This window comes from Lepisosteus oculatus, chromosome 5, assembly GCF_040954835.1.
Source record: "Lepisosteus oculatus isolate fLepOcu1 chromosome 5, fLepOcu1.hap2, whole genome shotgun sequence".
Taxonomy (NCBI): Eukaryota; Metazoa; Chordata; class Actinopteri; order Semionotiformes; family Lepisosteidae; genus Lepisosteus; species Lepisosteus oculatus.
Window position 1 is genome coordinate 35,778,057 of NC_090700.1, and position 246,602 is coordinate 36,024,658.

The window sequence follows — 246,602 nt, forward strand, 5'->3', positions numbered from 1 at the left end:
ATTCAATTGGCGTTTACCCCTCTTTTTGCACATTTTGGAGTGAAAGTGCCTAGGGCCTACGATCACCAAAATCCGGCCCTGAGCCAGCTTTCACCAACAGAACTACTGTTTAACTCATTCAGCCTAAAATCACCCCCTTGTGAAATTTGCAGAAGGGGTGAATTATATCCTGTGATTGCACCAGGTTTACACCACACACCTTGTTCCCCTCTGCCTATTTTGGATATGTTCGCATAGGTATAGTAGCTGCATCAGCATGCACAGGCTGCAAAAGAACAGGTATAAGTTAACTCCATGCTGAAAGGTAAGGAAAAGAAACACAAAGTTTTGGCTGGGGAGCCTTCTTCACAATGTGAGGGAGACAGGCAAAGTAGCAGATAAATAAGGCACAGGAATAAAAGACAGAATAGGCAAGAAGGGGAACGGAGCAGTGAGGAAATGGGTATGAAGCAGGTGAGAATGAGTTTCCAAACCCAGGGAGAAAAGGAGGAAAGGAGGTGTGGAAAAACCAAAACCTGCAAATGAACACTTCTGATAACCATATTTTGGCTATTTTGCTTTTCAACATTTTTAAAGTTCATTTTTACATGATCTAGTTCAGACGGGCAGGACAACAGTCAGCTCGTTAGCAAACTACCCATTTTTGTTGCCTGCCCCTGTCCAGTGTAGGCCCCTGTGACCCATCATCTAATAATCATGTACCGATAACAAACATCACCACTCATGTAATAAATTACCAGTGAGAGCTGATAAAACATTTGCAAGAAAGAAGGAAAAAAAAGGAGAAAAATCTACAAAAACCAGCTCTAGAAGCTAATAAATAAATAAATGGACTGGAGAGTCCTGTCACTCAGGAGCACAGCAGAGAACTCATGTGGAAAAGTGGTTGTGAATTACCAAGCGAGAGAAATGGGATTCTTTATTGTAATAAAGTGTTCTTTGATGTGGCTGAGATAATTACTTCTAAAAGCTTTTTGTTCCTGGTTCACAGGTATGAATCAATGATGCAAGACAGCCGTAAGAACGCACCAGGTTGCCTGTCTAATCCCTTCCACAGATCGAGCTCTAATGAAGAATGACCGCAGAACAGGGCGCACTGTGTAAGACACAAGGTACCACATATTCACTTGAACATAATACCGATCAGGCAAAAAACCTTCACTTTTTCATCCAATGTACTTCTTGTTAATTGTTCCCTTAATTCTTAATGGAAGGAACTTATCCATGCATGAACCAGCAAAAAAGCCCATAGACAAGGAATTGTATTTTTTTGTAATTGGATTAACTGGATTTATTTCACACAAATTAATTAAAGAGCAACAATTCCAAGAACGTAACCGATTAAGACATGCATGCTCACTGCAAAGCAGCCAGCATCTCTACCTGTGAGTGTGCGCAGTGTACAGGCCGGAAAGACAAATGTACAGTACAAAAGTAAGGCATGAACATTTGGAGAGGGTTAAATGTCTGAAACAACCTGAGCTCAAGTTGGAGGAGCTGCCTGAGAAATACAACTGCTTTTTTATAGCATCTTTCTGGGGTTGGTGCTGATTAACTGTTTGTTGGAACTGAAACATTTTCCACATGAAGAAATTCAGAAACTGCACTCCAAGTTACACTGTTCCTGAAGAAAGTTGCAAAGGGAGCAGAAAAACTGCATCAGTGAAGTTGCGACACTTTAGCAGACAGTTATTCCTTGCTGGCTTCGGTTTTGAGCTCGCTAATTGGGACACTGACAGATTGTTGCTTCCCTTGTTCTGAGAAGCGATCAATCCGATCCTGTTTAAAGAGAGATCAGAGCGCAGCTTCGAATCTTCCCTCACCTGGTTCATACGAATCCTGGAGCGGAGAGCAGCAATGCGCTTATACCTCAGCCGTGTCACTTCTGAAGCTTGAAATCCCCAGTTAAATGTAGCTGTCAGTCTCAGCACTGCTCCCACACATCTCTACATGCCCTGACACAATCTGGCACAGTCCCACTGCGCAGCCGACTGGCAGACCAGGAAGGAGTGGGAGGAACAATTCAGCTGAGGGGTGAGATGAGGTTGTGAAGCAGCACAGGGAAGACTTTATAGGTCTGCATCACTGTTTTCCATCCACTCCGTGTGAGCAGCATGTTTTCTTAAGTGTAATAATGACCACATAAGCTGCAAATTTAACCCAAGAATGACTTACAGAATACAGTATGTAGACAATTAATCAAGTGTTCTGCGACTTATTGTTTTAACCTGCACTTTAAGTCCTTTTAGAAAAAGTGTTAATAGGAAATGTGTGGTCAACTCTTTGTGAATACAAACCTCTGTTCCCTACTTTTACTGCACCAGACTGGGTCCTAGACAAAATGAAAAGGAAACCTGTTCAAAACATAAGAGGTCAAATAAGATGAATCAACAGATCTCCTGTGTCCAAATAAAAGATGACACAATTTTTAGAGAACCAATTCATTTAATATAAATCAGAGTTAAATATACAGTAGATAACTATCTTTTCTTTTTAGGCTCATAACAGCATCAACCACAGAAGCGTTAATAAAACCCAAAGTAATGGCTTTAACATTTTGGCATGGCTCACGAAAGAAAAGAAAACATTACAGACACATCGCTTTCTGCTGCTGATTGGTTCAGTATCGCAGAGATTTGTCCATTTTTAACATACTTTACAAGGTGCTTTTTTTTAATTAACCCAGTTTGCTGTACCCAATGTGTGAGCTGTACCAAGACAAAACCTCTTGACCTCAGATTAAAACAAACAGCAAAGATCACACAAATAATCATGTCAATCAATCAATACAAATAAAACAACAACAAAAAACAGTAAAACAAAGGCAAATATAAAAAGCTTTGAGACTCCTGTTCGGTGCATGCACTATGTGATGTTTATTGGCAAGATACTTTACCTTGAATACTGCAGAGTGCGCAGTATAATGCCTGTTCTGAGTAACATTGGGTATAACAAGATGAAATAACTAACATGTTATGTGCATGCGGAGAAACAGAAGGAATGGGAGAAGGAGGACATTTTTTATGAAACAACACTGCTATTAACGAAACAGTTCAGCACAGGAACACAGTTTCCCCAGCCCAATACATGCCACTAAGACAGCAGTCGAAAAAAGGAACTCTACCCTCCGATTTCATTTAGGTATATGCAGCTTCTACAATTTGTATGTTCAGAGTGGTGGAGTAATGTGTCACAACGTGATTACAGTATGTCCAGCGTGAGACCGGGAGCCTGATTTTGACAGCTTCTTTCAACAGCTTGCTCTGGTCCACTCAAGCCCAGTGACGTCCGGCTGCTTGGAATGTCAAGAGGAGGCCATCCAAGCTCTCTAGTGCAGTGAAACCCAATGAAACCCCACCGTCATCACAGAGTATAACAGCAGCACTGCACTGTGGCCCGCAGATCACAGACATGCGGGTTAGCCTGGTGGCACTGAAGTGATATAGCTCATAACAAAAGAGGATGATGGAGCACATACTGCAAGTGTGCCGTTTGTGAGTGTTGGCAGGCTGAGAAGAGATTCAAACACTACTTAGAGGCACCACAACTTTTCCTGTAAAAATTCAGGACTGCAGAAAATACTAATTAATGTAATTTACAGAGTAACGGTGCAACGTGGCACCCCAATCGTCTGTTAGAAGTCATTTCCATTATTAAGACTTTAATTCTGCAAACAAGCTGTAAGCCTCTTTCAAAACGCTGCCGGATGACTGCTTCTGCAAAGAGCACTGAGGAGATGTGCCAAATACTGAATGTGACGTGCGTATGAAGGATGATTACTTCAGAGGCATTATTTATGGCAGGATTGCTAAATAACATGAACATGCGTTTCCTCTGGTGCAGTACAACTTTATAATTGTGCATTCCTCAATTATTTAACTCCCCCATCTGTTTACAGGTCTGTTTAAAACCCGGTTTTCCTTGAATGCTGATGATGCTCTTCAGATTTTAACTTGACATACTCTGCTGTTTTTCTTTTGCTCGCTGATAACTCATAAATGCTATCTTATCAGGGTGAGTTTCAGAAGATTAGGATCAGATATTTTCTCTTGACTGTGCAAAAATCTACAGTACAGTACATCTAAAAAATGAGCAATCCAAAGATCTGAAAAGCAACCAAAATTAAGTACCACAAATTTTTAGTTTTCAGAAGACAAAAAGCAGTATGTGTACAATACATATACAGTGCGTCCTCATGAATGACAATCAAAGCTTGTTGCTTCTAAGAATAAGTCAAGATCTTTAGACAATCAGCCAGAGAGAAAGGTTAGAGTCCCAATATCTGATAAATGGCAGAGAAAGACAAAAGTAAACAGCTTTAGACCAGAACAATCTCTCCAAAGGTCAGGAGGATAGTTTATAATCTTGTACTGTCCTAACCTCAGTGTCAGAAAGACCTGACCGATAAATCCTGAGCATTAATTTGATAATGTCTTCCTCTCTGCTTTCCACAAGGCTCTGTTCTTGGACTCCAGGGACCCTGCCTCAGATCAGAGCTTATAATTTAAAGACCTTTGCTCCAGCTTTGACCCCTTACTGTTCACCTGGGATCTGCTGTTCCAATTCCTCAGCTACGTGGGATCATGAGAATTACTTCCCAATAATAAGCCACTGTTTAGTACACCAAACAAAAAATCTTATAGAGACTAAGGCACACTCAATACATAAACTTGAAACAGGGGCTGTCCCAACAATACCCAATAATACCAGTTTAGTTGAGGGCACAGGCAGACACCGAGTCAGAATGAAGCTTAAATGTCAAAGAGAATGAACTTTGCTGCAGCAATGTTGCACAGTGCATGTGAGCAGAAAGAACAAAAACATCAGACTAGCATGGGGGGCTATACTGAGGCCCCTGTAACAGCCTGGGGAGGTTTTTCAAAGGCACACTGGTATCTTCATGGTGAAACAGTGGTGTAGGATATTTAGCACCTGAACAACATGTAACTTCAAAACTGCTGCACAACTACAATGACCACGGAGCACAGAATAGTCTATACAGTTAACATTAGCATTATTTATGTTGAAATGTCCACCAGATGGGAGATTCATGGGAAAGGGATCACAGAAGCTAAGATTCTGGATAAAACCAACTTTGGATGGTGTTTTAAGAAACAGAAGCAAAAGGGGCAGATCTGAATTTGTACACCTAAGGAATGAAAGGTGATCACACAGTTTTAGAAGCCCTTAGAACAGGGCTGTCTGTTCCTGGTGCTGGAGGGCAGATGCGTCTGTGGGGTATCATTCCACCTCAGCTCATACTGAGCTAAACCAGCTGGTTAGTGCACCACTTTAACAGCATCTCTTGGCTCTTCAGGACCCGCAGCTTTAAAGAAACCTGGAAAGGCTGCAAACACATGAGCCCTCCAGGACCAGGACACCCCTGCCTTAGAGGATTAGAGGACTGTACTGCGTGAAAGACTTATTAGATAGAGCATCTTGCTGTAAACTGGCAAACACTATCTCAGTGGCCTGCATTGCAATAGATTGGGATAACAAAAGATAAAATCAGTTGATCTGCAGGATAGAGACAACCTTTCTGGACCTCTTAATGGGATTTGGGGAGAAACGGAGTACCTAATATTATTAATAAAGCTCCTCACAGAGGAACCCTACTACCTTACTAATCTTCCCTTTGCACTCAAATGCTTATTAAACAGTCGATCAGAACACAGCTCTGGCCCCTAAAGGTATATTTTAACATTGCATGATAATCATGCTGTGTATGTACTGCATCCTCAAAAGAGCCCTAGGTCTCCCCATGGTTCCATATGCTTTCCATATCTTTAAATCACTTCCTCCAGAGATCCTGCACTTGACTGTGAATAGTGGAACCGTATTGCCAAATTGTGTTTGGGAGTAAAAGAAATCTCAAGCCATTTTTTGGAAGGAATATTTTCTTTCTTTTTTTCCTTTAAAAAATAAAAAATAAACAATAACAACAAAGAAATGTGGTGAAATATGGTGACAATTGCTACAACAGATGCTGAAGCTCCTGTTTGCAGACTCAAGCTCTTGGCTCTTAAACAGTTCTACAGATTGTATCAAGAAGAAATCTGGATTCCTCCAAGACCACCTTCCAATGTTACAATGTTTACTTTGGGATCAATCTGGTTTCATGACCAAGATGACCAGGGTTCCTTTTCTAATCAATACAACAATAGATCAGAGTAAAAAATGAATGTAAGATTCAGAATCTGAATAGTGGGATATGTTAGTGGTGCCAATGTACAGTAGGAAGTCTTGAACACTTGTGATTTCCAAACCTAAAACAAGGATTCCTCATTCCTGATGTTATGATATACTGTACTGTAAGTATGATAAAATTATAAAAGCCTTTTTGGTAAAGTGTTTCCTTAAGGTATTGTGTAGCCCAATATTACACATGTCAACTTTTAAAAAATCAACTAATCAACCAGAACAATGCTTTTGGGCATAGACAAGTATACATGGAACCTTCTGTACATGGGTGGCACATTAAGACGAAAATACAGCCAAGACAGAAAATCAGAATGACCATTCTGCTGTTTCAGACCTCAAACTGAAGTTCTTAAAGGTCAGGGTGAGATGACCTTTCACTTTCCACTCTGCAGTTAGAGTTACCTCCGCTGCGCAGCTTCAACCCCACATTATCATTTTAAGGTGAGTCTCAAAGCTATTCTTGCTCCAGGGCGGAAGCTGTTCTGAGTTTTTTAAAATAATTTTAAAACTTTCAAGGTGCTATTTGCAAGAGGCAGTATAGATGGAAAAGCAGAATTTTAATATTTTTTTCAAGTCAACTTTAAGCTTTTTCAAACTCTTTTGGAATATTAGGAAGAGTTCACAAGGGTGACAAAAAAATTAAATGAACACTGGTGAGAAGCACTTTTAAAAAAATCTTTTTCTTCTTAAAGTCTTTCTTGTGAACTTCTGGCAGGGATGTGCACTAACGCCCCCCTCAGTCACAGAGCCTTGTGCCAAAATGCAATAAACATCAAATACGCAAAATGGTAGCAAAGCTTTTCCATGCGGAACTGTTAAATGTTTCTTTGAGTATCTTGATGACTGACTGCATTGTTTCAGGCTGCACACTGGGACAATATCACCAGTCTGAGTCAGGGATCTGAACCAGAGATGTCAACACAACAGCACCGTACGCAGTGCCAAAGTACACAATTCACTTGCTGAAGCTGTAGTTACTAGTTTTAAGCCACAGCTAGCACAACATGAAGCTCTTTAACTTAGTTACTTAGTTATGTAGCAGTACATTGGAGTCTATTCTCACTCAGTGATACCAGCTGGGCAGAGGACAGGACATAGGGCTCTGATGGAAAGCAGCACTGACTCCTTTCCCATGTCCCTCCAATGAGAGCTCTCAGCATCCCTTTCTGTTTCTACACCATAAAAAAACAAGAGTTCCTGTTACTCCTTGTAGGCAGAATTTGAATTTAAGCATCTGAACAACCTGTACTCTGTATCTTTGTTTCTAATTTTACATAGCAATGATAAAATACCAGAAAGTCAAAGGGTTAAAAAGGAAACGTTTTGAAAAGAAGCCCACACAACATTTTCTTCACCTGTAAGAATGAGCAATAATAACTGCATGACATTAAAAGACGTACTTATTAAGTTCTCTCCCTAGGAACGATATACACTGTAGTCTGGGCTCTGAAAAAATCAGTGAATTGCCACGTCTAATGCTGCAGAATTTCCAGAATTTCAATGTAAGGAAGATTAATCAACAGAAATGTAAATTTTTTAGCAATGGCTAAATTAGACTTTGTCAGCCAGTGTTCTTGAGAGCCTTTATGCTTCAGCTGGAGTTCTTCAGGCAGAGTGATGGAACAAGAACAAAGCCTGGCACATACAACAGCCCTAACACAAACACGGCAGAGTACAGCAAACCATGAACAAATTCAGTTTCTTATTGATTCTTGTCATAATTGTGCCTCAGATGCAGGGATTTGGGCAGTTCTGAAATTGGCTGATTATAACTTTGTTATTATAGTGTAACAGCTGCATAATAAAAGACCAAAGGCTTTCTATTCAAATATACACAAAGTGCCTCTATAGTTTGACCATTTGAAAATCTGTTTTGAGAAAACCATGCACTGTCCTGCAATTTAGTGACTATGCAAATGTGACTGGGGTGATGTATTCCAATGACTGCTCACAGCAGAGGGCTGCTGTATAAAGATCAATGCAAACATCACATGTATGATGTAGAGTACATCATCTGGTTGACACTTGGCAAAGCACCCTCAGTGTACTGATGCTGTCCATGAGAACACATTCTATATACTGTATTTCCGTTTGTAAAGGACCAAATTTTATTACTTCACAGTGCACAGTTTTCACTGTGCAGCCGTCTGAATGGGCTAGCTAACAGAAGATCTAGAGATCTCAGAAGCCAAGCAGGCCTGGGTCAGGACAGGGCAGGACAAGAGCGAGACTGGGAAAGGGGACATCTAAGGTATACCAGATCGCTGCATGAAGTGGATGTAGTGGACCAGTAAGTGATGTTCTTCCCCCTGGACCAGAACTTCTAAACCAATATCCCAGTATGGTTACTTGGGACAAAGTGACGTGGGAGGTGCTATGCTTTGGATGAAATGTTAAACCAAGCTCCTGAGAATCTGTTCATTAAGGATCCTATAGAACTGCGTGTATGAACACAAATTTAATCCCCCGTGTCCAGGCTAAATTTCTTTCTGGACGTGAATAAACTGGGCTATCTACAAAGACACCCCTTGACCTAAAAGTGGTGAAGCGGCTTCTCCCTTCACCTGATCGGCAGTGTTGTGGAAAGCTGGTACCTGGTACTAAATGGTTGCACACATCACCCAGGCGGCTGCTCGCCTCCAACAGTGGACGACATGGGTCCCTCCATATGTGCAAAGACCTTTCAAATCATTGGGGACAAAAAGTGCCATAAAAATGCAAGGAATGATTATTAATATAAATAGCGTAATTGCACAAAATTACTTTTGAATCTGTTCAAATGTAAAACACAATTTGTGGAAATAATTATTACTTAATTGAACATCATGCAATACAACCCGCAGAGACCAATTTCAGTTTGCCATCTTTTTAAATTATTTCACTAAAATGCTTAAAAGGTTAATTTGGCAATTTTATCTGATGGCACACAGCGCACCGCATATTTCCTACAGGTGAAAGGAGCTCATATACTGTCGGGATCTGTCAACTTCCTATCTGATAAATGCCACAGACTTTCAATATACACCTAAATTATCTCTCCTGCTGTCCTGCCAGTATGGTTCATAGATAGGTGTACCCTCACTTTTGTGCCCATGGAAGAAAGGTCAAGATGTGACCTTTGACACACCAATCCTATTCTCAAAATAAAAACAAACTGCAAAACTGTCAGAACACAAGCAATAGTCCCACAGTTAATAAAGTCCCAGCATATACAGTTTAAGTGACTTAAATGTAATGGGAAGAAAAGAAGGTTGTGAGTAAAAGAGTCTCTGGACTGGAGCTGGAAAACCCTTTCCAGGGTTAATCCTAATATAGCCTTAATCCTAATACAAAAAGGCAAGGTCTGCAAGAAGAGGAAACAGTCTAGTATTGAAGGTTGTTCCACTGCGATCCAATCACCTTCCATTGCATACTGGCTTCTTCCTTTACAACAGGGCTAGGTTCCCAGTTTACCACCTCCATTCCTGCCACTGCAAAGTATTTAAAGGCTGATTCTTAAATGTCTTTCGGCAGCAGTGTTGATTAAATAAATAAGGGTGTTATTTAAAGAGGAAGTGCAGTCTCAATTTCTCAGACCAGTTATTAAATCTCAGTTTTAAAAAAACGGACAGCAAAATTAAAAAAATTTCGAATCAAGTATAAAATTGTCAACGTACTGTAAGGTTGGCATGTTGTCACAGGCAGACGAGAAGCAGCTAGTTTCACCACAGCGAGAGAGAGAGTTTGCGAGAATTGAAACATTAAAGCAGCCCTTCCTGCTCATTAGTCGTTGTAAGCAAATGAGAAAAATGGTCTCCTAAAATGTTAATTATTATGAGGGTATTTTAGTTAACTGACAGGATGTTCTTTTTTTAAAATACTTAAAAGTATCTAAAAAACAAGTCACCTTGTATGCGTCGGTTTCATGAAAATATTGACAATATAGTAGCAAAAATTCACTTGGTCTAAAGCAGGGGCCTCAAACACGCAGTCCCCAGTAATTATCTGCGGCCTGCAATGACTCACTTGGATTAACAAAAAATTACCAATAAAATTAGGTTGTTTTGGTCATTTGATACATTTTTTTGTTCCATAGATTCATTTTCTGTTTCAATAATTGCCATGGAAATATTGTAGCAGTTAAGCAATATTGTAGCAGTAGGTGACAAAGCGGAGGCGCACCCGGCCAATGCAAGCACCGCGATGCAGACTGGGAACTGTGGCCGGGAGATGTTCTGAGGGTCTGCAGAGTGACCGCTAGGTCCCCCTGCCTGTGTAAATAGTGACTATAAAACCTAATATAATAGTAGTTAATTGTTTATTCCTGAATTGTCCCTTGTCTTGTAACCACCCTAACCCTGCATACGTGTCCTATTTACAGCTTCTGTGAGTGCATTAAGCCAAAGAGTTGGTGTCTACACCTCTGTTGCTTGATTGCTGGCTGACGGAGTTCTGTCAGTAAATAAAGTAGACAGAAAGAAAGGTTTCTGAAGTTAGTCTGTGCGTCTGCTAGAATCATAGCAATGGTTGGCAGTATGTATGTATACAAACAGTTTTTCTCATCAATGAAGATCAACAAATCAGTTTTACGGACTCACCGATGAACATTTACGAGCAACATTGCGATTGGCTATTTCATGTGATACCAGGCTTAATGTTCACATACTGGTCTCTGCAAAACGCTGTCAATGAAGCAGCCAGAATGAAGAACTTCAGAAATAACCTCACATGATGTCGAGTACATTGAGTAAAGTTAACCAACATGTTTCAAATAAATTCAGTTTCAATATTTTTTTAAAGATTTGATGCATTTTGTGTGCATGAATGTGGCCCGACGATTAGTGCATTTTATCTAATGCGGCCCCCATATTCAAGTGAGTTTGAGACCCCTGGTCTAAAGCATGTTTACAATGTAATAGGGCTGCTTTCTTGTCACTGGAAGTTTTGTTGCCTCGTTCTGAATCGCGGACAATGACGGCCATATGCCGCTACACATACATTGAAACTTCTCTTTATGATGTAAATTGGAGGATGTTCATGTGACTGTGTACTTGATAGTTTCACTGTGGTTTGAAATACAATCATCATTGCCAATTAATTATAACTCTGAAATGTAAAAATAGCATTGCAGTTTGCCTTTAAGAGAACAAAGTGGTCACACTGAAACAAAATGAAACTAAAGAGCCAAGGCTGTACATCACTGGCACATAGAGCATTACTTGTGTTCACACGGGATTAAGAAATACAGCTGAATCCACCTCAGACATCAGAACAACTTCAGACAGGAATAGAGTTCTGTTCTTACTGTGGTTATGTTCATTTAAAATCATTAAGCAATTAAATTAAAAGTTAATATAAAACAAACCAGGATCGAAGTTGAAAAGTACTCCAATTTTTCAACTTGTAGTTCTACAGCTTGACACATACAGTATAGGAAATAATCTCCGCAAGAAAATATTTTTTTACACAAAAACTTCAATCCACAGTGTCATCAAATCTTTGCTTACACTATTATACACAAAAAATAAAAGAAAAACACAATGTGCAAGATGGAAATTAAAACTGCAGATTCTTCTCTCTCATCAGTTTGAAAACTCAGTAGTCATTGGTTTTAAGTGCCGTATTCAGTTCCTCCTTGAAATTCTACTTTCTCCTTTACCAGTGTCAAAAATACAGCCCAGCCGAAACCATCTTGCTTTGACATGAACAAGCTGACACCCTGCTAGGTTAAAGCAAAACAGAAACTGTAGCACCAAAGCACAATACCACTGCATACAGATAATATATACTTACTGTATCTATATGTACACTTTGTACTTTGGCTGCTTTGTAAATTGTAAGGCATCAACAGATGGAAAAGCAGACAAGGTGTTCTTAAGAATGCTATTCTCCTAAGGATAAGCCCGTTTTAGCAGCTCGAGAGCAATGTGCTTTATTCTCAGGCTGTGCAAGGAAGGGGACCTATATTTCGCAGACGGACTCAGAGTGGGAGAGGAGTGCAGAGGACTGCAACACTCACAACACGATTCTGGCTGTTCAGTACAATACAGGACGGTGCTACACCTGCAACACTTCTTTCAGCTCCATTGCTGCATTGATTTAGATTCAAGTATTAAATGATTCTATAGTTGTCTGAAACCAGTATCCAGTCCCAGAATGTACATTGGACATTCACATTATTTGAAAATTTAATTGGATTTCTACCAGTTTTCGCATTACCCCTCACATACAGCTGATACCCAGATCATTTGGATGGTTATTTTTCAACACACCTCAAATTGTAATATATTATACAGTAGGTAGTTGTTGTCCACTGTGAATATTAAGATTAGCTACTCTCACACTATACATGATACCCAAGTACTGTAATGTGGTAAATGTGTTTTCTCTTAGTTTTTCAGGTAACTTGACATTTTTTCATACAAGTCACATTTGCATATTTCCAGTTTTTTTAATATGGTGAGGGAATTGTTGAGAATAGACAAGAAAACCATGTCACAGGCATTATGGAAAAATGGGATTCACCCCCTGGGTAATAGGCAGTTATGACTGACCCCTGACTTCACTTCAAATCACTTCAGTCACAGTCACGAAAACAGTGTAATTCCAAATGTTACAAATAACCTATTGTGCCCGACTCTCGAAAGAAGGCAATTTTGTTTTTGATAAAAAAAACTCCATTATGATGTCCTAAAAAATGTTCTGCCCCCAGTGGTTTATATATCTACGCTTATATACAAGATGAAAGTATACACAACACTATAATACGATTTAAAAAAATAAATAATTGAAAAAAACAATATCTAAATATTTTTTAACTAAATAATTCGGAATACCCCAGTCATACCATTTCTTCTTTCTTCAGAACCATATTTGCAGCTTTTTGCAATGCTATTATCTTTAAAACAAGCAGATTGTCCTTGTGTTCATAGGCAGATTGAGAAAGCATGTCAGCACAAATGCACTCGATTGAATTCCATATCCGGATCCAATCGGCTGCATTTACTCATGTACCAGTGACTTCCAACAACATCTAATCAGGCTGCAGAGCACAGGACAAACGTCCACGACGAAGGAGTCTTACGTACGTAGTCTCAATAAGGCATGTGCTGTGCTCCTTGTGCCGTAGAGAGGAGATTCTTCTATTACGCTTTCTAAAATGTGAATGCTGCTAAAAGAGCTACAATAAGAACATAGGTAAATAAAAATAATATCTCTAGGATCAGTGAAAAGCCTGGGTTGTACTGGAGCTCTGAGGAAGGATGGCGCCATTGCCTAGGCAAGTCAATGTTCCGTGTTGAACTAGTGCTTGAGCTTCTCTCTCTATAACCCGAGATGAGGCTCATATGTTCTCTTACATCTGTGTTGTCCATCAGTATCAGTTTGCAGTGCTGGGGTACACAACAGTGGTTTGAAATCCCTTGGCTACTTTTAAAAATAAGAAGGACTTCATGTGGACACGGTCTAGTGGCCTTCCAAGAGGGAGTGCAAAATAAAAAAATATCATTTTTCTACCCCCTGGAGGGGGGATTTCCCTGGATTTCCTCCAGGAAATCACACATTACTCTTTGTAAATGAAGGTAAGGTTGAAAAGCACTGGGCTTGAAATGCGGTTTCACCACCAGCCCTGCCCACGCCACACTATTCCGCCTCTCTCCCGTCTCCCTGTGCTCAGGTGTGTGCGCGCAAGCACGTGCGCGTGTGCCCGGCGAGGGCGAGTGCCTTATCTCCGGTAGTGATTGGGCGCGTCTGCAAACATATACTTCAGCCTGTATGCCTCTGCTAGCAGCAGCCCCACCTCCTCGTTCCCCCAGTGTATTGTGGGGAGGTTCTGCAGAAGCATCAGGAGGCCCTGAAAGAAGAAAAGAAACATCCATCACTGCACTGCCACACACAGAGTCTGACACTCACACAAGAGAGAACATCCTCTCCATCCGTATAACTCATCATATCTAGAAGGCATCATGGCAGGGAACCCTCTTTTCCACTTACATAAAAGGAATAAAGAAAAATAGTATATGTAATTTAAGGATGGGTACAACAATACATTGTTCATCAAAAAAAAGCTCTTAACGAAAAAGAGCTGTTAATCATTAATGGGAAGCAGCAGCACTGTAACTATTTTTTACTCTTCATCTTACTTTTCAAAAAGCTTATATAGCCAGTCCCTCTTTTGTCTCTGAGTAATGTTAGTCATGCCTTCCTTCACTGAAGATCAACAACCAGGAGGCATCAAGGCTAAGAATGGAATTGTAGTACAAAGAAGATTGCCAATTACTTCACTGTAGCGAGTCATACAGGAATGTGTCCAAACGCCTGTCTGAAAATACCTAGACACAAAACAGCCTAGCTACTGAGATAATACAAAAGAAACAAAGCATTAAGCACTAAAGGGAGCAGGCTCAAACTAAGATTTAAAAGTTGTAAAGTTGTGGATCAGTAGAGGGTCAAGCAAAAAATACTGTCACGTGTTTAAGTGCTGTGGGAAACCTGGATGAACACTCTCTGTTATATTAGTGTGATTCTGAACCATGGATAGACCAAGGTAGAAAACAACTAACTCAGTTTTGTATTTCACTATATTTCACTGTATTTCATGCTTACATACCTGAGCAAGCTAACATTAAGACAAAATACAATCAGCCTAGGAGGTTTCCTTTAGAACCACAGTAGACAAGATGCAGTTCTAATGTTTGGTAAATTAAAAGAGGACTAAAAATGTGATTCTTTCATCTGTAAGGAATGGAGTGGCCTATGGTGCAAATGAAAAGGAAGTAGCAATCCAAGATAATAAATGTCAATCATGACTAATAAACTGAAAGCCATAAAATACGCAACAAATGTGTACTGAAACCAATAGCACATTACATTTTAGTGCCTCTCATTATTAATACATTCCTGTAGAGAACAGCAATGGAAACAATCCACTCTACCATCTCTTTAAATAGCAAAGTGAACCAAATGGCAGAAAAAACAAGTACAGAGAAAGATATAGTTCAGAGTAAGTCTAATGAGTGTAAACTGGAGAGCCATACTTCCATTGAAGGCCCCAGGCTTAGCTGGAAGGAATTAAAGACAGAAACAGGTAGAAAAAAAGAAAAGAAGGAAAAATACAATATGCTACAAATTCAAGCTTGTCAAAGTGTGAAATTCTTCACTGGGCACCATCAAAGTGACAGCAATTCTTTTAAAAGTGACCAGCAGTCTGACAAGTCCTCCCTAAACAGTATAGAAGCTTCTTGCAGAAAGTGAAACAGGCATGATATGAGCACATTCATGATGTTAACCTCACCTGCATTTAACAAAAAATACAGGATGAGGAGAAAGGTGCTGTGTCCTATCACAGCAGATGACACAGACCAGGAAATTTCAAGGTCAGATATGCTACTCTGCCTTGCACCCTATCGCCGGGATCACACTAAGATTGTTGAATTGTCTGACAAAAGCCAACCTGGAGACATGTCTTCAAATGCAATGAAACAGTTTCTATTGTCTGAAAGTGTCTGTTTTCTACTAAAAGCTAAAGCCTTTTTGATGAGCCATTCAAAGCCCTCCTAGTGTTGCTTGGTAATGTGACATGCACACGTTCTGGAAGAGTATAACAGTTCTAACTAGGTTGAGATTAAAGGATGTCCGTCTTTAAGCAACACCCCTGATATGACAGTTACTGCCACTGGAATACTGAAACATCTTGGAAACATAAATCAAAAGATGCTTCAGTGCTGTTTTTTGTAATATCTCCTTTAGGGTTTGGACAATGCATTTGTATTGCTGTTCTGAAAGGATTTTAAAAATAATGAAATCCGTATATCTACTGTGCCAACAGTCCTTAAAAAGAGACAGTAAAGTCTGGGCCACATCCCTGCCCAACTGAGACAGTGTCAGCACACAACACGCTCAGTCCACTGGGGTTAGAAGTGGGATTATTCGACCAGTGCTTCTTCAGGGAGTGATGACCCCAGTGAAAGGCACACTGCTCTTCCAGTCAGTTCTATCACCTGCAGGTTGCTGTGGAACTTGCACTGTATTAATAGGTGAATGTTTCTGTGAGTGTGCAGCTAAGAAGAGTCAGTTTACCCTTCTTCATTCTCTTCACGCTAGACAGCAGATGTCACTGTGAGCCAAAACGTAAAGCAACCGTTGGCAATCCAAAAATGGGGGGAATATAATAACAAAATAGTGATTCTTTTTTTTTTAAAAAAAGACTGCGAGAACTAGAGAAAACACAAACCGTAGTTGTAACATTTGGATCCGAGATACCGGTTCAGCTGGGCATGAAGACCTTCAACCTTTACTGTAGGTACAGTACCTACCTGGAAATCTACCATGGATAGTATCTCCTTCCTCCACTTGATGAGAAATGCAGCACAGACGTAGAGATGGAAATGAGAAAATCCCTCTGCCTCAGCCTAAGGAAACAGAAACACAGGATTTCCTGATATTGTAGTTTAAGATCAAGCATACTGTAAGTATGGAGGTGTGTTTCTGTGGGGTTTTGTTCCTGAAAAAGATGAGCTCTACATTTCTGTTTTAAAACTTGCTTGAAATATACTGTGTCTCATCAAGAGTGTGGTAAAAATAAGGCACCTCTCTTGGCTATTTAATGTGAAGGCCCCCTTGATAAAAATCTGGCAAAATCAAACCCAGGCCTTTTTTTTTCTTTTTTTTTAAACTGATGCTTAGCAATTGACTTTCCATTTACAGTGGCTTAACATTCATGGAAAAATACAGAACTCACTTCAGCAGCATTATTGTCATTTATTTTTCTGAATCATTTTAATTTATTCTTAACCTTTGAAAATGTTCTCCTGTTGAGGCGATAAAGAGAGCTTTCTGGCCGATCAGGCAAAAATAAAACAAATAATTCTGTCTCAAAAACTTGGTTAAAGAGACAAAACCACACGAAAGCACTTCAGTGGTGGCAGCAGACACCCAAAGAATGATGAGCAGTGTCAATAACAGGACAGTCAGGAGAGTCATTTCACTTTCAGCCTGTCAGTAAGAGGTTAAATGATACTGATTATGGGGTAATTTACTACTTCAGCTGAAGAGCAGTGGGTTGTTTTACAAAAATTCAGTCAGCTCTGCAAATTCTCTATTTTACTGAAACTGAAGAATTCTAATTGAAATACAACTGTAATTGTTTAATCATTAGAAAATGACATTCCAATTAAAAAAATGTAATATATTCAGCTGGACAAATCCAACAAACTCTATATATAAGGTATTTGGCAATTTACACTTAAATATGTATTAATGATTTTCTTAAGTTTTTAACACTCCATTTGACAATAAATGCAGAAAATGAATTTTAGAAACATTGTACTGTGAAAAAAGTTGACTTCAGCGGCACTGAACAGAATTGTTTTTAAACTTGAGTGTTTCTTACTAAAAACAAATAATATTACTTCTAGGCCTTAATAAATGTGAAAAATAACAGTATGTGCTGAAACATGGAAACCTAATTGTTAATATCCAATAAATTAACAAGAAGAATATAAAAAATATAAAAATGAAAATATCACTCATTTTATGCTGCCCATTTATTTTTCATTATATTCTTTACACCACAAACACTGTATACTAATTTAAACACACATGATACACTGAAGCTTAATATTTTCCATAGATTTAAGACAATAATGATCAATTAATCCCCACCCTGACCTGGAAAGGTGCTCATTCTAATACTGTACTGTATATCTGTGCCACTGGTCAAAGTTAGCTATGCTAAGCCAATGAGGCTTAATGAAGATGGAGCAGTGGTGCTTGGCTGATAAATTTGACTGGGCAGAATAAAAAGTTGGATGGCAATTCTGCCTTGTTTAGTGCTGTGATTAAAACAAAGACCTAATAGTCATAAACATATTTGATATATATATTGCAAAGCCAGTAAAAAAAACATTTCAGAAAACATTTTGTGTTTGGTGCCAAAAATCAGCATCTCAACCTGCAGCCTTCAATACAATAATTGACTAAAATAATAATTTTCTGAATACCCTTCATAAATGGGTTAATGATGATCCAAAACACTCAGGGGCTTCAGAACAGCGAGGGAGGCCTGAATGATAATTACAAAAGCTCTTTTTCAAAAACTTCAAAAAACGCACTTGTTCCAAATATGCTGTTTACAGGGAAAGAAAACAGATCCCTAATGAGAAATTGATGAGAATACTGAATAAAAAGACAACAGCAAAGAAAATACAAAGAAAGACATGTACAAGACTGCATATCTGAAACCCCCAAGGAGAAAAATTCTACATCAAGTGTGTTTTCCACAGGTGGCTTGCAATCCCTGAATTATACTCAGAACAGACAGCTCTGCACCTGAGATCTGTACCCAATAAATTTGAATTTGTGCCTGTTCTTGGCATGCTATGAAGAGAAAAACAATTCTGTGCACTGCAAAAAAAACATTTATAACATGCAAAGGAACAAGTGATAGGTTCATGCTGAAAAGAGGAGAAAGAAAACACATTTCGGCTGTGGAGCCTTCTTCGGGTGTCTATTCGGGTGTATATTTATAATATAGTTATTTTCTGCACAAGCATTATTTGACAAATGGGATACATATGTTATCTAAATTAAAAACTTCACACAAAATACCTGAAGCTGGTTACTGGTCTTGCCTTTCAAACCCTGGTTTGTTTTTCAGGTAGCTTAAAAATAAAATGTTTCTAAAGCATGATAAATCAGTTTGTTTGCTTTTAATTTCTGACCATATTTTCTTAATGTGATTGTTCCTAGACTAGTCTAAAAAAACATTTCTCCAAAAAGGGCCCTAAAAGAACTCTTAATCTATTTTTGTATTTTTTGTTTTACAGTATTCTCTATCAAGGACACTGAAGACGTCAACGCAGTGAAAGTCTTGTATCAAATACAAACTAGAGGACACAGGTACTGTAAACTACCTGGAAATTAATTTTAAACAGAGGACAGGTGGCACTTTACCCAACAGCTGTGGGAGCAAGGAATGCTATTAAGCTCAGCTATGTTATTAAGCTAATACCCTGGCTTCTTTCAAGAAATGATTGGATGTTATCCTGAGATATTTACTACCAAATGGGCTACATGGCCCAGAAGACCTTCTCTTATTTCTAGCCATTCTTATGTTCTAGTATGGTATTAAATTTACCATTTTGGTAATTTTTGAAGAGTAGGGGGTGCTCACCCTGTGGTCTATGTAGGTCCTAATGCCTCAGTATAGTGACGGGGACACTATACCGTGAAAAAGGCGCCATCTTTAGAGTGAGACATAAAACCAAGGTCCTGACTCCCTGTGGTCATTAAAAATCCCAGCACATATCTCGAAAAGAGTAGGGATATAACCTGGCCAAATTTCCCATTGGCCCTTACCAATCATGGCCTTCCAACAATCCGCATCTATGAACTGGCTTCATTACACTGCTCTCCTCCCCACTGACAGCTGACGTGTGGTGAGCGTTCTGGCGCACTATGGCTGCCGTTGCATCATTCAGGTGGGGCTGAACATTGATGGTGGAAGAGGGGAGTCCCCATTACCTGTAAAGCACTTTGAGTGCAGTGTCCAGAAAAGTGCTATAGAAGTGTAAGGAACAGTTGTTATTAGGAAAACCTAATTAATAACAGTATGTTATCAATACAGATAACTGTTAAAATGAGGAGCTGTATGCATTCATCTCATACATCCTTCATTCTAAGCATATGTATCAGGCCCTACTGTATATGATGCACAAGTTCAACCTACTATACCTTCTGTGTTTGGTCTTGTGCAGCACAGACACTACACCAACACTGCTTAGTTGTATACTGCTGGACTTTGTGTGTATGCATATGCATTGTGCATCAAACATCAGACTGCACAAAGCAAGAATACAATTTTGCTCACACAATCCTATAGACAATAATGCTCAGTAAAGGATGTACAGTATACTATTGTTAAGCACATTGCAGGACACACAAAAATGAGAAAATAGGAGGTACTCTTTTTTTAGGGTGGAAAGAAATAGAACAAAAAGCTAAGCTGCTGTGTTAATGAAAAGAAGAAGTAAAAGCTTCTCAGTTGCACTGTTTCCATCCTGAATCTTCCTCAATACAAACATAGATTTAATCTTGTCCATCTTTCTCTCCAGCCTGCCCAGGACTGCCAGTACAGCCTTAGCAAAGAGACATTAGCCTTCACCAGTAACTGGGTCACTCTGATCTAAACCAGCACAACACACTCCCCACCAACACTATGGGCAGCACAGATCCGGAATAGCAGATACCAGCTGTGAAGTGTCTCCTCCTTGAAGGCAGGCTTACACGTGCTTTACTACTCTTCTTGAATGAAATGAGACAAACTTCACCAAAAGTCAAGCAATCAATTCCAAAGTAGTCAACTATATATAGTAGCAGCAATACAGACACTCTTATTAAATCTACAGAAAAAATGATTATTCAGTTATGTGGAAGGAGTTATATAAAAGCAGCAAAAAATAAATGTTTAAACTATGCATAAGCAGTTCTGTGCATTAACTTTTTTAATATTGCATACTATACTGTACTTTTTTACATTTATAATAACATTATGTGGTTGTACAGACACGAAAAATGAAGCCTAGAAAAAAATCATCCTTTTGAAGAATTACTTAACTCTAGCTAAAATGCAGAAGAGGCAATATTGTAGCTTTTCCTGTTGTTCATGTGTATGCAAATCAGCATTTTGGGTGATTTGAAGTTAAGGAATAATTGAATATTTAGATGAAAGATGGAACTTTCCAATTTAAGACAGACAATTTTGTCAGACGGAAGATGAAGCTGTTTTACATGTAATGTTTATTAGACGTGCCATCGTTTATTTGGAGCAGAAATGGACCTTGACAAGGACCTTGTTTCCCCGTCTCAAAATATGCTTAAGTTATCTCAAAGCTTTAGCACTGGCAGTGTGCCGCTGACACAGAAAACATGACTTGATGCCATGTAGTTCACAGGCCTTTGGTTTCCATGGTAAGGTTTACCGAACCATGGAAGGGAGTCCTGAACTGTGATCGGACAACAAAAAGGCTTCTTCACAACAGTCAAATACCTCCTTCCCTGCAGCTCATTCTAGTTTCTTGAAATGGTACCAGTGAAAAGTTAACTGAGGGGAGCTACTTTAAGAAAAAAAAAAATCAAGAACACCGCAAACAATGTGTCAGAATCCCGTTGACAGAGCTGTCACCCACCCCCTGATCATCTCCCCTTTCTGTTTGCACACCAGACTTTTTAACACTGAGGACAACAACTAAAAATAGTTTGTTTGCGCTGGCTGTTTGTTTTCGGCTGTCTCCCTTTTGGTAAACGTGTTGTGTTGCATCTGAGAAGCGAGTCGCTGGGCTGCTCTGTTCCCGGGCACAGTGACAGCCCGTGAAAGCGCTGCCGGAGCCGAGAGAGAGCGAGACAGGGCACGCAGCAGATACAAACAACTGCTGCTTCTGATCGCAAATCTGCTGTGTCTGCTACACTGTCCAGTGCCCACAGGGATGACAGAGATAGACCAGATCTCCGGAGGAATGAGACAGGGAACGCAAACGACACACACAGATCATGGCACAAAAGAAAGGTGTTACTGGATCCTACCAGAGCACAGCTTACTATACTTTACATCCATGTAATCTGCAGTTTCAGATCTTAATATTTACATTTCTACTTCAAAAATGTGAGATTTGCAAAATGAGAGCAGATCATTTGGCCCACCTTGTTCGTTTGGAAAGTCATCCAGCTGTTTCCTGAAAGAAGCTGACGTATCAGCTTTGACAACATGGTTGTTCCATAGTTTTAAATGCACTTCCCCTTAGTTTCCACGTGTGTCACTTGATTCTTACTGCACAGGTCATTCTGAGTTGAAATTATCAGTGCCTTAGTGGATTTTGAATACCTGAATCATATCTGCTCTGTTCAAGACTAAAAAGATTCAATTCTTTTTGCCTGAAAAATTAGGGCACTTCTTTAAACCCAGTACAATTGTAATATTAACATCCCTTATTTTTAAATTCCACACATTTATCTATACTGTACATCCTAATATCTTGTTTTATGTTGTTTCATCACATTGTCTTAAAGATAGAAATTACATTATGTCACTATACTTATTTTTTTCTTAAGTTTAAAACTTAGTGTTTCCCTTCTTGTATCTATAAATCATGTTTTTGCTAACGTCATGAATCATCCTGCATCACATGCATTGAACGTATTGTAGTGTTTAACCAGCTCTTTTTATTTAAATCTTTTTGATTTTCCTTCGCTGTATTTGCTATTCTGTTTTTATATGTGTATCATATGTGAACTTGACCAGTTTAATCCAAAAACTTGAGTTATCTTAATTCAAATGAAAAAGGAATATTGTCTGTGGGACAACACGAAAAGCATTCTAAAAATCTAAATTAAAACATATACACATTTTCACCCATTATTGTCGTAACTTTTTCAAAGAACTCTAAGAAGATAAGATCTACCTTTTCGAAATCCATGTTGCCAACTAGAATCCTGCTGTCAAAGCTCTACATGCAATAAGAGACATGCAATATTTGCCTATAATCTTTCAGTTTGTTTTTTTCATTCTTTCTGTTGAGGGGTGTTACATTTGTTATTTTCCAGTCAATGGCTGTTACCCCCTTCTTAAATAACTGTCAAAAGAATTTTGCCTTTGTCCAGCTTGGGTCTTGTCATCAATTTATTGAATGGTAAATGCATGAATTTATTGTCAATTTTGATATAATCATCTACAGATCCCCACTATTAACTCTGAGACTCTATACCATGGATGCTGTCATTTTTATGAATTTTATAAAGTGCTTGCTTTATCCTTATGCTTTTCCTAAGTTGATTTATTAAGTCTTTTTTTGCCACTGCTTTATTACAGCCTACAGTTTACTTACTCTAGTGATGAATCTTAAAGTTGAATATCTTTAAATGTTGCCATCAATTATTTATTGAATGTTATCTTGTTGTACTTTTGTTAAATTCTATCTCATTCTTTCATAGTCTGCTTTCCTGAAACAGTAAAACTTTGCTTTGGAATCTACTTATACTGTTTCAAAATATACAGTACTTCAAAGCCATACTACATTATTATTCACTGTTCTTTAATGGTTCTCTCACCTCTAAGGTTTTCCTTATTCAATCTTGATTGCTTGAAAAAATTAGATTAATACAGGCATTCCCTCTTGTCGGTGCTCTGACAAACCAAGAGCGCAATCGTTAGTCGTGTCTAACATTTCAGTTTCAGATGCTGACATTCTCTGATGGTTTTTCTTAATCTATGTGAGGAAAATGAAAACCTCCCACGATAACCACTTCTTCCTTTTACAAATTCATGCTTGATTTAATTAAACAAGACTGCATTATAATTGGCATATAAATTTGGCTGTCTGTAGTATACTCCTAAAACTGCCCTTCAAATATTTTTACATGTCTGTCCTATATAAATCTAAGACCCTTAATTCATCCAGATTAAGTTCCTGTGCCAGAATGCTATAAAGATCTACACTTCTAGCTCTACCAACTTTCCAGTGTCTCTTGAAGGAGGTGTATCCACTAATCCTGCATTCTTTACCATCACTCCCTGTGAGCCATGTTTGTCCGATTCCAATTAAATCATAATTGCATGCTTACACGGTACCTTTTATTTCCTTTTTTTATTTCTATGTTTCTCATACTCCTGGCATTTAGGTATACACACTTAATTATCTGGTTCTTTGACATTTTGTTTGCCCCTTGGGTTTTCCTTTTTGGCTCTACTACCTGTGTGTCTCCTTTCGTTTCTCCCCCTTCCATTCTAGTCGAAACGTTTTTGAATTTCTCTGCAGATCCTCACACAAAACCAACAGAAACTCATTGTATTCTGACGGAATCCACTGTGTCTATACAGATGGCCTCTGCAATAGAAAGGCTTCCAAGAGCCAAAATAGCTAAAGCCTTATTTATCAAACCACATCCTTGCCCACGTGTCTTCTTTATGGATTATCATTTGCTGATTGTCACCTTTGCATGGTGCAGGTAGCAAAAAACGATTTGGTCCTACTCTTCAGTTTGTCTGCAAGATCTTTGAATGCATTTCATATGGAAAGTGTGTTGTTTATGATGACATACTGTACAGTATATCACTTTCAGTTATTCTGAGAATGAAGCCTCCTAAAACCTACACTTATATTTTTCTTGTGGTTTTGGTGGCACTAAGGTTGAGACTGGCGTGTGACTGGTGCTTGACTGTCTCCAGCATTCATAGTGTGGCAATGTGTCCTGTTTTCAAGTGGAGCAAACATGTTTGGCAATGTGATGTCAGCTGTCACTGTTATAATTTCCAACGGGAGATTGCTGTATCCTGCCTACAGTGGGACCAACCACAGGTTTCAAATAGCTCTCTTACCTCTGTTTCACTTACATTATTTTGGTTGACAGGAAAGACTGGCTTAATACAAGTTTTTCCACTAGCTCATGGAACAATTATGTAAACGCATTAAGTAAAAAAGGAATTATTACCATTTCAGTATCAGATTCTGACCCTGATGTTTTTTCCCCAATCTGTGTGAGGAAAATTAAAATCTACCATGATAACCACTTCTTCACAAATTCAGTGCCAATTTAATTATATTAGGTTGCATTCAGTATCCAAATATGATGGTCTGTAGCATAATCCTAACACTGTGAATTCTGAAGGTTTTTACAAGTCCTTCCCATATTCATATTCAATTCCGAGGCCTGTAATTCATATAATGCTACAACTCACCTCTTATTGTCGCTGTAGAATGCTGTACTCCTAGTATTGCAGCATTTGTCAGTGTTGGCCATTTAGCTGTAAATTGCAATTACAGTCCATCATAGTTAAAGCAGTAGTTTCTACTCCCTCTACCAAGCTTGATTTGTGCAGCACTACATTTCTCACTACATTCTCAACCTGTACAAGATTTAAAAAACACTCAAACTTGGGCACATAAGAAATCTGACCTTTAACATGCCTGGCACTCCAATTATAGCACCCAGTCCCCATATTTTAGTGCTGCTTTCCATTAGATGCTTTCAAGAAAGCTCTGGCAAACAAAAAGCTAAAGTGGAACAAGATATTTGGAATTTGGATTAAAGGATTCATTATTTAATTAAACTAAGTCTAAGTTGTAATCATAAAAACACAAGAACACAAAAATAGTCACACTGAGATCTCAACTGATCACTTAGCCACTGCTACAGAATGCTATACAGTAGCTCGCTTGAGTGTTTCTAGAAGCCCAGCCCTCTGTGTGTTTTTGGACCCTGGGGAAACTGTACTAATGACTGAAAATAAGATGTAGACACTTTATCACCTAACACAGACATGGACATATTTTTCATTTTCTTGTCTTTGTCTAACCCGTCTAAGTTTCCTACTGAATGACTTATTATTTGATCTACAGAACAGCCTTTGTATTCCTGCCCTGACAGAGTAATTAGAAGGACTTGATAAAGGAACAATGGATCTCAAAGGCCAGGGATACGCCTTTGGCATTACAAATGCTAAGAAGCTAGGAACTTTGGGTAAAGTGCAGAAATCCTTCTAGTACAACAATGTACTTAGTAATATTAATAATCATGTAACTTATATAGCACATTTCATTATAATTACTTTGAATAAAAGTGTGCTTCAAATAAAAATAGGTAAAAGAGAGTTCAAGGAACTTAAAAAATACTATGGAGGAATAAGATTTGGAAGTTGATAGGTAGAGAAGGATTTTAAGATCATTTAAAGGTCTCGGTTGAAACAGTTTGCCTGAGATGATCAGAGAGGATATTCCATAATTGAGGAGTGTAGATGGAAGAGGCACGGTCTTTCATTGTTTGGTTCTGGGAATCAGCTGTAGGTTAAATTGACTTGATCTTAAAGACAGAGATGAAGTTTGAAAAAGAAGAAGGTCAGTAAGGCAGGAGGAACATGTGCCTTTTAGAGCCTTAAAAACCAGGAGCAATACTTGTAAACAAATAAAATCCTTAATAATAATTACTTGTAAAGTCACTCTGAGCAAAGCAGTTGCTTATGAAAAATGTACTTATTGCTGCGCCTTGGGAACATTAATTTTGTCCTGTTTCTTTAACTTCAACTTCTGTGTATATTAACTATGATGACCCACAGATACGAGATTGGCCTTTTCAATATAAGATGTTTGTTTTTTAAATTGCAACTTAACTAAAATAAATGAATCTGTAAATTGAATGTGATTAACAATATGGCCTATTCACTTTTAGTCGATAAAAGCCTTGAATGATCAGATACTGTAAACAGCTGATTATTTACTTCTGATCTAAATGAAGGTGATACATTAATTTACACAAGGCGACAGTCAATTCATAGCATCAGTAACTGTGAAAATAATAATGAAAATATAGAACACTCTAGATGAGGTATTTTTTCATGTAACAATTGTATTCTTTCTTCCTGTCAATTAAATAACTCCAACTTAGCATTGGATGAATGCACAATTGGAAAGATAATTTACTTCAGTTTAGAAGCATCTTTTACAGTCAGGCGCAGTGGAAATGGAATGGATATTCTACACCCACCTGGCAGCCAGATTCACAAGACTGGTCAGGTCTCAATTCTGGTCAGGCAATGGGCCACCCCCACCCCAGAAAAAATCCTCACTCTTTTAAAAATAACTGATATTCCTGGGACTCCCAAGCGGATTAACCTGTAAAGCAGCTTGTTCAGGGCTTTGACCGACCCCTTAAGAAATCACTTGCTTATATCTGGCCTATGCTGACTAATACTCCCCGAGGGGCAGAGTACATTTGACCTAGGTTCGTAGATATTAAGAAGGCCTGCACAAGACGCAACATCTTACCATTCACCAAGGAACAATGCTTGAGGAAGCAAGCTGAGCTGATTAACAACTGGCCATTCCAAAATCAGCAGGGAATAAAAAGAAAAAAGAGGCTCCTTTGAAACTGTAGACACCATAAGCTATAGTGAGTCTGATACCCATGACTGACTGTCTCAGACTAATAAAAAAATGGGCTGTACAGGCTGAGATTTGAAAAGAGCATTGCATGCACCGAAGATGTGCAAATAACAATAAACCCAGAAGGAACCAGTGAAGCGCAGTGTCAGAGCGAGTTCCCCTCAGCTTGCGACAGATTCATAGCAGCAGGTGACACCAGACGCTCTTTTCAGAGAAGCAGTTAGCAGGGCTGAATGATGGGCCACATTAAAGAACAGAGAGATTAACCTTCAGTGCATTTGGGCCTTCCTCTTTTTTCTTTCATCTTCAAAATTGGCTTTTCCCCATTCATAAATTGCTCGGCCGTCGCACTAAACATCTTGCTTTACCGGCTCTTGTGGGTGATCCCTCGACCTCTGCTGTGATTGAGGTCAGAACATTAAGACGAACATAAAGCAATTCCACAGAGTGAGAGGGATGGAGAGAGAGAAATCCCCTAGCGGAACAAGGAAGGAAGACGAGGCTGAGCTGACAGTCTCTATCTCCCATCTCACATTACAGAGGGGCTCCAGGATGTACATGGGTCACCCAGGGAGCGATCCAAAAGAGAAAGGTCAAACGAAGAGTAAAATCATCAGTATCGGAGATTAAGGGCTCTCAGCTGCTATTGCCTTTAGACCGACGACAGCTGATTATGACTTTATTAGGACTGTTAAGGGAGTCACAGCCAAGACAGGAAAGTTGTGCTGCAGATTGGAGACGCTTATTTTTCACAGGCAACAAAACTATAAATGCATATGCATAACAGTATAAATGGCGATGGGGTTTATGAGCTGGAAACCATTTTTAATAGGAAATAGTGGATTCCTGGCTTAAAAAATGTTCCATTTATTTTTCCATGCATCCTAGCCTCCATCTTAATATAGTAAGACATTCTGAAATTAAGCCTTGACTGCACATAAGCCAGCTCAGCCGGTGCAAAATAAATTAAAACCCCTTTCTTCACTCTATAAATCATTTATATATGCAAGCTTCTCCAGTTTCAGGGAGTGCAGAAACGAACCGTTTTTCTCCCCCTCCCAGTAAAGGTACAAGTATGTCAGCCGGGCAAAATGCCACCCAGAGCATATGTGACCGAAAGCACAGACAAGGCGGCAAAAGGTCTGGATGTACTGAATCAGTGAATGAGTGATTATCTGTTCATTCATTTTAGCCCAAAAGCAAGATTGCGCTTTTCCATCAACCTGATCTTGCTACCTGTTGTTGTGTGAAAATCTAGGCTGCTGCTCTGGGAATGGGGGTCCAGATCAGAGAAGCACCCCTGGAATTGTGGGAAACCCCCACGGAAGGAACAGACAAACTGCAGAGAAGGAGATAAGAAGTCTGTTGTAGATCTGAACATGCTGCAGAGAGGCTCTAGGCTCTCAAAAACTCTGCACAAGCTGCTCTCTAATCTTTTAATTCTAATTTTACTATCATGTATGAAGGTGTGGGCTTCGACTTGGTTACTACATGACCCCTCACCCCACCCCTACCTCAGGCAGTCTTCCCCAATTCAGAATATCCTGAGCACCTGCCTTGGAAATTCTGTGACGATAATGGAAAACAAGAGCGAAAAAATCTCCCCCATTACTAAAAGCAAATTTTGCTGCATTAGAAAAAAACATGCATTACCCGTAACCCAAGGTGTTTTTTACATGCGCGAGTCGAGTGCATTGGGTGAACCTTCCCTCTCCAGTCTGTCACAAGCAACACTGAACGCAAAGAAAAAAAATCGAATATGATCCCAGGACAGCAAAGATAAAAATACCAAGGTGCTGAGCAGCACAGGAGGCAACACTATGAGGGAATGTGAGCACTGATAGTTTTATCTCCACTCATCTCACAAACCGCTCCCATGGAGAGACAGCAAGATGCTCGGTTGTCCAGAGGTGAAGAAGTGGAGCTTGTCACCCGTCAAATGAGATGTGAACTCAAAATCTTATTGCAAGTGCTCCTGCAGCTGATATTGTTAAAAGCAACAGTTCACTCCTAAATCTCTGTAAACCACTCTAGTTAAGCGTATCTACTAAATTAAGTAATAGGCTGTTTAATATTACCATTAATTGGTCTTAAAGAGAAAGGAGAGTGAGAACAGGCCTCACAACATCCCTCTCCCTTGTGAAAGATCCTCTCAGTATGTTCTGTTATGTCCTTCATGCCCAGATCAACGCAAGCCTCTTCTTATACCCACTCCACACTGCTGATCACATCCCCGCAAAGACTTCTATATAAACATTTATTTTTATACCTGCGTAATCAAGGTCTCTGTCACCCTCCAGGTATGGATTTCTCTTATCTATGGGTTGGCAACATGTTTATAGTGTGCAATCATGTATTATTATGCGTTGTAAAATATATATCTTCTGACAGTTTTATAACAGGGGTAAGGTGCACCACTGAAAGCTAAGCAGTCTCTTCTAATCTACTGTAGCATGTGCACACAGCAGAAAGTCAACTGGTTATCCCTACAGTATCGTGACGGCTTTGTGGTTTTCTGTGACAGAGGAGGTGAAGTGACATAAGACAGCTCCCACCCTCCTTGGACACACAGATGGATGGTAGACACACAGACTGGCAGGGCAACAGGCAAACAAACAGGCGGGTGGGCAGGCGGGCAGAGGCAGACAGATGGGCAAACAAGCATGGAGACAGGCGCACACTCCTGTACATGTGCTGGGGGTTGCAGGGACACACACACTCAATACTAAAAGCAGACACGCCTGCAGGTTTTGCTGTCAAAGCAAAGGCTCCTAAGTGCTGCGATTAGGATAAAAGCACAGCAAATTAATTTTTATTTCCCAACCAAAGCACAGAGGTCACTGACATTAAATTGTGAAATAGCGCAGCTGCGCTGGAAGTGCTGATGGGCAAAGAGGTGCAACGTGGGCCATCAAAAAGCAGTGGGCTGGAAAAGTTTGTCTTTTAGCTTATTAAAAAAAAACAGGGTCAGTCTTGATGGCAGGAGGGAAATCAATCTAAGTTTGTCATAGAGAAACCTTTGTCTAGGGTCACTGAAAATGCCACAGTGAATAATCAGAGTTTAGAGAATAGCTGCAAGTGACTTCCTGTGACCCTGCACTTAGTCCTTATAATGCAAGTGTAATAAAAGACATGAAGGGCTGTATAATTCAGCGCTGGTGTAAGAGTCTGTATGAAAATGGTTCATTTAGTACTCCACAATTCGCTTATACTTCAACAATTGCATGTTTCTTTCCTGGTTTATGCTAACTGCAATGCTTTAACAATGATATCAGTGACAACTGACTCAACATAATTTAAAACAGCTTTTATACTACATCTACAAATAATGGGTAAGACGATTTTCCTGCTATCGCCCGAATTTCATGAATACTGCTCTGTTCCTTGTGCACATGAAACACCACTCTCTGAGAATTTTATTTATGAGCCTGGAGCAAGTGAAGAGGATGGAAGCTGCTATGGTTTGGCCAGAGAGCAAGTTAGCCTTGCTCTTGCAAAGAGTGAGGTATTTAAATACCAGCAACATCAGAAGATAAATTGCTGGCTTCCATATGTCCCCAGTCCCACCACGGCAAAGGTCAGCAAGCCTGCGGCCATTATGTAATGCTTTTCCATCATCGTCCTCAATAATGGACCAATCACAGTAAGAGATGGAGGAGAAACTGTAATTTAACTTTATCATCCTTGCTGGTGCCACACTACAGGAGTGAAAATAAATGATTTTCACATTCTTCTGATCCTAACAACAGACTCAGTTCTCCTAATCTGAATCAGAATGAATAAATGAAGCAATCCTTTATTACACTGCTAAGTCTTAGGCAAGCAAACTTAGAAGGACACCTCTATTTCAGCACAAATTCTGAAAAAAGAATGAAAGATGACATACTGTACAAGGGTGACATTATAAACATATTTGGTGTAATCATGGGGTGACATATTATGTCTAGTAGCACTATTGCTATAGTTTGGCCTCAAAATAGTGGAAATGTCCAATTTGTGTCCAGTTTGTGTTTGCTCCATTTTGTGCTTGGCATCATGTTGGACATGTGTTAGATCCATGTCACAGTGACTCATTTCTTTTGTGATATAGATATACATAAGTATAGTTCATGAACACCAAACACAAATGATATGGTATCTGTGATTTATCAGTTGGTACAGTACATGTGCTAGATATTAACATACAATAGCTATTAAGGTTAAATATTTATAGAATTTTGTAAGTTGGCATTTTTATATTTAACAACAGCTCTGAACTCTCTGCAGCTGATTTTCCTAAAGGTACTTAGGATGCAAAGCTTATGAATTGGGGGAATTCTGCAGAGAATACAAAGTCTGTTCTCCTCCACGTAATAATTCTTGTGAACATGTCTAGCTGTCAAATAACCCAACTAATTACCTCTGCATACACCAGCATTCAGAGAACACACAGAAATAAATATAAGATAGTTAAAATAATTATGCTTTAAGTCCCCATAAACGTTTTATCTGTGACTTTACAGTGAATAGCAAGATTACAGGGATCAGACGACAGAAAAGCCCCCAGAATGAGATTGGTTGGGAAGTGTCCTCAGTTCTTTCATAAATAAGCAGTCGTAATCTATTTTGGAGGAAAGCTAACTCAGCGGCTTTTGATTTGCTCATGATTCTGCAATTGCTTCTTTCAGATAGCAGCATGCCTTTTAAATGGAAATGTTTCATATTTAACTCGAGATGAAGAGGAGGGAAAAAAACTTTGGGAACTGGCAGCACAATGCAGACCCTCAGAAGAAAAGAGAGCCGCAACCAACTCCACCCACGCAACTATTAATTCATCTTCAAAGAGGACAAACAGACTTCACCATCAGCCAGTTTCTCAGACTCTAGGACTGCACTATGAACTCCATGTGTGGAAGTCAATGATCACTTTCAATACATTTATATCTTATACATAACTAAAGAAATGCGTTATACTGTACATACAGTCGGATATCTAAAAAGACCAGTTAGAGGTGTAAGATGAGGCCATTCGGCTCATCTAGTCTGTTTGGTAGGTAGCAGCCAATAAATCCCAGGATCTCATCCATCCGTGTCCAGGGTATCGGCTTCAACAACATGTTTAACTGTGACCATATACAATGAGTTAATTATTTTGTGCCTTTGAGAATTTGGAATATTCTGATCGGGTGTCCTCATAGTCTTCTCTGTTAAGTTTTAAAAAGGTAAAGATCTTTTAGCCAACAGTTTGTTCTTTAAGAAAAATATCTACTTCATTACAAAATACACATGGGTAGAGCGGTGGCTCTGTGGCTAAGGATCTGCACCTGTGACTAGAAGGTTGCTGGTTCAAATCCCGTGGCCGGCAGAGGAATCCTACTCCGCTGGGCCCCTGAGCAAGACCTTTAACCCTAACTGCTCCAGGGGCACCGTACAATGGCAGACCCTGCACTCTGACCCCAAGCTTCTCTCCCTGTCTGTGTCTCCTTGGAGAAAAGCTGGGGTATGCGAAAAGACAAATTCCTAATGCAAGAAATTGTATAGGGCTAATAAAGAAACATTACATTACATACGGTGGTGTGAAAAAGTAAGTACACCCCATGAAAAGGGTTTGTCTTTTTGGACATTTTTGGACAAAAGGATATTTGATTGTTGTTTCAACAATACTGATAGATAAAGGTGCACCTATCATTGCATCAGATGCCTAAAATTAGAATCAGGTGCACCAAAACAGGTGCAAATGATTAGAACATCATTAGAGAGCATTATGGTTTGGGGCTGCTTTTCTGCCTCAGGGCCTGGCCAGCTTGCCATCATAGAGTCAACAATAAATTCCAACTGTACCAGAGAGTACTTGAAGAGAATGTGAGGCCATCTGTGAAAAAGCTGAAGCTGAACTATATGTAAGTGGCCATTGCAACAAGACAATAACCCAAGACACTCAGGCAAAACTCCACAAAAGAATGGCTCAAAAAGAAGAAATGGAGGGTTATGGAATGGCCAAGTCAAAGCCCAGATCTTGACACCATAGAAACGTTGTGGGGGGTCTTACAGCGGGCAGTACATGCAAGAAAGCCCTCAAACATCACACAGTTGAAGGAGTTCTATAAGGAGGAGTGGGCAAAAAGTTCTCCAAGTCGATGTAGGAAACTGATAGACAATTACAAGAAATAACTATACTGTATGAAGCGATTTCTGCCAAAGGGGGCAACACCAGCTATTAAAGCTAGGGGGTGTACTTTTCCACAGAAGACAATTGCATTCTGACTTTTTTTGTTGAATAAATGACTGCAAAGAATCATTTTCATTGTTATTTGTTAAATTAGATCACCTTTATCAATTTTGTTGAAATAAAGATCAAATATCCATACATGTTGAAACCCATACCTTTTCACTTATGTTTAGCACTGTAAAGTGTACATGCATTTGTTTAACACATATGGACAGATATGGATTTGATTATAATAAACAACCTCTAATGTTACTGATCAAAAACAATGTTGGACCCATGATGTCAAGCAGATGACACTAATAAACATAGGCCAGCCTGGTAGAATGGTTTGGAAAGATGTTTCCTATGTAAAGTAATGCTGTGATAGTGTTTTGCATGCTGCTGATGAGAGCTGTAGTGTGCCTAGATGCAGATGACTCAATACAGCTCTGTCCTATAGATCACAGTCCTCAAGAGAGACAAACTGGCACACAGATGAGGAGCTCTCAGCTCTTTGTGTATTGAGTGGATCTCAGATGGCGTAAGCACACAGTGCTGAATTTGCAGAAAGTGGCTACTCAGCACAGCAGTGATTAGTGTTGATACTAATGGCCACGGGTGTCCATTAATTGACTTTAAACTCTTTAATGAGGAGCAAAGCCCTGCATAGTATCTTCCAGCTACTTTTACACATTGAATTTCTTAAACCGGACTTTACTTGCTCAGCTGCTCAATTAGACAGAACTTAATTCGCACCTCCTGTTTTCTTCTTAACTACGGCTTATCTTACAAGGCTGTGGCTTCGGGTTTTTGATTTAATTTAAAAAAAACACTTTTTTTAAATTCTGCAGTGTTGAAAAACTGTTACCTGACAAGAGCTGCAAAAATTAAATAATTATACTACGAAACGACTCTGTCGAGAAAGTTTCAGCTGAAGGTGTTGATAAATTACACATTGCGCTGATCTGATCCCTGCTCCATATGTTCTCCATTTATTTGCTAAGGCCTCAGATACTAGGATTCTTCTTCATCTGTTCCTATGATTCTTTACATTGGAATCCTCAGGTGATCCTGCACCCAAGTTTTACATTTGTTGTTGCAAGTCAGAGGGTCTTTATAATTTGTAAAGAATCAGTGATTATTTTGAAAAGCAACTTCCCACAGTTTGAGACTCCAGTGTGTCTAGAACTTCCAGATGAAGTGGGTATTTAGCCACTAAATAGCTGGACCATTTAGCTGGATGGTTAGATCTCTAAACAGACCAGGAAATTCACAAGATTACCAGTAGTCAATGCGACCATGTGATGTGATGTGATACATCGGGAGCCTGAAAAAGATTTGGGAAGAAGCCAATAAGCTAACCATCCACACTTCTCACTGGGTTCCTCCTTGACAGTCCTATCTGGAACTACTGTATGACGTTTTCCTTTTATTAATCTGTCAAGCAGAGTTTGTTCCTCTTTGATGTGTTTCTGTTTTGGACCAAAGGTTGATTGTTTATTAGCATCAGGTTAGAAGGCACGCTCTGCTACGAAGTATTACAGTCCCATTTTACCCTCATAAAGGCTTATGTCTAATTCTTCATGCATTAGGTTAGTCAAAGATAGTCAAAGAACCATCAAGTGGGAAATAGAGCTGTGTGTTTTCTTATTGATAGTGTGTGGTTTATGTCTGTTAATTTGTGTAATTTAAGTTATTGTCCTCCATCACATTGTTCATGGGAGAATAAAGAAGTCACATGGGCTTACTTGGTATTGCTTGACATGTGGGTTTTATGAAGTTCAAGTAGGTTCAGGTAGCCTATGTGGCAATATGCATAGGCTGCAAAGGAACAAGTAAAGGTTTATTCCATGTTGAAAAGGAAAGAGACACAATGTTTTGGCTGTGATACTTCACCTGAAGAAGGCTCCACAGCTAAAATGTTGTGTCTGCTTTCTTTTCTTTTCAGCATGGAATAAACCTTTACTTGCTCCATGTGGGGTTTATGATTATCTTAGAAATGTACTGTACTTAAGGCAGGTGGGTGTTAACATTGACATAATTACTTTGAAAGATTATTAACAATTATTGGATCCCCTCCTTTTAATACTAACACAACCCCTACTTTTGTAAAAAATATATCATTTTTATTAGCCAAGCCGAAAACTGGGCTGGCCTTAACTGACCTCAGCTGCAGGAGTAGTTCAGAATCATTTGTCTGGAGTACTTTCTAATACTCAAACCGACTCCAAAGGTTTGGACATGTTTACTGTGAAAGGGTCAGCTGAGTTCTTTCGTGCAACGCAATCTATTACACCTGGGAGAGGGAGAGGACAGAAGCTGGCCTCTGCTGTCAGGGCATGTCTGCCATCACTCCAGCGCTTCCCATAGCCCAGAGGCGGCTGACTGGGTCCAACAGTTCCCTGGATTCCTTTGTGCATTAAGACTCACGTCAAGCCCATCACAAATCTCTCTCATATAGAAAGGAGGCACTGCATCTGGAGAAGAAGTTTTTGTTTCTTGGATCTTTCGAGTAGTTGGGTTTTATTCCCATCTGAAACGACACACACTTCCTTTACTTTTGCTTGAGGTACGTTATAACAATGGCACAGAAATGAGTGCTGTAGCTTGAAAAAGGTGGTTTGCTCAGCGTAGCCTTAGGAGACAGCAAGTGAAAGCAAGTTTCAGCAAAACTAAGTCAAAGGCGGTGATATTCAGCGACTGCTATCAACCAAGAAAAATACAGATCTAACCCATTACAAGGGGTGTGGGCAAACCAATGCGTGTGAACTTCACAGTCGGTTGTTTTTGTGAGCAAAAGGCCACTGCAGATAATCACTCTGTATTACCTGATAAAAGCCCAGGACAGGGCCTTACAGAGCAATTTCTGCTTTTGTTCAAACCACTTTGGAAAAGAATAATTCACATAATAGAGGCATAAAATTCTGACAAATACTGGGATTAAATTATCTATTAAAATAATGTTTCTTGCCACAGAGCATTTGCAGTGATTTAAAACTATGCGAATGGAAGCTGTGCCAATTGTATTAGGGAACAAAATTTAATGAAAATGAACATTAAATGAACAATGTCTGTAACTTTAAAGATGAGTTTCAATCTGCCACTGCCACATCTGGCTTTAACTTTGTTTCTCTGCCTGCATGGCCCTAAGCGGAAAGAAAACAGTTATATTTCAACCATGAGAACACAACAGTGACTTTCTAATTACAGTTAGTGCATGTTAGGCAAGGCAGTAGCAGTGACAGTGACACCTGACCTTAAAAATTGCGACAGTGTCTTGGAAATGACTTGACAGCACATTTTTTGCATGACAGGCGCACGGTGATGCATGGTTAGAAGATGATCGTATCACCGACAAACAATTTATCATTCTTGACTGTAACATATGGTCAGGTCGCCATTGAATTTTACAGAACAGGGCTGCTTCAATTTCCTACCACGGTCTGGACACACTGTCTGCATTGTTTCAAAGAGTCTGGTGGTGGGTGCATTTATGTAGGATCATGTATGTGAAAAGCCATGAACAGAATCGTCCTTGCTTTTATGCAAGAAGAAAATGAATTAAGGGATGCTTATGATAGTTGTGCAATCCTTTCCAACATCCCTGGAAGTTTTATTCTTGGGCAGCAAAATGTATGCAGTGCTCTCATCAATACAAATCACAATATACTGACTCAGATCCCCTTTCCGCAAAGGGATGTTTCAATCCAGTAATGCTATAAGGAAGCTAATGCACACAGTAGCCCTGAAGCCTATGTTTATATATTCTGGCTCTTCTGTAAAGAATTGCTAAGCACTTTATCCAACTCCTTGGCTCCATAAACTGAATAAACATAAGCCAAGAAAGCTCAGGAAGAGTTGGCTGGAAATGCACTTGGCAGGCACACTGAGCTGCATATGAATTTCAGAGGTTACACGAAGGGTTAATCCATCCACTATTGGCTGAATGCAGCAATGCCGGTCTGTGGAGAAATCCCAAACTGCGCGACTGTGGCTCATCAAGTCTCCTCGTCCTGCAAGCCTCTTTGCTCGGGGACTGGATGCATCAAATCCTGGCTGTAGCACAATTTAAGGATAAACAGCAGTGATCAGCAAGGAAGGAAGACTTTTAAATTCTAGTAAAACAACAGTGTTCCTTTGATGCTTTCTTATTATTCCTTCAATAAAAAAATGCAAGGACACAGTCATAGCTCAGATATATTCGCACACACATAAAAAGAACAGGGCCAGCACGTCCTTCGTTTCCTGTCATGGCTTGTGGGAAAATGCCCATGGTTGCCACTGTGAATTAAAACCTCGAAATTCTCCTTTCCTGTTTATGCCTAAAAAGAAATATCTCCCCTTCACTAAGGTTAACGAGTGATGACAGGCATGCAGCAGTATCTCTATCGGAGATGCTGACCCTAGTCTGCCCTTCCTGGCCACATGGGCTCTGAGTCTGGCCATCTCAGTCTCAAGCTCCTGGCAATTCCGACTCTTAGCTCATTCGTCTGAGCCGCCCTGCATGGAGCTCTTTCCAATGAAGCGAGAGATAATGCAGGTCACAGTGAGCAGGGCAGACATGCGCTGGCTCGGACACTGCGTTTTAAAACAAAATGTCAGAAAGAACACTTCCTTCCTGCGTCCTTTTATTCCAACTCGGGTTCTAATGCGGTTCCAGACACTGATCTGATAGATTTAACATTGCCTTCTCCCCTACTGATCGAGGTGAGTTCTGCTCATCTGCTAATACACACTCTCACCAACCGCCATTCATTAAACTCGCCCGTTCAAGCGGGATGTTCATGATCAAGTGGGTGTGACAGATGAGAAAAGATGGGAGGTGCGAATGATAGGTGTCACCCAAAAGGATAGAGAAGTGTAACTGTACAACCATTTGAACGGTGTCTGCTAATGCACTGGAGTCCACTTCTGATTCCAGATGTGCAAATCCAGCTGCTTTACTGATTTTTGTACTGCCTCCTTACAAGCTAACTAAATGAGGCATTACTGGTTTTAATAAAAGAAAAAAGTGTTTTTGTATTCAAGTGCTGAGAATCAGACGAAACCTATCACTCTGTGAATGCACGTTCTTATAAGAATAAAGTATATGAATTTTGATTAAATGTTTTTGGCATCAGTTTTAATAATAGATGATTCATGACTGACTGTGACACACTCAAGTGACTTTATTGCATAAGCACTAGATGACCTCATTAGTGGGAGAATAGATTGGTCACAGTTAATGAGGTGATTTAACCCGTTGACTATCAAGCCTGGAGTATATCAGGAAAGAAAAAGGAGCTAATATTCCCAGCTTATCAAGAGAACAATGCCATTGTGTCATTGACCGTTTGAGGCTAGACAAACTCCATGCACTGTTGCTCACCTAACCTTAGCAGTTTATATGAATATTCTTTACATTTTGGCTATCAAACATGTCTATGAAAATATTTTGCCACAATTTCAATCAGTTAATTTTTTTTTCATAAATTATGCCTTACTATTCATGAGAAGCAGAGTTTTAGCCATGTGTGCATATGCTTTGTAGCATTCCTAGTTTATAAATGGCTGAACTAGGATTATAATTTGTCTCTGACTATAGCAGGAAAGATGGTCAAAACAGTAGTCTTTTCCAAAACTGATAACTGCAATAAACTACACACTGGGATACCTCAACCCACACTTACAGTAAACTTCAATATGTCCAGAATTCAGCAGCCAGAATCCTGACCAGGTGATCACATTACTCCTATTCTGGAGTCCTGACACAGGCTTCCCATCAGGTTTCGCATTAACTACAAAATCCTCATTACAAGGCTTTACATTGCTTGGCACTTCAGTATTGTACCTATCTAACTTATTACTTTCCTATTCCCTACCTTGCATTCTCCGTTTGTCTGATTCTGGCTGTTGCAAAATTGACTCAGTTTGTCAATGAGCTGTCAACAAGTCAAAGAAACACTGCACTGCTGACTACAATAAGGATATCCAGCTCAGGTTATACTAAACCAAAGGTGCCCAACTCCATACAGACTCCATGCAGAGAGAGAGTCACAACCCAGCTGATTTTCTAATTCTCTTTAAGTCTAAATATCTTAACTGAAGACCTTTGCAAAGTGTTAACGTGATTCAGTTAAGCTAATAATTACTTCAACTAGGTTATAAGGAACAGAGGTGGAAGAGAAACCTGTCAACAATGTTATCCTCATGACTACATCTACAGTAGATACTCCTTGTAGCATTTGGCCTAATTATGGGTCAGTACATGAAGGAGGTGAGGGCTGTGCAAGTCTCATATTGCACAGTGGTGAACATGAACTCAAGAGACAAAATACAAGAAAATCTGTGTAGTGCTGTATTCAGCATTGTTGTAATGGTTAGTATTGTAATGGTTTTATTGTTATTGAATTGCATGGTGTTATAGTATACTGTAATTTGTTTAGTTAATAAAAAGTTCAATTTAATGCTTTTCACTGTAAACCCCATCTCTTTAGAAAGTCGGAGTACAATACTGTATAGCAGGTGCAAAGTACAAGGTAATCACATTTTGAATAAAATACTGTAGTAAAAAGTGTGATAAAGTTAGTAAGCTGCAGATAAAGGCTCAATGTGTTTCAAAATTCAGCCATTATCACAAGAAATCACAAAAAAGTACTAAAATGTTAAATTATATTGCAAGAGCCAGGTCAGGGAGAAATTACAGTGCTCTGGAAGGAAGATCACACAGTGCTTACTAATATACTGGCCATGTTTGTACAGATGTTATAAACTTAAACTGCAAGGACTGGCACTTATTAAATAAAACATCAAATATATACTGTATACCACTGGAAAAGCTAGAGACTTGCTGTGATCTAACTCTAAGGAGGATTTATTAAATTCATTTTGTTATCTTGAAGTACTTAAACCTAATAACCGGCTCGTACTTTCTACTGTAGCAGAGTACAAACCCTACAATACTGTTATAAAGAACCGTATCCAGTATTCTCCAAGCTGTCAGCTCCCTCTCTGCTGGAGAGAGTGGGAGATTTTTATTGAGTGGGAACCTGGGGAGAGGCATTAAGCTTAAGTGTGCACAGCAAGCAGCCTGCAGCTGAATACAAACCTGTCTGCATGACAGACTGAAGGCACTTTCCCCATCGCAGTGTGCATGTGGTGCCATTGTCAGAAAAGACAGGACAGCTCCTTAGTCTTGCCGCTTTTTGGAATATGGCAGCTCTGCTCACTGGCACATCCCAACACAGCTGAGTATAGAAATACTGCCCCCACCCTCCTTGGCAGGAAGAAAGAGGCCTCTCGCAATAACACTCCCCACACCACAGCCACAACTAGCCAGGACAGCAAAAACCAGAACATCAGAACATTCACAGCTCTTAAAAGCACATCCAAAATTTCCATTCAAGGTCCGCAGGATGTGTTCCAGCTCTGCAGTGATCTTGCTGTGATTAGACTGTAGAGCAGCTGCCCGCGCCTGTCTGCTGAACGGATTACACACAGGTTCGCCTATTGCAGCGCCTAACAGGAATTGCTTAATGTCATTAAGTAGGTCCTGCAGCACTACCTCTGCTTCACGCCTGCCTGCAGCAGAAGATTAGACAGGGAGAGGCGTGAACTCTGCACCACTGGGGGAATATGACACCAGATTACCAGAATGAAAATGAGTTACGGGCAAATTCCCCCATCCTCTGGCCTTAGCCCCCAGTCTGCCAGATCAGAGCCTTAAAATTGTCACAAATGTTTCCAAGACCACATTTATGGACAACAATGGAGACCAGGAAAAAACAGAAACATTAAAACTCTTAAACTGCAAAAACAAAAACAAAAACAAATCGTAATTCGAAGATTGTCAAAGGGTTGTGCTGTAAAGCAAACTTTGATCTTGATTTTGTGTAATTTTAGAATCTCACACGAAGAAATCTAGAAACAAATGGCCTGACTTTGCAAAGCTAGTTAAGGTTTTATGAGCAAGCTGAGAAATAAAACTTAAAATCTGCAAGTAAGAAACTGTAAAATCCATCAAGATTTAAAGGCTGGAAAGACTGTAGACTGTTTATAATTAAGAAAGACTTAACCATAGATGATGTGACAGGAAAGGTGTAATAATTAAATACAGATTATCTCAAATTGGACAACTGCGTTAAAATATCCAAAACTAATTTTACACATATTACCTTTGCAAACCTGGGTCAAAGTTGACAGGGAAAAATAAACTACATATCTATAGGAATAATCAATCATTCTTTTGAGAATGCATTTCAAAATGACAACAATATTAGCTCTGCAGCAAAAACCTTTTTTTAAAAATGGTTGATTTTAACCCAAACAAGCCTAACACCACGTTTTTCTCTACTGCAACCTTTGGATATCTCCACTTGTGATGCAATAATAATAATAATAATAATAATAATAATAATAATAATAATAATAATAATAAATAATAATAATAATAATCAATGGTATCAAGACAGCTCCCCGTACCCACTGCAAAACCCAAACCATGTGAATTTCAAACAAGCTGATCCCACGTCAGTCTCAAAACTTGGGTGAAAGCATAAGGCCCCTGAAATGCTTCAGAGAGCAACGCTGAGAAAATGCAAAATAAATCAGCAGGCAAAAAGAGCATTACAGATCTGTCATTACCAGTTTCACTCCAGCAGAGCATGCCTGAGCACTCCAATACCATTTACACAGCGATCAAGAGAAAATGTTGTAAACCACACTTTTATTGTGGGGAGCTCAAGACATAAAATATAAGAAGAATGACAGAAAAAAAGCAGTCATCTCAGACTCTCCTAGATACATCATTAAAATAACAACCAATCTTTAAAATGGTGGCACTGCAAGGATGTAAATTGGACTCCCATCTCAGCCTAATGAGCGCCAAGCTCATGTGTATAAGGTAACAACAGCTTCTTTCTCAGATAGACTCAAGTGGAATTAAAATAATATGACAAGAAAGATATCGCTGCTCTAGACGCAGGGAAAAGAAAAGTAACAAAATTAATTTCTGGTCTGAAGGGAAAGTCATATTCCTACAGACTACATGGACTGAATCTTTATTAGACAGGACAGAACAGAGGATGAGGACTTGATTCAACTATTCTGAAAGGCGTTGAACATGTCAATTTGGGAGAGTTTTTCAAGTTCAGCAGCATCACAAAAACCCAAAGAGCAGAAGAGGAAATACAATTCAGGAACATTCAAGGCCGAGAGCAGAAAACATGTCTTCACACAGACGACCGTGGGAGTCAGGAACTATCTACCGTATCTTCTGTAGTGTTGTGAAGTTGAGTGCGGATTGAGAAATGGATTAACTAAATTCTTGGATCATTAATACACTGAATACCAAACAAATCATGCTTTGGAACTGAAAAAATGGAAGTGCTCAAATACATTATTATTATTAATAATGAGAGCTCTGTTATTTTAATTGAGTCCTCAGGTGGAACAGAACCTAGCAGGCATGAGAGTCTCAAAAACCAGGACTGGGAATCCCTATCTTAACTTTTCTGTTCTATCAGTCCATGAACCTGCTGCTTATAAAACCTGATATGGATCAAGTGGCTAACTGTCTTTCCCTTAGGCCCTCTGCTGTCATGGACTTTGTGGTTTGAACCGATGGGTGATTAGCCCCGTCAAAGATACTAAAGTTTGTTCTGTACTTTCATATCTTTCCTTTTAATATTTGTATTCCCTAAACAACAGTGATCCACCATGCTGTCAGATTTCTGAGCAATTTCCAGGTGCTGAATTTCAGAAATCACATTTTGCAGAGATTAATGTCCTCATTAACATCTTATTTCTCCTTCACAGTGCTTCTTGTTTGCTCTGCGATTTTCGTGATCAAATTTACTCGTGCTGTATGTAATGAATGAGGCCGTCCTGCTGATATGGTTTGCCTGATCACCTCATTTTATCACTAATTCCTTCCCTCCGTTTTCCATCTTTAATGTACTTAAGTCTTATCTCTGTTTGCTTTCCTCTCATTTCCCCCTCACCTTTCTCAAAACAGTGCTACACTGCAGCTCATCTGCCTTTCCGTTGATTTCCTGAAAAAGACATCAACAATAAATAATCTTCCACTGAGATACCGCAGAGTGACTGCACTTAAGAAGAACTCCGAAACAAAAGAATCACACATCACAAGCACCACACGGGCGAGAAGAGCTGGCACTTCAAACTAGTCTTCAAGACAGCGCCTTTTCCTCTCTCTGCTTTATGTAAGTGATCCAAAAATGCCTGAATCACCATCACAAAATATGGAGGAAACTCAAACAAAATGAGCCAGTCACAAACTCCCACTCTGTTTTTTTGTTTGTAGAAGTACTGTAGAAATGATAAATAAGAACAGCTCAACGAATCTCTAATAGGGGAATTCTCTTGCATACACCATGGGTAATTTACATTACAAGCGTTTTTGCAGTTTTTATCCAGGCATCTGATGTCTGTCTGCTGCCACTTTTATGAGTCCAGTGTAGTCAAAGCTGCAGTCTATACTGCATACTATATACAGCTCAGCACAGTGCAAGGCTCTGTATCCTGGTTTCACATCTATTTGTAAGCTTCTATACACATTTAATGGACCTTACATCATCAAATAGTCACACTGCATATACTATGCAACAGAATATAAATATTTCATGATACTATTAGCACAGCGGTGTGGTGGCTGCCTCACAGCACTGGGGCCCTGTGTTCAAATCCTGAGGTGCTATCTGCATGGAGTTTGTGTCTTGCTTCGGTTCCCTCCCACAGTCCAACGACATACTTGTGGGTTAATTGGGTTCTAGGAAATTTGGTGTAATTCCCAATTCCCATGGTGTAAGTGTGTGTGGGTCTGTGTCTACCCTGAAATGGACTAGCGTCCTATCCAGGATGTATCCTGCCTTGTGCCCACTGAATGCTGGGATAGGCTCCAGCTCCCTCGTGAATTAAATGAATAAAGAGGATAGAAAATGGTAGGAATGATTCTACTTTTCATTACAGAACTACTAGCTGACCGGCAGAGTAAACAATGAGAAGGGGTCAGATGAGGTATCGATTCCTTTCTGTGTTCTCAATAAAAAGTTTAATTTAAGAATCAGTTCAAAGATGATGTGGGATAGTATCAAGAGCTCTAGGATGGTAGCAGTGCTTTGTACAACATCATCACAAAAAATATGTTGAACAGAATACTATCTTGTCTTCTAATGGTGCGCAGCATGAGCACTATACAAAATGCATGACATTAATTAATGGAATTAAAATATTTCAGATAGTTTTATCAGTATCCATGCTGCAGCGCTGACAAGAAACAAAGAAATGGCAAATTTCTGAATGCTGAAGAACTTGTGTTATTTACACAACAGGTAGCACATCTTAATACACTTCAGAGATGTAACTAGTGCAGATCACCAGGTGTGGAAAAAACACAACGTGAGCTGAACACACACATTGGACGCACTATAGAGGCAACATGTGCTAATTTGTTACATGCATCATGGGTTTACCGTGATCGTATGAAATCCAGCAACCTGTCAGCACCAAAGACAATATCAAGGTGAAATATCACTATTAACCAACAGGCATCCAGATTTCCATACTACTAGAGAAATTAAATAAGATCTGCAAATACATTTATTTTTAATTGGTAAATAAACAGTCCAGAACCTTTAAATGAATAATTATTTCATTAATATAAAATTCATTAGTTAATTGACCAATTGAGTTGAATACTGTTTGATATTAATCTTTTCCTTCTTTCTCTGAGTGAAACAGATCTGTGAATTTAGCCCTTCCTGAATCAAAAGGGACCGCACCAGCCTCAGCAAATGGAAGGGGACCCCAGAAAGGGGCTTTGTGGCCCAGTGGTGGAAGTGCTGGGAAGACCACGCCCCCTTCTCTGCTCACCTGGTAGGTATCCCACAGGCGGATAGTGCAGCGCAGAGGCAACTCCCTCATCAGCAGGTTGTTCATCCAGCGGAAGGCGAACTGCAGGTACTCCACCTCATACTTGCTGAAGTGATTGTGCACGTCCTCTGAAGGCGGGAGAGGAGGAGAGAAATAAAAGCCCAAATGAAATTTAATTTCAGTGCATGCTTCATGCTGTGCCCTGTACTGTGAGTCTGAACACGCACAAATAGGTCGATAAGGCAGACCTCAGTGGCACGACTGGACAGAAATGCTGGTCTGGAGGGCTGGGTGCAGTGTTACACCATTCACCCACCTCAAATTTCAGAAGGTCCCCAGAAAAAAGAATGAGGTTGAACACTATGGTGAGAGTACCCCAACCCATCAGCAGTCTTCCCTCGTGCATAACAAACCAAAGCACCTTGAATTAGACCTTCCAAACTGGAATCAAGATGCATGTGCTAAATCTATTAATTTAATCTGAAAAGGAGAGTACTTCCCCTGGCCCGGGGTCTGCAGACAGTCAGCCTCCCAGATGAAACCCTCTCTGACAGAAGGGAACGATTACAGCCATTCCCTCCACCATTTGTTTTAATTTCCCAGAATTACAGAAAATAAAACTTGGAGACAAACCTGAGCTTCCGAGAAATAAATCACATTACACAGTGTCTTTACTTCAAAACCCCAATTAACCTCTTTATCTACCTCCTCTAAGACACACCAAATGAAACATAGCCAGCAACTAGCATCTTAATCAGTGGTCAAGGAGAGATGCCTTTTCACAAGGAAGTGAATTAAACAAATTAAAAATGTGCCCTTTAAAAAAACCTAGTGTTATTCAACAAATGCATTATTAAATAAAAAAGTATTATTACTATTACTCCAGTTAAAGCAAGTCAGGACCTCTCATAAGAACCCAGCTGTCTTAAACACTTCTGCTATGCGATCTGGACTAAGATACTTTAAAATGAAGTTAATTCTAAGCGTTAGTTGGATGTACTGTATATTATTGCAGATACATACACAAGGGGAGGAGATCTGCATAAAATGCCTCTTAAAAGCTTAATTTAGTCAACAAATGTCACTACAGCACTGGGAAGAGCTCACAATTCACAAGTCCATGCAGACAACCTGATTAGCCTTGAACAGAGGAGACTGCAAGGGGATTTCATTCAACGTTTCAAAATCCTCAAAGGTACTGGCAAAGTCAATTCAAGGGACTGCGAGGTGAGGAATTAAGAGTCATAGGAGAGTGTGTTTTGTACTGAAACAGGTGGCATTTGTTTACACAGTGTTAGATCTCTGCAACAAAACAGAAGATATTTGAGAAACTTTAAGAAACATTTAGGGATTGATTTGCTATGAACTATCAAACCGGTAGAATGGATAAAACGGCCTAATTTCTTGATCTTTGAAAAAGCTTTTATTAAAGACACTGCGTTTCCTTTTTGGAGGAGACACAGCACCACTCTTATGTACCTCTCAGATCGCAGTCTTATTAACAGAAACAGATACATCACAGCTCTGTTGGAAGCGTAATATGAACAGCATAAGAAGCAAAACTGTATTTAACCTCAGATCACAATTGGTTTTATTTTGCATTACTGCATTTTACAGCCGCTCAGTTTGGAATGGTTTTTATCTCGCAGCATTGCTTGGACTCCAGTACTGCACAAGAAGAATGAGGAGGGGCAAACACACTCCTCTGACTCGCCTGTCCATCACAGCCATTACATTTGGCATGCGGCAAGGTACACGGAGTCTTAAACAGGAATCACTGTTTCACCAAATCCTTTTTCACCCTAGCTGACTAGTCTGAACCCCACCCCTGGTGACACTGAGCCACAAGGGTGCTGTCTCTTGGGGAACCCTAGTCACAGTCAGCTAGTAACGGGACCCAGGTTTGAGAGCAGAGCTCTCAAGGAGTGAGCGCCTTCACTTCATGAGTAACTCTAGAGGCCCTTTCAAAGCACATTTGTAACACGACTTTGGACATTTATTCTGTAAAACACATAAGGGCAGTGTAGTAACCAGGGATCCGAGCTCTTAACGAAGGTTATGAGTACAGTACTTTACCCCAAGTAACCAATTGCACCCTGTCTCATAAAGGAGGAACAGTGCAATAGATCTGTGTCCCATTGAGTGGGGGAATCACATAACTTTTAGGCTGCTAACTGCCTCAGAAACCCCAATAAGCTCTGGACCTTTTTTTAAAAGGAAAATCGAAAAATGAAAATAAAACCTGAATATGAGAGGACACCATACAACTTCAATGCATTTTTAACTGCCTTCTCCGGCTTTGCAGAGGGTTACTAAAACGCAATGCTCTTTAATCCCCCTTCTCTTGTACAGCTGAGTGTTTGCTGTTGGCTGTGATGCAGTGTGGGGGCTGTGTATCATTTTGCAGGGAGTGCTTTATGCCTGACTAGGAGAATGCAGTGGGCCCCCTTCACCCCTGGAGAATGTGTGTGAGACAGTAGACACGGAGCGCAGTCACATTTGATAACTGTGAAGACAGCAACAAATTGAATCAGGCAAGTGTTTGAGGGGCTCACTTGCAATTGAATCTTGTGGGCGCTTGGAGCAGTAAATTACATTTCTCTTTGCTCCTTCCCCCTCTCTCTCACTACCCCCCAAAAAAATCTTATCAACTTTTTTTTTTTCTGTTTTGGGCCTAGACGGCAGCAGAGAAGCAGCAATCACAAGCCAAAAGGCTCCGAAAGGAACGTGAAGTGTTTGATTGTTGGTGAAAGGCTCCGTCCCCCAGTTAGAAAACTAAGTGTTAATGTGGAGCTGTGACACACAGCATCAGTCTGTGACGGACGGTTGCTCTGCCGAGAGGCTATCAACCCGTCTCCCTCTCTGCTTCTTCCCCTCTCTCTCCCTCTCCGACATCTCTGGGATTCAGTGAAAATCAATTTCTTCTCTCCAAGGGTCAGAGGAGGCTTGTATTACATTGCTTTATGACTGACGCCACAAACAACATCTCCCATCGCTGTTTTATTAGTGGATTTTCCATTACCGATGTGGGGCCATGTCGTACAACATGGAGATAACACACAAGCAACACAACACCAAGCACAAAACTGAGCAGTCACAAGAGACTGAGGTACATAGGGAAACCTGGCCCTGTGAATCCTGCAGGATGTAATATAGTCATTGACACGGCTGGACAATATCCTCTACATGATAGCTTGCATTGTAGGAAATACTAATATGAGACAACGCTTATCAAAATAGATTGAGTTCTGTAACAACCTTTCTAGGGAAAAAGGAGCAGGCCATAAGGTTGAGAACAGAAGGTCAGTATGTGAGTCTTAGAAAATGTACTCTGTCCAAGTCCGTTGTCATAGGTTGATTTGACATTTTTTAATATATAATATATAATATTCTGAGGTTTGACAACCAGCCTAAAAGCGAATCTCCAGAAAGCTTTTCTGAGATCTCAAAACTCTTAGCACATGAAGCTCTTAGTGACAAGATGGGACATTCTTGGAAGTTTTAAATTCCTCATTTACAGCAACAGATAGGAAAGGAAAAAAATCACTTGACAAATATTTCCTAGAGCCAGCCAGGCAGCTTTAAACTACTGTCGTGGTGATAGTGTTTGTGACAGCAGGACAACAGGTCAAGTCAGCCCCTGTGTTCAGGACTGACAGTTCAAATCGGGAAACAGTGGATCACCACACTCGACCACACTCAGGAGAGATGGAGACAGAGGAGAGACGAGAGATATGGAAAGAAGAAGGATCTTGGTAAGGAACAGTGAGGGGAAGACAAAGAAAGGTTCAGAGCAACGATCAGCCAGTAGGCTTTCAGAAAGCTGCTGTTGCTTTAGATTAGGAAAACCTGTGAGTTCCTGGTTAATTAAGCAAGAGATCTGTTCAACTGTAAGAAAACTAGCAGATGAAGGATGATTTGTATCCACATTATTTTGTTGTAAATTATCCTGAAATTACTTGATTTCACAAATGAACTGCTTAACTGCTTACAAACAATTATACTGTAAGTCCTCACATACTCAAAGTATAAACTTTTAAACAAGAGGGGTATGGAATATGCAGAAGAATAAAAAAGAAATATCTTGCATCAGCAGTACAGAAATGCTTCTCTTGTATCACCTCTATAGCAGAAACCAGTACCAGTGAATGAAGGGTTTTCAAGGAGACCCATGTGCAAGTGCAGAATTGCCCTCTCCTCCTATACTGTGTCGTCCCCCATATACTGAAAGCCTCAGTTCTTGACCACAGCCCCTGGGCCTCACCGTCAATTCTGCTCACGAGTTCCTCCAGTGCCTTCACTTTGATCTGGATTCCAGGTTGAGCGAAGGTGTAGTTATCCTGCGCAAAAAAAAATACAGATCAGTGAAAAATAAAAGTGAGACAAACAGAAAATGAGATGAATTCTGCCGTTATATCTCTAGATGCCAATGCATTTGACAAGGAACACCTTTCTTTTAAGAGCAAGAGGTCACTACCAATTAAGTGAATCTGAATACTAATTGGAACTAGAAAGCACAACCATTTAGAGAGACGTCTCACGCCGTTATATAAATGATAAGTACACACACATACAGTACATGCCTGAGCCCATGTCCCCTTTAGGGACACAAATCAACAGCTTCAACAGTAACAGTTAACATCTAACCATTAATCAATGTCAGTTTCCTGACAGCTACTTAGAAAGCCAACTCAGAAGAGGCACCTCCAGGACTGCAAAAAAAAAGGAATCGCTACTTTACACAGAGGGTGGCTGGTGTCTGGAAGACACTGACCATCCATGATGTCGATGCAGATTTTTTAATGAATGGATAAGACCAAATTAACAAGAAAGGCCAATTAGCCTCTTACTAATTGGTAACCGTTCATTGGGTATCCGTTCCTCGCTTGGAACATGGACAGTTGCTTTTTGTCTTTTTTTTTTCCCCTCAGTTATTTTTTATGGCATGAATAAAATTCCACAAGAAAGAAAGGGGGCTTTATTAATTTATCGTCCTTTTTAAAGGATAAGTAATGTGGACAGATTTGGTTTTATGAACACGAGCACTGCACATCCTTCTAATTTCCCCTGGCTTCTCTGGATCGCGCCGCAGTTCCAACAAGCTTTGATTCTATTACAATTCCCCAATGTAAACTAATAATGCCATGTAGACAATGACGGTCTGGGCTATCACACAAATAAAGCATGTTTCCGCCTCGTGTTTAATAGCTCCTCCGGCTCCACGGGGGCTTAATATGACCCTCACGTCGAGAGCGTCTGTATCGCTCAGACAAACCCCCTATTTTCATTGGAAATCCCAGAGGGGCGCCACTTCGTCAGGCTCTGCAATACGACACGAGCAGCCGCCTCCCTCCAGCCGGCAGGAGAGGGAAATAAAACGATAATAAATAGAATGGGAAAAGAAATAAATTCCAAGAGCTTCCAGCAGACACCTCCCTCCTCCCCATACTCTTTTTCTCTCTTCCCACACTTCCACCTTCTCTGCTCATCTCTCTTGCTCTCAGCCCCTAGTCTCTATCTCTTCATAGTTTCCGGTAGAGAGACCAGGCCTGTAAACACACATCCGCATTTTTCCCAGCAGTTTCAGCTTGCACTGAAGACTGGAAGGGTTCTATTACTGTCGCCTCGCTCCTCTTGTTTGTTTTCTTCCATTCTTGGGCTTTATTTGTGCTTTGCAGCCTTCGCGTTTGGTAAACTGCTGCTGTCTAACCTCAGGTGGCAGCTGACCTATAAAACAGAACCCCGGCAGGGTTCTGCCAGGTTTCCTATAGGAATCACCGAGTGCAAGCTAGGAAAGCAAAAGCAGACTCGGTCCCGAGTTCCAGAGATGGGGGAATTTCACGCTGCAGAATTCCTCTGCAGAAGCTGCCAATGACAACTAGCTGACAGGCCATCTAGCCTCTCTTCAACTATAAGACTTTAATTTTAATAACATGAATACAACAAAACAGTAAGAGGCCATTTAATCGATTTTCCTTGCATGCAGTTATGTTTTTTGTTTATTGATCCCAGAACTTCAACCATGTTCTCTGAAAATCTCAGGCTGAAAAACATGGTTAGGCAGTTTGCTACAGACACCTGCAACTCTGTTTCTAAACAAATGCCTCTTACAGTACTTATATTCCTAAGTTCTCACATCTGAACTTCTGCCTGTGCTATATAGTCCATATTCATTAGTATTTCTGTAAATGATGTGCTTGTTAGCAACTTAAGTTGCCAAAATCCATATTATATACAGATAACATATTATAGATTACATCAAAAGAATATACAAGTAAGAATCACATAATATTATGTTTCTGTCATCAAATGAAAAAAACATGATAGATGCTTAATTGGAAGGCATATATGAAGCACTACAAATATAGCAGAAAAAGCTTTTTGATTTCCAAAGATAGCATTCTGCTCGATCGAAGTATGCTAATGAGAAAAGAAGCCTGGAGTGAGCCAGCATTTCAACGTGACGTGCGAAGCGTGTGAACTTTAAAGCGAAAAGGGTTCACTTGCGTTTTTTTTAATACAAGCAACACCGAGAGGAATAGTGCATAAATAACAACAAGCAATTACACTCTACAAGCATACAATTTGATACCATTCTTCAAATAAAAATGTTATTGAGTAATAAATATCAGTAATACTAATCAATCTGCATGGATCTGAAGACCGTGTAGTTGTTCCTGTAATGAAACCACTAAAGCGTTCAGATTACTGCTGTACATGCCTCATGCTTCATTTGAACAGATTATATATAAAGACGCAGATAAGGACAGATAGACAGATTCATTTCTAGATTGTGCCAATCAGAACCTTATTTTCAACAATAATTATTTGTGAACAGCGTGTAGACACCCATGCCTGCTGGTTCACTTGGCTGTGCCCGTGTGTACCTGGATGCCATCCAGCAGCTTGCTCATACACCAGAAGCTGTCGGCCTCGATGTTCCGCTGCGTGTCCAGGGGCAGAGCTGAAACGTCAAAGTTCTCCACATCCTCCTCTGTAAAAAAAAAAAACACACAGAAAACAACACCATCACCCTCTAAAATCTGTTGATGCCAAATTAACGGGAAGTGAGCTGTGGCTGGTGATCCAATATCCTCCCCTCTCCCCCTAAAAAATGGAGTATGTCTCCTGACTTTTTTGCACATGGGTAAACAGAGCAGCTTCCCATGGGACCACCTGCACCAAGCCCTGCATGATGCTAGGAGGACGAGATATGTTTAAGACTCCGTTTAATGCTCTGTAGTTTGTCATGGTGGAACTCATAATTGCTTACACTTCTAAAGCGCATTTCTGGGCACTCCACTCAAAGCGCTTTACAGGTAATGGGGACACCCCTCCAACACCACCAATGTGCAGCCCCACCTGAATGACGCGACAGCAGCCATAGTGCACCAGTATGCTCACCACACATCAACTAACAGTAGAGAGGAGAACTCAGTGATGAAGCTAATTCATAGATGGGGATTATTAGGAGGCCATGATTGGTAAAGGCCAATGGGAAATCTGGCCAGGATACCGGGTTTACACCCCTACTTTTCCCCAGTTCCCACACAGAGAAAAGGACTCAGGCTCCACTGATAGAGCCATTCATTTACGTGATCTATAAGCTCCACAGTGGTCTACAGAGGCTTCAGTGTCTTACTGCAGAAGGGGAGCTCCCTCCCTAACATCACCTCAAGCCTGCAAGCACCTGGGCAGCTCAAAAAGACCAGGCTAACCAACCCCAAGCAAGCTTGCCTTCAGCTTCACTTGGCTTCAGCCAATTGTGCACTGAAGCATGGTTGTCACCTGGAAAGAAGGCACAGGCTCCAAAAAACAAGGTTTTAAACACATACAGAAGTTGCCAAATAAGAGGAGAACATTTGGTCCATCAACCTTGATTGTTTGCTAGCTTCAAATTGATCCAAGAACAAAGTGTGAATCAACAGGACACTGGAATAAATGTGACCTTGGATGTATATGAACTCAGACAAGGTCTATCCCACTTGTGGCATCAAACTTTGTTTTTGAAAGATTTCTTCCGTCCCGATCCTCCACATTGGTGAGGCACCAGTCATGACGTATGGATGACTGAGACAGAATCCCAAGCTTTAAGGTCTGGGAGGTAGGGAAAGGAAGAGCAAAGGCATAGTGGCTCTCATCAGGAGGCCATCTTGCTCTGGTGCAAAGCCCCACTAAAAGGAACTCATGACATTAAGAACCCTGCAGACTACTGCAGTCTCTAAGTACATTATTAATTCACTGGCACAACCATCCTCCATCCCCGCATGGCTCATTACAGCTCAGCTCCCTTTCAGCCAGCCAGGGAAAAAACCTTAATTGAAAGCGATAAGACCAGTATGAGAACGAAACAGCAGGTTACCGCAAAGCACCCAAATCAAAGTCTTGGAAAGGTAAAAAAAAACAAGTTAAATAAAAAAGTACATAAACCCACAACAAAAACAAAATGTTGCAGAATGCAAGCCTGCCTTTATCTGAGTGAACACCAGATGATTCCCTATGATCACTGTCCTTCCTTGGCCAGGTGGTTGGGGTGGCTGGAACCTCTTCAAAAACCCCAGCCCTTCAGAAACTCTGAGGGACCGTGGCAGCCAGCACACACGGCACCTCATTAATCACCTGCCCGATCAGCAGCCCCATTCAAGGCTACAGGCAGATCTGGCAACTTCTCTAAATGGAGATGAGCAGCCACTCATCTCCACAGCTCTGCTCTGCCTTTACACAGATCCATTCCTGGATCCCTTCCCTTTCTTTCTTGTCTGCTTTCAGAAGTTTCTCTGTAGCTGCACCTGTTCTTATTCATTGCTAAGACCTCCTCTCTCTGATGTGCTGTGTAGAATGTCGCACGCTCTTGTCAGAGACCGAAGTTCTCATGACCTTATCGGGCTGCCACCTCTGTACACCTCCACTGCGCATACGGTATCTCCTTGTCTTTGCAGAATTCACCATGTCTGCTCGGATTTCTCTCACCGTCAGCTCTGACCTTTAAATGTTCTTCCGACAAAAGTAAAAAAATAGATTTATTTATATTTTGTAAAATGTTGCAGCATTTCTCTCTGTGTAGGTGCATCCAGATAGACTAAGCTTTAAAAATGTATGTAGAGTGTAGACCCTCTACAGACATACTCTATGGGGAGTGCCGTGAAGACCTGACCTTGCTTTTCTCTCTGGTGTGGATTCAGGGCAGGAAGAGTGAAAGAGCAGCACCTGAATGCTACAGGTCATGAATAACTCCACTCATTCATCGAAATCTATGCAGAGGAAAAATGAAGGGAATATCAGCTTCCAGCAAATTCCCCGGCTTGACGATTGCCAAGGATCTCATGGTGCACCTTGCCAAGACACTGGGGTGTTCATGAAGCTCATGTCACATCACTAGTCACAAGGCATTGAATACAAAGCCTTTCCATCAGTTTGAATTTTGACAGCAGTATCTGTGCTCAGTCTCGTGTTAATTTCATTGGATTTAGTGGCTGCAACACAGCTAAAAATGTTTTCTTTTATTCTGGACCATTGTTTAATAGTCACATTTTTAACTCTTCTTCTAATCAGAGTGAATGTTTGCTGGAGGTCTTTAGGTGTGAAAGAGACAGCACAAGAGGGAGCAAGAGCGAAGGAGACGACCAAATTAAGTTTTTTTTCATAATGCACCACATTTAAAATGTTAATTTAAAGAGCTACAGGTCTTTTCAAGTCATGACCTAGAGCCATTTCTGCCCTTAACGCAGACACAGATGCATCTCAATTGTGAGGGTCTGTCTCTACTACAACACAAACTTTGGTCTGTGGCTGGTCTTTGGGGATCGTGCGGAAGTTCTACAAGGATCTGTAAAGTTTCAGCCCTTAGCTGGAGGACCCCTAAGGTGCCCAAGAACAGCAGAGCAGGAGAGAATTCTGGGAACAAATGAGCCGAGAAAGGAGAAAAATACAATGCCTATTCCATGGTACTGAGATTTTTTATATTCTGCTAAAAAATAAAAAAAAATAATAATAATAAAACCACCCCTGAGGGTCTTTGCATCGCAGTTCTGCCTCGCATAACCATGTAAAATCCTACCAGGAGCACACTGGAATGGAAAATGTTCTGATTCGTGTTCGAGGAAGGGAAGTCAATTTATTGGAAATGGAACACTATCTACATTCCGAATAAGAAGGTTTTTTTTTTATTTGGTGTTCACTCAGGAAACTTCCTGTCAGCTTCACTACATTAAACAGAGGCTGGTGAAACAGGAATAAAACTTTTGCACGGCACCGCAGTAAGTCAATATAACACAGAGACAGCAGATCACCTTGCTGATGAGGCACATGACTTACAGGTGATAATCGGAATGCGTGACAACACAGAGACCGGAAACATCATGGGCTAAAGCTCCTATCATCACAGTCACTAGAGCTTATCTGAGTGAAAAGCTATAGTTATCAGCACTGCTATATATATTCCAAGACAGATGAGCTGCTCAGTTCAGTGTGTAGTGTGCTAGACTGGATTGCAATCAGCACAGAAGAGTGTAGTTCTGGAGCAGGAGAAGACATCAGTATTCTTATATGGGATGTGCGCAGTTGATAGAGTGCAGTAAAATACATCAGAACCTCTGTACTATATGTGTGTTAAAAGGGTTGGCTTGTCTAGTTTAATGTTCAGAGTGACATTTAGCACTGTAAAGCTGCAATCCAAAGAAGGTGATTTTGTCACTCAGATATTTTAAAGCCCTGTTTATTGATAATTACTGTATTCTTGTTGTCCACCCGGTTTCACTCTGAGCCTTGTTTTCAGCCCTCTCCTTGGAGCTACACGAAATCCCTGATCAGAGACAGGCAGAGCAGGTTCTCTTTGAGGCTCAACAGAGGTAAAGATGCATCACGGCCGCTCTGCTCTCCTGCCTGTGTTATCAGCTGCCTGCAGGATGCCCTGAGTGTGGCGCAGCCCGGAGCACCGCTAATCCCACATCTTGCCACTTTTGTATGGCTCACCAGCCCTGATAACAATCACAATACAAACTCTCCACCAACTAACAATGCGTGCCTTTTTCATTTAATATTGTAACCGTTATTCTTATTTATTTATTACATCGGCAGCTGCTGTCTACACAGGACACGGGATGAGCAATATCACGCTTCTTTTAGCCATCGTACACAGCAAGAAGAGAGGGACCTCTCAGCAAAAATAAAAGAAAATACCATCTCAAAACTAAAAACAAGCACAATGTTTCTGCTCACTCGTCTCTCCGACAGCACATAGGATTATGCAAAAGAAGTTTGGGGGGTTAGAATAGAAAAATATCTAGCTGATTTCCAGTTTTATAAATACAAGACCATAGGGGTGGGCTGAAGTCATCATCCATCCGGAATACATTTGACAATCAAAGAAGTTAGGATCTGAGATGGAGCTGACTGGCTGTAAAGATCTGCCAGAACCCAGAGTGGATTCAGCTGATGTGAAACAAGCTGACACCTCTCTAACTGGTGCAGAGCAGGCTGGCTCTGTCAAAGCCCATTAAGGGTGCATTATGTGGCTTCAGGTGTCTTGCCTTTGGCACAAGGAGTACAGCCACAGCCAGTATTCGCTACAGAGGAGGAGACGCTACGCAGGAGCATCAGATGCAGAAAGAACTGGGAAGGCTCTGTCAGTCGCCTTACTGAGTACAACCAAAAAGGAAGAAACAAAAATGTTTGCTCTGATTACTCCCTAACGGAGGCAGAGCAAGGACACATGACATGGGTTAATTCCACAGTAGCCTGACATATAGACTCCTGCTGGGCTACAGAGAGCAGGTGCAGGTGGTACAGTACATGCACTCAGACCCTGGATTCACTCTGTCTCTCTGTGGGAGCCAAACAGCCCAGCTGAAATGAGAACCTTTATATGCAAAAGGGGTGATTCTCTGAAAGGGGAGTTCTGGAGCCGCTCAGCTAGCTGTGACAGTCACGGCTCCACGCGGGGTCGTGCCCCCCGCCGCCCGTTCCCCCACACCTGGGGCGCGAACCCAGGTCTCTGGTGTAACGCAACAGGATACCAACCGCTTGAGCTAAAGGAGACCTCCCTCAGCTCAGGCAGCTGAGAACCCTGCTACACGCAGTGAGGGCGCTGACATCACCACACTAGCTCTGCTACATAGCCAGGAGATCTAAGTCACCATAACAGGCAATCTCATTACACATGCATGCTTTGAACTGCACTCAAAATGGCTATTAGGTTCTGCATTGTAGCCACGAGGAGCACACCCACTAGCATTTAAACTTATTTGTTCATATCCATCCCTGTCAGGAGTAGACAGGAAGACTACTATAGCCTCTCCCTCCTGGGTTGCCGATCCAGAGCAAAGGGAGCTGTGATAACATGAAGGGGGTTAAGCAGGGAAGGAACCTGTTGCAGCCTCTCTCTGTGCATTAACAGAGCAGGGCCTGACAAATAATTCTACCAGCATGTTATCACAGGGCCTGGAAACACCTGGGTCAGAATGAAAAAGAACCCACTAATTAGAAAACCTACAACAAAAGAGGAGTAAGTGCATCTTCCCATGAGTAAGCTTTGGGTGTGAGTCACAATCAGAGCTGTAGCCCAGAATGAAGTGCTTCATATTAATATGCGCAATGTAGAACTCACAGCGTAATATGCTTCATTTGATTTGTCCTTTTTTTTTGCAGAAATGCTGATTTTAATTCATTCACATGAAAACCTATTTTTACTCCATCTTGCAGGCCGTCCTACATATTGTGCATTCAGAGCACATGTTGTATGCAAGCACTCTCTCCCTCCAGGCACTTCACATCACACGCAACTCTAAGCCAAAGACATCAAAGCTGGGGAAGGATTGTCTCTCCTGAGAGCTCACTCTACACTTTCCTATTTGACTCCTAACTCCAATTTATTCAAAATCACTATTCTGCAAAAAAGCAGGAGTGCCTGACACTTTCACCAAGTCTAATTGTTGATCAAGAAGGCTTTTCAGAGGCCAGTGTTTCCGATCAACAAACACATATTGGCATAAGTGAATTTCTTTTTTTTACACGCACACTTAACACGCCCTGACGTGCAACACAAACAGACCCCACCTCTGCAGGCTCATGAATATACTGTACATGCAAAGGCACTCGCACTCACCCAATAGGTTATATCAGCAACCAGAAGTTAATGGAGCATATTCAATTAAAGAAGCAAGTGTGGTAAGTTTCTGAGACTGCCTGGTGATTGCTGTTAATAAGATACAGTGTCAGGCCTTGCAAGCTCTTTCACCTGCAAACTGATCGCAGACACACAACCTGCATTACCCCCCCACATTAATGAAAACCTAACTCTACCAGCCATGTTACTAGAAAAGCATCCAGAGTCAATCGACGACTTTCTCATTTTTCACCCAGTGGCCTGTCGACACAGCCTCTATTTCTACCCACCACTCTTCCGCTGGGGAGAAGGTGATGAAACCCGAAGGAACGCCTCGAACATTCCGCTTACAATCCAGCTAAGGAGCTGACGGGTCTGTCAATAAGACCCTTAACAGTGGAGTAGAAACCGTGTATTCCCTCCCAGACGTGTCATAAACTCGGCCTGCGATATTGAATTGAGGTAATGTCGATATTACTGTGAAGGGGAGAAGACAGAACAAACACCTCGTCCTTGTGCCGTGGTCTAAAGACTAAAGTGAACCCTGACAGCCATCTTAACGATTGGATTTAAACTATGTGGATGTAAAGAAAAATAGATTAATAGATATGAATGTTCAGATAATTATATTTTAATTTTTCCACATTCTAATCCCACATCATATCCCACACCACAATGAAGAATTCATGAATGCAAAAATATGGATGTCAAGAGCAACAGCCAAGAGACTCGCTACTCAGGGACATCATTAGAATCTCCTGATCCTGCCTGACAATTCCAGCATTGACTCAGTCCCATTCCATATGCTCCATACGGACACACACTAACAATGCAGGACAGTGCCGTGCAGTGCGGTTTACTGATGCATTATCTGATGTTCTCACAGGGAGATGTGGACAAGCTCTCACCAAACGGAAAATGAAGCAACGGAGCACAACACATCTGAGTGTCCCCTTCGTTCTTTCGCGGGGGGTGGGGGGGTGGGCGCTGGAGGACTTTCACCAGCTCGCTGCTCCAGCTGCCTACTGGCAGCTCAAATCTAGACAGAAATTTGTAATCATCGGTATTGATCCACAGCATACAAAAGAAGACTGATGCCTCTAGGTGAGAGATGCATTTGGTTGTAAATCTTAGGAACAACCTAGCTTATTTTTTTTAAATTGTTCATGCCAGTCATATAGAACACAATCTTCTGCAAACAAAACACCAGGAATGAAAGTAGTTTTAGGCAGAAGTCACTGACATGAAGACATTTGTTCTTTAAAATTTAGGATTGTCAAATATAAAATGGCTTGGGATATTTTGAGGTACATTCCTTGCATGTACAGTATACAGCAGCTGCCCCCTCCCCTAAAGGATCCAAAACTGGAGTGGATCTGTTTGAAACATCACTAACGTACAGTACCCACCCGTGTGTTGCACAGCAGCCAAACTATACAGGACATCTGACAGAGTAGCACAAATTGTTTCACCAGAGTAAAATTTGTCCAGGTCATGGGGATTAACTCTTTCTAAAAGTGTAATGTGGTCCTTAACATTCAAGAATTCAGGATCTTGGTGAACACCTTATTCGAACCTCCAACAGCACTGTGCTCCTTTGTGAACATATTGCAGCACTGGTTAACAAAGTTAGCAAGGCTCTAGTTCACTAAGAGCTCTTACAATACATCAGAGACCTGTTTTTCCTTAGAAACCCAAGTCCATCCTTGTAGACTTGTAGATTTCTGGCTACAAGATGGAAGCACTACTGCTATCTAACATATTGCAAATGTAACAGCGCATAGCAGAAGAGTTAGAGCCAAGTGGAGGAGCAGCACATGTCTCACTGACATCATTGCAAGCCTTTGGGTGTCCATCAGATCCCAAGAGATCCAGTGAAATCTGAAAGATGCCTGAAGGGATAACCCCGACCCCATCCCTAACCCTTTCAACTGGAAATAACAGTCCCAGTCGCACTGACTTGTTCTGGTGGCCGCTCAAGTTCATAGGATACCTCTTTGACCTTTTACAGCAACTATCAACTGAATAACATTTCAACCATAAAGAAGAACCATCAAAGGCTCCAGGCCCACAGGGCGTAGAGAGTGCAGCTCCATATCCCTCACTTCTGTAAGAGATCTCAGTTTAATTTCATTGCTACAGAACCAAATGCAAGAGCTCCATCTAAGTCCCCACATATTTACTCCTGTCTGTAAAGAAAGAAAAAAGCTGGGCATCACAATAGCCAGACAATATCAATGCAATGGAACTGTGACTGATGAATTGATCAACTGTATTATTGAAGCTGCGGAGGCTGGGATTTACAATCTCTTATTTTCGGAATTCCATACTGTTCACTGAGGGACCGACCCCAGCAGGAAAGACCTTTAAAGCTTTAACGAGGGGGTTTAGAAAAACTGGGTAATTAATACTGAAAGACTCTTCCAGTGCCTGCCACAGGGGTCCACTCCAGGGATGGATTCTGTACTTCAGTGAGTGGGTGTCAGCCCAGTTGGGGTTTATACTCTGAAGAACTGTGGGCTCATTATTAGTTATGTAATACAAATAAAACTTTCCTTTATTATTTGTATATGAGTCATGAAGGGCTATAAATACATAATGGAGGACCTTTGAGGAGGCCTTCAGAATGGTTGATTATGACACTCCACATACAGTGTATATAAAAATAGGCACATCATAAAACCCGTTGCATATTCAAACGGCATAATGAAAACTGCACACTGTGGAGCAACAAAAAATTGGTACACCAACAAGAAATGCAGCAATGGGGATCATGTGCTCACGGATAGCACCAATGGACCCCGAACAGCTTCATGCTGCGCTCCATCTACCATGCAAGTCATCATGGAAACATGGTTTTATCATAATGTATAAAATAATATTATGGTATTATACTGTATACTGTATATACAAAATACTGATCAAGGTCTAATTTCTCCATGTACTGTAGCACATTTGACTCAGCAGTTATTTAAACAGGCCAGCCAACTTAGATGTCCTCAACTTCCATAACAGTTCTGTGTGGAAACTGTTCCATTAGTCAGATTTGTCTCCAGGGCCTTGTGCACGTTTACTAGTTTATTCTTTGATGGTGGTACAGTAGTTTCCTGTTCCATTCTATATACTGCTTAGCTCACATGAGCATCATGTGTAATGTGTGAATGTCTAATAATGAATATAGCACATTCTGCAATAAAATGCAAAAAAAAGCATTCATGGATTAAACGGGCTCTCCAAAATTGAAAATAAAAACTCATGGTTTAGATAGCAGAAGTTACTTAAGGAGGTATTACCCTTTCCAGAAGTAGCTTCCACTTTCGTATCAGTAAAAAGTGATGAAAACTAGAATTTGTTCATTCAGTTATGGTGTTTTTTTACAGAAAGTCAGTGGAATTCAAGCAAACTGAGTGGTACGTAAGCTGGGAAGTGGCAGCACTAATTGTTTGTGAAACTCTCCACCTAATGCATAACACTGAACGCCAGCAGCACATTCTTAAACTTAAGTGGAAGTTATTAATTGTGAAAAGTATTTAATTGCATTTGTTCCATTACTATAATGTGCCTTTTCCTGATAAATGCACAGGGGACAGCCACCCCAGGCCCCTACTAACTCATTGTTTATCCTCTGCTCCACTAATCAGTGCCACAGAGTAACCTAGTAATTGAGCTAGTAATTCTGCTTTTCCTCCCTCTCCATTGTTGTCTTGTAATTTAATTTATTTTATATACGTTTTCATTGATTTGTACACTCGTTTGACACAAGCATCATTTTACACAATTCTATGTTCAATAACTCAGCCACATTTGAAGACTAATAAGTCTACAATTTCACATTTTATTTTAGACTCACGGTATAATTAACATCCTAATTCAAAACACTTTCCAAAAACAAAATGAAAAACACGTGTGCTACAAAGTGCAAACATGCAGTTTTCCCAGGTTTATGCTGATAGAAATATCACCCTTCTGTTGGAGGGTATGCATCAGGACTTATATCACCAGATACAGCTGTGGTGATGTCGGCTCCTTTTTTTGCAAAATATCGTGCCGCATGCAGCCAGTGCAAGACCTTCACACAGTCTGCACAGGTTCAGGCTACAACAGCTTTCATAATCGTTAATGGCCACAGCGCCAAATGACAGAATCATTATTTAACAATGGACCATATTATTCAACCTAATTGGGCAGTGCGGTAGTGCAGTGGTCAGCATTGCTGCCTTGCAGCACTGGGGCCCTGGGTTCAATTCCCATGTGTTTTTATCTGTGTAGAGTTTGAATGTTCTCCCTGAGCTCGCTTGGGTTTTTCTCTGGGTGCTCCGGTTTCCTCCCACAGTCCAAAGACAGTTCACTGGCTAGTGGGAAAATTGGACTTGACATGAGTGTGTGTGTCTCTGTGTTTGTGTCTGTTTGCCCAACGATGGAGGGCATCCTGTCCAAGGTATATCCTGCCGTGCACCCACTGTTTTTAATTGGATAAAGGTGTTAGAAAATGGATGGATAGATATAACAATATAAGGTTTAGCCTTAGAGCTGGTATTAGGTTTTGGGGTTGTTAATCCTGAGAATGAAAAGGACCTATTATGTTTTCTGAAAAAAACAGACATATACTGCATTCAAACAAAGCAAGACCCACATCAGCTTCATACTTGATAGTGGACTCTGTGCAACACTACACTGCAGAGCTCTCTGCTGAGTGCAATGAATGGGGGTGATAAATTCTTGAAAAAGACATACCCCAGTGCCGAAGAAGATAAAGAATGCAACAAAAGAGCCACACAGGGATAGTGAACACTGGGGATAAGTGTATTGTGAATAACTGTGAGACTGCTGCTTCCACAGCGCCCAGGGCCAGTGGCAATTAGCTTGCTCACAGTCAGGAGTGACAGAGCCCAGGGGAACTGAGTGTCCTGACAGTCGCAGTGACAGCTGGGCCTGTCAGCTCATTCTGAGTGAGAACTTACACTGACGCTAACTGTCACAGGACGACACCCTGCTGCTCAAAGCCCAGCTCCATCTGCAGCCAATCTCAATGTGCCCTACCATTTTTGTTTCACTGAAAACAGAAACGAAAGGCAAACCCTCTCTCCTCTCTTCATTTATTCATCCCAGACTGGTTAAGTAGCACAAGTTGCTCACTGCACATACTGTAGCAGTCCTGGGAGGCTCAAACATTCTTAAATAGAATGAAAGGCAAACTCACTGTTTTGTGCTCTCTTATTTTTTAAATGAGCCATTTTGCAACCCCACCCCCAGCCACACTGGTCTTTCTACTTGAACACTGCTTGCATTCGGTTGTTTGTTTTAATGTCATATTCTCAAGTAGTCAAATGCTAAAAAAACATGCTAGCTTGAGGGTACAATTTATTTTTACAATACAGAATCCAAATGCTTCAAATAAACTGTGGAGGACACGTGCAAGTATTTTTTTAGCTTTTGTAACATTGTCATTTCACATTTTATATGCTTTGCGGGCCCTCATACAAAATCAAGCAATCAGTGGTATTTTTATTTTATCCTACAAAAATACCCCACATCAGTGAAGCCTCTAGTGTTCAACATTAAAAGATTGCAGAAGCTTTCAAATTCAGTTAAAAAAGCTTGTTAATGTATGGTTATCATATACATTATCTCTTAGACTTCAATATTTATGCCATCAACTGAAAACTGCTGCCTTAAAAACTATTTTGCACTTTGCTACTAACAGTGAACAAAACCTGAGAATACAGGAATGTTTGTACTCTTACTTTCCTTTCTCCCCACTCTTGGTAAACTAGTTTTGTTCACTGCTCCCCACAAATTGCTAACAAGGAAATTCAAAGTCTCTGTAGCTCTTCTCAGATTTAACTGGTAATTACAGTAAGTCTGTCAATGTGATTTTAACTCACTCTTGGAAATAAAAGAACATCTCATGTTGCCCTAGACTACAGACAAGAGCTGTTTCTACAGGCTTATGTCGTCCCCAACTAGACTTTCAGTGTTTTTGTGTGGTGAATTTCAACACCAGTCTGATCACTATGATGTGATGAGCTGGGCTGGTCTATACTCAGCACTGCGTAGGGATGGTCCTATCAAAAGAGATCTCCTGGGTTCATTTGCCCCAATTCAATACACAACAGAGAAATCTTAATTAAAATTAAAATTAAGTATTAAAAGACCACTGCCCTAGAAGCAGTCCAGTCACTGGACTCAATATGTCAGTGAACTCTTTTTTCAAAGCTTTCGCACAACAGATTGTAAAGAAGCAGTTGTCTGCAGCAGGCCACAGTGTCTGATAGAACTAAAAGCACACAGTTTTGAGTGAGTGGCTCAATGGAAGTCTGTCCTGTTTAAAAATCACTTGCAATAACCACATAAACAAAGCCTGACACACATCTTTTACAAGGTCACAGAGACAGCAAGTCTCAAGCAACGACAAACCTATTACAAATCCATGAGGACCAGCTTAAAAATGATCTCACAAAATCCCTACTACAAACTATGCAATCCTATAACATCATATATTAAACCCCAGAAGGAGAAGAAAGTCACCTTCTACCCCTCCTTCAACAATTACTTTACCTACAGATCCTTAGCAGGCTAATCTTCATGGCTCATCATATTCTTGAGCTCAGCTATGACAGACAAACAGAGCCTCTATTTTCCACAAACCAAGCTGCATAGCCTGCAATTACAAACACATGTAAAACATGTAAAAGAAAAAAATCAAATAAAACCTTCTAATCCCTCTGCTCCCGGTTTCATTCCAAATAGATTAGGTCAGTGTTACCAGCTATTGCTTTCTATAATTTGGACAAGTTAAGCAAGACAGAAAAAACAGTCAACAAGTGTGAGGATAATACAGCTGTCCCCAATACCCTGTTGCAGGATTGCTTAGTACTGTTAATAACATTTTGGATCTGAAAGCACTTTACATCTATGTGGTAATCCACCACTGAAGTGCAGTACCCACCTGGATGATGTGTGCCAGGCGATCTGCACCAGTGCCCTCACTCCACAGCACATCAGGTGGAGAAGTGAGGAACTACTTTATTGATTGAATTAAGGGGGGGGGTTAAGATTATGAAAGGCCATAATGGCATTGTCAAGCTATCTTGTTCTATACAGGAAAACAAAAGGAAACACCAAAATTTTCCATCAAACTAAACACCAAAGTATGGAAAGTAAGAATGGCTTTCCTGAAAGGAAGAACAAGAAAAACAAACATTTTCAGCTGATGCTATTTCTCTAGGTATGTTCGGTTTACTGTTCCCAAACATTCCCTTAACCCTATGCAAAATCCTGAACCACTAAAGTCAATAACAGGGCACTTTTCTGCATACTCTCCTTCCACCATACACAGGATAATTAAATCAATTGGTATGGATCTGCAGATAAAGCCACAGAACAAACAGGCATAGAAAACAATATGTCCATGCCGGTCAGTGACAGGGTGATTAGAAAGAGCTCCTGGGGGGCTTTTGTCTAAGTGAGCAGGACTTTCTAAAGGAACTTCATCCTCCCTTTGTTCTGCATGCTAATACACAGAAGAATGTATGTTAGTTCAGCTCTGGAGATAACCTGCCTGCCAACTCAAACACATGGAATCCGAGGAGCCTCTCTGGCCTGTGTCATTTACGTGAGAACAGACCTGTACTGTAGCTGCAAAGGGCAGCCGGTCCCAAGTATTTTAGATTTTATTCACATTTCACTTTGACTTTCTGCACGGTTTAAACGTGTTCATCAACCCACTCGACTGCATGCCGGGAGTAGCATAGGGTGTGCTGCAATGATGTGCATGCTTCTTATACCCAATATGTGAATCTGCAGCAACAGATATGACTCAGGTCACATTATTAAAAACAAAAAACAAAAATCATGTTTTATGTTTAATGTTTAATCTGAAATGTGCAGTCTCCTCATCCTGGCAGGAGCTGGTGATGCTGAAATGTGGAGCTCTTCTTCAGCCAGTTTTTGTTTTACAGCATGTCCAACAAACCTGAAAAAGGAATCTAGCCCCCCTGCAAGCAATTCCCACACGAACAGTTGTCTATCTCACGTGTACAAACTGAGCGAACAACACAACACTTGATTATACATTTCATTCATTCATTTTTTATTGTTCTCATATGTGACTTTTCCAAAGTTCCGCTGTTCTGAACATGCCCCACTGTGCTGCAGCAGACTGGTTCAGAATTAAGGCTTTAGGACAATGTCATTTAGGAATCTGTGATCTTATGTAATTTGTCGCAATAATAATTTCTTATTGCACAAGTTTCCTGTCTAGCTTTGCATACAGCATTATCCACATCACTTTCTAACTGAGAATATACATTCGCCAGCAGTGAAACTCATGACCTGCATCACTTAAGCATATTGTTGAGAGACAGCAGATAGGAATGCAGGTTTATAGACAGAAATAGATTGGAAACTTTGCAATTGATTTTTTTTATTATTCGTTTCCTTACTGTACCACAGGACGCATAGAATAGAGTCTATGCAGCATGACAAAACCAAGATAATTGTAGAATATAGTCGACAGAGTGATTCCGAAATTTTTCTTGCAGCTGTATTTAAGGATGAGGGATTTCAGTGTCATCAAAAAGTTCATTGCTCAAGTTGTAGTGGATGAAAAAGATAAAAATATAATCTGGGCAGTGCTGAAAGCAAGGCTGATTCTGCATAGAACCCAACAGAACTTCATATCAAAATGAGTGGTCAACATATGACTTTTTATACTTTCTTGGAGAGACAGCCACCTCTCATTTTGGTGGCTTTCGGAAGCCATAGGCTTTCGGATTTCATAGGCTTCCGAAGCTTTCGGAAGCCTATGAAATAGTTTTTAGGCTTCCACTGAAATCCTGCCAGTGCCCTTGAACAACACTGTAACATGATTACAGTGCCTCTTGCTACAAGTAAAAGTGATAGTATCAGAAACAATTTCATCATAAGAAACATCTTAGATGGTATATAACAGCTAGAAGGTCTTTTCTTCACTCTCACAATTATGTCTCTGAAATATAATCGGAGATTACACTGAAATTGCCCATTTGTTTTTTTTTTCTTTGTACCGTTTGCATGTGTGAAATTGAAAACTAGATTGATGCACACTGCTAATCTTTTATTACACACATAGAATATATACACACAATGCATGCGTGTGTCAAAAATCTTCACATCATTCTGGTATTATCTTATACACAGGGTAATATAAAACTAAGGTCATAGCTGTAGTGATCTTTCTAGAAGACAGGGTGTTAATAGGCAGATAAGCAAGGAAGTACAGCCTAGATATTACCCTGTGGGATCAAACGCTAGCCAGACAGCTATTCATCTACATTCTACAGCCCTGATGTCACAGAACCAGCAGCTTTAGTTAGGAGTGCATCAGAGGCAGTTCACATTAAAATGACTCGATCTTAAAAGCAAAGCCAGCTTTTCACCAGTAGTCACATAACCAGAGCTGGCTATACAGCAAGAGAGGCACCAAAGCCTCACAGGTAGGCAATGAAGTGGGGAGCACAGCTACCTTAACCATGGGGATAAACCCCAGGGGTACAACTAACAGAAGCCAATTTAACCTCTCCTCCACATCTTGGGGAGGTGGGCAGAAACCAGAGAACAAGGCCAAACCCTAAACAACGAAAGGGAAAGCAACCATGCAGACTCCACACAGATGGTCGCCTGGTGTTGTAATCTAACCCGGGACCCTGCAGATGCTGCTTCAGTAAAACACGTTTATTTACACACACGTAGTACATTTTCAGGTCTAGTTTAATAACTTCTTAAACGTACATGCTTTGTACTGATAATCCAATTAACATTTATTACTGCAAATAATAAATGCTCTGTAATCTTGAAGAAAAGCATGCAAACAAATAGCTGTAGTAATAACAGCAAGTGAGTGAGTTCTGGGGTATGGGTCAAAATAACAGTTTGAGTATACAAATTTGTGTTACAAATTAGACTAATGAATGAAGGCACCCATCCTCTAGACAAGCACTCTGTAAGGTGTGTACACTCATCTTCATCAGCATTCCAGGGGAAATCGTCTCTGATTTCGACCATCTAAGGATTCCAGGACTCATGATGGGTTGTCTCCCCCAGAGGCCCACAAGGCAGGTTTACAGCCTTGAGCTCCAACCGAACCCCGGTTATCTCAGCGAGAATGAGAGTGTGCACAGGTAGTACAACATTTGTGAAGATTAAATCTGAGAAAATATCTGTGTCAAGATAGTAACGCCAAGAAATGTTTCGTGCCTCCATTCACCGGGAGTCAAGGATGATGTCCTCACAAGAACAGAAATACAAACTTGAAGTTGTGTGGGTTAGAGATCTCACACAAGTACAGTTTCTGCACAAAGTGTACGCCGACCTCAAAAGTCTGGCCGTGTCTGCCCTGCTCCATTTCATGCTTTGTGTTTTGTCAAAGCGACATTACCTCTAAGTCTGTGACAATTTGCAATGAGCCCACTTACTGCAGAGTCCAGTCGGGCTAAAAAAAGCAGATGTGCTCATCTCAGGTGCATGTTTGTGTCTGTACTGTATGTATTCGTTTTCCCCCCCTTAATGTGTGTGTTACCCTGCAGATCCACACAGCTCCTTGAAATAAATTGTTACAAGCAGGTGATGACAAAACAAACACTATGTTGTTGCTCTTGGGCTGCAGTCACACTCAAGCAGGCCATTAAAGCAAAGAAAAACAAACTCAAGCTTCTCCTGTCATCGGGGTTCCTTTAACTGCCTCTGTGGAGCAAATAACTTCACACAAGCATCTGCTATAAGGGATCATTAAGCTTGCAAATAAATTACACAGACAAGAGGAAAACAAAGGAGCTCACAGACACCAAGCATATGATGTGGGTGAGAGCATGACGGGGTCTGTGGGAGAAACTCAGAGAGAGTCTAAGAAAAGAGTCGAGAGAATCAGACATCAGCCTGCAGCTGCAGAACAAGGAACGAACTGCACCAGAAATAAAAGGAAAAGAAAGTTGAAGAATACTGAAGGAAGACAAATATGGGAGGATAGGTCAATGAAAATCAGAGGAAAAAGTATCCAGAACAGGTGGAAGAACATTTGATTCCTACATTGCATAATAAGAAAAGAAAATGGATGTGTGCTTCACGAGGTACTACATAATATTGCATTAACATGGCTGCATTTCTTAATACACAAAGATTAATAAACACAAAACACAAGATGCCAGAAGCCCTTCACCTTTTGCCTTTTAGAGAAGCATGTTAGGATTAGAAGTATCATTCGCCACAATTGATCTTGGCCAAAGCCCCTCTGCCTCCCCATCAGCCTGCTCTGTAAACAGATAAATCCCTGGATCAATGCAACTCATTGTACTTGAATTATTGACTACAGGCTCTCTGGCCATGCATCCCAGGCCCTGCTTTAAACTGGAAAAAACAAACCCGGAATCAAACAGAGGGGGGAGGCGCCAGTGTGAAAAATCTACTTTTCAATAATGGGTTTAGGGAGAGAAGAAGAAAGTAAGATGGAAAAAACAAGCCATGTCATTGATCGGTGTAGGGGTAATCTTTCTGTGTGTAAACTAATGACATTTCAGGGGTGGTAAAGACTGGATGAGATCAATTCATTTGTACTGGAATGCCTTTGTTCTACGCTAATCCTTAACTATCTATAAGTAATTAACCTTGCAGAGAATTAAAAAAAAAGAAAGGAAAAAGAGTCAAGTTGCGTGTGTCACCAGAGTACTGGCAAATGCAGGCTAATAGACTGGGCCAAGAAAAGTCAACGACACCCCAGTCAGAGCAATAGAGAGAGTCTGTCTATTTTTAAGATGTTAAAAAATGAAGTGTGCCTTTTTAATTAGGACATTCACCTGCAGGAATAAAATACTTTGGTAACAAAGGTTAAAAACAAAAAGAAGCATCTGATATGTTTATCCACTCTTGTCTGGAATGACAGAGTATCCTAAGTCACAGTCTGAAGAAAGCTGTAATTTCAATCCACAAACGGCAATGAGCACCAGGCCTTCAATCCACACGACACTGAGCCCTCTACAGACAGATGGAGTTCACGCTTTGTCTGATTTCCAGGAGAAATTGAGCTTTTTTCTATTACAGTAAGTGTGGTTTGTCTTATTTTGACATGGGTGTTAATGGTCCCTCTCTCTAGTGCCGGCTGCTTCATATAACACCCTCTGGCAGTTATGATACAGGACAGAACAAACTCCATCTGAAGCACAGATATCTTTCCAGGCACAAGAGACACAGTTGTCTCAGCTCTCTGCTCACAAGCACAGAGCACTCAGGTGTCTCTACTGGGGAGTACTGGGGAGGCTATGACCAGGCCAGTCCTGAAACCCTTTTGAGTGCCTAAACACAAATAAAACCCCTTGTTTTTAACTATTACTACAGACTGTGGAAGAAATAGGCATGACACTCCTCAACTGCATGCTTTAAAAATGGCCTGATTGAACACAGCACAATAAATCTGTTTAGAGGCTACAGTTAGACAATGTCTGAACAGCATTTGCATTTCATTTTGTCACTGATGTCTTGCAAACTACCACAGACTTTTGTTATTAGGCAAAACCATGTTAGACACACAGGTATTTACTCTGAAATGGAAGACAAATTTGGAATGAGCTCTCAAACAGCCTCAGGGCTCGAGTCCGACAGCTCCACAAGTCCCTCTCTTACTCAATCACACAGAGCTCCACTGCACACCGAGACAGCAGGAGAGTCGTGTCGCATTTTCTTCTGGAAATTAGACGCGAGTCAAAAAGGAGAAAAAAAAGGCGGATTGTTGGCTGAAACTCCTTTTCTTACTTTGTATTGGACTTAAGAACGAACAAGATACTAAAGTGTTCTGTTCTCATCTCATGTCCTACATCACCTCTCTCCTGCTTTGTGCAGATGGAAAAGAGCAGATGTAAGAGGAGCACATGTCTAACACTGTTCAAGCCATGATACTGCAGGTCACACTGCAGAGGACTGTAGGCTCAGCTTAGATGGGGTATATGGCATTTTTAGATTTAAAATTAAGATCCTGCCTACTTACAGAAATATTCAGAAGAGCAGGGGTGTCCAGAGTAAACCTCAGTGTCCTTAATGAGACCTTCATTCTAGCTCAGGTTCAGGCTCTCTAATCTGCTTAATTATAATAGCTGACCTGCTGAAGTACTTTCTCACTTGCTCATGAAGAATGGCTGCCCTGCACCACCCAAGTGGTTTCTGCACTTCACTGAAAGATAAAGTGACTCCTTCCCTAGATTTAAAGTACACTGGGAATCCTCTGCATGACAGATGATAAACAAAATGCAGGGAATTATTTTTATTACAACAAAACATTGCACTTTCTCCTCTTTCCAGGTGCCACTGCTACAGGGCGAGCCAAGCTCATCCTTAGCAATTCAAAACTACAACACCGGCTGCAATCCACCATTTGAGTGCAGCCACTTCTGGAGTAACTGCCACAGTCTGCTCCATCCCAGGTTGGGACCCACGCTTTGGGGACCACAGGACCAAACTGTAATCCAAAGCCACCTGGGAAGCCAGTCACTTCCATGTTGTTATTATTCACAAATAACATTCTCCATTCATCCATCCATTTTCTAACTGCTTTATCCAAAGCAGAGTCACAGAGCCTATCCTACCATTTTGTAACTTATACTATATTCAGCGAAGGACTTACCGACAAACTCAGAGAGGAAGACAACGAAGAAGGGGGTGACCAGGTCATTTATGCCCTGCACGTAGCCACTGGCCGGGTGGCGAATGGCCCAGATGAACAGGATCCGCTCAAAGACCTGCAACAGGGCAGAGGGGCATCAGCATGGGTGCGGTTACAGTGTGGCCACAGGAAATGAAGCACAGCAGTCCTGACAGAGACTAGCACTGCACCTGGATTCACCTGCAGGTGCAACAGGGGCGTTTTTTTGAAGTAGAGTTATCTTAAATGCCATTAATTCACTAGTCCTGAATTTTAAGTTATGAACGCAATAAGCCAACACTTTGTTTTTTTTCCCCCACTCATAGCATTTTGTCTTTAAAAAATAGTGACAATGTCATCAAGTGTGTCTGTTACATGAAGGTGCACACAAATGTAGACACCTGCTCTGCTGTGTGCATCCTAAAAACGACATTCTTCCACGTCCAATCAGAGACCGCTGTCCAACTGCTGGACTGCTGTGGGGTGGTATGTTTCAGGTAAACCCACATACCTACTGTGACAGCAGTAAGATGACAAAATGTGTGTTCGGTCAGCAATTGTGGTGATGAAGCAATCACTGCAGCAATACAACCTATGATCACGTCTGCAGGAATCTGTAACCTTGATATCACTGTCGTCCACTTTTCTCTCTGACATGGCTTTGTGCCAATTTGTAGAGGACCTGCTTTATACCAGCCCTGAATAACATCATCCTTACTTACTGACAGTTTTCAGTGCCTGACCAAATACATGACCAAGGTGGCAGAAGACTATAGATCAACTATAGCTGTTATATAAAATTGCTTCATTGGTATTTGTTGCTTTTCATTGCATGTATTGCTTCATTCAGTGGAGTTACATAACACCATCATAACTTGTCAACTTAAAAAACACGTATCATGAATTATATCCATTTGTGCAAATGACATTATGGTTTCTCAATTACTCATAATGGCTCATAATCAGACACAGCTTCAGCCAAAAGCTAAGAGTAGAACTCCAGGTATAAAAACAAGAGGTGAAATTGATGGAAGACCCTAAGAGTGACCTGAGAACTGACAAGGGCTTTCTGCAACTCAGTAACAGTAAGTTAAAGTGAATTTATATTTTGGTTTTATGCATGTTGTGATCTTGCGTAGTGTTTATGAAAGAGTTATGGCAGTGTAATGTAACCCTATTCAAGTAAACTAACAAAAATTAATAAAGAAATGTTACATTCATCTAATTAAACAGGCAATAGGAACAGCTAAGTCAGAGAGCATGGGGCAAAATGATAGGATAGACAACTGTACACTGCAACAACTCTAAAAATGAATGTGTTGTTACTACATCTTTACAATATCCCTTGTCTGCCCCCAGTAGAAATGGCTCAAACCTGCAGAAATGTTGCAATCTGTTATTCTCAAGTTCCTGTGGCAGCAGCGTCATGAACTGCAAGCTATACATCTCACACTGTACTGTATATACATAGTTTTTAACACTGAAAAATCTCCCATCTATCAACAAATGGGTAGATTGAAAGAGGCAAAGAAGGAATGAAAGAAAAAGAAAAAATGAAATTCAATGTTGTAAGTGGTGGTAAATGATTGTAATTACTCTGCCATCCTGTGAGGAGGGAGAAGAGGAGTGAGTAATGGAATCTGTCGTTTGGGGAACAAGTGGTAGCACTGAATCTGTTATTGTGGAACATGGCTAATTAGACGATTAATCCCAAACCTTGATGGAATAAAGCATGACACAAAACTAAGTGCGTATACCATCAAACGCCCAGCAGGTAATTAGAGTATTCACTTGCCTCTCTGTGGTCCAGTTTTAACTAATAGCCATGTCCAGGAACACTGAGCAGTGATGCCTCTTTGAATGGGCTCATTAGCCTGTGCTAAATTAGACTGCAGGTAATGAGAATCTTAAACACCTGCCCGGCTTCAGTGCAACATCCAACATTCAAACACAAATGACAATAACTGCATCAGCAACACCACAGTCCTGTTCAGTGGGCTATTGATCAAGGCAGATGATTCTCAAGGCACCAAACTAAAACAACAGCAAAGACAGAAAAAGAACAAAGAGAAATAAATAAGAAAGAAAAAAGAAATTCTCTGCCAAGGAAATGGTTATCTCAGCATCGCCCACAGGAGCTGAGTCCAGGGAATATAAGATCAGTAACACAGAGACATCACGCAGGGAGACGTCAAGCCTGCAGGAAAATGTGCACTGCTGGGATGAGCATCTCAATGCTACACACGCACTGGGACTCCTGGCTTTCATTGCAATTTAACTCTAAATTACTTAATTGAACTAATTAATTACATAATTGAACCAATTTAGAGCTCATGTGTGGTTGTAGTGCTTCCCTGGGTACTTGTTTGAAAACAGAAGAGCAGGAGAGTCTTCCGAGAAGCTGTGTAGGCTGCTCTTTGGAAATGACTCACAGAGCGATGGGACACCGTTTCCAATTCAAGGCACTGAAGTTAAAATATGCTTTGTAGCTTTCACACATCAGTGTGCAAAGAAGATTTCAATTTCCCCAGTGCTGACTGGTGATGTGGAGTAACTATTCTTACGACAGGTCTCCGAGCTAAGCAGAGCAAGACTTTGCTCATGGCCTCCGGAAACCAGCACACCAGTCTATTGTCACTACCCATCAGCACTAGCCCAGCCAGTAACTGATGATGGGATATATCAAACATTCCTCTCCCACAGCCATGAGCACTTCAACAACTGTGAGAACCAAGAGGGAATAAAAGCACAGATAAGATTCGTTACGCCTTTCTGAAATATCAAACACAGCTGAGGGCCTTGGGCAGCATTATGATGCTGAATCTCGTCTGAATAATCCTTTTCAAACACCTTTTCAACTTTCATATGCAGATGCTAGTTCAGCATGTGATGGCAGAACAGGAACACTGCAAGTAATCAATATTTCTCATAATCCCACTGCTCCTCTGCTTGAGCTCCTCACTGATGCCATTGTCGACACAACTACCAACACTGACCAAAAGCTTTTCTGTCAATGACACAGAGAAGATGGAAAGAAAGTGTTTTAATTACTGTCCCACACATCTTTCTGTCAAGATGAATCTGATTTTACTGCCAAAGACACGGAGCATAAATGTCAAGGGGGGAGAAAGAGTAACCCGTTTCTATTTGCCTTTGACAGTTTTCTGCAAAATGCTGTGAGAGCTCCTTGCATTATCATTCAGAGTCTTGTCAACACAAGGTCTCTCCAGTTCACCTAGGAGTTCTTAAACCTCTTTCCAGAGCAGATGGGAGAGCCAATGTTTGGACAAGATTTTTGACAGGCGTGACGGAACTACAAAGGGCGCTAAGGGGGAAATAATAAGATATCAAAACAACACTTTCCTTGTCAATCAGAATGATGCTCTCTGTTAATCAGGCACAGGAAAAGCCAGAACTTTTTTCAATGGACGAGGGGGCACCATGATGTAATTTTTTGGAATTCCCACACCTGTTACCCCTTTGCAGTTCAAGATGTGGAGTTTTGTCAGAAAGGTGTCTGCAAAGTACAGTCCAGCAAAGTACAGTAAAGCTGTCTGCTGGGAATGGTCCTTCTCTCCAGAGTGGCCCAGCAAGGACAGGGCAGTCCAGGCCAGCCATGGAGAAAAATGACACAGACCGACCCACGAGCCCCACATCACTCTGATAGAGACATGCAGTCATCACACAGACCTGTCCACAGCGTCTGTGCACTGGACACAAAACAGTATATAACCACAATTATTTCATTAGTCACTGTTTTCACATATGCTTCTATAAATGAGCACCCACAAAAAGAATGATCAATTTTTCCAACAGTACTCCTGTGTCCTTGGGAAGTCCAGCAGAGTGAACAAGTCTTTGGTCTTAAAACTGGTGTGTTGTGGATTCAAGTCTCCATTGCAGACACTGGTGTTGGACCTTGAGTGAGGTGCTGCACCCCAGTCACCCCAGTCCATCCAGAGGTATAAGTGGGAACCAGCATTGTTGGGGGGTAATTTCTGTAATGGATTGGCATTCTGACACAGGGAACTGTCCCCTTCTCTCTTAATGAAAGGAGACTTTTGTCTCTTTTACAATGTCCTTATTATTATTTATTTTTTTCAAAATAAGAAATAAGTAATACTACTACTTTTTCTCAAAAGCATAACTGTCAAAATTGATTAGATCCCCTGTCTCTCTGGTGTGGATAACAGCACAAAGCCTTTTCCTATAATGTTTAATAAGATTGGAGAACACATCTTCTCTTGGCCCATTCCTCTATGCAGACATTTTTCAGATCCTTGATGTCGTTAGTCTACACGTACGGACTGCTCTCTTCAATTCAGACATCAGATTTTCAAATGGGTTTAAGTCCTGAGACTGAGATGGCCATTGTCTTCAGTCAATTATTTCTTTGTTGATTATGAGGCGTGTTTAGAGTCATTGTCATGTTGGAAGGTTCACCTGCGACCAGGTTGCAGCCTTCTGGCAAAGGCAACCAGGTTTTTCACCACAATATCCTGATGCTTAGTACATTGAGCTTAACAAGTGCCCCAGAGCCAGTGGCAGCAAACCAGCCCCACTACCTCAACATATTTCACAGTGGGTACAAGGTTCTTTTCTTTGGATGCATCCCTCTCCGATTCCATATGTGCTGGTGGTGTGAGAGTTCAATTTTCTTCACATCTGAGTGTAGCACCTGTTTCCAATTAAACTCATCTGGCAAACTCCAGCCAATTCAGTTTCTTGTTGTCAGTAAGGGCTTTCTTCTGGCAACTCTTCCAAATAGCCTGTTAGCATGGATGTAATGTCTAACTGATGATTAGAAAACTTGGTGACACCAAGTGACTCCAACTGGGACCTTGGATTGTTTTTTGCCTCACTGTGTGTGGAGACAAGATAGACCTGCATCCTCTTCCTAGTAGGTTAACTACCGTTTCGGTCATTTTGAACTTGTTGATTATTGCCCTTATAGTGCTAAGTGGGATATTTAATATTTTTGTATCATTACCTGAAAAATGACTACCATTTGTCACTTTTATTTTCCTTTCCCCATAGTAATGGATGACAAAGGTTTTTCTCGTGTGTTTTACCTTTTTTATACCCTGGTGAAACAGGAAGTCCAAAAAAGGTTCTTGAGTTGTATTTAAATAAGCAGAATTGAATTGCTGATTGCATTGTCTTTAAAATACATAGGGAACCAGTAATTTTGACACCTCTATTTTGGAGAAAAAATAGAATTACTAATTTTAAAACATGTTTTGAACTGACTATTATAATAAAAGCCTGTCATTTTCCTATTTTGGGGGCATACAATAAAGCTCATTATCTGTGCTATTTATTTTATACAGCTTTTTTGTTCATCTTAATCAAGGGTGCCAATAATTATTGAGCTTACAGCAGATGAAAAAGAGCAAAAATATCAATAATAAACTGTATGTAACAGAGATCCCTAAATAATGCTTTGTTTTACTCCCTTGAGATGCAGCTGTTCTATTTGTCCACAAAATAGAGGTTGTGCAATGAGTCTTGCACCCTCTATTCAATCTGTATGCTGGGCTTTTCTGCTTCTGATCTAGCAGTAGGGTGTTGGGGGGATGATTTTACATTCAAACATCCTTACACTGTACTATGTTACTTCAATCTTCAGCATTGTGATTCTGATTTTTACAGGTTTCTGTTATCCATTTCTACAGAGAACCCTTTATCTGTGCCTAATGCTTAAACCCAGCAGAGGCAACTAATAACAGATGTAGAGGTGGCCTTGCTCGTTGACGTGAACACCATCAAAGTGATGTTTATGTAATATAAGGGCAACATGGTTTGCAGCTGAAATCTCAGCTGTTCAACTAAAGCAAATCACAGCCATGGCAACTTGTCAAAGGTTCTGGAGCCAACTCTGTTCAGATAGATATGCTAAAAAAAACATAGCATAAAACTTATGGGTATAGCTACATAACCACTGAACCATCTCACTAATTACCCACGTCAAGATTAAACCTTGCTGCATAAGACAGGAATGCAAATACTGCTTTCTCTTTCTAACACACGTTTCTAACACAAGTAACTCAGAACATTTCCCATTTCCATTTACATTGTGATTCTGTGCTTTTACCCTGGTTTTATTATCTGCTATTCATTTTACCATGTAAACTTGAATACATGAAACTACAAGAACGCCATGGTCTCACATAACAGATGTTAGAAGCGATTATCAGCATAATATGGTAAATGGAGGAGTGTGGGAATGCACAGTATGATGAAAGCAAGGTCAAGTACAGTAAAAATAGAAAGCCTTGATAAAAGTTAAACAAATACTAATTAAAGCATGGTAAGTTTAATAGGACTAATACGTGTGACAGGTGAGTTCACCACGTGAGAACGTTTTTATCAGTATCATCTTTTTGATAATATACACTATGTTGCCATTCTTTCCCAGACAAAGTGCTCAACTCCAGAAGGACACTAATAATCATTCTAGTAAAAGACTAGATGTGTGAATGCCAGGCGAGAGGGAAAAAAAAACATGTAACCATTAAGCTGTCCAAAGTTTATTTTGGACAACTGCTCTCTCCTAGGCAGAGGTCAAGGAATTAAGCACAATGTAGACTTTCACAAAAGCAGGACATTTCTTTGCTTTTCCCTTTTCAGAAAAACCTGATACTAACGCCTAAAAAAAAACAACCGCTGTGAGTCTAAAGGTTAATGCTCAAGGTAAAAATGGCATTTGAATTTCAGCAGGAGAAGAAAATTACAGCTTCAATAGTAATTGCAGTTGTAAAGTACACGGAAAGCAGTTTCTGTATTGAAATGCTAGCAGCTTAGTGGAGCCCATTGTGCAAAAATGAAAGCAAAACCAAATGCTTTGGGAGAACATGGGGAAGCAGGTGAGCTTATTAATTATATCCCAGATTAATTGTATGGATATCATTTACTGAAATACCTGTTCCCACCTATTGAAGAGAACGTCCTGTGTTTGTAACAGAAGGGTGCAATTGCCTATAATGTTATTAGAGGAATAGCCTAGGCTCAGTTAAATTGGCTTTTCTACTCGGCTGAACAAGTATTTCACAGGAACACTTTGCACTTAGCAGGCGGGTGCCGATCATGTTTACCATACAAGTTCTCCTCCTTGCAGACATACCCAAGGCCGTTTTAACAGGATTAAATGGCTCAGCTCACACAGCAGTTACCCTGCAAAATGAGTTAAGAAGAAGCCAGGAGAGAGAGCCACACCAGTGTCTTTTGACAAAAGCATGCTTAACCGCTGTTTGTGTAAACTGTCATTCCCAGGGTTTAACCTCAGAATTAATATGTAGCAGCACACCATTTTTTGTTGTCTGTCTTAAGAGTTTTATCTTAAAGCTTGCGGGAGTAAGGTTTACTGCCGAAAGTCAGAAGAGAACGGAGACAAGATCACGGTAACCGTTGTAGGGAAGTGTCTGGAATAAACAAGGTGCTACAAAAACACAGCTGGGGGGGTCCAAGTGCCTCAGTCAACAAGGCTCATGCAGACGTCACACTGGAGCTCCAGACCAGTGGCTTATACCTAGGCAATGTCACTGGCTGTGATCAGGGGTACCCTGGCAGTGGCGCACTGCTAACATCACAGAGGTGAGTCAGGCTCACAGTCTATCCTCATCCTCACACACCACTGTGACCCCATGAGCTTCCTGGGCTCTGCAAGCTTGTGGTGCTTTCGATCAGAACTGCATCTTCCATGCCTAGATGCTGCTGCTGTCTATACCTATTGGGAATGACTTCTTTGTTTAAATAACCTCAAAAGGGTCATTCGAGCACAACATCTCACTGGCAGGAGCATGCTAGTGCACATGAAACTCACGGAGCTAATCTGAACCATGGTGCTAAGTACAGGATTGGACTTGTAGGGCTGCAGCCTTTCAGATTCACCCCATGTCACACTTTGAGATCCTTCCTTCTTGCACAGAACTGACAAAGTTCTTCCCTAGCAGGCTTCCATCCCTTCCATCGTCTATGCTACCCAAACCTTCACAGTTTTTCTGCTCTCCAACACCTGAACTTGCTACCTTGCAATCAGCTCTGGTCATCTCTCTGGCCCTTGTTCTAGAAAACAGGGGTAAATTGTGGACTTCATGTACACTGTTCTTTCTTTGACCTTTTTTTCACCCTGCAAGCAGCAAAGTTAACATCTAGTGAAGAGCGAACCAGCTCTTGGTGATAAAACACTGCAGGCCTGGCAACCAGGTGTCACCAGCAGCAAGGGCTCCTGTCCCAGGGGAGGATGAGCTCTTCAGCAAGACGTCGCATGTTCAAGCCTTAGTCATGCCGCCAGCAAACTGCTAACAATCACGTGTCTCAGCCTTGCCTGTTCCCTCTCAGGGTTTCCAGCAGAACAGCGATGGCTCGACCCCACCAACAGGCACCCACACTCCTGTGCAGCGCTGCAGAGCTGGTAGTGTGCCAGAGACCAATACCGCCACAGGTAGGAGGAGCCAGTCCGCCCTTCCTCCTTCTGTGTGGGAGCAGGCGCTGCTGTGGTTAGCCCAGCCATCTGGCTATAGCACGGCTGGCTATTCCAAACTGGACAGGTTAATAAAATACTTGTTGACTCAAATAAAGAAACACTGAAAGCTTACTGAATTTGGCAAGACAAGAAAACCAAACCTGACATGGCATCCCACTGCGAGGCCCTGACACCTTATCAAAATTCTCAACTTATCTCTTGATGTCTGTACTTTAAAGGACAGCCTGAACAAGCAGCTTTAGCAACTAAGCCTCTTGAAAGACCTGTGCTTCAGCATCTTTTGGAAACATACGTTCAGATGATCAGTTACTCAACACCTCAAAAAAACTGATCTTTTCTCGTTTGAAAACACTCCGCCCTTCTGCCTTCTGTCCTCTGACTCTTCTGGTTTTTGTTCCAACTGAGCGTTTTACTGGCTAATTGATTTCAGTTTTCTATTTAAAGCACACTTCTAACCTTGCTTTCAAGCTCTGAAAAGGTTGAATGGGATCTGAATTGGTATCAGCCATGAGTTTCAGAACTGACTTCATTCAGGCTTTGATGCCTGAAATGTGACCAACATGACCTCTGCAAAATGCCTGATACAGTCACTGTCACCTGCATTTGTTCAGCATCAACTGATCACCTATTAACAGCTGTTTACAGAGAAATGAGTGTTATCAAATTAATAAGAGTTTGTTTAAAGCTCTGTGTTGAAAACCGTGCCCTTGGAGTCAGGGACTTTTTGAAAACCGGCACTGACTGGAGTCTGACTAACCTCAAGTCTACACAAGCAAACAGATAAAGCCATGAATTAGCCCCAGTGATTGCCAGCTCAGTTGGAATGAAAATCAACACAGTGGTCTCCAAGGACTGGGTATGGGAACAACTGCTGTAATGGACACGACTCCTCAAAACCCTCGGCTTCAGGTCAGTTTTGTGTGACTTTATGAAGTCAGACTGGTAAAATACAAACACTTCCTTCACCAGGTGCTGGCCGTTACTAATTCTTTTCATTTTCTCTCTGGGAAATTGCATTTCCAATGGAAATAGCTGAATGTGTATTTCTGAAAGTTCACTCGCACCCTGAAGCCACTGATGAAGAGATTGGATCAAGCTGTATGAGACCGAAACATAACAACAATACTAGAACAAAAATAATGATAATAAATCTGAATGCAGACATTATTTCAATTTATATTATTCTTGAGCACCTCAAAAAAAAATTGAAAACACAGTCAAGACTGATAAGAACCAATGAACAATTCAGAACACCTCTCTCCTCTGGGGATGGGACAACTGCAATGTTCTGCAGTTTGTTTGACAAAATCTCCTATCTGCGAATTGGATCGCAGTTTGAAGGCAATGGAAGAAATCTCTGATAAATAATAATGATGGTAGCGTCCCCAAGGACAACAAAACCGCAACAATATTTTTTTTAAATATATGTGCTTTGATAAAAAAAAGTATTGTACCTTTTGATATTTTTCTTTCTATAAAACATAAAGCCTTTAGCCAGAAAGATGAGATGGTTTAAGACTGGAAAAAAGGAGCGTCACCCTTGAGTGTTGTGATGGTGTTCTCAGACCATGTTCTGTTTGAGAGGGCACTTTAATCTTTCATTTCCTGCCTGATCCCAGCCAGACCTCCACCTCCTCAGCTAGACTGGGGCTCGTCTCACGCGGGCTCTGCTCCCCCTCCGCTCTTTGCACCCCAAGACCTTCTGTAAGAGCACTTTTATAAACCTCACACATCCCTTTCCCAAGGTGGCTGACCTAACTTTGAGTGAGCAGCCTGGGGGTGCCAGGTCAAATCCACACTGACTCTGCAGAGCTACAGCGATCTTTCTCTGAGACTACTAAATAATTTAGCTCTTTACAAGCATCAGCAAATCAGTTAAATATAAACCCCTGCAATATTTACACTGTATTCTTTATACATGTATATGTTGAATTTTCCGTTTTGCTTAAAGTTTGTTCCAGCAAAGTGTTTAATTTTGTTTTCCTTTTTAAGAATCCCACAATGCCTGTCCAGCTGGGTTCCTTATGGGATTCTGTGCATTTTTAATGGCAGACCCAGGAATGGGAAGCGTTTTGTTATTTCACTTCATTTAATACAGGATGAAGCTGAAGTTGAATTTTTAATCTCCTATGCATATTATATAAACCTTCAAAATTGAGCTAGAAGCCTAACGTTCACCATGATTATTGTAACAGTACATTAAAATTTAATGTAATTTTCCAAAGTTCAAGGTAAATTGAATTATCTGATTTTGCATATCCCCTATCTTTGCAAGAAAAAAAATGTAATGCATGGTCTTGAATAGCTATGAAAATGTTCAAACAGCTGTCTCCTGCACTTTCACCCAGCACCACGGCACTCTCTCTTGTTAAATGACTTCAGATGAAACAATCTGACAGGTTTAGGTTTCTCAGACTATTACATTGACCCATAGGGCCACATTTACAGCTCAGTACAGCAGCAGATATTATACTACCAAATGTATAGGGAGAAAACAATTTACTACAATCCGAGAACCTTTAGTTATACTGACTACTCTACATGATTCACTCATAGAGAATTCCATCAATTTCTGTGTGGGTGTGTGATGCCGGAGTGCGTTTAATGCTTTGCCCTGCCAGAACACTTCAGACGCATTTCACATTCAGGAGAACTGCAGTCAGCCATCAATCCTTTTCCCTCTAGCATAATTCGGACACCTGGTCTTGGTATCACTGAGAGAGTTAAGACCCTCTTTACAGATAGGCATGTTTGGAATTCTTAGATATGGAAATATCTTTATTTTAGAATACGATTAATAATCACGGCAGTGTTGTTGCCTTTTGTAATATTTTATTGGCATTATTACAGCAGAAGAATATGCTTTTTTTCCCCGCTTAGACAACTCTATTTCGAATGCACACAACCATAAACAGCAGATAATTTAAACCATGAACAGTGAGTGATGTGCTAATGCAAGGGAGTGCACACAGCAACAGCTATGCGACTCCTCCTGCTGTGAAAATGTCAATAAGTGAATAGCTCCTGAAAAGTCAAAGTTACATAGGTTCTATTGGGCAGGCTATCCCTTACTTCTGAGCAATGGAAGCTTCGAGTTATCAATTATTGCCTAAATTGAAAATGTTTAATTACCCACAGTGTTCAGTTCTAATCCTTAACTACTGTCCCCAAATCAGCTGAGCAATATTTCAATGAACTTTAATTGTATTTGATTAAAAATGCCTGTGGCCACAGTGAATTTAATCAAACACAGCAGAAAGACGTGAGGTGACCCATTTCACAGGTGGAAATAATTTTACAGGCATCTTAAACCTGTTAATTGAAAGCAGTTTGAGGGTTTAATGCGCCATGTCTCAGATTCATTACTGATGGAAATGCTATTATTTCTGTGGGTATTTCAGGTGAAACAGAAAAAATGAGGTGCCAAGGTAGTAGATTAAGGATTAATCAGATGCTACCAGCCCCATAATGAAATTGGGGTTATTAATAAGTTCCAAATTATATAAAAAATATTTCAAGTTAAAAAAATTACTCCTCCTTATGAGGAATATGTTCCCGAACTGTCTGTGGGTCACAGAAATCCTGTACTCTGGGACAAATCTCTCCTAAACCTTATACTGGATCTACCATTGGTATGTCTAATACACCACGTAAATCAATAGACATATACTAAATAACCCAAAAATGTGACAGAAAATAAACCTCATGCTGCCAAGTTTTCCATTATAAAAAGGAATATTACAAAAATTACCTAAAGTATGTACCTTTACAGTTACTGAGCACAGGGATCTTCAGGAAGAGGTGATGAAGAGGGACAGATGCCATAGACAATGGGGACAAAAACATTTGTGTGCAAATTCTGAATTGAGCCTTGGTGTAAGAAGCTCAGGGTCTCTGAGAGTGCATGGGAAGATTCAGGCCTGAGAATGTATGAGAAGTTTCAGGGCTCTATCTGAGAGTGCTCTAGATAGAAGGTTTGCGAATGCCTCTCAAAAGCCAGGTTTGGTCAAACACAGCGAGTATGTGAACCCGCAGGTGAGGAGGAAGACGTTTAACGACAATGACAGATTCTTCTACCGCACTGATGTTATTCTACCTGCATTTCTGTTAACACTTTGTATGATTAAGTTTAATGTCTACGTTTAAGTACTGCATTTCCTTTATGCATTCAAACATTTGTGTAGATTAGACCATGATTTTCTTTATTCTGTTTTTATTTACTCTGTCGTTCTCTCTTCCCATGCAGCTTTTATTGTAATCAGGGCTGGGGTGTCAGAGGCACAGCAACTGACCTCCAGCAAGGAGCACACTGTCAAGGACAATGAACACACTGTTTGGCTGCCTATTTGGACTCTCAGCAGCAACAAAAAATGTATAGATTTGACCATCTCTATTTGTGACCAACACTAATCCCAACGAACGTCACAGCATCACCCCCATCTGAATTCACTGTGCTGCAACAAACATTACTGGCCGTAAAGTCTTCATATTGCTCAGTGTCCAGTTAGCAGGTACATCCTGGCTGAGGAGACAGTTGATATCCAATCATGTTTGTAAAGACATTACTTATTAAAATAACTTAAAATACACTGCAAACAAAACACTGAGCATAAAATGGAGTAGGCAAAAACATCTGCATCTGAAAGTGTCACCTCGTTGAAGTTTGATATGTACACCTAAGTGATGCTGATGGGTTGCAGGAATCACAGGCTATTTCACAGCTTTTTCTGGGGGGGGGGGGGGGCATGTGTGCTCATTTTAAAATGGCAGACCTCTGTGATCTTGGAATCTAAGGAATGGGTCCACACACTCACCTCCTGAACGGACGCCTGTTGGAAGAGCGGGATCAATGGGTTTGTTCTGGGAATGTCAATGTGAATCTGCAATGAAACAAAAAGGAGGTACTGTGAAATTCAGCACATGTGGAGCAAGATAAGAGGTTGCAAAAGGAAACAGCTGAAAGCGACTTTACTTTGAGTATTGAGGAGGGAGAATCCACTGCAAGGGGAACCCCAAAGCTCAAATGGGCTCCCCAAAACCTCTTTAAAAATGTTGCATGATGATAATGTGGTTAAACATTAATGACGTTTAAAAAAAAATGATGGCAAATAAAAGAGCTCTATCTTCAGAAGCTGAACTCAAGCTTTCTTTCCATGCAGCCGATTAAGACAATTCAAAAAGAATGGGCCTCTCCCAGTCAGTATGATGGACAGTAGCTCTAAAATTCTTCTCGGTGGACCAGATTATAGCTATGCCATGATATTGTCATCTAGTGATTAGCTTGCCTCTGAATTTGAACTGGTGGTATATGGAGGAAAGACTATGCTTAATTCCTTGCTGTTGTGCTTTCCCCTTTGTTCAAGAAGCAACAGAAGAGAAAACTGTTGGGCCAATAAGGAAGAAAATAAACACTGATGCTCTTTTCAACAAGCTCAGGGAAGCCTGATGTGTTTAACTCTGAGCGCTGCTGTAGAGGCATTAGAAATGGGCATCTAGGGGAGAAAGGCAGAGCTGTCCTTTGCTTCTTTGGTAATTACTTCTGGAGCCGTGAATGGCGGCACTAATTTCAATAAGCACGGTGTGGCTTTCCATCAATGCTCGAAATATCAATGGAAATAACAATCGCTTTAGCTCGTCTTCCATCCCTCCCCCCGGTCCATCTGCACTCAGACGCTCCCATTATAAACCAGGAATCAAGAGCTGCCTGATGGGAGGGCGACTGTTTAAACATCTCCTAGGCGGCATATTCATCAAAATGAACATCACTCCCAGAAAAACAGCTTTCTGGAATATTAGCTGCCCGTTTCAGACAAAGGGCCCATTATGATAAAGCTGAAATGCTACATAAATAAACTTGATAGCTATTCTGTAAGTTATTTGACAAAGGAAAGGGGGAGTTGCAATACTTATCGAACACCAACCCTGCACCATTAACTTGAGATTTACAGGCTGTGAGGGAATCGATTTTGCTCAGAATCATTAATGAGATGCTGTAAAATATGTTTTCTTCCCTTTTTCATTTGGGTTTAGGATATATAATCACACAAGCGGCACAGCATCTTTTTGCTTTGTTTGTTTTGTTTTTTTTGCTGCTAAACACATTTTCTTCTGCAGTGACAAAAGAGATACTTTGCAGAGGATCTAGTGCATGTTTTGGATCGTCTTTTAATTATGTTCCATTTTCACCTGTATATAAAAAATCATGCCGAGAGCCGAAACACTGGGCTTTAATTAATTTGTATTTCACAGAGGGAGAACAACAGAGAGATTGTATGGAGCACTAAGGACAGCATTACAGAAAGAAACACGTAAGAAATACATTACTGAGGCTGAGTTCAGTCTCTTTACACCATGTATCTGACACCAGCTCTGTAGAGTTCACATTCAAACAGCCTCCTGGAATATTTATAAACTATTTCAAACCCTTGGTGGGCAATAAATATTTAAAGCTTCCAGGTAAAGAAAGCAGATCTTTCAAAACTGAGTTCTCAGGTGTAGCTGAAAACAGATTTAAGGTACCATCTCCTTATTCCCTACAAAGACATTAGATGGAAGTTTTTCTGGAAAAAGCAAGAGAGGTGTTTTTAGTGTGAACTGTCCAGAGGGAAAGAGGAGAAGATGAATTTAGATGAGTGACCTCACCTGCTGACAAGGAGCCAAATGAATGCCAAACACCAAGCCCCTGTCCTGTCTGAAAACACTGTGACAAATATACAATGCTTTTCATCCACACAGGAAAAGCACAGCAAACAGTTGTGACTGTGGAATAGGGCAGAGATACAGAGAAAGCAGGAGGAGAGAAAATAAATGCATGGATTTGACTCAAAGGATACTGACCACGAAATAATTGACAGCTAGGAGAAAGGACAGTGAACATAAAATGTATGCATTGCCCATCTCTGCAGCTGTTTGTTTCTTTGGGGAAGGGGTGATGGAGAACCTACTGTAAGATAAGTAATATAGTTAATTGTTAAAAATTCCAAAGCTTAATAAAAAGATGTGGTCTGAAACAGAGACAATTCCCTAAACAGGCATGGGTTATGCAAAGAAATGTCACGTCACACTGTGGATGGTGAGAATCGGGGGTCATTCAAGAACGATCTTCATGACGTTCTTAAGAACATAGGAAAGGCTACACAGCAAAAGAGGCCATCTATCCAATTTGACTGCTGATCTCATCTAGCTGTTTCTTAAAGGACACTAGGGTACTGTCTTCAGCAACGCAGCCGCATAACTTGTTCCAGACACCCACAACCTTTTGTCTAAAGACGTGCTTCCTCCTCTCAGTTTTAATTGTACTTCCATCTGGTTTCCGAATATGTCCTTTGGTTCATGTTTCACTATTGGCTCTGAAGAAGTCTACTGCGATTACTTACTCGGTGCCTTTGAACACTTATATCAGAATACCCTTCTTAGTTTTCTCTATTCAAGACTATAAAGGTTCAGTTCCTTAAGCCTGTCGGTATAGGACATTCCTCTAAGTCCTACAATGTATCAAATTTCTCTTCTCTGGATTGATTCCAAAGCAGCAATATCTCCTCTATAATGTGATGACCAAAACTGTTCACAGTATTTTAAATTAGGCCTTATGAGAGGCTTATTAACTAGCTACTTATTGCTTAGAACTGGATGCTCAAAATCTGTCAAATGGCCTCATTGCATCTGTATATTTTATGATGTTCTTTAATACCTCTAGTCCAAATTTCACTCACTAATAATGGTCATATCCTATCTAATATGCCTTTTCTGTGAATGTCCTACAGAAGATTGACTTAGGTTCCTACAGACCTAAGAGGCTTAACGCGGTCCTGAATTTACAACATTCAATGGGGGATATGATGTCTATATAAGCAGGTCTGTCAATATTAATAAAAACCTTTGTGTTGCACAGATGCAGGGAGAAGAGCCAGAATATCCCCCTTATTGACAATTATATGCCAATTTCTGCAAAGCCTACTGTAGCTGCCTGAGCACTTAAGAGTCTGTGTGCCAGGTTATTTATGAGACAACCTGGACTTTGACCAGCACTAGCTCAATGGCAGACACAGTGATTTCACAAGCCATTTAATAACATCTATGAACATCTTTTGTGCAGTGAAGGACTGCTACTACTTGTGGTTAAGTGGTTTCAGTCACTCATACCCAAAAACAATGTGGCCCATGAATTATTAACCACGAAGATCTGCTTATAGGCCCAGGTGTGTTACTGCTCTGCCAAAAAACACCTGAGCCTGCAATTATCCAAAAGGCCACTCAGAAAGTTTTTAACCATTTTTAGTGTGCTTTCCTCCTGAGCTCCTCACTACAAACAATCACATGACAATCCAATGATCCAAGAATTTCCTGGGACACCTCAACCAGTCGCAGACACCTCTGCTCAAGTGGAGACATTCAACCCAATCAATAATCCTTTTATTCTTGTATTTCTCCATCCACTTTTCAGGCAACACTAATCAATGGTCCTGGTCTGTGCATTAGCTCCAGCTCCAGTGAAAACCTCTGCATTACACCTTCCCCAGCAGCACTGCCATGCTGCACAAATGGGGCAGGAGGGAAAGGGGGGACACCACAAACACACATGGAACCAGAGATGTCATATATCAATGGCATTGTTCATAACCGGTTCGGCTCATATCTGACTGGCGACTTGTTGTTTTCCTTGGTCCTCATAAATCTCCCATGGCCCCAGTCAATCACGGTGTACCTCAGGGTTCAGTCTTGGGCCCACTACTTTTTATTATTTATATGCTTCCTCTTGGCTAAATTATACACAAACATGATCTTCAGTTTCACCATTATGCAGATGATACTCAGGTTTACATTACAACTTCTTCCTCAGATCTCATATCTTTGTCACTTATCACTTTTATCTGTGTAACATCGAGCTCTATTTGACATTAAATTCCTTTAACCTAAATAGTGACCAAACAGAAATCTCACTGTTGGGTAGCAAATGTCAGCTGGAAAAGATGGAGAGCTTCACTGTAATCATGGATGGCTTCCACATTCATACTGTATGTCTACCGTAGTCAGGAATCTGGGAGTCCCTCTTGATCCTCTCTTGTCTTTTGAGCCCCAAGAGGAAAAAGTAAGACTCAGTCATCTTTTTTCACCTTAGAAATATTGCCAATTTCTATCAATGTCCAATGCTGAGTTCTTGATTCACGCATTTATAACATCTAGGCATGATTTCTGCAATTCTTTACTCTATGGGCTCCCCAACTCTCTTCTCCGTAATTTACAAAATGTCCTAAACTCTGCAGCTAGGTTTCTAACTCCCACCAGACCATGGCAACCTATCACTCCTACACTTAAATCTCCTTATTGGTGACTTGTAAAATCACATATTCAGTAAAAGATGTTGTTACTAACTTTTAAGGCTTTAAATAATCTGGCTCCATCATACATCTCTGAACTTCATGTTTGTACTCCCTGCTATAGGCTACATTCAGTTGAGGCTGGTCCTTTGCTTGATGTAACTTGGTGTAAATCTTGGACTTTTGGAGTTTTTTCTGTAACCTCCGACTCTTATAGAAACAAATTCTTTCACTCTCTTCAAATTTAAACTCAAAACTCACCTTTTTACTAGGGCCTATGTTTGACGCACTACAGTTTATCCGGTATGTTCTTGTTTAGTATTTTTTGTTTTTGTCTTTTCCTTTATCACTATGTACAGCATCCTCATCGTCATCAGCATCCACCACAGAGTGGCATATTTCCATCTGTGGACAGAGGATTCGGAACATCTTGTGGTCCTCGATCTCATCCAGAAGAGGATGTCTGTCCTCTAAGAATTGTCTGTCCTTCCTGCCATGTGAAATTACAGTGAAGATTTTCATGGAGGCTTAATTGCTGCACAAACCAAGCCGATTTGTACATGAGCATCTTTATAAAAAGCAGCACCCTGTTTCCTCTAGTCACTATGGTGCAGAATCGTGCATCACAATCAGCCATTTCTCAGGCTCGCTCATGGGCAAAGACACTCTCAAGTTCAGATATGGGTCAGCTGGAATTAAGAGATGCTTAAAATGTTTCTGCCCTTCAAAAAGGTAAAGCTACAGAGTCAGCTACCGAGACTCACTGATCCATAAGGATCCAGTTTATTAATCTGTAGCTCTACCTCCCACGTACTGTACAGTATTTGAAAATACTACCACCTGAATCAGTCCACAGGCGTTGATGATATTTACGCTCTTAAACAGGAACTCCACAAGTCCATTCCTTGCGGGCAACCATTCACTAGATCTCCCGAACTCATCAACAGCACAAGACTGAACAGAAGAGTGTTACAGTAGCTTGGTTATGGTTTTGCTGGATAGAAGTGAAGCAGCTCGTGATTCAAGGTCCACTCAAAGCGCTTTACAGGTAACAGGCACTGCCTTCTACCGACACCAGTTGGTAGCCACGAAGTCATTTGATTGATAGGGATTATAAGGAGGACATGATTGGTAAAGGGCAAAGGGAAATTTGAAAGAATCCTTTAAAAACAAAGAATGTATAATACTAATGCAGTCAAACGAATTATGTCACCTGGGAATGTAGACAGAAAGACTAATTTTGGCTAAAGGAGCAAAAGCTACTGAAATACTTTTGACTGTTTTTACATTTTTACAGAAGCTACAGAAATGTTTTCTGAAATTACAGTGTTTGTAATCTGTACAGCAAACAGAATTTAACATTTGTGTCATCCTGCCTTTTAACATAACATCACTTTATTAGCCCTATACAATTTCTTGCATTAGGAATTCGTCTTTTCACATACCCCAGCTTGCTCTCCATGAGACACATAGACATTCAGACAGGGAGAGAGCCTGTCGTCAGAGCGCAGGGTCAGCTATTGTACAGCCCCACTGGAGCAGTTGGGGTTAAGGGTCTTGGCTGCGGGATTTGAACCGGCAACCTTCCAGCCACAGATCCTTAGCCACGGAACCACCGCTCTACCCATTAGATGCTGACATCAGTACACTTGGAATTTCCTGTCATGTGTTAGAATATGGAATATTAGATCACGTTACTGTGTATCACTAAATTTAGTCTTTGTGTAGTACAGACATAGCCCCTTCAAACCTCTCGATTGGCCTCTCTTTCCGTCCCCTGCTCCCGCCTCTCACTCTTCCTCCCTCCCAGCTTCTGTTCTCCCGCTACATTACCTTTGCCTACTGCCTTGTCTCTCTCACACCTGAAGAAGGCTCCACGCCCAAAACGTTGTGTTCTTTTTTTCAGCATGGAATAAACCTATTACTTGTTCCTTTGCAGCCTACGCATGCTGACGCAGCTACCCTCCTGAATAAATACAAATTGATTGGGAAGGGCCAAATAGACTGAGGATGTGTAAAACTATTATTGTAATGAGTCCATTGGAAACGTACTATAGCGCTCAGTGTTTTCAAAGCAGAAAGAAGTGTCCCAGATCTGAAGATACCAAGTCATCCTTTACATTTCAAACCTCTTTAATAAGCAGAAAGAGAAAACTCCTCAAATACAAATTTAATCACTTCTCATAAAATATGCCCATGTTTCTTGATTACGTGTTTAAACAAATAATCACTTGTAATGTAAAAAGAGATTTTGTTATGAAGATTTATGTTCCCAATGGAATGGAGTTCAACCTTTATCACTTGTGCAGGAATATGTCGTTATGTTCCCTCTTACTGACACTGTGAATGGAAAGTAATACAGAGCTTACAAACAAGGAACAAGCCACATTTTCACATCTGATAAATGATTAAAGATTTTGTCATGCTTTAACACAAACTCCTGCCACGGTCATCAAGAAATCCACAACCAGTGTTATTTTAAATCAGAACACTTCCTGCTTTGTGTCATCACTAATATACTCTAACTTAATAATTCTTCAGTAGCGTAGAGACCCACAGCAGAACTAAGTGATTGTGTGCATTAATGCACGCTTTGAACCCAGGCTGAGGTAGTATCTGTAATATCATTCAATCTGAACTCATCTACCACACATAAAGAGATCTAAATCTCTTTCTACATTCCTTTGCCCTAAACTGAATATCTCAAACAGAAAAAGAGATTCCTATAATCTATCAAATGACTTCAAAGGATAAGGTACTCCTCTTTTCAAAGAAATTGGATGAGAACTGTCTGCATTTGTAGCAGATAGCAGGGGTCTCTGTCCCTGGTTCTAGGGACCAGCAATTCTTTTAGGTCACCATTAAACCACCATATTCCTAAAGATCTGAAACAATTTCATTGTGACCAGATAAGACAGCGATTTGTTAATTTAGATAGAGATCATTTGGGACTATAAATTGAGTACTCTTTGGCCCTTAAGGACCAGTGTGTATTCAACTGAACAAACTACTTAAAATGAACAAATAGCTTCATTCATCAATAACATACAGATGTTGTCAGTCTTTAGAAATAGATGATCTTAAGGTTAGAGACACCAGCTTTAGTAAATAAAGTAATCTATGTCTGTACGACACAAAAACTAAATTTAGTGATACACAGTAACGTGATCTAATATTCCACATTCTAACACATGACAGGAAATTCCAAGTGTACTGATGTCAGCATCTAATGGGCGGAGCGGTGGATCTGTGACTAAGGATCTGTGGCTGGAAGGTTGTCGGTTCAAATCCCGCAGCCAAGACCCTTAACCCCAACTGCTCCAAGGGCGCTGTACAATAGCTGACCCTGCGCTCTGACCCCAGGCTCTCTCCCTGTCTGTATGTCTATGTGTCTCATGGAGAGCAAGCTGGGGTATGTGAAAAGACAAATTCCTAATGCAACAAATTGTATAGGGCTAATGGGGTCTCCTTTAAAACAACCACCAGAAAAGACCAGGCTGCAGCACTAACACAGCCTTAAAAAGTTTTTTTTTTATCATTTGTATATTTGTTCATGTCTCTGGTTTACCTCCCAAAAGGAGGAGAACGTACCCGCAACAAAAATGTACTACCAGCAGACATAAGTATCTGCTAAGAAAAGTTATTTCTATAGTTCATTAGGCATACAAAAAATCTATTTTTCAAATTAATTTACTATAAATAAAACTTTACTGAAAACTCACTCTTCTTCTGCCCATCAATTGCTACAGTATTTAACAGACAAAGTGCTGGTCAGTGCAGCTCTGAACCACACAACGCCTTTTCTGCTGTTTCAGTCTACAGGTATGTCAATATCTATCACTAAATTTGCTTTTCTACAAAAGTAAGCTGCAACAAGAACAGACTTTTTCTATTGGAGGTTTAAGTCCATTTTCTGAGAAAAAAACACTTTTCCATCAGTCTTTCTCTCCCTCACAACCACTAACCTGGCACCAGCCTACCATGCAGGTGTTCTAACAGCTTTTTTATGGTGTGGGTGCACCCAACGTCTGGATGGGCAGGAGTCAATCTGCGCGAGGTGGTCAAAGGGCAAGTCTCATGGAGGAACACAGAAAAAGCTGAAGCAAAGTGTTGATGTGAGACATTGGCTATGTGTCTTTATGTAGATGTTCTGAAACAATTACAGAATAAACAGTGTGGACAGCAAAGTCTGTCACATTATGATTAATCAAAAACTACTTATTTATTCCTTTAAAGCATCCTAGTCATACAGGCTTAATATACTGTATTTTTAAGCAACTGTCCATCAACATTACCCTTTCTGCAGTGGCAGACAGGGAAATTGGAGTGTGCTTACTTAAGAGACTTACAGTACACATCTCTGTACTGGAGTGTAGACTGTTTTTATCATCAGAATCATGAAATCATTGAACTGCTCCGCATTCAGAGGAAGTACTGTACTATGAAAGAATGCAGGCTTCTTTTAGTTTTTTCTCCACTTGCCAACCTTCTACATTCCTCAGATCACTGGGCAGTGCAGGGGCAGGGTGTGAAGGACACTGTCACACAGCACAAAATCCCTCCACCCTTCGATCCATTTTCTAACCATTTTATTCAATTTAGGGTCGCAGGGGAGCCAGAGCCCATCCCAGCAAGGAGTGGCTGCAAAGCAGGGTACACCCTGAATAGGACATCAGTTCATCCCAGAGAAGACAGAGAGAGAGAGAGAGACACACACACACACACACACACACACACACACACACACACGTCTATTTTCCCAGAAACCAGTTAACCTACCAGTGTGTTTTGGGACTGTGGGAGGAAACTAGAGCACCTAGAAGAAACCCACAGGAACACAGAGAACATATGATGCCCACACAGATAGCATCCCAAGGATAGAACATGGACCCCAACACTGCAAGGTAGCAGTGCTAACTACTGTGCCACCATGCTGCCCCACAGCATAAAATGTCAAAGCTAAATATCCGTCTCTTTAGGAATGAGGAGAAATTCCCAGCTCCCTGATTTAACATTGACAGATGGGAACATGACAGAGAAGAGGAACAGAGGCAAGGCAAACGAGGCTCCACCTGAGAAAACCCCAATTCTGAGATTTAATTGCCTGCCATGCCAAGAGCCACCAATTTGAAAACAGCCTGGGATGAGAAGAAAAGGGCAATTTACAAAAGCAATTCTCCAAGCAGAAGACTCTCTTCTTCAGATTACTTGCAAATGTTATCTTAACCTTTTTATCAATCATAACCTGCAGCTCCGAGCAACATTTCTTGTTTGCAGTAAAACATTGTAAATCAGTACCGTTCCTCTGTCATAAAGCCTGGATATGAAATTATGTGTTTTAATAATTGAAGAACTACACATTGAAACAACAGCAATTCCAAAGCGAACATCAACAAGGGAGCTGTGCACTGCGATTAGACGTGTGCCTAACATTAGTTACAGGGCAGACAGCCTAAGCTAATGGCTAATATTTAACATGTGCAATTAAAATTCAACTTGTACAAATTTTTATAACATATGAGCTCATGCTTTATTTATGGGGTCTGCAGGAGTTCTCAGTAAAACGTTCAAGAAAAGGCCATGGGAAATGTTTAAAGGCAGTCGATGTTTGCAGGATTATGTGCCACACATTAAACAATATCTCAGGGGAGGAAAAAAAAGGATGGGAAGAGTTTGTTTTGCTGGTTAGTTAGAGGAATAGTTTTATACATCAAGGCATGAATGTTAAGTCACTTCTCCCTAGAGGGCAAAAGGGCATTCTGTTTATTCCAAGAGATGGGCAAGGCTATGCCACAATGTCTGAATTGCCAACTATTAACCCTTCTTCTGGAGACCCTAATTCTTAAACTGTTGAGGTCATGACTACAACCCTCGAAGGAGAGATATAACCAACCCACACACTTTCAGTTCTTCTGCTTCTCTTATCACTGCCAGCAAAAATGCAGGGTTAAGACATCGAAAAGAAGACCAACACACCTCTCTCTAATAGCCAGGGCATTTTTCGGAAAAATTACTAAATTCTTACCTTTGCTAAATGACATGGAATTTCCTAAATGGCTTTCTACATGTGATTATCCGCGTCAATACCTAAAAAATTATTAAAAATAAATTTGGGGAAGTCAATATTAAATCCCAGAAAGCCAGCACTTCACTCCTCCATTTTCTCCCTAACCTGTCCAGTGATCATGACGGCAGTAATCCAGCACAAGAATCGTGCTGACACATAAGTAGGACTTAAATTATTCCAAAAATTTCAGAAGTCTGATGTGCAAAGTGGCATATAAAAGATACAATGAACGAGATTTATGAATGCAACGTAAAGCTTAATGATTTATTATTCATGTTATCATCTATTTTCACTTTATGCTCACAGAAGCCGACACTCAGTAAAATGTGCACCATCCCACGAAAAATCCCATTCACAGCTGGATAGTGGCGAAGCCCGGATTAGAAGCAGCCACCTCTGAACTAGAGAGCCCAACCTGAGTCCTTGAGCAGGGCCTTCACAAGCTGAGATGCCCCCCATGGACACATAAATTTGTAACTTCCCATGTCTCACTAATGTGAAACAGAGCAGTTTGTGGGCCTGACTAGCACTCAAAACCAAGATGAATGTCCTTCATAAGGCTGACGCACCCTGTGCTTCTCTGAAAAGGGAGGGCCATGCAGGAATATTTATTTCCACCATGAAACATGACATTTCTAGAGCTCCCATGTGTCTCATCCAGAAAAGGACCTAATGAGTGTGCCAGCTGAACCTTATAATACAATTTGAGCTGGGCCAGGATTACCCAGGCAGCAGCGCACTATTGGGATAGTTATATGATGTGCACTTAGGGGACCTCAATCAGGCAGATTGTCCACAGCTTGCCTCACAACAGTGCCCCTGGCACTTACTGGGCTCCTGGAGAGAGAGAGGCACCACTCCTCCAAATGCAGCTCACCTGTATGGCCCTACGGGTCTGACAGTGTGTCTGAGGACAAATGGCTGAGTGGGAGAACTGGGAGAAGTGGGAACAGGGTGGCTTAAAGCAGAAAACCAATCTGAGATTCCTGCAACGCTTCTTGGCGGCATATTTCAGAGTATAATCAAGAACTTGAACTGCCTGACTTGCAAGTGCCGGCACTATCAATGAAAAGGTCTCGAAACAATGTATGGAACTGTACTGACTGAAGGCCTGCAGTTTGAGGAGAAACGCTGAGAGTGAAACAGTAAGTTACTGAACAGGAAGGGAGTTCAGGGAAAGAGGGGGGAACACTCCTGGGACCGTACCTGTCTGTAGGTGTCTCGGTGGTGCTCATCATTCCTGGAGTCATAATACTGCTGGATGAAGCCAAAATATTCCTCTCGCTTTCGGCGCAGGACTAGTTCTCTCCTCTCCATATTTGCAGGCAGATAACCCTGTGAGGAAATTGAATATTTCAGGCATTAAGGTTAATACTCCAAGCCTATGGCCTTCTGCTCCCAAGGATGTTTACAGTAAACACAGTGTATAATCAGTTATTCTCCCACCCCTCCTCCCCTATCGCACACTGTAATGCATTACAAAGTCTGGGCACAGGCAGCCAAAGGCACTTACAGAATTAATCCGTTATTGAAAAGTAATCCCAAAATCACTGGAATTGACATCAAACAGCCGTGCCAACGTAAACGCAGCTCAGACACCAGCAGGCAGACGTAATCTCACAAAGAACTCACACCGGCTCACAAAGGTAGAAGGAATTTCAGATTTTACTATGTTCCTGGGTTTTTTTTGTCCCTCCATTTTGAAATAAAGAGCAAAATGCGTCAATGACTGATTGGCTAACTGATCAAATGAATGAGTGAATGGATACATTTCGCAAGAGTCCCTTGCAAGTACATGGAGATATGCAAAGAGGAATTTTTTTGCCTTCTAGTGGGACTGGAGTGCACAGATAAGAAACAGCCCGTTTGTTAACATTAACATTTTGATGATTTTTTAAAGTAATTCTATTTTCAATCTGTTGTGCTGGCAAAAGAACACACACATACTGTATTTATACACACATTATATGAAAAAGCATTACATCCCCAAAAGAATATTTTTTGAATCTATATAGTGAAGTGCACATGGGGCTTAGAGACTTTCCACTAAAAAGATTCATCTTGAGTTTAGTTTTTAACTGACACAAAAAACTGCATATGTGAAAACATATGCTTTTTATGTATATATGCTTATGTTAGAGCGCAAACTTGAAAATACATCTATTTCATACTGGTTTCATTATCCACATGGATCATTTAGTAAGCTTTGCACATACAAAATACACATTGAGTAAAATATATTCTTCTGACTTATTCGCAAAGAAGGGATGGTACAGTACACGGAACTAACAAATCGCTAATCACGCCCGGACATGTCTGACAATGCGTTTGGGTCTTAGCCAATGTATTATTGGTATGAATATTCATTAGCTTTTCAGCTAATCACAATGCCACAGGACACAGAACTGCCTAATGGCTTCTTATTAGACCTTTTTGCACATATAAGGCAAAGTTAGTATGCTAACATGATTAGGCAGATAATTAACATTAGTATCCACAATAAATTGTTACTGCTGCTCTAAATTCCAAGTTAATTCAAAGAATGTCTTAGCTACTTGATATCAGCACTGTATCTCCATATCCCTCTTGTGAAATTACTGTAAATAGACTTTGCTGTTGGTGGTTTTTCTATTTTAAATGGATTGCACGCATGGCGCATTAAGGTCATTGAGAAAACTAGATGATCAATAAATTGCCTATTTAGATAACTCCACAAAAATTTCAAGTAAAGCACACTCCAAATCAAAGCTGGTGTATTAGATCTGTGAGCTGGTATGAGCAGCCGGTCCTTGCAGTGACAGCAGAGGTGTCACAGACACGCCTCTCTCCGCACAGGACCAAACATCAGAAACATTACCTTATTTTGCCATTAGATGCAAGATTCCGGGTTCAGCTGGAGTTCTGACCTGCACAGAGTTGGAAAGACCAGAAGGGAGCATCCCCACTCCAAAACACTGCCTGGAGTGCAATGAGTGCAATGAGTTCTTCACTCGTCATGGGGCAAGAAAGTGACTTTATGGTCAAACCATTTGCCATTAGCTTTTATTAAAGACTTGTATTAAATGCTGAAATGAACCATCAAGAAGTCACTTTATTCACCCCCACCCCACCCACCACAAACAGAAAATAAATGAACTAACATAAAAGAGACTCTTGACACGTCAGCTACTCCGAGATCCCCACCCCGTGGAAGATCAATGGGTTCTAGATAAACATTAGTCCCTGTTGACGCTACAGCTAGCTGGCACAGTTGTACCTCACAGCTCAGGGGTCCTTGGTGTTAAGTGAAACAGCCTTGGCATGTGCTCTGCATGTTTGTGTGGATTTGCACCAGATTCTCAGTGTTCCTTCCCCCCTACCTATGACAAGACTAGCTGCTTGAAAAGTGTCCTGCTGGGTATATATCCCCATAAGGGAGGCAGCTGGGCTCCCCACCTCACTGCATGCCCATGAGCACAGGGTCTTAGGTGATTCTCTTCCCTACTGCCAGGTCTCCTGGACTACAATGACGGGTAGATAAATGATATGAAGTCCAACCACTCTGTCACAGCTCCTCCAGTCCAGAAGAGTACACATCCGTATCCTATACACAAGCTAATTCTTAAATAGTTACGTTTTAACACTTTCCAAATTGTTTTACCAATGACCAGTTCGGAATAAAGGTTTTAATTTTGGGCACTAATAAAAAAAAAACACTTTGTATTGCGCAATGATTGTTTTACCATTTTCTAGAGAAACGTTATGCTAATTAAGCTCCTGCTTTCTTGCTCAGTGGGTCTTACCCTGTGATCTCCCAGATTAATTTTTACAGGCTTCCATTTTCATCACTTTAACGAGCGTGTGGAGTGGCCCTCCTAATTAGCAAACCCATTATCAGCACTGGAAAATCAGGGTTTTAATGTGCTTTAAAGGAATGGTGTGCTTGGTTGGTGGGCTGAAATTCTGAGGCTCGAACCTGCTTAAATTTGTGGCGAAACCCCAGCCATGAATCTCCTTCCCCCGTTGGTTATTTAGCTATTTCAAAACCTGGACAGGAGGTTGGGAGACTGGCATGAACTGGATGGTTGTCTTCTCAAACTAAGGGAAAAGCAATTGCCAATCCAAACAAATAGACCCTCTTCACCAACACCAGCTCTGTGAAGCACTTCAGTTTCTCTGACAGGGCTTTGATGGAAGATAACGACTCTCACGCTGACAAAGATCTGACCGTTTAGGCTCCGCCGCGAGCCCTGGCGATTAATCAGGGCCCTGTCCTGACAGCTGCATGTCTACAGCTGCAGATTAAAAAGAAAGCCCAACTCTAACAAAGTATTGATCTCCCGGCAAGTGCCCGAATAGCTAATCTATAACACTTTTAATTAACAAAAAAAAAAGATACGAATAAAGGATACAAAAGATTCCAATATCCTGATCTGCCTTTTCCTTAGCGCTTGTCAGAAATTTACAGATGGGGAGGACAGAAATCAGAAGGGAGGGGGTGTCTTTGCAGAGGTGTCTGAAATCCCTATAGATCTCCCTTCAACACAGGAATACCAGAGGCCTTTAACCCTTATGAGTGTTGAATAAGAGGAACATGAACCAACTGGCCTTGGTTAAATCAAGTATGAGAAAAGATACTACAGGCACCTCAAATGTTTCTGCTTTAATAGACAAGCTTTCAGACAGAAATTCCTGTCGAACTGTTCTCTTTTGCTAATAATGGAATGGAAATGGAATGGAATTACAAAATGTTACCTCATTTTATTCTTCAAAAGACAATATAAAAAAGTAATTAGAAGTTTACACAAGGGGATGGCTAGGAGGCACAGTGGTTAGCACTGCCGCCTTGTAGTGCTGGGGCCCTGCGTTCAGTTCTGGACCAGAGTTCGCAGCAAAATAGATTCTCTCCTACACACAAGGCACTTGCTGCTAAGCTGTTCTACAGTTATGTCTGAATTTGTGTAACTAGCTTTCCCTGATATTTATCAACAATTTGAAAACAGATGCTCAAAAAGCCACCCATTTGTGCCTGTTAGTGAGGCAAAGCCTTTTTGACTTCATTCCAGACTTCGCAAATCAAATTAAAGAAATACAGTACGCCTGTTCTTCGTACTCACTGCGCAAAACTGTGCAGCTGGACCTCCTAATTACGCATTACCCCACGCAACGCACCAATCAACGCAACAGCTCCTGAAGCACAAATGGTTTCCTTGTGACATTTTTACATTCTAACAACTGGTTTATTCCTCTCAGCCACTGCGCATCTTGGACTAGCCCCAAAACAACACTCTGCCTGTCCTAACTCCAGACTTATGTTTCCTGGAATATAAGTATAGCATCAGAGAGCATTAATACTCAAGATGAATCAATTTTCTTGTATTCTTTAGAGGCCTAATTTACTAAGCAAGCTCTTTTGCAGTGGTTTATTGTTTGATTCCACTTTTTATTTTCAAAAGGCTTGAGTTATTAACTAGAAAAAAATGGCTGATTCCTTCAAAACACTTGCTCTCCAACTCATCTTTCAATACTCTGTGCAAAGATTTTTTTTGTTTTTTTCCCCCTTGACAGGAGTTTTGATGCAATAAATTAAGCAAACTGTTCTCTCATATATCAAACTGCTTTGTCCATTTATCAGCTTTTTTGAGGTTGTTCCAAGGCTTTAGAAAGTTAAGGAAAATACAGATATTTCTGCTTCTTGTTTTGCTCAATCAATTATACAGACTTGACAGCCTCACTGCTGTTGGGTTCAGAACTCTCTCTCTCTTTTATCAGAGAAACACAGGGTGCATGATTGCAGTTCTTGTACACTGTATGTGCACGCTTCAGTAAGTACAATAAAAAATGACAAAGAAAACAGCAACTGTACTGAATAAAACATTTACCTAATGTATTAATTACAGGTGGTTGTTCAAACAGCACTCTCCCAAAATGGAATCCAGTTTATGAATTGCTTTCCAAAGCAAAACCCATCCTGTGTTTATTGTTTGCAAATGCTTGCTTTAATTATTCCAGTAGTGGAAAACTCTTACAAGTGTGAGCATGGTTGGAAAGTCAAGAGGATTAATTAAATAAAGTCTGCGTGCCCACCCCCACACATGCACACACACTTTCCTCAAGAACTGCAGGTATGTCCCCATGAATTTTATCTATATATGAATGCATAATCCCGTCTGTGTGCCTGCAAGAGGTTGAATGCAATTTGAATTTGTCTGACCAGCTGAAAAGAGTATTAAAGGAGCCACAGCACCATTCAGATTTTTCTCCACACCTTCAGATCAGTGACTGGGCTGCAAGGCTCAACCAACTCTCCAAACAAGCACCTTGACTCTGAAAAGCCCTAATTAGCACGTTATTTTAAACTGATTTGGAATGGGAGCACTCCATTTTTGAATTGCCATCATTGGAGGAAAATAGCCCTGCTCCACTCTTTTAGCGACTGAACAAATTAATTAAATAAATGAGTGAGCAGAGGAAATATCTTCCTCTCCAGAGAGAAACAGAAGGTCAGAGTCAAAGTGAAATATTCCGATTGAAATTAAGATGCTCTGGCACAGATCCCAGGTACTGAATTAAGTCACAAAATCAGGTCTCTAGCCAAAGGCAATCGCTATACATAGCCTGTGCATGTACATTATCAGAAGAAGCTTCACTTTCTGGAGTGTCTCCAGCATTCTTGAGGGGGGTGGAGGGACATCAGATTAGTTTATAAATACAGTTCAGTGGATCAGCCACTTTGCGAATAGTATTTAAAATAAATGAGAGAAGTCAGAGTGCATCTGTTGGACTTCACTTAATCCCTATATGCATATATACAGTATAATAAGAAACACCATTCAGGGTTACAATGTTTTCGAAAGCAAGAGGTCACCACAAATAATGGGAATAAGAAAAATAATATATATTAGTGTGTTTATTACACACACATTTTATATAATAATAATAATAAACTTTATTTTATATAGCACCTTTAAAGGTGGCTTCTCAAAGCGCTTTACAGGATGACAATAACAATAAATAAGAAGACTACAACAATAAATAAGAAAATTTCACAAGACAGGACACAATTATAATTACAACAATACAACAATAACAATAGAGGAGACCGTGGAAGATGGTATTAAGAAGAGCAGAGGGGTGAAGAATGGAACCAGTTAAGTAAAGGCTTTTCTGAAAAGGAGGGTTTTGAGTCTGGATTTGAAGGAGTTTAGAGAAGGTGACTCTCTAATATCCTTGGGCAAAGAGTTCCAGAGCTTGGGGGCATAGCAGGAGAAGGCCCTGTTGCCCATACATTGTAGACGGGCTTGGGGGACAGTAAGGAGGGCAGAATTTGAAGAGCGGAGGTTGCGAGGTGGGGAGTAGGGCGATAAAAGTTCAGACAGGTATTGAGGTGCCAAGCCATGTAAAGCCTTGTAGGTGAGCATGAGGATTTTAAAGTCTACCTGGAATTTGACCGGAAGCCAGTGCAAGGACTCCAGGATAGGAGTAATGTGAACACTTGCACTAGACCTGGTCAGGATTCTGGCTGCTGAATTTTGGACATACTGCAGCTTGTTCAGAGTAGATTTAGATTTAGATACCCCAGGAAGTATATAAGCGGAAGTTATTAAAAACACACCAAATTCTATGGGGTACAATACTCCTTTTTCATGCCTGTTAGTACATGTTCATTTGCCGACAATATACAATACAAAAAACTAAGAAAGGTTTCAAACAAGAGGCCCATTCCATCTAGTCCATTTGGGAGTTAGAAATTAATTGATTTTAGGATCTGATGCAGTCATTTTTTGAAAGAAGCCAGGGTTTTAGATGCAACTACATGGCTGGGCAGTTTGTGTTAGTCTCCCGCATTAAAGAGACAGGCAAAACAAGCAATAGATGCCAGGCCTTTCTGCAGTTACCATGACTTCTACACATACATTTATATAAATGAAACTGTCAAATTACACGAAACAATTGAAAATATCAACGTCTCTCCCAAATGCCCCCATCATTTTATCTCATGCTTCTACTTCCTTTTAATTTTTATTCTTACACAGAAGGAAATGACATCTTATGAACGTGCATGCTCACACCGAGCAGAGCACATGATGAATATTAAAATCCGCCAATTATACAAAAGGGAGACAAATTAGCATTATGTTCTGCTTAAGGGGTGAGAAGTGTTTTTTCCTACCTACCTGAGGATTGTGTTCTGCTTTAAATCCTGCAGGGAACAGACAACTAATTGATGATCAGAGGACACTAATCACAACATCCCTTCCCCAGACAAGAGCAGAACCCGTGGGGAATAGAGTAATGCAGGAAATGTTTGCGCAGAAGAGCACGCAGGAGAGCGGTCACTAAAGCACAGACCCTGTCATGCAAAGTTTCGGTTGTGATCGTCTAATCCAGAGCTACAGGTTTTCAATTCTGCAGAAAGAGAAAGGAAACCTGAACCACGGCGACACACAAATACTGCGCCATATTCATCAAAAATTTACCACCACAATTTAAACACCTGCGTTTTCTTTTCCTCCTCTGTAAGAAAACAATGTGTTTGTGAAGTGTCACATAAATCTTTCAGAATGCTCATTTAAGGGTCCCTCAAGGCACTTTAAACATTTCTTTCCGATTTTGTAACTTTCAGATTTATTTAGAATTCAATGCAGTGTTTTTTTTTTTTATATACAACCCTGAGAGACGCAGGGGACACAAAAAAATAAGATATTTATGACGGGACTCAAACTTTTTGTTTCGCTTCAGGCTGCTCATGTTCTATTTCAGTAAGACTTCACTGATTCAGGACACATTTTCAATCTCTTCCTCCACCCACCCCAGGCACCCCCTCCCCCTCAGACCAGCACTATAGGCTGCAGTCTCTCAGCTCTTCCAGCATTCTCCCTGCACCATACCCTGTATTGACTAAACGTCTGGCAGAGAGGTGTTAGGGAGCAGAGCCTTGACTGCTGTACCTCTCAGCATCGCATAATCCAGCCCTATGCTTCAGATGCCCAATGACAAGGAGACTAGGAAGAAATACAGGAGAACCGAAACTGATGGATAGCTTTAGAGTTAAGTGGATTGACCGTACAAGGTAATACATCATTCCTCAATTTATACTTTTAACTAACCTGTAGCCAGAGCTTTATTTATCTATTGAACTCCAAGAACACATACAATAGTAAGGTACAGGCAAGAGAGAGTAGTAGTCCAGTGTTCTTAATCAGAAAGGGTTTGACCCTCTGGACAGGAGTGCAGAGAGTCAAGTCCAGCACAGACGTCTCAAGAAAAAACAACTGTTTAACAGGTGATCAAATTTAGTAATTTGGCATTATATCAATGAAGCTCCAGGAAGGAGCTGAGTCAGCAGGTGTTGGCTGCAAAAAAGAACAAGTAAAGGCTGAAACTTTCTGGCGATAGAGCCTTCCTTCCTTTCAGACCTCAAACATAAAAGTCTCAGCAAGATAAGTTATAAAAACAGGGCAGGACAGTAACTTGCAGTGATGTTGTCCTGTAGGCTGACAGGTGAATAGTATGAGGGAAAACTATCTCAGTTCACCCCTACACAGTTCACCATAAAAAACATACAAACGTTAGAAGTTGGAGGCCACTCAGCTCATTTTGCGTGTTCGGTTACGAGCAACTTAATGATCTAAGAACTTCTTTGTATTTTTTAACAGATCTCACAGTGTAGCTCTGTCCTGTTAAAAGAAGATCTTGTTCATGGTGCCTTCAGACTCCCCACTGAGGAGGTGGAAATACTCCCCGTACACATGCATTCGAACCATTTCAGTTTATTTTATTACACACCCACCAAACGTGGAATAACTCATGTACAAGCTCCTGTACCACACGCAAGAGAACATCATGTATAGAAAAGCTCCTCCAACACGACCACCCGCAGTGCCACTAGTTCTTGGGCACACAGGAAGCTCCACAGTTCCTGACAGGAAATTCAACACCGATTGGAGAAGTAGCACATCTCTCGGTGACATTACTGCAAACCTGCAAGAGTCTATCAAATTACAAGGGCCGCCGTCGTGCTGGAAAGCCCTTGCAAACTAATGTTATCTCCACCCCTGCAGCACTCCGCCACCACCTGGGGAATCCCTGGCACAGCTGGCAGATGAGCCAGGCTCATGCCTTCTCTAAGTGGCGTGAGGCACTTGAGAGCCACTCCTGGTTTCACACACTGCAGTTTCTTTTACAAAAACCAAACCCAGACAGAGGATAGATGAATACACATTAGAGCAAATACATACAGTATATTACACCAGGAACATGAAACTGGGGATTTCAGAAAATCTCTGAACATTAAACAAGGGACTTCTTGTATTTTCTGAAATATATTGGGATTTTGTGAATTCACAGGTTTTCCCATTTGTACTGTAACATTTACACACTAACACATTCAAATTGTCAGTATTCAATCAACCCCTCGTCACTAAGGGGCTTAGCTTTATTATTTTGTAAACAATTGCTTTAACCTTGTAAAATAAATCTATGGAACTTAATAATAACAGCGCACACTAGGAATACAAAGTCAGCATCTGCATGATCTCTGTCATCTCTAAATCAATAAGAAGGCCGTGTTCATTCTCTAAAGACATAGACAACAGGGGACCCTGCATCACCCAGACTGGCTTGTTCTGTGGTTGAACCTGTATATCACTGGTTTCTTTACTGTCATAGTACTGTACTTCCTCCAGCGAGCGCAGGGTCTTTTTGTCATATTTCCAAAAGCAAAAGTCTGCATTCCTGTTTACTGCTTAAGGTACTGTAGATCCAAAATAAATTTCAGCTCAATAAAATGTACGGCTACTATTATTTTATGACAGAGAACTACATTAAAGAATGGACCATTACTGATTACTGATCAACTTCATGTTTCCACAACTCCACTCCAATTAGCGCTCGGCTATACAAGATTTATTGGCACTTATCTGTTCCTTCATTGTATTATATTTATGCTGATATACTGTAAGTCTGGAATTTTATCTATTTTGTTAAACGCAATACTGTATTGATTTATGCAGCTGGATAAGATTTACCACCCAGGATGAAGACGTCTGCTAAGCAAGCAAATGCATACTAATGATGACAGTGTTTTCTGCTTTATACAAACCATTTGGATCTGCAGCTCACAGAACCTGAAGTGGCATCAAACTGCTTGGAAATGGGAGTCTCATTTCTATTCATGCACTGCTTGCTGTTCACTATACTAGATAAGAGAACACTGAAAATATAAGAGAAAGGCCAGATTAGGGCAGGTCAAGTGATTGGACACTTGCAGCACTGGGTCTCGCAAAAGCTTAGCCAGTTGATGCTGATGGCAGCGTTCGGAAAAACACTGATCTACATGCATATGCATGCGCGCGCTCACACAGACACACACTTTCTGATCCAGCTCAGTTGCTAGGCTCTAATTATGTTTCCACTGCCGCCCATGAGTTAATCAGCACGAAGAGATTTCCTCCTCCTGAAGCAACTCCTAGAAAACATTAACAAATCTTCCTATCAATACATATTTATTTAGAAATATTAAAGAAGCCATCTACATCCCATTCTGCCAGAGATGAAGACAGAGAGTAGGCGTGGGTATGCATGTGTCAGACGTCCACGGTGGCGCTGCCTGCATCTATTAGAGCAGAAAAGCCCAGCAGCCTGCCATATAATGAGGACTGAGCTGGCAGTTATTGCACTTCTTGTTTGCAGATACTGGGAACAAAATGAGGCCGGAGTCTGCGTTAAAGTCAACTGTAACCTTTTATTACTTTAAAATCGGGAACGTGTCAAAGAGAAGAACTTCTAAGTGTAGCTCTAGGCCATCTGCAAAGAGATGGCTCCCCAGGTGCTTTCTTTATTACCGTTCAGCATCCCATTAGGTTCGGCAAAATGTTAGAGTGCATAATTTATGCAAGTCTCTTTAATTGCATTGTTCAGTTCTTCTTAAGTATGTGTTCCTTTTTCTCATTACGATTCAGTATGAAATGCCCAAGGGGGGAGGGAGGAGTGGGGTGTGCATTTAAACTTCTTTTTATATCCAGTATTTCACTGCAAAAAGGAGTGTGGGGGGGAGGGGGGGGATTTTCTCTATTACAGGTGCTATTTCTCAGGCAGCCTGGCAGGCATAGACACTTTACAAAGAGTAAAACCAAATCTTCATACAATTAGCTTGGTGTTCCACACTGTAAGACTGGAGTGTGCCTTAATCAGAAGGGCTAGAAATGGGACATTAAATGTGAACTGCTTCTAGAAACACTGATGAGATTTGCAGAGCTGGCTCTTTCAATGCAGCACAGTTCTCTCATCTCACTTCTGTTCCACTTGTTTAATTGAAACCATTAGTCCTCCGTACCTGGCTGTCCGGTAAGCTATCCCTGTGGTGTGAATAACAAATCCAGGAGGGGAACTGCCTCCCGTTAGGACCAGGACTGAACTGGAATTCCAGCATTTTTTTCTGGAGCTCATTAATCTCCAGCAGATCAGGCAGGAGCTGTCACTGAGCTCTGGCTTAATGAAACCCATCTGAAGTGTAGGAGCATTCTTGAGTGTGGCTTTCAATGTCCGCCTGCTGCGTGGGAGGATAATGCCGGGAGGAATTTATCACCAGGGCGGACTGTCTCGCAGCCCCGTGTGCGCGGGCGATGCTAACTTCAGCTTCAAGTCCAGATCTGACTTTAGGCCACCTTCATCTAACACGGATACAGCTGCCACTGCACTGTCTCATCCCTGCTAATATTTCCGTAGCCTGAAGCTATGCATGTTGGGGAAAGAAAAAAAGGGCAGCCCCACCTCTCACAGCCTCGAGCTATCATGCTGCAGAGTTTAGCACAGACAAACAGCTTTTTAATCACACAGCAAAGCCTGTGACAAGATAATGAGAACCTCTCCTTCTTGCTCCTTGTTTCTCCTGCAGGAACATTGTCTGCTTCACTGTCCTCCTCATCACCAGCAGCACCTGTGCACATGACCAGAGTAAAGGGCAAAGAGGTAGGCCTCTCGCACATTCATTTCATAGCCATATCAGAACAGAAACTGAGAAAAAACAGACCATAGACTAGCTTATAAGACAGCTATACACAAGACCGTTTATTATAACAGTCCTTGCACTAGGAACAGGTGGGAAACTGAGAAACAGTTTATATGATGGAAAACCACTCTTCCAATTGTACCAGACGGGCTTCCATAGTATGAATATGCTTTTACAGTGTTTACTCATTACATAAGACAGGTTCAGCTGAGATTAGTTTTCAGAATATAAATCACACTTTACTGGCGCACACTCGGTTTTACTAATCACCTTTTCGGAATCAGAGTGATAAAGCTGAGTGGTATACAAGCAGGTGACTCTCTTACACTGCAACAGAGGTGGAGCCAAATGCATTTAATCAAGATACTGAAGACCTGTAAAATAAAAGTCTAGGTTAAACGCAGCTCTGACATGATAAGAGACAAGCTAAACCACGCATCTGAACTGCAACAACGTGCTCCTTCCACAAGAGAGGAGGTTAAATATTCAGATTAACTTGCGCTGTTCTTCAAAAAGATTTTTTCTTTGGCTTCAGGACAAAGAATTCCCAAACTGCGGGTCTTTATTGATGCGGTGACCTGGGGAATGGCATGTTCTGAAGTAGGAGGGGAGGGCACATGTATCGAGAGCGATCAAAGACAACGTTCAGGCGCTGTGCAACACTAAGATAAGACACTTCCCCTGCATTATTTATTGAGCCTGATGCTAATTAGCATTTCCAAGCAACTTGGGAGCAAAGGAAAATCACTGAAAGGGAGAAATGCAATCACACAATGTCAAGATGAATGACGGTTGTCGGGAGCATACCTTTGCTTGCGATGCAGGACTTGAGAACGGAAAGGTTTGTAGCACAAGTGGAGACTGTTGCTCATAACGTAAGACTGCTAATGGAATACCACTCTGCACACAGAGCGGACATTAATCTTCAAACACGTGCTCACCAACCAAACGGGAATACTGTGCAGATGTCATGGTTGCTTGGCACAGAGTTTCTAGCACAGTTAAAACGCATCCTGCCAAACTAGCGCTGTCACTTACAGAGACATCTAACCAACTAAAGCAAAAATCATCTACCACCTATAAAAAGCGGAAAGCAAACTGTAGATTAAAAAACAGCTTAATTCATATCCCAACCACCAATAACGGACATACCTGTGTAGTTTGGTCTGACTTGCTGTAGGGTTTCACAATGAGAAACACGAGAAGAACAAATATTCAGAACATTATACTGGACACACATAGTAGATATGTTAACAAAACAAGGCACAAATATGTCTGGACTGTTGTCATCAGCTGTTTCAACAGAAAGAAAAAAGACGACAAAACGTTTAGTTTCAGACTGAGTTTCTACAGGACGCGCAACTCGTGGGAATTAATTAAAGAATTTCAGTGGGTAGTTTTCAAGGCAGCACGACAAAGGAAGCAGGACACTGTTAAGCTGGCTTTAAGATCCTTAATGATCTAAGGACTTGACAAGTTAGAGGACCAAGCCATTTCACTCCTTTAATTACTCATTTATGCCTGGTATTTATTATACACTCTCTCTGCTACACTATTTTTTAGTGTATATATTATGTAAAGTGCCTTGAGGGTAATCTGCACTGAAAGGCGCTATAGCGGAATAAAACTGACTGATGAATTCTATGTATATTGGATACATGCGTTCATGACAGAACATCCAGCTGTGTAAACACAAGCTGGATAGCGGAATCCCCAGAGGAAACAAAGACAACAAGGATCTCTGCATCTCAGGACCACAGAGTGCAGCAAAATGAGACATGACGAACACTTTATTTTAATCAAACAACATCCTGCTCTACACAGGAACACACGGTGTAAATAGGCAATGAAGGCCGGGGATCAATACCTCTGCTTTTAGAAAGTCATTTTCTGAAATGGCAGCGCTACATCTTGCTGCATCTTACAGAGTGCTACTGGTAGCAGCATGTATTTACATCTCTGGTATAATACCTTAATTAAGTATTACACAAGCAGCTGCCTCGTCGTGCTGTGGGAGCACAGAGCTGCAGTTCAGTGTCCTTGCCATGGGGGCTCTTTCTTTTACAGTCCAGGCCGTCCCACTGAAATTGGTCATGCGTATCGGGGGCTGTCTCTGGGAGCAGTTTCCCCAATATGTCAGAGTCAACCCGTCTTTGCAGCCAAGATTTCATCTTTTACTATTCAAAAGACACAAAGTTAAACAAGCTCACGGCAGAGGCAGAGAGGCCTTCATTAGTCACCCTTTTTCTCACCTTGTTCCTGTTGGAGAACCATGGATCTATTTCATCTTGTGCTTTTTGTTAACCTCAGATAGCAGGTCAACCGTAAGCTTGAAACCTGTTATCTTATGCGAATAGTTCTATACCTGATTGTTATGTGAAATATGTTGAGGCCAGCGTGTAGAAATTAGATATTGCAAAATACCACACCAGAAAATAAAGCTGTAGGAAAAATGGATTTCTGACCATATGTGTCACAAAATTGGAAAAGGTTAGAAGAGTAAAACACTTTGGGAACTGATCAAAATAACAGTCTCATTACAATATATAAATGCTTACCTATATTCCAATTAAACTGTCAGATATCACTATATTATAATAGTTCTTCAAGTAACCATATATGCAGTGCTAAACACAGCAACAATACCAACAATATGTATAACATTGAAACTCTTCTGTTTAAACTACTGTAATTGTTCCAGGCGCACCAGGAGTCAGAAGCCACAGGTTAATATTCCTGAAGCTCTGTCTTGAGACAACTATTGTTTGCAACCAGAAACTTTCATTGACAGACAGGCATAAACAGAGAGCAGAGAGATCCCAAAATCAAGCTGTGCACGGTTCTATAATACAGGTCAGCCGTACTAAAAGGGCACATGAGAACCCCAGAGAAAGAGCTGGTGACAGGCAGGCTGTCAATGGCAACATGTGTGACAATGTGAGAATACTTGGAATGATCAAACACAGCAGACCCTGTAAGCATGACAGACTAATATCAATGAGCTGGTAATTATGAACCTTAATTAGAAGCTGAAGAAACCCTACCTTAAGGATATGTTTATTGGCAAGGAGTTATTATGCAGCAGGCAGCATTTTAAAGCCCCTTGCCAAGCAGCATTCAAACACTCAAAAAACAAAACAAAAATGAATAAACCCTCTAGTACTTTAGGCACAGATACTGGCAGGGAGAATAATAAATAGTCTGAGCTTTGGGAGGGGGGACCTTGATTGTCAGGCTCAGCCACTACACCGTTGCAGTGATTCATCTTGTAGAAATGCATATGCAACTGCCGGCGTGCTGAACAGAACCCAGCCAAAATAAAATGAGCAGCTCTGACCTGGACAGTCAGTGGTACAAGTGGAAAGTGCCAAACAAAAACCATGAAGGGTCTGTGCAGAGGCTGACATTCTGCATCATAGAGAGGGAAGCGGTCGGCACAATGGTGAGCATTGCTGCCTTGCAGCACAGGGCCCCCCGGGTTAAATTCCAGACCTGAGGTGCTATCTATGTGGAGTTTGCCTGTTCTCCCTGTGTTCACATGGGTTTCCTCCAGATGCTCCAGTGTCATACTGGTAGGTTAACTGGCTTCTAGGAAAACTGGCCCTGGTGTGACTGCATGAGTATTTGTGCATCTCCTTGAACTGGAATAAGCAGTTAGAATATAACAATAATAATAACAACAACAACAACAACATCACTTTGATGGATGGAGAGTGGAGTGTCACTCTGTGGTGTCATGCTTGAAAACACTTACCGACAGCAGTCTCCAGGTGATGGGCCGCACCTCCCTGGGAATCCCTGACCAGCTGTGCTTCCTCAGCTCCTCTGCAGACAGAACACATCAGGCAACCGGGTCAATTAACATTCTCTGCTTCAACACACTGATGTAGAGGGAACCACAGTGCTGACATGTAAAGTGCGCTGCCATTGAAGCTTGTAGGCCTGGTGAAGGGCCACTTCCTTTCCATCGTACCGGCAGGCGAGTCAGCTCTCCCAGCTGCCCCACACCCTTAGTTCTAGAACAGCAGTGCATTGCGGCAAGCAGAGGGTAGCAACAGAAAAGGCAGATGACAGAGGACAGAGGACAGAGGCTGACCGATCTTCAGTTCTGTCCTCAACCGAATGGAGAGCATCTCTAATACTATTCAAAGTGACATGCCCACACAGCGCGTTACTGAACCTGAATGCCCACACAGGTTGTGTTTTCTGCGTGACTGCCTTTTCTGACACGGCAAAGAAAACTGTGATGTCTCTGCGCACAAAAATATCAGAAGTCTGTAATTTTTGCAGCTTCATCTAGATTCATCAAAGGAGGGAAAAGAATGAGAAACGGGACACTGTATGATAATCGGAGATTGTCCTGCTGTGCATCAAAAGAAAATATTGCACTCGGAACACACAGTGGAGCACAGAGTTTTACCACCGACGGCAAAACATTCCTCTGCACCAGATCTGAGTGCCTGTTTACGATCCCAGCTCAAATGATATCATGCGCTAACTGAAAAATAAATACTTCCACAACTTCTGAGTAAGGGGTTCTGAGTCCTGCACGAACACTGCAGGAGAAGCAGCTTGCACAGCACACTTCCCAGCTCAGCACATTAATACTTCATCTGGGGGACGATGCCGTACTTGTATGGGAAAAGCAGGCAGCTCCAAACAACCAGCACACCTGACCAGTGATGCATAATCAAACAGCTCCAAGTTTTAAACTTTCAACCAGGCAGCGGAGAATGCCCTTTTCACAGTTGCCAATATCTGAACTCTCAATTGCTTACATACTGTACTTCACAGGAAGTGCATTTAAAACTGAGATCAGGTGCTGGACCTAACAAGCTAACCTGCCATACTGTTGAACCTCATGCTTTAGTTTCTTACATTCATAAAGACAAATGTGTGCACTGTAAAAAGGTAGCAATATTGAAATGAATACAAATATAGTTTCCTCTTCAAATGACACATAAATGTCATTACGGTTAATGGCAATTTTAAAAATGCTGCAATCTCCCAAGGTTTCTCATTGATGACTGGATCATACAGTCAAGGTAATTTAGGCATCTTCAGCCACTTGGCCAAAACATCACCAGCCTGTCATATACAGTACTCACATGCAGAATATGAAGGTGCTCATTTAACTTCTATGCATTGTTATTCTGAACAAATAACAGAAGAATCACCATAACAAACAGCATTTATAAAGGTATTAAGTGTGACTGCATCCAAAGATGCAAATTCAAGCAGTACAGTCTGCTCAGTGTCCTGCATTGGACAGAGCACTCTGGTGCAGAAAAAGCTGCAACAACAGTGACGAATCATCCTGGCAGGAGTGATTTTCCCAGTACTAACGAACGCAATGAACACTTTACATGAAGGCATATCACTGATTATCATTGCATCACTAATCAAACAGTACAGGTGCACTTTTTTGCATAATATAAAAAAAACACTAATCTGCGTCAATGAAAGCTTTATGATGAAAACTTTTTGGATGCTAGTTGATTTTTTAATTTCCATTTAAGGACACACATTTAAAAGTAAAGTAACAGTGAGATCCATTAAACTTCTATTAGAGTGGAAGACTGTTTAAATGCATCGTTTTGCCTCTCCCTCTAGTGTAAGGTGCTGGAATGCAGACACAGAGCAGCTCAGGGGGCTGTCAAGGACGGCACCCCTGTAGCTCCTTCTTTCTCCAGCTTTCTCTTCATCTGCATGAGGAATAATCGTGGAAGGCGAGGAAAGACTTCAGCTGAAACTGCAGGGCGATGGTGGGAGGGTCCCCAGGTACCGAAGATTTCTGTGATCTCTGCTGCTGCCCATGTGAAGACAGCAGAAAGGACACAGCCACTGAGCTGTGCTACGACACACCCTTAGAAGCTTACATCCATTTCCAACAGGCAGGCACAGCGCCGACTGACAAAATGAGAGACTGCTCGCTGACAACAAGAGGGGGTTAATTTAAAGACAACAAAGGCCAAGTATTAAAAATTCACTACTTTTTAGGAGCAGTCAGAAACCCCTGCTTGGGATAATGCAAAGTAATGCTGGTTAATCTGACAGGTGACTGTAAAAGGATGTCAATAATCAGAGCTGTCAATGCCAAAAACAAACCACAGAAGGGATTCTTAACACAATGGTCCAAGCATGCATTCCTTTACTACTCGTGTTCACATAACCTTCAGTATTTCATAATCATAATTTCATCATCGTTATTATTGTCCTTGTGATGGATCTGTAATTATTATCTCCATCATGAAATTATTATTAGCAGCAGAAATCCTATTATTTTTAAGCACACTAAAACAGCATTTTTTATAAAGCAGTAGCCTCAGTAGGAGCTTAGCGTTATTCTAATTATTTTTAGCAATGGTAGTGGTATTACAACAGTATCACTAAGTGACGACAAGATGCAGGGGAGCTGTGCCTTTTCTGCAGCTCTTCTATACTTGCCAGCCAGCTCCCCCTGCTGTCCTCCTCAGAGAAGTGCACGTCACTCCTGTGTCCTGCTGAAGGTGAAGAGTGGACAGTAGGGCATGAGCACAGCCAGCTGTTTGCTGGTTGTTGAGGTATATCCTTGAGCTGGTTTGCACTATTTTTCATTCCTCCAGAGCAGTGGCCTTAGCAGGTTTACTTGGAGATGCAAAAGCCTCAGAAAAAGACCACGGCTTCGCAGACGCTGCTTCAGCTACTATTGCGGCAGAATCACTTACAACAGGGCTTCAGGTTAAACACCTCAGCCAAGCAATACAGCACAAAGGGTTTGGGCTCAGAGTGACGCACAAAGAGCATGTTTAAACTTTACCCTAACCTGGGTTTGTATGTTATGTCTGTGTGCTTCACTGCTTCTTTGTATTAGTAGATCCTGTGTCTCAGTGGGTTAGCTATGCTGTATGTACAGCAGAGCAAATTACCAGGCCTCCATGTTTAGATATAACATACTTCAGACATATCTGGATTTTCTGCAGTCCCCATGAGATCCAATTTTCACTTTTTTACGACGCTAATCAGTGCAATCAAGCCATTTTCCTAACAACTAGGCAGACTTCACTCTTCTCTCCTGTAAGAATATCTAGCATAACAAATGCGAAAAGATATTAAACAGGGTCTGGAGACTGTCTGACAAAGCCTGCTAGAGGGATCTTAATTTAAATGACAGATTGTTATACTAAACTCTTTGGTACGAAGAATTCTTCTCTGGTGCTAATAACTCCTTCCAACTCTCAGGAAAAGTCTGGATACTGTACATCTAGTATTTCTTGGCAGACATTAACAAATGCATTGAAAATTAGAGAACCAGATCTTACCAATGATTAAGCATGTCTTTAAACAGGGTGCATTTAGGCAAGAAGGCCCCTGACAATTCTGGATGGATTGAGACCCCAGTTCGCATGTTCCTCAAAGAACAGAGACCACAAAGGCTGGCTAAGCACATTGTTGGACACGAGGACAACAAGCACTACAAGATTTCCATTTAATGCAGGCACCGGAAGCATACACACTACGAGATGGGAAACACTGAGCATGAGGAAGCTATTTAAAAAAACATTATTTAGATCTACACAGATGTGGAAACCATAAATAAGGCAGTTATGATCTACAACTGAAATGGACAGTAACTTAAGTAATTTTGGCCAATGTTGCAAAACTGAAGTTGCACAATGGAGCTAATAACACCTCATTTAGAATACTGTCCAAAACATGTCTGCTATGGACCAAGGCTTAAGGGAGTATCCTACTCTGACAAGCTTAATTAACTTAACTTTGTTTTAGTCTTCAGCAAAGAAGACCACAAAGACTAATTTAAGTATTAAATATCCTCAAAGGCTTTGATGGGGCTTGCTGCTGGAAACTCAAATCTTAAAAAAACAATGATAAATTCCCATTTGGGTAGGTATATAATAAAAATAAATGACAACTCCAAATTTAGAAAAAAAAGGCCTTTTTGCAGTATGGAAACACATTACTGTAAAAGTCCATAATACAGATTTCATCTAAGTTCTCCACTGGAATCCAGTCATTCATACCTAAAGGGCCGATTCTCTCAGGATGGTAAGAATTTAATCAGCAAGGGCATCAAAATTTAAAATCACGGACAAAATTCAGCGAAGATTTGTGGACACAAAATGGAAAGGCTTAATAAAAAGAAAGTTATAAATGTACGATTAAATATAGATTACCCTAATTCGGATTACGGAAATTTGGTTAAATTCCTTAAAACTGTTTTTACTTATTACTTTAACAACAATCTGTGTTTAAAATCATAGCTCTGTTCTCTGGCCTTTCCAAGTCACTCCACGGTATGTCAAAGAATACATGTACCTTGGGTATCATTCAAGTTATGTGAAAAGATTTGCCGACTCAAATCGTTTTAGTGAACGGGCCTGGTGATTAGAGAGCTATCACCTGAACTGCGGTGCGCAGGGTCCCTCCCTCTCCATCGACACACAGTCATTTCACAGGCACTCTGGCTTTGCTGCCGCCCAGCTTCCCAACCTTAAAGGCAGGCGGGCATTGGGATCTCGGGCTGACAGCAGACTCGGGCCCCGCTGCCTGACCCGCCCGCCACTGCGGAGCGGCGGAGGACAGCGGTAATTGGGGCCGCCGCTTCAAATCGGAGCGCTCCCGCAGCGGCTGGAACACCAGTGCGAGACGGCGGGCGACAACTCCCCTGAGGGCTGCGGGGAGGGGGAAAGGCACATGTGGCATTTTGCAATTAATGAAAACTCATAAAAGAGCGAAGGGGAAGGGAAGGACCTGTCAAAACTCAGGGACTGTGCCGTCTTGAAATCTCTGACAATGCAGAGCTCCTGCACCGGGATCCCATAAACGAGCTTTGGTTCATTCTCAAGCATCAAAAATGTAACGACAGCACTGCTTTTCATTTGTAGTATTTACTTGCAGCATCTACTCTGGCCCTAGCACTTTATTACAGAAAAGGTGTTTTGAGTCAGAAATGGTAAAACTCTTCTTCACCATATTTAAGTATTCAAGACCCCTGTCATTACTGACTTGCATCCTCAGTATGGTACACTGCAGTATATTCCAACGAAAAAACAGAAAAGATGAACATTGAATTACAACCGCAAAACAGTGTAAAAGATTCTCTTTGCTAAATCACATCCACAGTGCGTTACATCAGGGGCTCCAGAATGACGTATAAACTGTTTCATTCAGGACTGGTGTGAAGTTTGAACTGTCACTCAAGGACTACACAGGTTTTTTTCTGAGTGCTCCTGTTTCCTCCCACTTTCAAAAGACCAAGACTGTGATCACGGACAATAAAGGTTAATTGGAGACTCTAAATTGTCTCCATGAGCTCTGTCTGTGTGTGTGTGTGTGTGTGTGTGTTTTTTTCCCTGTTGGTGGACTGATCCCCACAAGGGTGTAGTTCCACCTTGTGCCCTTTGCTTCTGGGATTATCTCCAAGATGCCATGACCTAAGCAGCTTTATGATAATGTATACATTGGACCATAAATTACTCTCATACAGTATGTGAAAACCCGCTAGAGTATAGGACATTTATAAAAACCTTTACAGGTTCAGAAATACAAAACACTATTATAGATCACTATCACTACTGAAACTCAATAAAGTACAGTAAACCACCACCTTAACAAAATTACAAAGCTGCATATTACCAACATATATATCGGTAATCAATTCCAACTTCACCTCAGTGCATGACAGAGTACACTTACAGAGTACAGCTGTAGTGAAAGGTAAGGCTACAAAAATGTGTCATTGACTGAGATTAATGAGTCAGAATTACAATACAGCAGCAAAGAAGTTATAAAGTGCAAGATACCTGTAGTTAATGAATCAAAAGTACAACACAGCACATATCTGTAGCTGTTTACTAACAATATGAGTAAAATTAACACCTTCCTAAATCACTATTTTGCCCAACAGTCCAAGCTATACATCACATAACGATGTTACTTAACTGTGTGGTGTTTGGTATTTTTTGCTGGTGCAACAGTTATCTTCTAACTTGGCCCTTTTTAGGCATGAGAAATATTTTTGTTGAGAAATTATAAAGAATGTATACGTATACAAGGATATGCCATCAAAATAATCTCAGAAATATTATAATAAAAGTCAGGCATCCGATAAGATAAATATTGAGAGTGCAAGCTGAAATCAATTATTTGAAAAGAGTAAACACTTCTGTTCAAAGCCTGGAATGCGTGTTTTTCAAGCACATCTGTTAGTTGGTGTCGGCCAGACTGCTCGAAGGCGTGGAAGCTGCTGATCTGGTTTGGATCCATCTTGTAATGCAGGGTGTTAGTTAGAGATTTTATTAACAGACGCAACAGCTAAATAGCTTGCAAGTATAGCTAATTTTTTTAAGCAATAGATTGAGTGACTGGAGTGGCAGTTTTTGACAAAGGACAGACATCTTAGAGGAGAGGCAATGTCTGTGGGATCTGTAGGAGGGCAATGAGGGAACTCACCCCAGAGCATTCTGAACTTGAAATTTTTTCGATTGTGTTTTATTGGGTCAACTTACAGAAGCAGTGCTGAGGGGCTGGGTGAAAAATGAGAAGAGTTCAGCGCTGGAGAGATTAAATGATCATAACCAAAGCCGGGTCGGCATTAGGAAAAAGCCAGAATCCAGGCTGAAAGCACTTCAACAGCAGTCAAATCCTGAGTTAACAGGTAGGAGGGCCCGAACTGGTATCCTTAACTCTGGTCTGCAAGCACTGTCTTCCAACCGGGCTTGGGGGACTCTATAAATCACCCTTAAGACATAAGCAAAAGGGTTAGAATGGTCCAGTCAAGCAAATAATGAGTTCAGTTAAATCAGTTAGATGTAATGAAAGCCAGAGGACCGTGTGTCCCTCAAGGACCAGTTTTAAGAGCCCACGGTTACCGATGGAGGCTGCAATCAGAGAAAATTGTTGGAAAGTGACAAGATTTCCCCCCCTTCCCCCCACACACACGATGCTGGAACAGTAATTGCAAATCAAAGAGATGAAGCATGGAAAGGCACTGCAGAAATCTGAGCTGCTGTCTTCCGACACTTACCCAGGTCAGTGTTCGGGCTGGCCAGCAGCTGCCTGAACTTCTCCAGCCGGCTCTTCTCGCGCACAGTCATGGGAGGAGCCCCCGAGGCGTTCTGGTCGGAGATGCGGGCGATGAGGGGAATGATGGGCCGCAAAGGCAGGGACTGCTGTTTGTGGAGTGTGTTCCGGACTGGAGGGCCTTCTGGAAGACAAAAGTAAAGGCCACGGTCAGACAAACAGTTCGCATGCAGTGTCCAAAGTGCGTTGCTTTTTCATTATTTTGTGATGACATTCTTCACCCCTGATTCTCAAATCCTTTCAGTCCACCAAATTCACAACACATTTGAACATACTACAATATTCCACATAAAAGTACTTATCTGCTGTGTTTGTACTCAATGTCTAGATATATACCTCAATTGCTCAATGAATACAAATCCTAGCAGTTTTCCATGATGTGTATTCAGTATATTTCATTGTCTTTTATCCATTTTCAATTATTTTCTGCTTGACAAGGAAAGGGACTGCCAGTGTGTGAACAGGCCTGCTCCTGACAGCGGAGGAAGAGCGAGGCATCCCAGAGGACTCTGGGTAGACATGAGGACTCCCGTCACACTACAGGTAAATGAAAGACGAGAGGAAGAACTTCTCAAGACAAACACTGACCTTCAAATGTTGCGTTAAACAAAGAAATCTGAAGAGAACATTACAAATTCTGTGAGTGTTTTTTTTTCTCTGTACTGGCAGATGAAAGAAGAAAAAAGGACAGGAAACCCGAGAGTCAAAAATAACTCAGAAAAAGTCTATATATTTTTAAGTGGAATGGCTGCCTAGAGAATCTTTACTTATTTAGTGCTGGGAAGCACGCTCACATGTCAATTTCTTCACTCGTTGCAAATTTTAAAAAATTATGCTATATATCAATGCTTCAAAGGGGAAATACATTTTTAATGGACAAGTACTGAATGCTGGCATTAATATGGAGAAGACAGAGGCTGGTCTTTTGCAAGTCCTTACCAGCCTGTGATGATATGGCTACTGTATGCTCAGTTAAAAAAATGTTTTTCAGTCAATAAACTCAGTTCTGTCTTTATTTTTCCAGCTACATATGTCCTTTTTAAACCATAATGAATGCTTTTTAATCATTCAAAGAAGCATAACCACCAGATCTCATCGGAACTGGGATGCTAAGCAAGGCTGGGCATGGTCACTACAGGGATGAGTGAGCCCTAATGAAAACCATCTTACTGCTGTACACCAGGTGTCGGTACACCAGGTGCTGCTCTTCCCTCCGGACCAGAATTTCCAAACCAATACTCCAGTGTGGTGGTCTGGAAACACTCTGCTTTAGGAGGGCGCTTCTTCAGGTGAGATGTAAACCCAAGGTCATGACTGCTTCAGGCCACTGGCAATGATTGTAACAGAAGGCATTGACCCAAGTGTCCTGGCTGTATTCAGCTTCAGGCTTGCTCAGCCTAGCAGACCTACATTTCACCCTTAATTCAAATGGAGAAACAGACTCTCCCCTTCTCCACCTGCTACTTCAAATGGAAACTGCAACCTGACAGGCACACTTCTACAATGGCATCTGTAAGCTGACAATATCCCATGCAGGGCTAGGGGTGGGGGTACCTGGCATTAAACATCTGCTGCTGCTCCAAGGGGCAGCAGAGGTAGTGCCACCCCCTCCCTTCTGCTCCACTGCCCCTTTGCCACCTTTCACCAGTCTTCCTGTCAGAGCCATCTGCCTGTGTCCGGCCTCCAGACCTCCAGCTAGAGCCAACAGCAAACCCTCTCCACAAGCCACAGCAAGAACACATGGCCTCTAAAGACTGCCAAGCACACAGCCTTCCTTTACAGGACAGCCCAGTGCCCCTTGAAAGTAGAGGTGCTACCTGTAGTTCTTTGGGTCCAATATTAATATTCACTGTCATGCAATATAAAAATGCTTCATATACTTTTCAGCTGGAAGCAACATGAAAGAACACATGTGTATGAAAAGAACTGACGCATATAAGCAACCACACACTAAGCCTTGATGCCTCTTCCTCAGCATGGAATTGCAATTTTCTGATTGTTTAATTATACAATTAAAAAAAGAAATTGGCACAAAGAAGAATGTTGCTGTAGTGACCCGATGTGACCACTACATTTCAGGGTGAATGGCGAGATTCCAGATTCCTGCTAAAAGGTTTTACAGAAAAATGTTGCCTCATTGAAGGAAGCCCATCACCTTTAGTTGTATAATGACAATACAAAATACTGATGCTGGTATTTCACTCCTTTTTTCTGCAAGTAACCTGGAGATGCAAGGGCATGAAGTCAGGACATAAAACTCACTGTATCGACCAAACGCAAGAGTTATTCCCCAAACCACTGGGGCCAGGCTGCAGCCCTCACACTGCTGGCTGTGGCTCCCTACATGGCTGCCAACCACAAGTCACTGGCACATTCTTTTCAGCTGCTTCTTATTAGAATAAAGCTAAAACCACTCATTAATTACTTAATTAGTAACTGTATCCCTGCAGGTCGTCATTAAAGAAACACCCAGGCAGGCAGAGGAAGACAATGCTCTTCAGTAAGTGATGTGTGGTGAGCGTTCTGGCGCACTATGGCTGCCGTCGCATCATCCAGGTGGATGCTGCACATTGGTGGTGGTGGAGGGGAGTCCCCATTACCTGTAAAGCGCTTTGAGTGGAGTGTCCAGAAAAGAGCTATATAAGTGCAAGCAATTATTATAATTATTAATTCAGCACGTTTCTCCAACTTCCAACAGGTGGAAGCCATTCTGCCTCTTTGTGTGCACTGCATTTCGAATGAATCAAGCAGGCCTTGCATTCACTCGGGCATTGTTCTATGCCGGTTTGAATCCAGGAAAGATTTGCAATGCAGGCCAATTAACACAGAGAGAAAACATTTGCTGCATCAAAGCAAACACACTGTCGTGTGATAATATGCAAAGTCGCACATAATGACATGCAAAAGCTACAAAGGACTGAAACAAAAGCTAAGAAAAAAAAACTTTTGCAACTGACAGGTAGTTTTTATTTCTCATCTCTTTCATCTTCACCCACCTCTTGTTTCACTCCTTGTCTTCCTGTCCCTCCAGACTTCCTGCCCTTTGCTCTTTGGTTTTTCTTCTTACCTTTCTGCTGTCCACGGTTAGTTTTGGTTGTATACATAAAAGATCTATTCTTCCAGCTGTGCTTTCATTTAAACACTGAAAACCAACAAGGCACTAAGTCTGCACCCTGTAGCCAATGAGATACACAGTTCAGTCTGTTTCCTAGTTCCCTTGTAAGTCTCCACTGATAAAGAAATTAACTAGAAAGAAAATAAACCAACCTGCTCTTGACCACAAGTGACCTAACTGACCAGCATGGCGGTATTATGACTGATTCCTGGTTGGTCTGGCCTCAAGAGAGATAAAGGGGTGTCTTACTTGTCCTAATCTGATCTGAATCAAAAATAATTACTTGATCCGTTCACTACTTCTTCTCCAAGTCTTCCAACAACTGAGGAGTTACAGATACTAGAAAACCTGTAGGACTGGACTTGGTCACTAATGCGGTATAAAACCTGAAAAGCCCAGTGTATCATAAAGACCTGAAAAGAGTTTAAACATGGAGGTTTATTAGGAAAGGCGCTATATATTAAAGAGCTACCATAAAACGGCTTTGTACCAGACAGGCATGTGGAGAGCAGCAATCTGTCCAATCCCCCTCTCACAAAAACACTAACAGATATAAAACATCCAGGAATCCTTATACTGTCAGAGAGCCAAACTGAGGGCATAAATCACCGTCTGCAGTCTGATGCTACATATTACTAGTCCTGCACACATCAGAATAAACAAAGCCACCTTCCATGAAATTTAGACGGTAGTGGGGTGCTGGAGGGGGGGGTAAATAAATAAAAATGGATAAATAGAAGTGACCCAGATTCTGGAGAAAGTGGAGCTGTGAACCCCCCAATGGGACAGGACCATCCCAGAAGCAATTTATATCTGCTCACTGGCTGCTGAGTGGCAGAGTCTAGCTTTGCCTAAAATTACCCACTATCCCAGGGAGCGCGCCCTTGTAATTGCTTCAGTCCGGCATTAAATATGATAGATACAGCAATGATCCTGTTAGCATTGGACCCCAATCATTCATCCCTCTGTCCACAGAGCACAGATGAGGGCTACCTGTAATAAAAAACCCAGGCCTTCCTTCATCTCCAAGAAGCATCAGAGAATTGAGAATGTATCGAAATTCACCACCCCCCCAAATAAAATCAATCCCTACTGTGGCCTCAGTGACATATTGCCGAACGCAATCATTTTAAAGAGTTTGTGTGTGGGGGGGGGAGAGAGCGGTCTCTCACAGATTAAATGAAAAAAAACAACATGAGTAAATAAACAAGGAATAAACTTGTTAGCTAAACACCTGCTATTAAAAAAAACACTAATCAAATTAAAGTTAGGGCTGACCCCCTGGGGAGCAGGAGCTTGCAGCTTGGTCAACGTGACGCATGTCTGGTGGGTTCTGGGAACTCCACTGCTGGCACCATTGCCTGTGTGGCCCTCACCAACGCAGAGATCAGCACCACCCTGTGGCAAAGACACACCTGCCCCTTGTGGCACAACACAGCATGTGGCACAACCCTCCAGACCTCCCAGTCCCACTCACTGGTAGAGCCTCGCCAAGTAAAATAATATTACTGCAGCCCACAACATAAACACAGTTCAGCTATCAGTTTCTAAGTAAGGCACTCACAGCAGCGGTACTCAATAAGAAGGAAGTGATATTCCCCTCCAGTGATTTGGCCAGCCAGCCAGTGGGATTCATTGGTGATTTTCTTCTTCCTTGTTTTCAAGAAGGCCAATTTCTCCCTTGCAGGACATGCTGACATATCTACACACATGGGAAAGTGTGCCCATAAGACACTCAACAAAATTCTACATCTTAATGCCAAGCTCTACCAAGAAAAAGCACTCTTTTCCTCACCCCCTCTCTCTCTAAAGTTTCTTATCACACATTGGAGGGTATCTATCCAACAACACCACCCCCTCTCCTGGGCCAAGCTGCAGAAAAAAACAATAGTGCTATCTGGGCTGAGGGACTGTGGTTTAAGCACAAGCACAGGCATTCATTCCAAGGGGAAGCACAAAAAAAAAATCAACCTGAAATCAACCCAAAGACCCATAAAAAGCTACACTAAGGTTTGGGATTTCACAGCATATTTTTTTCTCCTTTTAATTGTTCTTTTCATGAGAGATCACCTGTCAAATCACTGTGCGAAGCTGGCAGCAATTTGATGGCCGAAACCCAGTGGACTGAGTTGTGCAGCACAGTCAGGCACTATGTTGATGTGCTGTATTCCACCGAGATAAAAAGCAGGGTCACTCGGAGATAAAGGAAGTGGAGAGCGAGAGTGTTTTTTTTTTTCTTTTTTCTTCCCCAAGCTCACTCATTAGAGCACACTGTGCTCCACACGCACCAGGGAGTTACTGCACAGTCCTGTTTGATCATGTATATGTCTAACCTGTTTCGCCACTATCTCACACGGGAGCTCAGCCTGACATTATAGCCACTGGGAGACGAGGGCAATTCACAGTAGTGTAGCTGAGAAACAAGCCCGGGAGGAGAGAGGCCCCAATTAAAGACCACAGTGGAAAAAAATACTCAACGAGAAACTAGAAACCAACTGGCCCGCTTTAAATTGTCTGCAATACAACTCCAGTCATGTTCTGTGACAAACAGGCTTCCTGTTAGGAGTGCTAATTTCTAAAATAGAACTGCTGAAACGTTTAACCTTGCAGAACTAATTAGTCAATTAAATATGATCCACCAATTACAATGCAAATGATACAATATTTACGTATCCTTAATATCCAGTTATCTGTAAATGTCTATCTTCCTCAGCTATGGGAACAACTGAAAATAAACATGCCACTTAAAAAGAATAAAAAAACTTCTGTAAGCTAAATTAGTGTTATTAAGAAGCAAAAAAATGATGAGAACACATCTGTAGAATACAAAAATCACACCGCTGTAGAATAACAATAAAAATGAGCATGGTTTGGTTTTCAATTTAAATATAGAAGGATATATTAGGATATGATATAGGATAGGATATATAGTATCACTAAGCTGAGTATTTTGAGTTTTTCACAGTTTAGCTCTACAGAGTTTCTCTTTAGTTCAGAATCTATCAAGGTGGAACAGTGTTTCACCCTCCCTCCTGGCCTCCTTCCTCTCCTCTACAGTTCACTTTCAACCCCCTCCTCTCCCTCTGACCTGTGGCTGTGCTGAGCTGGGCCTCGCTCTGTGACTTCACCACTCTGCCATTGCTCTGGTAACAGTCCGTCTTCAGCTTCTCCCGCCCCCAGCCATGGAACTGCGGGGCTGGATTGGTCGCCGTCACGGCTACCTTGGAACTGATGTGGGCGGAGGGCGGGGGAGGGGGCGGGAGAGAAGGAAGTGTAGGGCCACCTAAAAAGTCATCATCCTCATCATCTCCAATGTCCCAGGCGTCGCTGGTGCTCCGGGCAAACTCGTGAAAACTGGAGGCCTTCTTGGATTTGATGGACAGTGCGTTAGTCTTGGGGCCATCTTTTAAAAACCTGCGAGGAGACAGAGAGAGCTGGTTAAGAAGCGCTGGCATGCAGCAACCATTAAAAAGCACTGGGTGAAGGAGCCACTTACAGCAATGCCTGATTGTGGTATGACCTGAAGATGAAAAAAGGAGAAAAGAAAAGTAATTGGGGGCAGCACAGTATTGCAGCTGTAAGCATCGCTCCCTCGCAGTGCTGGGGTTCTATGTTAAATTCTGGGAACTATACGTGCAGAGTTTGCATGTGTGTGTGTTTGTTCACGTGGGTTTCCTCCAGGAGCTCCAGTTTCCTCCCTTCCACAGTCCAAAAACACACTGGTGAGGCTTCTGGGATTACTGACCCTGGTGAGAGTGTGTGTGTCTGTGTCTGTGTGTGCCCTGCAATGGACTGGCATCCCGTCAGGAATCAGGAATGAGGGTGTACCTGGACACACATTCATTGCCAGGATAGGCCCCTGCTCCCCCACAGCCCTGGAAGAAGCAGTTAATGCAGAAAATGAATGGTGAGGAAAGTAATTGATCTCATTAGCATGGAGAAAAAATGGGAATTCCAATTCCAACTACTTTGTGTTTTAGAAACACTGATACAATTTTCTGTGGTACTAACATTTCAGTAGACTAAACATTAAAATGTAGTCATTTCATATGTTTGCTTAATTCTGGACTCCTTAGATTTGATGTACAAAAACATATTTTCCAGTACACAGTTCCTTGTATACAAGGTCCAGTGGCGCACCTTTCATTGATGAACACTCTCTCTCATCCCTGCATGTCTTCGTTTTGAAGTCAGAGTTTGGTCCGTGTGGCTTTTTATCTCCAATCAGAATTGGATAGCAGAACAGGCGTTACCAAAACACATCAAGCGGAATTGGGGAACAGCACTGGAATGAGCAAGACTTTCTTGGCAGCCAGGAGTGAATCAAAACAGGATGTGAAAAGACCTTGGCATGGCTCAGGCTTTATGATAATGATGATAATAAATACATTTAAAAGAAGCATCTCCTTCCACACTGTTACATCAAAGGGGTTAAAACAAGAGCAGCCCAGCTCATAACACATCCTGTGTACAAAGCTTCAAACAATCTTCAGGTAACAAGAGACTAAAGGCAGGTATGGATATCATAGGGAAAAGATCTATAGGTAATGCAATACACACAAAATGAAACACATATATATGCATGCACACACATACACACATATGCCCATAATGTAATCAGACTGAAGCACAGTTTAAAGAGAATTAAAACCACCTGACATGATTCCATTATCTTACAACCACACAGACAAATGGGCAGTCAAGACATTTGTAGTTACTGCATGTCCAGTAATCCAGCAAATGGCAAATTTCACTGCTAATTTACAACAGTATCACCAGAAAACACTTAAAGCTGGCAAAACAAGGATCCAGGGGGACGCCAGACCAACAATATATTGTGTTTGTCGGTGCTAATCAGATTTGAAATAGGCTACCTATGAAATAATTCAGCTGAGAAGGAACACCTAAAGGTTAATTCCACTTTGAAAAGTGGGGAAAAAACAATGTTTCAGCTGTAAAGAAGCCTTAATCTGTCACCTAACACCTCCAGAAGGCTTAACCAGCTGAACTGTTGTCATCACTAAGAAAATACCTCCTAGGAGATATGCATCTGCTTTCCTGAACGCAGCCATTTTTATTCATTCCCAGGAGAATCAAAGATCACACAACGCATTTTCAAAAAACACAGCTCAACCTTCAGGTAAGCACAAACATCAGTGACAATGTTCAGAAAGTTCTTTAAAGTCCTCTCAAACACTTAGTGCCCCACTAAATGAAGTGATTAGCTTCATTTGGGATTTAAAAATGCTTTGCGAGTGCTCTGCACCACTGAGTGAAGAATTCAGACGCCCACTGACTTTTTCGTCACCAATAGTGTATCCTGGGCCTTGGTTCCCAATCCTGATCCTGGGGAACTCCCATCCCTTCTGGGTTTTTTCCCCCAACAAGTCCTTAATCGCAGACTAATTGGCTTCTATTTTCTAATCAAGGCAGTCAATTACGTTTTCGCTGATTGGGATATCCACTCTGCATATTTGCCTGACCATTACAAACGCCCCGGTATACAAGACATGAGACTTGGATGAGAATTCAGAACTCCATCAACATTAAGGTAACATATAAACATAAAATTATTTGTGTCCCCCTTAAATTACAACACTGCTCTACTGCCCTCTCAGCTCAGAATTCCCACAGCAACTGTTCTCAGTACTCAAGTACATTATTTTGCTTTTAATATTAGTATATTCCCAATGTGAGCAGGTGTCCAGTGCAATACCAGTCTGAATCTGGTGGTGACCGAGTACTTGAAGCTTGAAAACAAATATTGTTTACAGCCTCAGTCGTTCAAACACTAATTTTCAACCATCTTCCAGCCCAATTTCATGCCATTTTGAATGTCTCATTTTGTGGCTCACTGTCCTGGAGTGCATGAAAGCTTCCATTCTCCAACAAATAGCCCCTCACCAAAGACTTGATCATGCTATAAAAAAAAAATTTTTAAAGGGCGGAGCGGTGGCTCTGTGGCTGGAAGGTTGCTGGTTCAAATCCTGTGGCCGGCAGAGGAATCCTACTCAGTTGGGCCCCTAAGTAAGGCCCTTAACCCCAATGGCTGACCCTGCGCTCTAACCCCAAGCTTCTCTCCCTGTCTGTGTGTCTGTGCCTCTGTGCACAATGAAAAGCAAGCTGGGGTATGCGAAAAGACGAAATCGTAATGAAAGAAATTGTATATGGCTAATAAAGTGATCTTATTTCTCTCTCTCAACCCTGAAATCTGGCTCTTCTTCTGGCTCAATAATGTGCAGTGCTGCCACCTAATGGCTCACCTCGCATTTATTTTTACTTTAGACAAAGCGCATATACTGCGTGTTGATGTACACAGCAATTTCATGTTAGTGCACAAATGAATCTGCCGTGGCTCAGCTCGGTTTCATCCCTGTGGGTGCTTAAGCCAAGGAGCACCTCTGGGGGGGTCTGATATTAAATCAAGGCTAAGAAGGCATCACATCTGCAGCAGGGTTTTTCATCTCTGTGATAGGTCAGCTCAGCAGCTAAGGACAAACTGCCTTTTGGAGCCGACAGCTCTCATTCCTAGAGCACATCAGATGAACAGTTTTAAATACAGAATAGAAAATGAGTCCAGGGGAGCAATGCCCCCAGTTCGCCTCAGCTCTGAAACCACCTTTTCTTTTCAAAAAGAAAAACAGTATCTATGGTTTCAGCTTTCCTTCGTTTTACATGTGCGGGAGCATGTATATACCCTACATACACATGCAGAACCCCAAAATCAATCTGTCCCTGAAGTACAGTATGTAATCTGAAAACAAAAGGGCTTTTATTCCAGAGCAGAACTGTTTATTGTTTGTGTACAGAAAACAAAGAAAAAAAAACATTTTCATCAACCAACCAGACAGGGTTACAAGCAAGGTGAATAAAACATGTACACTTTTTGCACATGAAATTCTCATTTGGCACCTGTTTTATGCAGAGGAAAGTTAAGCAGAAACCCCTTTAGCACCCAGGCTGCCAGACCTTTCAGTCCCTTGACAGTGATGAAAGGGTGCAGTTACAATGGTGAAGGAATTTTTCACTTCTCCACGCGATCTGCTGTCTAGCGTGTCACCCTGCTAGCTGTTCACTGAATGTAAAGTGCTCTGGGATCTTTTTGGGTGAGAAGTGCTAGAGAAATGCAAGGATTTACCATAATTATACAAACCAGAGGACACAAGTAACTACATGAAAGTGCATTTAAAACACCTTTTAAGAACCAAAGAGTTGTGAGAGTATGTAACACCAGCCTGGCTTTTTTTCCCCCCAAGAAATCGCTAGATTAGTTCCCTGGATCAATGAGCCACTAACTACTGAGCAAGCTACCATTTGCCTTCACTCAGTCGTAACTCTTCTTATATTCCAATTATTATTAATGAAGAGGGCTGGGGAAATTGTGAAGCATCAGAAAAATACATTTTTAATCTGCCCAGGAGCAGGCCAGGTGTACATTCACAGAAGAACACGTGCAGAGCCCCATCGTCCTTCAGCACAGCTGAGCTGGCGAAGACACTCGGCCAAAACTCTGGCCTGATTTATGTCCAGCTCTGCACACGCATAGCTGTGCTTCACTCTAGAGCACGGCGCTTAAAACTGGGAGGGACCTTGCAAAATGACTCTTCAGAAGACATCCCACACGTGCTCATTAGCAGAACAGGAGCTAATTAATCTTCATTGGCCACACGTTGTCCTGCGTCTATTCCCTGAGATAAAGCCTGTCCCCGAGCAGGTTCTGAAATCAATTACCCCTCTCCTCACTGCATTCTGCTGCCTTTAGAATGTGATGCTCCATTGATTCCACACAACTTTTGCTCCAGCCCTTATAATCACCGCAATTAACTCCTGTTCAATGGCATTACGATCTCAGTGAAGCCTGCGGACTCAGAGAGCATTGCAGGTTTACGCAGGAAACAACACATGCTGGTCTGCTTTTCAATGGGGGCAAGACAATTGAGTGTAACTTCGTAAGTTTCGAGATGCAAAATGCATCCCTGCCTGCACATAGGATATATAAAAGTCTTGTAGAGTACATGATCATCTGCATCTGGCCCTACATGACGCTCTAGGTCAGACTGCCAGCCACTGTTATGTTTGTGTCTGTTCCATATTATGAATGGTGTTTTGTCATAGTTTACCCATCACAGATATCTCAAAGACTCTCATTTTATTAAGACAGAGTGCTATGCACATTAAAAGAACATCACAAAGATTTTTGACCTTTCACTTTGTAACTTTCGGAAAAGTTGTAACACTTGGCGTTTTACTGTATTTTAATGCCAGCGTACAGATAAATAAATAAAACCGTTTTTCCAGTCCAGTCTGCATTTACCCAAGACCACATCCCCACAGTTCCCTGCACAACTGACTGCCATGCTCAGCCATATGACACCCACACACAACTTCCTCTCAAACTATCTAAAACTCCAGCCTGTCATCAGCTAGCATTTTCCCTTCTGTTGAAATTCAGATCAATGTTCAATGCCTTTGAATCTATATTCAAAGGCAAATAGTTGCAACCTCATTACCATACAGTTTCATGGGAGGAAGTTTGTCGCCAGTGAAATGAGAATCTTTCTGACCTTTCTCAGCACATAGAAGGTTCATGATGATAAGCTGAGACAGTTCTGACACAAGATGGTGCCCCTCCCTACTGTCCTGTACTGCTTCTGCACTGAGCAAGCATGCACTCTTTTTGTTAAGGTCTCAACTCCAATGACCCTTTTCTGCAAGATTAAAAACCACCTGATGCAATGCAGCAAAATAATAATAACACTACTAAATCCATGAAGAGAAATTGCATCCTTTCTAAAAAGACTTCTTATTCTTGAATCTGCTATACACAATAGTATACTCCTAAAAAAGATGCAGATTAACAATCTCGTGAGATTTAAGCTTGAGTCTTCTAGATATTATTGCATACTCATCCTATAATTACCTTGTACACACAGAGCATAATAATAAATAACTATATAGTGATGGCTGGGTCTAAACAAGATTCATTCCCATGAAGTAGCTTCTTGCTCTTAAAAGATGTTTGTTGTAGGACATGTATAAATGTCCACTTCACTTCTCAAAGTTAGCAGATGAGCCCTAATAAAAGGAAAAAAGCAGACCATGGCTGTTAACTAAACTCAACATTGGCAACCTTGGACAGCTGTTTCACCATAAGCATAATTCTGAAAGGGGTTCCTTGTACAACAGAAAGAGAGACATCCGCATGCTATGAACATGGTGCAAACTCACTGAAATAAAACTGTAATGAAAAAAACACCAACAGGATTTTGAAACCATGCACCCCTGAGTGGCTGAACATCACCAGATGCACATGCAAACAAAATGTATTAATATCATACACATCTCTGATATAGCACACTTACGTTTTATGTATTCTTGGATCAAGAGGAGGGTGCTGAGCTCCATAAACAGGCTGTATACTGCAGGAGAAACAAGGCAATAGGCAGTGAGCACAGTTGTGCACATGGGAAAAAAAAACTACCAGATTTTACATTCATGGTCAACACTGCACTTTAACTTCAACAGTCCAAGAGCAGATGGTATTGTAACTGTGGGCTGTTGTTAGGCTGGACAGAAATAATTGGTCTCAATTAAACCAGAATGAAACGGATCTTTTATGCACACATCGAACATGTCCACACACCAAGAACCAGAAACAAAAAAGCTGCTAGGTGTGATGGCTAGCTCTTAAAAACTGCAAGGAAAACAGTAAATGGATCTTAAAATATAATCTCCTGCCTTGTAAGAACATAAAACATTAGTGTTTCAAACAAGAGAAAGCCATTTGATTAATTCTGATCGCTTGATTGCTGATAACTAATTAACACATCATACCTGCAGGCGACTGTGCTGCTCTGTATGGCAGTCACTACTAAGCACTGGTGTGATAACACTCTTCACCTTTAGAATTATCTAACACTTTAGTGTCTTCTGCATATCTTCATGGTTTAAATTAATGCCCTTGCCACTGAGGATGACAGACTGGGACTGGGATTATCGATGACCCTGTGACATAATGTTATCCCTAATCATTCCGATAGCAGCAAAGCATAAAAACCTGAAAAAAAGCCTACTGTAATAAAAACCCATGGGAAAATGAACTTATATTTGTGCGAGCAGGTTAAATCCATGTAATCTATAAAACATACGACACAGTAAACCTTTTAATTCTGCCAAATGGAAGGGATAATGTGTGGGCTATGAGCATATGTGCAGCACTGACATCTCCTGAAGCCCTGCCTTTTACGAGTCTGTGTGAACTAAGCCCAGCAGCACAGTGCTCCAGAAAGCTCCTGCTGTGGAGCGCAGTACTGTATAGTGAGGGATTCCTACAGGAGAAATGGCATCAGTGCCACTACTAACCTCTATTACTTTCAAATACAAAAGATCTGCCCTAACCACAGCACACAGCCCACAGGAACTGATCAACTGCTCTCGCCCTCATAGGCAGATTCTGCCCTTTTCTTTTCCCATCACTTCCTCCTTCAGTCGCCCCCTAGCAGGACCACAGATAAATCAAAGTCGTGATCCTCCGTGTCCCCCTCCGGGACCCCTTCCAGATAAAAGGGCCCCCTTAAGGGGGAACCTGTGCAATTTCTAGAGGAGTCTCTCCTTAGCAAGAAACACACATGACCTTTTTGGGGGGCTGTTCACCTTATCCAGACTAGGATTCCTGACTGACAGTCCACAGACTATGAAGGTAGATGGAAAGCCTTCTTCCACACTGACCGTCAATATAGGTGCACCTCGGCTGTGTGCTTAGCCTCCTGCTGTTTTCCTTGTTTACTTACAACTTAACTGAATTGATTCTCTTTTCCTGTTCTTTTTCAAACCTACAGTGTATGTTCTTATCCCATTCCTTCCAATGATAAACCAGGCATGCAAACATACATTAGCATTAGTGTTCTCTCATTTTATCTCTCCCCGTTTTTCCCCACTCTTCCTCTCTTGCAAACTATATCAGCACCTCAGAAATCTGAACAACAACAAGAAAGGTCAAAAACAACTTGAGATCGTACTTCTGTGTTTAGTAGTTTCTTGAACAAAGCCAAGGTATTAGTTTTGACATAGATGGGTGGATAACTTGTTCCATACTCCTGCAACCCTTTGCATAAAGACATGCCTCCAGCTCTTGGTTTTAAAAACACTTCCTCATAAATAACAATGCTGCACAATTCAACTATTAGCACCTCATATATTAAAATAGCTTATTAACTAACATTGCACATAAGAAAGCAGAGTTAAACTCTAGTGGGTTAAATTAAGGACATAATGTTCCAAGACTTATGTTTGCCAACTCTTCATTTGAAAAAAAAGATAAAAAATGTTAGAGAATACAAAAAATAAAATTAAACATCACAAACAGTCCTTTTACTTTATGCCATGGGTCTAATTATTCTCAGGCTTTTCAAAGCAAACCCCTTCACTAATCTCAGCATTTTTATAACCCACTTCTAACAGAAACACTAGAAAGAATTCTACTAAGAGTATATTTTGTTCTAATTAAACTTTACTTAAAGTAACTCATCAAAAGCAGACATTAGAGGCCATGTATTAATAAGTGATGAGCTGAGACTCAGCAGAAAGAGACGGTGGAGAGGCTATACAGGCAAAAGCAGCTTCTGTGGAAAACTCCAGGGACAGAAGACAAAGGTGATACATTCAGACAGGGCATTATCCAAGAGAGAGGACAATAATGATAATACTGAGGGGCACATTGCCCTGCAGAGTCCCCTGTCTCCAGAAATGAGGAAGTGGATGATGCAGGTTAAACCCCAGGAGACACTTTAATAGCTCAAGGGGAGACACTTAAGAATGAAAACATTTTTCAACTCCAGTTTTGAACCAACTGAGAGAAGAAGTGAACGTGCTGGGCTGTCTTAAGTCCTTTAAACACAACTACTTAAAGTTTTTAGAAGTGAGTTTCAGAAAGAATTTTTATTTTTCTGCCCTGATTCAACAACAGAAGGTGAAATTCTCCTCACTCCGGTTTTCCATCTCCTTGGCTGCCGCTATATCGTACCTCTGCCAGCACCATGCCAGGTCTGTGCGGCTGCCCAGGGCAACACAGCTGTGAGCACCTGCAGGGGACAGAGGCTGACAATCAGACTAACCCTGCCCTGGCAATAAGGGCCCTTCTGAAGACTCCAGAACACCCTGCTGCAGAGTCTAAGGCTCCAGACAGAACAGAACTACACTAAAACTCACTAGAAGGATTAAAAACTGACATGAGTCTCTACATCGCCTCTCTGTATTAGGCCTACCTGTTACGCAATGATACTTCCATTTCAAAACATTCCTACATTTGAATAGGACTGTAAAATAGAACACAAAAAAGGGGATGGGTGTGAACGATCCCAGTCCTCATTTGCCAAGCAAATCCATGCCTTTCCTTCCTTCCCATGATGTGCAGAGTAGCCTGCTAAATGCACATTTTTTACTGCTATTCCTCACGTTTATGTGATAAAGCTCCCCAGTCATCGTCATTCTAAACCCGGCCAGAAATCACCATGCAAGGAATGCATGCAATACAACTTCCCTGTATTCATAGAATTTAATAATCTCAGGAGCAATGGTTCCCAAGATTAGCTAATGCATTGTTCTTTCATCAATATACCGTATTAGTTGCTTTGACCAGTCAGAAGCAGTGTTCATTTTTTTCCTGTCTCAAAGATTTTAAGACAGTAGTTCTGATGGGCTGGTACTCTGCAAGAGCTGGCAGTGTGTCTTATAACTACGCAATGCTCTTATCGACAAAGTCCCCCGGGAGACAAGCAGGCTTAAACTACTCCTAATCTCCCCGAGACACTGAGGGAGTCTGGCACATCTCTGCTGTGAACAAATTGTGCCTGTTCTCCCCCCACCAGCTAACCGACTGCGACTTGATAGCTTTCTCCTCCCTGCATGGAACATCACACCACATCAGTCCCTCCTCTGTTTCTCATTTGTGCTGCAAGGCTGCAGCTGCAGTTCGCATTCAAAGATCACAGAGTCACGGGCTCAGTTTACTCCATTCAAGCCCTGCCTCCGACAGACACCAGAGGGGCTCTTTCCTTTAACAGTCATAAATATCCCACTGGAACGCCAACATCCGCCAAGCTTGTCAAAAGCACAGACAAAAAACAAACAAATACATACATCCAAACTCTGTTTGTTAACAAGGATAAGCAAAAGCAAATGAAAAAAACTCTCTAGTGATAAAATATTTAAAAGTTCCATTGATCTTGATTGCCCCACGCTGCAGAGCAGAGATGCCTCCTCAAATAAACCAATATGCATAAATGCACAAAAAAGCAAACATGTACTTCTATTAAAGAGGCATGAGAAATTAGGCGTAATGTACAAAATCAGCATAATTGGAAGTGGCAGATTCTTTTTTTCTACAGTGATACAAGAGACAATCGCCCAAGGGAATCAACACAGAATGAAAGAGCAGCAAAAACGTCTCTCAGCTGTTCACCAGACTGGTTCTCTTCTGGGACACTTCTGCACTTAGACGCTGCAGTCTGGATCAGCACCTGTAATGAAAAACTGTCTGAAGCTGCAAGGGGATATCGAAGACCACTCCTGGATATTCTGTAGCTCAGTCATTTTTCACCAGACAACTCCAAGCAAATATGATCCACATCAGAACTGACTGAGAAACAAAAAGAGCACTGCTCTCATTTGGTAGCAGTGTTATGGGACATCCCAGCAGCACAGATCAATAGCACTAGAAGACTTGAAATGTGTACATCATGCGTCTCTGGAAGCTCAAGCGGCACAAATGTTCAAACTTTTAATGCTTACTAAAACGTTTTTCAGTTTTAATCTTCAGATAACGTCTTTCTGGACTCCTCCCAGACAGGAGGAGACTGGCTAAAGTGCAATTCTTGAGCTTCCCTAAAATCTCCAGATTTACCAGGGATGAATCATCTCCAAATAAATGAGCCAGGCACTTTTTCCCCCTCAGAAAGAAAAAACGTGAACACTGTGATCGGGGGGAAAAAAAGGCAATGGTTAGTCCTTTTCTTTGCAAACCAGATATTGCCCATCAGTCCTTCCTCACCATACACATCTCTTCCTGGCCTGTATTCATCATTACAGAAACATTACATTCCGACACAATTACCTTTTTTTCCTCATAACAAAGGCCAAAACAAAGCAAGCCGCAGTTCATCTTAGTTCTTGAGCAACAAGATGGGAATAAAACCCATCACTCAGCAGTTTGAACTGTACCAGATTTTATAAGATGCAGACTCTTGTACATAAGCCAACACCAGACGCTGGATATTTCACGCTTGTCCACTTATTTGGAGTAAGTGCATAAATGGACATGTGGTTCCTTATTTTTGCTGTGGCCAATGTGATGGAAAAGTTCCCAATCCATAGCAAATGAATAATATGGGCTATTTGCCCACAGGAAAAACCAGACTATTGGTATTAAGAAAACAAACACATACTTATTTGTTGCTCCTATTCCGCTAATGAAACAAGCAAAAATAAAATATCTACAAGACAGTTATTTCCAGCCCTTGCATTGAACTGCACAGTGGGAGGCAGAGGGAACAGGTGACCAAGTGTGATATTTCCTGAAAGGTCACAAAAGGAAAGAATATTTCAGGGCGCCAGCCTTGCACCTGTCTGCAGAAAGATGTTTCTGCTCCTGTATCGCACACATCTCTGATATAGATGGCCCAAACGTGATCAGCTGGCTGTATTCTGACACTCTGATCACTGACAGCTACTTCAGAAAGATAAGCCATGCCAGAATGCACTGGGAGGCTCTGTGTTTGCAAACAATGATAAAGAATTGAGAAGGCCTAAACGGAGCCAGGGCTTCAGTGAATGTAGTGCCTCACTGTGCGGCAACGCTAAGAATGTAAATGTAGCGACTTAAAACTAAAAATTGGCATTAAAAAAATAAGTACACTTGGAAACCAGGCCTCCACAAAAATAACAGGCAACATGGCTGCAATAGATGCTCCATCCACTCAAAAAGGAAAGACCTGATGGGACCATTGACAGCTCCAGCACACAGCCTCCACATACTAGAGCACAGAATCTAAACCGCTGGCCCCCTCTTCAGCTTCTGACACGTCAGACAGCAAAAGGCCTATGCAGAGCAAACTCCACCGCAGCACAGGAAGTGTGTATTCGACAGAAGACACAATTGCCAAAGATAAACGCAGGAGGGAAACTGGGGGAAACTGTGAAAGCAGAGAACCTGTGCAGCAGACTCTTTGGTAAAACAAGAGTGGATTTCTATCAGGGTGTAAAATCCTGTTGCACCTAATACTGGACAGAGGGCAGTGGCCCAGCTGTGCACATTACCCTGCAGATCAATTGCATACTAATGCAATTTCATTTTTCTTTTACCTTATTCACTACAGCACAACAGTATTCTATTCTTATATAGTACAGTGAAGGCAAAATGTCCAAATCGACTATTTCATGACTATAACAGGTTTTTCTATTTAATAGTTATGTTATTCAAACTAATCAGGTCAAAAGAAATCCTTACATTTTTGTTATACAGAATTTTTATTTCATTGACTACAGCAAACGTCCAAAGTACAGTATCACAGGTGTGCATAAAGAATTCATTTTTTCTCTCGCCAGGTGAATCACTCTTTCCCTTCTCCCACACAGTTCGGTTTAATTTTAACGTTCTTCAATTTGAAGAGTTAATGAGAGGCTCACGTTCAATCCCAGTCCAGAAAAACGCAAGTGAAATAAGCAAATCAATCTACAAGCATCGAAGCATAAAGCACAAATAAAAGTCTGAAATGTTTTTCAGTGTCAGTCTTCTTTGAAATCCGTTGCTGCCTCTGGGCTCATTTTTGTTGAGCAATGAGCGTTTGAAGTTACAGCACAATACACAACAGCTCCTACACGAGTTATATACAGTATATAGTGAAAGGAAGAAATGACTTTATTCAGAATCCCTCTGCACTTCTGTTTACTATTATTAAATATGAATATTTTTCAAACGGAAAAACTTAGTTTAACCGCAGCGTGGCTTTGCTTGGTGGTAAAACATGAATTGCATATAGAAACGAAACTGAACCTTACCAGCAACCCCTAGTATGCAACAGTTAAAACAGATAAGCATTTGCACGTATATCAATTAAATAAGTTGAAAATATAAATTCAGTAACCTATTACCAGTACATTTCTTGATATAATTAACAAAAAATAAATTTAGAAATACCGGGTGTATTTTATGTTTACAAAAAATGAAAACATGACATATGCTAGACAGCTGTTCTTTGGCAGAATTAAACCTGTAATAACAATATTCATTGTTACGTTTTTGTTTTTTCATGCTTTTATTTAAAAATAACTTCAATTGTTTTGTGGGTTTTCTGAAACATAATCACATTTCATTGCCAGAGCAAGATGATATTTATCAATGTTCACCTGGTGTTCCAAAGGTGAAGTTCACGAAGTGGTTTCCTCTTAACCTTTAATCTAAAAGCTAAGATGCATTCTATTATTACTAGAACTATTACGTTTATTTTTTACAGACAGAGTTTTCCTTGTGTTGTGGCCAGCAATGTCAGTGATGCACAGTATCAGAGAAACCTACCTCCCCGGAACCTTGGTGTTCCTCTTCCAAAACTGGATTTTGTTATCGGTTGTCATGCTCTGAGAAATCCCCGATTCTTTTCAAGCAAACACTGGATCCAAATTCTTAAGAGCGCTGATAAAAAAAATGAAAAGTTGTTGAAAACTCAAAGTGAAAATACTGTTGGAGTTATTATTTTATATTAGCAGAAAACAGAAAATACAGCACTGGGAGTCGCCATCTTGGAGTGTTGTAAAGAGCTGGCTCCTGATTGGTGGAAGTGGAGGCAGGTGTCAGGAGGGGACCAATCATAGGTGTGGTTTCCGCTGGCTAGGGAGGGGTTTGCTGAGGATTGACGTCGGTATCGTTCCCCCACAGGTGCCGTCAGCTTTAACAGGTGAGTTCTGACGTCAGATTGTGAGTCGGATTGTGATTTTTCCTTTTGTCCTATGAACCGTTCATTTTTATTGCCTTTAAACCTGTTGAGCTTTACATAGAAAGTAACTGAGCTTCGTTTAAAAGTCGTAAAAGAACAGTGTTCTACCAATTTAGTTTTTTCCTAAAATATTTGAATATTTATACCATTACAAATGGACTGAATATATTGATACTGAATTAAATGAAATGTAGAGAGAGATTTTTGTATTTCTTACTATTGCACATATTCAAGAATGGCCTGTGGTTTTACAATTCCTTCTAGAATTTGGTTCTAAATCTGGGATTACAGGACTTCTGCATGCTTCCCAGCCAGAGAGATCATTGGCAAACACTGCACTGGATCCCTGGGTAATGTCCACCATGAGTGAGGATTATCTCCTGCAGTTCTCCATCAAATCACCCTCTTCCTGGGTATTCTGGAAATCCCCCTAGCAGCCATGTCTGGCTTCGTTTTTTTCCTGACCATCCCACCCAACAGATTCCTCAGACATGGTATGGAGTCTCTGTCCTGCTTGTTTTCTGGTTCTCAGGAAGGATGATCCCCTCTGCCCGGTGCAGGGCTGCAGGAACCTGTACACCAGGCGGAAGGAGCTGAGCCTCTGCTACTGGACTGTGTATCAGTAACCCTAGTGCAGGAGTGTCAAGTTCAGTTTCTAATTAAATAAATTCTCTTAATTAGGCATATAATCTTTTATATCTTTTGCAGTTACCTAAAACATGAACTTCACTAAAAAGCATGACCTATAAAACACATTCCTGCCTGTTTAGCAGTATAAACAATTATACTGTTAATTAAATAATTAGACAAGCTAGATGTGAAACACAAGCCAGAAAAACTTGGCCCCCCAGGAACTGAGTTGGATGTCCTTAACGTAGTCAGTCAAAAGCAGGGATTCCTTTATATGCTTAAATTTGAAGGGTGCGTACCTCCATGTTCCTGGGTCAGGTGGTGTGGCATTGTATGACTGGATGATTTTGTTATCCACAGTCAGCTGAGACAAGGCTCTTGCCCAGGAGCTAATTAATGTCTGCATTTCTTTTCAGGCACCAGGGCTATAATGGCCTGGCATCCCAGAGATAGGGAGATTGATATTGCTTAGCCTTAGCCCTACCATTCTCAGTCACCCATTTGGAATGAAGACGAAAACCCTGAATCTTCAGAATGCAAGGCATGCGTGGGCATGTGTCTGCAGTGTTAGTAGCCCAACCAGGGAACAATAAAACCAGACTGTATTAATGGAAAAAAAAAAACATTGTCTTCTCAGCACACCTGAGTCAAACAGCAAGTGTGACACCTCTGCCCATCAGGGGGCTGCTGTCTAGCAGTCACCAATAATTCCAGTGGGTGTTCAAGGGAACAAAATGAATGCTGGCTGATTTTTCTGATGACAGCTATTACCCACTGAAAGTGGTTCTCATACGGCACAACTGCCCCTGCTGACTCGTATTAGCACAGCCATGGCAAGCTGCTGTAAAGAGGGCGACAGATAAAGTTTGTGCTATTTAGGAGTGTTAACAAGAGCCAGGTTTTCTGGCTGCGGTCCAGGCTTCGAAGGGTTGGAGGGGGTCACTTCATTTCCCCGAGAGATAAAGCATATCAGCCATTTGCAGTTATTGCTTCTAAATTATTCATTTTCTGCATGAAACAAAGGTTGGGCCTTGGTGAGCCGTGATCAGAGAACTGTTGCATACTGTCTTATGGACTAGCCTGCATGCGAACTGGATTCATAAAACAGCAGTTAATCAGAGCTTGCACACTGGCATTCTCTCTTGGTCCTATTTTTTTTGTCCTATTTGAGAACATTTCGAGACGTATTTGTTAGTTTCACATTGGCCCTAAACATAAATTAGTGCACAAAGCACACATAACTGTATTTTAATTAGAGAAAAACTGGGAAAGTAATAGAATTATAACAGTAAAATCCATCCATCCATTTTCTAAACGGCTTTATCCAGTACAAGGTTGCAGGAGAGCTGAAGCTTAACAAGGCAAGCAACCACAGTGATTAGCACAGTAGTTAGTATTGCTGCATCATAATGCTGGGGCCCTGGGTCCAATTTCTGGGGTGCTCTCTGCATGGTCTCATGGAATTTGTATGTTCCACACACTTTTCTCCTTGTGTTCGCATGGGTTTTCCTCCAAAAGCTCCAGTTTCCTCCCACAGTCCAAAGAGAATAATTGGCTTCTTGAAAAATTAGACCTGGTGTGAGTGTTTTTGTATCTGTGTTTGTATGAGCCTTAGCCCAATTAGGGTGTGTCCTGCCTTAGGTGTGCCCATTGTCCACAGCCCTGTATTGAACAAAGCAATTAGAAAATGCACGGATATACAATATCTTTTAAATATTTTATATCTGTCTAACAAAATTGCAATACATTAAATTGGTTTGCTCTTGTAGCCCTTTTAAATAAATAACAAAAATAAAATAGTGGATGGTGTAGCTGTATTTAGATATTGTCGTGAGATATAAAAATGTATATATACTGTATATCTCAATTAATACCAAAGTGACATCAAAATGTGGCTCCTAAAATGAACACCACACACCAGAATGAGCAGAAAGACCAAATGAGGTTTACTGAAGCTACAAAAGATGTGCTTCATTCCAGCTGAATAAAATACATTGTGCATTCATGTGAATGATATTTTAAAACAGTTCATGGTAGTGTTTTCAAATACAACTGCCACCAGCTCTAAGCAAAACCCACTTTGAGAAGCTGAGGAGAGAGGAGGCTCTGTGAGTCACTAATAATACTCACTGCCACAGATCGGAGTTATATTTGAATAGTAGTCGGGGTTCCCAGGTGGTTTAACCAGAAAAGGAGTTTGATCAGAGCGCAGGTTGAGCATCATGGTTACCCGATCATACCTGGGCTGTGTCGTCAGCTGCCGGTGGCTGGGATTCCCCAGCAAGTGGGACGTAGTTGGCATGGCACTGCTAAAGCTGAGCGATCTCAGAGCTCGTCAGCCTGTGACACAGCAGCCGCCTGCTGGACGTGGCAAACCCTCGTGAGCTGTGAGTGACAGACACATCCATCCTAACATCGGTGCCAACCTAACTCTGCAATAAGAAAACCGGGGGGGTTGCAACATGGCAATGCATGAGGATGCGTTTGGCAGGTGGGCGTGTTGGGAGGGGTTAGGCAGGGGTTTCATGCATATTCTGTAAAAATGCTGCTCTTGTCTTCAAGCACAGCAATCTCAAGCCGCAAGACTGGATCCAGGGCCAGGTACACCGCGGGGTAGCAGACTAGAGCAAACAAGCCCATGAAGCACATTTCAAAGGTAGACGTCAGCAAACAGGCAAGTCCACAAAGCACAAATAAAGATACCGAAGGAGATCCGAAGGCAAACTGGGGAGAAGGCAAAAATCGAGCACAAGCAAAAGGCCGAAGAGAAATCCAAGAAGCAAAGTCGAAACACAGGCATGATTGACAGACAAAGCAGCACACTAGAAAAAGGCTGAGACCAGCTGAGAACGCACTAAGACTGAGCGCAAGGGCAGGTCTCAAATAGCCAGGTATTAAGAATGTTCAGGTGGGACTGAACTCTAGTCATATATCATTGTCACGGCAATGGCCTGATTGACAGGTCTGTCGTTGGTTGTGGTGTTTGTCAGTGCAGTTAGCACTACTACAGCACGAGAGGACATGACACGTTCAGGCCAACATCCTGCCTGCCTGCACGGTATAGGCGATGCAGCGGTAATCGAGTTTACTACCACTGCAGATTCCAACCTTGGGAAAGTATAATTGATACAGACACAAACAAACTCTAAAACCCTTCTACACGAGCTCTCCCCGGCTGTCTCCAGCTTGAGATGAACAAGATGAACTCATCCTCGCCTCTCACCTTGCGTCCCCTCTGCTGCACTGCTCCCAGGACGGTCTTCCTGCTTCCACAAACACAGCCCTTTCTACAGCACACTGCCATCTTTATCCTTGAAGAAAAATGGCTAGGGGACGCATTTTATTCAATTAGAACAGCAGTGAATCTGTTAAACCTGCATAAAGAAAAAGCTAAAACCGATTAAGAAGAGAAACTATAGGAGGGGAGGGAGGAGGGCTGGTTTCCAACCTGTGGCTTTGGGACGGAGGGGGGTGAAGAAAAAGGGAAGTGTCTTTCTGAGTTACCTTACTGTTTCGTATTGTTTCTTTCTCTAAGAGAAGCTGAACCCCAAAACAAGAAGAGAAGCAACAATCTACTTTGTCTACAGGTACTTTGTCCTCTTCTTCTGTAGGTGTGCAAGATAACAGCTCTATGTATCAGCATCTGCATCAGGCCCTGCATGGTGCACAAGGGGATGCTGCCATATCTGGATGTACTGCTGTCTGCTTCATTTTGATCTTGGTGCTGCCTCTCATAATTATTTTTCTATTACACCTTGGCTAGAGAGCTGAAAAAGCTGAAAAACCCATGATCCATTTTTCAGCTAAGCAGGTGCTCTGTAAACGAGACTAATCAGAGGTGAAGATCCCAGGGTTGCTGGTAATTTAACATCTTCCCAATAGGGGCTTCTCCACGGGTGGCAGGTTGACTTCTCAGCTGGGTCAGACCTCAATGCAGCTCCCGTATAGAGCCACCTGCTGTGTCCACCTGCTTCTATACTGTTCTCACAGGACATCATCCTGTTATATATCCTACTGTTTATGCCATTAGGAGCATGAGATAGGGGTGGTTAAGATGAGATATAGACAATGTGTGACAACATAATCCAGTAGTGACTGGACAGAGGCTTGCAGCAGAAGATTCCAAAAGCAGGACACATGTCAAGACTTGCAGATGGCAGCCCCCTTGGAGTATAGGAGATTTGAGTACCATGGAATCTCTGGACCTTCAAAACAGACTGTGAGCAACACAAAATAAGAAAGAATGGAAGAATTAGTATGTCTATATTCTCAGATAACCATCTGTTCACCATTATCCTGAGCCCAGTTATTAAAGGTTATCCAGACTGGTTACTCTTCATGCACAGCCCTGCGTGCCTTGACTGTGTGATCTCAAGCCATAGGGCACCCTGAGACCCAGCATGCTTTGCATTCTGTTTCCCAACACAAGCAAGACTCTTGAACTCAGCAGAGAAACTGGTCTCAGGGTGCCCTATGGCTTGAGATCACTTGGCTTGGCTTTCCAGACTTACTGTATGGTTTGCAGTCTGCAGAGCTGTGTTCGTAAGATCTACTGACGTAAGAAAACAGAAACAGCAGATTCTTTCTGTGGCACTCTACAGGCCTGTCAGATGCTGTTGTATTATCTCAAATGGTACAGGGGTTTAACTGTAAAGTTTTGTTTACGTTGAATGTGTTAACTCAAAATGTAACAAAAATACACTGAACTGAACTTTCGTTCAGTGTTTTATGTGGTGAAAGAAGTTCCAGAAGCTACAAAGGTAGCTTTTTTCTCCTCACTATTCCTAAAGAGGCTGATATGTAGAATATCTGTGTGATTTTCCTTATAGAGGTACCTGAAGTGCAGTATAAGTGTGTAAAGCACTAATATTGTTTTTATGCACAAGAGCTTCAGGTTTGCCTCAAACATCTGCCAGTCTCCTAATATTCTGGGATTTTATAACTCCTAGCTCTTTTTGTAATACGCTGATTTGTGACTAGTTTGACCTCTGTAGAGTATGACCAGAAATCTACTATTCTACAGGTTTACTTGACCTTGCCTTTTGGAAGTTAATGGCTCATATCAGAGTCAGCTTTTTGCGTGATCTGAATAATCTCTAAAAATGATACCCAAAACATTGTGTCAACCTCCAAAACCCATACTGTATTCTTTTAAAAACACTCATTCATAGAAAACGTATATCCTCCATTTGTTACTCAACCAAAGGGGATATCCTTGGAAGGGGATGAATACATTTGCAAGGCTCTGTGGGTATTATCTTTTGGTTCTTTTATTGGGGGTGTACTTGCTTTCACAGCCCCACTGAGGGCTCTCCTACCCTTTCGTGTTTTAGTTTCATTATTACGTGCACCTGCCCCCTGTTTGCAGATGAATATTTAAGTGTGGCGTTTCTGTGGCTCTTGACTCAGCATCTGGCAGCCCGCCTACCAGTGGGTCCAGGATAGGCTTCAGAACGGGGTCCTGACCATCTGGGTCCGGGGCTTTGAGCGCCTGGCCTCGTTATCCGTTTAACCTTTGTGTTCCTGATCGAGTTCCCCCTTCCAGGGGATTTTAATCGTCCTTGTCTTGGATGGACCACCCAGTTTTGGATTATGGACTGTGCCCCGATTTCCCCTTTTGGACTGTGTTGGACTTGTTCGCCTGCGCCACGCCCCAAGAGCACCGGATCACAGTCGTCACGCCCCCCTTATCTGTCATCCTGTCCTGTTCCTGCCGCGTTTCTCCTGCTGTCCTACTCCTGTCACTTCCGGATTATACCGTCTGTGTAGGGTCCTAAACAATGCATTCGGGAGTCAGAACCGGCTCCCGTTACAACTGGGGCATCAAGGCCTCTGCCTGCACCTCATCTCCCCTCTTCACATTTCAGCACAGCAGAAAAAGACTATGATTACTTTTGCACCAAATGTTCACTACCAGCTCATTTCCTTTGTCAGGGTGGCCTTCCTCTGTTTAAACGCCGTTATAATTGCGCCTATTTACCGCCGCGCAGCACAATCCGACTCCTTCACTTTAAATTTTCCAAAATGTTTCCAGTGAGGAGGCTATAATTAGCTTTCCCTTGCATTCTATCTCACGCCGCCTCCAATATCCATCCCCCGGCCCCCACCGATAAATCTCCCTCCTGTGCCGGTAATTAAGGTGTTGGGATTCAACACAGCGCCTTCAATTAATCACCCTCCGTCTAATACATTTCATCAGCGCTCTCTGCACACTCCACACAGTCCCCACCCCGCCCCCGCCTCTTTGCTCCCTAAGGTGGGAGGAGAGGGAGCTCCAGCCTGAGCACTGGCTGGGCACAGCTGAGCACGAGCAGGCCGAGAGGCGGCCTCCCCTGGGGAGTGCAGCCACTCCTCCCCCAGAGAGCTGGAGAAACAGCTGTGCCACAACGCATCCTGTCTGGTTATTCTCCATGCCTGCGGTTCATGCCATTACATAGGACAATAATCGACAGGGCAGGCTCCAACATATTTGGTTTTCTCCCACCTGGGCAACATGGAGAGCCTGCAGCACCTTCATGGAGGACTTCGTAGCAGCTGACATTTTGGGTAGCTGATGCACGAAACATTCTGCGCATAAACGTCATACAGTAAACTCTGGGGTCCTCAGTCCTGGTTTTGGGGCACCGGTGCGTCCACAGGAATTTTCTGGGTCTCTTTGAAGCAGCAACACCTGGTTCAAGTAAGCCCAAAAATGAACTGATTTGGGTCGTTAAGAGCCCAGCTGGACTGAAACCTGCAGACACAAGGACACTCTGTATGAAATAAAATAGGTGAAAACACCCTCATTGCTCTGGAGACTAACATACACATGCTGAGAATTATTGCACGTTCTCCTCTCAGATTTTTTTTTCAGTCAGTAGATCTAAAATACAAGTATGTGAAATGAAAATTAAATACCAGTGCAAACTTCTTCTGATTTTATTTCCTAAATAAAAATGTATTATGCGTCAGGAAGAAAAAGTAAGATGCTGCAGAGTGTAGCAGGTTTATAATGAGACTCCCCACCATCAGAAGAAATGGAAAAGCTGGAAATCCGATTCAGTTAATGAATCAGTACACACATTGTTATGATCTTCATTAAACAACAAGAGCGTTCAAAATTTTCATAAGTACAAAATTGATTTTTGAATAATTAGTATTCCTTTCGTCATCTAAGGATGTTTCTGGATAATAGAGGTTGACAGGATAGAAAACAAAATGCAGCATACACACCTTTATCATGTCACAAAGTGGAATATACCAGTTTTGCCATACAAATTTCACATCCTTGGTATAAATACCAGGATATGGATAAATCATCCTTATGCATCAGGCCCTGCCAGATATACAACCTAAGCTGGCCAAGGTGGCACATACTGCTGTGTATGTGCCTACTTCATTTCATGCTAAGTATTGTGACTCAGTTGTGTTACCTGTGTCAAGTTTGCTCTTTTCAACATAAGTGTTTCTGACATCATGTCAGCGCCATACTAATGGAAAAAGGGATCTTGCCTCGGGTAACTGTAGGGCCTCGTATATGAGAAGATTCTCTGGGCAAAAAACAGGAAGATTGTAATGTTTAATCACCAGGTCTTCCACACGAAAGAGAAGTAAAGATGGGCTCTGGAATCAATCGAACCTGCGAAGACCCTTGCGGAGACTGTAAAGGCCACAGTGGCTCAGATCTGGGCAGTGCCACTAGCTGACTGAGAGTTCTCAAGGGATGGCAACTGCCTGCCCACCAGCTGTTGCAGATAAGTGGAATTGAGGTCAGTAAGCGCTTCCTTGTTGTCTGTGTAGTATGCAGTGACCGGTGGGTTTGCAGTGTTATCAGTAAGAGCTACCCTACTCCTGCACCTGAATGTGTAGCCATGATGTTGATTCTGTGCTCTTCTGTCACGACACAAAAAGCATCTGACCTGACAGGGGACTTTCCAAAGGACGGTGTGTGTATTTTGTCTATTTACCCAGTGCTTCTATGAAGGATATGGCAATTAGCAATTGAAAACAACTTGTGATTCTAAATTTAAAACCACCGTCGAAGAGTGCTTTCAGTTTCTATTTCTCCCCAGTGATGACGTCCCTCATGTCTGGCATTGGTTCGTCTGTAGGATTCTGTCATCTTTCACAATTTTGAAAACGTGCATCTTGAATTCACGGGCACCTGGAAATTCTTACAGCTATCAAGGCCCCAGGGAAAGTAAAGTAAAAAAAGTACCAGCAGTCTGTGAAAGTGAGCCCACATTTATTCTGTGTGCCATGTGGAGACTGCATTTGCGGGGCATTTGGGACTGACAGGGCAATATGGCTCTTTACTGCCTGTCACTCAGTGCAGGGTTTAAGAGAAACAGCAACATTCCTACAAAGGAGAAAGCAGCTGCCACATCCCTTTGCTCGTTTTATCCAGCTTTTCAGAGGAAAAGGGTTTTGGTCTCTTCGTTTTGAGGACGGAAAAAGCCTTAATGCCTGTCTGATGGCCCCTTGATTCATTGCATTATACAAGCCAACATACTGAATTCCCTTTCCAGAGGTCTAGAGACTGCGACCGCTGTCATGTTGCATAGCATCCCTCTGCAGTATGACCTAGGATGCATCTCAAATACAGGAGTTCCTTAATCTTCAGTCAGAAAAAAAACAGGCCTAGAGCGCCCCCTGGAGGCTAATTCTCAATGAGAGCGCCAACAGCTCTAACAGAACACCTTCCTTCCCACAGAAATGCGGCAGTCTCACGTCACATTGATGTGCCTGGACGTTCTTCAGGTCATTTGAGAAACTGGAGAGGTTGACACAAGGACAAGTGTAACTCTGTGTAATTGTTACAGTTATTTTGCACTACGCACTTCTGAGAAAAACGACAAAATTCTATTTTTATATTGCTCCCCTTTTCTGATTTTAAATCAACTTGCCTCACCTCCAAGACCTTTCGCCCAATGTAACAGGTCTCACAGAAACTGAGACGTTTTAAGTGACATAACCAAACGTGTCTGATCTCTGCTGAGTAAAGCACATCCAGTACAACACTGTGTAAAGAACAGAGTGGATTTCTCTTGTTTGTAAAGCTAATGTTTGCCAATATGTTTCGTGAACTAAAACACTATACTGTACTGCACTGCAGTTGTTATCGGAACTTCATTTGCATAGCCTATTGTAAAAGCACTCCTCCAGCATCTATTTGATTTTGGAGGTTAGTATGTTTTGTCTTATTTTGTATACGTTTTTGAAATGTTAATTATCTTATTGTCCTTTCCATATATATATATTGCTATTCTTTAGTATTAAACCTTCATTAAAAGGGCACAGGTAATGGAAGACTCTCCATTCTCTTACAGCTGTAGAGAGAAGTATGACACCAAATCTGAATTTAATGAACACGCTGGAACACCATACAGTAACTACATCAAAATTGCAAAGAGTAACTTCAGTATTCTGTATATAGTAATTTAGTATTTGTATCTTCAAATGAAGAAAAGTAGTTCAAACTCAAAAACTGTCAAGCACTGGCAACAGGAGAAAATTAACTAATTTGCAGATAATTACATATAACTCTGCCGTTTTGCAGAAATTTGCAAAGAATTACACGTGCAAAACATTTGTCTAATTGCTTTTTGTGCCTTGCTCATACAGCTGGAATAACTGTTTCTGGAACAGCATCTGTTGAGAAATGAGTTCTGCTGTGACCTGTGGGCTTAAGTAGCCCTTTGCCTCTGCCACCAGGCCGATCGAGTAGATCTGTGCATTACTGTGCTGTACTGAACTTTGCTCTGCATTTAACCTTGAAAATCAAAGAGCTCTGTAACTCAGAACATACAGGTTCCCTCAGGCCTCAGCTCTGTATAGGAGCATATGATAGGTTATAAACAAGACAGGTTATAAATGAGGAAACAATTTGACCCAACCAGCCCAAGGGCTATGTTAAGAGAAACACTGTATTAACAATGTAAAATGACGCAGAAGCTGCTTAAATATCACGTACGTTGGTTGTGAAAACAATTCAAACCACTAACTACCAAGAGGGACGGGTGGTCATAATATTTGCCTTTGTTTCTAACCCTTCTTACGTTTCTCGAGTAGTGGCATGGAGAGGTTTAAAAAATCTTTAAGGCTCAAAGCTGTGACTTGGTCTCTGCAGTGTAAGTCTGGTTGCTAGGCTAGAGCACGTCTGCGGGTCTCCAGATAGCCGCACAAACGCAAAGTCATCTCTCCTGGCGACATTCTGCTTTTTGATCGTCCGCGGCAGTACTGCTTGCACCTGAAAGCACTGCCGGTATGTCGCTGTGGACAGACGTGCGAGACAGGCCAGCACACAGCTGGCTGGCAGGATAATTGGTAGCCGAGGGGTTTTATCAACGGTGGCACATCTGGTCTGCCGAGACGGCCTGCGGCCGCCCGCTGACTCACTCCCCCGCTGAGCACGTCCTCCTGCCACAGCAAATCGGAGCTTAATTTATGGAGAGTCCCTGCCTTTCCCGAGCTGTCATCTCACGGCCCCGACCAGACTGCACCCCTCTGGCACGCCTCCGTCGGGGCCCGTCAGAGGAGCCTGGCAAAACTGGAGGACACGGTGTGGGCCACACTCATAAAACATTGACCACCATGCCAAGATCCACCTGCTTTTCTTTTCCTTGGTGGAGGACGGCTCTCACTGCATCTTCCCTGCTACACCCGCCACACTGGCTGAGAAAGAAGGGTTACAGTTACCAAGCACAGTTTTAAAGCACTGTTGCTTTATAAAGTTTAGTCAACCGCTCAATTTCCTTTTACACTGGTAGAACTGGGTTTGTGAAGGTAAGGCACTTAACATAAAGGCGTCTGCTTTTTAAGTAACAAAATGAATCTCGTTGATTGTTCATTGTGTAGATCTGCAACAGGACTCACCAGCTTATACAGATCTAGCATTTCTTGCCTTAAGTGTTGTTAAGCTGACATTCCTTAGGTGTCAGGTGCATAGCACGCTCACAAGATTTTCTTAAATAGTCAAAAGTAGTGCTAGCCAAGCTATTGATTTGAAGTTTTTCTTTCTAAACTCTGTAAGAAGTGATTGATAATAGATGTATAAACGTATTGCAGTAACTATATTCAATTTCTTTTCTTTCACTCACTTTGTAGTTTTTCTCTATCAAATGATAAAATATATTGTTCAAGTTGCATGTCCTTACATAAACATAATACACATAAAAATGTACAATTGGCACGCTTACTGTATCTATTTTTAACCACTTGGATATTTTGTTCTGCTGTTGCTGCTCAGCAAAAAACTGAAAGTCTTTTAGACGGCTCCAGGGAGATGTGTGAGAAATGCCAGGAATACCTGGGGGCTAAATTTCTGAAAGGAGCAGATTTCACTGCAAGCTCCCCTCCGTGCTCCTTTGGCAGGAAGCTTAAATCTTCTGCAAGATCATCTTCCTGCTGCTTTTTTAATACTACACACAGGCTTATCTTCCAGTCTAGTGTTCATACTGAACAGAAAATCAAATCAAGCAATAACTAAATATTAAACGGCATGTACCTAGTTTGAAGTAATTCAAGTAGGTAGCTGCATCAGCATGCGTAGGCTGCCAAGGAACAAGTAAAGGTTTATTCCATGCTGAAAAGAGAAGAAAAGAACATTTCGGCTGTGGAGCCTTCTTCAGGTGTGAAGGTGGGGTTGATTTCTCACCCGAAGAAGGCTCCACAGCCGAAACGTTGTTTCTTTTCTTCTCTGTTCTTATGTACATAGCCGGTACACTGGTTCATTTCAGCAGTTGCTGGTTTAATAAAGTGAAAGCCAAAAGAATGTGCAAGGACCCCTTACGTTAGGTTAGGGTCTGCACTTCTTGAGATTTTTGTTTATCTTATTGTGTTTTTCTTTCAATTGCAAATTTCCACACTGGGGAAGCTTTGGAGTAGTGGTGAGGGGCCTGGGCTTCTAATGGTTTGGGGTTGAGGGTTCAAATCCCAGGTCTATACAGTGGTACCCCTGAATCCTCAAACTGCCCTGTTAAATTACCCAGATGCATAAAGGGCTACAAACAAAATGCTTTGGATTAAATGAATCAGTAATAGCACTGTATTCTGCAGTTGACTGTGTCGCCCTTCAAGACAGTATACCGCCTGGAAATACCCAAGCCTTTAACTCATTAACCTTTAGCTACAGTGCCTTGCAAACCGAAAGACCCCAAAAAAATAAACCACAAGAACAACTGAAACCAATCCATCAGCCAAGAAATACAGAACAGCGATAACAAATCTATTTAGATTAGAACATTTATTTCTCAAGAGAGAAAATATAGCTTCAGACAATCAGGTTATAGTAGGTAAAATCTGCATTATGTACAAGCGTAGAATCTCTCTCATAGCCATCTTATAAACAGATCTAGAAAGCGAATAAAGACTTTCTACAATAAATACAACATTCTGTGCTTAACAGCGGACTTACAGCAACATTTCAGCCCGTTGGCCACAGCTTGAGGAAATTACAAATCATAAAATGTAATAAAAGTGTTTTAAAACTTTGATATTATTACAACGTTATACATAGGTCACAAAGTCCACTGCTTCTTTTAAATTATTTTTTCCCCATTTTAAATAACTGAACTATTTACTTTCAATTGTCAACTGTTTTCCTTAAATAAATTATTTTGTGTATTAAAACACAAAGAAAATATATATATATTTATATATAACCATTAACACCACAGAGAAGCTAAATGAACTTTGAAGCCAGCCAATAATTTATAACAGTATCTTACAATTATTTACATCATTTTTCTTCCCCGTAGTGCCCTCGGTTAACTCAATACAAATGCAAAAAATAAAATATAAGGGTATGATATACATTTATATATGTAAGGTGTGCGTATTTAATGTACAAGAAGTGGTTTCATAAAATATTAAAAAGTAAAAAGCTATCGTAAGAAAATGGCAGTGATCCTTTTATTTTTGTAACTTTTTGCTTTTTTTATAAATATGAAAAAAATGAATTTGCCAAAAAAAAAACATAGTGAATTTTGTCATCCTCATTAAACAGTTTTCCGTTGTTCTGAAGTTTTGGTTGTCCTTGTTTTAGGACCCGGCTCTTCTGTGCTTTTCCAACAGCACCAAGACTCTGCTGTCTTTCTCCTCTCTCCTCAGCGTACCCTCCTGGCCTTCGTGAGAGTCAAACTATTCTGGCCGATGAGAAAGACAAGGCTGAGCGTCTAACCCCTCTACCCAAACACTCACCTCTTTACTCCCTGTCCAAGCAGCTGGACAAAGCCACGCCCCTCGCCCCTCGCCCCTCCCCCTGTCCAGCACTAGCTGGGCGAATGGCTGCTTTCTCCCCACAGTCTACAGGTAGCTGGAGGTGACAAAGCCGTGGTCGCCCCTGACTCGGCTCAGGTGGATCATGGCCCGGTCGTAGGCCACCTGGACAGACTTGCGGATGCTCGTCTTGCGCCCCTCCATCATGCGCAGCTTGTCCACCGTGTCGTCCACCCCCAGGGGCTGCACCTTGTCACGCGGAAGCCACTGCCTGCAGCCAATGACAAAACAAAGAGGCCGAGTCAACAGAGGAGCCCGAGCTCGTCCTTACCCGAGCCCGGCCCACAAGAGTCCGAGCCCGCCCGAGCCTTTGCACACAGGAGCCAGAGGCCGCCCGAGCCCACGCTCTCCCCGCACACTGGAGCCCGTCCTCTCCCCGCACACTGGAGCCCTTCCTCTCCCCGCACACTGGAGCCCTTCCTCTCCCCCCACACTGGAGCCCTTCCTCTCCCCGCACACTGGAGCCCTTCCTCTCCCCCCACACTGGAGCCCGTCCTCTCCCCGCACACTGGAGCCCTTCCTCTCCCCCCACACTGGAGCCCTTCCTCTCCCCCCACACTGGAGCCCGTCCGCTCCCCGCACACTGGAGCCCGTCCTCTCCCCGCACACTGGAGCCTCAGCCCTTCCTCTCCCCGCACACTGGAGCCCTTCCTCTCCCCGCACACTGGAGCCTCAGCCCTTCCTCTCCCCGCACACTGGAGCCCTTCCTCTCCCCGCACACTGGAGCCTCAGCCCTTCCTCTCCCCCCACACTGGAGCCCTTCCTCTCCCCCCACACTGGAGCCCTTCCTCTCCCCGCACACTGGAGCCCTTCCTCTCCCCCCACACTGGAGCCCTTCCTCTCCCCGCACACTGGAGCCCTTCCTCTCCCCGCACACTGGAGCCCTTCCTCTCCCCGCACACTGGAGCCCGTCCTCTCCCCGCACACTGGAGCCTCAGCCCGTCCTCTCCCCGCACACTGGAGCCCTTCCTCTCCCCGCACACTGGAGCCCTTCCTCTCCCCCCACACTGGAGCCCTTCCTCTCCCCGCACACTGGAGCCCTTCCTCTCCCCGCACACTGGAGCCCTTCCTCTCCCCGCACACTGGAGCCTCAGCCCTTCCTCTCCCTGCACACTGGAGCCCTTCCTCTCCCCGCACACTGGAGCCCTTCCTCTCCCCGCACACTGGAGCCCTTCCTCTCCCCGCACACTGGAGCCCTTCCTCTCCCCGCACACTGGAGCCTCAGCCCTTCCTCTCCCTGCACACTGGAGCCCTTCCTCTCCCCGCACACTGGAGCCCTTCCTCTCCCCGCACACTGGAGCCCTTCCTCTCCCCGCACACTGGAGCCTCAGCCCTTCCTCTCCCTGCACACTGGAGCCCTTCCTCTCCCCGCACACTGGAGCCCTTCCTCTCCCCGCACACTGGAGCCCTTCCTCTCCCCCCACACTGGAGCCCTTCCTCTCCCCCCACACTGGAGCCCTTCCTCTCCCCGCACACTGGAGCCCTTCCTCTCCCCGCACACTGGAGCCCGTCCTCTCCCCGCACACTGGAGCCCTTCCTCTCCCTGCACACTGGAGCCTGAGCCCTTCCTCTCCCCGCACACTGGAGCCTCAGCCCTTCCTCTCCCCGCACACTGGAGCCCTTCCTCTCCCCGCACACTGGAGCCCTTCCTCTCCCCGCACACTGGAGCCCTTCCTCTCCCCGCACACTGGAGCCTCAGCCCTTCCTCTCCCCGCACACTGGAGCCCTTCCTCTCCCCCCACACTGGAGCCCTTCCTCTCCCCGCACACTGGAGCCCTTCCTCTCCCCGCACACTGGAGCCCGTCCTCTCCCCGCACACTGGAGCCCGTCCTCTCCCCGCACACTGGAGCCCTTCCTCTCCCCCCACACTGGAGCCCGTCCTCTCCCTGCACACTGGTGCCTCAGCCCTTCCTCTCCCCGCACACAGGAGCCCGTCCTCTCCCCGCACACTGGTGCCTCAGCCCTTCCTCTCCCTGCACACTGGTGCCTCAGCCCTTCCTCTCCCTGCACACTGGAGCCTGAGCCCTTCCTCTCCCCGCACACTGGAGCCTGAGCCCTTCCTCTCCCCGCACACTGGAGCCCGTCCTCTCCCCGCACACTGGAGCCCGAGCCCACTGGCTGAAGTAATCAAGTAGTCCAGTGGTTCTCAAACTATGGAGCGCCGCCAGCTGGTACGCCGTATGACCCTGGAACTTTGTTGTGTCCACTGAAAAATTGGGACGGGTTTTCGTATTTTCTATTTTAATTAGTTTGTGTCGAATACGAAGCCTACAATACAATACAGCTAATACTTGAGTGGACACAAGAGCTACTATGTAATTCTATACCATTGCATAGGAATTCGTGCTACGGACGTAAGTGACCAATTGTATTTAAAAAAAGTTATCTCCAGCAAATAGGGAGGTAGGAGAATGTGCGTGATTTTGGAACAATGCCAATGTTCTGAGCACAGGAAAGCATAGAAATGCGTACTATGAACGCTGGCAATTTTGTGAGCACAGGAAAGCGTGATAGATAACTGAAAAATATTTAAGAAGTGTTCAAGGTTAATTTGAGAAAAATACGCCAAGTGTCTCTGTGAAATAAAAACGTATTTTAACTTCTGAGACGGACTCCTGAAACGGAAACAGGGAAAAATGCAAGCTTGCGGATTGCTTATGCAGGTAAGCCCCACGCTATTTTTGAAGCACTTTGTTTACCGTTGGCTGACGTATTGTGTGGAGAAAAAGCTGCTAAACAGCTCGACCTGCTGCCCCCTATGAAAGACAGTCACTCACAGAATAATTGATATGGCGGATGATATTAAAACTACGCTGATAGCGCGTGTTAAGATGAGCAGATACTTTTCACAGCAATTAGATGAGTGTGTAGATGTTGTTGATTTGGCCCATTTGCTCGTTCACGTTACATACGGGTTCAAGGGTGCGTCCCATGGTAAGCCGCTACCAACAGGAACTACAGGAGAGCACCGAGCCCGTCCTCGCACGGCACACCGGAGCCCCACACTATTTCAGCTTTATCAAAGAGAATGGCATCGACTGGATAAAATGCGTCAGAGTTTGTACAGACGGTGCTAGACCGATGACAAGCCGACACAGCGGTGTAGGTGTACGAGTTAGAGAGGTTGCTCCAGATATGAAGTGGACGCGCTGCAGCATCCACCGCGAGACCGTCAAGAGAATGCCTGAGGATTTAAAATCTGTTAGACTCTGTTGTGAATTGTATCAAGGCTCGACCGATGAATTTGGTCGACTAAACAAGCTCACCCCTCTCACTCAAATGGTGCTTTTTTATTGTTTTTTAATTGTTGTTGTTCCTGTTGTCATTCTGTAGTGCTTTGAGAAGCCACCTTTAAAGGCGTTATATCAAATAAAGTTTATTATTATAATATTTATTATATGCGTGTGCGAGTGTGTGCGCACGCACGCTCATGTTGGTCATTGAGATTTTCTGGGGGTCCTATGAAAAGATGACTTGTAAGTGATACTTGGATGCTTTGGTTTGATCACGGATGGTACTTCGTCCAAAAAGTTTGAGAACCACTGAAGTTGTCTAAATAAGGTTTCATGCAGCCCTGATACTAGAAAAAGACTTTGCATGTTGCATGCTTTTTCATATGATAAAAGCATTCTATTGTACTTCTAAGTGCCTTGTAAATGTCTTTTTGTAATTCTGCAGTTCTTTTAAAGAACTGTGATAAACTATTTCAGGATACGATACTGAAAGGCTTGGAAACTGCTGATATATTTTGCAAAAGAGAAAACACTGTCTGTCAAAGCCAGCTGTGAATCTAACAGCCAACTAGCTCTTTCAACATCTGTCGAGAAAACAGGCTTCAAAGTGGCTTCATTAGCACAAATGCCTTGCATCGTTAAGCAACGCAAAGACGATTATATTCAAACAGTGTTGGTTTTTCTTGTCGTTCTCCCCCTCGCTCAGACACACACACACAAACACCTCCTCCACATCACAGCTGTTCTAGTGGCGAGAAGGGAGGGTGAGGGTTAGAAACGGCCCTGAGGATGGCTGGAGACCAGAACCAGAGACCAGGCAAGCTCTTTACAGGGCTCCACTACAGAGCCACATTCTCCTACGCAGAAATCCTCCTAAAAGAATGCTGGATGCTGGAGGTTTGGTGGCTCTGTAGCTAAGGATCTGCGCCTGGTGCTGGAAGGTTGCCGGTTCGTATTCCGCGGCCGGCAGAGGAATCCTCTGTGCGTCTCATGGAGTGCAAGCTGGGGTACGCGAAAAAGCACACGAAAACAGCACACGGGAATACAGACTCTCAAGTCTACCCATTAGTAATGACATTTAAAAAAAAACCAATTGCCAACTTTTTTTGTAATAACAGATTCTCATTACAAATTTGATGCTTTTATCCAAAGTAACTCTTGTTTTCACTGGGTTTCGAACCCTCAACCTTCCAGTGCCCGAGCACTGTGCCGCACTGCTGCCGGATTACAGTCTCACGAGGTCACGCCCTCTCTAGGCAGTAGAGGCTGAACCGACACGCACCCTCGGCCAGCCCCCGCGCACACTCACCAGGTCCTCTTGTTGTCGAAGAAGAGGACGAGGAAGAGCTTCTCCCCGGCCTCCTCCTGCCGCTGTGCTCCCAGCCTCAACACGTCCAGCGGCGGCACAGGGATGGGCACGCCGTTGTGCAGCAGGCCCTCGCGCGGCATGTCGGGGTCGATGATCTGTGCCAACACACGGACACAGTCGGCAGGAGCACGCGCACACGGACAGGCATGGGGACCCAGACGCGCAGATGGCAGCACGTGCACGGCGGGCACTGACGCACACTCACCAGGGCAGGGTAGGAGGGGTATCCCCGGCACTTGGCCCACACCAGATCCAGGGGTTCCAGCTCCGCGCTGCTCTCGAACGGCATCAGTAGACTCCTGCCTGTGGCCAAGACACACATCATCACTGCCCTGCCTGTTCCATCGGTACAGCACAGCCCCGTTCCTGTGCATCGTGGGAAGCCCTCTCCCACATCACTAACCGACTCCAACGCACGAGCCGAGCCTTCCTGGCTACCTTTTCAGGGACCAGCAGCAAGCTTTCAATCTACCAGCTGCTGCATTACAGTTGGCCATCACCCTGACCGTGAATCTTGGGATGTCACGGACATGTCATTGTGTGAATCACAGGAGGGTCCCGGACAGCACGAACGCTGGGATGAGGGGCAGCTCTCATGCTCTGTACATCCCTCTTGCTGCCCTGCCCCTCGCTCTCACCTGCGCCAGTGTAGTCCGAGTCTCCGTTCACGCCTTCCAGGAAGGGGACCCGGGAGAGAGCAGGTTTTCCTCGGCTGCGTTTGGGCGGGGACACGGCGCTGCTGGGTGGACACAGAGAGGAGAAACACGGGTGGAGACAGTTAGACCAAATTTCATCCAAACATCTGGGGAGCAGTAACTGTGTAGTTAAAACCGTAGAATTCCAACTTTAAAAGGATACAGTGTGTAACTTAATTTACAGAACAGTTTTGGTCATGTTACCAAAAGAAACATATTACTCTGGAATTTGTCTAAAGACCTTTTGAACCTTTTTTAACAGGCAACACAACCAGGGGCCCCCATTCAGTATTGACAATATAGCCCCAGTGGAGTACAGGTCCAACAGCAAAACACAAACCAGAAGGCACAAGGGGGAACCGGAAGGAAGCACATTTAAACCTTATTTGTGGTAAGGGGGTTGGCCCAGATACCACACTGTCCTCGTTCATACAGGAAAAACTCCAATTTAAAAAAACGCAAACTGGAGGCAAGCACCTACAATAAAACACTTAATTTATTCTTTCACATCTGGTACAAAGAAACTCTTCTATTTCTCCAAAACCCTGAGAATATTTTCTGGCCATCATGCACAGGATTAGCATATTTTAAAGATTAAGATGACATTGTGTTGACAAGAGAAGAACGTGCTGCAGTATGAAGTACTTTATTTTACTGTCAGGCATTAATTATGCAAGAAACGATATAGGTTCCAATACTTGTTTGTTGAATTTTTAAATCCCCTCAGTACGGCTATTAGATCGGCTGTGAATTTGTACCTTTTCCTCCTCTGGTCAACTTGTGGTCCCTTCTCTAGATCCAAAGTCACTAACGAGTTTTGATCTTTTACTTGAAACGTATTTACGAATGTTTATTCAAGGTAAACTTGCCTTTACGGTGCTTCACGCCATTTTTGTCACACGTGCCTTTGGTTTCTCAGTGCCTTCCCACGTCTCAGCCAAGATCACCTAAGCCGAGACAGTCCCTCACTGTTCTGTCGTACACTAAGCCTTGGCCACTAAACAATTCACTACAGGACATTTCAAAAGATGGCACGGTGATGCAGGTAGCACTGCTGCCTCACAACACTGGGGCCCCGAGTTCAATTCCAGACTGGGGCGTTTGTACGCTCTCCTTGTGTTCATGCGAATTTTCTCCAGGTGCTCTGGTTTCCTCCCACAGTTCTAAAACATACTGGGAGGTTGGGAAATTCGGCCCTGCGTGTCAGTGTGTGCATGTCTACGTTTGTGTCAGTGTCTCTGTCCTGCAGATCTGGCGTCCTGTCCAGGGTGTACCCTGCCTTGTGCCCGTTGCTTGCTGGGATAGGCTCCAGCTCCCCCACCTCCCTGAATCGGATGAAACGGTTAGAAAATGGATGGATGGATGGATGGATGGATGGATGGATGGATGGATGGATGGGTGTTTAAAAGGACGAGACAGCGCTGTCAGGACAGATCTCTCTGTGCTCTGTGCCACCCTAGATGGTCACGCACCTCTCTCTGTTGATGGGCGCAGTGCCAGCCTGCAGGGATCCACACTCCGAGTCGGAGCCGCTCTCACCATGCTTTCCAAAGCCGTTCGTCAGCCCTGGTGGACAGAGTCGGGACATAAGAATGTCACAAACATACACACGGGCGCAATGCATCGCTCTCTTTGAAAACACAGCTGTGTAACAAGCACCGGTCATGGGCAGCGTCTCTACTTCTGGACATGTACCCACCCCTCCGGCATGCCAGGCTGGCTCACGGTAACGAAAGTACACGGTTTGGACACATTTCACTTCAAAAGGGATTGTCTGCCTCCTTCTGGAAATATCCAAGATTTTTGAGCACCCTTGGCTTATTCTGGGAGAAAGTGGTTACAGTGAGCAGGAGAGCAGATGAAAGTTGTTGGATCCTGTACTGAAACACAAGATACTCAAGACATCTCTGTTCTCAAGTGCTGCCAGTAAATAGACATGCATACAGTGACCTCTAGTGGAGACCTCTGGGATTGCAGGCCCAGCCCATCTGTAAATCTATCCACAGGTGCGCAGTGAAAAATGCATTTTCTATATAATGCATACAATATACAATACGACATTTAGAGTTGAGCAGAATTTATTAAACTGTGCAGGGCAGTAATTCCATCAGGAGGCTGGCAGCAGTGACGTGCAAGTCTGCTGTTCTTCCACTCAGCTAGAGAAATATTAGGACTCCCAGCACCATCACAAATACCTGATCTGATGAAGCCTGCACAGTAAGTGGAAATCATTCTAATTACTTAAGAAACGATCAGAGCTTTAAGATGTGACAAGGGGGGGGATTAAAATGTTCGTTATCATTCTGGAGCTGCAAATGTATTAATATTGCACACAAGCAGTGAGGCTTTTTAATTGCTTTTATCCATTTTGTTTTCTGGATGTGCCAATGAAAGAAAATGCTGTTAAACACTGAAAGCTAATTTTAGACTTATGTTATCAGCTGTGGTTCTTAAACTTATCATTTTATATCCACCATAATATGGATTTCCAATTACATCGCACAAGGAGAAAGACCATACGCATTCTACCCCACCCACCCATCAGAGCCATTAATCTTAACCCTCTATGAGCTCCATAGCACCCAAGCAGAAGTGTGCTGGAAGAGTGGCCCAATATCAGGTAACCTGTCATCCAGGCGGCAGGAGGACACAGTCTGCAGTGAAAAGCGCACCGTCCAAGTGACAGTATTTTCTCCCACACAGCAAGACTGAGCGCATCAAGTGGAGCACAGACAGCTGTCAAGGCTTCGCACCCAGCAGGACACAGCAAGCTAAGATTCCCCTGTCTGGCCAAAGCCTGCAGCACCTGCACACAAGTACGCCGCTAACCAGGGAGCCCCTGCAGGTCAGCCAGATCCAGAGCCAAGGCCGAAACTAAGCAATGTGCCGAGTCCTTAACAGAGAACAATGTTACCGAGGGACCCACCAAGTGGAATGATCCAGGAAATTAGGACACAGCCTGCAGCGTGCCCTCACGTCTACCAGAGAAGATGTTACAAACGCGGCTGTATCCACTACCAACGTTGAGCTGGGGTCCTTACCTCCCTCGGGGGCGGGCCGCGGCGATTTCTCCCCCTCGCTGTCGGAGCTCCCGCTGAGGCTGCAGGGCCGCCGGCGAGGGGTGCGCTCGGAGGGGCTGAGGGATGGCGACGGGGCGTCGGAGGCAGGAGTGGGAGTGAGGGGCGTGCTGTGCATCTCCTCCCCACCGTTCCGCAGGGGGCTGTCGGCCCCTTTGGGAATCTTGGCGCCGTTCTTGGCTTTTTTGAAGAGGACGGAGGTGCGGCGGCCGACGGCGGGCGCGGAGGGGCTGGGCAGGTCCGGGGGGACCCCGAGGCTGAGCCCGTTCAGGCCGCTGTCGCTGAGCAGCCGCTGGATGCCCCCGGCGGGGCCGCCCCCTGTCCGCCTGCTGGTTGGCACGTCGCTGTCCGACTTCAGGCGCTTGTGCGGACGGCCCGGGGTCCTGATCTCGCTGCCCACGGGTCGCAGTGTGGGGGGGTCCTGGGGGGCGTCACTGTCAGTCGGGGAGGGGGCAGGGCCAGTGGGCTCTAGCGTTGGAGGAGGGGTGGACTTCGAGGATTCTATGAGCAGAAAAAAAAAACAGGCTCACCATGGCTGCTAAGTTTCTTTTTCATTCATTTTTAAAATCACTTTGTTTAGGATATTTATTTTAGATAAATCTGGCGGTGCCAATTGAGGCTTTACAGCCCACGGCGGTCGACCCCGCATCCACATGGAAGGAGTGAGGAAGTTCAGGCAGGCCTCTCTGAGCCGCCCACACATCGAGCGATTCCTCTTAACGTGCTGCACGCAGGGGGACAGGAGGACCCACGCCGAACGGAGGAGTGGGAACATCACAGGAGGCTGCCGTTTCGCTGGGCAAGGAAGACCTGACCAAATCGCAAGCCTACACTTACAGACGCCCCCCCAGAGTCACAGAGCTCAACCAACAATCAGAGCCAGCAGTTTGCCCTTGTGAGCCACGCACAAGGCAACTACCTTTTTCCGGAAGATATCACAGCACACTTGACCAGAACACTGGGGAATTAGGAATGCAAGTCTCAGGAATTCAAGACATGAGACACCATAAAATGGTAACCACAAGAGAAAAAGGAAATCATAAGCCATCAAAACATCCGAAGAGGACATAACAGGAAATGCTCCACTGTCTACTGCTGCCAGAAAGGAAAAATATCACACTGTACCAATAAACCAGAAAGCATCTGGTCAGACCAGGCAGTACCTAAAAGCCATGTTAATAAACACGAAGGTCTTCAGTTTTTATGATGGTTGATTTTGTCTAGCAACTCCCAGTTACGGAAAGTCATGAACAGATGAAGAGTTACATCAGGGGTACCTGTGGGAAGTATTCCACTTTTATTCTTATTAAACAAATTAATTAATACATTCATTAAAAAAATAAACTTCAATGAAAAAAATGTCCTCTTGCCCCACGTACAGAGTTTTGTCAGGCGTGGGATAGTCACAAGATTTAGTTCTCTTTTCTAAAAGCTAACAAGCAAGTCCACCAGAACTGGTGCTCCACAGTGGGGCTGGGCGGACTGTACCTTTCTCCGGAGTCGGGGGGGGGCTGCCCACGCGCTCGCCCGGCGCCTCCCTGTCCTCCCCTTCCTCGGGGGCAGGCTTGGCGTGGTCCCCGTTCAGCAGGAGCCGCTGCTGCTGGCCCAGCTTGTAGCGGATGCTGTTGATCTCGCGGCGCAGCAGGCGGATCCGGCGCGTGCGGGCCCCGCTGGACCGCATGCTGGTCACCATGTCCAGCTTGTCCAGCAGCTCCTTCAGCTGGTCCTCGGCCGACATGTGCAGGCGGTTCTCTGGGAGCAGGATGTTGTCCACTACAGTGCGGACAGGGAGGCGGAGGAGAGGAAAGTGTGAGAACACTGCAGCCGTGGCAACAAGATACTATTAGTGTGTGGATAACTTTCCTAATACAATTACAGGAAACCCGCGCTTTAATGGACTTCGAATTTAACAGGCAAAATCTGGTCAACCGTTTCTTTCAAAAAGGACGTACATGACATTGAATCGCCATGCACGTGAAACTGTTTCAAAGGCACTGGTTTTGGCGATTATGCAAACATCACAGTATAGTGAATAAAAAGCACCTATGGTGAATCTTCAAGTGCTCCCACTGAAGAAATTTATAACAATCCAAGATAAAGGCTCCGATTATCCCAAAGGTACAATGCTGATGAGGCTGGTCTCTTCCGGCATTTTCTCCCAGAAATGGACACAAGCATCCGTGTCTACGCCAGGACAATAAACCAGCGAGGAAACGATCTCGGCAGAAATTTGTGCAAATGCTACAGGCTTACACAGATTGACACCCGTTGTCAAGTTAGTTACAGGGACTGAGGGTCCTCAAGGATACAACAAACAAGCTTCCAGTAATCCATTGCCATTCCAAACAAGCTTGGTTTACTTCTGACAGGACTTGTTTCTCATATACAAGTGTGATTTGAGCTTGAAATTTCTCATTGGTAATTTAATGGACAGCCAGCTATACTGGGCACCCCTTTCCCCCCCATTAGTCTGGTAAAGTGAGGGTATACTGTATATAACATCCAGCTGAGGAAGGTAAGACGCACTGTGGAATATTACAATTCAACAATGTAAAAACAGTGCAAGACGGAGTAGTTACAGCAAATCTTGCAGAGGCGTCAGAAGGCGTCAGAGAAGGTGCAGTCCTGAGCTCCCAGGCAGCTAATTCTGCTCAGGGTACAACACAAATGGCAGGAGAGCAAAGAGAGGAAACAAACAAGCACGTGGCAGAAGAGAAGGAGAAATGTGGGGGACTGGAGGCAGGAGGGGCAGGTAAGAATCAGGTATGAATATAGATGGACAGCCAGCGAAGAGCACGAAGAACAGATGTAGATTACAGGTCAGGGGGCTCCAGATGAGCTGGAGGGGGTTGGGTACAGATGCGAGGATCATGCAGTGGGTTAAAACACATCAGGTTTGCACGGTTCCAGCCCAGCACGGCAAGAGGATTTCGAATTTAAAACACGATTTTTTCAGGAATCACGCGCTCCTTATGTACTACACGATTGTGGACACGATCCAAACACTTCAATAAAAACAGCACAGATGTTAGTGCTCTAAGGTCTATTGTACGTTAGCATTTTATACAAGACGTAATGACAAAGACGCCTAGGACTGGTCTTGCCAGCGGTGGCCCTTGGCACGCACATGCAGTCTGACTTGTGCAGCCTGAGGTGGATGGAGTAAACGAGAGGTAAAGGAAGCCTGCTGCAAGCACGGGGACAGAGCTCTCACCATCCTCCCAGGAGCAGCGGTAGAAGTCCTGCGTCTTGGGCGAGTCGGGCAGGTGCATGCCGGTCTCGGAGTCGAAGCCGATGCTCTGGGCCTGACGCTGCGTGTGCCGCAGGATGGCGCCCCCCAGGTCGCGCAGGCGCACCGCGGCCCGGTGGAACACGGTGTCTTTGGCGTTATACTTCAGGCAGTTGCTCACCATGAGGTTGAAGTCGCCCTCGAAGTCGGCCAGGCTGCAGTAGCCGTGAGCCTCCACTTTGGAGCGCATGGTGGAGAAGTCCATGGGCTGGGAAATGAACTCCAGATAGTCCGGAACCTGCAGCGCAACGCAGGAAGAGAGGGATGCCGATGAGAGAAGGACAGAAGGAGCACGTGACAGAGGAAGCCTGCCAGAAGGAAAGGCAGGAGACAGGGCAGGCCAGAGGAGAAGGCAAGAGAGAGAGGGAAAGCAAAAAAAGGGGATTGAGGAGAGAAAGACAAGAAAATGGGGAGGAAGAAAGATGGAAATAAATAAAACTTGGGAAGAAAATAAGACCCCGCAGGAGGGGAAGACAGGTGCAGTGGCCACACCTCTTACCTCTTTGAGGTTGACGGGTTCAGCAAAAATCTGCGCGGCGTCCTTCTCCTGCAGCTGGTCCAGTGTGGAGCGCAGGAGAACCAGGAACGGAGTCAGCTGGAGCTCCATCGCAGCCTGGTGCACCTTCACCTGGACAAGCAGGGGGAGGGAGAGGGGTGTTTGAGGGGAGTGGAAATGCCGACACTTTCAGAGAAGAGGACCCAACACCTCACCAACGTCAGAAAATTATAAAACAGTGCCACTTATTGTAACCCACAGAATACCTGTTTGTCGAATGACCCATTTGTTCATTCTTCCTCTACCTCTTTCACCTCGTTCTCTTCATTCACCAAGCCCCCAGCCCTCTTTCTCCTCCACCAAATTGTCCTCTCACTCCTTTCCCTCTCCGTGCCCTGTGCCCGCCCCCGAGTACCTGCTCCCTCTTCAGCTTCTCCCTCTTGCGGATCAGCTCCACCAGCAGCCTGGCCCTCTCCAGGTCATGTCTCAGTTTCTGCCAGTACTTCAGCTCCTCCTTCACTGCGCTCACCTTCTCGTCCGACTCCGTCTGAGCAGCGCCGCGACACACACAACACAAGAACAACACCAAATTACTGCGCCTGTCGCATCAAGGTGAGGCCAACGCTTTGTTTTAGGAGTTGCAAGTCACAATTTGCAAACATACAATAAGAAGCCATTAACACTACTTTACAAATGTGCGGGTTTACTGACAAACCACAATATGTTGTTAAGTGTTAGTAGAGGCTGCTTACTACTGGCAAAGATTCTGAAAATAAGTGTTTTTTCCTAAAATTATTTTCTTGTCTTAAGGCTGCTACCACTGCAGGGAAAAAAAACACCTCAATTGAATTTCAAGGACTTGTCCTGCTGCTTAGTTAGGCTGAAGATGATGCCCCTGTGTGTGTACACATCTCTCTGACACCCTGGGCCCTCAACTTCTCAACCCATGAGCCCACACTGGCCCAAAGACCCCCTAAACCCTAACCTCACTGAAGCCCCAAAGAACCACTTACCCCGGCCCCCTTAACACTCCCCAACCCCACTTACCCCTCCCATAACCTCACTGAAGCCCCTGCCCTAGAGACACCCTTGCCCCTTCCCTAACCTCACTGAAGCACTTGTCCTAGAAACCCCCTTACCCCTTTAAACTAACTGAAGCCCCAGAGGCCTCTATGCCCCTACCCTAACCTCACCGAAGCCCCACAAGACCCCCCTACAGGACGTGGACAAGCAGGCAGAGGGAGTGCGACGCCACCTCCACCCCTTTCAGAGAAGCCACGGAGCCTGACCTGCTCGGCACCCCTCTGGGCTTGCAGGTGTGAGTGCAGTCGGCGGATCAGGGGCACCCCGTTCCTGGACTGGCGCTTCAGCAGCCAGTAATTGTGGAGCCGCTGCATGAACTGGTTCTTCCTCTGGACCGGGACCCCCGTGCAGATCTTATTCAACCTTTGGAGAGAGACAGGGGGCCAGGGTGAACAGAGCAACACCGACAGGCGCTTCAACACGCCATTCGGACCCGACCCCGCCTGAACCCTCAAAATAAAACTGGAGAGAATCCGCGCCGAATTTCAGCACAACACAGAACAGGAATCTCACAAGAAAGTTCTGAAAAGTGCTTATTTTAATAAAGGGGTGCAAAGCCAATCACAGAGATCGAAGTATAAAAAGATTTTCCAGCTGGTTTATATCCTTCAGGACAACCTGTCATCACCCCCACCCTCCACACACTCACTGATGCAAAATTCAAAACTGTCAGTACTTGAATTAATTATGGAAGCAAATAAAATTTGAATATATCATGCAAATTTCAGAGTGGTAGCAAGTGTGTCAAAATGAATTGACATAAAAAATCATATTTTAAAAACCCCAACTATATTAACATCCTACAGCTGTCAACCACCAAAAAGTACCACCTTAAGATATACAGACATTGACCCCATTAAAGCTTTTAAATATGGCTCCTGGGCAGCAGTTCTTACATGACACGGGTATAGAAATGAAAGGTTTCCTAATGAAGGCCAAGAACAGCAGACAGCCCCATTTCATGTTTCTCCAGTCCTGGAAATACTTTGGCTATATATTTGGCTCAGATATTTCAGATTTAAATATTTATATGTGCAAGTGTATGAATAAAGGAAGGTTTAACTCATTCCGCTGATCATAAAGTCCCTCATCCTGTCTGGTCTGGATCCTTTCTCTGCACTGCGCTTGCTGCTGCTGCTGGTCTGTGAAGACTCAGAGCCAGCATTTTGTTGTGACAAGGGTAGACTGAGCACAACTGGGTCTCCTCATCACTAGTGGTTTGAATGTAGTTCCTGGTGCCTTGGGGATAGGGAGACAGAGCAGTAACAAATTCAAACCTGAGGAAGTGAAAGCGAAGCCGGGGAGCTCACCTGTGGGAGGGGATCTGCGGTACCATCACCATGGGCACGGTGGAGCGCCGAGACACCACCTCCAGACTCTTCCTCACCTTCCTCTTCAGCTTCGAGCCCTTCTTCGCCCCGCGCTTGTGCTGCTGGGTCAAAGAGGAAGCGCGCCCCCGTCCCGCCCCTCGGTCCCGAGCCCTCTCCTCGTCCACCTCCTCCCCCTCCCCGATCTCGCCCAGGTGGGAGTTGCAGCCCCCCACCAGCCGGCTGCTCTTCCGGGTGGCGCCCGGCGGCGAGTGGGCCTCGCAGAAGGCCGTCTTCTTCACCGAGAAGGTGGTGCCGTTCACGTTGGTCTCCCGCACGGGGTCGATCTTCATGAAGAGCCCCGCGCGCTGGGCGCAGGTGACGTGGAAGGCCGTGTAGCAGTTGGCCTTGTGGCACTGGATGGAGGCGCCCTGCCCCTTCTGCTTGCAGATGTAGCAGGTCAGCTTCCAGCGGGCCGGGGGGATGTTTTCCACCCCTTCCACGGGCTCCAGGAACACTGTGTTGGCGAAGCAGACCTCTGGGATCCAGATGGCACACACCACATGGGCCCAGCGCCCATCGCTGGTTTGTTTGAAGGCGCCTCCCTTGTTGGGGCACAGAACACAGTCCACAGGGCGGGAGGGCGACTGCAGGCAGCAGCGGCACAGCCACTGGCCTTCTGGGATGTAGGGCACGCCGTAGCACTCCTGGTGCACGGCCAGGTTGCAGATGTCGCAGAAGAGGATGACGTTGCTGTTGAGGCACTCGTCGTCCAGGCAGACGCAGCAGAAGGCGTCCTCGTCGATGGCCGACTGCGAGGGGCCCTGGCTTCGGCTCTCCAGGAAGGACTCCTTCTCCAGCCGGTCCATCAGCAGCTCGAAGGCGTCGGGCGAGACCGAGGCCTGCCCGTCCGACACCCGCTTCTCGTTGACCATCTCCAGCCAGGCGAAGTCCTCCTCGTCCATGTCGTACTCGGCCTCGGCGTCCAGCTCCTCGGCGGACTTCTCCATGTAGCGGTAGTAGGCGGCCGGGAGGGGCGGGGCCTCGGAGGGCGCGTAGGAGTCCAGGATGCGGAAGGTGGGCTTGGGGAGAGCGTGATGCGGCGTGTGGGAGTTGGGGTGATGGTGGTATGGAGGGTGCTGGTTGTGCTGCCCTCCTCCTACGTGTGAGGAGGAGGAGGAGGAATGCTTGGCGGTGTCCTTCTTCTTCCCTTTGGTGGCAGGGGGCTTCCTGCCAGGCTTGGAGCTGGGGAACAGGGGCTGCTCGCTGTTCTCCTTGTTGCTGTTGCACTCGGCGATGTCCTGCGCCGTCATCTCGTCCTCGGTGATGACCGTGAGCGGGTCGAAGATGCTGATGCGGTGCAGCCGGCCATCCAGGTCCACCTCCACCATCTTCTGCGCCTGGGCGTAGGTCAGCGTCTCCCGCGCCGGCGACACCTTGAGGCTGTAGGGGGAGGGCGAGCGCGGGCCCAGGCCGCCGCCCACTGCTGCCGCCGCCACCCCCCCAGCCTGGCGCCCCCGCCTCCGCGGCTTCCTCATCTGCCCCCCGCACTACCTCCCTGACGCCAGGGGAGAGACCGAGAGAAGAAGACAGAGAAAACTGGGGGTCAGCTTATATGGCAACAGACTTTGTTTTGAACGATTTGGAAGTGGTTGCTAATTTCCTATCCCAACGTGGCAACTGATCACAATGACTCAACAGGCTCCACAATCACCTGCTGATGAACAAAACTACATCAAAACTCATTTACATTTCAAACTCTTTACTGCTAGCAGGACACTGCAGAGCTTCCAGGACATGGAGACATGCCATATTAAAACAAGCACTCCCAAATACTCTTGCCAGTGGTTCGTCTTCTGGCTTTTGCGCCAGCCAGATCTTTACAACAGGCTAATTTGTTTTCAGTTTTCTATGTGGGGCTTATTTTTAAATTTGCTTTCACGTCTTCAAATGTCGAATGGAACTTGCATTAGTCCTGTACCTGCTTCTTAAAATGAAGACCCCCCTCTAGTTTTCAAAGGAAAACACCTTCAGGGAGTACTTGGCAACTGTCATTTCCACCTTGGTCTGTTCATCATAAATTGATCACCTATTCACAGCTTTATAATCATCAATTAAAGTAATAAGTAATAGGTTCATTCCATGCTGAAAAGAGAAGAGAGAAAGCACAACGTTTCGGCTGTGAAGCCTTCTTCAGGTGTCAATTAAAGTAAGCAATTAACACCGATTATTTAAAGCTGCTGGGATTCAAGTCAGGTGGGCAAACCTGCAAATTCCCACTTCTCCCAGAACAGTTCACTGGGAAATCTTGAGACTTCTTGTCTCAAGGCAGAGCCTCTTCGGCCACCTGTAAAAACATTAGGAATGGACACGTTTGTCTGTAGCAGTACGGTGCCTCTGTTCCTGCAACTATAACTTCACCACAGCTGCAGAAAAGATCTTTAAACATCAAGACAGGCTTTTGATTTAATAAATTCACCTTTGTGTTCCTTGAGCTCTAGTACAGTTTACAGAGGCTGCTCTTGCCTGGTCTTGCTGATGTGCCACATAAGACCTGCTGGTCTACGGCTCTCCAGTTTGTGGCTCCAGTCGTAGGCCACCCCTGTGCTTGGCTTTTTAAAGGCAGAACATCAATTCTGATGAGATGTTATTTCACAAGAAAGGAGTGTTACGTTTGCTGGGTCCTTGCTCCATACTCTTCAGCTGGCCTAGTTTTCTGCTGGAGGGCAGAGGGAAGGCTGTGGGATTAATTACCTTTCCAGTGTTAGATGCTTCAGTGCACAAAAACAGTTACAAACGAGAGGAGACACTTTGGCACATTCAGTACTCAATATCGAACCGATCCAAGGAACCTAGAAGCCAAGTTGTTTCTAGGAGGAAGCCAGGGTATCAGCTTCTACAACATAGCCAGGTGCCTTGTTCCACACTGCCAGACTCGTTGCATAAAGAAACAACTTCGATACTGCCTTCTATATATATATATTCAATATAGTAGTATGTATATCACTATCATTCCCCATATAGTGTTTTCTGGGTCATATCCATGCAAAGAGGATATTCGTTATAGATCACTTCTCCTTTGCACTGAAATGCTGCATTTAAGAGGTAAACTGGACCTCTGTATTTGACGCGCTTGTAGTGGGTTACAGGGAAATATATGCAGCACTGAAGGAGTCTCAAATCCCATTGGTCATGTTAAGAGAATACAGCTAACTCCATGCCAAAATCAAATGTGAAAATCAAGTGTGAAAAATTCACCAGTAAAAATCTTTTCACCATTGTTTTTTTATGATTATAAATGTGTTAACAATTGACCCTAAGGGGGCCACAAAGACTTCCAAACAACTCCAACCCAGCAATCAATTCCTTAGTGCAGTCAGAACCACCTTTTTCTCCACAGGTCACACACAGCTGCTGGCTAGAACAAACCTGTAGGACCTGTGGCACCAGCTCTGCCATCCGTGGCTCTCCTGACCCATCCTCTCCATCAGTCCAGCACTCTCTCAGGAGATATGACAGCTGGCTCCATAACGCACTGCCATTTTACATACTGCCGTTCACAGCAGAGAGGACCATCTTCAATATAAAAGCACAATTCACAAGGGGAACTTGCTGGATACTAACACTAGGCAAATCATGTCAGAGGCAAGTCTGCACAGATACATTCAGCAACTAACACAAACACAGACGTAACATGCAAACATGCAACATCGAAATATCGCTACACTACGCCCAATGCTATCACTAACTGGGGCTGAAAAGCTCTGTAATGCTCTACTAACTGGGGTATCTAAATCTACATTGAACAAACTGAAGAATGTCCAAAATTCGGCAGCCAGACTCCTGACCAGGTCTAGTGCAAGTGTTCTTCACGTCCTTGCACTGGTTTCCTGTCAAATTCCGCGTGGAATTTACAATCCTCATGCTCACCTATAATGCTCTGCATGGCTTAGCACCTCAAGAACCTGTCTGAACTATTGTCGCCCTACTCCCCACCTCGCAACCTTCGCTCTTCTAATTCTGGTTTCCTAACTGTCCCCCAAGCCTGTCTACATTGTATGGGTGACAGGGCCTTCTCCTGTTACGCCCCCCCAAGCTCTGAAACTCTCTCCACAAGGATATCCGAGATTCACCTTCGCTAAACTCCTTCAAATCCAGACTCAAAACCTTCTTCTTTAGAAGAGCCTTTACTTAACTGGTTCCATTCCTTACCCCTCTGCTCCTACTATACTTAGTACCACCATCGACCCTCTCCTCTCTGTATTGTAATTGTGTTTTATCTTGCATGTTCTTTTTATTTATTGTTGTTGACATTCTGTAAAGTGCTTTGAGAAGCCACCTTTAAAGGTGCTATATAAAATAGTTTATTATTACTTTAGATCAACGGCACATACCAAACTATAAGTGCCTATAAGTGTCAGGGCCAGCCTATGAAGGCAATAATCAGGAATGTGACTTGATCTATATTTTTATGAGAAATATCACACTGTTTTGCAGTTATCGGTCGGAACACCTTTGAGTCACAGTGATAGCCGAATCCACTAAACGTTTCCTCGCGCTTTGCACTCACAACTTTGTCTTTGTTCAGAAAATAATTAAAGCTCTGCGGCGGTACATAATCCTTTTAGGGTCTTGCTTTAAAAAGCCCATTTTAAAAGCACTCCCTGAATTGGCGGCCATAATGTTTCGTAAAAACGTAAATAGACCATAAATACGGCGAGACCCAACCCAAAAGACAACCATTCCTCCTTCGATTTAAATGCTCCCGCCTCGCTGCGCAGGCGTCGTGACGCGTGGAGGCGGAAGTGATCTTGCACCGAGCACACACACAGCTGGCTCACACGTGACTTGACGGCGCGGTGTTAGAGCTCCTGTCCTCTTTGCGCATCGGGGGATAAATTCAATACTCCCCCTCAAAATAATCCCGGTCACCTGTTCAGCCAGCTACTCAATGAGAGCATCACTCCCCTCCTGTGTCCTTATCTAGAAAGCCACTCATTTTACTTTGTCAAACTGTCCCCCACCACCAAGAAGAAAACAAGTCGAGGCTCCCTCTTTCTTGCCTATGGCATTGGAGCGGCGAGTTTAATCAAATACGGACAAGAAAGTGAAAAATTCAATTTATAAAGGATCAAAACCGGATCAACGGGTAGAGTTTACTGGTCTTAAATTCAACCTAAACACGCAAATGCCCCTTCAGCTGTGATCGCGGCAAAACTTTTGCAAAATGACATGTTTTTATTTTCGCTTGTTGGGGGCGGGCCTATGCAAATCAAGCTCCTCATCTCTCCACACACCCGCACAGCTCGCAAACTACTGCCACAACACGCGATCTCTCTCTGACAACGCTGCTGAGAGCTGACATAACGGTTTATTCGCTCATGCCGATATACCCTTCTTTCTTTGCTTGTGTTTTTCGGGGAGATTTTTCTGGAAGGAATCCCCTACACTTAACCACCAAGAACACCCCAGACCCACTTTTCATAAGTGAGCTTCCGCTCGGCCAATCAGAGTCTCCTGCCGCCCTCACAGGGTCTTCAAGAAGCCAATCAGCCATTAGCAGAGGCGGTCCTAACCGCCATAGTTTGGTTGGCTGTGTTTTATTTCCAGAAGGAGAGAAGATGGCAGCCATCTTCCCCGCTAAACTGTAGTGCTGATCGAAATATTTCTCTTTACAACACGACGCTACAACAAGCAGGCCCAAACACAATGTCGGTTAATAAGCGCCTTTCCTCTCCTGCCATATCCCCTCAAGATCACATTAAAACTCTCCTTCAGTATTATGTTATTGCCCGTTTTCTTTGACCGGGGGGGCAGTTAAGAATCTCCATTAATTTTCTGAGTAAAAAACCGTCTACACCCCTGCTTAAAAACAACCTCGCCGCAGCGCAAAAAATAAGAAAAAATCGACTTTAAACATTTACCTTGTTTTTCAAAAGGCAACTCGACAGCAAGAGCAGCTAAAAAACAGCCAAGGAGAGCGGAGCCGTCGCTCTGGGTGCTTCGGCCGAAAAAGCCGGCAAATTTCGGTGTGCAAACGTCCTTTTCCCAGCTTCAACCCTCCATCATGGCCACGACTGAACGTTTTCCAGTAGAATTAAGGGAGAACAGGCAAGTGTAGTGCCAAGGTTTATTTGAGAGAAACACGAGAAGGTAGATACCCTGGTCTGGCTACGAAAGGATTTTTTCCCCAGCGATAGCTAAGGGAAAGCGGCGCTTTCAATCAAGATAGCGAGAACACGCCCCTTTAAAAGAAGCGAGCTGCCGAAGCTGGTTGTTTGACAAACATGGAAACCCCGTGGTAGTGTACGATATTACTGTGTCTCCCTCCGACACAAACATCGCCACACACACTCCGGTCCCGTGTGTTGGAGCACAACGCCAACACACACGACCAGTACGTAGACCTTCCCCTTCATACGCGCCATGCCAGTTACTCCGGGCTCATCCCGGGTACAGCGCTGCACAGTGCGTGCGGCGGACTTGTTGGAGCTGCACAGGAAAAGCAGGCAAGCCGGGCGCTCTCTTTACTATGCGGCAGCGGCTACCCCCGCCTGTAGAAAAATACATGTGCATGGCGTGGTTTCTGTGCAAGCCCACTCCTCGCACCGCGTTCGACTGAATTCCTTCACCCTGCCTCTCTTTGTTGACAAAGTGAGATTGAATGTGCGTATCGCAGTGATGGTCATAATAACGTACTATTGATTTGATAACCATTATGCTTTTAGTCCGTCTGTAGAAGCTAATGGTAGCCTACTGCATGTCTTTAGGAGTAGGACCTAGTGTTCACTGGAATGCTTCTTCAGTCTCTTTTTCAAGATATTACGGATTCATTGACTGTATTTAAAATAAGTACAAGAGGTGTCTTTTCCACTCACTCTAATGAATCCCGGGTCTTTCCCAGTGTCAGTAACGGAAAAAAAAAGTTTTCCGAGTGAAAAACACGAGCTAAAATGCAAGAAAAACAGGGTAACGCTATCGTTTTCCATGACCTTGCCCTTGTGGCATTCCCCCCAGAAGCGAAGCACACGTGTACATCGAGTGTTGCACAGCATTTTTTTAAGTGAAGACTTCAGTCTTCTTTAAAATTTAAGCAAGAGGTTTATACCAATGATTCTAACTCTTGTCGACTGTTTTTTACGATCCAGACGATTTCTTAATCATAGAAATGGTCATTGCTTTTCGTTTTCTAAACGGACTTTAAAAAGTTGCTGTCAGCTGTCCAAGTTTATGGAGTGCTTGTAATTTATATCGACTCTGTGCCAGTTCCTGAGTTTCAGAACTGCCCTCATTCAAGTGCGTAAACCACAATAAAATTAGGTTCAACAAATTGAGGAGCGTCTGCTTGTAAATCTGTATGCAGAGGTTGCTGGAAGCGATATCTTGAGGTGAGGGTATATTCCCCTCTCAAGAACGAGGTCTTGGGTTTAAGCACTGGGATTTGTATAGCTCAGCTCAACAAAAACAAATCAGCCGACACAGGGCCATCCAGTACCATTGTAGGGAACCACTGGTATGACTGATCTTGTGATGGTGTCTTGCTTGTTACAATGTGGTGCTCAGCTCTGCATGTTTTGCTACAGTTCAGTCTCTCAGGGGTGGGTGGAGTTGAAACTACACACCAAACACCCCTTCCCCCCATGCGCATATCTAGGTCCCACTTTACCTCCCCCAAGACACACACAGTTACATTAAAAGCTTCCCAAAACATTTTAGTGCCATTTAAAATAAAAAATGAATGAAAAAGGGATACAAAATGAATGTGTGGTAAACTGCCTAGGACTGTGAAATTACCCTCTGAAAGTGTTTTCCATTTCTTCACAGGGAACAGAAATCCAGGTGTAAGCAGTGTAGTGACAAATGTTTTTAGGAACGACCCCTCCTCCCCCCCACGAGTGTCCCCAAGTGTTGCAACACCTACACAGCTGCCCACTTCTGTCACCAGCCAGGATGATCCTCCGTTAACCCTCACATCCCTGAGCTACCTTGTAAATTGACCTTTAGTCTTGCAAATATTTTATGACACTGATTCAATCCATCTATTTTCCAACTACTTTATTATCCAATTCAGGGTCGCAGGGGAGCTGGAGTCCATCCCGGCAAGCATAAGGCACAAGGTACACCCTAGATAGTGCGCCAGTCTGTATCGCAGGGCGCACAAACATTCATTCACACTCACACCAGGGCCCAACGTTCATTTACACTGTCTTGGACGAGAACAGTGCTCAGCTACCAGTGCATCCCGCTGGGGCCAGAACCGACCAGATTGGAACAAGGGACACAGTACTTAAGATCAGATAAGATCACTTTATTGGCCATATACAATTTTTTGCATTAGGAATTTGTCTTTTTGCATACCCCAGCTTGCTCTCCATGAGACACACAGGCAGACAGATGGAGGGAGAGAGAAGCTTGGGGTCAGAGCACAGGGTCAGCCATTTATACAGCGCCCCTGGAGCAGTTGGGGTTAAGGGCCTTACTCAGGGGCCCAACAGAGTAGGATTCCTCTGCTGGCCATGGGATTTGAACCGGCAACCTTCCAGCCACAGGCACAGATCCTTAACCACAGTCCCAATTCTCCTTGCTTTAACTACTGGTGTCCCTAATAAAACAAGGACTGTGGAACACGAGGAACACTCTCATCCAGCACAACACACAGAGTGGGGAGCGAGGGAGCTGGAGGAGAGGATCCCTGTGAAGGATTTGCAGGAGAATGAAGCAACAAAGTGTTAGAGCCTTGGAGGAACTCTTTTTATTGTGCAAATCCAGCCCCAGCAACCACTTGCACAGATTGAAAAAAGGACAATCACCCTTCTTAGAACGTGAGTAGTCTTTGTGGTTTGGTAGAATGTACAAATTGCAGGAGTGATGTGTATCATGCAATTAAAGTTTATTTTGTTAAAAAAAAGTCTTTGGACTGTGGGAGGAAACCGAAGTACCCAGAGAAAACACATGCCAACAAGGGGAGAACATACAAACTTCACACAAACAGCACCCCAGGAATTGAACCCAGGGCCCCAGGCTTCAAGGCAACATTGCTAACCCCTGTACTACTGATTCCCCCAACCAAAAAAATAAAATAAAAGCAGCATTACACATTTTCTCTCCAAATCCTTTTGCTTCAGTTCTGCTTAATGGGCACTTTCAAGCAGAAAAGTTATCAGCATGTGGGCTTGTGTTGCCCTTCCCTTCCCATTCTGCAACAGCAACAACCCTCATTTATCCTGACAAGGCTTCACTTTGCACTGTGGGCAAGCTGTGTGCCAGCTACTGCAGCCAGAGCCGTCGCAATTGAAGGACAGTCAAATCCCAGTCAGCCCAGGAAAATCAGGCTCCATATCTCTTATCAGCTGATGCCGTGAGAGATGACCTTTTCACAAAACAAAAAGGCCTTGTGAACTCGCAACTCAGAACGCCGACAGTATCTAAAAAAAAAATATTTCAATATTTTGCCTCTAATGACTGAAGCAGACCTTGCTGTAAATGTCTTAGTTGTGCTTGACAGAATTGTTCTGACAAGACAATGCAAAAGTAAATATCAAGGACATTATGAGCAGAAACCGCTTATAGAAGCAGTTCTTTTAATTTTTTTACTGTGAATCATTTTATTGTTGTTACCGAGTTTCTGAGTACATTGTACGATTACCACTTTGTGAAGGAAACAAGGGTGCATCCTGAAAACTCTTTAATGGCAAGGGGTATTAAAAATGAAAAAGACTGTCCGATAACAATTATGAGATCTCAGGATACTGGCGAGTTTCATGGATCTTGAAGTATAGCTCAGGAATTTTAATATTAAATTAAGAGTGCATTTATTTAAAATAATGCTGTAAAAATGTTTTGCTTCTTTTTCCCCAGTCATTGGTGGGAGGATTTTCAAAAGAAGCATTTTATTCAACACATCCTTCCATTATTGGTTCTGTGTGAACTGGGGACATGTGTAAATCTCGACCTAATCAACAGAATAACTTAGTTTAGGATAATTTATAATAGGACACTATTGACACAATATATCATCACGGTCTTTTAGTTAAAAATGTTAAATTCAGCTTTTACATTTAAATTAAACGCTTCCACAAACTTGAACCAATTTTTTGTTGGCAAAGATAAGTCACAGGTTATTACATTAAAAATATAAACACATCAAAGTAATAAAACAAAGACAGTAAACACCAGAGTGTGGCAACATTTCACTTTAAGGACCTTAATTTGCACATATTCAATATCTCTTTATTTTACAAGGAGTAGAATAAAAAAAAACATAACACATTTAAAAAATGTACACAAACAATTAATCCAGACACCATTTGAGTTGATGCTGAATAAGCTTTACATAAGGCAATCTCAGCCCTCCATGAGATACAGAAACGCTGTGCTCTACAAAGGGTGCTTTTGAGAGTCCGAGGGATGATCTTGGTATTTTTCAACAAGCACAGGTTATCTTCTTTTTTACTGTTCAGTGTTGAATTAACCCTGCTTTAACCCCTGCTTGTTACTTTGCAGCCTGCACACTGATGCTTCTTCCGACTCTAACCTCTTCAGTACTGTAGGCTCTGGCCTGGACTGGTCAACCACTGGTCCTCCTACCATTCCTATCAGAGGAGCATGTGAAAGAATAATTCTTATCTCAAGAATAATTCTAAGATCGCCCTTTCTTCTTGTGAGCGGTTCTCTGACTCCACGACTGTGAATGTGTTTAGCTCTGCGGATTAAAATCGGCCAGCCTGGTGAACTGCTCCTGTAAGACTGAGCTTCTGAGTTGACTCAGCATGCCATAACTGTAACGTCTCATGAAACCCTCTAACGTTCTCATCCTTTTTTTTATTGGCTGTTCACCCAGTGTAATAAATTCATTTAGATAACTTATCCTGCCCAGCCAGGACTCAACCCATGAAACTCCTGTCCTGGCAATAGATAGGCTTTCCATTAGCACAGAGACATTTCTCATAAACATGGGTTTTATTTAGCACCTTTATCTGTCTGCTTCGACCTGCCTGAGCACAGTCAGCACTTCCAAAGACACCTTAAGTTTCCCATTGTCTCACAAAATGAGCGAATTTCAACCACCCTCAAGAGCATCTGCATCAGGCCTCACACTACGTACTATGCGCTTGAAAGGATAAGGGTTTATCCCTTATAGTTATACTATATATAAAGTTAATAATAGCTTTATGTTTTTTTGTTAACCCTTAGATGTTTTCTGGTTGACATTTTTTAACCAAAATAACAAACAATGCTGTACATAAAGGATGTGTTCTCAGATAGTTGAAATAGAAAAGAAGTACATTGCTCACTCAAAAATACAAGCACCTTGTTAAACTTAAATTCAGATAAAAAACATTTGACTACATATTTAAAAGTCCTGTACATTTAAGGATTTTCCAATGTGTTCAAAGGTTTTTGAAAAGTAATTAATAAAAATCCACCTAAAATAAAAAAGACACTACAAGATGATCAAAATAAAAGATGTTTTAAAGCTCCCCCCTGAGCTTTCCCCATTAACTGGACTACATCAATAAATGAAGCCTCAAACATGATCACCTGTGTGTCTCTGTGTGGCTGGAGTGACAGTAAACAATCCTTTCAGCTAATCTCCACAGAGAACTCTAAGATGTCCCAGAATCTTTCCCTGGGAACATTCAATGAAGACTTGAAAAAACACCCTCAGATCAATATGCTACAAGTAATCAAAATGGAAAAACAGCCTCATCTAGCATCTAACCATCCATCTGTTCTTATGCTGGCTCTACGGCACACTGAGCGTATTCTGCATGACTGTGGTAGGGTGATCATCTCTAAGACCTTCAGTGAAATAAGGCTTAAGAGGCTCTTCTCTCCCCTAGAGCCCCAGCAGGCATGTCTGTGTGTGTTGTCGAGTAGGTGTGTCTGCATATATGTGTGAGTCCGCATTTCTCCCTCCCACGTCAATGTGACATCGTCAGTGTGCTCCGCCTCTTGGAGTCTCGCCGTGGAAACGGGACAAAGCTCTTTACTTCCTTGAAGGACAGCCCTGGGGGAGGAAGGAAGGAGAAGACAAATAATTAGGCAAATCTTGGGTAAAAAATCCAGCAGTGTCAGAGCAAACACTAGATTTATCCACCGGGTGGCACTGTACATGAGAAAAATAGCTTGGCAAACTCATATTGGCGACTTCCTTCTCAGCAAACACGAAAGATGTAATAGCACTGAATTTATTAACCATAATACTCTGAGTTACTGTAGCCATGATCCTCACCAGGACAAGAGGACTAGACAGACTGATTATTAGTGTAATAATAGAAGGTGGAGAGTCAATGTATTGGCTCACGTTTCCACTCATTGACCGGTAAGGTGGCGTTGTCATGCGTGTCATCGTAAGGCTTGGCCTCAATGTCATCCTCGGGGTCCCGTAAGCTGTCAAAATACGGGTGAGCCAGGGCCTGGGCCGCAGTCAGTCGCCGGTCGCAGTCCAGAACCAGCATCTTTTCCAGCAGGTCCACCGCTGGCAAGAAAGAAAGCCTTAGTCTCAGCACACACACACAGAAACACAAACCTCCAGCTCTGTGTAAGTTGTTAAAAGGTCCAGCCCTGCAGGGCTGTTTGACTGGTAACACAGGAAGAAATGTAACTGCCCTATGACCCCTCCCCCCCTTACCCCCCCATTCCAGTTAACCACAGTTTCACTTTTTAATTAGCAGCTCAAAGCTGCTGAACACAGCGCACAGAACCTGTTACCATGGAGACCAGCTGCACAAGGACACTGCCTGTAACTGCAGAGACCAGACTCTCACTGCGCTACCCAAGTGGGAAGAGGTGGGACGTGTGTTGAGGGTGGGAGGGGGTCTGACTGCTCACTAATAAAAGCACATGAACATACTCACACACACCAATGCACATAACTCACCTACAGTACACATGTACAGGGCCATTTTACAGTAGCAAAATGCTTTAATATTACAGAAAAATGCTCAGAACCTGTACCGGCAATGTGTATGTTACCTATTGAAATTATTTGGTATAATGATACTAGCAATGGGTAGTATTATTTCACAGGGAGTATTAACAGCTGTATTAGCTACACCAGTAAGAGCTATTGCAGTATAATCTATACCATATTGCCTGATGCACTACTAGTTATAGCAATTCTTGCTATGGCTGTATGAATAAAGGTTGCACGGGTGTAGAAATTAATAGCAGTATAGATGTCGGTTGTAGAAAGTAACAGTAGTATCAGTGACGGGTGTACAGGGTAGCAGCAGTATCAGTGACGGGTGTACAGGGTAACAGCAGTATCAGTGACGGGTGTATAAGGTAACAGCAGTATCAGTGACGGGTGTACAGGGTAACAGCAGTATCAGTGACGGGTGTATAGGGTAACAGCAGTATCAGTGACGGGTGTACAGGGTAACAGCAGTATCAGTGACGGGTGTACAGGGTAACAGCAGTATCAGTGACGGGTGTATAAGGTAACAGCAGTATCAGTGACGGGTGTACAGGGTAACAGCAGTATCAGTGACGGGTGTACAGGGTAATAGCAGTATCAGTGACGGGTGTATAGGGTAACAGCAGTATCAGTGACGGGTGTACAGGGTAACAGCAGTATCGGTGACGGGTGTACAGGGTAACAGCAGTATCGGTGACGGGTGTACAGGGTAACAGCAGTATCGGTGACGGGTGTATAGGGTAACAGCAGTATCAGTGACGGGTGTATAAGGTAACAGCAGTATCAGTGACGGGTGTATAGGGTAACAGCAGTATCAGTGACGGGTGTACAGGGTAACAGCAGTATCAGTGACGGGTGTATAAGGTAACAGCAGTATCAGTGACGGGTGTACAGGGTAACAGCAGTATCAGTGACGGGTGTACAGGGTAACAGCAGTATCAGTGACGGGTGTATAGGGTAACAGCAGTATCAGTGACGGGTGTACAGGGTAGCAGCAGTATCACAATGGGTGTATAAGGTAGAGGCAGTAAATGGGGTTCCAACTGTGGCAAGACTGGAAGTGGATGTATGAGCCGTGGGAGCACACAGACTCACCAGCTGGACTGGCTCGGGGGAACAGCAGGGAGAAGTCCTTCCTGGGGAAATGTGGGAGAGACCGCACATAGTTCTTCGCCTGGATGTCACCACACAGAGTGAAGAAAGAAAGGAGAAGCAATTGAATGATCTCGGCAAACATAACAAGCATAACAAGCAAGCTATTAACAACAACTTCTCAAATAATAACAAATTTCCAAATTAGGACTATCTTGAATGTTGCTTATAAATATACTGAGGTATTAGCAGGGATTGGTTACCACCACATTATTATGACACAGTTAACCTATTATGAGCTTTAAATATTTTACAACCTTTACTTTTAAAGTATTTACTTTAAAGTATTACGTTAAAACAGTTAATTACCTTAAAAAACACAATTAGAAGCTACTCAAGCTTCATTTAGAAAGGGGTGCATCATCTTAAAAGTATAATCTGATTACTTTATTCCCAACCCAACCCCCACTGACTCCAAACCAGAGAACCCCCACTGACTCCAGATCAGCAGAACCCCCACTGACTCCAGATCAGCAGAACCCCCACTGATGCCAGACCAGAGAATCCCACTGAGTCCGGACCAGCAGAACCCCCACTGAGTCCGGACCAGCAGAACCCCAGCAGCTATATCACCCTGCAACCCAAACTGGCAAGCCACTGAAGCTAACAGATGTGAGCCTGGTCAGTACCTGGATGGGACACCTCCTGGGAAAGCCAACGTTGCTGCTGACAGTGGTGTCAGTGGAACCAGTAGCGAGTGCTCACCTAGCTGCCTGTGTGGGTCCTAATGCCCCAGTATAGTGACAGGGGCACTATCCTAGCACCATCAACCATCTATCCATGGGATAGCAACAGGAAAACTGGAAGGATGGAGGATGCTATGCCATGGAAGAACCTGCTAGTCTCTGAAACATGAATCCCCGAGACTAGCGCAGAGCCCTGCCACATTCAAGTGATCACCTCCAACTCTAGGGATTTTTCTATCGTGGTCTACTTGTGCTCTCTTACTATAACTAAGAAAAAAGCAAATAGGTTTTCAAATGAGAAGAGGCCATTTGGCTCATTTGTGCATCTGCCAGTTTACTAATCTACAATGTTAACTGTCATGCCTGGACTGGGAGCCATTGCCAAGGGTGAGCAGCTCATTCACACGGGGACCAGTCGCGAAAGAACAAGGTTGGGCTTCCTCACAATTAGACCAACTGTCTATCAATTAGGCAGCCAATCCACCGGTCAGTCATCTAATCGAGCGGGCTATTTAAGGCTGAACTCTCCACTAGATCGGTGCTCTGACACTGAGCTCTTACTGCTGTAAGGCTACTGCTTATGCACTCCTAAAAACACAACTTTCTTCACTATCACTATCGAGCAAGCATCGATCCAGCAGAAACATGTCTCTACCTGGAAAACCTCTAGCCAGCACTCTCCATCAACCCTGCTGCCTCCTTTCAGGCAGCTCCTCTCTCGCTGGTCTCCCTGCCCTCTTCTCAATAGACAGTCCTCATCCTCCCAAACTGTTGGCTTCACTCACTACTTAACCTCAGAATGTATGCTCATCCCTCTGCTCCCTACTCACTGCTTCACTACCATCTCACCTCTCTGGGATCTCCTGGAAAATCCCCAGAATCTCGTGCTTTGTGATCTTGCTGCAGGCCTACGCCAATCTTAGTCATATTATACTGGGTACAGAGATGGAGAATAAAGAGAGATCAAAAGGGTGCAGTCAGACTGGATATGACAGAGGTCTTTACCTCCTGACTTTCCAGTTTCTGAATGAACTCAGGACCTGGCACACCTGTGACCTTCATAATCTGGGTGAGCTGGTCCATGTCTGACGAATTAGAGGTCAAGGGTGAAAGCGCACAGAGTAGGACAGGGACATGAGAGTAATTCTTAAAGGTTAAATGGACAAAAATGGAAAGATCAAGTAAAATTCACATTAGAAAAGGGGAAAACTAGGTAGTGGGTCTCTTACCACAGACCCCCCCCCCAGATCGAAATAAAGAGAATAAAAAGGATACAGTCTTTCCCCTTAAAGAGCGTCCTGCCGTTTATCATCTCAGCCATGATGCAGCCCACAGACCAGATATCCACTGTGGGAAAGGTGAACAAAGAAAGAACACTCAGTGAGAAAAAGGATGGCAAATCATTGTGGGGCAAAACTCAAGACCTGCTCCTGGGTCTATACCATCAAGAACACAGAACTCATTCCCCAGCACATTTTTGTCAAAATAGAATTACTTTAACATGTGTCAAACTTTACACTGAACATTCTTTCCTTAAAAATGCTATTTTAATCATTTTAATATTGTTAACATCATTTTTGCTAGTTACAATAATGTTCAGCATGCATGACACCATTATCTTCAGACTGTGACATAAAGATACACAGATGAATGTAAATGACCTCAGTTTTGGTGCACACTTGGGCAGTACTAAACTAAAGCTGAGACATGCAACAGTCTACTACTGGACAACACCTCAGACAGTGGAGGCAGGCATCCTTATCCCTACAACCTACTGTATATCTTATTGATCCAAAATCAGTAGGTTTTTAGATGGATTTTGGTGATTGACTAAGGGTCTGGCTTAAAGCGAGACTGCAACTCTATTTTTATATTTCAAGGTTAGAAAGAATCAGCATTGATGCATGGATTTCAAACCACCATAAAAGTGAAATGGACACAGTAACTTGTAAAATCACCTAAAAGACAAAATTTCCAGATATGCTCAGCACCATATTGTGCGATTCAGACTTCCAGTGACGTGTTGCAGCCTTATTACAGTTAACATGCAGGCTTGTGAATACATCTCTTTTAATCCGAAAGAAATATTTCTTTTTGATTTCAAGACAGTTATGCCGACAAATACTACTTACTTGCAGATCACTTTGGAAAATGTCTGCGGTCAAATGTCAGCTGCAGAGCCTGTACTTACTCGCTTGTGCATCGCATTCCCCGACATTAGGGTGACTAGTGAGCAGGAAGGGCTGCATCACGTCACAGTTCCTGGGAACTTGAATGCACGTTTGTGACAACATGGCGACTGTCCAGTGCTTTCACAAACATCACGATTTTGTGCTTAATTTAAAATTTGTAAAATTTTTCTATGACGTCAATTTATTTTGTTGCTGAGATTTAATAACTGCCAGAGAAACTATGACTGCAGTTCCCCTTCCAACCCATTCTCCTCCAGGGGAAAAACAGCAGAACCCTTTCCCTGAATCTGCCTTCAAGACTGGGCTCAAGGGTTATTGGCAGCTGTGTTTTACTCCCCACTTTTCAGTGAGAATTAAGGTGCTATAGCTGCAGATTGAAAAGACCGCCTCAGTGTTATGGTATTGGGAAGCTGTACATTTTCACAGCCAGACTATTCAAAACCAGAAAAAGTCTCAATCCAAGTATCATAAGTGTCTGCGTTAAAACATCACTGCAGCTATGCGTAGGAAACAGATGAAGCCTAAATCAAACGCAAATCTGATTCCTAAGAACACACATCAGGTTTTGTGCTGGAACAGAATTGAGATCTTACTTCTTACAGGCTGTCCAGTCCTGTGTTTGGGCTGCCCTACTCTAGACATGTTTTAAGGTTTATGATTTTGCAGCCTCTAAGCATTTCAGATTCCAACTGGTTAACAGGCTGCACTTTTGTACTTCTTTATTTAAAAGATTTAGTCACTTCAGAACAAAATTTCATCACAATGAAGACTTGGGTTGTACTTATTTATACAGCAATCAGAATGAAATATCCCACTCAATTATACAACGGTAAAAGAAAGGATTTGAACCCTCAACCCTCCGGTAGGAGGCTCAAAGCCTGAGGCTCTGCTGCTTTGCTGGACTAAGTGAAATGATATAGTTCCTTGCCAGTCTGAGTGTAGTGCATCCAGTTGAGAATAACCTCGGGCGCCCGGTACCACCGTGTCACCACATAGCCAGTCATCTCAGGCTCCGCATGCCGGGCCAGCCCAAAGTCCAGGATCTTCAGGACAGGAAGAGAGAAAGGTGGTGAGGCCAGGGGATCAAACCAATGAAACACACAGAACATGGTGCAATGACACAGAGCAGGACACAGAGAGGGCGACAGTGGGGGAGAATGGAAGAAAGGGATGGGCAAACGAGAGAGGAGAAAAGAGGAAACTTCAAAAGAAAAGATAAGGAGAGGGAATAACAAAAGAGAATACTGGGAGAATTGTAAAAGGACTTAATCACAACAAACAGCTTTGAGCAAAGCTGACAGAAATCCACCAGCAGATCACAAGAAGGAGACTCAAAGTCAAAGCCTACCCACTTAAGGTATCATGTCAAAAGTTCAATAAACTCACTGAAAGTAGGTTTTTATTATTGGCACGACATAACCCAACGGCAGTCTCAGCATTCTGAGATTGAGCATCAGTTCATCTCTGTGATGGACACTCACAGCTAATTCCAAAAACCTGAGCCACGATAATAAAAACCAGGAGAGAATGTAACAGCCAGGAGTTGTGTCTCCTCTTCTCTCCCATCTATGTGACATTTTGGCAACTAAAATTACAGTGAACTAGTTTCTTTTGAATTTTATAACTTATGATCATGAATTAGAGCAAACAAAATGAAAACCAGAGCAAAACGATTTTCCAGCCACAGATGTTTTTGTAAACCTCACTAAACATACCAGAGCTTTGTGGAGAGTTTTTCAGTGGACTTCAGTGGATCTCTGCGTTGGTTTGAACAGCAGCATTAGCTAATGGGCCCGCTGTTCTCTAGCTCTTTAATCAAGACCCTACAGGCTGTACCTATTGGACAGTGAACTGTAACCAGGAATTCTTTATTTGATTTACACTATGCAATGCAGCAGTAGAAACAAAAACTACCTTCAGTTCACAATCTTGATTAACAGCCAAGTTGCCTGGTTTCAGGTCCTAGGAGAAAAAAAAGAGAGTAAGAGGTTAGGGGATTAGGGTTTAATATTTGGTGCCCATTTCACTGGTCTCGTTCTGGAAAAGCTTCGTCAAACCTGGTACAGCCTCAGCATATCAATAAAGGTATTTCTGAATCTGAGTTTCAGAGACACAAAGGGAGGGAGAGACCTGTGAAGCAACCTTCACTTGTTGTCCACGAAGGTTTTGTTAAGGAAAACCATCCACAGCCCATGTCCTCAGGTGTCAGCCGATACATAAGTTCTCCAGAATCACTTCCTACTGAGGGTTACAACCCTGAAGACCTAACCACCTCATTGCAATGTACTTCACTAGAACCAGTTCTGGGCTATAGGCTATTTCTATCTGAAAGTACTGCACTGTAACTAGCTGGTAATGTACTGCTCTGTGCGTGGTCTGATTAATGACTGTGCTCCAGAATTTTTTTATTAAGGCAGGCTGGAGAAACTAAGAGTACAGTGACCCAGCTAACCTGTAAACAAAACAAGAAAAAAAAACTCTGCATGAGTGCGACACCCTGTCGGACTCTGGCATCGAGCAGCGATTATGCAGGGAAGACACGATGGCCTTGCAATGTGCTGCTGGCAAACAAGGACAGAGCCTCCACCCCTAAACTCCCCCTCTTCCTCTCCCGGCAGGATTCGAGGTCACTCTGCCACAGCCAGCTCACCAGTGGCTTCTCGCACACTGGGACACCCCCTTCAGCCTTGGGGAGGCAGGCGTGGTCCAAGTTCCAGCTGTCTGGCGACTCAGGACGGCTCTGGCCAAAGCACATGCAACCAGACAGCGCTGTCCTGTCCTACACTTCACACACAGAGCCCTTCCAGACTAGCTTTCATCCTCCCACCCCAGAATCCTCACCACTGGAAGTGGGAGCCACCCCACGTTAGAAACAGGAAATAAGAGCACAAGAAGAAGAGATACTGTTGGGAACAAAGGAACGAGACAGTATCATGGAGAAGATGCAGATGGAATTTGTATTATACAGAGAGAATTCCTGAAGACCACAAAGGTTAATATGCAGTTGGAAGACAAGAAGAACAGCACGTATTTTTTCTGTTTGTATAGAATGAACCATCTAGGGGATTGTATTGTTATTCTTGAATCTGTTTAATGTTCTGTTTCAGGTTAAGGAGCATGATTTCAGTTGGAATGTAATTTAATTAAGGGGGTGCAGCTCATAACTAAACTGGCTCAGATCCCTCTTCAGTATAACACATTGACAAAAATGTTATGGATAGTTTGCTGTTAATCATGTCTGAGATCTGCTTACACGTAATCTTACTGAACTACAAGTAATCTTACTGAACTGCTTTCATATTTAACTGAACCAACCCAACACTGTCCCAGGACAGCAGTGGTTAAAGATCAAAAGGAAGCAACAAAACGTCCTGGTCTGAAGCCCTCAGTATCAGGAGAATACATTCTTGGCCTAAAGGAACATGGTCTAAGTAGGGAGACATTCACTCACACCTGTTCGGGGCACACTTTATAGAACGGTCCTCTCCCATCCCCCCTGTCTGCAATTAGGTTTTATTGGGGGGTTGACCCCAAGATACAACCATAAACCCAGTCCCTCCCAACTGAAGGAGACTTAATTTTATATCTAACATCACTTAAGTCATTTTAAACATACAGTATAAACCAGAAACTGCATCTAACAAGGTGAAATGAACTGAAATCTGAAGGCCTATTACAGGAAAGAGTCAGGTGGGACACCTACCTGTCTGTGTTCACAATATACAGTATGTCCTGATCTGACTCAACACCACTATTTTAGGGAGGCTGACTGGGCTGACTTTTACAACAGTGAAATGAGCCCAGGGACGGACGCAGTCACCTCACTAGAGGCATTATCATCAGGAAGTCGAGTGCACTGCCTCAGAACAGGAGGCACTTCTGTATATAACGTGTGGAGGTTGTAGCACAAGCAGCATGAAAACTCAGGGTGTGGCTGAATCACTGGGGGTAATTAAACAATTTCTTAACACTAAAACCACCAGGGAACTGAGATGTGCTGAAAGAGCTTTGTCTCTTTTGTTATCTTTTCTTTTGGATGATCTCACTCTGAGTACACCGCTCACAGCCAGAAACACAGCCAGTAGCGGTAACTGCAAACAGGTTCCAGCAAGTCCTGCCTGAAGCGCTGTCTGTCGTACAGGAACATAATAGTCAGGAGTTCACCAAAGCGCTTTTCTTCCACAGCAGAGAGAACCTGTCACCAAAACCCAGACTCTTCTTTAATCTTTCATGCCTGGACACAGCCTAGGTATGGAGGAGGGCACAGTGTGAGGAAAGTACAGAATGATCTGGATACAGAATAGAAAGCCAAATCTAATCTCACTCAGGAAAATAAAAGGCCAGTTTACAAAATGGCTGACAACCAAAGATTCTACAGGATAGTTCTAGGAGAAATAGCGCAAGACTGTGACAGTCACTGATCTGCCAGCTGATTTATAGCTGGCCTGTAACTTTTAGCAGTCATCTCTGCAGCAAGAATGTCACTCCTCCAACTGTAAAACATCCTTTCTTACACCCCCCAGCCCTGGGGGGTATGTGTAGCAGAGTCAAACACAGGCATCTAGGAATCAAAACCAATTATTTAAACACACAAAAAAAGTATGTGGAATACAATAGGGTTCGCTCCTTTTCAATCTTTCAGTTCTGCATGTGTAGAAATCAGCTTAACAAAATCAGTTCCTCGTGTTGCTCATTTAAACATGCTTATCCAACCATACTTAATTCATATTTTGTTTCCCACTGAACGATAGGAGCATCACCACAGGTAGATTAAGAATTTCTTTTTGTTTACCAATGTTATTTTCTTAAAAAGACTACAGAAAACTATCTTTCTCCTGATTTGAATAATGTGTCAGTTTGTGCCGAACATACACAGGAGCCGTAGGATTCTGCACATTTAAAATGGAAAAAAACACACAGTAATTTTGTCTCTTCTGATATATTCAACAAATGTAGCCTATTTTTCCTGATTCAATTTCCTACCAGTGATTAGGTTGTCTCTTCCTACCATACTGCAGGTTCTATAACCATTCAAGAATAAAATGTTCTTTTGCTCTAGATATTCATTTCAGTGCCTGGATGGTCAGCCTGTTCAGATGATAAAATAAAAAATAATTCACCTACCCTGTGAATAATCCCAGCTGAATGAATGTACTGTGGGAAAAAAAAGGTAAGAAATAGGATGATTCATTTACAGGAACAAGGTGTAATAAAAAACAAGCCAAGAACAATTTCTACAGAAGTTGTTTTTACCCAGAATGGTTTTACACAGAAATGTAAGTTTTGTCTCATTACTTTTTTGAACAACACAGGGCATGTTTCAGGGTATTCAGTTTTTTCTTTTTCTTTATTCAAGATGTAAAAACATTCTAAAAAACATATATTTAACACTGCAGCTCTTTACGCAAAGAGAAAAGAGCTTTTAGCAAAGTGTTGCCAGTGCCTAGAACAGGCTATGAAGCCAAATAGTTCAAGCTGATACCCTTGTTTCCTTAAAAAAACAGCTGGGTGAAATCTCTTAGCTTAATCAACAAATAGAAACATCTCAGACCAGTGAGTTGTATTTCATGACCTTAAGTTCTTACAACACAATCAGATTATCTAAAAAAAAAGAACTTTGATTAATACCAGTATACCAGATTAATACCAGACTATTGGGGGTTAGAGCTTTAATGCCAAGAATGACGTGACTTGGGGAGATCAGATAAACTTGGCTTCAGGCTGAAATAAAATTGCAGGCTCCTCTTAGAGAACGTCTATTTGAAACTGACTCACCTACCTTTAACCCACTGAGCATCTGGTAGACCAGAAACTGGATCCTGTCCTCAGACAGCAGGCCCTTCACCTTGGACAGGTCAGTGTACATGTATGGCATCACCAAGTAGCTTCAAAGCAAACAAAAACAGCGACAAGAACAATCAACAAGATTCACATACATTAAAAAAAAGAAGAAATAGCTGTCATCTCCAGCCATCACAGGCCACAAGGTCCTGTGATTCTCTTTCCATATAAACTTTCAAAATGCATAGTCAATTCATCTCTTTCCCCAGGTCTGAATTGGGCAATGATCTAAACAGACAACTCCTGATTTGCAACACAAATTTCACATTTCCAACAGACTGTTTTTTTCTAGATAATTTTCATTCACCCAACCACTCACATTACTGCAATATTCCCTATACCCCATTCTTATAAGCTTCCAAGAGACAGCAAACAGTAAAACATACAAGTCATGGAAATCTTCCAAAGAGGCGGCAGGAGTGAACACATCTAGGAGTCCGATCACCTGGAACACAGAGGAAAAGGAGGGGCTGTTTAACAAAGAGGCGAAGCCTTCATTTTAAAGCCTTAAACAGATTTTAAGCAGGATTTGTTCCATGAGTCTAGGTCAGTCCCCCAGATTGAATCTGACTGACTCTGGCAGTGGACTGCTTTTGAATACAGCACATCACAAAGGCTACAGAAAGAAAAAAAAGAATCTAAGTCCTAAAGGCCAAACAGAGCAATGCCTAGTGTGCGAGACTGAGCAAATGCACATAAGAGAGACTTCGGAGGTGTAGATTTCTGATGCAGTTAACGTGCAAATTTAAAAAATATACAGAGAAATTCCCCCAGCCTGAAACTATCAGCTGGCATTTTATTTTTGTGGTTTCTCTGGCATATTGACAGGACCCCACCACCACTACAGCAGGGAAAGGATTCTCCAGGTTTTTCCCCACAGTTGTTCCATGCCTGACATTATACATTTACCATTCATTGTTTACTTGACATCCTTCCTGAGCACAAAATACGGCATTTTAATGTAAGGGTGTATGTTGCCTTGCTTATCTTAGCATTTTAAACTACCTGAAATTCACCTCTTCAAGAGCCAAAAAGAAGTGTCTCTCCCACAACAACTAAACTATTCATCCAACACCCAGTAAACATCTATACAGGCATTATCAGTGAGAGCAACCCTGCGCCTATCACAGAAACACATAACAGGGAGCATAATTGGAACCACACCCAGGACTGGACACCAGTCCATCACAGGGTGGACAAGAACAATTTAGAGATGCCAATTAACTAAACAGGTGGGAGGAACCAGGAGCACCCAAAAACATCCATCTGAATACCCCTTCAGGACCAGCGGGGTAATAGCTCCAATCACCATGCCTAAAAAAAAGCAATTAGCAATTATCTTTAAAATACTACAGCAGAGGAAGTCTAATTATCATCATTTTGGACGTCAGCACTAGGCCATGCTACACAATGCTTCAGCTTATGTGTCTGCTCCATTTTGTGCTTGGCATTATGCTCCAGCTTGTAAAGGCAGCTCATGGGTCGGAAATGACAGACTGCCTGACTCACGTTCTCATGTTTCATGTGTTTGAGCAATCGCAGCTCCCTGTAGGCTCTCTTGGCAAAGATCTCCGACTGGAAGGGCCGATGGAGCTTCTTAATGGCCACCTTCTCCTTGGTTTTCTCATTGATGGCTGAGCTGAAGGCGAGAGGGAAGAGTCTGTCATGGGGCAGCAGGGCAGAACAAATCACGCTGGGCCCTGATGAGGGTCTAAGAGCAAGCAGGAACAAGACAAACCAGACTGCTGGAAGGTACTGCCAGCACAAGCAAGTTCAGACCACAAGCTTATCTTTTTCAAATTGCTCAGAGTGTGGCTAGGAAAGCTATGGCCTGTAACAATATAGTGTGGTTTAACACTGGACTATACAGTACAGCAATTCCTCAGCTTTTGTTTAGCTGTTCCAATTGCTTAAGGCTATTTCAGAGAACAACAAAAAAAAACATCTAATTCAGCTGATGTTGCTTTTCTTTGCAGGCTCAAAGGTTTTCAAGAGTATGGTGTTCAAGCATGCCCTGTAGGAGAATTTCGACCCAAGTAGTTTAACCTTATGTTAAAGACAAGCTCTTGTCAGCTGATTCTGACAGTGATGATTCCTCCCAGTGGCTGGTGACACAGAGACATATTTTGTAAGCTGTGTGTTTTAAAGAGAAGGAAGATACTACATTCTACTTTTTAGGTCATTTTTCACCTGTCTCTGTCTCTGTATTTCCCAGGCTTTTGAATTCGTCATTGATTTGAAGTCATTTATAGGGGTTCTGAAGACGTCCAATCTGGGAAAGTGCTTGTTCAGAGTAAAGGCTGAGTCTTACAGCTCAGGCATCACTGGTGTGACTCTGGGCTCTGCAGTTAGCCAGACATAGCCGGAAATTCCCCGGATGACATATGCACAACTTGATGAGCGCAACCAGAGTTGGATGAGCCAGAGATTGCCTTGTCCTGCTGTGCGGACAGCACCTCTGTGATGTGCTGAGTACCTGTGAGTCTGCAATGCTGTCAGTGAGAGCAGTGTCCCTCCTCCAGCTTGATGCTGACTCTGCTCTGTAAGGCACCCTGGGACTCACAACCGTGAAATGGGGAGATGGCTCTACTGGGCTCAAGTTTGGAAGGAAAACACTTAAGACCCCATAGCAGAGAATAGTGGAATTAAAAAAGTAAGGGTGAGAAAGTTTAACAATGTTATTTCTGAAACACTGAATGCCCAAAATTATGTATCTGATACATTTTTCTAATGAGATAAAACATAGCTATAGTATGTCTAAAAGGCTGGTTAATAACAGTGACCTGCACATACTCCCAGCCTCTGAAACTCCACACTGTTACTCTATATCAAAGGATGTTCTTTAAACTTCTGGCACAGCTGGACTCCCAAAAACATTGTGGAATCTCTACCACATGTGGCTCTGAGCTGTTTTTTCTCTCTTGCTGTTTTAAACCGATTTCCTGTGATTCATACTAAACTCAATCAAACCATCGCTTTCAGCTAATGTGGCTGATTTTCCAGTTTTCCAGGACATGGCCTCACAGCGGTTGGATTTCATCTATGCAACAAAATCAAAACAGCACAAGCGCCAAAGAGCTCCAATGTGTTTTCACAATCCTGTTTAGCCAGGGGAAGGATTTAAAGCTAAACACACTAGGCTCTGGTGTTTATGTCTTCTGACAAACAAGAACAGAGAACAGCCTAACTTAAACAGGAGTGCGGTATTTCACACTGAATTCCTAGAGCAGCCGGCACATTGCTATGTAGTTTATTTTACCTGTTTCAGGCACTACATCAGTTAACTGCACACCCATGCTGGAAGATCCTTATATATGTTTGTATTAGATCATAAGAAAGGTTGTAGATTAAAGGTGTCCTTTCAGTCCATCTAGCTTGTTTGCTAATTAGTAAGTTAATTGACCCAAGGATCTCATCCAGCTGATTCTTGAAAGAAGGCAGGTGCAGTAACATAGCTGGGCATCGTGTTCCAATCTCACACAACACCACACACTCTAGTATTATTTATTCTCATCAGAAAAACAACAAAAAAAGACCCTTTGAGGCAATTTCTCATTATGGGCAATGGCCTATAAAATACTGGCAAAACTGAGCACTTTTGTACAGAACTAAACTTCCCTCCTTCCCTCCCTTGCATCATGCCCTTATGGTCCGCAAGTAGAACAGGCCACGAAGGATTCTTACAACATGTCTAAATAAAACAGTGCCTGTGTGAGAGCTCAGAAAGAGCAGCAATTCATTCCACTAAATTACACTCATGTCATTTCTTATTCTACGATACAAACCAGGGGCAGAAAACATTACGCACATCAGCATACACTGACATGACGTAGGTAGCCCACACTGCCAACTGTTCTGTTCACTAAATCAGGCAGCAGTGTAGTTAAACTAAGTTCATTTGAGAGACCATAAGAGTTGAGAGTTTACTCCACCCTCACTCATCTGAACAAGAGGACATGGAGATTGATGATACTCTGTGAACACGTTCTTCTGCAGCTCTACAGAACACACTGTCCAAATCCATTCAAGACTCTCCCACCGTCCCCTGAACGCTTGATGCTCTTTCTGCCGGCTCTTTTCACATGCAGTGTAGTCTTCATCTTGACTTTGCCACTTCAGTGTGCTATATATTTTTTTTCTTTCAGTTTGTTTTTCCTTTGGTGGTGTCCGGTTTGTCCGGGCCATTCTACAGCACTCTGAGTCTCTGGAAAAGTGGTCACAGATCAAACCGGAAGATTGCTAATAATGAGGTGATGGAGAGCACTGCTGGAGATTGGGGGGTCAACGCTTCTATACCATAAGACAGACAATGAAGCACCAGACTGCACCACTGTGTTCCTCTCAACACACCATAACAACACTATGGCGTCATATCTGCACAAACATCTAATTAAATATTGCAAAATGAAAGCCTCTCTCATTCAAAAACAAACTCATTTTACAGAACCAGATCAAGCCTTGTGTTCTCGAACAGATTTTCCCCCTGGAAAGACTGTTCCTTGTAATATCTTCATTCTTGTCGGGGTAACTTATTTTGAGCAACAGGGTTTCGTTTTGGTTATCATCCTTAGCTTAACTACCACGAGCGGCATTCAACTTCTTCGTGTATTCATTCATGCATTAAATGTAATCTTTTAATTTAACGACATTGTCAGTTTACCTCGGTGGAGAAGAACATCTAATTTAAAGCGATGACCCGGAGAGTAACCCAAAGAAACGTCGCAGCTTTTAATAAAACTATTCTGAATTAATCTAAAGTATCTTTGAAGGAGATACGTGTATCTGAGGGAATCTTGGTAATAATACTTTTTTTCTAGGTGCATCTTCTGTGTGAAATTGGACTGTAATGCACTATGTGGTGAGAGGGGCTTCAATGTACAATGCACACAGCTACAAAATGCTAACTACACGAGTGAACTATATTTAAAATTGTGTCTGCTAACCGTTAAAAGCAAACAAAGGGGGTGATGGTTTCAGTTCGTGTAATCACACAAAAAATGAATCATACAGTAATTTTACGATACCATTTACATTTACTCAACGAGATTCGTTAAAACAGGCGACTTGGTTTTCATGCAGCTTTTGCAAGCTAACAGACGTAGATTTCTGCATGTTTATGTGCACGTTTCAGCTTGATACGAAGTGCGTGGGATGAATAGTTTGAATTTGATTGAGAAGCAAAGGCACGATCAGAAACTAGGCCCACTATATGAGGAGCTGAATGCTGCCAAGAGCGACTGTGCATCGCTGTACTGTACCACTAACTTCAAATACTGCGACCTTGTAGTCAATTTTAATCAAACAGCTCAGTTCGTGCTTAAATAATAGATGCATTTTTACACAGGAAATGTAAATCGGAGTAAATATTTGTCCAGATCGCAGATCCCCGTCGACTGTGTGGCTACAGCAATAAGATTCGCACACTTCAAGGCAAATCCAAGTTAACAGTTCGCTGCACTTTTCACTGCCTTAGAAGTTCCCGATATTGTAATGCTATTTTATGTTTATGTGGGAAAGTTTAAGGGTACATAACGATAATATCAATAACACTAAAATGAGACTATGTAAGCAGCTGAAACTTGAGTACATGAGCTGCGATTAATTTTAAGAGCAACTCACCACACCGTGCCGTACGCGCCCGTCCCAATCTGCTTGAGCGAGACGTATTTCTCAGACACTTCCCAGACCGTTTTGTTTATCTCTTCCCTGCGGAACGCTTCCTTCTTGGAGTTCATAGTCCCCCCTAGTTGAATTTGCAAGAGCACAGTTTCCCCCGACACTCGGAGAGAGCCGTGAAGACAACAGAACCGCTGCAAACACCTCCCCCTCACCACCCCACAGCTACTCCACCTTCGCTCAAGCACAGCACTACCACAGCAAAAGCGAAACGGCTGACGTCACACCCTCCCACTCGCACCTGAGCTAGAAAATAAAAAACCAACAGCGCCCAGACAAGCTGGCAAGTAGTTCGTTTCTGCCGACGCCCCCCTTAACTTTAAATGAAAGTGCGGATGTATACGCTATTCTGCGAGGTGCAAGAGAAGGTTAATAAACTGAACACAAGGCTGGTAGGAAACATGGTTAATTATAAAAAAAAGCTCCAATTCATAACTGGATGCCTTCAACAGATGCATTACTCTAGTGTTGCAGAGCATTCGACTTTCCCGTATACAAGAAAAAAGAGGGGGAAGGAAATCCTATTTGTATTACAAAGACATTGTCTCACTTAGAATGTCAAATATCTATTGCATGGATGTTGAGCAGAGAATTTAGGGAGTGTTTGTACTGAAGCACTGCAGACATTTCACTTTGTCTGGTGAGCCCCAGTGCCTGTGCACAACTTCTGCCCCTCTCCAATTTAATTAAGAGGCGATTCCCCATCACAGAGCAGCTTCATCTTGTCTACATGCAGGGGTGCCTTGGAGTGTTCACATTAGGCAGGAGTGGGGGAAGCGATGCATTTTAAATGCAACAAGCAAGAATGTGCCATAAAGACTTCTGCTCCAGTTTGTGGTGGCCCACACTCAATGAGGTACTGCTGTGGGGCGGCATCTTAAAATGCAAGAGGTCCTTCCACCTAAGCAAGTGGTGGGTGCATGGCCACATTTAGACTGCAAGACCATGGCAGTTTGGACAGAAGAATGAAGTAAGTGAGGGTCTGTAGAGAAGAGGCAGGATGCACCTCTACTTGTGCGCATTGTTTTAATCCAGGAAGATACCAAGTCTCCATATGCAAGAAGTGTGACCAAACCAGACATCATGTTCTCTTTTTATTTGCATATCAATTTACAGAATGTTGGCCAACAGGAACCCTTCTGGAGGGCCAGGCTGTAGTAGACTGCTCCTCAAAAAGCTAGAAGAGGGAAAAAAAGTCAGATTTAGAGATCTACCTCTTCCTCCCAACCCCCCTTCCAAAAAAAAAACTTGCCTATGTTGTCATCCTTGATTTGATTAAACTCTTCCTCTACGATCAGGCCAGGCCTCTCTTCATCCATGCTCCACGGGTTCTCTCCGGCATCATTCTGTAGTCCCACATCTTCCCAGACACCAGGCTCCTGCTTTGACTCCAGGTGGCCCCACTCCTCTCCCCCAGGAATGGTTAGAGGTGCTGTTGTGGTCAGCCGACCACCTTCATCTCCCCGCAGGTCAAGGGTGAGCACATCACTGGTTACCAGGCTCCTGGGGCCTGAAAGGGAGATGGAGGAGGACGACTTCAAGAGGCCAGGAGTCCTGCTACCTCAGGGATCTCCGCAAGGTGCAGTTTGAATTAAGCCAGGCTATGCAGACATGTTGAAGCCAATACCCAACTGACAAGCCTGTAACCACCCCCCATCCCCAAGAAGAAAATTCCTGCCCGTACCCAGATCAACAGACCTGAAGCAAGACCAAGTAGGTTAGATCTGGGTTACCTTAAATCTGTAGATTGCCTATTACTTGGACAAGCTGAGGTATCCTGATCCTAGGACACTCACCTGCATGCGAGCCCCCAACACACACCGAGTCACAGCACTTGCAAACTTCATGGTTCCCATAAAGTTCTTCCCACCTGAAGCAGGACAACAGGAGTTAACATGGGGCCTCAGAACCCACCCACACTAGGCAGAACAGAGGTTACCTTCCAGCCTCCCTATTATAGGTACAAGCCTTGGTGCCAGGTGTGACTTCAGCTTTTGCCACAACCATGGTGCAGTGCATGTACAGCTCTGTCTCCATATGCTCCTGAAAGACACCGTTACCAGGTAGTCTGAATCCATCCATGGACATAAAGAAAGCCTTGTTCAGATGGAGCAGGTTCTACCTTGGACAGCTTTTTCTGGAACACGAAGGCATCAATGGTGAACCTGAGGACATCTTTCCTCTCGTGTGGAATAAACCTGGACTGACAGCCATCAGACTTGCTATCAACCATACACCTGATGTCAAGAGGAGCAGCCAATGTTAGCCACCAGTGATCCCACACCTACTTACAAAAGTCAATTGCACCTCTTCGCACACTTACCCAAAGTTATCAATCACAGTAAACCGAGGGTGCGAATGGTGGTTTGGGGTTACAGTTGCATAGCAGGATTGAATGAAGAGCCTCTGTCCACTAGTGGCAAAATAAGCCGTAGCCTGGAAGTTCATGGGCTGGCCCAGGTAGTACTTATCCTTTGGAGTGATTCTGTTCCAGACAGCTATTAAAAGATGAAACAAAACTGTTAGGGATCACAGTTACAAGGAAACTTGTAAATGTGGGGAGGAGTTTACAGTACCATTGGTGGTAGCAAGAACAAAATTATGCTTGTTCTTAAGGTCCTTGAAGAATGTTTGTCTCGGGGCTTGTACAGGAACATAACCAATCTTGTAGGAGTAGTAGAATCTGCAAGAAGCCATATGGGAAAACCAGAGGTCAGAAGAACCCTACACTAGCACGAGAGCAGCTGAAATAAGGCTGAAAGATGGCACCTGTTATAGCGGCACTGGATGGGTACAGTGAAGGGAATGGCTCGGATAACAGGACCCTGGGGCACAGATGGGGTATACCGCAGTGTGTTCGAGTACACCAGCTGGCCACGAATGACCTGGCGAGAGAATTTCCCCCACACTGAGGTCCCGCTTAGACTTGCGTTTGCCACCAGGAAAGCGACGAGTAATCAATCTGCTAGTTGTTCAGAGGCCATTACACATTTGCCACAGCGAATACCGGACCCGCTCCGAGCGCGGAGCAGACTTACCGACCACTCGCTTCCGCATTCGTGGAGGCTGTATTTGAAATAGAAGTACCCGCGTGTAGTTTTGCTGACTTTGCAGTTCCCCAGGGTCAACTCCGACGGCTTGCAGGCGAAACCGTGCACACTTCGAGGGATTCTCACATAGATCTCGCTGTAGCCACACAGCACCAGCACCCCCGAGCGCCTGTCGGGTCTTGCGGGTTTCGGTTTTCGCCAGTATACGTGAGGAAGGAGGATTTTCCTGACGTGCTGCGGCAGGGGCCGTCTATCAGTGGAAGGCTTGAACGTCTCCTTGACCACCGCGGGAAACTGAACGTCTCTGGACATTGGAAGGCTATAGTACTTGCGAAGCAAGAGCCTGCTTGCATTTCCCGCGTCGGGTCGGACACGGCGGTATTTCTCCGGTTCGTCGCGCGGCCATTGCAAGTCAGACCGGTCCTGCTCTTCCAGGGTGTCCCAGCCGCCTGTCTCGGCAGGGATCAATACGGGTAATAACCCGGCGTAAAAGCAGAAAACAAAGAAACACCGCCCCATTTCAGCGGGAACCCAAACGAAAATATACCTGTAAATTCCTAATCAAACTCCACTAAGCCTGAAAGATGTTATGTGCAGGAGCGGCTGGTTGTTTTTATAGTGCCACTAGCAATTAGCACCAGCCACGTGGTAACGATTCAATTTTAATTCGCACAGCGTTCAAATCAATTAACTACCGATTGACAGATTGATCTCTGTAATTGTTAGCTGCCTTTGTGTGCTGGGGGGAGTGTGGACGCCTAGCAGATGTAATAGACTTGGACCATTTCACCATCTAAGACATTTGACTGAATTCCGAGTGATAATAGAATCAGCCATACAGCGCCAAGGCAAATTAAACCTTAAAATATTGTTTAATTGTTGTTTTCATCACATTCATTTTGATAAAGCGAAAAGCATTTTTTCTGTGTAGCTAGCTTTGGTAATCGTCTATTGTAAATCTGAATTAAGGGGCTTCCTAAAAGTTAAAAGTTTTCCGACGAAAGGAAAGCACAATATTTATTAGGATAGATAACCCAGGCGCCTATGTCTGTGGTCATTCCAGAACCGAACCTTCTGATAAATCTAAGTGCCAAATTGAGGTTTAATTGCTTAATTAATCCCGGTGATGTAGTTAATTAAGATGTCCCTGGACGGAGACAAAACAGAATTTGAACATTACCCTGAAACTGAGAGCTAAGCCTTCACCGAATTGCTGCTTAATTTTTGCCCGACAACGCAAAGGTCTTCTACGACTTGGGAAAGTAATTTTGTACTTTCCGTTTAACTCGATCATTTGCAGCTAGTTTTTCTTTAATGTTGTAAACGGCAGCTTTTAAATAAGAATGGCTGCCAATGACGGGTGTATTCAAAGAAAAATTGGAAACACGTTGTAAATGCTTTTTATTTATTTATTTAATTCAAATAAGCCTATGGCCAGGCCTCGCCCGGTAATTAGCAGCAATATAAATTAATTTAAGTTTTAGAGTAACTTAATAAACCTGTTCTGTTGCTATGCGGCTGCATTCGGGACTAGGTGACAACACTGGGCACGTCGTGCTCTATTGTTCTCCGTTCTATGGTTTCTAAAGTAAGATCGCTTTCATCCATTTGAGGATAGATAATAAAGACAAGAAAATATTTGAAAACAACAAGTGTTAAAAAATTATGCTTTGTTTACAAAACTGTTACAAAAATGAAATTTCTGACGCGAATACCTTAGTAGTTCTTTACAATTTATGTGTTAATATGTAGATTGAAAAGCGCCTAAGAGAACAGGCCAAAATCAGATTTTGGTTGCCAGAGCTTTATGACTAAATTTATGGTATTCTTGGGTAAATACCTTCTTTCAAAAGTCATGTGTGTCATGAAGCTCAGCAGGTGTGATCCTGGCCAGTACCTGGATGGGAGACTTCTTGGGAAAGCTAAGGTTGCTGCTGGAAGAGGTGTTAGTGGGGCCAATAGGGTCCAACTGGAGTCCTAATGCCTCAGTATAGTGATGGGGACACAATCCTGAAAAAAAGCACCGTCCTTCGAATGAGATGTGAAACCGAGGTCCTGAGTCTCCATGGTCATTAAAAATCCCAGGGAATTTCTTGAAAACTGTAGGGATATAACCCCAGTGCCCTGGCCAAATTTCTCCCTGGCCTTTACCAATCATGGCTTCCTAATAATCCTTATCTTTGGCCTCACTGATAGCAGCTGATGTGTACTGGCTACATATTCAAGGTGGGGCTACGTATTGGTGGTGGTGGAGTCGAATCCCTATGACTTGTAATTTGTAGAGTGTCAAAAGAGCTTTATAAAGTATAAGGATGATTATTATGTGTTATAACCTTCTCTGAGGCGTTGTAAATCGCTTCTGTGCTGGATAGCTCTTAAGAGTGTTGTGTGTTTCTGAGAAGTATCCACCAGGTGGCGCACAATAGTCACGGGAACTTGGCAGGGAAGCGCATGGGACTAACATTTACAATAGGGAAATGGACATCCCGCACTGCAGTTTCCACCAATTGAAGTGTTACTGTAATACAGTCGGTTGGATTTTTTATTGCTAAGGTCTCCAAACGAGGCTAAAATAACAAATGATTTCAGATAGCATTGCAGCACCCAACATCACAAACACCAGCAATACAGTATATTCCTGAATGATTGACCCTTCCTTTCTGGAACTCTGCACTTTGATGAAAAAACTTTCCCCCACGTACGGTTCAAGAATATTTTACATGAAGGCTATTTTATAAATCTCACGACCCGTCAAATTATCAAATATTAGACTTAATCACAGGCACCATCTATAAAACAGACCACACAAACACGTAACTGCTTTTATTTTGTTTCCTTTGTGTTTTTAATTTCAGAAAATCTTCGGGTCAACCACATTTATGTTAAAAACTTTATAGAGTCCACTTTCTTTGAAAATAAATTAATTTGTCACAAATGTAAAATAAAAGCCGTCGTGACTTTTTATTATTCACAATCAAGGCTCTTGAAGCGTAAGCTTGTAAACTGTCCGCAACTGCAGCGTTTCTTTACCGAGTCCGGTGGTGTTCTCATGTCGACTAGATGTTGATGTTGAAAGGAACATGATGCAGGTTCCTTTGGTCAGTTATATATCGCCATTAAGCCATATCACTCTGCAACTCACAACTGGCAGCCCACTGAAGCTAAGCAGGTGTGAGCCTGGTCAGGACCTGGATGGGAGACCTCCTGAGAAAAACTAAGGGTGCTGCTGGAAGAGGTGTTTATGGAGCCAGCAGGGGGCGCTCACCCAGTGGCCCATGTGGGTCCTAATGCCCCAGTGTAGTGACGGGGACTATACTGTAAACAGGTGCCATCTTTCGGATGAGATGTAAAAAATCCCGATGTGATCGTTAAAAATCCCAGGGCGTTTCTCGAAAAGAGTAAGGGTGTTACCCTGGCATCCTGGCCAAATTTCCCATTGGCCCTTACCAATCACGGTCTCCTAACTATGACTTGACTTGGCTTCATTACTCTGCTCTCCTCCCCACTGAGAGCTGATGTGTTGTGAGCGTTCTGGCGCACTATGGCTGCTGTCGCATCATCCAGGTTGATGCTGCGCATCGGTGGTGGTGGAGGGGAGTCCCCATTACCTGTAAAGCGCTTTGAGTGGAGTGTCCAGAAAAACGCCATATAAGTGTAGGCAATTATTATTATATTACAGCTTCCCCAGGCAGCTCAGTGAAGAGACTGCCGACATCTTGGCTCCATGGGTGTGTCATGACTGGCTGCCTCTCCACCACAGTCCAGGCCACTGTCCCAGTGTTTCAGTTCACCTTAATCTTGCTAATTTATAAGACAATCTAAAACGTACTTCTCGTTTTCAACGAAGACCAGTCTCGCAAAAAACTGAAGACCACAATAGAGGTCTTTTCTAGTTTATCTACATAGAACATAATATACCAGCTAACATCAAGTGAAAGCTATTCAATTAATCTTAATTGAATGTTAGAAACTTTTGTTTCCTGAGGGATTGCAGGCATTTAGCTTAAAAATGTATGTAATTGACAAATATATTACAATTAATTTGAACTGTTTGACCGAGCTCTTAAATCTGACTGACAGCAACTATCACACTGAGTTCTGCTAAATGTTTTAAGTGGAAAAACAACTCACAACTACTACAATCAAGTTGTTAGTGCATGCCTGGTTTCAAATGGGTAATTCGGCTCAGATGGAGTGGAACCCGGGAGGTGTGTGGTCTTCAGGAGCCAAATTGGGAATTTCTTCATGGGATCAACCCCCCTCATTATCTTTTCCATCAATGACTGACGGGTTCAATTTCCCTCAAGCCAGTTGGTTCCCAGTCCTGGTGAACTGCTCACCTGCCAGTTTTCATTCCAGCTCACCTTAATTAGATAAATCAAGCCTTACAAGATCAAAGACATTGTTTCAATTTGATATCTGCATTGTTTCTAGTCACAAGTTTGGTATTTTATTTCATTTTCAAAATACAATAGTTAAAAGCACCAATACGTTCAAGAGTTGGTACAGTACAGATTAATCCTATTATTGAAGTCAATGAAGTAAATGCAGGGTTTGATTGCATCAGTGAGGGCTTGGTTGAAACAAAAAGCAACAGGTGTGTGCATCACCAAGCCAAGGACTGGGAACTACTGGCTCAAGTAGTGCATGGAAAGCATGCTTTCTAGACCTGGAATGACTACAACCGCTCTTCTCTTGAGCTCTCCAAAATAAAAAAAAACAATTGCAGTAATGTATGTATTGTAGCAAGGCGGACAAGAACTGCCTAACATCACAAATGAAGTCATCCCTAGTGCATTGCATAACTTTACTGCTTTTTTATTTTTATTCAACACTTATTGCTTCAAGAGCAGGGCAATTTTCATGTTGGAAAGCATAAAAGTTATAAAAAAATGAGAAAGACAACAGATTGAAAAATAATAGCCTTTATTTTTAAACAGTGGTACGTTATGGTTACTCTACCGTGGTTTCACAGTTCAATATGGTGAATTGTTTAAGTACACAAAATAATGCGAGTCTTTACTTCTGTACAGTGGAGGTCTATCCCTTCCTCAGAACAAACAAAAACTACATATTGAACTCCAGAGCTTGTTGGCGCACCAGGATATAAATATCTGAATCTAACGTTCTCACCTTTTTAATTATGAATTTACAATTTGTGGTTTCAACATTGCCCTTCAAATTCCTGAAAACACACACACATACACGCACACACAAACGGGCACACACTGAAAGACATGCCTGTTACAGATATTGCTTTTATGAGATCAAGTAATACTATATCATGAAAACACAGTAATAAGTTTTTTTTAAAAGAAAAAAAATGCTATTATTGATATATTTATGTACATCCTGAATTATTTTATATTTATAAAACATGTTCTGGGCTGAGTTTTGCTGGTTTGGGCATGTTTTGTGGTGGTGAAGGAGAAGCACCTTAATCCTCACTAAGCTCGGGCCCCAGTCCAAACAAGAGTGGGTCACATGAGCATTACACCAGGAACAAAGGTTATCCCACTATTTTAACACGACTGCTAAAAATCTGAACTCCCAGAATTCAGTACCAAGTTAATGCAATTAACAGGTCTTCAGTACTGTATGGCCACAGCATCTGCAAGATTTATACGTCTCTTTAAAACAGAAGCACCGAAAGTTTTGGAAGATGTTGTTGAGCTGATCCAATAATGAGCTCATCAAGAACTCAGGTGGACGTACAGACAAATCAGCATTTTAGGCCCAGAGTTGGATCATTCTGCTTTACATCAAGCATCTTCACAATCTCTCTTTAAGGGACAGAGGTCTGCCCCCATAATCTCCTCCTGTCTTCATTCCAACTGAGACCTGAATAGCTTAACTGAACCAAGCCTTTGCTTAATTAGGAGGAGCTGACAAACTTAACTAAAGCGCAGCTGTGCAATTTACTGGAGTGAATTATCATGCATATAAAAAGGTAACCCAGTCCCCCACCCAGGATTCACACCCTCAACCTTCTATTTTCATCACTATAGTCCTAAGAGTTTACTCCACCTTGTGAGATCTGGATGCTTTCTTGATCTCTGCTTGTCATCCATTGAAGGCAAGGGGAATGACTCCACTTTTCTCCGCAGCTCTCGCATTGCTAACGATTCAGAACGAGCTAGAGAGCCCGCTGGACTGCACGGCCTGGTCCCCCGAGGGGAGAGCACCTCTGAGCGGGACGGTGCTGTAGTGCAGTGGGTACCGGCCCTCTGGAGCCCTTGCACCGGGGGGAAGCAGGGAGCTGGAAGAGAGCTTCTGGATGACCAGGGCATGCACCTTTCCTCCCACGGCGGCTCACTGCCCGTGCGAACGGAAAGACACGACTGACAGCAACAAGAGGCCGTCAAGCTGAGAGCTCTGGGAACAATAACCTCCTCCCCACGCGCTTAAAATAACCTCCCCGAGCGAACGTCTAGCACAGGCTAGGACAACAGCTCTTCAGGCTGGCGGCTTTAACGTTCACGCAGATTTCTCAACTTCAATCCCGGCAAAAGAAGGGATTGAAGGGAAACAATCAGGAGGAAGGGCACCTCCGCCCAACCAGGGGAGATTCCTCACCACTAAGGCCAGGCTGTTGTTCAGTAAGCCAGAACCAAATCCCCAAAAAACTACTTGTTTCAGCATAACTGTAGTTTTTCAAACTGCCAATCATACCAGGTGTAAAATGGGAAAAAAAAGATGAAAGCTAAGATGCTTCTCCTCAGGCCTTGTGCACAGGTCAGTATGCGATGCAATGTACATTAAGACAAACTAACAGAGTGCTTGCAGAAGCCTGAAGGGGGCGGGGGGATTACATGCCTAAAACTCATAGTGGAAAGCTACAATAAATAAGGTACTGTGACAAACTGAATTGGTAAGTTATCAAAGGCTTCTCTTTAACACAAGGTCACACCAAAAACAGAAGGTAAAACAAAAATAATAACGAAGAAACATGACCACCCTGCCACCTACACTGGAGCTGGTACCAAGTCTTGGCCATGAAAGTCCCACCTGCCGGTGACCAGGCTGTCCAAAGCTATCGCCACTCCAGCTGCTGTTCAACGGGCTTCAGGTGAACTCGAAATGACCCAGCAGCTTAAAGAGGAGGGCCTGTGCCTAATGGCTCAGCTGGGTAACTCGTTAGTTCACTCAAGCAATTAAGAGTAGGGATGGGAGACCAAAGCAGGCAGGGCTCTGGGGCACAACCACTGAGATTCAACCAAGAAAAGTTGCCTCTCAGTCTTCCCTACTCACCTGTGCCGCTCTCAGGCAGTGCAGGCACGCCATCCCCCCTCCTCTCTCGGGAGTCCTCCGCTCCAGTTACTGGAGGAAGGGGAAACCCCAGGCTATAACAATGCCGTCTTTTAACAACCTTCCTTATTCACCGATGCAATGCAAAAACAAAGGCAGAGGGGGTACATTTTATAACAAGGGACAAGTTAAACACAGGCAAAAGCCTTTGCGCTAGCCTTGGTTGAGAGGTGGAAAATTGGCACAATGAACTAATAACCATTCAAGCTATGTATCGCATTGTATTCAATAAAACAAGACAAAGCATCCTGGGAGCCCCTTATAATGACAGAAATAAGCACGCACCAAAAAACCGAGGTTCTTCTCCTCAAAGAAGAGCTGACAGGCGAGCTCTGGTAACAGCAGAATCGGTCAGGAGAAGCCCGTTTCTGTCAAGGCACCGCTGTGTCACTGAAGGTCACGGTCTGGAATCAGCGCTATGGCTTGAAACAGGAAAACTTTGCTGAATTCCATCGGTGACTCGCCATTGCAGAGCGACTGCCGACAGCACAGTGCTCACCCGTGTTGCATAAAGATCTCCCTGCGTACAAAATGAGCCTTTCCTTTCATTTAAAACGAGGAACACCAGCTCCGGGCAGTAAGCTGATCAATGCACACTGTCAACTTGCACAGCCTCATGGGAAACCACTGCTGTATACCGCACTGGCTCACAGGTCTGCGCCTGTTAATTGAACAATTCTCAGCAGCAGAAATGGACAAGTCATGCAACAGATACAAACTGTCGGGAGCTTTTTTTTCTCCTCCCGTTTTCTTTAGAAATACTAAATTTCTCCCAACTCTAAAAAAGACTACCTTATTATTAAGTCTGCATTATAAATGGCATGTCTGCTTTTAAACTATAGCTTTAAAAACAGGCAATCCGGCAACTGCTTTTCCTTTTCCTTTAACTGATTATATAAAGGGAAGTCTTGGACTCAGTTCTGAGACCTATCCAGAGTGTTTCCACACAACACAATACTGCAAGCAGGAGAGAAAATAAAACAGTTAAAAGTACAAAAAGAATCGCCTTTGCCCCTTTGCAACCCCCAAGGGGAACCCAGCACTGAGCTATAACAGGCACTTGAATGACGGTGGTTTCAGAAAGTCCGGAGAGCAGCCAGGCGCTAACGGACTGGATGTCCCCCTAAAGCCTCATGACTCCATTTCGTCACCATCGAAGACCGGCGGCTCGAAGCTGATCACCTCTTCATAGGTCAGGCCTGGGGGAGACAGAAGATAGCACCCCAGTGAGCCCATCTCTACTACAGGGGCACAGTCGCCCTTCTGGAGACAGCATTCTCTAGACGGCCGTTTCGCCTTCAGACTGCGCAGCAAACAGAACAGGAAATTGGATCACCGGTTAACCTCCTGGAGGCTGTTTTTCTCTGCAGGAAGGTTGGCAATATTTTAAGACGTCTTTGATTTCGCAGCTTGAACACGACTGCCACCAGTGACTCTGCAGTACATCAGTAGAAGTGTGAGCCTCACCACCCCTGCTTAAGCTGTGCACAACTCCACTCACTTTTCCCAATGAGCTAGTTACTACTCCTCTGTTCTGTAAGGACGTCTAGATGCACTATACTGTCAATCTCATTCTGCAATTAGACACGTTTGCAAGATTTTACAATGCACTTAGTTTTCTGTTGTTTTCCATTCTTTGTAACATGCGTTTCTCAAAGCCTCTGTGATATTACCATGCTTTATCACCTTGATCAACTTTTACAGCAGTATGCCACAGTAAATCATTATAAGAAAACCTTTAGTTAAGTATTTAATTACCATGTTCACACCAATACCCGAAAGTACTGCAGAAAACATGAAGAGAAAGTGATCTATTCCGAGATAAAGCTGATAGCCTACCGAGTGGCTCAACCACCGGAATGCATGCTGAACTCTGAAGTTACTGAGATTCGAGCCTGGATCATGTGACCAGCATAACCCAGACAGCAGTGCTCAGCCAGCTGTGTGCAGGAACAGGACTGGAGTAAGGATGACAACGTGGAAATTAGTCGGCCAGGGCAACACAGCAACCCCCTGTGGCCTTCCAGGCACTTGCAGGCATGTGGTGATGTCAGCAAGCACATGCCTCTCCTCCAGTCAGTGCTGAACCTCCTGTATGAGGCTGTGATTTCAGCAATGTGTTAAAAGACAAGAGGCTCGAAGGTGGGTGGATCCAAGAAGTCTGCCTACACTTCCTCAGTCTCTAGGGTGCAAAGTCTTGGGACTCATAGCTGCAAACAGCAAATTGGGTTTGCAAATAATTGGCGAGTCTAAATTAGAAGAACAAGCAGTCTGAGCACAGGCGGAAAAATTCTGCGTTAATGCCCCAACAGGGGAACAGTGGAGAGGGACAGATGAGTGAGAGATACTCACGTTTCCACTCCTCGATCTCCAGCTCCCGGCTCTCAAAGCTCTGGTCGTAGGGTTCGGCTTCAGGCTCGTCGTCTGGGTCGTGGTACTGAGCAAAGTAAGGGTGGGCCAGCGCCTCTGCTGCGGTGATCCGCTTGTCTGTGTCCAGAACCAGCATCTTCTCTAGCAGGTCCACCGCTGAGAGAGAAGAAAACAGTGCAGCCTTGAGAAACTCATGCTCCCAGTGAACAGCACACACCTCCAAGCTCAATTTGGGCATTTCTGCACAGAGCAAGCAACACTCACGCATGCTTCATAAGAAGTGGTGCGCAACCTGTTGATCCACATGAAACTGTAACAGGAAAGCAGTTCATCCTCTAGGCCAGCAGAGTGTAGTGGAGGAACCTCTAGCTCCAATTGAAAAATGAATAGGAAATATTTCTATTATAAATTTGATTCTACGTTCAAGCACACCATTGGTGCCGTGCAGCTCCAGTCTGCTGGCAGTTAGGTTTGGAGCAGCTATCTCCTGCCGAAAGCACAGGCAAGTTGGTTAGACACATTCGACAGAGTCAGATTAGGACAAACGCCCGGCCAGAGTCACGCTAGTGTTACAAGAAGAACCAGTGTAACTCAGCACTGAGTGATCTTGTACCCTGCTGCTGGAAACTTCGCATTTTTGGATTTTCCACTTGCAGGAGTGGAAAAACTGTTGCCAATACCTGTGAAGCATTCATGACTCAAGAAGGTTGGCTGTGTCTTTCCATGTTCTTGTCATTAATATGAAGATCAAAATAAATACATGCACTTGGGCAGGGCTGTTCCCCCCCAAAGAATCTAAAGATTTAAATTGAGAGGGAAAGAAGACAATCATAAGTAATTAAAACTTTAAAAAAATGCATCCATCAAAATTCGATCGCAGTAGAATTCTACAACTACTGTATGTAACAAAAATGTGAGAATGTTCCAGTAACATCTGCCACCAATTAAGTGGGAACCACATAGAAGCTTGTAGTTTGTTTGTTTTTTTCACTTTCAATGCCTGTTTTTAAGGATTCGTAGCAATTCATGTTGACACTTTTAACATTCCAAACACCGGGCTTTGTTTTTGATGAAATGACATGCGTTTAGTATTTTTCTATCCTGAAAAATATCACTGTTCAACTGGAAAACCCATCTCTCTACTATCAAAAACATGGCCCACTGCCCAAGAAGCAAACGATGAGTTGTCTTTGCATATCAGAATACATCCAGGCTGCAGTCACACAGGCTGGTTGGTATCGGCAAAGCTTTCACCCAAGTCACCCGATTCCTTACAGGAACCAGCCCCTCTCCGCCCCTGTCCTTACCCAGAGGGTTGGCTCCGATGAAAACGTCAGCAAAGTTCCTCTTTGGCATATGTGGCAAGGAGTTGATGTAGTTCCTCGCCTGTCAGAAAAGTTCAACAAAACTCAGATGTGGGGCAAAAACCTTTAAAACAAAAACACTTTCTCCAGAATCATTCAGTATCAGTAAATGTCACCCAAACCCTGCTCACAGTGTTCAAGTCAGGAAAACGTGTGATTTTAAGCAATCATCTCTGCATTTAAAGCAAGGTGCGTTCACATTTGAAAAATTTCAGCGTGCAATTCTGCAGTCACAATCCTATCAGACACAGCACGGTCACTCTTTAATCACCACAAATTGTAATGCTGAGGCATTCGTAAATTAAAGCCCTCCCACTGACAGAAAGTCATTCAAATACTGGCAAAGAGACTAGTTTTAAACAGGGGTGCAGTGCCCGTTGTTCTGCTGTGCAATTTCAGCATGATGTGAGACCACAGTGTCCTGGGTAGAGACTGACCCAGATAGAAGAGAGAGAGGGGGAGCAGCTAGAGAGGAGAAAGGCAGAGCATGTTGCCAGAATGGAGATCGCCGATGCGAAGGGTGGGTCGTCAGGAGAAATCATTTTTCTTCACTTCAGTTTTTCCAGAGGGAAAGCCAGTTCAATGAAACTAGACAATCTCTCCACCTTTAACTGGGAGTTGCCTCAGGACAAGTTCTTCGCCTGCTTATTTAGCATTAGTAATGAGCTATTTCTTCACCCTTGGGGAAATGTGCCTTTGACATCTGCCCTAGCTATTGTTCAGCTGTGCTGTTGCATGTTGGAACCGATGTAAACTTGTACTGCTCAAGTTCCAAATGTATTTTGAAAACCAACCTACTTTCCTGAATTCCTCCTAAACTGAAATGCATCTTAAAACTAACATGTTAAAAATGACTTTTCCTAAAACATGTTTGCGCAGTGGTTGTTCTATTAATAACATTTTCCTCATTTATGCAACTTTGAAATGGAAAATTTGAAATGAAGTGTAAAGGAACTTGCATTTAATGGCAATTTTAAAGTTAAAATAGATTAAATCAGCAAATTAGATTTCTGGGTAACCGTGCTATGCAAATCATGGCATTGCAAGATCCAATCAAAATGTGGGTGCATCTCCTGCAGTGCTATAATTTGCCTGTATTGTGCAACAATACCTTCATCCGTTAAATACTCACACAAACAATGGAGCATCTCATGTTTAACCACTGCCAGCACATCAACGAGGTGAGATGGTGAAGATTAAGTGCTGCTCACTGCTCCTTGTAAACATGCCAGTGCGAGTTTGCAAACATGCCGTCGAGGTTTTCTGTGTTGCCTGGCTAGTCAAAAACCCCGAACGCCAGCAGTCCCAAAATGCCCTGGAACCCGTCCAGCCAAAGAAACAGCTCTGTTCTGTTCTCATTTCTCTGAATGGCACAGGAACCCTCAGTGTACGCCAAAGTCTCCAGCACAGAAGATTTAGAATGTGCATTCACACATCTGAAGGACAGCCCGGCCCATGTTCAGCAAACAAAACCAGAACCGCTCCCTTTTTACCAAGGCCATCTAGTCGCTGGGGTTTAAAAAAATAAAGGCAGGCTCTGGGCTTATCTGTACAACAAACGCATGAAGTGTGAAGTGTGAACTCAGCCGCTGTTTTGCTCCCCAAGACTAGTTCTACAGCAGCAGTACAAGAGTCTTTTGTGTCCCTTCCCAGCAAGGCCGCAGTGCCAGCCTGCCCCGTGTGCCTGGTGTGTGGTAACGTGGTGCATCTCTCTCGGGGAGGAGGGACTGGCTCACCTCATGACTTGGCATCCTGCTTATTAGAGAGGCAGGAGGGGTTCCTGTCAGCCGCATTATCTGTTGAAGCTGGTTTATATCTTTAAAACCCAGGTCAAGGGGGTTGTCGGCAAACACACAAGTTAAAACAAAACGCAGAACGATTTCGCTTTCACTCCCCCACCCCTCCACGGTCACCACGATGGGGTGAGGTCCTATATAAAAGGGGGTATCAACCACTCTCAAGACAATGGGGGTGGGGAAAGAGAGAGGGGGCAGAAAGGAGGAGGAAAAAGCTCAGACCATGCAGGGTTAGAATAGCAAGTGTTAGGAGGAGACATGCGTTAACGGAGAGCAAGGTGCAGAAGAGAAAAAACAAACGTGAATGAATTTATTCTTCGGGGAAAAAAGTCTGAAGAGATCACTGCCGAATACGTTGAAGTAGTAATGGCAAGAAACACCAGTGCGATTTTTAGTTTTATTCCCACTCCCCTGCTGGCTTTGCAGATCAGGGGTCTTCTCGATTCTGTTACTATCTATACAACCAATAAAAACGCACAGACGCCGCTAGACATGCTACATAGGCACACAGACTGATAAGATGATCAATGAATCAAATAAGTAGTATTAAATCACCAGGCCTTTCACTACATGAGAAAAACAATGCAGGCAAAAGTGACAAAAACACAAAAAAAAACTCACAGACTCTGAAGATATTTTCATCAAGAGCTCTGGCCCTGGTGTCCCGACGAGCATCATAATTAGCTTCAACTGATCAATATCTATCACACCAACATAAAGGAAAACGCAGGGGGAGTGGCTCCGGGGGTGTGGCAGAACCAATACTGGGATGAAGACAGGCGTGAGGCGCACACGGTGAAGCAGATTGGACTGGTGCATTCACGTTATTCTTACTGATGCGGTTGCCCTTTAATCAAATCGTATCTTTATGCAACTGTGTCAGGCTTTAAAACAAAAACACTCATGCTGTCCCACTACCACAAACGCCAAGCTGTCACTGGCGAGTGCTGCAGAGAAAGTCTGTGGAGAAGAACACAAAGAAGGCTTAGCTGAAGCTTGTTTCTCACCTCCCCCCCAAAAAAAATCACTTTGCAAACTAAAAAGAAAATCTACATTTGGGTTAAACGTCAAAGGTGGCAGTTAAGGAAGCAGTAAACAAAGCCAAAAAAGCTAAAATGCCGACAAGAAAGCACTGCAATGGATCCCTGCCCACCATCGCCTGCAGAGATACTAGACTATGGTTTGGCTTCCCATAGCTCTCCTTTCCCTTGGCTTCAGTTTCCCTTAGCTCTCCTTTCCCTTGGCTTCAGTTTCCCTTAGCTCTCCTTTCCCTTGGCCTCAGCTTCCCTTACTCGCGCTCTGGGAGTCTGATATCGGCACGTGCTTGCTGTGTAAAGAATAAACTACAAACTCCGAGGTGTCTTCCTTCAACGCAGGACAAGGTGTTTGGAATCCCTGAATGCATGAAGCGGGAGAGATACTGGGAGCCTTTGGGAAAAACTAGACAAGACTGCCGAAAGAACTGGCGACAGTACTCTGATGACGGGGACAGCTTGGGTGAACAACTTCCCCGCACAGGGAAGACGGACAAGCCGAATGTACATAAGACACAACAGCCGCTCTTTTTTAAAAAAATGCATCTGTCATGAAGAAGCCACATTGTGTCGTGTCTGCTTTTGCGAGTTTAATTTAGACCACATGTACTACTGTGGAAATGCAAAGCTGACATCAGCACACAGTGGGGGAAAAAAAAACATTTTAAATAAAAATTCTTCTACAGAGTGATTTTATTTTAACTGTGCACAGCTGCTGCTACCATCAGAAAGTCGCTTGAGAATCAAGAATTCTAGACTCTACATTTAAATGTCTAAAAAAAGTTGCTCAATACATGCCTTTTCACACACACTAAAAGCCACCTAACATTAAAAACAGCTCGAACGAACATCTTGGCATGCTGAACGCTCAGTTCAGTTTTTCATTCATATTTCAAGCCTTTGAGAAAGAAAAAATAATTATGGGAGATGTGAGAGCGGTTAGGCACAGTGGGTGTTAGAGGCGGGTCAGGAAGCAGGATTAGTGCCACACAGAGGTGAAAGGTGAGAGGTGAGAGGTGAGAGAGCAGGCAGGCCCATGTGATTGTACTGGCATCTTCACTCCTGGCTGCAGGCAGCACAAGCTGTGCCTCCGGTGTGCCCAGGCACAGCTACAGCACAAAACACAGGGGCACAGCGATCCAGGAGTTCACACAACCATGCATGGCACCACCAAACAAAATCAACAAAACACCACACAGAGGTGTGCACCCAGATCACAGCTGAGGAGGTGAAAGCACTACCTGGCCTGGGAGGTTCGCTGACTAACCTTGTTCCTGTGCATTTCCTGTGTGGTTGATTTTTTAACTTTTAGAATAGCCAATGACTTTTTTATATGGAATCTATTCAGATTTTGTGATGGTGTGTTCAAATCGGGGATCATAGGAGTGACTCCTGTGCCAGCAATGGCAGGAAGAGGAATTGCAGAAAGAAAGGCTCGGAGCTGCCCACTGGATGAGCTGTCTTCTGACACTACGAGCTCTGTAGGGACCTACAGGAGGTTTGGCACCATCCAGAGATGGGGCAAACACCTTACATCTCAAGGCCCCAGTGTTGTTTTTGAAAGAACAGCTCTTGATTTATTTCCTAGTTACAGGACCACTCCTGACAAACGCAGCAGCTTCTTGCTGGACTGCACTTTACCATTGAATAAAGAATGAACCTGCCTCGTGATCTCAGCTGGGGAACGTAACATGTGGGGTCCCGTAGCAGACAGGTGTCCTCGAGAAGTGAGTGGCGCAGCCACTGCAGGGCAATTGCAATTGCTGTCCTCGCTCCCAGGCTGTGATCCGAGCTACTCAACCCAAAATCATAAGTCTGGGAGAAACATCCCATCATTTCACCCCAAAAGAACACTTAACAGGATCCTTTCTGGTTGTATTTGCACATTTCCCGATTCCCCAAATCATAACACTGTCATTTTGCTCATCAACACATTAAATTAAGCTGCTTCTTTTAATCTTAAAAACACCAAAGCAATCGCTGATGTAGAGGGAACTCTTTACCTGAAGTATGAACCCCTGACACCACATCCCAGCAGAAAGATTCCATTTGAACAGTTTAAACCTGCTGTTTTTAAATTAACAACTATAGTATGTACACAAATTGCTTACAAACACTAGTTATGCCGCTTTCAGGTACAGCCTGTGGGGAAAACGCACATCAAAAAAACAATAAACCATCTATTTCAGGTTTACATTGACAACTTGCAGAGAATTTACTATATTTTACATTACAGGCTGTAAGCCAAGAGGGGCTGCTCCCTCCCAAGATCATCCTGGCATGTTCAGTTCAGCCTGAGTTCACAAGGGCACATAGGCAGGTCAGAGCTTCTTCAACACCCTCCTTCAGAGCTCTTCAGTAAGGTACAAAAACACACGGCACAAGGCATCAGCCTCTGAAAGCAGGCCTGGGGGACAGTTTGCAGACTCAACATGTAGTGTAGTCCGCACAGTGGCACACCACACGCCTAACAGGCTACAGGGAGCAGTCAGAACAGCGCTTAGGTTTGGGTTTCAATGGAGGTGACCCACCTGCCAAACAGAAGGCAATGAATTAAGCACCTTAACCTGCACAATTCATATTAACCAGCAGGCCATACTGCAAAACTGCTCCTCTTGTTTGCGCACTGAACTAGCTGTGCCACAGACCGTTCCTACAAAAGGTGGTCAGGGTGGGTGGCGAGAGAACAATTCGGTTCAGCTTGCGTGACGGTTTTCATGCTGGGAGGTGGCATACTGTCCCAGAAACAGAAGCCCAGGACAAGCCCAAGAAGAGCTGCTTTTCATCAGGAGCACATTCGAGAGGCCCCGTCTGTAAGGCCCGAGGCACTGACCTGGGCCAATACAACAAGAAAAAAACTCAACGACATGAAGGAATAGCTTTTAAAGCCTTGAGGTACTGATATATGATTGAAAGGATACGATCTGTGCCAGGAAACAATGTCCTTCCAGTCAGCAACTCAGCCATTATGCATCCCACAGACCAAATGTCCACTGCAAGAGAAGAACACACACAGTGGACACAAATCTTAAATCACGGCTGAGCCAATCCAATCCCATGGTGATGCCACCTGGAGCCCAGCTGATTTCGAGGTGGAAAGTTTGCAGTGCCACACAGCGCCTGCTCTAAACCAGAAGTGTCAACTGTGACAACCACACAGAAGAAACTCCCTGGGTTGACTAGATTAGATTTTCAAATTGCACTTGTCAGTCATAGTCTGTGAAGGACATTATACCCTCCCGGCTCCACTTACTGGACTTTGAGGTGAGCCTGTATGGGGAAGTAGAATAGAGCACTGCTCTGCAAATCTGAGGGCCCAATTCAACATCAACTTTTTAAATTAGAACCAATGACATTCAGCTTAATCAGTCAATGAGGTGTTGCCAGCCTTTAATAACAAGGTAATGTTTGGAAGGAGACTCGGGAAGGGATAACTAGATGTGTAGTGTATTACTTTGAAAAGGCTTATTTTGTAAGCCGCTCTGATTAAAAGCGGGCAGGCTCCTGCTCGACTCCTCGGGTGCCTGCCCCCTGTGGATGCGTCTGTGTGAGCCCCACCTGTCATGTTGTAGTGCATCCAGTTGAGCATGATCTCGGGAGCCCTGTACCAGCGCGTCGCCACGTAGCCCGTCATCTCGTCGTCTGTGTGGCGGGCCAGCCCGAAGTCCAGGATCTGGTGGGGGGGGGGGGGGGGGCGACAGACAGAAAGCCCAGTCGTTCAGGCTGCGCGATTCCACAAAGAAAAGGCAACTTCCTGTTCTTTTCTGACCAGCAGCACGTTCTCGCTCCAAAGGCCCGGTCTGGAAACAGACACGGTCACAGCGCCAATGCCTGGGCTCCAGATCCTACACCCACACGCTCCCCATCTACCTTCACGGCGTCCCCCTGCCTTAGCCAGATTGGGAAAACGCAGGACTACGAGCGTCACTCTGGTTGCCGGCAGAAAGGAAGTAGCTTCAAACACAACCGCTGCGCTCTCACCTTCAGCTCACAGTCCTCGTTGACCGCTAGGTTGCTGGGTTTCAGATCCTGCGGAGGAAAGCAAAGCGCACGTCATGTCTGTGCAAAGCAGCACTGATTTTTCCGCCCCACCTCCCCCCACCCAAAATAAACAGTATCTTTAGGCCTTCCACACACAGGGAGGAAATGAGCTCCACTTTGTGTGTTTGTAAATGGGGTTAAAGCTCCTTCCATGGCCTGAGCTCAGTACCAGTGCAGGTAACAGGGCGGCATGCAAGAGTCAGGGCCGTGCCCGTTGGCTTAATTACCTGGGACAATATTGACAGAGGGAGGACTGGCAGAGGTACCGAGCCGACAGCCAGGGCAAGCCGGTCCAAGCCACTCTGTCCCTTCCACAGGAATCGAATGCCAATTAAATCACATCATGCAGATGGCAAAAAAAAAAAAACACCACCAGCTTGGCTAGCCAAGACAACAGCCAGCCCTGATGGGGGAGAGGGGGAGGAAGGCCTAAAATTAAAAAAAAACTGTTTGCTTATAGATAAGAAGGTGGTTTTGAAATTGCCTCTCATCTCCACTGGAGTAATTACCAGGTTTAAAAAAAAAAAAGCTGTAAGTGCTTTCATAATGTGCACATGGCTACTGTAAAACTGAAAAGTAAGACACTTACTCTGTGAATGATATCCGCTGAATGGATGTACTAAAAGAGAAAAAATAAAATGGGCAAGTTGTGCATCAAAAAGACAGGAGCGTCTTTCAACTGCAGAGTCCAGAGAGCATTAACCGTGATGACTCAAAGGGCAGACTTTTTCCTGCATTACACATTTTAATATATTTCTGCAGTGAGCCTGTTCTTAAAATTCTCTCTGTTGTGATGCCAAGCACGGTACAGCACTGACATACCACACTGCTGCTCCAGGCAGATAGCCCCCAGAGGGCTGCCAGGGCAGAAACAGTGCTGCTTCTGCAGAGCTCCCTCTGTGGTTAAAGATCACATCATTAAAATATAATTTGCGTTTGCTACCATATGATTATAATAATGGACTGCATGATCCCATTCTCATGCACGTATCCCACTCACCAGAGAGTGAAATGATAAAACCTAGTTATATTTTTGCACAAACTGTGGACAGTTTTGGACTGGCCCTACAACAACTTCAGCTAAGGTCCGGCAAGGTGCTGTACCTGCCTGAAGTATGAACCCCATCATATCTGAAATCTGCTTATTGACTGGGTGGTCAGTCTCTATGGCTTGCAGATTCAACTATTCAAAATCAAACTGGAAAGTATGTGAAAGTGCATTCCTTCAAGACACAACTGGATGAGTAACTAATAATTCTAATAATAGCAACTAATAATAACTATCAAACTATATGGGCTGAAAGGCTTCCTGTCATTGGCAACTGCTTCTGTCCTTCCTGTATGTATCAGGAGTCTGTACCTTCAGGCCACGCAGAATCTGGTAGATGAGGAACTGCACATGGTCGTCTGTGAGCTTCTGACACTTGACGATGTTGTTGAGGTCGGCACCCATCAGGTGAGTCACCAGGTACCTTCAATGACAAACACAGAGTTCAAGAACCAGCACTAAATCTCTGCTCATTTACTTTCGATGTTTTCTGAAATAACAGATGTCTGACAAACAATACAATGAAGTGGACTGTAAACACAAGAGGATAATTAACGCCTTGCATTTATGGTACACGTTTCCCAGAGTGCTTTGCGTATGGAAGAGGACCCACTTCATCGACCTCCATTATTTCAAGGGAAGGATTAACCTTCTTGGTCTGGGTGAATTCCATATACAGGACTTCAATAGATCAAGTAGCGCAGCCAGACACAAATTTCATAGACAAAAAAGGAGAAAAGTACACCATGTCAGCCCCAATGTACTACAGCATATTCCAATACATTATGCACAACAAACTGGTACTCTCTGAACTGAGCTGCCGGCCTCTTGCTTTATTTCCTGTCCTTTCCAACTGCCCTTCAAAGCTTTGATGAGCATTCTTGATTTAACAGATAAGATCACTTTAATGGCCATATACAATTTCTTGCATTAGGAATTCATCTTTTCGCATACCCCAGCTTACTCTCCATGAGACACACAGACGGGGAGAGAAGCTTGGGGTCAGAGCGCAGGGTCAGCCACCTATACGGCTGCTCAGGGGCCCAACAGAATGGGATTCCTCCACCGGCTGCAGGATACCAGCTAGCAACCGTCCAGCCACAGTCGCAGATCCTCAGCCACAGAGCCACCCACTGCCATATAGTAATTGACTATTAGACGAATTACTTCACCAAACACTCACTAACTAGCTCAGAGCGGTTAGCAATACTCTGCACTTTTCTGAAAATGGAAGATTTCCGTTTCCTTCCTTTAAGCCCTTCCTTCTTCAACAATCTGAAGCCCCAGTTTACAATGAACAGCCCCCTTTTCTGTATTTTAAGCTGCACCTTTTCTGAAGTTGTTTTCCCCAAGACAAAACGATTCCTGCCTTCCTTCTTCTCTCTGGTCTTAATTCTCCGACACACGTTTGAGTTTAGTACAAGTATAACCGTAGGTGATGTACATTGAGAGTCTTGTAATCAAGAGTGGCATGCAGGAGTGCTTTACTGTATTTGTGCATCAGGTCTGTAGACAAGAATTTCTTCCCAACTGCATCAGGGCTGTTGCTTTTCCTCGCTTGTGTGCTTCAATTTGAAAACAAAACGCTAAAAGGTCAAATATTTTCCCAGCTAAGTATCCACCAAAGTCAACAATTTTATTACAACCGCGGTTACCAATCAGCACTTATTTTATAGAACAGATGTTCCTGTCTGACGCTACATTTATTGCTAAACATCCCGAACAACATCAACAAAACAGAAATGGAAATTAAAAAAATAATGTGCTTGCTTTAAAAAAAATGAATTTGGTTTAAACTGAGATTCAACATTAATTGTTGAAGCTCTTTGGTCAGCTCTGCACATTTCTTATATTGAGAAACCATATAGAGAACAGAGGCTCTCTGAAGTCACTGTTAATTTCTTTTGATCGTATCAGCAAAAGCATCGCTTCAAAGCAAGCAGTTTTGCAAAGGTAAAGACTATTTATGCCTACAAAAACTGGAAGAGAAACACTTTCATTTACCCATTTCCATCTGGGAGTAAAGACTTCCAGGAACAGAGTGGTTTCTCAACTCAGCCCAACCTTTGTCTCTCATGCCTGTTCCCACTCCATTAACAGCACCTATCAGTGTCCCCATCGCAGAAGGAATGCCATTAGGTACACAATGTACACCTATACACTGAACAGCTGTGACTGCTCGCAACTGAAGCCTTGTGAAACAACTCATTACTTGGTCATTTGTCTTCCCCAGAAAAAAAAAAACAACTTTGCAAAAGTAGAAAAACTGTGATCTACATACAACAACAAAAACATGCCTAGCTGTTGCACTGAAAGAGGCCAGGAAGTAATATCACCTTGCACACACAATATTAGATTTGTGGTTCTATCTTAAAGGGCACAAGCTAGCAAGGTTTACTGTAACAAATGACCAGACTGCTGCATAGTGTGCTTGAAGCAGTCGGACTTTCCTGTTCCTAAATAGTATAGCTCTAAATACCCTCTGTCCCAGCATCCCCCGGGTGGGGTCCAGAGGTCTCCGAGAAATTTAGATATATTCTTAGCTGTCGTTTCCGGACAGTTCCCACAACGGCACAGACTCCACGACAGGCCTGGCTTGTCCTCCACCTTCACAATTCTCCCTTCACTCCAGTTAGCTGAGCTGCAGCCGAGTAGTCAGCACACAGAAACCACACCACTAGCACCTCCTGTAACTTAAATGACACCCTACTGATCAGTAGCTCCCTAGGCCTGAACACTATGGTTTCAGATTCCTTCTGTGCACACAGCTGTCTTCCTGCTTTGACCTCAGATGCCCTAATATTGTGTTGCATTAGTCTGAGACAGCAGGACACTCAGTTTCTATTCTCCCCCTTAGGGCCCAGGGCAACAGTTCAAGGGGAGAGCAAAGCAGAGGGCAAATCAAGGCAGTCTGAAAACAAGTGCTGCTTTTCTTAACCCATTAATGGCTGACCTCCACCGGTAGAAGGAGAAGAAGTCTCTTTCTCCCCCACTACAAGTTCACTAATGGGAGTCCACGAAGTGAATGTAGGCTGACCACAGCAGACATGGCCAAGTCCGACTCTTTGAAAAACCGCTTCACCTGGTAAAACATAAGTGATATCCTGATTTCAGAAACAAGCTAGGAACAATCATACGTCACTTCACACCGCCCGTACGTGTAACTCTGGCTCACAGCACGAGCTCTACAGCACAGGGGTGTCACGGGATCAAGCCCAGGCTGCATCATTAATCACACGCGACAGGGATTCCCAAATGGCGCAGGGCTGGCCACTTCCTCCAGTTGGAGAAAGCTCTCCTTTAAGGCACTGCCGAGAATGCTACCGGTCACATGACGAATGGCTTGCACACTGAGTAAGCCAAGGCCAATAGTAAACGATCATACCATACTGTGAAGGTACAAAAGAGCTGTGGGAGTCTGTAACAAGCTATGCAGCCATGTTGCTGTATCAAAGACCCTGGCTTCCTTCAACAAACTAGATCCTTGGACAGATTAACTACCGAACAGACTAAAAACAAATGGCCTCTCGTTTGTGGATGTGCTTTAAAAACAGATTAATAATTTCACAGTGTTACTCTTTATCCAAGTAAACGTATTTTGGCACCTAACTGGAGGTCAGCATCAATCGTTGCAGGTTCAGAATGCTGCCAACTGGGTGAGTTTGTTTCCATGGAGACCGTAGAAGAATGGATGCAGTTTTCCTGTGTAGGTGCAGCTCCTCGTCCACACTGCGGACACCCACACGTGCTTTACACTGCTAGCATCCCGAGACTGAAGCGGCACAGAAACAAAATCAACCAGCCTGCCGCAGGGAATAACGCTGAGCATCTCCCTAACAGCAGAATCATTCTTGCACCACTCCTGCAAACAAGATACAAACAAGGCCCCAACAAAAGAAAATTAAAAAGTTATCTGCAGAAGTCACTTAACTGAAAGCCTTACAATGTACAGGTGAGGTGCGAGACACTTTCCTGAGGAGTTTAGGGTGGAGATTAAATTTCTAGGCTTACCTTGCCCCTATAAATATATACAATATACAGAGCCCTAGCCAAGACACACGCAAGAAACCTTTGAGACTGTTCGGCTTTATCGCTCCCCGCTGCAGTGTTATCACAAGCCTTCTGTGTGAGCATCTAGCTCAGGCCCTGCAGGAAGCACAAAGCTGGGTTGCCAAAAACTGCAGCGATGGTGCCTTCTCCCTTTTCTGCTTGGTGCTGCATGCCAGATTCATTACCTGTGCCTGTTTTATAACAACAGAAGGGTTCTATTGAACAGTTTTAACCAGGGGCTAACGAAAGTCCTGGCGCTTATGTCCACAGTCCCACAGTCCTGCCGAAAGGCGTCCGTGGCGAAGGTCCCAAGTGTGCGAGCATCGTGCAGTCTGCCTCAGAGTGGGCGGCACTGAAACCTGAGTCATCTCTACTGCTGCATGACCGCGATTAGAGCTTCCTGTTAACACTAACACAGAACACGGCACGCTCGGCCACAAGCAAGGAGACCAGAAGAAAAACAACAACCACACAACTTTCCTGTCTCCACTCCAGTGCCCGAGCGCACGCACATGCTCAACAGGCAATGCTGGATATAACTTTCAAACACAAAATCTGCACTGCACAGCCTGGCATGATGCGCAAACCACTCGCACCTGGAGACGTCCAAGTGAATGAGGAGACTTCTAGAGTTTCACATGGAAATCAGGACCAGAATATAAAATAAATGAGTATCGGGTCCAGGTTCACAAACTGGGCCCATCAGGCTCAACAGTGACTGGAGTCCAGACACCCAGAGCTCAGGAAAAGCAGGCAATTAGGAATAAGGTCACTGCTGAAGCTAGTCCCTGGGACAATATATGAGATCACAAGAATTCTGACCTCAAAACTCCTAACCATCAACCCTCTTAAATTTCCTTAAGTTCAACACTCAACTTGAAGTTCACAGAGTGCACCTGAACCCTCGTAGAGGGAAGCACTTGAAGCTGGTTCTGAGTCCCCTGTAGGCACCTCCTCACACACTGCAGGTGCCACTGATAGTGGTCATGTTCTCCTCTCGTTTGTGCATTATCCTCAAGAGGGATCATCCCTGTCCACCTGTACTGTTACTAGGGGCCGGTCCCCTGGGCCTGGGCCTCCGACATCAGCAGGAACAGATCTGGCTGGGTGGTCTGACTGCTCCACATCCCCTCTCCTGGCGTCACGGCCTCCTGGCCTGTCTTGAGATCACCGATGGGAGGATTGCGACTGTGGGAATCAATGGTGCCAGTGGGGGCTGGCAGAGGCTTGGAGTGCTGCTGCTGGCACAACCAAACCTTGCTGCAAGGGGGCTCTGCTGTAGCTTCAACCGCAATTAGTTTAGAGTTTTGCTGTTGCTCCTCAAAGTCAGGCTGAACCTACTCTTGTCGTCACTACAGGTAGCCCAATTTACAAAAGGTGCATCACGCTATTTAAAATGGAGCTAGAAAACTGAAACCCTCAACATTTAATTTAAAAACAGATCCATATTTTCTTATAAAAACACTCAAATCAAGATAAAGAATGAAGGGGCGTTGGTGGACTAGGAAGGGGCCCTGCTTGTAAGTAAAGGGATGTTAACCTCCGTCTCCTGGCTCAATTCCACTCTGGGCTTGTACCATCTTGCCTCCCGAAATTTCTCCCTTCATTTTATCTGCTGGTACATAAATACAGCCACGCCTGCACTTCAGGGGTGGATGAAGTGGATCCCCTCCTGTAAGTAAAGCTATTATTTACCTATTATTTCTTACCGTTATCGTGCATGGAACTGGAAGGCAAAGGACAAAACAGGTCCCAGGAAAAGGTAAGAACTGTGAAGGCAGCTGTTACAAGAGGGCACGTCTAAAGATAACTGGGCTGAGGCAAACCAACTGCGTGTCAAGACCACAAGAAAACATAGGGCCACAGCAGAGGCGACCAAGCTCGACGTCTGTGCAAGCCATCGTGAACACAGACAGTGACCACACTGAACCAATAGAGGATCTCCTGAAGAGCCCACGTCACTTTTCAAGCACCTTGTGCAGGAAATGGCATACCTGCTACCAACTCCACATTTTCTAAAAGAAGAATGAGTAGAAAAGCAACTCTCGCAGTCTGGCACGTTCGGACTTACACATCATTGAACTCCTCCAGGCTCGTTGCAGGAGTGAAAACATCCAGGAGCCCAATCACCTGAAAGACAGAGAGACACAGTAAGATCTCGAGTACAGCACATAGTGCACCAAGATCTAAAGTGTAGAAGGTCAAGCAATTTTGGATTAATAGAAAACTTCCAGCCAAGTACATTGTTTCTGCACATGGACTATAAACAACAAACACTGTATACTACACTTTTTCCTTCTGTACAGGAGAGACGTGCAGTAAAGAAACAAGTTATCCAAATTCAAATGCAAGAAAATGCAAGCACTGAATTGTTAGCTGAAGCAGAAAGCATAGTTTAATTTAATTTCTCCAGGGTACTGCTTTCCTGAAAGGTGAATTAATGCTTTTTCGTACAATGGCATCTTCTGCTCTACTACATTTTAAATTGCACTGCTGGTCAAAAGAAAATGTCTTATCAGTCCTGACGCTGGTGTTTCTGCATGGAATTAAAAGGAAACAGTGCCAGAAGTCTGACATTTTTCAGGAGTTCCCTGAAAAACAGACAGAGACACTTAAGAGAAACAAAGAATCTGACAGAAATGTAAGTGGGGTACCTTTCAGAAACCACCACTTAATGCGGTTATTCTTTGTCCTGTGTGAATCAGGCTTTATGAGACCACGTGTTATCTTTATAGTGGTTTGCAGGCTTGACATAACTACAAGACCTCAGTGTGTGGTCTTGGTCCAATGCTGTTCTAAGTAGGTTCTTCCTCCAACTGTATTTCACTAAGCAGGACAGAAAATCTGGGTTAAGCCCTCTAAAACACTATGCCAACAAACTTGTAAACCCAATGTGGACAAGCACTTAAGTAACTTAATTTTAGGAAACATTACAGCACTGTTTAAAGGCACTTCTCTCTAAAACAAAAGTTACAAACAAGAGTTGGTTATATGAGCCTTCTTGCTTATCTGCTTACTGTTTGCTTATGGATTTGTAGATTTCACACTGCCATTTAAAGGATCCATGGCTATCAACATGCAAGTGAACAGTTTACTCAAGACCCCCACAACCCTTTGTGTAAAGAAATTCCCCATTACTTGTTTTCCTTCAAACAAAAGTAGAAAATAAAAGTTGAACAATGAGCACTTACTAAATTTTAAACTATTCTTTACTGTGCAGAATCCTTCAAAGCAAGACACTTCATGAGACACACAATTTGGAGACTGTAACTGCCTTGCAACAATTACTCTAATTACCAGAAAAGTTTATAAGCTGATGACTTGCGTTTATCGATAACCGAAACTCTCAGTATTTATTAAACCTCCTCACGTAAACTGTTCCAAAACAAGCAAAGGATCATGATACACACTCTTAAATCTCTGAAGAATCTCTGTAACACTTCTAAACGCTTGGTGAACATGACCTTTTGTGTTCGCATATTTCTTAATGCTCAGAAGAAAGGGAAATTAGCTCAACTTGTGGCTTCTGAACATCCTTTAATTTCAGATGCGTAGGTGGGCATTCTTGAAGGCAATTTGTTTTAATTACTTGACAGAGGGCACAACTGAATGATATATAATTTGAAACTTTAGCAACTCAACTGGGCATGGATCTTCAGAAGGCATTTTCTTTGTTTTCAGGTTGTGGTGTCCTGTTTCAAGACCTCTCTTCTCAAAATTGTAAAAAAATTAAGAGCTTTTTAGGCAAAACAAATTACACAGCCTGGCAACGGGATTAAACAAACTAAAATAAATTCAATACAAAGGCCCACTATTTTGAGAGTTGTTTAAATAAATGATGTTTGGGATAAAGACTGCCTTCAATGTGTACTTATTTGCTAGTGTCCAAACATCTGCATTGCTATTGAATCTCTGGCTCCAGCTCAACGTAGGGTGTTTGACAACAAGAAATGCAATGCTGAGAGTGGCTGACACAGCACTCCATAAAGCCTTCCTCTTCTGCTCCAGACAGCTCAGTCTTGCATTGGGGCGATAAACATCTATCAGTTGTGCTGTTGTACGTTAAGCAGCCGTCAAGCCTGCTCGTGACTCAACAACAACATTCGGTTTCGCAGCGCTGTCACTGTTCAAAGACGAGCTTTCAGGTGTGCAGGAGGCACCCTATTTTCAACACTACCTTAACAAAAAACAAAAGATTTTTCTAGACCACGAGTGTAATATAAAAGCGTGAAATAAAATAATTTTTTTAGGTATTTTTAACAATTATTTTGCAGACTAAACTGAACAGCGTTCAAGGTTTCTCAAGTTTTCATTTATTTTTTTACAAGTTGATAAAGCAAAAAAGCATATATACCGGTAGACGAATAAAAAAGACTTATAAGATGCTTGTTATTCAAAGTGGCTTAGACACGAGTCAATGGCTGCGGCTGTAGATACAATCACAATAAGGAGGCCGCAGGAAGCTTGTTGCTCTTTACAAGTTCACATTTTCAGTCAGTGGCAGAGTCAAAGCTTCAATCAGGTTTACAGCCTTTGACCCCTGTATCCCATCAGCCTCAGGCAGCACAGCTCTCCAGTTTTCAAGACCTGACGAGTACGCAAAATCCTCTAAGGCACTGGCAAAGTCCAGCGGACTTCTTCAGAATCAAAAGTGAAACACAAACCAGAGAACACAAGAGTGAACAATGTGAAAAGTGCACTTAAAACTAAAACAGGAGGTGCGTCTTTACATAAAGGGCTGTGGGAGTCTGGAACAAGCGACGCAGGCAATGTTGACGGGGATACTCTAGCTTCCTACTAGAAACAACTGGGTGGTTGGATTCTGCTCACTGGAATGGCCGAATGGCCTCCTCTAGTATGTAACCTGTCTGGTGTTCGGGAGAGGGGTGTTGGCAGGTGACCGGCACCGAGCTGCCCGGGGGGTTCTCCTCGAGCAGGACTCACGTTCTCGTGCTTCATGTGCTTGAGCAGCCGCAACTCCCGGTATGTCCTCTTGGCGTGAATGATGGACTGGAAAGGCCTGGACAGCTTCTTCACGGCCACCCGCAGGCCCGACTTCACATCGACGGCTGAGCTGCAGGGAAAAGGAAGGCACACCGACAACGTTATGTCATGATCAGAGAGAGGACCTCGCAGCTCTGCGTGCCGCGTTCTGAATCCCTTCCATTTCCCCAAGGGGCTCTTCTTCCTGTATTCACTACAGAGCAGCAGCACGGTCTTCAATTACAACGGACGCACTGGGTGGACTTCCCACAACGGGTCAATTCTTCTTGTCAGGAGCCATCAGAAATTTCTCCTGACATGAGACCGAGAAGCAGAAACATTTATTCCACTTCAATTGCCAAATTCCAGTAAACCGCTTTCCTAAAAATAGGCATCTCCCTAAAGACAAAGAATCTTTCTTGTAAGAATCCCTGCGTGCGCTTTTTTGGCCTTTCAAATACATTCAGTTGCACAACTTCAGCACAAACTGTTCCTGTCCTGACAAAAATAACATATTAAAAAAAAAAAAGGCGAAAGGCAAAGCTGTTCTGAAGTTTCCATAGCAGCCTGGCTGGTTTGTCATGGTAGGGTTTGAGCTCCGGCGACGGACAGGCTGGGGGAGGCTGGGAGAAAAACGCGGACCCCACAGCACCAAATCTGGGGCACAGTCTCCCGCAAGAAACACAGACCCAAACGCGTGCTCCTCACCAACTTTCACACAGGGCTGTACAACTGGAAAACAGAATCCCAGTACACTTCAATAAAAATCAGCCACAGCATGCAAGTGTCACGGGCCTCCTGTTTACACAAAGACGTCTCTTACTCAGACCTGGGTGCAGCAACAGACCACTGCAGGAGAGTGAGACACATTGGGAACAATCTGCTCAGCACAGGTTTTACAAAGGACAAAGTGGTGTGACGGCCCACACCCCATTTTTCCACTTGGCCTTGAAAGGTCATGATAAAATCTTGAATGCCGTGACCCACGCAATGACATCTGCCAAGATACTGAAAGCAGAGAGAAAGCTGCAAGGCAGGTAATGACAAAAAGGTTAAAATCCATGACCATATGCTTTCAACAATATACATTACTGACTGAAATTTAAGGTGGCCTTGTATTTTAGGGGCATTTCCAAAAAGGAAAAGTTCATAAAATAAAAAATATACATACAGTAAACAAAAGCATTTTTGTTACCGTAATAGTTTCAGCCTGGAATGTGGGAGACTCTCTTGGCAGCGACACCTCAGGTGAGCTTGACCACCTGATACCGCAACAGGGTCAAAGGTCGCAGTGGGTGAACCCAGGAGGATTGACGATGCGACCTTTGGCTGTCTCATGGATGGGCGTTTGGTAAATACACCAGAAGGCACGTTTGCCAACAAGCAGTCTCGTCCCAGGTTGGAAGCCTCCTCAATGTGGAAAAACGACTAAGTCTTATAAGAAGTCAGCTGTCACGACTAGCAAAGAGTTGTGGAGCCAAATACACCCATCTCTCGATTCACATACGCAATTCGCTCCTCGAAAACAGTTGCTAACATGAAATATTGGAAAGCGTCTATTTCCACGACTTTTCCTGTCGAAACGTATGATTTGTTCCTGACGTCTAGAACATAATCCATAGCCGTTAACTGCCAAGGCAAGAACACTATTGCTTGTGATGATTCCTGTATTCCCCCTAGTACAGACAGATAAAGTGTGCAAGCACTGCTGGAACACAGACACAGCGAGGAAGCGTTTTGCTGGATGTCCTGCTGGGAGAATGGCATCCTGGTTCAGCTATAAAGGACATGTCTTTGCTGTAACAGAAATTGCTCCAAGTGTGAAAAACAGATATAGAAATGTGTACAGTTGTCGCTGTACCAAAACAGGTGAACCGGGCGTTAGTAAATCAAGGGCTGGCTGAGGAAATGGGACAAGTGGTATGCGTCAGATCTTACCCCAAACACCACAGAAAGAAGCAGACACAGACTTCAGCTAATCCTTTAAATGTTCCGCTGTTGCTCGCCATTTCAAAATGAGAGAGAGGGGGGCTGGACTCTGGTTGCCACTGCCGTATTCGTCTGGGGCACGAGAACTTTATTTTCGCAGTTTCTGAGTGGAGAACCTGGAGGTGCTTCTCTCAGTGATACAACACGATTCTCCACACCCTGGAAGGCAGTGCACTGTGCCCTGTTGCTCCAACGACATGGAATGATCTGCCAGCCCTTATCAGATATTACAAGTCAGTCAGCACTTTCAAATCCTGTCTTAACGGTCAACATTCATTTATGTACAGCCTCTGTCAGATTTCTTGTTTCCAGTCCATTGAGATGTCACGAAAGGTGAGATATAAAAAATTATCTTACATAAAAGTTATACTTTCAAACCTCTTCTGTTTACAAGCGCATTCTATGACGTTTCTGACAAGCACACATCACAATGACGTGCAAATAACTTCTGGGCTGTGTACTTACCGATTCTCTGTTTAATCTATTCCCATCGCTTCATGATCATTTAATTGAACAGGAAATTAAAACTCTAAAGAAATAAACCTTGTGTCCCTGCTGATCCTGGCTCCAATGGGTTATTAACAGTGTTGCTTTGCTGCGGTGCCATAATCCAAGCAGGTAAACAGATCCAGGCAGGCAAACAGATGCGCTCACACCACAAAGACCTGTCACACCAGAGTGAGCGATCCTGACACAGACAATACACGCACCGGGCAAAGTATCAGGAACCTGCAGCAAATAATCTTAACTACAGATGTGCTGTGCCTCTGCACAGGCCAACAAGGTGAGAGGAGTTTGTGACTAAAACGGCCATCTCCTAAGAAAGTCAGAAGAAGACGCACACAAGATGGACTTCCCACAGAGCCCTGAAGTACAACAGCGTTACAGAGGGTTTTATAGTCCTGGACAAAATTTCCCATTGGCCCTTACCAATCATGGCCTCCTAATAATCCCCATCTATGAACTGGCTTCATTACTCTGTTCTCCTCCCCACTGATAGCTGATGTGTGGTGAGCGTACTGGTGCACTATGGCTGCCGTCGCATCATGTACGTGGATGTAGTGGTGGAGGGGAATCACCATTACCTGTAAAGCACTTTGAGTGGAGTGTCCAGAAAAGCACTATATAAGTGTAAGCTGGGGGTCCTAACAGTCTGGCCTGTCAGTCCGTATATGCAACACAAACACCAAGCACATGAGAGGAGATACAAACCCTGCAGCACCTGGCAGTTTGCCAAGCCTGACACACTCCCGCAAGGGGTTCAAGCTGTAATGAGCTCAGCCAGTGTTGCTTAACTCCTTCAGACCCAGCACTCCAGTCATGATGACTGCATGCAACTCTGCAACTGATCCCTGAACCCAGCTCCCAGCCAGACAAAAGAACAAGTGAAATGAGTTCATATCCAAGTGCACCAGCTCTCATTAACTTCTCTGGCTCTCCCGATGAACAGCCAGATCTCATCTCAGCAACAAAAGTAACGGTTGCCACATGCAAAGTCAAAAGGCCAGCTGGTGTTCTTTTTTTAGGGAACGTTCTTTTTAGGCTGCCATTTGTTTCCATGAATGAGTGCAAAGCGATGCTCCCAAATCACAAGGCTCCCAATTCCAAGCTACAAAAGGTGACAGAAAGTGTATTCTAAAAACTGCCTGTGGGGGATAAGGAGCAACTGAAGGAGGGCTACTTGTCCTGCTAGGTGTCGTCATCTTTAGAGCTCCATGCATTCTGATTTGTTACCTACACACAGCTCTCTGGCACAAGCAACCGATACAGAAGGAGCTGTACACGGAGAGCTACAACAATCAGTATTTAAGTTCCAGTTATCCTGGCTGAACAAATTCTGCTGATTCCATTATTCTAAAGGCAATAACATCATGAATTGTGTGTTCTGACTTTGAAATTTGCTTGTAAAAATCCTAACGTGTGGAAAGACAACAATAATAAATAATAATAATAATAATAATAATAATAATAATAATAATAATAATTGCTTACACTTACATAGCGCTTTTCTGGACACTCCACTCAAAGCGCTTTACAGGTAACGGGGACTCCCCTCCACCACCAATGTGCAGCCCCACCTGGATGATGCGACGGCACCCATAGTGCGCCAGGAAGCTCACCACACACCAGCTATCAGTGGGGAGGAGAGCAGAGTAATGTAGCCGATTCATAGAGGGGGATTATTAGGAGGCCATGATTGGTAAGGGCCAATGGGAAATGTGGCCATGACACAGGGGTTACACCCCTACTCTTTTCGAGAAACGCCCTGGGATTTTTAATGACCACAGAGAGTCAGGACATCAGTTTTACGTCTCATCCAAAGGAGAGAGCCCATTTACAGTATAGTGTCCCCGTCACTATACTGGGGCATTAGGACCCACACAGAGTTTTAATCCCACTAAAACCTCTTCCAGCAGCAACCTTAGTTTTTCCCAGGAGGTCTCCCATCCATGTACTGACCAGGCTCACACCTGCTTAGCTTCAGTGGGTTGCCAGTTGTGAGTTGCAGTGATATGGATGCTGGCATAAAATTGTAAAATTGTACTCATTTTCTTTTAGATGTGAACCTAACTTCAGTTACTAGAAATCAGAAGCTGGCTTTTTCCTTTCCTGTGGCTGTCGTCTTTTGCACTTAACAGCCACTGAACGCCAAGCTTGGAAGGCTGAATTAAAATGATATGCAAGCAGTATTCAGGAAGATCCCTACCAGCTAAATGGTGGTAAAAAAAAAAATCTGCAGAAAAATATTTCCTCAGCAGAAAAAAAAAGATCATATTCAGCACACTTGCACAATGGAACTTTTTTAGAGGCTATTTAACTGCAGAGACTGAAGTTCTGCTTTCTCTTTATTTCGTTCCACCTCGCCAACCTCATAAACAAGTACCATAAATCTCTGCCTCAATCCCAGTTTTCATTTTCATCGGCTTCCTCTTCAGTTAGAAACGATAAGCAGCGAGGAAACCGAAACGTCCATAACTTTTTTCCCCAAACTTACAAAACCCAAAAATACCAACTGAAGGCTTAAAACTGACATTGAATTGAGCAGTGCGTGAGCTGCAGCATATTTGCCACACCCAAACCCAGCAGCCTAAGATTATGAAATCCTGAAAATTCCAATATTAGTCACCTATAGCAGGAACTACATGAGGAATTAACCTTTGGACTCTATTATCTGTGCTCAGCGACTCTCTGGCTCTGAAGCGTACAGAGTACTTTTCTCAATATCTTGTTATAGAGGGCAGAGTTGGATACAAACATCTGGAAAACAAAACACGCCGTTCTTTTAACTTTGTATTTGTTTTCTGGAGACTTTCTTAGAGACGGGACATTGCTCTTCAAAGCATATTAGGGTGAGGTTTTCTACATCAAGCTAGCTCAGAGCTCAGATTTCTGCAGAACATATCGAAGATGAACACAAGATTTTTCAGAGACACACACCGAAACAGAAAAAGACTTAAAAGAGAGCTATTGGCTAAAGAATGTTCCTGGAAGGAGCCTGTGTCTGCACATGCACCTGCACAGTGGATCAGCCTCACCTGGAATTTGCGGGAGAGTTTCTGCAGCCAATCACCTGGAACTGGTGTCGAGTCACAAGAGGCCTCCAGTTTAGCTCACTGTCATCGCTGTGCAAAAGCAATCAATCTTGGTCTAAACTCCCCTTCGCAGGAAACGAGGAATATTTCGAGAAAGTCTACTTGCTTGCTCCAGAGGCACCAACAAGTTTGTCGACAAAAGCACTGAAGGCGTCCCAGGAAAAGCTTGTCCGAATGCAAATGGAGTGGATGTTACAGTCAAATGACTGCAATTACCAAGTTCCATTTCCTGTCACCACAAACCAGTTGGGCATCACCAAGCTCTATCTACTTCCGTGTTGCACAGCAGAATATGGCTTTAAAACATAATAACAATAACAACAACATCACTGTATTAACCCTATACAATTTCTTGCATTAGGAAGTTGTCTTTTCGCATACCCCAGCTTGCTCTCCATGAGACACACAGACACACAGATAGAGAGAGAGCCTGGGGTCAGAGCGCAGGGTCTGCCATTGTACAGCGCCCCTGGAGCAGTTGGAGTTAAGGGCCTTGCTCAGGGGCCCAATAGAGTAGGATTCCTCTGCTGGCTGTGGGATTTGAACCGGCAACCTTCCAGCCACAGGCACAGATCCTTAGCCACAGAGCCACCGGTCCACCCCCACATGAACTGTTCTTGAAACAGTGAAAGCTGTGCGTTAATTAGCACTTAACATCCCTGCATGGCTAGACAGTGTAGCAACATCCCTTGCTACACTGTCTACCAAACACAACAGTATTGGTATCCTGTCCCGATACAATGTTCCACACTTAGTTTGTATTTGCAGTGAATCACTGTTTGGCGAGCTGTACTTGCTTCACGATGATCGGGTCAAGTGAACAAGACGAGACAAATACGATGCTGATCAAGTGAACTAATCCACTGCAGGGTGCCAGGGTCTGCTACTGTAGATATCTAAGTGTTCCGGCAAAACCTTTGAAATTCTGTATGTTTGACATACCGGGCGGTAATCATGCCCCACCTTGAGAACATTCATGGTTACAGGGCAACAGGAAGAGCCTGCTAAAAAAAGGGCAGAGCACTCACTGTTGGCTCCCATTATTACAAACAAGTAAAAAAACACAAAACATTCTTGATGGCATGCCAAACAAGCAGCTTGATTCCAGACTGCCAGGAGATCATAATTCTCTCGCTCCGGCATTGTTTCAAAAGGCCCAGTTTTTGCAGAGTGGGGCAGAAACTCTTAGTGGCCAAAGCAAGGCAGGAAGGACAAGGCCAGTAGTTCCTAAGCCAGAAAGAGCTGCAGAGATCACAGCAGTCCGAAACAATCTTCTGAAAACAGGCAACATTTCCAATGGCCCCTTGCTCTGAACAGTCTGCTCATAAACCCTTGCCTCACATCCTCAATGCCGCCTTCAGCAGCTCAAGTAGAAATTTAAAAGCTTAGGGTCTGAGCATGCATTAGATTCAAAACACCGACATTTCAAGAACAGACGATTCGCTGGAAAAACTCCCATCTCTGCACATCCCCAGAGCCCTGTGACATCAGGAACATTCCTGGAGGAACAGTTTGGATCACAGGGGCAGATGATCCGAGCCCATCTTTCCAACCACGAGGAGCTCCGCGCCTTCCAGGACAGGCTGCTGTTAAAAGTCCCAAAACGCCTTCCCGGGACATGACAAGCTGAAATCCTCTCCCGCTCTCAGAACACAAACTGAACCGCCTGGGCAAAAATAAACAGGCCCTTCCTTTCCCCACTCTTCATCTCCAGCCTTGTTTGTGTTTACATAGAATAACCTAATTTATGGAAAAACCAGGAAGGAAAACTTTGGGGAAAACACATTTAGTTTCAAACCTGACTGATCTATGCTTCAGATATTATGAGGTCCACAAAATCTGCTACGTGAAAGTACAATAACATTCATGCTCAGTGCCGAGAATGTATAGGTTTGAACATCCGAATTCTTTCAGGAGCTCTGAACTGCCCTCCCTCCAGAGGAGGCTCAGAGCTGAACCCTCTCCCAGGAGCACTACGATTGAGCTCCCCTGGCAAGACTTCATCAAGCTATGCTTGAGCAACGCTGTGCCAATACAAGCAATAAAACACTCCGCCTTCTAGAGAATGGAAGGATTTCATTTACAATCTCTCAGAACTCGGCAGCTAAAGGAAAACTTGATGGCGTTGGGGTGGGAAGGCAATGGGCTAATGCCCCAGGGCGTTAAAAACAAGGTTGCAAGTTTTCTTCTGTTCAAAAGTTTATTTATGAAATGCAACAGTTAAAAGTTGTTCCAACGTGTTTAAGAGCTCAAAACAATCACACAGCTCTAATTTATCCTACTATTAAATCAATTAAAGGTTCAATTGTCTAACAGCGCTCAGCTGGAACACAAACTGGCAGGCACGTGGGCCCTCTAGCACCAAAACTCGAAACCCATGGACTACGCTAATGATGAACAGTATTATATATAATCTGCATCATTCTCCCAAATGGCTTTATATGTCATGTGGGATGTGATCATATTTCTGTTTTATTTTTATTAAGGATTTTTTTTCTCCAAGGTGTCAAAAATGTAAACTGATAACTTGCTCAAATCTGTTTTTTTGGTACTGAGTAGCACAAACACTAATTCATAAAGAGGTGTTTAACAATTTTTCCATCAGCTATGCATCACCCTTGTAACCTTCAGAGCCTTGCATAACACAGGGCTTTCCTGCAGCATTTTATGATACCGATTATATGATACACCATTTTCTGTAAATCATGCAGCTTGTTCTTATATCCCATGTTTCTGACGACTTAACAGAAGGGCAGAAATAAGCATTCAGACCCTGTGTATTCAATCTGATTCACTACGACATCCAACTGCTTCATTCTAAAATGAATGGGTATTCACTAAACCTAGAAGAGGCATCATTACCGCAAAAGGATCATTTAACGAATTATTAAACTTAATGACAAAGATTAACGTGGCAGATGGGTTTCAATTTCACCTTGCCAAATGCACATGCTAAATCCTATACTAAAAAAAATGATGCATGGTTTCAGGAACAGTAAATCATGACTGAGTCAAATACACAGTGCTGCTTTTAATGCACTGACTGCTTATGTGAAATAAAGCATGACTAACCACGTTGCTTAGCAGTGCATTATGAAGGCAATTTTTTCTATGCACAATACAAATGAAGCTTTAATAGAAAGCAATTTAGTGGAAGCTACATGGTCACAAACACTGATATAATCAGGATCAGCCCCAAGGCCTGAGCATACTCAATTTATTAACAGAGATTGATAAAGCTGTATGATTTAAATGTTCTTTCATTTGTCTTCCAACACAAAACAGAAGGGAAAAGGATATACTATCAGAAAGCACTTTGCCTTCTTTGAGGCTTTATTTATCACATACAGTAACTGATTGATTGGCAGTAATAATGCATCAATAGGAACTAAATGGAATACCTCCAGATCAAGGAGCCCGTGCTCTGATATTTAGAGATTCTACTAGCATAACCATGCTACTAAGATCAATGGATTTGACAATAATAGGTTTGGTTTTAACATGGGGGGTAGGTTTGGTGATGGAAGAATATATAAGCTTTTTGCTGGATCGGATGTTAAAACAGGCATTGCCAAGAGAAACTAAAACATCCAACCCCTAAAAGTAACAAGCCCTCTCCTGCCCTGAACAGAAATGAACGTTGCCAACAAGTGTCTGCAGATCCCCAGATTACGTAAGCTTTCCAGTATGTGAAGATTCTCTTTCTGTTCCTTGCCCAGGAAATGAAGGAAGTGCTCAGAAAGCTGTGATCAGAGAGTGTGCACTTCCCCTTCAAAGGCAGAACACTCGTCTCCTTACAAACCTTCAAGGTACGTTCACAGCTCAGCTTTTTGACCATTCCAAAACGGCCACCCCAGTGCAGTTAATTATTCTCCCATTCAGTTCAATAGTTTTTCTTTCTGTGTTCAGCTGCCTCTATCGACTTCAGCATGACTTGCAAATCTGCAACTGTGTCAGCTGTGGATCTCCGTCACCGTCACCCCGACTGCCACACCCCTGAGTGGGATCCCACGTTACTGCGAGTTTCGCTGCAGCTCTCCAGCCCACCAGAAGCCTGCGTTTTCATTTCGCTGTTATTTTCAGGTACTGACAGTTCAGGAGCACAGAGGTCTCTTAGGCAGTTGTCAGCCTCTCTTGCACAATGCTCTGGCCATGGGTCACTCGAGAATGAAGAACTGAGCAGTTTGTCCTTTTTTTGTTAGGGGAAATGAGCAAGTATGGCAGAAATACAGCGGGAGGAAAACAGACCTAGACATCTGTGGCAGAAATAGCACGTGACTGAAAAAAAACACCAAACAATTGAATGCACAGCATCAGTCCCATGGAAAGCTTTTATGCTCCTGATTTCCACAAGCAGGTAGATGCCTTTCCCAGCTGGAGTGCTGCAACCTCACATTTTTGCAAAAAAAATGTCAAGGAAGTATCGCCAGTAACAGCTGCCTTTTGCAAAGGGCAAAAAATCAACTTAATTTGTTATTCTTTCCATATCTGATCTTTAAACTTCCTACTGTGGTGTAAAAATTGGTGAAAACAGAGCAAAAGTGTGTGTGTTGAGGGGACAGATGAAAGATTTTGCCTTGCAGAGAACGAAGAGCTCAGTACAGAAGTAGCTGTTACACAGATGTAGCCTATTACTTCCTTCCTGGGTGTCTTTTAGCATTCATTCAAATCCTTCTTTGAAACATCTCCAGTGGATGCTTGCTGGCCACAATACGCCCGCACCCTGCCGGACTGTCGTGCAGCACTGCCCAGGGGTGCCAGCCGCCCTCAGCCACGCTCTCTCAACGTCCAGTCAGGCTGGGCCTGCCGCTCGGCAAATGGTTTCCTGTAAACCTGTTACGCCATCAAAACGGATAAGCTCCAAATAAATGCAATTCGCTTCCACACACCTCCCGCACATAGCAGCACAGAATGTCACAAAGCCAGGTTTGTCCCCCACCCTCATTGGACACACAAAGCAACAAGTGAATTGTACTATTATTGGTACATGTGTTGACCCTCCTTAGGCCTGTTTAAGAAAAACAGGTGCAGTCGTGCTGCTTGGTACAGAAACTAGTTCTTTAATGTACCGTAAGCAATGGCCTTAAGCTACCAACTGCCTGGTTTTGAAATGACAGCAGGACTGGGGGGGGGGGGGGGGGGGGGGGGATTTCTTGCAAATCACATGAATCAAAGACTGCTCCTCTAGGGGTTCTCCTGACCCCAAGCACAGATTCTCCCACAGTGCTTTGAGACTTTCCTCGAACAAGCCCAGCTCTGCTTAACCTTGTGCGAAGGGCTGAGGCTAAAAAAACCTCAACGATAGCACCTGCTGTGAGCTCTCTGGTGGCACCAGCTGGGGTTCTCCGCTGCGTTGCTTCCACACACAGTGCCTGGCACGGGCTAGAAAACTCCCACGGTTCCACACAATATAGCCCTCGCATCCATCAGCACTGAAGCACGAGCTTCCTTGCTAGGAAAACCTGCAGCAGCTCAAACTACTATGCAACAGGAGCCTTACCAGTTTCTGTGCAGATATTGGCCATGTCCCTTCTTCAGCATTGCTTAAAACAGGGCAGAGTTCAAGCGACAGAAGATACACTTTTAGTCACTAGCTGAGATAAGGTCTTCACTGCAGCAGTTTAGGACTGCGTCCACTTTGACAGAGCCCAGGATCGGAACAAGGCTCTCTGCTGACGCAAGACAGCCTTTGAGAAAACGGAGACGAATGGAAGCGAAGACCACCAACAGGAATGCTGCTGGTTTTATTCTGCTACAGAAAAGGGACAGCTAAGTCATGTGAACAGCAGAAAGGACACAAGTGAGAAATAGGCCAGTCGGGTCCTCTGGCCCATATGGTGGTGCTTGGCTAACTGCACTAAGAATCTCATCCAGCAGTTTCTTGAAAGAAGCCAGAGTATCGGCTTCACCCACGTGGCTGGGTAGCTTGTTCCACACCGCCACATTCCCACAAGCTTCACAAACATAAATCCTGCTCGGTCTCCTCAGGCTGCCACACAGCTGCTAACACTACCACGAGGAATGCGTGCACTCCTATTCTCTCACTTGCGTCAAGGCACACTTTGCATGTCATTGCAGCGGGACCCACAGCACACCGTCCTCTCAGTGAAGGCTGGGAACAGCAGGAGAGAGAAAGAATTCGAGGTGCCCCTTCTCACACACAAGCAAGGAGGTATGCGCGCCTCAGCTGGCAGATCCCTTTCCCGGGGAAACCAAAGATAAAACGATGCTTTCCATCACTCCACGGCAAACTAACTGGCGCGACATCTGCAATTCATTTCGGAAAGGAGACGAGGTCTTGCGCTGTACGTGACGCGCCGAGCAGTCAGCCGGATGGTTCCAACTAATCCTCCAGCCGGTGACTCATACCAGCAGGCAATTCCGAGGCGACTTCATTATGCAGTCTTACCTCAACCGACGACTGCTGCATACAATACGATCAGGCTACAGAAAATAAAAGCACATGGAGGCTCAGGAGAGGAAACACTGAAGAATGGAGAGGGACAAACGCTTGAAAATTCCTCAGGCATCTGTCAGGCTCTGAACTGTACGCGCACGCCGAGTCATAATATACAAGTCAAAGGCTATGTCGAGGTTTTGGTCATGTGTACACGGTCAATATGTCTTATGCAATGGCCGAGGTAAACCTCACAGTATAATTCAAAACATGGGCGGTGCGGTTGAGGAATTCGCGAACTTGACGTTTCATTCCCGGAGAGCGACGTTAACCCAGACTTAGGAAATGAGTTTCGACGCAGTAAAAAAAAAAAGAAGTTGATCGTGTTCCTTTGCCAAGAAAGATGATGAAACCGTCATGTCTACTTGAAAGTATTAGAAAAGGCACTGAACAGAACCAACGATGCGCAGTGTCACGATGTTTTTTTATAACAACACTGCCTTGAAGCCCCCTCTACATTATAAACCGATTACTCCTAATATGTTGCGTAAAAACATGAAACTACATTTGTGCACTTCAGTGAGAGGCGCATCCTGTTCTTGACAGAATCGCAATGCTAATACTGCTATCTGTAAACAACAGTCATTCTCAAGTGAATGAGAAGAAACCCCGTCGCGTTACTTTTCCAGCTGAGCTGATGCTTTCCGTTACCCAGCCCTGGGAAAGATATGAAAATATCTGGCAACAGAAAGCGGCCTGTCGCTGGGGGTCATGTGCGAGTCACATTTCAGCCCCCAACACGACACAGCTTATCACTCCCGGGTGGTTGGTTTTGTTTGTCCATGATAAAGCGTCTCTTCGGGTCAGTAGACGGGTGCAAATCGTTCTGTACTGAAAGATTAACTAGGGACTGCAACTGCAACAATAAATGACGGGGCTTCAACAAAAAGTCTCCAGAAAGCAATCGTGCTCAACTCAACGTTCTGCAATTGCACCACGACATACAAAGGGCTACTTCTGTCCTGCGCAACAAAATAAAAATAAAAACGATCCGACACAGATACAATCTAGTCAAAAGAAAATACTCCAGACAAGCCCCATTCAACCACTAGGGAGTTACAATTGAGAAACCCTATGCAAAACACTTAAGATTTGGCAGAACTGCAAAAGGCGCGTCAGTGCTTCCCGGAAACTGCATTTTTTTAAACAAAAAGTTTAACGAAACTGGGGATTTGAAGGAGAGCACAGGAAATTCACAACGGGTTATGAGAAAACTCTGACCAGGCGCAGGTTAAAATAAAAAGTGAGACGTGCGATTCACGGATCTCGTGTAAATAACACACGCCATTCAAAGGGATGGGGAGCAACACAGTTGCACACCGAGCCCCCAGAAACAACGGGCTGCGAAAAAAAAAAGTGCAGAAATCTTTCACTGGGTCAGGGTCCTGAACCTATTTTGCGTAACTCGCGAAACCACGATCTCTCCATGCAGAGAAGGGCCTGCCTGCCTGCCTGTGATTCGTTGCTTTGATTGAGCAAGAATGTACCATCAGGCCTGCAATAAGCGATGCCAAACATAACGCAATGAGTTGTGCAAATACACTACGCTTGAAACACATTAAAACGCAATAATAACACGAAGTGATAAAAGTAAGTAATTTACCACACTGATCCGTAAGCCCCAGAGCCGACTGGGCTAAGACTTTGGTACCGTTCCGGGACCTCCCATATCGTCTTGTTCAGCTCCTGTCGGTAGAAAGTGGGTCTTTCTTTCTGCGACATTCCTGCAGAACAGCCAGTCCCGCTGCACCACGCAGTCAATCAAGTTAACTTCTCCTTCCCCCACTTAAATCAAAAGATGTAAGTTGAAGTAAAAATCTAAAAAAAAAAACAACGTCAACCCAGGAATTAAAGGAGCGCACCGGGTTGAGCTCGAATATAAAGGACAAGCAAACAAAACTCTGGTTGCAAATGCAAATTTGAGCCCGCTGCAATGTTGAAACGATTTGCCCTCTACACTTTCTCTTTTTTTTTTCCCCCTTCAGTCCTCAAGTTTGAGTGGAGTAAAGACCCGTCCGCCGTGGGCTTTCTCTCAGTCTCCTCCTGCAGTGGCGCGCTCCCGTCACTACCCACAGCTCGGCCCAGACACGCAAGTCTCGCGTCTCGCGCGAGGAGGCCGAGCCGGCGTAGGGGTGCTCAAGATGAGGGCTTCACGCTTTGAAACAAACAAAAAAAAAAGCGAAAAACGTACTTAATCCCGGAATTTCCCCGCTACACAGAAAAAAAACAACGATGCTGATGTAGTTATTCGCTTTTGTTTTCGGTGCTTGTTTTAAGCTTCCAATTCTTTTTTAGGTACAGCCAAGTTTCCGACACGAATACCTTCCAGAAAGATCGAGTTGCCAGCCTCTCTCTGCTCGACTACATTTTCTGCGAGGTCAAAGCATGTAGTTTTGTCCTATTGTCATTACTATAGGAAAACAGAACGCGAGTACAAAAACTAAAATACCTTCAGATTTCCCCGTGCTTGTGGAAAATTAATCCATACGAATTTACTTTTGACTCATCGTATTGCACAGCATTGATTTAAAGTAGTGGAGAAACCGAAGCCGGGAGTCCACATTTGCTTGTTTTCCAGATCTATAAAAAGTGTGTTCCAGAACGATTACTAAGAAAGGAAAATTGCAGTGTTACCCCCTTTGTTTTCCGTTAGTCTGTCTAGAGCAGAATTATTCTTAACATTTTTAGGAAAACACGGAGAACGATTTAAATTACATGTTTACAGCCACCGGGGATTGAAGCTGGGGCTCATTCCCTGACGTCAGTTTTAAACTGTGAAGGGGGTTGCAAGTTCAAAAAGGCTCAAGAAACACCAAAGCTCGCAGTTAAGCTTGAGTTGGATGGAGGACAGACTGCAACACTTCATGTGTCTTTTCAGTGGGCTGCTAAAATACTCACTTGAGATCTTGGTTCACTCTTTCCCAGCAGCCATATCACCCTGCAAGCCCCAACTGGTAAACCAGTGACGGTATGCAGGTGTGAGCATGGTCAGTACCTGGATGGGGGATCTCCTGGGAAAACTAAGGTTGCTGCTGGAACTGGTGCTAATGGGACCAGTAGGGGGCGCCCACCCTGTGGTCTCAGTGGGTCCTAATGCCCCAGTATAGTGATTGGGACACTACTGTAATATAGGTGCTGTCCTTCACCGTCCTATATGAGACATAAAACCAGGGTCTCGTCTCTTTGTGGTAAGTAAAAATCCCAGGGTGTTTCTTGAAAAGAGTAGGGGTGTTACCCCAGTGTCCTGGCCAAAGTCCCCCCTCGCCTTTACCAATCATGGACTCCTAATAATACCCATCTATGAATTGCTTTCTTGCTGATAGCTGATGTGTGGTGAGTGTACTGGTGCACTTTGACTGCCGTTGCATCATCCAGGTGGGGCTACACATTGGTGGTGGTGAAGGGGAGTCCCCATTACATCGAAGAGCTTTAAATTGAGTTTGCAGAAGAGTGCTATATAAGTGTAAGGAATTATTATTCCTTCTTCATCGGTGTCATCCTGCTGGCCATGAATGTAATTTAACTGTCAGTTGTATTTAATTTTAATTCCAAAGTTTCCATTTGTAACTACAATCAATGTTAAACATTTTGAACAGTGTAAATACCCATGGAAAGGGTGTGAACTAATAAGCACTGGCCCATAATAAAATAGTAATAATAATACAGTAATGATTCCAGTTAATATTGGGAGGAGGTCGAAAATTCCTTTCTCATTCTTCAGACTTCACAGATGTTTCCTATGGGATGATCGTTACACGCACAGCCCGTGGGATAAGATCGTGTTAATTTATTTGTTCAAAAAAACATTCCTCCCGACGCACAAAGGATGTGTGCGTCCCACAACGGAAAGGAAGGAAATGGACAACCTGGGAAATTAAAAAAGACGACGACTTCGGTTCACCTGAAGACTTCAGTGAAGCCGTTCGGGGCGCAACTTCGCCCAGCTTTGTGAGAGACAGAAGCACGCCCGCCAGTTACAGATTCACCGGAGGTCCGGGGGACATTCCGAACATGCCTTGAAATGTACTGATGGAAGAAAAAAATGATGTTTTGGCTTCGTATTTTGAGCGTGTTATTAAATATTACTCAGGGGTGGTTCGGCACAGCGAAATTGCAAGTCTGCCGCAATTTGAAAGCTTTTTTCTGTTTGCTCATTTTACTTTAGTTCACTACGTTTCTCCACATTTTTATCATGCTTGATCAAATCTCTCTGTTTTAACTTGTTTTCTTCAGTATGAGCTCACAGTGTTTTCTTCCTTTCACTTTTTTCCCATACGCGTATTTCCTAAGGAATCTTATAAATGACACGAAAAGGTTAACGCAACTATACGAGTGGTGGTTGGCACTTTTCGTTGCACGTTTATGAGGAACATAATGATAGTGGAAATGGAATTCAGTAACCGGATGCAAACAGTCGAGTGAAGTTGCAGCTAGACAGCACAGCCCGAAATCCGCCAGTTTGTAAATAATCTTGTTTGCTGAAGAGTTCTTTTACCGCCACTTGAAGAATGAAATTAATTGTGATGAGAACGTCAAAACCTATGACATGTATATCACACAACAGGGAACGGTCTCCGAAACTTTTGATGAGACATCTGATTCTCCGTCTCATCGTCTGGGATTACACGTCCTGCAAATTCCTGTTATGTTAAAAGTGACGTCTTCGAATACCTGGAGAATCAGGAGTACAGTATGTTAAAGCTAATACTCACAACAACAATAGAGTCTACTGCCATCTGCTGACGAGACATTACACTCTTCCCAATTCTGACAATATCTGATTCAATTCACGCTTTATTATCCTCTGGGGAAAATTTGTTTTAGGGCACAGTACAATACAACAAGGAAGACAAACGTTTTACTAACAGAAAAGAATACAATAGTGTTACAGGAGATAAGATAAATCATTTACCTTGTTTCAAAGAGATATTGTATCGGGGATAAAATATTTCCTGCTACAGTATTAATTTTCCTCAGTACTATTAAGATGGCTTTTGCAGGTAAACTGGCAGTTAAAGTGTCACCTACCATGTGAAATAACTGATTTACTTTGATGTTTTCTTATCCGTTTAAAAGTATAATATGCCGGCAAATGTAGCACTGTGGTGAAACGCATCAGAGCTAGTTTAAACGTTACAGAAACACAAATATGTGTTGTGCCTGAATGGATACTTCATTCTTGAAGTGCAACAGACACATACTCCATAATGCTCTTGGCCTTCTTTACAACCTGTTTTTTTTTTATTTCCCTCAATTATTTTGCTACTTATTTTCACTAATTTTACAAATCTGTTACAAGTTACAGATGGTGCCAAACCAACAAGACCGACAGCATATCTTTCATAAAGCAGATTACAGTATGAAAGGCATTCTTGGGGTATCACCACATGGAGAAACATCTAATTCTTCATCATCTCTAACAGGCAATCAAGTGCAATAAATATCATACTGACAGTATATGTACAACCAGACCCATATTAAAGTCTGGAAATGCAACATGTCATCAGTTCCAATACATCCAAAGGCTGAGACTATGAATTGGAAGGGTAGACTCCTAATTTGTTTCTACAGGGAAGTGCATTTAAAACTGAGAACTTCTTTACACAGTGCTTAGTGGGAGTGTGGAACATACTTATTTTAACAAACAGTGGGTAAAAAAGCTTTTAAAAAACATAATGGACCGAATGTGCTGAGTAGCTACTGCTCATTTGTTAACATTTTTATGTTATTTAAGGTTAAATTATGTTTAACTTTTTTATTTACGTACTGTACCAGCATGGAAGGGGTTATTTCAGTAAGACAGAAGAAAAGAGCAGCTCATAGATATTTAAATTTGTCTACGCCCAGTTCACTATCTTTCAGTCCTGTGAACAGCAAGCTAGCACATTCAAATATGATTCTCATGGAGTAGATACATAAACCAGGCAAATAAAAGACAGTATTGAAGTTTTCGTATCAGGGAGTGATCAGCACCTGGTGGTGTTGCTGGATGGCCACGACTCAGAGGTCAAGCCCAGGGGTAGCCAGACCCTTAACTGTCTAGCTGGACACAGGCTGAGCTAAGCTGAAATACATTTAAGAACTGCCCTCAGTCCTCTCCCCATCTGATTCTATGCCTCTTAATCTCCCAGTCCTAGCAGTACTGCCCATCACCATCATGATGCTAGAAAAGAAGAGATCTGGTTTTCCACTGTGGACAAGTCACGCTCTCCATGTTAAATTCATTTGATGTGGGGGATTTTAACCTTGTTACTGTATTACATATGGACTGTGGAGGCTCCATTGTTCCAGGAGTAATTAACACACCTATTCTAGAAGCCTCACTTGCCTAGAAAGCAAGTCACAGAGGTACTTCAGTTCTTTAATACTTTTCAATGGACACTGAGAGCTACAGACTGGTCAACAAAAAGGAAAAAAAAACACGAAATCGCTGAAAAATACCCTGGCGCCTGTACCTTTCAGACATTTCCGGGACGTTTTCCTGAAAAACTGGTTCTAAGCCTCTTTCAATTCTAATTTCCTTACTTTCCCTGGTTGTGCAGAGGTGCCTTCCACAGGTTCCACACGCTCTGTGTATTTTTCTCAAATCAGAACAGGTCTTAAATATTTTTCTGTTATCACGCTTTCGTGTGCTCACAAGAT

At 43.0% G+C, this 246,602-nt stretch overlaps 5 protein-coding genes across 8 annotated transcripts; all 5 read right to left on the reverse strand.

Annotated features, from left to right (window-relative positions):
- Positions 1 to 2,425: 2,425 nt before the first annotated feature.
- Positions 2,426 to 139,786, reverse strand: tbc1d22b (TBC1 domain family, member 22B). 2 transcript variants are annotated; one of them, XM_006628423.3, is made up of 13 exons: positions 139,558 to 139,786; positions 132,350 to 132,406; positions 126,076 to 126,401; positions 119,817 to 119,996; positions 112,545 to 112,615; positions 97,006 to 97,134; positions 85,230 to 85,295; positions 71,913 to 72,027; positions 52,053 to 52,159; positions 49,430 to 49,505; positions 45,166 to 45,293; positions 16,494 to 16,589; positions 2,426 to 14,032 (listed from the first exon to the last, which is right to left on the reverse strand). In XM_006628423.3, the coding sequence occupies exons 1-13, from the start codon at positions 139,611 to 139,613 to the stop codon at positions 13,904 to 13,906; spliced, it is 1,536 nt and encodes a 511-aa protein (XP_006628486.1). In that variant the 5' UTR covers positions 139,614 to 139,786; the 3' UTR covers positions 2,426 to 13,903. The 2 variants fall into 2 exon arrangements, with proteins under 2 accessions (XP_006628486.1, XP_069046424.1); XM_069190323.1 differs by lacking the exon at positions 132,350 to 132,406.
- Positions 139,787 to 152,806: 13,020 nt separating this feature from the next.
- brpf3b (bromodomain and PHD finger containing, 3b) lies at positions 152,807 to 174,933 on the reverse strand. Of its 2 annotated transcripts, none has more exons than XM_069190324.1 (13): positions 174,333 to 174,933; positions 168,412 to 169,966; positions 167,308 to 167,464; positions 166,434 to 166,565; positions 166,022 to 166,150; positions 165,448 to 165,760; positions 163,722 to 164,006; positions 162,198 to 162,734; positions 160,629 to 160,722; positions 159,100 to 159,200; positions 158,667 to 158,764; positions 158,402 to 158,556; positions 152,807 to 154,070 (listed from the first exon to the last, which is right to left on the reverse strand). In XM_069190324.1, exons 2-13 carry the CDS (start codon positions 169,944 to 169,946, stop codon positions 153,887 to 153,889), a joined length of 3,720 nt encoding a protein of 1,239 aa, XP_069046425.1. In that variant the 5' UTR covers positions 169,947 to 169,966; positions 174,333 to 174,933; the 3' UTR covers positions 152,807 to 153,886. The 2 variants fall into 2 exon arrangements, with proteins under 2 accessions (XP_069046425.1, XP_069046426.1); XM_069190325.1 differs by having other exon boundaries at positions 159,100 to 159,197; positions 174,333 to 174,932.
- A 3,486-nt stretch (positions 174,934 to 178,419) lies between these two features.
- mapk13 (mitogen-activated protein kinase 13) lies at positions 178,420 to 197,061 on the reverse strand. The gene is made up of 12 exons (XM_006628498.3): positions 196,821 to 197,061; positions 192,711 to 192,840; positions 191,588 to 191,646; positions 191,140 to 191,245; positions 190,485 to 190,514; positions 187,275 to 187,322; positions 186,289 to 186,403; positions 184,444 to 184,515; positions 184,174 to 184,253; positions 182,426 to 182,504; positions 180,716 to 180,889; positions 178,420 to 180,418 (listed from the first exon to the last, which is right to left on the reverse strand). The coding sequence occupies exons 1-12, from the start codon at positions 196,934 to 196,936 to the stop codon at positions 180,333 to 180,335; spliced, it is 1,095 nt and encodes a 364-aa protein (XP_006628561.1). The 5' UTR covers positions 196,937 to 197,061; the 3' UTR covers positions 178,420 to 180,332.
- An 897-nt stretch (positions 197,062 to 197,958) lies between these two features.
- LOC102696171 (zona pellucida sperm-binding protein 3-like) lies at positions 197,959 to 200,522 on the reverse strand. The gene is made up of 9 exons (XM_006628499.3): positions 199,916 to 200,522; positions 199,647 to 199,762; positions 199,454 to 199,560; positions 199,201 to 199,375; positions 199,000 to 199,114; positions 198,817 to 198,920; positions 198,674 to 198,747; positions 198,130 to 198,387; positions 197,959 to 198,054 (listed from the first exon to the last, which is right to left on the reverse strand). The coding sequence occupies exons 1-9, from the start codon at positions 200,444 to 200,446 to the stop codon at positions 198,047 to 198,049; spliced, it is 1,488 nt and encodes a 495-aa protein (XP_006628562.2). The 5' UTR covers positions 200,447 to 200,522; the 3' UTR covers positions 197,959 to 198,046.
- Positions 200,523 to 204,836: 4,314 nt separating this feature from the next.
- Positions 204,837 to 242,265, reverse strand: LOC102698741 (mitogen-activated protein kinase 14A). Of its 2 annotated transcripts, none has more exons than XM_006628425.3 (12): positions 241,564 to 242,265; positions 227,883 to 228,012; positions 225,010 to 225,068; positions 219,201 to 219,312; positions 218,430 to 218,459; positions 217,781 to 217,828; positions 217,358 to 217,472; positions 216,721 to 216,792; positions 212,706 to 212,785; positions 210,913 to 210,991; positions 209,588 to 209,761; positions 204,837 to 208,434 (listed from the first exon to the last, which is right to left on the reverse strand). In XM_006628425.3, exons 1-12 carry the CDS (start codon positions 241,680 to 241,682, stop codon positions 208,367 to 208,369), a joined length of 1,086 nt encoding a protein of 361 aa, XP_006628488.1. In that variant the 5' UTR covers positions 241,683 to 242,265; the 3' UTR covers positions 204,837 to 208,366. The 2 variants fall into 2 exon arrangements, with proteins under 2 accessions (XP_006628488.1, XP_006628487.1); XM_006628424.3 differs by lacking the exon at positions 212,706 to 212,785 and adding an exon at positions 213,387 to 213,466 and having other exon boundaries at positions 241,564 to 242,264.
- Positions 242,266 to 246,602: the final 4,337 nt, after the last annotated feature.

Coding starts and splice junctions, on each gene's coding strand:
- LOC102696171 (XM_006628499.3), bottom strand. CDS start 200,446: ATGGGGCGGTGTTTCTTTGTTTTCTGCTTTTACGCCGGGTTATTACCC. Junction 199,763..199,915: donor AATGCGGAAGCGAGTGGTCG/GTAAGTCTGCTC, acceptor TTCTCTCGCCAG/GTCATTCGTGGCCAGCTGGT. Junction 198,748..198,816: donor TATAATAGGGAGGCTGGAAG/GTAACCTCTGTT, acceptor GTCCTGCTTCAG/GTGGGAAGAACTTTATGGGA.
- brpf3b (XM_069190324.1), bottom strand. CDS start 169,946: ATGAGGAAGCCGCGGAGGCGGGGGCGCCAGGCTGGGGGGGTGGCGGCG. Junction 165,761..166,021: donor AACCCGTCAACCTCAAAGAG/GTAAGAGGTGTG, acceptor GTTGCGCTGCAG/GTTCCGGACTATCTGGAGTT. Junction 164,007..165,447: donor CCGCTGCTCCTGGGAGGATG/GTGAGAGCTCTG, acceptor TCCGCACTGTAG/TGGACAACATCCTGCTCCCA.
- mapk13 (XM_006628498.3), bottom strand. CDS start 196,936: ATGAACTCCAAGAAGGAAGCGTTCCGCAGGGAAGAGATAAACAAAACG. Junction 184,516..186,288: donor GATGCACTACACTCAGACTG/GCAAGGAACTAT, acceptor CCTTTCCCACAG/TGGATATCTGGTCTGTGGGC. Junction 180,890..182,425: donor CCCCCGAGCCAGTCCAGCTG/GTGAGTCTGTGT, acceptor CTTTCTTGCCAG/CGGTGGACCTGCTGGAAAAG.
- tbc1d22b (XM_006628423.3), bottom strand. CDS start 139,613: ATGACAACCGATAACAAAATCCAGTTTTGGAAGAGGAACACCAAGGTT. Junction 97,135..112,544: donor TCACCTGGAGACTGCTGTCG/GTAAGTGTTTTC, acceptor ATTTCCTCACAG/GGTTATCTGCCTGCAAATAT. Junction 45,294..49,429: donor ACTCGTGAGCAGAATTGACG/GTGAGGCCCAGG, acceptor TCCCGCCTTCAG/AGGACGTGCACAATCACTTC.
- LOC102698741 (XM_006628425.3), bottom strand. CDS start 241,682: ATGTCGCAGAAAGAAAGACCCACTTTCTACCGACAGGAGCTGAACAAG. Junction 212,786..216,720: donor ATTGTTTCCTGGCACAGATC/GTATCCTTTCAA, acceptor TGGGTTTTAAAG/ATATAAACCAGCTTCAACAG. Junction 208,435..209,587: donor GGAGATCGAGGAGTGGAAAC/GTGAGTATCTCT, acceptor TGTCTCCCCCAG/GCCTGACCTATGAAGAGGTG.